At 38.7% G+C, this 288,358-nt stretch overlaps 9 protein-coding genes and 1 long non-coding RNA gene across 41 annotated transcripts; 4 read left to right on the forward strand and 6 right to left on the reverse strand.

Annotated features, from left to right (window-relative positions):
* Positions 1 to 413: 413 nt before the first annotated feature.
* Positions 414 to 6,136, reverse strand: LOC116783036. The gene is made up of 3 exons (XR_004355438.1): positions 6,080 to 6,136; positions 4,580 to 4,633; positions 414 to 447 (listed from the first exon to the last, which is right to left on the reverse strand). It is a non-coding gene; the product is annotated as an uncharacterized LOC116783036 (long non-coding RNA).
* Positions 6,137 to 27,806: 21,670 nt separating this feature from the next.
* CD99 (CD99 molecule (Xg blood group)) lies at positions 27,807 to 56,302 on the forward strand. 2 transcript variants are annotated; one of them, XM_032680255.1, is made up of 11 exons: positions 27,807 to 27,961; positions 46,288 to 46,323; positions 46,674 to 46,733; positions 47,221 to 47,253; positions 48,148 to 48,189; positions 48,339 to 48,371; positions 49,739 to 49,810; positions 51,359 to 51,400; positions 51,931 to 52,041; positions 52,866 to 52,919; positions 56,082 to 56,302. In XM_032680255.1, exons 1-11 carry the CDS (start codon positions 27,901 to 27,903, stop codon positions 56,105 to 56,107), a joined length of 570 nt encoding a protein of 189 aa, XP_032536146.1. In that variant the 5' UTR covers positions 27,807 to 27,900; the 3' UTR covers positions 56,108 to 56,302. The 2 variants fall into 2 exon arrangements, with proteins under 2 accessions (XP_032536146.1, XP_032536145.1); XM_032680254.1 differs by having other exon boundaries at positions 27,814 to 27,961; positions 52,863 to 52,919.
* Positions 56,303 to 62,620: 6,318 nt separating this feature from the next.
* XG (Xg glycoprotein (Xg blood group)) lies at positions 62,621 to 81,084 on the forward strand. Its single transcript, XM_032679236.1, has 9 exons — positions 62,621 to 62,681; positions 72,997 to 73,038; positions 73,353 to 73,409; positions 77,016 to 77,051; positions 78,398 to 78,463; positions 79,077 to 79,133; positions 79,775 to 79,813; positions 80,093 to 80,212; positions 80,652 to 81,084. Exons 1-9 carry the CDS (start codon positions 62,621 to 62,623, stop codon positions 80,666 to 80,668), a joined length of 495 nt encoding a protein of 164 aa, XP_032535127.1. The 3' UTR covers positions 80,669 to 81,084.
* A 3,148-nt stretch (positions 81,085 to 84,232) lies between these two features.
* Positions 84,233 to 103,060, forward strand: GYG2 (glycogenin 2). Of its 3 annotated transcripts, XM_032679147.1 has the most exons (10): positions 84,233 to 84,324; positions 84,546 to 84,707; positions 89,992 to 90,133; positions 91,890 to 92,064; positions 93,277 to 93,439; positions 93,975 to 94,101; positions 94,989 to 95,211; positions 96,756 to 96,896; positions 98,560 to 98,670; positions 100,588 to 103,060. In XM_032679147.1, exons 1-10 carry the CDS (start codon positions 84,252 to 84,254, stop codon positions 100,747 to 100,749), a joined length of 1,479 nt encoding a protein of 492 aa, XP_032535038.1. In that variant the 5' UTR covers positions 84,233 to 84,251; the 3' UTR covers positions 100,750 to 103,060. The 3 variants fall into 3 exon arrangements, with proteins under 3 accessions (XP_032535038.1, XP_032535041.1, XP_032535040.1); XM_032679150.1 differs by lacking the exon at positions 84,233 to 84,324 and having other exon boundaries at positions 84,373 to 84,707; positions 98,546 to 98,670; positions 100,588 to 100,698; XM_032679149.1 differs by lacking the exons at positions 84,233 to 84,324; positions 98,560 to 98,670 and having other exon boundaries at positions 84,373 to 84,707.
* A 5,700-nt stretch (positions 103,061 to 108,760) lies between these two features.
* Positions 108,761 to 130,424, reverse strand: LOC116782450 (arylsulfatase H-like). 17 transcript variants are annotated; one of them, XM_032679160.1, is made up of 12 exons: positions 130,309 to 130,420; positions 127,324 to 127,393; positions 126,677 to 126,730; positions 126,205 to 126,345; positions 125,285 to 125,406; positions 124,283 to 124,405; positions 121,687 to 122,110; positions 120,015 to 120,151; positions 118,060 to 118,194; positions 115,675 to 115,837; positions 114,552 to 114,673; positions 108,761 to 109,669 (listed from the first exon to the last, which is right to left on the reverse strand). In XM_032679160.1, exons 2-12 carry the CDS (start codon positions 127,374 to 127,376, stop codon positions 109,299 to 109,301), a joined length of 1,845 nt encoding a protein of 614 aa, XP_032535051.1. In that variant the 5' UTR covers positions 127,377 to 127,393; positions 130,309 to 130,420; the 3' UTR covers positions 108,761 to 109,298. The 17 variants fall into 17 exon arrangements, with proteins under 17 accessions (XP_032535051.1, XP_032535054.1, XP_032535047.1 ...); XM_032679163.1 differs by having other exon boundaries at positions 126,205 to 126,303; positions 130,294 to 130,407; XM_032679156.1 differs by having other exon boundaries at positions 130,294 to 130,407.
* A 2,810-nt stretch (positions 130,425 to 133,234) lies between these two features.
* Positions 133,235 to 169,168, reverse strand: LOC116782452 (arylsulfatase D-like). 6 transcript variants are annotated; one of them, XM_032679178.1, is made up of 12 exons: positions 169,071 to 169,168; positions 166,447 to 166,496; positions 165,754 to 165,903; positions 163,382 to 163,503; positions 161,804 to 161,926; positions 158,345 to 158,768; positions 157,480 to 157,616; positions 156,098 to 156,232; positions 155,278 to 155,440; positions 154,865 to 154,986; positions 153,900 to 154,244; positions 133,235 to 133,287 (listed from the first exon to the last, which is right to left on the reverse strand). In XM_032679178.1, exons 2-12 carry the CDS (start codon positions 166,470 to 166,472, stop codon positions 133,265 to 133,267), a joined length of 1,770 nt encoding a protein of 589 aa, XP_032535069.1. In that variant the 5' UTR covers positions 166,473 to 166,496; positions 169,071 to 169,168; the 3' UTR covers positions 133,235 to 133,264. The 6 variants fall into 6 exon arrangements, with proteins under 6 accessions (XP_032535069.1, XP_032535068.1, XP_032535066.1 ...); XM_032679177.1 differs by lacking the exons at positions 133,235 to 133,287; positions 169,071 to 169,168 and adding exons at positions 167,323 to 167,393; positions 168,602 to 168,957 and having other exon boundaries at positions 153,459 to 154,244; XM_032679175.1 differs by lacking the exon at positions 133,235 to 133,287 and having other exon boundaries at positions 153,459 to 154,244.
* LOC116782451 (arylsulfatase D-like) lies at positions 133,251 to 149,204 on the reverse strand. Of its 2 annotated transcripts, XM_032679174.1 has the most exons (11): positions 147,663 to 147,772; positions 145,655 to 145,865; positions 140,928 to 141,077; positions 139,589 to 139,710; positions 138,553 to 138,675; positions 136,680 to 137,103; positions 135,830 to 135,966; positions 135,482 to 135,616; positions 134,881 to 135,043; positions 134,076 to 134,197; positions 133,251 to 133,632 (listed from the first exon to the last, which is right to left on the reverse strand). In XM_032679174.1, exons 2-11 carry the CDS (start codon positions 145,705 to 145,707, stop codon positions 133,265 to 133,267), a joined length of 1,797 nt encoding a protein of 598 aa, XP_032535065.1. In that variant the 5' UTR covers positions 145,708 to 145,865; positions 147,663 to 147,772; the 3' UTR covers positions 133,251 to 133,264. The 2 variants fall into 2 exon arrangements, with proteins under 2 accessions (XP_032535065.1, XP_032535064.1); XM_032679173.1 differs by lacking the exon at positions 145,655 to 145,865 and having other exon boundaries at positions 147,663 to 149,204.
* An 11,089-nt stretch (positions 169,169 to 180,257) lies between the features above and the next one.
* On the reverse strand, positions 180,258 to 197,906 carry TNFSF13B (TNF superfamily member 13b). 2 transcript variants are annotated; one of them, XM_032679187.1, is made up of 7 exons: positions 197,811 to 197,906; positions 192,414 to 192,826; positions 192,241 to 192,331; positions 184,515 to 184,571; positions 184,065 to 184,177; positions 183,819 to 183,969; positions 180,258 to 182,169 (listed from the first exon to the last, which is right to left on the reverse strand). In XM_032679187.1, exons 2-7 carry the CDS (start codon positions 192,738 to 192,740, stop codon positions 182,057 to 182,059), a joined length of 852 nt encoding a protein of 283 aa, XP_032535078.1. In that variant the 5' UTR covers positions 192,741 to 192,826; positions 197,811 to 197,906; the 3' UTR covers positions 180,258 to 182,056. The 2 variants fall into 2 exon arrangements, with proteins under 2 accessions (XP_032535078.1, XP_032535080.1); XM_032679189.1 differs by lacking the exon at positions 197,811 to 197,906 and having other exon boundaries at positions 180,258 to 181,948; positions 182,089 to 182,169; positions 192,414 to 193,116.
* A 7,319-nt stretch (positions 197,907 to 205,225) lies between these two features.
* Positions 205,226 to 213,133, reverse strand: ABHD13 (abhydrolase domain containing 13). 4 transcript variants are annotated; one of them, XM_032679186.1, is made up of 3 exons: positions 212,925 to 213,133; positions 211,201 to 211,236; positions 205,226 to 206,424 (listed from the first exon to the last, which is right to left on the reverse strand). In XM_032679186.1, exon 3 carries the CDS (start codon positions 206,387 to 206,389, stop codon positions 205,376 to 205,378), a length of 1,014 nt encoding a protein of 337 aa, XP_032535077.1. In that variant the 5' UTR covers positions 206,390 to 206,424; positions 211,201 to 211,236; positions 212,925 to 213,133; the 3' UTR covers positions 205,226 to 205,375. The 4 variants fall into 4 exon arrangements, with proteins under 4 accessions (XP_032535077.1, XP_032535076.1, XP_032535074.1 ...); XM_032679185.1 differs by having other exon boundaries at positions 211,201 to 211,232; positions 212,925 to 213,009; XM_032679183.1 differs by lacking the exon at positions 212,925 to 213,133 and adding an exon at positions 212,620 to 212,787.
* On the forward strand, positions 213,027 to 217,436 carry LIG4 (DNA ligase 4). Of its 3 annotated transcripts, none has more exons than XM_032679153.1 (2): positions 213,027 to 213,210; positions 213,796 to 217,436. In XM_032679153.1, the coding sequence occupies exon 2, from the start codon at positions 213,810 to 213,812 to the stop codon at positions 216,543 to 216,545; it is 2,736 nt and encodes a 911-aa protein (XP_032535044.1). In that variant the 5' UTR covers positions 213,027 to 213,210; positions 213,796 to 213,809; the 3' UTR covers positions 216,546 to 217,436. The 3 variants fall into 3 exon arrangements, with proteins under 3 accessions (XP_032535044.1, XP_032535043.1, XP_032535042.1); XM_032679152.1 differs by having other exon boundaries at positions 213,028 to 213,226; XM_032679151.1 differs by lacking the exon at positions 213,027 to 213,210 and adding an exon at positions 213,329 to 213,347.
* The last annotated feature ends 70,922 nt before the right edge of the window (positions 217,437 to 288,358 follow it).

Genomic DNA, 288,358 nt, shown 5'->3' on the forward strand with positions numbered 1-288,358 from the left:
GGAGGCATGCTCTCTTTTCTGAAGACAAGGAACTTTAATCATTTCATATGAAGTAAAAAACCCACCAAACTTCAAAAGAAAGGAATGAGAGTGTTACTATGAAAGGATAGCCTCCTGCATACTGATGACAGTTTTGCAATGCAGGTTATAAATGTTGGTTCAGTCTTCTTAAAACTGCATCATATGGAAAGTTAGAGAAGGGATCAATAATCAGTGTTCTTTTCTTCTCAGGTCTCCAACATATAACAAATGCTTCATTTATGGTTGAAAGCATATTTCCTTTCTTTTTCCTTTGGCCCACACTCCTTTGCTTTCTGGGCATATGCTCAAAGGCCAGGACTGCTCTTCTACTTCAGTTCCTGGATCTGTCTCTGATTTCATCAAACATCTGCAGATTTTCTGTGCCTCAGTTTCTCCATGTAAAACACTGTCTTGAGATATCAGTAGCTGCAAAGTAAGAAGAACAGGGTGAGGATACAGGAAATTTGGAGAGTTGACAGAGTTGTATTTCTGGAAATTTTATTTCAAAGCATTATTAAAAAATTTGTCAGTCTTGCAACTTATTAGTAGCCCAATGGCATACTCTGAAAAAGGGAGGTATTTTACATATGGAATATAAACTGTAAGGCCAGGGGGGAAGTATCATAGTGTATTCCTAACAAAGAAGGAAGGGAGAAAGAAAACAATGCTGCTATGACACTTAAGAGTATTAAGTTATATTGTTTGCACTGGCCTAGATATATTTTCTTCTTTCTGCTCTAACTAGAACCATTTTTTAAAATTCATCATTACTCCAGTCAGAAGTAGATGGAGTTTGTAAGTCTGGAATAGCTAATTTTAGAAGAACTGTGTCTTTTGCATGAAGCCAGTTACGGTTTGGAAAGCAGAGGCTGAATTATAGAGGAAGTGGGTTTTCTGCTGTTTTTGGTTTGTTTTGGGTTTTGGTTTTTGTTTGGGGTTTTGTTTTTTTTTTTTTTTTGGTTGGTTGGTTGGTTAGTTTTGTTTGGTTTGGGGGGTGGTATTTAATCTCCAATGCATAAAGCTGGATCAGAGCAACTACCACTCAAAAATGTCCCTGAGAAGATGAACAGGACTGTATACGCTCTTTTGCATGCTGATGTCAGCTTCCTCTGCTAAGTTTCTACTTTGCAACTTCATCACAAAATTTCACACTGGGTTAAATTTTGGCATGATTCAGAAAAAGATGAGCCAGGAATTAATGAAAACAAAGATTCAACAACATAACAGCAAACTAATACTTTTGCTGCTTGAAAAACCGGGATGGGGAAAAAGGAGAAAGGGAAATGCTACCAGAAAAAGACATTTGCTGTTCTTCATTTCTTCATAGATCTATTTCTTATAACTGCAGTTCTCCAAAGAGATCTTTTAATCACTCTTTATTAACGAGACCAGTTGCTTCTGTTATTTCCTTACAGTCTAGTTATCAAAAAACTTGTGAAGTTGTTGAATACCAACTGCTACCTGGAACCAAGTTTTGCTTATAAGCAAGTTAAATGATAACACCAAATTCAAAGGCTGAATACAGAAGAATTTGTATATATGTAAGTTGAGCCCATCCATAACAAATGTTAGTAGAGCAGATCTTTTGTCTCCCCAGCCAACAGAGACACCTCTCTTAAGCTTAGTCTTGCTATATCTCTGCTACAGCTGGATAATATTTAAAAAAAAAAAAAATCTCTTATAAAAAAATTCCAACAATGCTTTCCTTGGGAATATGCATCCATTACACTGATTACACAGCACTCTTACTGTGTGTCCTTTTGCTCTTTACTTGTTCTCCAAGGAGTTAGGATTAGTGTTAACATGACATCTCAGCTAGCTTGGTAGCTGGTCCCTTATTACAGGTTCTACTCTGCATCTGAGATGAGACTGCATTAAGCACTGGCTTTGTGATGTATGCTAGGAAAGCCCTAATTTTTGTATTTATGAAACAAAGAACAAATTATCTTGTCCTGGAGTTCTCTCATAACAAGATTTTGCTGTACAAAATTCTAACTTGTTTCCTCCCTCCATCACTCTTCCAAAGTCTTACCTAACAGGCCACTAAAGGGATTTGTTAATAGCTGTTCCCTTCCCCTGACCTTCCCCTCATGGCTGTTGAGTGACATAACTTTCTGTAAGAGAAAAGCAAATGAATCATGATTATTTTTCAATGCATCATATGAGCCATCAGTACGTATTGTGTAGGCCCTACAATCACCAGTGATGACAAATGCAAAGACAATGAAATCATCATCTAATTTTGAGGTCCATTTACCTCTTTAGCACAAAGAAAAATTACCTAGCTGTAAATGGAGGTGTTTTTCATTGTATATACAAGACAGGCAATTGTAGCTGAAGTACAGCAGAGCCTCAGGAAGGATATAAGCAGAGGTTCTTTGTTCCCCCCAGTGATGTTCTAACACTTAGGTGCATAGTAATACAAGGTCAGAAGTGAACATTTCTGCATACCCAGTGCTGAAGGAAGAGTGTGTGCACAACTAGTGGTTTTCATCAGTCTTAAATACTCAGACTCTGCCTGTTCAGTTTGTTACAAACTGGCCTGTACACGGTCAAATTAGGTGACTTTCTACAATGGCTGGTTGCTTTTTTTTCCACAGCAGAATGTCTCTGTTATCTCAACATTATTAAGAGTGTTTCCTGGTTAGAAATCTAACCTTGCCAGCACGATATAGTTGCTCAGCACCCACTGATGAATGCCCATCCCGTCCCCAAGCAGTGATCAGCCCCTCTTGGCCAACTGCCCATTTTATATGCTGACATTATATAATAGGGAATATCCCTTTGGCCAGTTTGGGTCAGCTGTCCTGGCCATGCTCCCTCCTTGCTTCTTCTGCACCTGCACACTGGCAGAGTGGTGGAGACTGAAAAGTCCTTCACTTAGGCTAAGCACTACTGAGCAATGCCCAAAACATAAAAATCCAAAATACAGCACTGTAACAGCTACTAGGAAGAAAATTAATTTTATCAAAGCCAAAACCAGGACACCTGCACTTGTGACTTCAAGCATCTTGGCACCTTCAGAAATACTGGGAGGTTGTCTTTAAATTCCACAGTTTTACTGTAAAATTTGTCTATTAAAATTAAAAGGTGGGGTGGGGGGTTTTGTGTGTTTATTGATTATAATTTCTGATTTCCCTCTCCTCATTCAACTCTGACACAGCTGTGTCTTTTGGTCAGTATCCACTTTCTAGTAGCTAATTATCTTTTACCTGTTAAGTTCAGATTTTACCAATTGTTTTAATATGATTATTTTCAAGAAAGAAAAAAGAATGCAAACAGTTCAACAAATATTTATAACACAAAACCAAACACTCCACAACCAAATCCAAATTAATCTCAGCAATCCTGATCACCATGAAATGCTTGGTGGCCATTATTCTCATTTTCATCTGGACTATGCCCCTTGCACTTTTAGTCAGCCTAGAAGCCTCTTGATGTTATGTAGTTCTACAGTACAGACATGGGTGGGAGGGCTGCAAGTAGCAGTTCAAGGAGAACACTCAGTGGTGTAGTAGTCCTGTAACAGAGCTACAGAGAAAATATTAATATTTGCAGTTCTCCCACTCATACCTCTCTCTTGTCAGTACTGTGAAGTTATGCATTACAGCAGTGTGAATCTGCAGGGGTTCTGTTCAAAAAAACTGAAGTCAGAAGAAAATACAAAGAAAATTAGGTTGTAAGAGAGGAAGCTTCTAGAAGAAGATAACATTCCTCTAAACAAAGCCCAAGGTAACATGACCTGTATCTGCAAATAAATAGGACTAGGAAATAACCTACTAGAAGTAAACTCATTCTTGGTGAAAAACCTCCTCTAGGTCACCTTGTAAAGTCAAACAGGTTTACTTGAATATCACATAAAAAGCCATTTTCAAAGTCAATACCATCTTCTTGAATAGGACCTTCTAGGAGCCTTGATTGATGCCTATAGACATTTGGCAATACAATGTGAATTGAAGGAATTCATAGTGCCCATGGGAATTTTTAAAACCATGTCAGCTTCCTCAGAAATGACATAGTGTGCTTGTAGAAAAGTCAGAGGAACAAACCTCTAAATGAAATATCCCTACTGACTCCTGCAGTCAAAACCAATCCCAGCAGAGGATCTTTGAAAAAAACCCACCCAACCAACCAATGAATCTTCAGGCTCTACATGTTTATTTAATTCTAAGAAATTAACCCCTTTGGATCCTTTGTAAATCCTAGATGCATCATGCCTGTGACATTACTCACATGAGTAGAAAAAAGTCTTCTGTCTCAAGGATCTTTATGCACTACTTCTATGTGATAACTGTAGGGATAGGTACAAATTCAGAAGAATTTATGACAGAAAGCAAGGAACTCGATTTTCACTAGGAAGGCTTTCTGCTTAAATGGTAACTCTTTCTCAAAGGCAATTTCAATGCTTTCTCCCCCCTCCCCGCATAGCAAGAGTTCTCAGCCTTGCTCTCTGATATGTGAGAGGAGAGTGATAGCCCTAAGAGACATGCACAGAGGCCTTGGGAAGGCGAGGGAGAAACAGAGAGGATAAAGAGGCCCTGAAAGGGCAGGAGCTCACCTTTTTTCCCTGGAGGCCCAGTGCACCTGCATCATCAAGAAATGGTCCTTGCATCTGAAATAAACCTTTTTTTTTTTTAATCCTTCCAGTGCCTTGGCATTATTGGGAAGAATACCTGTGTATGTTTTACCCTACATAACAGATGTTATTCTTAAAAAAACCCAAGCAACTTCAGGGTGTGGTACATTTAAACAAGGGGGGGGGTAAAAATGACAGCTGTGACAAACAGAAGATGGGGATGAATCACTGAAAGTTATGTGATGGAACTGCAGATGGCATAAGAAAGAATTTGAAGCTTCCAGAAGAGGGAAGCAAAGAATGCTTATCAACATTTTATGATTCCAAAGTAATTCATCAACATTTCTCCCTCCTCTACTGTTTTTGAAGCAAAAGTTGAGTGGCCCACTCCTTAAAAAGTCATGATGGCTTCTTCCTAAAACAGTTGCTGGTTTTCATCCCTGAGCTGAGCAAAGCTTGAGGAAATTCTTGGTCACAAGGTAAATTATCTTCCCAGTGCAGGTAGTTAATTCATAACAGCTACTCTGCTCAAGGGCTGGCTGTTGGTTCTACTCCATGCAACTTTGTGGGGAGTATAGAACAGATGTGATATGGTGTTTGCATAATTCAAAAATCTCTGTGTATTTTTTTTGTTCTAAATTTCAGCTCTTGGAATCATGATTAAGAGAGGACCTCCAGGTTTCTGTCTGAATTACAATTCTTCCTTGTTATGGTTTCAGAGAAACAGTTGAAAACAGGAACCATGAATGCTAACTACAGAAATCTGGTAAGACAAAATACATGATTCTAAGCCACTACCATAGTTTTTTTGGTAATCCAATACTTATTTGAAGATCAGTATGACGCTTGTCCTGAGCAGCCTGCTGTTGGCTAGTCTTGCTTCAGCGGGGGGTTGGACTAGATGATTTCAAGAGATGCCTTCCAAGCACAATGATTCTGTGATTCTGTGTTTGCAATGTCAGACATTTCATTAAAATCGTAAAGGGGTTCATCTTACCAACAGTAAGGAGACCTGTTGTTTTCTGTTGCTATGTGCTGATCATTTCCCAGGTGTTCCCCCTGAGTATAAGTGCACACACACCCACACCCACCCTCACATACAAATACACAAACAGATGGTCTTGCTCTTATCTAGTCTGTATGAATAATGACTTGGTTATGATAAAAAGCACAACTGGAATTTCTTTTGAATACATGTGTCAGAATGATAATGTAAGCCAATATGAAGATGACATTTCATTGTGTTAAGCCACTGACAAAGGTGAAAAGTATGAAGGTGCCAGTCTCATACTTCTCTCCAAAACAGTTCATCATGCAGCTCTGATATGCCATATCTCCAAGGAGAGAGTGAGATCTGAGAAATAAGCCTTCATATGCAGCCCACCATATCCCACTTCCACAGTGATCGTGCCTGACTGTAGATCTGTGACAGTCACAGTATTTCAGAAGGCTCTTAAGACACTGGCATACACTTTAACTCACCACTTCCCCAAGCAGCCACGTGTCCACATGTCTTGAGTACATCACCTATAGAGTCTGAGCATTGTGAGCCTGAAACACAGTAAGAGATCAGTCGAATCAATAGCACTTTGTGCCCTATGGGAAAGATAAATCATAGAGTACAACTTGCATTTAAGGTAAGCAATCGTACCTTGCCATTTTTAAAATATGTCTTTCATGGTGTCTATTAAGTTGTTGAAACTGCTGGTTTCAGAGCTTTATCGAAAATGTAAACAGTCTAACGTGTACCTCTAGTTTTAGGGCAACTCTTTCCAGCATTTTCTTTCTGCTCTGAGCACTACAGGACTAAGGACAGTAGCCCACTTGCCTTTTAATTGTCAAATTTCATGTATTTTACCAGGAAGACTCAGATTTTTGGGTTTTGGTTTTTTGTTTTTGTTTTGTTGTGGGGTTTTTTTAAGATAAAAGCATGGAGAATTGTTTTGAATGCAAATACCTTTATGAAGCACACATGAGATTATAATATACTTATGGAGGACAGTAGAAATCTTATTCATACACAATTAAAAAAACAGTTTTCTTTCATTAAAAGCTGTTACAATATGTTCAATATACTGACTGCTCAGCAAAGAAATCCTGCAGGAGAGAAAACAATAGGTCCAATTACCAAAAACTTGGAGTTCAGAATCCACACCAAAAGCCAAGTGCCAACACAATATTTTTAGAGAATATAATACATTAATTGAAGTTATCACCCTCTTTTTATGGAAATCCTGGGCTATTATAAAACTTGTCCAGTAGGTAGGTGCTTCCTATTCATAAAACAGCTGAGTGCTGAGGGCACACTAATGAATCATTGCTCTGCCAGAACCACAAGCCTCAGGAATGAATGGCTTGCAGGGAGTTGGGGAGCAGTAGCCACACAGCTGTGCAGAACATTTTCCACTTGCTGATCATCTTTAATGAATGTATTTTACCCCTTCTCCCATTCAAAACCAAGGACATTATTTCAAATTCTCACATTCCACTAAATAACACACAGAAGGAAAGGTCACAGTCTGAGACCAAATGTCAGCACCTGTCAGCATTTTCACTAGCAGTCCTCTTTATCTGAAAAGCTACTCAAACTGTTTCATAAAGCTACTTACATTAATAATTATGATTTCCTTGCTATGTAAACTTAAATGCTTATTGAAGTTGGCCATAAAAAACACATATGTCTGCGGCTAAAGGAAACAGTCCTTAATTTATGGGATGAGTGTTTGCAAATGAATGTGTATCTGAGACATCAAGACTAACATTTTCCTCATGTATTATGCTGTGCATTGCAGTGCTTCAACACTGAAAGTAAACAAAACCCACTTAGCTGGTACCTCAGTAGCAAGTCTGTAGCTGGAAATGCTACTTCTATGAGCCTTCCAATAAACTTTTCATGTTTAGCATCTGGAACAGCATTAACGTCATCTGGCTCTTCCAAAAGAAATCCAGCAATGTGAATGCAGCGATGTCTTTGAAAACCATCATACATCAAAGGGTGGATTGTTTTACTTGACATATTCAATGCATCTATATGGAAAGTTTTACACAAAGGCATCCTAGGGTGATGAGGGAGCTGGCGGAAGAGCTCATCAAGCCACTTTCCATCATTTACCAACAGTCCTGGCTCACTGGAGAGATCCCAGATGATTGGACGTTGGCAAATGTCATGCTGATCCAAAAAAAGGGCTGCAAGGAGGACCTGGGAAACTACAGGCCCATCAGCCTGACCTCAGTGCCTGGCAAGGTTATAGAGCAGATCATCCTAAGTGCAATCACACAACATCTACAGGATGGACAAGGGATCAGACCCAGCCAGCATGGATTTAGGAAGGTCAGGTCCTGTCTGACCAACATGATCTCATTTTATGATCAGGTGACCCCCCTGGTGGATGAGGGGAAGGCTGTGGATGTGGTTTATCTGGACTTCAGCAAAGCCTTTGATACTGTCTCCCATAGCATTCTCCTGAAAAAGCTGGCAGACCAAGGCTTGGACAGGGGCACTCTCTCCTGGGTTAAGAACTGGCTGGAGGGCCGGGCCCAGAGAGTGGTGGTGAATGGTGGAGAGCAGCCAGGCAGAAAGGGACCTGGGAGTTTGGATTGACAGGAAGCTGAACAGGAGCCAGCAGTGTGCCCAGGTGGCCAAGAAGGCCAATGGCATCCTGGCCTGTATCAGGAACAGTGTGGCCAGCAGGTCCAGGGAAGTGATTCTTCCCCTGTACTCAGCACTGGTGAGGCCACACCTGGAGTACTGTGTCCAGTTCTGGTCCCCTCAGTTCAGGAAGGATATTGAGGTGCTGGAGCAGGTCCAGAGAAGAGCAACAAGGTTGGTGAAGGGGCTCGAGCACAAGTGAGGAGAGGCTGAGGGAGCTGGGGCTGTTCAGCCTGGAGAAGAAGAGGCTCAGGGGAGACCTCATCACTCTCTACAACTCCCTGAAAGGAGGTTGCAGCCAGGTGGGGGTTGGTCTCTTTTCCCAGGCAACCAGAAGTAGGACAAGAGGGCATGGCCTTAAGCTCTGCCAGGGGAAGTTTAGGTTGGATATTAGGAAGAAATGTTTTACAGAGAGAGTAATCAGACACTGGAATGTGCTGGCCAGGGAGGTGGTGGTTCAGTGTCCCTGGAGGTTTTTAAGACGAGACTGGATGTGGCACTTAGTGCCATGGTCTAGTAACCACGGCGGTGTTGGATCAAGGGTTGGACTTGATGGTCTTGGAGGTCTTTTCCAACCTGGTCGATTCTATGATCTTCCTAATTTGCCACTCATCTAGCAGGAGTGTTCACAGAACACTGAAAACAGAAACAATTACTCTAGCTGTTGCTCTAAACTGCTTAAATGCTTTTTGTGTGTCCCTTTTCCTTCGGAAAACAAAGTAGCATAAATAAACAAGGACCACAACATTAAATAGAACAACAACATTTGTCTCTTGTTCTATCATATTAATCAAGTGTTAACAATGCATCTGTAGTATTGTAGTAAATATTTATGGAATGCTTTCTCTGGTGTCCTGGGAACACATTGTGATTGCTGATAAAAGTCAAGATGCCATTGCCCTTCTTGTTCACCTGGGTACACTGCTAGCTCATATCCAGCTGGCTGTCAAGAAAGATACCCAGGTCCTTTTCCACCAGGCTGCTTTCCAGCCACTCTTCTCAGCCTGTAGCACTGCATGGGATTGTTGTGACTCAAGGACAGGACCCATTACTTTGCCTTGTTGAACATCAAAACATTGGCCTTGACACATCTATCCAGCCTGTCCAGTTTCCTCTGCAGAGCCTTCCTGCCCTCCAATAGATCAACACTCCCACCCAGCTGCCATCTGCAAACTGACTGAGGGTGCACTCAATCACTTTGTCCAGACCATTGACAGAGATATTAAACAGGACTGACCTCAGTATGGAGACTTGGAGAAAACCACTAGTGACTGGCTGTCAACTGGATGTAACTCCATTCACTACCACTCTCTGGGCCTGGACATCCAGTCAATTTTTTACCAAGAGAACAGTGCACCTGTCCAAGATATGAGCAGCCAGTTTCTCCAGGAGAATGCTTTAGGAAATGGCTTTATTACAGTCCAGGCAGACAACATCCATAGCCATTCCCTCATCCACTAAGCAGGTCACCCTGCCATAGAAGGAGATCAGGTTGGTCAAGAAGGACCTGTCTTTCCTAAACCTGTGCTGGCTGGGCCTGCTCCGCAGTTGTCCTTCATGTGCCCCTCATGGCACTTGAAGTGATCTGCTCCATGAACTTCCCCCGCACCAAGGTCAGGCTGACAGGCCCGTAGTTCCCTGGATCCTCCTTCTTACCCTTCTTGTAGATGGGCGTCACATTTGCTAAGGTCCAGTCAACTGGGACCCCCTGGTGAGTCAGGATTGCTGATAAATGATGGAAAGTGTCTCAGCACTTCCACCAGCTGCCTCAGTACCCTACATCCAGGTGGTGATGACACAGACAATGAGGAACAGCAGACATATATCTTACTACTCCTCAATGATTTTGGAAGCATCACAGAAGCAACATATAGAAAAAGATAAAAGGTAAGAAAATAATTATACTTTTTTTACTCTGCTTTCTTCCTTAACTAGTTAGCAACTGAGATTTATGTTACTTTCTCTAGAATTAATTTTCTGCAAGAAAATCAAAATTAAGTCTAAAAGAAGGTGGCTACAGTCTAAGTGTAAATCCTCTTTCTCAGGGCAGGAAGGAAATGGGATGACCTCCAGACATCTGTGTGAGTCACAGCATGCTAACGAGAGGCAGATGGGCATACTTATTTGTTACAACTATTTTATAATTCAGTGTAACTATTCTCTTAGCTTTTTCCTTAATTACATTGACATGAGGTAAAAAGAGCAACAGGTCCCAGGATGTTTGACTTGGATTTGCCCTGATTTGTACAACTGTAAAAGACAAATATTTCAGGATTTCAGAGGTTAGGACCAAATAAGGCCAGAGATTTAAATAAACCCATGTTTAGGTCTCCATTTCCTTGAATCCCATTTACAAAACATTATATTGAAAATGGAACTAGAAAAGTTTGGACTCAGTGCTGTTAGTACTGAAAATCTGCTAAAACCCTGAAATTGTAGCTTTAAAATATATTTTTAGTATTGTGTTTCACTAGTCTCAACAGTATCAACCCACCAGAAAGCTATGCATGCGTGAAAGAGCTGGAGGCACAGCAATTAGTTTTAGATATTATGATTTTCCAGGAGCTGAAAGGATCTGATCAGTTCAACTGCTGTGGAAAGGGGTTGCTATTGCCTAACCCTGCCTCAAGCATCAAGGTTTTGGCTTGCAAATGCTACCAGGAACCTAGGCTTACTTAATATCTTACTTAATACCTATTATCTAAGAGCAGCATTTTTGTATTCTGCTCAGTGTGCTGCATGCTCATCCCAGACACACAAAATTAGCTTAACTCCAGTTTGAGAGAAGAAAGGCTGTATCATATAACCAAGAGTCCACTGGGCAACAGTTCCCCTTCCTTTGGTTGCAAGTCCACACCTGGACACAGAAGTTTTATATTTTCTTCTAAACCCATTATCTAAGATTAAAAACAAACAAACAAACAAACAACAAGAACAAAAACAAAAACCAAACCAAACAAATAAAAAAACCCAACAACCGCCCCCCCTCAAAAAAACCACCAAAAACCAACCAAAAACCACAACCAACCAAACAACAAAACTCAAATCCACATATGATTTGTCCAAGCTATCAGATGGAGATAAATTAATTTTGTTATCCAGATGATGTCTGGGAACAACGAAAATAGAAAGCTTTTGGACTGAAGCTGTGCTGGTCTTCAGTTCTCTTCAGAGATGGTCTATTGCAGCAGGGCTAGAGATTCAAATAGTCCAGATGCTTTACAAACCATAGGTACTGTAAGAGCCAGAGCTTTGCCATACATAAATACTGCAGCAGAGATAGAAATAGTACCTGTACCTTGGTAAGACTTTCTGAGCTAGGCTTATTTATTTGGACTTTGCTGAGTGTGCAGTCTTAAATGGATGGTCCGTGAATTTCAGTTATCTGGTCATTTTTAGCCTCTATGAATAAATAAATCATAACCCATGAAAAGATTAGCAGCTTTTCTCACTGCTAATAAGTCAGAATCACGTCAAACAGTGTAGTACTCCAGGTTTCTGCTAGTCAAAAGGCTCTGAAAGACTTAACTGATACAAATTTAAAGCCTCATAGTTTCATAATGGAGCAAATCTCCTTCCAAGGTGATATTAAGATAAACTGTAGTGCTTGATGTGGTGCCATTCAGCAGACATTTAAACAGTACCAGCTAGGACTCAGAGAATAGTCACTGAGGTTATGAGGTTTTGCTCTGAAGTCTTCTACCAATTCCAGAGTGCGCAGAAATCCTGTGCCAAGTTAGGTCCTCCACACTGTTGGGAGAACATATACTCCAAAGCTGCTCTATTGCTGAGTGAAGCTCTCTGCGGGAAGGAAAGAAAAGTTCAATCTTTGTTTAGCCAGAAAGTTCAGGCCCTTCCACAGATGCAGCTGAGGGCTGTATACTACCCCATGCAGCTGCATCTGGCCTAAGCAGGCAGCCGGGATCTGCCAGGGCGTGTAGCAGGAGTGCAGAAAATACCGATGACTAACACTAACCACTCACACCCTTACATTACTTCTAGTTTGACTCAGACAAGACTACCCTTTTCTGATATTTTGTTTTGCCATACTTCTCACTCACTTCCAGAAGGTAATCTTTCTGACATGTCGATTTTTGTTATTAAGCATTTGATCTTTTCACAAAAGTCAGCATTTGGTCGCCAGAAGGAAGTTTTAGGACAGCTGAAGTGCTGTCTTAGCAATCACAGATGAGATGGTTATATCACACAAAAGCCTTTTTGTGTCATGACTAATTTCAGATCCTCCCTATTTCTTATGCAGATTTCAGCCTTGTTCCCTCACACACAGAGAAATAAATTCTGCATTTCCTTCTGGCTTTTCCTCTAGGACACAGACTTATTCAGATGAGTTCAGGATGCAACAGGAAGACATCACCAACAGCACTTGCTATCTACCCTGCAGGACTCCTTTGCATTTCACTGCATGTCTGTCCCTGGCACAGAAAGGCTGCAGGAGCTAATCTTCTTCCTGTAACTGCACACTTGGTCAAAGGCCATCTTTTTTTCTCCCTTTCCCAAGAAAAGTGTCCTGCTAGGGCTAACTCTAGACTGCACTCTCCTGCCAGCAGTGAAATTTTAGCTTTCTGTGTTTTTCTCCATGTTCTGGCTTTGCTAAGAGAAGTCTCAGCTATGTCAGGTGAGTATCTCTACAAATCTGTTATCTACAGTGGTCCTGACTAATATCTGCTGAAGGATAATCCTCTTCACAAGTGCAGCAGGTGTTACAGAACTTTATCTACCCTTTGCACCACTGTAGCCTCATACATGCAAATGCCTGATAATGTTAAGATAAATCTCAGCGGAGGTAAAGAGAAAGTATGATTGCCGTCCCTATTTATAGGTTTGTTATTCTGTAGATGAAACTAATGTACACACAGGTGTCCTGTTCCCAGGAAGCCATACTCATTATGAAAAAATTCAAATATAAATAATTAATCTGTTTTATTGTATCCAATTTCAGGCAAAACAAGGCTAAAAAGAGAAAATTAAAGCCAAACAAATACATAGATCCTACTTAAACAAAGTCTTCTAGTTTAATTCTGATGGGGCAGTTTCTTGCAGCTTCTACTGCTCTGAATAAATCAGGCATGCATTTCCCTTCACTGATAGAGTACTGCTTTCAGAAGTAAAACTTGCTTTGATTACAGCTGATTACTCACATGCTTCTTTCAATATTTTCTGAAAGCAACATCAGGTGTGTCAAAAGACTCTCCTTATGGCTGCCTCTGCAATTACAAAGCAAGTCTCCTAGATACTATTTTTTCTTTACTTGGGTAGATGAACTCCTTACATAATAAACATGCCTTCAATTTTTGAACATCTGTGACTATATTTACCTCAAAGGACAGATATACTCCACAGCAGGACCATAGCATGTTTTGACTCCCAGTCACCCTGATTATGGCATCTCCTGAAAAATCCTGCAACTATCTCCCATGCTTAACTCACCAGGAGAGATGTTTATCTGGGTCTTCACCTCAATCAGTACTGGGATGGTGCAAAGTGGTACATCTGAAGCCAAGGGGCAGGAATCACTCCCAGGCTCCCCTGGTAGAAATGCAGCTTGTGAGACTGTTGATGGAATTTTTTCACCTGTTTGAGAAGAAACTTCTACAAGTAAAGTAGTTTTAAGGATTTGCTCCCATTACTTATCAAGAAGTACATATTTTCATGACAATTCAGCTATCAGATATGCAGATCGCATACCTATCTCCCTGCTTTCCTAAAGACAGGCAGCAAGAGTAACAACATGTATTGTTACTTAAGTCTTATAATTTGAACTTGATAAATTAATACTTCTTTTTCCAGAAACACTGAAAGAAAATCTCTTGCACCCCATCTATTACGTTAGGGGAAAAAAATGCTGAAGAAACTTGAGGGTGGCCCCCTCTGCCTGGACTTTCTGTTTCAGTCCTGTTGCCATTGCACTGTTTCCTCAGATTACAACTCCATAACATAGCACCACTGCTGGTGATCTCTTCTGGTTTGTTCCCCATTTCTAAAGAAAAAGAAAAGCTTGCCTTGGCTTTACAGGTGAGATGTCAGCATTCCTTCTCAATCCAACACGAGAGCTGGCTTCCTTCCCTAATCCCTCAAGGACCAAGTGCCATGCCCAAATCTCTTTCAGAGCATTCTTCCAGTGTGCTCTTTAATTCAAATAAAAGCTGGCATTGAATTTTCCTTCCTGATCTTCCTCTTGACAGCAGAGGCCAACTTCACCACTCAGCCAAAAACAAGAACCCTCCCTCAGCCCTATCCTCATCTGAGATGTATTTAAGCAACCAGTCAGCTGCTTTGTACAGCTACATAATATTAAAAGCAAAGAAAATATATTAAATTCTACATTAGGCCTATGGAAATATTAGAGAAATATAATCAACATTAAAAAAAATCACACCAAAGATAACTGTTAGAGTATGTACTAAAGAAAGCAAAGTCAAAATTACAGAATTCTAGCACAGAATTTAAAAGAGAGAGACAGAAAAAATCAAGCCAAGCACTAGGGGACTTGCCTTAGAGCTAAAGATCTGAAAATGTTTGGTCTTTAAACCAAACATTTTGTAACTAACTGTTATTTGGGACTAGCTTTGTTAGTAAGATTCACAACAAATTAAGAAGAAATATGCAATATCCTGAGGCTGGAATTGAGTCATTTTTTCCCTACAGTTCCTTTTTCGTACTTGGTTTAGTCAAAAGATTGCAAGTTCAGTGCAGAAAAAAAAAAAAAGCACAAAAATTTTCAGCTTCAGTTGCTCACAGCACAAACTATGCTGACCTTTTCCAGACAATTACATAAACCAGCAATGATAAGCAGTAGGGATCCCTATTAAAATACAACCCACAGCTTTTGTATGTGTGCATGCCTTCTTTTTGACCCACAGTTACTGGCTACACTGAAAAAGATTTTATGAAGAAAAACAACAGATATGACAAATTCCAACAGAAATCAGATTCCAAATATGAACAGCAAGCATAACCACAGCTGAATCCAGCATTTGCTTAATTCACCAGGGATGGTCTGAGACATCTTTTATCCTTTATATTCAACTCAAACTAGGCATGCTAGTAAAACCCCATTAATCTGTTTCATGAGTCATAGGCATCTTTGTTCTGTGCACTTTGCTGACAGTTTCCTTTATCTGAGGGTGGAGAATGTGCTTTGTATAAAGTTTCAATTTGTGTGTAAGTTTTCTCTGGCAGAGTGCATGTGCCCTACGCAAGAGACTGTTTTCCTGTGCCACATATTGCTACAGCTGAAATAAAGTAAAAATCTCAAGCAGGAAATCCTTTAATAAGAACTGTTCCTCTTTTCTCAGTCTTTGCAAAGAAATGGAAATAACTGAGCAGACCTTTGGTTGCTTGGTTTCTAACATACAGGCTAGGTAGTTGTATTTAACCAAAAAAGTAAGTAAATCTAGCATCACTGTTTGCTTGTTGGATCACCAATACAGTGATCTGTGTTGGGAAATAAGTTATGGTGGGGTTTTTGATAGCAAAAAGCAGCTTTCTGTGGAAAAGGAATGCCAACCTCTCCTACACAGTTTGGAGGGGATCAGATTTCAGTTCACTGCTACTCCTTTTGACTTTTCCAGCAAGAGCAGGCATTTTTGAGACATTCCCCAAATCATGTTTAAGGATGGCAGTATAAACAAATGATTCTTTTTTCTTGAAAACAGGTTTAAATTCACCATCAGTAAAGCACACATAGCTACATAAAAATGCATCCACCTCTCAGTGCAAAAAAGAAAGTTCTACTTCACCTTCTGAAGGAAGATACTTCGAGGATGTATAATTTATTATTTTCTTCCATTCTTTCATTCTTTACTATGGAATGTTTCTGAGCTCTAAAATAGCTCCACACAAAATTAATGCTGTTGAAATAATGAAGGTCTGCAAGCCAGATGCCTGAGAATTTGATCAAGGGATCAAGTGTTGATTTTCACCTTCCCATATTATCAACTAGAACACTTGAAAAAGGATGTAAACATAAATGATGTAAATTTAACTTAAGTAAATATAAGCAGCATTAGATTTTATATATGTATCAAATTAGTTGCGTGTATCAATCTCAGCTTTTAGACTTGTAAAATCCTTTATATCATTATACAAATGCATCACTGAATAAATGCTGATAGCAGGGGATCAGACAATTTGTGGTATACTGTGAATTACACTGATAATTAAACATACCTGGAAACTCACAGGAAACTTCAAGAGTTGTATAAACAAAATTTAAAAGTTATATAAATTATTATTTGTAAATAAAGGCAAAGAGGCATGTGCAAGAACGGCATAAACTTGACATTCAGCTGTTGCCAAAACTGGTGTGCTGAGCTGATGTTTTCCTTAAATCCCATTGTGTTGAATTTAAAAAGTCCACTGCAAAAGCACTGAGCGAGAACAGAACTCGACAGGTCAGATGCATGTTGGTCCATGGTTTCACCCTCCTCATGCATCCTCTCCTGCCCAGCATTACTTCTGAGGCAGGAAATTCATTACCATAGGCCAAATAGAGAAGCAAAGCTTGATTTTCCTTCTCATTAGCCAGCTTTAAGATGTGAGTGCTAAGGCCGGTGAGTAGAGTTAATGCAGCAGAGAAAAATACTGTGAATCTGGAAGTGTTTCAAGACATTTCCAGCTGTGTATAAGACAACAACAAAGAGATTCTTCTATCTGCCTTGTCTCGGTGCTGTCTTCAGAAAAGAGAGTGGGCTAGGAAGCTATTGTAGAGAGTGGCTGGCAGAGCGTGGAGGAGAATTTTGTACAAAGCTAAGCCTCTGGAAATCATTGGGTTGTTGTTGTTGCTATATCAGAGAAACAACATGTTGAAAACATCTGTTTTTTTCTGGTGGTGTCAGTCTTGTGATGCCAAATCCCCTCAGCACCAGATCCGGTAACACAGCTGAGAGTCAGCATGCCTTGTGCTCCTGCTTGCTGTACTTCAAGATCACACACCAGGAATAAAAACAGAAATCTCAGTTCCTAAGCTCCCTATTTTCATCACTAAACAATCACTATCTTAGCTCAAAATATGGAAAGTCCTCTTCTGAACCTTTACACAAACCATAAATATTTTTGTACATTCTGTACTCTAATATAAAGGCAGTGGATGCCTGTAGGACTTGGCTACTTTAATTATAAAAGGACAGCTCATTCCCCGTAATCACACTCCCTCACAGCATATTCTCAGAGAGAGGCTAAGTGCACCTTTCTCTACCTTTCTGTAATGTTCATCTAAACCATAGACCACAGCTATCCCCAGTGTCCCATTACATGGCACTGTCCTATAGGAACCCATGCTAGCAGGGTGCCTCTATAGGGAAGGGACTTGTAGTGGGTTTCTGTGGCTGGGTTTTGGTAATGAGGGGGGCTACAGGGGTGGCTCCTGTTAGGAGCTGCTAGAAGCTTTCCCTGTCCCGTGGAGCCAAGGCCAGCCAGCTCCAGGACGGACTTCCTGCTGCTGACCAAGACCAAGCCAATCAGGAGTAATAGTAACGCCTCTGTGATAACATATTTAAGAATAGAAGATTGTTGCGTAGAAGAAATTCCAGCCAGGGAAGAGTGGAGTGAGAACATGTGAACAACAATGCAGACACCAAGGTCAGTGCAGAAGGAGGGGCAGGAGGTGCTCCAGGTGCTGGAGCTGAGGCCCCTGCAGCCCGTGGTGCAGACCATGGTGGAGCAGCTGTGCCCCTGCAGCCCATGGAGGACCATCAGGGTGCAGAGACCCACCTGCAGCCCATGGAGGAGCCCATGTTGGAGCAGGTGGATGCATGAAGGAGGCTGTGACCCCGTAGGAGGCCCAAGATGGAGCAGGGTCCTGCCGGAGACCTGCAGCCCGTGGAGAGGGAAGCCCATGCTGGAGCAGGTTTTTCCCAGGTAGGACCTGTGGCCCCTGTGGGGGACCCACATTGGTACAGCTCATTCATGAAGGACTGCACCCCATGGAGGAGTGACCCATGGGACAGCAGTCTGGGAAGAGTTGCTGCCCAAGGGATGGACTCACGCTGGAGAGGTCCATCAAGGACTGTCGCCCATGGGAGGGACCCCACGGGAGCAGGGGAAGGATTCCCCTCTCTGAGCAGCAGCAGAAACAACAACTGACTGTAACCCCCATTCCCCACCCCCATAAAACCACGGGGGGAGAGGAGGGAGAACATGGGGGGGGGGGGGAAGGTTTTTTAAAGACTGTTTTATTTCTTACTCTTTTGCTTTTATCCTGTTAGTAATAACTTTAAGTACTATGCCCCCTTTGAGTCTGTTTTGCCCGTGAAGGTAATCAGTAAGGGACCTCTCCCAGCTGTTATCTCTACTTACAAATCCTTAGCTGTTTTTTTTTTCTGTCTCCTCTGTCCAGTTGCAGAGGGGAGAGTGAGAGAGTAGCTTTAGTGGGTGCCTGGCATCCGGCGAGGGTCAACCCACTACAGGACTGAAGGGGCAAATGTATATTTGTCACACAAAGCATAGATGTATACATATCATTAGCTCTTACCAATGATCAGGAAGAAAGTAATAACAGACTTCTATAGTATTTTGTACCTTTAAAAAGATCCTTACTGACATATATATCAGCAGATGTCAATTAGAACTGGGACCATCTATAGTAAAATATATAATTATGGTAGAAATGCTCTGGACAGATCCACAAAGTTTACTGCCTGTCTGAGATACTTGATATGATCAACTGATACATTCTACTTTCTTAGCTGGTTTTAAAGTACTGAAGTCTGTCACTGCACTCAATAGAGTGCAGACTGAGGCATAACAAACCATCCTAGTCATTAGAGTTTGACCTGGTTTTGCATGATAAATGAGATGCAACATAGTCAGTAGCAATGCAAGACCTCATTAATACACATTTGTGCTTTTGGTCCCCCCTCCACATCTGATATCACTATGTAGTTTTACCTTCTTTTAAATCTTGGCAAGCATAAAGCTTCAGATTTTACATTACAAGGCTGCAGCGGAACACTCTCCAGTAAGTCTTAATTTCAATGTGGTCTCCCCTCTGACTCCACAGTACCAGATGTAGCTGGGGGTGCTTAAAACTAAGGCCATGGTGAATTCTTTTGCTGCCTCATGTCTAGTGCTCTCAGCAGACAGCAAGGACAAGCTTAAATGACTTTTCCAATTACCCAGATGCAGAAGTAGGAGACAAGGCAACAAAATGGAATAGTATATGGGAAAAGAAGGTGAAGCAATGATAAGAATGGCCAAGAGTAATAACTTTGAGATTTTTGAAAATGGCAATAACAAGCCCCACATGTGAAAATCTGGCTCCATTAGGACCAGTAAGACCCCACTGCAATTTCTCACTCTACTCCCCCACCAAAAAAAAAAAAAGGTAGGAGGATTTGCTGTCATTTGTTCAAACTTTCTGATAGCACTCTGGGCACTTAGGAAAACAGCAGTGTAAAAATAAATGAGTCAGAAAAATGGATGTGGGAATGTCAAATGCATGAGCTATTTTTCTCAAGTGACACTTGCTTTCCACATTTCTTAAATTCTATGGAGAAGTTAGTCACAGCTAGTGTTCCCAAGGCAGGAACAGTTATGCTAGCTTGTTTTATGAACTCAAATTTTATGTGTTCAAATGGAAAATGCTGTATTGTTTGACTTAACTATTGTTTCCTAAACTCCCCAGACAGGAAAAGGGGGTGTTCCAGCTGTGTGGTTTGTATTTCACATACATACCATTTTGCCTTGTATTTATCTTCCTTTTTTTTCCTTAATTTTGCAATGCAGTAAAAAAATTAGACAATCAAGAACATTATAATTTTGCTTTAGCAAGTTGCACTTTATTTTTTTCTTTAGATAATAAGAGAAAAATATTAGAAAAATACAGTTGTCAATGTTCTTGCTCAGGATTACAGTATAGGTCTGCCTCCCCAGATCCCAGCATTAACAAAAAACCCACATGTAAATATGTAAATTTTTATTCATAAGATGTATTTTAAGGAAATAATAAAAGATAACTTGAATTAGGCTTACTAAGTGCCTTTCTGTTATAGATCCTTTTTTATTTCTGCAAAAGCAGAAATGTAAAAGTGGAAAGGAAGTAAACAATTAATAAAGAATTGGAGGAAAACACTATTTCTCTCTGTAGTACGGAAAAAACCAGCCTACAGTGTTATTCCTGACCTTCAACTGACTTTAAATCACTAGTTTAAAAAAAAAAAAAAAAAGAAATCCCAAAGATGAATCAACTGATTTATTTGTGAAATACACTATCACTCACTGCCAATTGAAACATGGAATAATTTAAACTGCTTTTGATTTCTTCTCAGCTGGACCACAACATCAACAACGCCTCAAGTTTCTGCCTTTCCACCCAAACAAATATCTAGGCTTCCCTATCAGTATACCCTTCTTTCCATCACTGTCATACAGATGGCTGCAAGGTAAAGGATACTAACAGTCATCTTTTGGGAACCAAACTCAGGGAATCAGCTTTTTTTCACCAACAAAATGCACAAGGACAGCCATTTCTGAGTCAAGATCCAAAAAAAGCTCTATGGGAAGAGGAGGAAACCTCGTGAGCTGGCTAATTGGCATCATTGAGCACAAAGACACAGACTGTCATCTGCTCCTAAACAGATGATGAGATAAACCACAGGAGAGATCCTAAAGCAGGAAATCCAGTCCTGAAAATTATTCTTTAAAGAAGAATTTTAAAGTTTTTCAAAGGAAAATAAGAATAATGGTTTCCTACCCACCTTTTCAAGCATCCACCCATCAGGAGGGCATTTGACTATTTGGATTAGTTTGTTCCTCAGACCATGCATGACTAGCAATGTGTTTGGTTCTCCTGTGTGTGGAAGGAGGTTGATTCTGGGTATTCTCATATTTAAAGCATTGCAAGTTTTTCACTGCCATGATTTTGCACTTATTTATATAGCTATGTCTTTTCTAGAGCAGACAGTGTACTGTCTACCTGTCTTAGTACACCGGCACCAAATTGAGCGTCTTTCCACACACATGCATGACTTAGTCACTTGAGCATCCTTCAGTCACTCAGTCCACAGCCAGGCTATGCAAAGACAGAGGCCACATCTTTCAAACTACACTTGGGCTTGAAGCATAAATTTAAAAGCTTTAATCAGAGAACGGCTTAGGTTGGAAGGAGTCTTAAGGATTATCCAGTTCCAACCCCTTACCATGGGCAGGGACACCTTCTACTAGATCAGATTCCTCTAGACCGCCCCTTCTCCTTTCATTTACAATCCCTGATAAAGAGTTCCTCCCCATCTTTCCTGTTGGGCCCTTTAATGCCAAGGACAACAACAGTACACTTCATAACATACTGGGGCAGCTGCAACACACGACTAAAATAGTTTATGCCTGTCTTAGGCTGTAGATGGATGAAGTTGCCAACAGCATTTGCCACAGCATCTTAATGAAGGATTCTTATATGGAGATCTAAGCAAGAAATACAGAGATGTTTTTGTTTTATCAGTGGAGCTTAAAAGATTTTACCCTGATGTGATGCATCTTGCGTGCATATACAAAATCATTACAAACAAAATGCCTTCACAACTGACTGCTAAATTCTTGCTGTGTTCGTCAGAGCTGCTGGCCTCTTTCAAGAATCCAGCTACACCCTCATGGTATTTACAAAACTGAGCAGTCACCTAACCCATGCTACATAACAGAGGTGGAAATACAGAAGACAATAAACCATAGAAGAATAATTAGCTTTCATTAAGCCTTAGCTTTCTTCCTTGTTCTGAATCAGTTGTTTCTAACCTGAGCCATCAGCACAGCACATAACCTGGGGTTGTCTCTTTGGATGACCACTGAAATTCCTAAATCCTGGTCATCTTAGAGTTCATGCAGTTTGGTAACAGCCCCTTAAAAGCAACTGGTCCAGATCATATCCCTGGTGCAGGTGGCCTTTTGGTCCACACTGCAGGAAGCTTCACCTGAATAGGTCAGAGGGCATGCAGGAAAGCAACACAGTGCTACATTCCTGAGGCAAGGAAAAGAAGGGGAACACATAAAGTGACACATATGATTGCTTCCTTCCATCCTTACAGGAAAGATGTTTTAGGAAACTTGATTGTTTAGGAAACAATGATACATGCAGACTTCAGCTTAAAAGGAAGCTCTGCAAGAATAGAAGAACCTTCGGCCTTTTTTTACTGTCTAGAGAATGTCAGTACTGGGAGTACCACAAATATCACACTGTTGCTGAATATGAAGGCATTCCAACCTTGTTTTACTTCTTGTGAATATAACATTTCATGAAAGTGAGCTATTTTTACTCTGAGGAGAAAATACAAGAACAAAAGCATTGAATAGCATATGTTTAGATAATATGGCAAATGACAACAGTACCCGAACAACTAAAACTTATACTCACATGTTCCTGTTTTCTAGAATAAAACACCTCTAAAATTTGTCAGGAATGCCAAAATCACATTCATTTAGACTTGGAAGGATGCAGCTCAATCGGACAGTATAAACTGAATGTGGAACTTACCTGTTTAAGAACTGCTTCAATCAGTTTTCTCTTTCTTTTCTCTCTGAATAGCAGTCAAGCGAAATTTCACATCAGGGAAAATAACATACAAAACTACCATTAAGTTATCATCTTTAAATTATTTTGTTCTTAGAGGAAAAAGACAGACAAGAAATTGGATATCACAGGTTTTTCAAAAGGAACAAACATTTCATAACTAAAAAGGTCACTTTGCCAAAAACAGAGGAAAGGTATTCTAGATTTTCTTCTCATTAAGTCAAATATTTACATTAAAATAAAGCTGACTTAAAATATTGAAAACAAAGTTTCATGGTGAAATACAGAGCTATGAGAAACAGGTTTCAAAAGGTATGTAGTGAACCATGAAACCTGAATCTCAGCAGTTAAATTACAAAGATAAGTTTACACACTTAGCATAAAATTGAAATATTACTAGAGGAATCAAGAGCTTCTATCTGCAGAAGACCTACTCTACTTTTCTTGGAAAAGTTTACACCATAGCATACCTTACAAGGCTTTATCTTAAAAAAAAAAAAAGTGCTTTTCACTCTAATTAATAAGCCTGTGTAGAGATCTATACTATATACTGCTACAACCAGACTGCTTTCACCATTTATACTAGACTAGATATTTCTAGCTCATAATGTTATGAAGAAAAACTGTTATAAATGGCTCTCTAGACAGCAAAAAAACTCAACGGAATTCACTGAAGATACTATAGTCTAATAAAACAGGAATTAAAGAAAATAAAAATGTTAAGGGTTGTTGCTGCAGGCTTTATTTGTTTGAAAAGGGTCATGCAAGAAATAAAATATTCCTCTGTTTCTAATAAAATCCAATAATGCTAAAAAAATTCTTATAAGAGATATAAGTTATTTCATTAATCAATAAGCTGCATTTTCTATTATGGAACTAAGCTTGGATGGCACCCATGTAATTTAAAATACAGGTACTTTATAAACAATTTTTCACCTAATGTTCATCAAATGCAGACCAGTATGCAGAAAAATGATCTATAAAATTTTATTTCTTTTTATGAACTGCTATGAAAAAAAAAGTGAGAGACTTTGGATGTAGAAAGGTATTTGGATAGTTACCAAGAGATAAAAATCAACAAAACAAAGTACAAAGCTATGTGGGGAGAATCTGAAAAGAAAACAATACTCAGCTGATAATTATAGTAGGAGAAATCTCTACAGTAGTAGAAATGGGATGAGCTTTAAAGGAGATAGGCTGTCAGCTGCCATAGACTTTGGTGCTGTACTACCCAAGCCAGTGCTGTAAGTGGTGTAGGTATACTGCAATAATTGCTACTACTGGAGGGAACAAGTGGTACCAACAGAGAGGACATTTACCTCAGGAAAAGCTGAGGGTGGAAAGGACTAGGGAATTGGCTTTTGCAGAAGTTGTTCAGGATCTCCTGGAAAAACTCCTTTCTGAAACAATCATTGTTATCAAGCAGGCTGGTTGTAGAAGAATCTAGTTTGTTTCCTTGGGAAGAAACCCTTGGGCTGCTGTGTCTTCATGTCTTTTCTGTCCTGCAAAGCAGAGAGCATCAGAAAATAGCACCCAACAGGGGAGCCAGCAGAGATTCTGGAGCTTCTTTGGACTCTGGCTTATTCTAAATATACCCTTAGAACTGGGAATACTACTGTTGCTTCTTAAAAAAAACCCAAAAACCACCAAAAAATCAAAAACCAAAAACCAAAAAAAAACCCAACCAAAAACATAACGAAACGAAAATGAAACAACTCTAATGTAGTATTATAATTTTTGACCAAAGATCAAATGGTGTTAATTATGTTTTTAACATATTCTTTATATTCAATCCTTAAAAAAAAAAAAAGTGATTGTATTGACTGACTATACCATACCAGTTTGTTTGTGGCCCTAAAACTTCAGATTGTTGCTAAAAGTTTAAGCTTATTTATGGGAGACTTTGCCAGTGGAACTAGCCCCTTCTCATAGCTCAAGATGAAAACATTGGGAGAAAATAAGTTGTCATATGTTTGACTTTTATTTAAAAATAGATAAAAACATAAACCTTTATATCCTCACAGCAAAAAGAAACATAAAGATGAGAGTCCATGCTTCAGTAAATGCCATGATAGAAACCAGTGCTGAAACCCTGCCCTTCAGTTGGATTTCTGATTGAGTAAAAACCATAGGATACACTTACGGCAAATACTCTTCCAAAACATGCTGTTAGATGAAACCACATCCTCAACTCACTCAAATACACTCCTTAGATGTGAGCATGTTCTTAGCCTCACAAACACTGCACCTGAAATACAGTCATTGCAGAGTATTGCCAAAAGTAAAAAAGGCAACATAATTTCCAGGCTTATTGTACTCAATCAATTTTGTAACAGTAACAGAATGTGTGTACATCAAAGAATAGCTTGCCAATACTACCCATCTCCTTTCTTTTTTTTCCCCTAGTGCTGTCTTTGCCCATCTGCTTCACCATCCACTGGCAGTGGCTGTGGCCTTCTAATTCCAAAAAGCATCCTAGGGGGTAAGGTTGGTAATGTTTTAACTGCTCCATGAAGACCTGGCTTTTAGTAAATAAAAATCTGTTTGTCTTTTCTTTGCTTCTTTGAATATCTGGAAAGCTATGATGTTTCTGGTAAGGTTGGAAACTCATAGGTAAAAGGGGAAAAAAGTTTTGCTGAGGCAGGAAAAGAGCTACAAGGACCTTATTTCAGAAGAGGAATTGGACGGAACTGAGAAGAAGGAACATTTACTTTCGTGGCTCACAGACAGCTCTTCAGCTGTGCACATCACTGAGTTTGTTCAAGTTTGAACAGTTTGACCTGGGTTTACAACTTCCAGCCTTCATTGTGATGCTGTATGTCACATTTTTTCTTCAGGTCAAACCACAGACCATGCACATCTTTTAAAGTTCCTGTTCTTTAAAAGTAAGTCTTAAGATAACCTTTTCTCCTTTCAAGGAATCTTCAGATCAGGCAAATGCCCAAGCTATCTGCAGAGGCTTCCTGGTAGAGGCTATGGGCAGGACACAGACAGAGTGAAAGACCTGCTAGGACAACCATTGCAGGCTGGGCAAGCCAAAGATAGGTGCTACTGGAAGAAGTGGTTCTCAGATTATGAGTATTATTCATACAATCAGATAAACAGCCTTATTACTAAATTATTTTGATTTTTACAGGTGAGTTGGCCTTACATGTGAAACAATAAAGCCTGGATTTTTTTTCTGATCAAAGTCCACCCATAGAAGAGATAGTAATCACAAATAAGGAAACTAATTTTCACAAAATACCAGTGAAATCTTCAGATCAAAGGATTAGTAAGATTGAAAAAAAACCCCAGATATTTATAAATCTGGACAATTTATTAGCCTTAGAGTTGCCATGGCCAGCTAACTGTACCCCTGCCTCAAGGATCGAACCAAGTGGAAAATAAAAGCTCTAGTACAAAGCACAGTTATCTCACATCTATTCTAACAGGAGGTTTATTTTACCTCATCTGAAGATGGCAGCTTTGGTGAAGAGTAATTTTGGCAACAGGAAGCTATAGGGCCCTGATCTGACATGGTAATGTCAGTGAGATAACAGTTTTCTCTGTTAGTTCTGCAATTCTTGGGTGGGGATACTGGTTTGGTATGATGTGATTAGAGAAGTGTGCTGTACTCTGAGGAGTACCAATTCTTGTTCTTTTTGGCAAGAAACCAACTTCTCAGGTGGTGCTTAACAACAGTTATAAACAAACATTCTCTTAAAGGACATCCTTTGAGCAACGCTAATAATTTCCTGTGTATGTGTACATAAATGTAATGGCAGGATCCATGCTGCTGGATTACACAATGCATGTGCACATATTCAATATTCAATCCTTCTAGACTTGGAGTCTGGGAAAAAAGGAAGCTATTAACCATGTAATGTTGACTTCAATACTACTCATGCAAAACTCAGATATTTTAACGGAAAAGCTTATCCTTAATTTAAAACACAGCATAATTTTAAGTGTGTTTATTACTACAGTTAAACTCTTTATTACCTTAGGGTAAATCTAAAGATGACTTGACTAATCACTGTCAAAAAAGAAAAAAAATTATACCATCAATTTATGAACTGGTGACAGTGATTTGCTAACTCTATGACATTCCACTTTTCCAGCTGGGAAGGTTCTACAAATGCTAAAGAACAGCTATAGATCTCTCTGAGGAAGGTCTATGACCACTGAATCTGAGTCAGTTGCACAGCACCTTCTGAATCACATGCTGTGTCACTGAACTTCTTAATATCCAGTCAGTAACCAGCACGTTTGGCAAGCGAAAAACCCGGATTTGGGAGTTGTGTACTTGTCACACCTGCCCCCAAGCAGAGCTCAGCACAAGTGTCAATACAGTTCTGACCACGACCTGCAGCAGCAGCGCTCCAAGCTGCTACTACCACACTTGGGCACAGACTGGACCTCAACACAAGGCATTCAATACATGGCACAAAATGGCCACTGGAAAGGGATTTATAGGAAATCAGGATCTTTAACGTTCGTCTTCCCACAGTGCTGTAGCGCACACGGGTTTACATTTGCACCTATCAGCCACGGGTCAGGGCAGCATTGCTTGTAAATACAAAACTCAAACCTATTTTACTCCGACTAGAGAAAAAGCAAGCCTGCCATAAGCAGGATTATTAAGTGCCCTGGTGCCTTTACTGTTCGGTAATTTTTCCCGGGGAAACACAATGAAAGAGAGTGCCTGGGTGAAGACAGGGCAGCGGTACCTAAGCGTGCATCTTTGCTATTAAAATCTGTGGCCCAAGTTTAGCACTGCAGCCCCCTTTCGGAGCCTCCTTTGGTTCGCAGGCAGGCTGCAAGGCAGCGGTCAGGGCTGAGCAGCACCCCGAAGCAGCTTCTCCATCCCGCCGGTTCCGGGAGGGCTCGGCCCGGCCCACACGGGAAACCCACCCAGCTCCCGGGCTCAGCCCGGCAGCGAATGGCGCTATCCCACGGCCGCGGCTGGACGAGACGCCCGCGGGGCAGCCGCGCCCGGCCCGACAGCGCTGCGGGCCCGGGGCGTGTTCCGGGCGGTGCCGCAGCCCCGGGGCGGTGCCGCTCGCGGGCCCGGCGGGAGCAGCTGCGGCGGGAGCCGGGAGCGGCTGTCAGGGCGCGGCACAGGCTGTGTGTGTGTTTGTGGGGCGGGCAGCCATGCGGCGCTGGAGGCTCCTTCTCTTCCCCGTGCTCCTCGGCGTGCTGGTCCCCGTCAAAGGTGAGCAGGGCCCGGCGGGGAGCGATCCTGCCGCGGATGGACTGCGGAGAGAGGGAGTGAGCGCTCCCCTGCCCTCCGTCCCCGGGCTGGGGCCGAGCGCTGCGGCTCCGCACGGAGTCGGGGCTGGGTGGGGATCGGAGCGATCCCGGGACGAGAAGGGACGGGAGAGAGCCGGGCAGGTCCCCGGCTGCCCGTGTCTGTCCGGGGCAGGGAACCGGCGCTCTCTTCCTCCAGCCTTTTTTTTTTTTTTCCCCCCATTTAACTAACTGGAAAAGTATGCCTGAACTTACTGCCCGCCCTCCGCACTGGAAACCCTGCCTGGTGTTTTATCTTCAGTGAACACGTGGTACTTACCCCAGTAGGGCCCTTGGGTGCAGGGGGGTCCTCGAAGGAGGCTGGGAGGGGATTTCAGAGCTGCGGGAAGCTCGCTTGGAGCGCGGCTTCCATTTTAGGAAAGAAAGCGGAGTTACGGCGGTCCTAGGGCACGGAGAGTTACTCACCAGAAAATCTGCCGTCACACGATACCCTTTAAAAAAATTAGTATGGCAAAACCGCAGGGTGAAACACACTGGTGTATTTTTTGCTAAGCTTCTCGTTGCTTCAGTGTGTGTCAGGGACGATTTTCTTGAACGCTGATCAAAAAAGCGTGTTTGTAGTAGCGCGCTGGTGTTTGGTAAAAGGAAACACTGGGCTGAGGGAGGGGGAGGAGAAAAGTAGCAAAGTCCCTAATACCAAGTTTTTTTCAGAAGGAAAACTGCTAAACTGGAATATGCAGTGCAGACTGTGATTTCCCATTTATATAACTTTTTTTCTAAGACATTTTTTTCTTCTTTTACTATGTTAATAATCATACTTGGTGCTATGCCTAGGTATTTTCTTTCGGGTGTTTTGTAAAAGCAACACGTCAAATCTTAGATATCTATCTCTTCAGTTTAAAGGAGAAAGAAAAATACTTGTTCCTAACTTTGCCTGGAAGCTGTAGATAATGCATACAGATGCCAGATAAGCAGTTTGGCATCAAGCCTGCTTTGAATTCAGTTCTGCTGTGGCGCTATTGTGGTCTTGAATCCTAGGTTAGCAAAGCTGAGCTCTTGCAATAATAGTACAATTTTACTGTAACCACCTTTAAAACTAACAGATCATTCAGACTGCTAACATTTATCATCTTAGTACTTGTGTGGAAAACTCTCTCCTCTGCATCTGCAAGCAGTCCTCACAGTAATAGACAGCAAAATCTTTGCTGTGATGCTCTTTAACATGTGGAAGTATTTGGGGTCACTCAGAAACAGTCTTTCTAAACTTTTTGTCAAGAAGTGTGGAGATGAAAAGAGACTGTCTGGTTTCTGCTTCACTAGAGAGAAGGTGCACAAAAACTGCCTTTAGGAGTTTTGTTTTGAATTCTGTGAAAAAAGATACTATATTTTAAACAGATTGCTTTTATGAAGCTCGTTAATTTATATGGCTACTCGTTAATGCCAATAATATGAACTGAGTAGATCGGTTATAATTAGTTTGGACACTTTTCCTTAAAAATATGTAAGAATTTGAGAACTGCTGAGAATGTCAGCTTGAGGAGGGTGGGGCCCTCCAGGGGAATTTCAGATCTGTGGTGGTGCAGTCTTAAATGACAATAAAGATAGAACCTGAATGACATACTTTTGAAAAACTTAATCTCGCTGTCAGTAGGCTAGCTGTAGTCTGAATGTGCAGAACTACTGTAAAAAGTTAAGGATCTGTCTTTATAAGCAGTTCAGCAGTTGTGTGACTGTGGAGATGACTGATTTCACTGTGACTGCCTGCTTTCATGATTCAATTAGATGAATCTACTCCAGACTGATAACTTCTTACGGATCATCCATTTTAGGCATGTGAAAGCTGTTAGTGTTAAATCAATATTCAACATATCATGAGGATTTGAATGTATTATTAAGCAAGGGTGAACTTCGTTATTTGAGTTTGCTTAGAGGAAGAGCTCACGGTTTTAACCTCAAAACTGGTAAAGTGTTGTCTCATTTATCAAATATGAACTCTGCGAGTCTGGCAGAGCTGGAATTCAGATACCACTGAGGCTGTATCCAGAGGAAGGTCGAATATGAGTTTTTATACACGGGTTTCTATGGATAGTCTGACAGTTTGCCCCTGCTAAGGAGTGGGATCTTTCTGCTTCCTCCTGTGTTTGGTCTGGTGCCCATCTAGGCTTCCACTGAGATGATTCAGTTTGATAAGTCAGCAGATGACTAATCTGGTGCATTGAGTTTGCTCTTTGGAGTGTTTGATGGGTGTTGATGCCAGCAGAAGGGAGTGGCAGGGCCAAGCATGGGAGAGTGGAAATAAGGTGGGGACAACAGAGGAGGAGAGGGCAGGAGGCTTCCTGCTGTGGCTGACTGTGAGGAGTGAGACTGGTTCAGTGATCTTACACCTGCAAAACCACCAGGTTAGCCCAGCATCTAATTTGACCAGTAATCCTGGTTTTCAAAATGCAACAAAAGAAAAGTATTAGACAGCATGACTTCTGTACAATGTATATGAAGACTACAGCAGAAGAAGAATTAAACAAAAAAATCCATACATGATACTCCATAAATGGACTCAATGCTCTCAGAGGTCTAAACCAACCTAAATGATTCTGTGTTATTCTGCATATGATGACCAGCAAAAAACTGCTGCATGCAAACACAAGGCTGAAAAGTCTCTCTTATCTGCTGCAGAAAGATCAAGGCATGAAAAGCTATTTTACTGAGGATATAGAGTTTGGACAGGGGGATATATAGTTTAAGTATCTGTTGCAAGAATTGAGTAGAGCTTGTTGATTAGAAACACAGTTGTCAGAGGAACAGTTATGGTAGTGAACACCCCGTATGTGAGCAAAGTACATGCTGGAAACTGAGGTATCTATGTTGTAAGATCAGTAGCCTAGGGTGAATTGCAGGTGGAGATCCCTTCTTTGTAAGGTGACTGTAATTAGAAGGCTCTGAGGAAAGGAAAGGAAAAGGAATGGGGAAAGGAAAGGAAAAAGGAAAGGGAAAAGGAACACTTGTGCTCCTGACTTCTCGTTGAGGCAAGTCAGTGTTGAGAGAAATGACCAGTTGGATGAAAGATGGTGACATGATCCTGTCTGTAATCTAGATGGAGCTTTCAGCTAGGGCAGGGAGGTGCTGCAAGGACTCCTGGAGAGTGAGCTCTGCTTTTTGGGCTCTGGAGTTGTTTGCCTTTTAAATCTGATTCAAAAAAACCAAAACAAACTAACAAGCTGCCACAAAACTTTCAGTTGAACAATTTCAGTAGCAGTGCTAGACTGGATACATGGCAGTATGAACATTAAAAGTGCAGCACATGTTTCTCCGTGTTTCTATTTTCTCTAATTTGAAAAGCTTGAGGCCTTTTTTTTTTAATGTGGTGTTATTTATATAAAATGGCCACTGCACTGCTACATCAAAATGATGTCACTGCAACAATCCTTAAGCTCTCCATAGTTAAAGTGATTTAACTTGGCAATAGTTAAGTGTGACTCAACCTACTGCAATGCAGCCAAGACCAATTTCAATATTTTCCTGATGTTACTCTGGTGCATGTGATGGGTTTGCCTGCGCTTGAGAAAGGACTCTGCTTTAACTCTTGCTGTCTTGAACTTCTCATTGGTATCACCTTTCATCAGGTGACAGCTGTGTTGGTAAAATGCTATAATAATAGGAGTCATTGGTTAAGATCATCTTGCCAGGGGCATTCCTCTTTCTTCTAGCTAAACTACTTTTTCATGCTCCAGCACAGGAACCGACTCTTTGGAATCTAGTAAAAGTGTTTTGAGAGAATATTATGAGCAAAACAGTCTCAGGTTGTAGAACTTTTCCATTCTTCTGACACAGACAGGAGTTTTCCTCGCTGCTGATGATTATCATGATTCCAATCTGAGTAATTTCTGCACTGCATTAGTGATCACTTAGGGGTCTGTGCATATGTATTCTCAGAGCCAGTGGTATTCCTGAGCATGTTCTAAGGGGACTCCAAAGGCCATTACTTCTGCAAACTCATGGCAGCCTCTTCAGCATGTAACTTGTCATGTGCTAGGGCATTTTATAGCCAGAGAAATTCAGCCTTCTTCATGTTGTTGATTTGCTGGCTTCAGACTAATCAGTTCAAGTTGGGAAAATATGGTGCCCGTTACTTGGTACTGTTTTTGAGAGCTTTTCCTTTAATCAGTGTCCTCAATACAGTGGAAAAATTCTCTAGAGACATTGCCTTAAAATTTTGTGGGTGACACCATGGCAGATGGTAGGGCTATGTTTCCACCCTTTGCAACAACCAGTTCCAGACATATTGTACACCATTCCAGGTGAAAGCAATTGGGCTCTTGCTTCTTCAGCGAGAAGGATTAAAAAGAATGTATTTACAACACCAGTTGTAACATACCAGCTATATTTTTTGGCTTCTGACTCATTCAAGAGCTGTAGCACACCTGGAATTCCAGCTGTTAATGCAGCAGCTGCATCATTCAAAGCTCTGACATCTGCTGTTAACTGCAGGTACGCTTCTGGACAGGCTGAACAAGGCTGTTGTAAGATAAATGTGTTTTGAATCTCTCTTCTCTTGTTTTTCTGGGGAATCAGTTGCTAATTACTTTTAAATCTCACCAGTGTCCCCTTAATCAGTTAGGTACCTCTTTCAGCAAATTATTCACATTGCTAGGGGAAGAGCATATGGGTCTGAGTGCTTGCAGCATTGCCAGAGTCAGTAAGAGTCCTGTAGCTGGTTCTTTCCAGTACAAAGCACACTGCCTATACCAAAAGCCTAATGCCTTCTTGCCTCATCTGTCCATCTGCAGTGGTTAAGAAGCTCAGGGCAGTAGGGGCAGTGGCAACAGGTAGGGGCTACCAGTCTTATCTATTCAGACTGAGGCTGCTTTCCATTAGAGGTAGGCATGTGTCTTCCCCACTTCCTCTGTGTTCATCTGCATTTATCACTGCTACACAAGGGCAATAAGGTGCACTGAGCACCCATATCCATTAGGACACAATGGAGATGGGGCCAAGTGCTGCCTGGCTGCCTTACTCAGCCCAATAAATGTGGTTATCTGCACCTGCTGCTAGTGCAGTGAATTCAGGTGGATTGTCTGAACAATGTACGGTCCAAAGACTGTGGCAGGAGAAGGCAGTGGTTGAACTGAGCTCCAACTCTGTCCTATGCTCGCAACTCCTCAGCCAGCATTGCAGCATCTCTGAAGGGCCTTCCATTCAGCTTGATCATACTCTCTCTTTTTCCATTTAGGAGCATCCATAAGTCCCAGCATCTGTCATAGGGGCATACAGAATTCCTGTTCTTTTCAGGCATTTTGCTGTACTGAGGGAATCTTGATGTTATCTCTGGCCTTGCATGCTTCCCCCAATTGGACCTAGGAGGTCATTCCTTGGTCAACAAGGGTCCCACCATGTTATCAGCCTCTGTTACCTAGACCCTGCAAGTTATTCCCAACACAGGAAAACAGTGTTCCAGCTTGTGTGTCTTGCCCTTGGCCTTTCTGTCTGTATTTTACTGGCTGCTGCAGAAGGTGTCTGTGCTGCCTTGCAAAGGCACATAGTGCCAGCAACAGCACTGAAACACCTCTTCTGCAGACTTGAGATCAATACTGCAAAAGGTAGTGTTTGGAAGATTGCTCGGTACATACAAACTAGTTTTAGTTTGCTTTTTCATTAAAAAAAATTGATTTTGTTTCTCTATATGCTTGCAAATTCTTGTCTGGGAAAGATGTCCCTGCTTGATGCAGGAAATTTGTTGCCTGCTGCAACAGGTACATTTCTCGCCTGTATAAAATAAAAATAAATGTTGTGATACTCATCACAAATTCCTTTTCAGCTGGTTTAGTCTGTGCATTTGATGTGACTGTGAAGCTCAGAAAAATAGGATCCAGAAGATTTTCTACAAAGGATTCCAAAAAGTCATAAGACAAATTCCTTTGACAGTCCAAGAACTTATTCTTTGTGGAGTAAGGCCTGTTTACAGTAGTTCTTCTAAATATTCAACAGTTTTTCTAAATATAGAACAGTTCCTTTAGAATACATAGTGGATATGTCAAATGCAGGAGTCATTCAAACATGTTCTGGGAAAAAAAATAATTTTGAAAGAAAACATCTATGTTTTAGGCCAGGTCTGATCACATAGTATCATTATCTGCATAACAAATGCATTTGGCTTACTTTATACAGATATCAGTCACTTGTGAAGCATCCACATACTATAAACATATAAGAAATGTCATCTTTAACAGTACTTATAAAAGGAAGCTCCCTTGACCGAAGCAATTGTTAGTTAACTGCAGATGTTAATTTGCTCTACTTTTCCCATAGCTTGTGTTCTCTAAAACTCCCATTGGAGCTCTTCTTGCTTCAAAGTTTTTCACAGGAAATGTGAAAAATATATTTCTTGATGTATGTACATTCTGGATGTATTTAAAGTAACCATAAAGCTCATTTCACTTTGACCCAAAGAGTTTGGAATAATAAAGTAAAATCAAACATTTTTTTTAGGATAGCAGTCTTTCTTTCATCAGGTAAATGTTACCACTCAGTATAAAAGTTAATCTTTCTGTGAAATAGAAGTTCTTTTTGATTAAACCCCTATCAATCTAATTGATTAAAATCTGATTTTAAATATAAAACTGTCTTTGTATGCTTTTTTGCTTAACCGCAGAAAAATGTTGCTTGTATATTTTCTGTTTGTGAAGAAGTCCAATATTCTGTGGAAAATATAAAGTGAAAAATTGTTAAACTCTGATATTTCTGGGAAAGCCAATCCTGCAAGTCTGGTAGACCTTGCAGTATTGGTAGTGTTACTGGTTTTTATAACTGCCACAAAAATACTACACTCTAAAGCTTTTCTGTCTGGAAAAAGTGGAGTTAGAGTGTTTAGACTTAACATTTTACCACCACTTGTTTGTTCCCTGTGATTTGGAGGAAAATATTGAACCTATGTGAAGAGGGAAGGAGTAGTGGTGACAGTAGTTGGAGTAGTAGCGAGATGCAGTGAATTAAAAATAAGTGAGGCAAATGTGTCGGGTAGTATCCAATGTTTATTAGAGCTGATGCTATTGTTGGACAAAACAGAGAGCTCTGGAGTCACAGAAGTCCTTGTTAAATTTAGAAACAAGAAGTTTCAGGATAAGCTTTGGGGGAAGGGTTTGGGATAGCCTATGTGGAAAGCTTTTAGATAAGGCTATCTTTTTTTATATTTTATATCTTTATATTTCAGTCTGCTGATTCTTCCCTCACCTGCAGCTATCCATACCTGTCTGTATTTTCCCTCTTCGATGCCAGAAGTGTCTGCCTACCTGGCTGCCTCTGTGTTTCTCAGTACATCCTGGATGCAATCTTGCGATTGGATCCCAAATTCAGTGGTTACTTCACCCTCTATACCCTGCTCTCTTCCTCTTCAGTTGTTGCAAATGGTTATAGAGACATCACTTCTTCAAATCAGAGCAGTTGCTGCTTGTCTTAGCCAGCAAGTTTTCAATCCAATTTACAATATCATTTTCTTCCCCCATTCTCAAGAACTTCCAGCTTTCCTTTATGCTGTTTTGGCCTTCTGTAAAGGTCAGCTCTTTTCTGGGCATTCTTACCAGAGATGTGGATTTTTTTTTCCCCAAAATCTTTAGGCAAGAGCTGTCATTCTGAAGCTCATGGCTGTAGTGAGCCGACAAATCCTCTGCATCTACACTTAATCTCTCTCTCTCCTCCTTTCTCTTCCCTGCCTGTTGCTGCTTTCCCTTGGGTGTTGTCAGTGCATTATTGTCACTGACTCCAGTGCCAGTCCTATACCCAGGCACAGCTCCCTTCAGCTTGCAATTCTTACCTTCCTGCAGACAGGTTTTCCATCCGTTTGTATTGCTTTCCTGTGGTGTTCCATGAAATGAGTAAATTTCTAATAAATGAGTAAATTTCTAGTGCAGACTGGAGTCTGGCATTTAGAAGGTGATGCAGTGGAGATGATGAAATTATTTGTTGGAGTGGACATGGAGAATTCTTGTTGAAGATTTTGCCTAAATATAACAGAAGTACTTTCACAAGATGCACTTGAACCAGAAATGCTTACGGTTTCACTGTGAATGCATTCCAGATGTTTTGCTGAGCACACGAACACATTGAAACTGCTTAGAATATAGCCTTGGTACAAAAGGGAGGATTTGCCATTTTCCTCAAGTAATGTAGGATGGGAAGTTGAAAAAAACTTGCAACCGCCTTTTAAATGAGAAACAAATCTGACAAAACCTATGCCACGTTTCTGGCTTGCCAATCTCTCTCTGGCTGCCACTTAGTGGAATATTAACTAATCTATTTATTTTATCTGTCTGGTTCGGGCAGTTGAAACTAATCACATTGACCTGGGTGCATGGATGTCTTTCAGAAATATTTTTTTGGTAGTAATTTTGCATAGACAATAGAAAGGTATTAGAAGTAGAAAAGATGAGCCTTCTGCTGCAGTGTTCCACATTGCCCAGAGCAGCAGGCTGCTGTCACGTCACACGTCCTGTGGCTGAAGCTGTTCTGCCCATTTCCAAACCAGTGCTGTTGTGGTGTGATGGAGCACAAGCTGTGAAATCCTGGCTCACTAGATTCTCACATAATGCAGCTGTCTCAGTTAGTACCTTAATAGTAAATACCTATAGGAAGAAAAGTGTCACTATTGCTACTGAAACATGTCAGTGCTTATTTTGAGTAGAACAATAGGTTTTGTTATAAAATGAGCTGACTAGTGCCAGAAATGGTTTAGTCTTAGAACAACGGATTAAAATATGGTTTGAATCATTGCAAATAGTGTACTGAGTCTGGTTTCCTCTACTCCCTGCCTTCCCCACAGGAAACCACAAGCAAGACCCAAAGTCTTCCTCTTCTTACTTTTTGCAAAAGATGTAGTAGCTCTTTTCAAGTACACAGATTGAAAAGCCTGAAAAATCTTTTTAGCCATAGCTGAACAAGCCATAATGAAAAAAATCCAGAAAAGCAAAGTCAATTTTATTGTTCAGGTAATGTTTTTGGCTAGAATACAGAATTTGTTTGGACTTTACTATTAGTATACAAATTATATTGAATTGGTAAGGCTTCTGGTGAGGAAGGTGTAAGAAACAAGCTGTGAAATTAAATGTCAGTTTACAAGTATCAGCAGACATAAAACAGTCCTACCTACTAGGAGTCCTCATGTCAGTCAGTGCACTGCTGTAAAAATAACAGTATTGATCTGCTTCTGTGTGCATTGCAAGTCTATATTTCAAATACATTTTATTTTTAAAAAGGGATTTACAAATGCAAATCCAAGTTCTATGTACTTGTTCAACATAAATTATAATTTTTTTTTCCTTAATCATAGTGAGAATTATTTACCAGTAAAACAGTTGAGGTTTTGGAGCCAATGCATATTTTTACCCAGTGCCTGCCAGATCACAGATTTTGGTTTCTTAGTACTTCCTCCTTCCTTGTGCTAAAATTTTATCATCTTTCATCTAGTGCAGACCCCCCTAACCTTTCAGCCCCTGAGCCTTGCTGCTGCACTTCCCTTTTCCTCTGAGCCCCCCGGGAATGCTCTTTTTTCAATCCCTCCCTGCCTCAAGATCTTAAGAGGCTACCAGAGATGTAGTGTGAGCAAATAAGGATGCAGACAAAGGAAAATACTCTTGTTTCCTGACCATTTGTTGGGGAGGAAAGCTTTCAATCTTACATACTTTATTGCTGTGTAAAGTGTTTTATTGAATTGGGATAAGCAGAAAAAGCAGACAGCTCTTGAAGTTGTGGCTAAAGACATCACACAATTTCCGTGAAAACACTTCTGTCTTTCTCTGCAAAAGGCTGGGCAGGGTACTGAGCTGTAGAAATGCATATAGAGGTCTTGAGTGCAAGGAGGAGAAGCTGTTGTTATCTGAGTAGAAGCTATCTGGATAAACTTCTGCTGATAAAATAGCATTAAGTTGTTTGATGTCAGTTGTAGTTACTTTCAGGAGAACCAATGATTTTATTAAATTGCACAATGGAGAAGAGTTTGCAACCTGGTTGAATGAAACAGTTTTCCTAAACTGGAAATTAATCCTTTGATTAAACACTGTTATGGTCTTTCCAGTGTATATGACTGTTAATTTTTGGTGCTGGCTGCAATTTGGGTTATTATCCCAGTGAGGCTTAATGTTCATGAATGTGTTCATGAAGGCCAGAACACCTGAGTGTTTGAAGGACCTTGAAGGCATGCTCCTTTCCAGCCCTACCATCTCCGCTGGTGCCCATCTTAGTGCCATCAGTGTGTATGTTGCTGTGTGCTGACTAGTTTTGACTGCTTGTGATGTGGCTGCTGTTTTGAAGTACACAGTTCAGAGCAAAAGGCTTCATGGATATCAGTCAGCTGCAGAAGGGTTCCTGTCAGGAACTACTGAAGGTATTTCTAGATGCAAGTGCAGAAATCCTGGAGAAGTAACTGGATTCTTTGGCACTGGAAGAAGGAGAGGTGCTGAGAATACTGACTTTGACCTCTGGAGAATGTTATGAAAAATTTCCAACAGGCCCTTGCCTACTGAAGAGAGAGGCTAGGGTGCAAAATACAGAATTACAAGGATAAATACTTACTTATGCACACGAGGTGTCCTAGCCAAATTGGGGCACTCCGATGTGGTTTTACACAGGGTTCTTGTAGCTTTTAAATGTTCAAGTATAAGAAAATTTGACTAGTCACTGACATCCACAGTACTGAATACTAATTATAGTAATACTTTGCAAAGCACCTATATTTCTTGCTGATTTTCAACTGATCCAGACCTTCTTGAAGTCAGACTCACTTTAGTTACTTATCTATGATGCCAGCAAATGATGGGAGGATTTCAGAGAGATGTTAGAGGGGCTAGGATGCTGTTATCAGGCATATATTTTATCCTTTGTGGACAACTCTAAACTTCCACAGTATAAAATTATTTTTTACAGGGCTGAGCTGTCCTTTGCTTTCTTTTACATAAGCATGAACAATACCAAAGTGTTCAGTAAAATTCCACTACCTTGCTGCATTGCAGTGTATAATGTGAAATACACATTAATAAAGTTAATATACTTCAATACTACAAAGACTGATTGATGTAATAGTTAAGGAAGAGAACTTACATAACAAGTAAATGTGAGCCTTGTGGTAAGAATGCACCTGGTTATGAAAATTTAGGCTATGTGAGTAGTAGCTGTCAGAAAGCTGTCAGCTTTCTGAAAACTTAAAATCCTGTCTCTTGAGCAGCTTAAACTTTGAAGCTGTAGACTGTGAGCAACATGTACTTAAAGACTTTTGGTTTCTTAGGTTTATAAAAATGAGATACTGACATTTCTTATGCTAGGACAGAATTTCAAAAGGCTGAATGCAAAGTAGGTACACAGTGCCTGCTTGATCTTGGTGAGATTTGAGAACAAGTTTTCCTGACTGCTTCAGAGCTCCTTATCCAACCCTGGCACAGGTTTCTCAAGAGGCAGTGGTGGAAATCAGGGGTGTGTTGGACCACTGTTAGCCTCCCTAGGGGAATAGTGATTATGTTGAGACCTGGGAAGAGGGACAGGGGTAATCCTTGCCTGCTCCAGGGGCCAAAGGACAGGGTTGGCTTCTGCAGGTGCTCTGTTGATGCAAGAGAAGGCAGTTGCAGTAGTGGCCCCAGGGCTGGCCTTGCTGACATCAAGTAAATTCATGCCTAATGCATACAGTGACATCAGTGTATTTTAGGGCTCCTATGAGAAAGGATGCCAGGAACTCAAGACCAGTTACTTAGAAGGGTGAAAATTTCAGCATGCAAGTGCAAGGACCAAACATGCAGGCTTTAAATAACTTAAGGCGAGGCAATATTTAATCAAACACCTGTGGCCTTTTTCAAGGGTATGCTAAACATGGATGCAGACAAGATGATGCTTCTGTCTGCCAGTTGTGTTTTGCCATAGTCCCTGAATTGACAAAAAAGGAAACTAACTATTTGCTATCTAGAAAATACTTTATTAAAATGCTCACTAATTTTAGTAATGTGTTTATGCTTGGTAAGGCCAAGTACATAGGTGAAATAGCAATAAGCATAGTATATGACACAGTCTTGAATTGGGGTCAGGCCCTCCTGAAATTACAGGTAAGAAATAATGTGCAAAAATCAAATAAATATGTCCAATAACTTTTTATGTGTTGTCATTGGGATTCAGCCCCTTTACTGAATTTTGCAAAACCCCTTTCCTCTCTTTCTGCTTCCTATTTCAGTGCCCCCAAAACTTAATCTTGTAATTTCTTGATGAAAGTACCACACTTCTGTCACCCAAATGTTTTTCTAACAGCTTTTGTTAGTGTAGCTTAGGTTTCTGCTTACAAGCTTCAGGAGACAGAGGAATGTGTTTCAGTTCTCATATGTATAAAGAATTGCAGATGGGCAGAGTGACTTACTTTATTTGTAATTCTGTGACTTTTGTAGCACAAGGAGTTTAGTCCAGTGACTAGAATGGGCCCATGTCATAGAACCTCAGGGTGCTGAGGCTGGAGGAGGCCTCTGGAGACCTTTCAGTCTCGCTCCCTGCTCCAGCAGGGTCAGCCGCTGAAGGTTGCCCAGGACTGTGGTCAGCTGGGTTTTGCTTATTTTGGACGTGTGGGGGCGGTACTCTCTGCAACAAAACAGCTTTCCCCAGAGTGTAGAATATACTTCAGCTCTTCCCAAGCTGCTGTTAGTGACAGTGCCTTGGAAGCTCTTTTAAGCTTAAGGAGAAGATCTGGGACCTGTGGCTCTTCTGTTTGGTGCTGTTTTGCCACTGAGGGTTATCACCCAGCATCCCAGCTGTAGATTGGAGGGGGAGTGGTCACATGCGTTATGAATGTGAAGAATTACAAATTGTAAGAAAAGAATTAGACTGCAGTAGACAACTCATCGCTGGGTGGGTTGTGATTAAGATGCCAAATATTTGCTTTTATCCTCACTACTTGATTGAAGGGAGTCACAGGAGTTCTTACTTTTGCTTGATTCTCTTTCACCCCTTCTCATTTCTGTATAAGCAGCTCTGCATTTAACAGGACTGTTGCCATCGTGTTAATTCTCTAGCTTTGCAACTGACTCAGTTCTTCTGTGTGCTTTCTGCTGATTTAGAGCTATTCATTGTCCTCTTACTCCTATGTCAAATCCTCCCCCGGAAAACTCTGCTTATAGTTAATAAGAGCTCTAAGAGCCTTATTGTACTTTCCTACTTTCTATAGCTCGAAGGGGCAACAAAAGTTGCCCAGTGCATGGGAAAATTTTAAGCAAGCAAAATTCCCCAAACTGCTTCAAAATATGGTTGTTTTCATCTCTGGTAGATGGCTTGTTTTACCATGTTTTGTTAAAAAACCCTGCCATAACTACTGCTAAAGTAAATAGTTTGAGTCAAAATGTAGCCTTGTAGGCTTTTAAAAATATTAAGTTGCCATTTTTGAACAGAAGGAATAGTTAGTAATTCAAATTAAAATAAATCACAAATAAGTCTAAACTCTCTTTTCTAGCAGTTAGATCACAAAAAGATTAGGCCACATAATTGTCTAACTTTTTATGTACTGTATTTTCAAGATAGGTGCAAATAAAGTAACTTTTCAGGGAAGAAACTTTTCTATCACTGTACAAAAACGAAATATGATCGTTTTTAGGGTAGTCTTATTACGTGTCTTTGAAGAGGAAATAAATTTTTTTATTCATTCCAGTGGAGATTTAGCTGACTTTATTCCCATCAGTTACATTGGTAAATGTTCCAGATATGCAGAAAGCAGACACTCTCCAGATGTAAAAAAAAAATTGTCTTTACTTTTTTGGCTGATTTACAGTTGTTATTGGTGTTTGGGGCATATTTGTTTTAAGCAGGAAGGGGCTTCATTCTGCTAAGCAAAATTTTATGCAAAGTTTTTTGTTTCCTCTTGCTCTGCAGAGAAAGCAAACTTGAAAAGCAGCGTTGATAGGTCGGTAGTTGTAGGAGGGACAGGATTTGAAATCAACAGTGTGAGGTGAGACTCTGGGCAGGGATGAACTGCTGCTTGGCAATGGGAGTAAATGTTCTGTCTGCATTGCCAGACGCAGAGATCTCACCTACAAACCTCAGCACTGGCTGAGAGGAAAGAGTATAGTTTTAAGTACATTCCTCTGTTAGCTACCTAGCTGCAAGTAGTTTTCATGTTTCAGGTTCTCCATTTAAAATGTTAGAGTTCTTAGAGTAGGATATGGAGAACCAAGTCGCCTTTCTCCTAGGTTTTTTGTAATTAAATTGCTTCTCTTGGTTTTGCCTTAGGACATACTGGAAAATAATTGTCAAAATGTGAACTGAACAGTAGAAGTCCTTTATTAGTAGATAACTAATGCTGGTGGGGCAAAACCTGGAGGCAGGCAAAACCTACCTCTACTGCTCACTTGATCAAAACCTGATCAAGTGGGCAGTAGAGGCAGAGGTGCTGATCTACTTTCTCTGATTACCACCAGCAGGATGCAAGGAAATGGAATGAAGCTGCATCAGGGAAAGTTCAGATTGGACCTTAAGAGCAGGTTCTTCTCTGAGAGGATGATTGGGCACTGCAATAGGCAGGAAGGAAGTGGTCATGGCACCAAGCCTGACAGAGTCTAAGGAGTGTCTGAATGAGGTTCTTATTCATATTGTTTATTTTTAGTTAGTCCTGTGAGGAGCAGGGAGTTGGATTTGATGATCTTATGGGTCCCTTCCAACTGGAGATATTTCATGATTGTAAGTCAACCACTGATGGAGTAGCAAGTAATGTCGAGCTGTGGGATGAAGACAAGGTGACCATTGTCACCTGGTCCATAGGCCAACAACTGGAAGACCAGTTGCAACTTGCAGACTCTGTGGCACCCTGTGGTGCACAAGGTGCGAGGGAGAGAGGGAGGGAAGGAAGAGGGAGAACACTGCATTTTTAGGAAAACAAAATTCAAGCAGTCTGTTGCTCAAGTGAGAAAGTTACGTTTGTGGTGATTCATCACAAGTCTCCTTTCTTGGTGCGTTGCCATACACGTGACTAAGGGAGGAAGTTTCCAAAGCTCCTGTCAGCTTCTGCAGTGGAATGTAAATATGACTAATACTGTAGCAGTAAGTATCTGAGAGCAGTGATAGGTCTTCCAAAGCACTGCTATTTGCATAGTTACTTGGATCTCCTGAATACCCTCTAGCTCTTCAACTATTCAAAAACCTATGTTTGCTCTTTTGTTTTACCTCCTGTTTTTCCCACAGCTAACACAGACTATGCTGGTTACTAGGGGCAGCCTTCTAAAGATCCGTCTCTTGAGATCCTGGTATTTGAGCTACAGACATGAAAGGGAAATATTGTAGACACTTCTGAAATGTTCTTGAATATGCTCGTGCCCCTAGGAGCTAGAAATACCTGCTGTATCATGCTTTATATGCAATATAGTATCTGCTTTATTTGTAAATATCTTTGCTTAGACTAATAAAATGTTTATAAGCTTAGTTGCTCTGGGTGCTCCTTAGACCTGTAGGGAGTGCAGTGTATTCTTGCTGATTTTTTTTCTTCTTAGATCCTGATAATACCTTTAGTCTAGTTCTGTGGCTTTATCTCCTGTTTTCTGATTATTTCTTTCCTGGAACCAACTGGATCCCTAGTACTGAGCTTTTTTCCTTTCAGGCTAAGTCACTGAACTTCTAGTTTAGTTGGACCCACCCATACCAAAAGCTGAGCGAGTACAGTTGTAAAAGCAGCTGCTTTAAAGACAAAGGAAGGTTTGCCATAAACAGTGGAGAAACACCTTTCTTTACTGGGAAAGCAGACTGCCAGTACCTTAGAGTGCAGATTATTGTAACCGGTTTCATAAGCTAGTATTTGACATTTTCTGCTACTTTATCTCAAAAAAGTAATGTATGTGAGGACTCTGGCATCTTGCTGCATGCTCAGAAAGCAGAAGTGTGGTTGCAGAATATTGAGTCTCTCCAGTCAATAAAGCATGATCTTTTTCTTTTATTAACTCTCAAATTTGTTTATTCCTCTCTCAAAGCAGCATGTCTTCTGTGAGACTGACAGTCAGCAGTCACATCCTAAATTATTTCTTCATGAAGATCTTATGTGAAAACAATCCCTTAAAATAGCAATGTCAGTGAAAGCACCCCTTTTTACAATGGTTTCCTCCTCTTAAGGGAAAGCACTGCAGCTGGAACTATGAGTTCCTGGATTACGTTTCATGATGGCAATGGGAAACTCTTAAAATACCCTCACATTTCAGCTGCGCCAAAGCATAATGTTGAGTGTATGTGCTTGTTTTTCCATCTGTCACTCCTCCTAAAAAGAAACAGGGCTCTTGAAATATACCCACCAGTGTAATGTTCATTCTCTTAGTGATATATCTTTAACTTTGAGACAGACAGTGTTAATAGTTTGTGATGGTTCATCCTCTGGTTGCTGCTCTGGTAGAGTGTTTTGAGGAGTATGCATCTTCAACAAATCCCTCTGCCTGCCTTCTTAGAGTCAGACTATGAAATATCTGATCAGGTCCTGTCTTAGGCTTTCTTCCCAGGAGGACTGTAACCTGAGAGATACATGTACTCGAGAAAACAAATAAACTAGAATTCAGAGTTGAGGAACAACTATGCAAATACCTGTTTAAATTTGAGTGTTCTGACGTCTTTTTGCCTGTTAATATGGAGGTTTCTTGATGTAGTGTAGCCAAGGGGGTAACTTCAAAAGTAACTGGCATTGGGGTCTTAGCACCTTCTAATTTTACAGAGGTTTTTGAAATTGTATTGCAAGATGATATTGACTTCAGATAAGCAACCCTACTTGGTTGTGAGCAAGGTGGTTCTTGGTTCAAATGTTACATTATGGGAATCACTGCTTAGACTTCAAATTTCAGTTTCTGCTGTAGCAGTTCAGTTGGCCAGATGAACACTTTTTTTTGTTCCATTCCGGTTGTCATTCATAGCTTCCCTATTAAAAAAAAAAAATGTATCTTAGTCTCTTTTCTTCTCAGGGGAGAAAAAAAGGCATTATTAGTGCAGTTATCTGAGAAGTAAAAGAGATTTCAATTTTGACCTCATTTAAGAGGAAAGATGTCACCAAGTATCGGAGCATCCGTCATTCCTGATATTAAAGTCATGACTTGTCCTTGTCTTAGCTTGGTCTGTCATGCAAGTGAAAGGGACATTCTGCTCCTGGTTTGATTTTGATGTTTGTTTTTTATTCCTCTCTTCTGACTTTGCAGTAGCCAGTTCTGATGCCTCTTTGGTAGCCTCATTCTTAGGGGAAAAGCCAAACACACCAATGCTTTGTGCAGTTATCTTCTGAATTCAGGCAGTTCTGTTTGGAAATAACTTTTGCTCTGTCTGGCTTGATAGTGAGTAGGTAGAAAAAGTCTTTCAGCTTCTATTGGGCCGAAGCAGTGTATTTGTATGTCTTTTCCTTGAATAGCCAGTATCTACTTCCATGCCATTTTCTTATTCCATGTTTCAGTGAAAATAGGGATAATGAACAATCGGAAATACCCCAAGAGTTGTTTTAGCTGTCCGCTTATTTTACAAGCCTCTGCTGCTGAGATCACACTACTGTATTTATGCTGTGAAATCAGTTTTTATCATGTATATATTGAGTTAATGTGTTTGCAATTGACTGGATAAGCAGCAGTAGCTCTACCAATTGACTTAATATAGCAAGAGTGGGTGTTTTTGTCCTAAAGACTGAAAATAGAATTTAATCGACCTTGAGTAGAGAGCCTGTAGTGGCACCAGCTGCATTTAGCTATGTTTTAGAAAGTTAAAGAGACTGCTCAAGATCATATCTGCTAATATCTTAACCACCTTCATACTGCTAATCTTGTTATGGGGAAAGATAAGAATGATAAACCCATTAAAATTAATTTTTAATGCCAAGATTTTAAAAGCAATACTTGATCACATGACTTCCATAATGGCCTTTGTGCTCCAAGGCTCTTCTTCACACTTGAATCTTGTAAATTCTTGTGCACTGGAGCTGTCCCCCTGCTCATTTTGTGGTTCAGTGGAAAGAAGGCTGGGAAAGAATATGCTGTGGATGGCACTAAGAAAGCATGCAATAGCAAGTGGCAAGAATAAAGGATTAAGTTCATTATATTGACTCTTATGACCCTCTGGGTCCTTTCTGTAGAACAAATTTTTAGAGCTGTTCCTTTTTTTCTGAAGAGATCTGTGGATAATGATCTGGAGAAATAGCGAAGAATGTCTTCTACCCTGACTGAGAATATTCTATTCTGAATCAGGGAGCAGAAAACATAAGATAGATCAGAAATATGTTTATGACTTTAATAAGTGTTGGGTGTGAATAAGAAAAAGTAGTGTCCTTACTGTTTCTTTTATCTTCTACAGGCAATTTTGATGACTTCAGCTTAGAGGATGCACTTGGTAATTATTGCACTCACAAATTTGGGGAGGTAGGCGGGAAAATAGTGGATGCTCTTCTGAATTGTTTGTTGCCAAGTATCACTACATGACCAAGCATGAAACCTTCCCTGCGTATGTTTGGTTTAAACCTCATTGGAACAATTCAGCTATGGGTATGTCAAGGTGTTGACCACATAGAACTCAAATTTGTCTTTGGAACAATTAAGGATTTCTTTTAAGGGGAAATTGTCTTGCTGTATAGATTTGATCTTGTGCTTTTCATTGTATAGACATATATTTGTCTTTTGTGTAGCTTCCCAACAGTGTATTAAATAGTATTTAACTTTTTTTTCTCTAACCTTCTCTGACAGGAGAGATAAAGACGACAAAGAAGCCTCTTCCATCTCAGAAGACACCACCACAGGACTTTGGTGGGATATAATTGGCTTGTAATGTCTTTTATTGTAAAGTCAAGTGTAGTGTACATAATAATTTGAGAGACCTGAACTTTTCAACATAGTGGCATACAGGGTTGTGATATTTCTATAAAAGAAAGCAGTTCCCTAAAAGCAAAAGGATTTCTTCATTTTGGAGTCTCCTGGTAGTGCTTTCACAAATGCACTTTGTGATTTCACAAACTTAAAGACTCTGTGAAAATCCCTTTTGTTGACTTTCAGTCTGCATGTTTGGAGCTTGCTCACCTTGAGGTGGCTCTTGACAGGTATCATGATCACCAAAAGCACCATGTCGTTTGGCAGATAGTGCCTGGTAACTGTGGGGCTCCTCTGTGGGCCACTGTTGAATGAGCATGCTGTTACATTCTTGGTGAAAACATTGTGAGGTGCATTTTGTGTAAAAATAGTCTAAAACTAGTTCAGTTTTTGCATTACACTTAAAATTTCCCCTATTTCTTTGTAGATGATTTTAACTTGGATGATGCTCTTCATCCTGGTAAGTATCATGTTTTCCTGGATACTGCTCAAAGGTATTTGTGCAATGTCTATCCAAGCTTTATGACCTAAATGTAATAAAGGGCACTGAGTTGATTAAGGTAGCAGACTGCAGATAAAATAGTTACAGTCTAGTTATGTTTATTTACTTTCATTTTAAAGGTTCTAGATCACAAAAACTGTATGAATTTCAATAATTTCTTAGCCAAGTCCTACATGTTTCATTATTGTTGTCTTCACTAGATGGCACTAATTCCATAAACTATTACTTATGGAAGTAGTTTTTAAATCTGAAGTAATCTTTTCCTTTATAGAAGTAATTTTAGTAGCACAAGTAAACATCAATATGTTAGAAATAATTTCAGGGAAAATACTCTTTCAGATGTGAAGACTGTGACCAAATACAGAAAAAATTACTAAGATCTCTTATTCTCCTATTTTGTAGCAAGCTAAATTAAATGTCATTGTGGGGACCGTATTTTTAATTCTATTCTAAGTGAGGTACCAACTTTTATTATTGGTTAAAACTCAGTAATTTTAAAAGAGAAAACAGCCAAGTAATCTGTACCTGATAGAAAAATGTAAAGAATTTCAGCCTTTGAAATACAAAGTGCAAATTAAAATGCTGCATAACACTTGAGTTCTTCTGTATATGTTTGTTATAGCAAGGATCTGACATACAGGTTAATATAGCAGAAACACTGTTAGTTGCATTAAATTACAGTGTTTAGCTAAAATAACCAAACAAATACAGCATTAGTTAGTGAAAGGAAAAATGACCTGGGGAAGTTTTGATACCATTTTTTTAGGTCAGATAGTCTTTCGAGGTCATTGCATGCTCTGCTTTTGGTCTCTTCACACAAGTAACTTATTCTAACTCTTTACTTGTTTACAGATGGTCCCAAGCCAAATCCTCCTTCAAAACCTAGAGACACTGGTAAGACTGACCTAACAGGAGTTTCTGAACAGTAGAAGAGTATTCGTTAATCTATCCCAGTTCCTTTCAACATTACTGTGTTGTAGTCCAGTTTTTATATCTTAACCTTTTTTTCTTTTTTTTTCCTTAAATCTCTCTTCTGCATGTAGATAACCCCAAGCGAGATCAACCCAAAGACACTGGTAAGGCTTCTAGCACAAACTCCTGAGTCAGGGTTTTACTGTCTCAGTTACACTTCTACTAATTGATCTGTGTTAATTGGCTGCTCTCTATGTCAGATGTTGCACTGGATAAACACTGAGGATTGAGGAAAAGTTGTCTTGCAAATAAACTTTGCAGCAGTCTTGAAATTCCATAACAAAGCTGTTGAGGCACTTTCACTTAAAAGCAGGATGGTGTGGGGAGGAGGCAGGATGGGACAGAGTGTGTTTGTGCTTGGGGCAATGCTGTGCTTGGCTGCTTGGTGGTGGAGCACCCATGTATTGGATTGAGTTCTGTCATCTTTACAAACTGAATCCCTTCTAGTCATGCCAGAAGGTAAATAGGAACTGCCTATGATCTTTATTCTTAAAGGATCTAAATTAAAGATAAAGGTCCAAGTTAAAGGGTTGTTTTGGGGTGGGTTTTTTTTGTTTTGTTTTGTTTTTTTTTAAAAGCCCAGTTAAGTAATACAATTATTTGTATTTGAAAGATAGGCTTAAATACATGTCCTTCCCTGCCTGTTGTGCTTTAGAGGTCTTTGCCTAACCCAGAACAAAACAAATTTAGATCGATGCAGTTGTGAAAATGCCATTATCCATGAACATTGTGGTAAAGTTTTTAACTGGAATGCAAACCCTGGTTCTTGTTCTTTCTGATTTGCAGCAGATACTTGAATTTGGGTCTTGCATACCTCAGTACAGTGCTTTTGCCACTCAACAAAAACATCCTCTGATGCAATACTTTTAATTTTACTACTTGAAACATATTTGCTTTGCATAAACTAAGGATTCATTTGGCAGCAGAGGGAAGGAGGAGAAGGTCCCATGAGGGGGAAGGGAATGCTCCATAAGGTAGGGTTCAGTGGAAATGGAGAGGGACTAGACCAATGTCCTGCAATAAGTCAGAGAAGGGAATTACATTGGGACTGTTTGTGACCAAGAAACCCAACTCTGAAGGTTCATTCACAATTGCAGCCTTGAAAAGAAATGATCCTTTCCTATCCACGTCCTTTCTTTGCTTTCACAGCATAGGGAGACTTGGGTTATTCCAATTAAGTAGCTTATAGGGCTTCTTGCTTTCTGATTTGTGCTACTCTGCTCTTCTTGCAGTTGTTCAGAAAATCTGGAGGCAGGAGTACTGCTGTCAAACTGTGTAGTGCTCAGCTGAAGGGACTTGACATTGTGAGGGCTTTTAAAATGTGAGCACATTGTGACTATGATGCTAAGCCTAAAACCACGACAAATTCAATTGAACAATCTTGAGAAAATTTCCATGTCATTATGTGCCTTGAGGTGTCTTTTCACTGAACTTAAAACATGTAAGGTAATGCTATTTACATTTTTTATAGGCACATTTGATGATGCAGATCTACTTGATGGCAATTCACCAAAGGGAGGAGGTGATGGTAGTGGCAGCAATGGTAAGACAGTAGGTCGTACTTCATATTGTTTCTGCGGTTACCTGAGTTTTCGATAAAATCTTGCTCCCAAGCTGGTTAACATGCTCTAATTTGTAACACCTTTAGTTCTGGTATCTGAAACTTAAGAGCATATCTTTGAATTCAAAAGTAATGTGTTTTGTCTCTACCAAAAAAACCCACCCCAAATAATTAAGAGGTAAAACTTGTCTAGAGGTAAAACTTCCATGATTTTTACTTTTATACTAAGAAGGATGGCTTTTTGAACTGAGACATGAATGTGGTACTTACTTCATAATTTGCCATAAATATAGTTCTTAAAGTCCTTCCAGGTGCTATTTTTAGATCTTCTGTGACATACTGTCAGTTTCTTGTCGCTCTTGTAGTTAGAAAGTCTGAAGGTGGGCCAGAAGAAGATCCACCCCATGTTCTCAAAAATGTGCTTTGTCCCAAAGGATGAACTGATCCTTACACTTCCAAGTGATTCTTAATCTTCACTTTTTACTGTGAGAGTGGTGAGGCACTGGAACAGGTTGCCCAGAGAAATTGTGGATGCCCCATCCCTGGAAGTGTTTTATGGCCAACTTGGATGGAGCTCTGAGCAACCCAGTGTAGTGAAAGGTGTTCCTGCCCATGGCAGGGGGTTTGGAACTAGATGATCTTTAAGGTCCTTTTCCAACCATATGATTCTATGTAGGGTGTATCTACTCTGAGCAGAATGAAACCGTTTCATAGTTTGCCAGACTTTCTTTTAGTAATTTGACATTTCTAATCATTGTGGCTCGGCTCAGTACAGAGGTGGTCACTGCAACCAGGCTGCAGTAATGGTCATCCTTGGGATGTATCTAGTCATCCCTGTGTGCATTACTGAAACTTTATTATTTCCAGATCAGAGTTAGCTGAAGTATCTTGATGGGGTTTGAGGTGTGCCAATGGTTACTGACTTCTTCAGAGAGTTATCCTAGACAGAGATTACCTATGCCACTTTTTTGTGTAGCTTTCACCTTTCAGGGTATGTTTGGGGCAGTATCTTGAAAATTGGCAGGGGCAAGAAATATCTGTGGAGACTTGTGGGGTGTTTTGATCTGCACGGGTTCCTGCTGCAATGGTACAAGTTGCATTGTGACAAATATAGTTAGTATTTATAGAACTTCTGTCTTGCTTGCAAAGAGAATTGCAGAAGTATTTAGTAAACGAGGCTGGGATTTTAGGAAAAGATGGTTGTTTCCGTGGAAATAGAGCTGAGTGTTACTCTGAAGCTATACAGTGCTCCTCTCCACTGAGTGTTCTGTGGTGGTGCACAAGTTGGTTAAACCATATTTTACAAGTGCTCTGTGCTCATTTTGTAGAAGTGCTGAGTACTCAAGGCTGTAGTTGACACCACCATGACCGGTACTTTGAAAGCAGAAAGTTTGAATGCCAGAATTTAGCACTGTATGGATATAATATATGGTTTGTAATTTTGGATGATTAATTGGGAAAAGGGTTGTCAATTATGATATGACTGTTCTTTAGACATGTAAAATGTAACCTTTCTGTTTGTTTTTACAGAACGAAGGGGCCAAACTCCAAATAATGGCCAAGAAGATGAGGGTAAATGCATGAATTTGTGTGTATGATGGCGTCTGGATATATGAAGTTTGGTTTCTGGAGTTTTCTGTGTTGCTAATCTTCTGCTAGAATGTTCACTACTGGGAGTGGGTTACAACTTAAAAATTTTTGTGGAATGTGGAATTCTTACTTTCAAGCTCTGCTTTCATAATCCTTTAAAATCTCTATGTTGCAAATAATTCATAATTGTTAAGGTCTCAGAGATGCTGGTGCAGTGATCGCACACATGGAAAGTAGATATCGCCATGAAAGGGTAGCGTTTTTAATTAATGGGAATTAGAACAGGAGTGCTTAAGTTCCTTAACAACAGGCATTGCTAAGAAATCAATGGTTATAAAATGAGACAAATCACTTTTCATTATGCATAAAGACAGAAAGAGTTGATGATTACATTTTCATGTAATTTCAGTTTAATGATTTTTGGAAGTGTTCATAGGGTTTACTTTGAGACAATACTATTTTGACATGGCTTTCAATTCTGAAAAATGTATACAAACCTCTGTTTTTTTCAGCTTCTCAGGGAGCAATAGCTGGAATTGTAAGTGCTGTGGCTGCTACTGTAATTGGAGCAGTATCTAGTTTCATTGCTTACCAGAAGAAGAAACTCTGTTTCAAACAAAGCGGTAAGAATTCTAAATTAATTTTATTTTCTACTGTCTAAAGAGATGTGTTTTTGTATTTATATGGGGACTAGAAACTGATCCTATGCATAAGGTAGTTTTAATAGCCCAGTGAATTTATGTTCACAAGAAGTAACCTTTCTTTACTAATCATCTAAGACAGGGTGACTGAAGAATGCCTTGCCCAAAAATTAGACTTTCAGAAGTAGAAGAACTTAAGGCTTTACATTCCTAAAATAAAAGCATTTCTTGTTAAAACGTAAGCAGGAGAGACTGCAAGAAAATACTTTTAAAGGAAAATTGATTGGGGATTTGAGACTATTTTCATGCTGAAAAAAATACCTTGTCATTTCTAATTTTGTAAATTTTGCCTTTGTCTTTTCTCAAGATGCCTACCTACTTATTAGTTTTATGACAACTACCCCGATGGTCATCCCCAAATGATTCTACTGCAGTCATGCTTGCTATCTGCTTTATTTCCATCTAAATAAGATATAACTTAGATCAGAGAACTTTGGGAATCCTGTGAGTGATAGGAGGGGCAGAAGCTCTGGTTTTGTCTCTTTCAGTCTTTCTGACTATTTGGTGTGGGGTAGTGCAGTCATCCTGCCAGGCACTGCTGTTTTGTAATTTAGGAAGTTTGGAAACTGAGTAACATCTCTACCATGCATGTTAAAGTGAAAATGCAGGCAAAACAAGGGCAGCTCAACTACCAGCAGGTAGCCCATTTTCTTCAATGCTGTTTCTTATGTCAAATTATCTCTATTAATCAATAACTTTGAATATAAAAGAATTTGAACACTAAACATCTCTTTGTTTCCTAGCAGATGAAGAGAATGTGAATATGGATAGCCATAGGGGAGCACAATCTGAGCCACCTGGTAAGACAAGAATCTAGATGGAAAATCAATTTTTTGGTGGGGATCCTATTAAATGCACTTTATTGACATCTAACTTAGTGGAGAAAATTATTTGCACTGTTTTGTTTTAAAAAAAATACTTATAACTATCAATTTTGGCAGAATATGATCTGGCAGTGTGTCCTGATGGCCAAGAAGGCCAATGGCATACTGACTTGTATCAGAAATAGTGTGGCCAGCAGGACTAGGGAAGTGATTGTCCCTCTGTGCTCAGCACTGATGATGCCACACCTTGAGTCCTGTGCTCAGTTTTGGGCATCTCACTACAAGAAAGACATTGAGGTGCTGGTGTGTGTCCAGAGAAAGGCAACAGAGCTGGTGAAGGGTCTGGAGCCTCTTAGAAGAATCGACTGAGAGAGGAACTGGGAGAAAAGCCTGGAGAAAAGGAGGCTCAGGGGGCACCTTATTGCTTTCTACAGCTACCTGAAAGGAGGTTGTATGGAGGCCTCTTCTCCCAGGTAACAAGTGATAGGACAGGAGGAAATGGCCTCAGGTTGTGCCAGGGGAGGTTTAGATAGGATATTTGGAAAAAATTCTTCACAAAAAGGATTGTCAAGTATTGGAACAGACTGCTCGGGGAAGTGGAGGAGTTGCCATCCCTGGAGGTATTTAAAAGATGTGTAGATGTGGCGCTTGGGGACATGGTTCCGTGGTGGACTTGGGAGTGCAGGGTTAATGGTTAAAATCTATGATCTTAGAGATGTTTTCCAAAATAAACAATTCTGTGATTCTATGATTTTACCATGACAACAAACTTGGAACTAACTCAAGAATTACATTGTGAAGATGTGGCCACTCGTCTCTGCTTTTCTTGTTCTTTGAACAGGTTGGTTGATTGCCTTGAGAAGTCATTGAAATACAGGAGCTTAGAGAAAGTAAAGAACTGAATTTTCTCTGCAGAAGTATTGTTAAAGACAATTATGAAAACACAAGCCTGCTTCTTTAGTGTAATACATAACTGCAATTAGCAGTTTATTAGTCTGTGTTGTTTCTGATTGGAATCTGAAACCTTTTCTGATTACAAACTGATACAGAACTCTGCAAAAATGTATATTAAAAATAATTATGTTTGAATTGTTGCCTAAAGAGACCGTGGAGAAAAAGTCTCCAGGCCAATTTAGTGTATAAGATAAGATAAAAGGAGTTGGTCCTTTAATTAGCCTCAGGCCAGGGGAATACACAGCACATGTGTGCACCCAAACAGTGGTTCTATGATTTTATAAGGTCTATCCAATCCCAGGTCTATCCATCCCCGGTTCTGCCCCATTCTGCCCCTCGACATGCCCCTGTAGGAATTGAGTTTGGGGTCTTTGGGACCCCTTCTTCCTCATCTTCATCTTCTTCACAGCACACATAGTCCTTGGAACTCCTCCAGAGTTCTGGGCTTGAAGGTTACTGTGTCTGTGTGATACCTCCTAGTCCAGGCTTAGGGTGCTGTGTTCTTAAACAGAAGTGTTTTTCTACAATTATAACTTGAAAAGAAGACTAAACACGCTAACAGAATTTAGAGGGATTGATACAAAATGGGGTAACAGGGTTGGGTATGTGTAACTACTATGCTACAGGGTAAGGGATATAATACAGCTACATTAAAATCTGCATTTACTACACAACTACTTCTAAAATCTACAAAAGTTAAAAAAATCCAAAAAGCTCTGAGGCATCAGAATAGAGATGTAATTACACTGGAGGCAAGGAGGGACTAAACTCACTTTGTTGTAACTAAAGCATTTTCTGTTGTGAACAGGGAATGATTCTTGTATGAAAGAACCATCACGTAATTGATCTTTCTACAAAGGTGACACCTGTGGAAAGGTCTCTTTTAAAGCAACAAAAACTTTTACAACCTCACCCTTCACTTACGGTGGTCTAGGGTACTTGGCTGATAGAACAGGTGTTTAACTCTGGGAAAGCCATAGATAGTTCTGGAGGAAATGGTATAGGTGAAAACTTGGTCTTCTAGCCCTTGTGACTGGTCAACAAAGAAAGAAGTAGTATAACCTCATGCTGAAGTTTATTGAGTGTTTTTGAAATACTGAATATTAAAATACCAAAGCAGTATATATTTTCAGTATATTCTTCTGTGAGTTTAAAATCTACAGAATTATTTCTGGGGTTTATGTAATTAAAAAAACCCAACAGTTATATCTTATTTTTCTCAGATATTTCATCTGTTTGCTAAAAACTTTCATCTGGCTTATAAACATCTTTATAAACACTTTTCCTTTAAGGGCAAAACATTTTCTTGTGACTGGCTGTCAGGACTGGAGATAGGCAGGTATGCTCAATTCAGCAATGCATTAGTGAAGCAAGTAGGATCATTCAAAGACCTATACCAAAGGCAGTTAAAAATATGAGTTGTAGTTGGAATATCCTAAAATTTTGGCCAAGATTCATGAGAACTCAAATGTGAAATGTGTCAGATGATGCATATTCTATTTTAACCAGTAAAGTCAAACTCAGGATGTTATCATATATGATTACTCCTGCCTACGTATTGATGTCACATTACATCCCTTATTTCATACCTCTACTGTATTTTGCAGACAAGCATGATCACGTTTTGAGCCAAGAAACTGGGCATCCATGGTCAGAATGGTGCTGCTCCTGATCTAAGTTCTGGGAGTCAGCAGATGTCAGCTCTGCTTCTGGTGATAGTGTTGGTGTACCTACACAGCTTCTAGTTTAAAAGAGGTCCTTTATGAAGCCAGATCAGATGGCACAACAGAATAGATTTATGTTTTTAAAATTTTATGTAGGCTTATCTTTGACTTCCTGAAAATATAGTTAACCTAGACACCTTGTTTCAATAACCTACTTTTCCATTATTTACACAGTCTGTACTCCATTTCATGTTGGCATCCGCAAAAACTGCAAGCCTGAAACTGCAAGTGTAGATAGATTCTCTGATGTAGTAGGATGTGGTTATTTGAGTGAGAAAACTGGGATGTAATATACCTTGATGTGCAGTGTTTTGGCTTCACAGAATCAAGCTCTGCTTACCTGAATTTATCACACAGTGCCAAATGCCTACTGAAACTTTGTTGTCTGCATAAACTATTAAATAATTTATAATGTCCGTGAACTTAGTGTACTAATCTAGAATTTTTTTTCACTTCTTAGTTCAACGCACACTTCTGGAGAACTAAATTAAAGAAACGTGATGAAGAACAGATCTTGAAACTGGATAGAGAGCCTGCCTTCTGCCTGAAAAAAAAAAAAAAGGACACAAAAAAAGCATAACGTAAAGAGCAGAGTCTGAAGTTGCATTAGAAAACTGTTCTTGTTTGAAACATCTCTGGGAGTGTGACTTAGACCTGAGTACTTCTGTATGGTTAGCCCTGTGAAGCATTGTTGCACACCACTACATGGCCTTAATGACAGGAGTGTAGAAGTATGTTGTGCCTTTACATTCTTGCCTTTGCTCCTCTGACAACTGGGTGTGTCTCAAGTGCATTCGGTATGTTTAACTTTTCCTTACCTCTCCAAAAACAATAAGCAATTAAGGTTTTGTTATGTCATTGCTTTCAGGCAGTACAAGCATTTTTTTTTAATACCCTGTGTGCAGTGAGTGTGCCAACCAACCAGCCTGGTGTATATTGTGGGCACCGGCAAGCAAGTGGCTCACTGTGTATGAGTGATGGATCTGGGTGTGGGTGCTGCTGACCCAATCTATGTAGCTGCCTGCGTCAGCCACCAGGGAAGAGATACTTGTTCTTGAGCGTTCAAGAGACAAAAATTCCGTTTTGTTTTTTCATTTTTTTTCGTTGCATCTGTCTGGTACAGATTGAGAAAACCCAAAACTTAGTGCATACAGACCCTTTATCCTTTCTGGCTCTTCCTGCTTTGCGAGTACTGAGCTGGTCAGTTGTGGAAAAGCCTTATTTGCACATCAGAACCATAGCTGGATTGTGTATATCCGGCAAGATTGATATTTGGCATTGACTAAACAGTTGTGGCTGAAGCACTGGGGAGTGGGGAGTAACATCTTCAGACTTCCATAACCAAAAGCTTAACATAAAATAATGTTGAATTCAGGAGGTGTATCATAGACATGGAAGGGACAGAAACAGTGCTACAGGTCAAAAGTACAAAATAGCAAGACTGACCAGAACTACCCAACCCCACTCCACAGGCATCCACTGAACAGTATAAATAGCATACGTGTGAGAAGTGCTTTTGGACTTGTGAAGGATTGCCCTTGGGATGACGACCTATGACTGCATCCTTATTTGAAAGCACTTGAGAACTGTGCTGTGGCTCTTGAAAGTGAAAGGAAGGTTTCAAGGATCTGTGGAAACACGGAAAACTGCAACTCATAACAACTAAAGGACTAAATCTGGAATAATAACTAGTTCCATCTGGAAGGAATAGTCTGACCAGTTTTGTTGGCTTTCATTCTAATTCTTTTAAATTTTCATGCAGTTTTACAGTATGTGTCCTACTAATGTGCTTTAGCCACCTGACAAAGGTCTACAGGAAGATGACATTTCATGGAACGTCTTAGAAGTTATTACTGAATTTGGATATTAAACCTGTAAATATATCTGTACATTCAAATATGAATGTATGCCAAGGATAATTCATTTAAGAATTTCTTGTACATGTTTCTTAGCTTGCAACAAAGCTTTACACAGATTTTAGTATTTTGTTATGGAATTAATTTGTAAGCCCCTTGCCCCACTTCTGCTTTTGGTACAAAACCTTTAAGTGTGTTTGAGAGTGCAAAAGTGACTTTTATATAAACATACGCTCTATGTAAATACAAAGAAACGTCCTGCTCACCTGAATGAATAAATAGGTATCTCATATCAATGGCAAGTGTGGAGAAAACAGAAATAAGTCGGAGTTTGTTAGAAATAGAATGGCAGGGGAAGCTCAAAATAGCTTTTAGCTAACCAGGCTTTTGAATCCTTTTTCAGCTTTTGCAAGCTTAAAAGTTACTTATTAAAATCTCCTATCAACATTGTGATTTTTCTAAAAATAAATTTAAAAAAAAAGGTTTATGTGTTTTTCTCCTTAGTAGTTCTAAAAATACGAAACTTTTGGTGCTCAACTAGAGAAGGAACCTTCAAATAGTTTGTCTTCCTGCTCCATCAGCTGTTCAGATGTATTTCTTACAGACATTTTAATCATTTTAGAAAAAAGTTGGCCAAGAGCAGTAAAGTTTGGAGTTGCTTTCACAGGGTGCTTACCAGTACGAAGTGCAGAGAAGACATCTCTGTGAAGGACAGGCATGGCTTTTGAAGAAGATTTGATAACACAGACTCTACTGAAAATATGGACAGCAATAGAAGGTTTAGTATGGGCAAACTAAACACTGTTGAGTGTTCCTCATCCAGATATTATCACATCCTTTAGAAGCAGACACTGTTGCAGGGCCATGTGTTGTCTCACCTGAGGTGAGAGGACCATAACTGAATGAGATAACAATGCAGGGGTTGCCAAGTGCCTAAATACTAACAAATTTACTAATTCTAGTTTTCAGTCTAAATAAGCATAGGTTACTGTATGAATTTTGGGGACAACTATACTCCACAAAGCAGGCAAACCTAAGGACAGTGTTTGCAGGGAAAGGCTGTTGTAATGCTGATTTCAGCATCTCTCATGTCTAGTTTTGCCCCTTTACAGATCTGCAGGCAGGAGTTGTGGAAGAAGGAAGAAAGACTCGCTGCTGCCACCTAGGAAGAAAAGTTTAGAGAGAAAGCTTGAAATTATAGGCTTTTCTCTTGTGAGAGGCTGCCAATTTATGGATTTCTGTTACTTTCTGTTACTTATCTGTGGATAAAATGTAGCAGTTCACTTGCAGCTATTGGGATATTAATTGCTATGTTGCTATTTGCCTCACTACCCATAGAGTCTTTGATTTGTTTCTTCCTTGTTCAGCTACCATTACATTACATAGCTAAATATCCTAATTCATTATTTGTCCCATTCCTTGGCATAGTAAACATTATCAGTTAAAAATTATTCATCACCCTAATTAAGTAGTTTTATGGTCATCTCCCACAGATCAGCTGCTGCCCATCATGGCCTTATGACCTGCGATGACTTTCAGAGTCAAATTTGGGAATTAACGTTCTAGTTTCTGTATAGGTATCAGTCAGATATAGTGGAATGTACAGTGGAATGAAAAAATACTGTCATTTCTAGGCCCAAACTGCAAGTTCACCCTGGTGAGGTACCTTTACCATTAAACTGAGTTAAAATGGATGGCAACAAAGAGCTCTATCCCATCCTTGTGGCACACGTTCTTCAGTTCTGTTTTTTCTTCAGTCTACATCCTTTAAGGACAAGGAGTTACCATCAGTTATAGGAGGAAAAATAATCAAAGCAGGATCTTTTTGTAGAATAATACGCCACTTTAGCTTCTACAGGGTAGATGTGGTGGCAGTTAAGTTCATGCTCTCAGTGGAAAAGACTGCTTTAAAAATATTTTGATGGCTTTCAAGTGCGATGCCCATTTCAAATACTTATCCAGACAAATTCATCGGGCTGTGGAAATGAAAGCAGGCAATTCTTAAGCATGAAATTTGGCAGCTTTTTACTGTAGCTCTTATTTCATCTCGTTTCAACGTGAGTGCCAAATTTTGAATGCTAAGAAAAACATTTTAGTGCACTCTGGTTTCAGTGTACCTTGGGCTAAATTACACTCTCAATGCCGCATTTCTGTGCCTTTTTTTCCACTAATTAGGCCACCATCTAAGCCCTACTGTTCTATGTGTGTTTTTTACTTGACAAGATGATGAGAAAAACCTTAACCTTTTTACAAACTGAAAATATTATTTTCTTTTTGCTCTTTTCTGTTACACAAATGTAAAAGACCTGTTTGAAAGGAAGTGATTATTAGGAATAGAAAAAGGACTTGAATGGAGCAAAAATAAGTTTTTTTTCAAATCTCTGCATTTGGAGTACTTTAAGAACCGCAGAATAAAATACATGTTCCTCCATCTGCTTGTGAAAAAAACATTAAAGTTTCAGCTAGTGCATAGTAATTATAATCTGTTGACAAGAAATTGTATCATCAATTCACTTGTGTGTTTGGCTTGCATTTAAATTAATGCCTAATATTACTGGATGCTTCAATATTTTAATTAAAATACTTCTGGTTTTATGACAAAAGATGAGTAGTGTAGGATATTAGTGGCTTTCCCAAGTAGTTCTACTGTATAATTCAGTTCTTTCATCTCCCATAGACGCATACAGCAGGTTACCCATGCCAAAGAGAGCAGTGTCTAACCTCTGCCCACAGGAAGGATGAGGCTGCCAATGTGATGAGTTGTGGCTGTCCTCTTCTTCCTTTTTAGCTTCTCTCATCTAAGAGAGGCCTGATGGGCAAAAAGTAAGTGGCATAGAGAATAGATAAACACGCTGTCTCCTTTTCTACCCTCATTTGCCATTTCTAAAATATTGGTTTTTTTCTTGAAAGAACAAATGAAAAAAAAGATAGAGAGTTCATCCACCTTCTCAGGTGAATAGTAGTCAGAACTCTTTTTTCCCTTTAAATTGAAAGCAATGGGTCAATGATATCTCAAAGTATTAAAACCAATTTATGGTCTGGTGTATGGCTATATATTTCTTTTTAATATATAATGGTTTTTTATTTGCTATCTTGGGCAAGCAGTTGCATGTTTTTGACAGAACTAAAATTAATGAGTTCCTGCAATGCCTCCAAGAACAGAAGTGAGATATTCAAAACATCCTGACTCCTACACTAGGTCCACTCCTTCCAGTGCTACCTTTGTATTGTTTTATTTAACTATACAGAGCAGTAGCTGGCTTCAGAAGAATTAGAGAAGATGTACATCATCTTCAAACTTCATCTGAGAATGTTCAGTATCACAATGAATTTGAATCACTCTCAGGTGAGAGAATGCATTTTGGGAAGACTTCACGTAGAAGAGCAACTGCTTTGAAATAAACCTACTGAACATGAGGTGCTTGGACTTGCCTGGGACTAGTACATAGCCTTGCTAACTTTCCTGTTCCTTTCTGGCAAATTCAACACTGATATGAAGATTACCACACGCAGGCCTGCTTTTGGTATTCTTGAAAAAAAATAAACTGGATCTACGGGATTGCTCATTGCATGGTATAGTTCTTGTTTTAACTGGCTGACAAAGTCACCTCTTCAACGTAAATGTCCTTAACTCTTTGGAGATGGAGCAGCTGGCCCTGACATGGACAATGATGATACACAAATTGAACCTTAGAGCTTCTATTAGTAGCTTAAAAATAGTTAAGCCATGTGATACAATAAGCCAGACTTTTATAAAACATTCTGCTGGTTCAAATTCGGGTGGGAGAGTTGACCTACTCTAACATCAAGCTTCTTGAAGATCCAGTATCACCAGGTTCTATCAGTCCAACTTATGTTGTTGCATCTGTTTTTTGTAGTTAGCATAAAAGCATGAATTCAGTTATATGTTCTAGTTAACAGAAATGCAGTTGGGGGCAGCCTGTGCCCCACATTAGACTGAATCACCCAGCACCACCACAGGTGTTCAGGTTGGCCATTCATGGAACAGAGTCCTGAGCTATTTGCTGCCCTAGACAAAACAGCACTGACAAAACCCCCTGCAGCTTACCCTCCAGCCCAAGAGAGGATGCACACCAGTCTCCTTGCTGGTGCTGAACACCTGTGTGATGGCTGCGATCCAGTTCAAAGGACAGAAGCGTTGGTATATGTATTTGCCAGAGAGAGGCTGTAACAGAACTGGATTTAATCACATCAGTGATTTTAAAGTATGTCCATGTACAGATAGATGCATGAATTTTGTTCATTTTACAAAGCTTTGTATCATCATATTTGGTGCTGTCTGACATCTCTCTCCATGTAGAATATGCATGGATATGTATAATTAAATACAAAACTAGGTCAATGGAAAAAATCATGATGAGCAATGTTTATTTTACCTTGTGAAGATAAGAATCCACCGGGGAGCTGAGTATGCTTCAGTTGTGTAGTCCATCATCACATTTTAAGTTTATAAAATTAGATTTTTTTGTCATTCCTCTTTAGCCAATTCCCAAGTCTCTGCAAAGCAGATTCTTGGCCTCTAATTCCCTAACATGGCAGCCTGAGTTAGGGGTTAAGACGCTGGCAGTACTGCCTTTATCAGTAGTTGTTGCTCAGCCAAGAACCAAGCAGGGAAGTGGTGCTTTGAGGACAGAGTATGTCTGAGTGATTCTTTCAAGCGCACTTCAGAGAAAGATGGTCTCCTCTTACAAGCTACTTGAGCTCTCACAGCACCACACCCTGCTTTGAAGGCAAGGATGTCAAACAGGTTGGTTTTCCCCTGCGGGGAGGAGGTGGACTCGGAGCATTCTGGCTCCCTCCTCATTGGGTGCTGCCATTGCTTCCCCCGCTCTCCATGCTTCCTGCCTGGGTAATAAATAGATTTCTTGGAGCACAGTTCGCACCTCAGGTGCTGCTCACAGCTTGGCCCTAGCAGGGTTGTTTGCTTTTGTTACTTGTCTCGTACGCAAACAGGTTTTCAGGGACTTCTCTCTGTTCTGCATTGCTTGGATGTGATGGTGAGAGACCTCTTTGGGCAGAGACGCTGATTCTAAGCGTGCCCCTCAAACCTTAGCACTGCCATTGCAACATCATCACTGGGGAAAAAAACAAGCGGTACAATCAAGGCACTGTATAGAAGAGCATGGAGAAATTCAGAAGTATTTTTCTTTTGTGCTTTGGCTTCCTTCTAGTCTATGTAAGAGGTAAGTGACCTTTGCCTTGGCTTATTTCTAGAGCATGATTATTAAAAATGAAAAAAAAAATCAAACCCTTAAACTCCAACCCCTAAAACAAATATGTTTGTTTATTTGGAAATGCTTACTGCCTTTTGTTTGTTTGTTTGTTGCTACCAATTCATGAGAAGCATTCAAGAGTGTTTACATAAGTACTTCTGCAGTTTCTAAAGAGATATATATCTCTTGGATTATTGTTCATAATAGCCATGCTAGTTGGAGTTTCTTCTTTATAATATCTTATTTTCTCTATTATGTTACTCCCATAAAATTATTCACAAGCTCAGACTTGAGTATAAACTTTTTAAATGGAAGCGGTAAAATGAGAGCTTCCAGAGGCACTTAAGAGTTTGCAAAGAGATCCTTAGTAGAATACTGACTTCATGTTTTAAAGCTTTTCTTGGTTATTGATACCTTGAAACACAGTTTTTTTTGTAAAAACAAATTCTTATTCAGTTTAAAGATTCTCATGCTTTTGTATTGGTGCTTATGGTTAAATAATTATAAATTAATAATTGATTAACCTTAGTCCATGCATTCAGCGCATAAGCATACATTTTTTCATGCAGGATTAGGTAAGAATTGAATAAGTTTTATATACATATTTTTGATGAACAAATAGCAGTCAGGAAAATGGAACCCTTTCATATTTAGTCATTTAACTATATTCAAACACAAGGTCTTTTAGCAAAACATTCTGTTCAGCTTTTTTGATGTCAAACCAGATAGGATCATCCTTGTGTGCACTTGCCATATGGTGTACTTGTAACCTTTTCTTTTTTGTGTATTAGCATTACTTCAGAAACTTGTAGTGCAGTGTTTGGCTGCAGGAAGAAATCTATCATTGATCACTAGTTCCAAAATTGCTGCTGCTGCTGCTGCTGATCCTCCCACCACCCCTGATTGAAATGGAGTCCCTAGGAGACCTTGCAGTGATGAGCAGGGAAAACACTTTGCCTTAACTTAGTGCAATATTTTGATTTTAACAAATGAGAAATTATTTAGAGGTCTACAGCAAGTAACATTGCATAGAAAGAGCAGAGCAGTAGGACTGTGCTGGCCTGCATGTAGCGTGTTGTGACCAGTGATGATTCACGCAGTCTCTCATCTCTGGCATGCAGATTTTCTTGTTCTGGAGGACTGTCTTATGTTGAGTATTTCTGTTCAAACAATCTGAGCATGAGCAAGCCAATTTCCATATACTCTACCATTTTAATTATAAGGGTAGTCAGCCTAATCATTCTTGATTTATGCATGTCTTAATTTAGAGCCTGTTCAGGCCCTGCTTTGGGGGAGAAGTCATTGCTGAAAGTTGCTGTGGGCTTTAGGCACAGTCTTATGACTCTGGAAACTATTTAATCCACTTTGATGAGCAAAATTAGTTGTTTTAATCTATAGCAACAGACACTGAATTTCATCATCAAAGTATTCACCATGTTTCAGGGGACATATACAGGAACCACTTCTCAGTCCCAGTCAAGACATATGAGAAAGGCTTGGCCATGCTGTTAAAAAGCTGGTCTAAGTCCTCATGTTAGAAATGTCTGTGGCATTATTCCCCTTTTTATATTGCAGCTTAATTCTTTTCTAAGATGTAACCATCTGTGATAACTTCTAGAAACTACTGGGCCACCACAGTCAGACCAGATGACGTTATTCTTCTTCTCATTTAGCACTTCCTTTATGTCTGGCTATCTTTAGTTAGTTGGCTACATTGCCTTGATGGACACATCTCAACAGAAGCATGGCATAAAGAAGGACCGTATTGCACAAGGAAAATGAGACCCGATACAGTTCAGAAACTTACATGCTCAGTGCAGTCTTCCATTTTAAGCTACTTTGGCTTTTGTAATTTCCAAGTGTAGGTAGGTTGCATGAAGGCTCCCATGTAAGTTGAGCTGCAGCAACTAATTGTCTGAATGGCTTTTACCCCAATCCAAATGAAACCTTCCACTGGAGTCCATCCCACATCAGTTACTGAGGCTGGTCTGACATGTGGTAATCCACCTTGGGCTGTGTCTACATTGCCCACTTAGGCTGTGCTGAGACACAACTAAGTTAGGTTCCTAGCCCCCCAGTAACTGAGATCATGCACTTGTTGGAAACATAGTGTGGGTCTTATTTGGACCATAAACCTGTGTGCACACCTGCAGTGGGGAAGCAGTGCAACCTGAGGGCTCTCTCCTTTATGGACCTGGAAAGCAGGTGAGACTCTCACTCAGACCTGACTGTCCAGAATGCTCCACAGGTTCCCAATATAGACATAATCTATATATCCATGGTCTTTAAGGTCAGCTGATAGATCACGTGTTTACTTAGTAACAAGGATGGTGAAAAGATTGATGATGTCTGAGATGCCTTAAGTTTGCTCCATCGGGTATGGAATGCTACACAGGTAAAGGGAATAGCATTTATTGCTAGCCAGTAAGCCACGTACCACTGTTCAGCTAAGGCTTACAAAGTTTTTGACTCAAAATTAATTGTATTCTTGATTAATTAGCTGGGTACTTTATGGGGAGAAAATTACAGACCTCTTTGGATTTGAGGCACTATGTGACTTAGTTCTATGAATAATGTAGTTTTCACTTGAGTTAAGAGGCAGAATAGAAGAGATGAAAAACACAGTCCTGTTTTTCTTACTACTCCATCTCGCTCCAGTCCTCACTGTCGTTCTGTGCGAGGTCCCTGTGCACATGCTGAAGCGCTCACGGGAGCGAGGGCAGGAAAGTATCAGACAACAAATTCTCTCCTGCTGACGTCCAAAACTATTTTGCTCCCAATACCAGAACGGCCATTATCTGTAGGCATGTCAGTGCTATCATTCAAGGGTGTGACTGCAGCAAGATAAATTGACATCTCTGAACTGGTTGAAACAGTAACTGAAACACTAATGGCAGAGTTGTTGTGACATCAGAGCTTGAGAAGAGAAAAAAAATGGGATAGTTACTCAGCTTCTCAGATTCACTTTTCAAACATTGCTGCCACATTGCAAGCCTGGCAGCAGTGCCCAACCTGCCTGTTTTCAGTATGTATTTTAACTCATTTGCATCAGCAATTGTCAATCCCTTTCCGTCCCATGATGGTAATTAAAAAAACAAATGTCAGAATTCTTTCAAGATTAGAAATCAATAAAAATAGGCCCTTAAGAGAAGGGAGGTTCAGATTGTCTTGATTAGTCTTCCTTCCATTTCCACAGGCTGACGTCTATGAATGTTATGGGAAAATACTGTCTAAAATCTGATCTGTAGCACGGTATCTCATGAAGGCAAACACCATCTCAGATGATAGAAAGGGTTTGGATGAAAATATGAAAATATAACAGTCCCACTTCCATTGAATAAGCTTTGTCTGTCATCAATAGATTTTTAATTCACGAGGAATTTATGTAGGAAGTAAAATCACAGCAATATATTTTTAAAGGGCAGCAATGCTCCATATTAAATGAAAACAAAGGCCAGAATAGGCACTAAGATTAGCAGAAAAATTAAAGCAAAGTCCTTCCTTACATCCCAGGTCTCCTTCCTTACATCCCAGGTCTTACAACACCAGTGGTGAAGGAACCAGGAGCATACACTCCACATCAGGAACAGTCCTGAGTTAACAGCAACAAAGCCCCCAGGATCACAATCTATATTGCATCAAAACTGCAGCTCCATCTTGCAGACAACCATCTGCAAGGAGCAGAAGTTGAGATGCGAGCCAGATATTTCTATTCACAAATGTCTTACAGACCATTTTGTTTCCTGAGTGCAATGGTAAAAGAAAGAAACTGGCTCTTTGTTCATAAATCCAACCGAGATATTCACAACACTTTGCATGACCATGACAAGGCTCTTCATTTCAGTTCTCTGTGGAAGAGTAAGCTGTCAGATCCTCTTCCAAGTCTCTTGCTTCTGAAATTCAGATACAAACTGATGCTCCATCACCCTCTGTCCAGGGTTATTCTGAGAGGCTTCTCTGTGCACTGTGGTGCCTCTGCAGAGGCTTCTTCAGCCCTGAGAAGGGAACCTAATTGTATTTCTCATTTACTCTGTAGAGACTTTGTTGCTGAACAGACCTGCTTGCTTATGTCCAGCAAATCTTTCCAGAATCATTCTTTTCTGCAAAACATGTTCTTAATGGCATGAAAGAGAGAAGAGACAGGCCTTGCTTTATTGCTGTCTTGTATCATAAACACACAAGCAAAGAATCTGTATAAAACACCCTGATCATCCACTTCAATTTGGCAATATTACTAACCCCTTTGGAAGTAATATAGATATTTATGCTGATGGGCTACTGTGACTTCAGGGGGCACAGAATTCCTGAAACAAATTCAACTTGATGTTAAGTTACAGGATAGCACTATTGAGATCTGTGCTACCCCTGCTGAAGATCTAGAGGTATTTTGCATGTATTTTACCAGTGTACTTCGTATGTCCAGAGCAAAGTGAATATCATAGAGCTAGATTTTCTTTCGTGTTTGATGAGACCATGCTGCACAGAGCTAAAGCAATGCTGCCACTCTTGCTTTATTAGCCCATCTAAGTTGCTGGTAATTATTTAAATGTGTTCTTGTTTGAATAAGTGAGACAGTCCTTTTAATTTCCCTTGAATTCAAACTACAACCAGAAGTGGCCTAGCTAAAAACATGAAGCCAATAATCAGGCCACATGTTGTGGTCTATATACTGGATCTTAGGTCTTAATTATAGATTTTAAAGCATACTCATTTTCCACCCCAGCATCGAGGAGTTGTAATGGCAGTCATTGTTTATGAAACTAAAGGGTCATGAAGGAAAAACAAGCTACAGTAACCTCATCAGGAAATATGGATCATGAGGGTATTACATGAAAGAAATAGTTCCTGCTAATTGAGATTTTGTCCACAGTGTCCACTCTGGGGTGTAAACTTTAATGTTCTCTCAAAACTTTTCTTAAATGAGTAATTTCCTTTAAACAAACATAATTGCTTCCTGAATAAAGTTGGATCAATAAAAGGGTGTGTTCTGAATCATATGCATGGGAAAATCCATCCCATTTTCTCATTACAGAGGAAATAGGTCTCATGATTTTATTATAATCAGAAATGGTCTGTGCAAAGAATAACTTACTATTTTAGCTAAAAAGTACATAAAATGTGTCTCATGGGTGATTTTGGTAACATATTGTTCCCTTTTAGAAAATTTTTGTTCTCATTTTTTGAGTCATTCACTTCTTCCCCAGTCTCTGCCAGCTTCATAATGTTTTAAGCTCATTGTATTCACAAAACAATTCTTATTTAATTACACTGAAGAAATCATACTTGTTCATGTCTTTAAATACTGTAAAATAAGCCTTTTTTCCCTTTCTATCTAGCTCACAATTTGAAGTTAGTTGCTTCTAATTTATTTGTAACACAGGTAATACCATACCAATCATATGACTGCTAGTAATGCACTAAAAACCAATTAATTTAATCATAATAATTTAATAATATTAATAACAAATTTATCTAACACACATATGCATCTATGCATTTGAGATGTATGTATAAACACATAAAAATACATTTTCTCATGGATCTTAGCTTCATTTTTAATACTACACTGTGCATATTAAAAGCCTGAAAAGTTAATTTCATTTGTCACATAACCGGATTCTCACTTAGCAATATTCATGCTGTCTTATTTAAATATGCATCATTTTAAGGACCACAAGCTGTGCTTGTATGGATTCAGTGCAGGACTGAGCCTACTTAGGGAAATTAGAAATTGCAGAGTGATGTCATGGTAGCTTTCTGTCAGAAAACTTCTGACCACAGTCGTAATGATGGACTGGTAACACTCACCTGCAGAATCCAGCCTTGTTCCTCGTAAATCCTCCTTAAAAGCTGTGGGACCTCAGACCCTTGTGATCAAACAGCTACATAGTTAAAGGGTGATGGATCCATCTAACATTTAGGTAACAAATTAAATCAGAGACAAAAGACACTCCTGTCTGCATTTTAGCTACTGGATATTTGTGTCACATTTTCAGAAAACTAATACGGGCCAAAGCTTGCGAACATTGAATGCACATGTGCCTGAGGACTTTGCAGGGGACTGACTGCCTTGGCAGGGTAAGGTGACCTCAGCTCCACGGTGCTTCAGCAGAATGTGTCTTATATTCAGGGGAGATAAAACTGTCTTAGTATCTCTGTGGCAAACAGCAACCATAACAGTCTCCATATCACCAGCCTTCCACATATGATATTACAAAGGTTAGGTTGGGTCTACACTTCATTTTTTTACTGGCACAGTAAATGGCACTGGGTGGGAATGAGGGAGTTACATCCCAAATAAAATTGTCAGTGCTAGCAAAAGTCCTGCTGTTATTATAGTTCATTGTGTTTGAGCAGCTACCGTAAACATAATTAAAATAGGTCCTTTCTCAGTACAATCCATATATCCATCTGGAAGGCTTGCCTTCTTAGCTTTACATTTTCTCATTTGCAGATAACGACTGTTTTGCGGTGTTAGGCAATGCTTATAAGCATTTTTTTCAGATTCTCTGTTATGAATCATCGAGGACCACCCAATAAAAACCAGTATTACAGTAATTTTATTTCTTTGTCAAAACATGGATACTCCCAGAAGAAAGGTTAGAAGTTATGCCAAGAAATAGCATACTAGCCCAAAGTAGTAATAACAGAAATAACTCTGTTACCACCTGCATAGCTAAATATCTTCATAACTATTCAGGTCTCATAACTTTTTTCAACCAACAAAACAAACAGCAAGAAGCATATACAAAAGCCCCAATCAAATAAAAACCCCAAAGGCACAAAGCTGTTTTCACCCCACTAAAATGCCTTTCATTCTCATTTTCATGAGTATATTTCTAGCTGTTTCTATTATGGAAGCTGATCCAAAAAAAAAGGGTCATTTTTATATGTGGAAAATGAATTTTTTTCAGTCTGTTTATTCTGTGGAGAAGCTTCAGTAATTTATTTTCCTTGTCATTTATCTTCAAAGTTCTCTGAAGTGACTGCAGTTCTTATTGAGCTAAATATTCTGAGTCTCTAATGTGGTTTTGTTTTTAGATGCACCCTTTTGTGAATGAAGTCTGGGCTGTTCAGCTATTTAACCACCTGTTATCCTCCAAAATTAGATTCTTAAAATGTCTAGGTACAGTCTGAGAAGTAGTAATGAGCATTTAAAATTCTGCTCCACAAAGTCCTAGTCCTTGTGGTCATTTGATCCTATTATCAGAGGAAGTTGGGATGAAAGTCTAAGCAATCTTTTGGTTTATTGCAATATCACTTGTAATGCTGCACAGATGTCCACATACAAACTGCCCATCTGTCAAGGTTTATATTTACACAGCTAAAGAGATTTCAGTGTGGATTCCTGTCTTCCTCCCAAGCAGTCATTCTGTCTGTTTCTTTTTATTGCTAGATTTATTGTCAGAAATAATTTTTAAAATATCAATCTGAAAAATTTCTCTTCTTAAAATTGATGTAGCTTTCTTCTATTTCTCCCTTGCAGTCTCAAGACAACTCTTTTTGCCTTTTCCCAGGTTTTTGATGACAGAACAGACATACAATAGGTGAGGGAAATGTTGTTGTCGTCCAGTAGAAGGGTAGATGTTAGTAACTGTTTCAGTCTGTTGTTTTGCTTTGCTTCTCAAGCAGTTGAAAGCATCTACATCATCTTGCTTGAGTTCTTATTAGATTCCACCTCCTATTTTTATTTTTTTCTAATTTCAAAGAAATATGGTAACTGAAGTTTTCCAGTCTTCCTTCATGAGATGATTTTGTCACATTCTCTTTGCAACATTAGGACCTCAGTAATTGCTTTCCATATTGTTAGTTCCTGCACATCAGGATCTGTAAAGAAGCTGGTTTTGCCAACAGCTATTCAGTGTTACAAAATTATTTCTGATGGCCCAGTCCAACATGAAATGTCAGTCCAACATGCCCTGACAACAGCATCCTGTGGCAGTGGGGCTCAGGTCAGACAGCCTCCTCCAGCACTTAGGATGTTGATCAAGTGAGGATTTAACCAGAGGACAAAATCAAAGGACAGTCAAATTTAAATTGCTTATACTCCTGGCACTGAAGAAATGCTTCATAAACATATAATTTGACCATATAAGTCAAGGCAATGCCAGGATATCAGCCTACTGGTAGTGGCCTGCATGAAGATCACATGGTTCCATGGCTGGGGAGCAGCATGGTGTGACAGCCCATGGACAGCGACTCAGGGCCAGCAAAAGCTAGTGGTGCACTCAGGGCTCTGGCAGGGAATATATTCTGATGAAGCAACTTATCTATTTTATGTATTTATATATTTAATGGGTTCATACTTAAAAAACAATCTGTCAGTGTCTTAGAATATAGCTTTAGTAGTGGCTTTAAACTGAAAGAGAGTAGGTTTGAATTAGATGTTAGGAACACTTTTTTTTTTTTTACTGTAGGGGTCATGATGTGCCAGAACATGTTGCCCCATGTGATGCCCCATCCCTGGAAGGTTGGATGGGCCCCTGAGCAACGTGGTCTGATGGGAGTTGTCCCTGCCCATGGCAGGGAGAGTTGGAACCAGATGGTCTTTAAGGTGCTTTCCAACCCAAATCATTCTATAAATTCCATTAATATTATCCACCTAAAGACCCCATCCAATGGTTACTGGACTCGGCAAGGTTAGTGGCCAGGGCACCGGAAGGAGAGGTGGCAGGATAAGGTGACACACTGAGAACAGATCAAATTATAAGAGATAAAATGCTACTCTAATAATATTAGTGGGAAAGCCTTATGCTGTTACCTATTTTTGCTTACCAAACATGGGTTCCTCATAATATTTTGTAGGGACAGATTTGCTTTAGAAGCCATTTGCTACTTTGCATTCCAACCTTGCTTTATCTCTTCTGTCAGACCCCAGCTATAATTAAGTTCACAGATTCGCATTAAAATCATCACGGGAATCAAAACATTTCTACTTTATCCTCCTGTTCTGACTGTTATTTGAGGATCACACAGTGTTTCACCACTGATAATTAATCTTTCTGGGAGCTCTTTGACACAGCAAGAGCTATTATTCAGGAACAGTGATTAATGAAAAGAATGCCATGAAGATGTACAGCACCTGTCAAGATCAGGGAGCTGAGCTGAAGCCAGAGCACAGTTGTGCTGAAGAACCTCTGACAGCCTCTCTCTGTTGCTCAGTTTCCCCACTTGAACAACAATGCCTTTCTTGCTGTGAAGTGTTCAAGACTTATCAAGAAAAACACTTCAATGAAGAGTTTGGTATTAAGCTTTTTAGATGGGAAAATAAACAGATGCAGAACAAGAGCATCTTGAGGCTTACTCGATAGAGCACAGTAATACTTCTCTGTTTAGGGAAGTCATGACATATCAAGACTTTTTGTCAGTTTGTGCCAGCTGATCTTGTATTTGGAATGCAAACACAAGGATGATGCAGTTTCAGCCTGGATGAAAACGAATGGATTCATATTCTGCAAAGAGGTGTTTCATGAACACTGTGTATTAAAAGGAAAGTGGCAGATTGTAGAGTTGAAAGTAAAACTCACAGGAATAACTATGTGTGTTCTGTTCAAAGTTGTCTGCTTCAGTTTATATATTTTAAACATTTTCCAGTTTTATTTACCTGCTAATTTCAAAAGTCAGGGTGCTAATTGCCCTGCTGTGACACTTAAAGACATTATGGTCACCTAACACAGAACAGGAAGGATTTTTTTTTCTCACTTCTCAGACTTTTTAACGTACAGGGAAACTAAATTAAGTAAACACATCTTAGTATCTTTTGCTTCTGGCCCATGTTACAGGAAGAATTAAAAAAAGAAAGTTGATTTGTGTTACAAGTGATCACAGGTTTGCCAGTAAAGCTGCTCTCTGAAGCTGTGCTAGTAAAATAATAATGAAGATATTAAAAATTCTCACCTAATGATTTTGGTTTGCAAGTACCACACTGAATGCTATTTTCAGCTGTCTCCTGGCAATAGTCCTGTGCCCTATAACAGGCAACCTGTGTTTTTCAAAGGCATGTTTGCACAGCAGATGAATATAGATAACATGAGAGAGCAGCTTCTCCTTGCACTACCTGAACAAATAGCTTCTTTGAATTAAATGAGCCCATCTCTCACAGTCATTCAGGACTGCACAGCACGGGGATGACAGCTGACAGCTTGTTCTGTGCCTGCTCCAGTTTGGATGGGGGGGTTTTTTGCCTCTTACTGGTGTTCTGGCTCTGTACAGAGCCCTCAGGTCTGGAGGTCATGGAAACCTGTCCACTGACTTAGTGTCTTTTTTTTTGTCACATTCCTTATAGGTCAAGGCGATTTTGATTTAGCTGATGCCCTTGATCACCCAGGTATGTAAATCTCACATCCTTATTTTACTATGGCATTTACACCCATAATAAATCTTAAGTCTTTTTCCTTGAGGAATGGAATATGAAGTGGCTACCACTTAAGTTAAAGAGATACAGAACTAGAAAATGCTAGATTTCAATGTTTCTGTCATAAAATTAAAGACTTCTTTAAAACAAACAAACAAATAATGGCTTTGAAAACACATCCCTTCATTTTTAGCTTCTACTGTGATAAACAGCTGTCTAGATTTGCAGATATCTGCTCTTGTTAAGTTGAAGCTTATTGTTTATTGGCGTGTCATTGTGTCCACCAGATGACATAATTACAAGGAAGCCTACAGTGATCAGAAGACCCACAAGGCCTGTGCTGAGTGAGTAATAATGGGTCATAAAGCTGATTTTGTATATGTAAGAAACTGTCTCGTGAGATTCTTGATAATTTTTGCTACTGAGATTATTTAAGTAATAGCTGTCTTCTTTATGTAAAGTAAGTGGTTTTTTGACAGTTACCATTTACAAGTCTTTACCACTTCCAATAAGACTTTACAGCCAAACTGGCCAGTGATATTTTATTTCCTGAAAATCTTCTTCACGCTTTTCCAGACTGTATTGAACTCCCTGAGGAGTATAACAATGGGTAACTGTTGCTAAAAATGGATAACTGATCTTCTACTTTTTTCCCATTCTTTTTTCTTTTTGCATAATTATTCATGATGCTTGATAACAGACTTGGAAAAGAATCAGAAGGAAATTAGGTGTTCTTTCTTCTCACCATGTATTTACTTCATATTATCTAGTACTGGTTGCTACAAAACCTGTTTCATAAAGGAAAAAGGGCTCTAGACGGTGGAGAGAACCAAAAGGTTTTAGCTGTAGTCCTGAGAATGCCAAACAATAAATTCCAATGTTAATGCTGAAAAAAACATATTTTTTATGGAACAAGTTATAATAACATAGAGCTTTTTCACCTAAACAACACTGAAATAAATTTCTGTCTATCAAACAAAATATTTGAATTGGAAAATGCTGGATAACATTAGCCCACACAACAACTTTAGGTCTTTTTCTGGATAAACAGTGCAGTAAGACTTGCGATACACGAAAGCAGTTATATTTTCCACACAACAAAGGGCTTCCTCTTTGAACAAACAGGGGCAGCATTTTGTGAATGTGGTAGCTACTGGATCCTTTAGTGGTTACATTCTTCCTTCCCACTTCATTTGGCCAAGAAAATCTGTGTTTGGCCTAGATTAGAAGTCTCTGTCTATTTTAAAATACTGCACAATTGTGGATTTGATCTCATCCTAATGTGAACATTTCAAGTAAGTTACTTGAATTGTGCCTAAAATACTCTGTCCTTGGTCACATTTAAAGGTAGCTTAGGAATTCCAATATCTGCACTGAAGCTGCCTCAGTCAGGTGAAATGAATTTGATTTTTAGGGACTCAGAAATCTGTTTGAGATATGACTGCCAAATGATTTGAATCCACTGCACTAATTCTTGAGAATGAAGAACTCCACATTTTACAGACCATTCAGCACTGAAGAGGATTGCAGAGAGTTTTAAAAATCCCAAGCCCACAGCGTTAAAAATCAATTATTGGATTTGGAAAGTGCAGAAAGATGAAACAATAGTATGTTTCAGCATCTACCTAATGCTTCATCTTAATGTCAGCATTACCTCTATGTCTCGTTCAGTCAATACCATTGAGAGGTGAGGCTGGCTGAGATTTTTGGTCAGTTGAGGCCAATTACTACACAGGCCATGTCCTCTGGGCATCCCACACATCTCTGCCTGAGCTGAAGCTCTCCTGTAGGTACTTTCCTAGTGCAACAAAATTCATCACAAAATTTAACAGAAGGTAATGTTTATTTACAAAATCTCAAAATAACTTGATTGTACCCGCTCGCATTCATCCTGCATTTGATTTAATTAAGCCATATCCTCAAACCCATGTGCTCATGAGCACCGAGGTGTATGTGCTTAGGTGGTCTGGTGAGCATCATGTGCAATATGGGACAAGGTATGCTAGCTATTGAGCTCTTATCCCGTCTCTGTGGTTCTTCATGATCAGGAATGATGAGCTAGTTTATGTACAGATCTTTTATATCCTTTAGGAGAAATCAGGTATTATGGAGAGGTTCTTTTGCCTCATAATATTTCTTACTTCATTGTCTCTGAACCCTATGCCAGCTTGCTGCCCACTATCTGGTTTTGCTTGTTTGGAATACACAGACTATGTCCAAGTCTTATTTTCTGGATGGATGATCAGGAAAAGTAGTGATATGCTGCAACCTTTGGTGTAGAAATTCTTTCTGCTTTTCGTCTGCTGACAAGTCATCTGTGCTGTCATCTTATCGGAACATAGGCCAGCTGGTTTTGACAGAAACAACATATTCCTCAGTTTTACGGAGGGAATAGTGACCTTTATTGTCTCTTCTTTTAACACTGCTGATTTTTATGGTCCCTACAGACACGTGCATTTCCATTTGTATTTCATTCAGATCACCCTTAGCATTTATGCAACAAATCTCTGCATGAACCCTCCAGAACAGAACCCTGAATTTTACATGAATTCTTCATATCAATAATAAATTGAATCCAGTTTTCAATTTATTCCTTCTCTCAGTGTGACCATTTGACAGGTAAAGGTATTTTTGAAATGCAACTCTCTTCTGGCCAGACACAGGGAGGATCAACACCTGACAAGAACAAACCAGATTATGTAGAATGAATTTGATCACTTTCCTGCCAGATTGCCTGGTGACACCAAAGCATTTCTGAGTTGCCACACAAATGAGACTAGATAATTAGATATTGTGCAAAAGCAGCTTCTCACTCCTGCTGGATATAAAGAACACAAGAAGGCAGATTTCTGTGTGGTGATTTGGGAATTCTAACACAATAATAATGAAAAAGATATTTATTTAATTGAGAATCTATCGAATTGTCTGTGGCAATAAGCACTGGTGTCAAAATTTAGGTAGGTTTTGCTGTCCCATTTCTTCTGATTTATTGTAGCACTCCACATCTAAGTGTAAAGAAAGGGATTCTTGGAGTTATGGCATCCATCTAATGTATTTCTCTCAGAACTCGCCATCATTCCATATACACCTTAAAATATCACCCACACACTCATATCCACATCCATATGTTGGAAACAGAGTTCCTCTTTTTGCATCTGCAGCTCATAGACAAGTTGTTTATTGGATGGAAAATTCCATCCCAGGTACAGCAAGACAAGTGTACAATGCTGGGGCAATGGTTGTAGCCTGTTGATTTTCTGTGTAACATGCACATGCAGACATTTAAGTCTATTTTAAAACATTTCTAGCTCAGGCAAAGAAAAACTAGGCTATCACCCAACCTCAGACAGGTGCATTGGATTGCCTGAAGCAAAATTTTTATGTCACCTTGACCCTCACATAGATTAGTTGATTCAATCTCTCTCTCCAAGTAGGTTTATTTCTTCCTAGTATTTGTTCTTGAAATGGGTATTCAGTTTTTGCAGTTCAATAAATTACACTTAAGCCAAACATACATATACGAGTTTTAACCACAGACATAGGTGTTGACAATTTAGCATATTTAAAAAAGAGATACAGCACAACATATTTAAAAAATAGGTTTATTATGTTAACATAGCAAATTTTATTTATGTACTTGCAGATATATTAGAGGTATTGATCTTGAGTCAACTATAAGATTTATTTTGACATAATTTACAGCAGAAAAAAACCCTTCATATTTTGAGTAGAAAATACTGTATCATTTGTCAATTAATGTGCAGGAAACTACTAGATTCTATTAGAATTTTAAAGAAAAGTGTAATAGCTTAGGTAAGTTTGTGGGACTAACCTGAAAAAGATGCTTGTCAAACATTCAGTTGTACATGTTATATTAAAACTAACATTTCACTTCCCACAAGAGTTGTGTCTAACTCACTTTTCTGCATCTTCCTCCTATTCATTTTTAGACAATGATCTACATTTAGGAGATGCTCTTGGTGGGGGTGAGTACTCTCTTCTTTCCTCAGATATAACGTTGGCATTTTTTTTAGTCTTTTTCTCAACTCTGCCTAATTTGTGAAAAGAGAATGCAATACTGCGGGAGGAGCTATGGTAATGTGACATGGAATATGTCTTCTTATCCTTAGAGAAGGCTGAATAAGTGCAGGAACACAATAGAAATGAAAAATGGGATTGGTAGTTTTCTGCTTTTGTGCCATAGTGAGTCTTAGTTCATTACACAGAGAGCTGAAACAGAGCAAGTCCCTTCTTCCATTGAATATAATTCATTGGATGAAGTCTGATTCAGCAAAGTTTTAAGACTCTACCTAAAATCCATTGGCTGTAGGCTATACTCACAAGAAGTTTAACACTGATCTAAATAATTTGCTGAATCCGAACCTTAATGCTACTTAGAAACAGAAGCTTACTATTTAGCAGCTAGGCAAGAGAAAACATGGTGAAAGGACATCTGGCATGTTTGGAAGGTGAAAGAAAGATTTAAGGAGGGGGAGAGAAAGTTCTATTTATTTCTGTGACCTAATTTTGATTTAGTCAGAGCTAAATTCTCTGTCTGGCTATGAGAACAGTTAAATATGTGACTGAACTGGTTGAAGAAAGAATTGCAAGAGAGGATGTACTCTACATACGCAGAGCAACAGCCCTGGACATTAAATTTTGCAGGTTTTGACCTGAGAGAGCTCTTGCTACTCCAGCACTGTATGTGCAGTTTGGAAACTGCTATGAGTCAGATCTCCTGCTCTAGCCAATGCATCTCTTTCCAATGCTATGGCAAATGCTAGCACAAAGTCCTAAAAAAAAGTGAAGCTGAAGTCTGAGTTCATTTTGCACAGTTCAAGAGCAGAAATTTCATCATGCATTAGATAAATTCAGCATCTGTTAGATGAAACTAATCTGCAGATTTTATTAATACCTGCTGATGGCACATACATGACCTGTTGCCTCTGGCCCAGCCTGGAACACCAGCTTCTTTGTCAGCTCTGCAAAACTGAACCACTGACACTCAACTGACACATTGTATCTCCGAGCTGTCGGCATTAAACAGCATTACCACTTGCCAGAAATACATTAAATATTTTCCTTCAACATTTTCATGAATTCTTCTCATGTTTTAATTTAGAAAACATTCCCCGTTCGCTCCCAAATCAGTTTTAGTAGCTAGCTATTTGTTGATATAATGCTTAAGTAGTTTTAACTAGTGACAAGGTCCTTTTCTTAATTCGCTGGAGGACAAATTAAAAATAGGTAGAAAATCTCAAATTATCATACTTTTTATTTAAAGCTCCCAGTTTTGCCCATTCAACCATCTAACAATATTAATTATCAATAGGTGACATCTCAAGAAAACCTCTATACCCACCTCTTCCACCACGACCAGGAAGTTATAGTAATTCTGGTAAGAATATTTTCTCCTAAGAAAATCTAGCCCGATGAACTGTTCAGAGCAGATATTTTTAAGACTTTACTCTCTTATTTCTTTATTAATAGCTTTTATCATCCTTTCCCATCATCTCCCTTTTTAATGACTGTTCCAGTCTTTGGAAAGATTTTCTGAGCTTTAGTGTTGGTAGCATAAAGATTTTCTGTCTGCCCAAAATGTGAGATACTGGCTCCTAAGTGGCATGAGACTAACACTTTGTTTACTTTTTTGTTTTGGGCGTGTATACACTGCACTATGAGATGGTTCAAATTTGACATCCAGCCACAGGACGTGGATAAGTCTGTGTTCAAATCTGTACTGAGATGTACATCTGAGATGGCTCTGGGGCATCCAGGTAGTGGGACTGAGGAGAGGGATGTAAACCTGTATTATTTTGAGTGCGATCCCGGACATCCACTTAAATAAAATGAAATCGGCACATCTATCCTGGCTACCACCATGTATCCTGTATTTACTTCTAGTATGACTGTGGTGGTGAGCCATGGACATGTCCTTCTGGACAAGGGAACTGGAGGGGTTACACTGATTGGATAATTTTGCAACCAGAATCCTAATCTTCATCTTGCAGGAGGTTTTGATGACTCAGATCTCCTTGATGGGAAGCCTTTACCACCGGTAATAACAGGTAGCATTTCCCAATTCCCCTTGCATCTTCTTCCTAACACTTGTAAATCAGAGCTGTTTGGTTTTGCTTTAGTGGTAATCTGTTTGTCTCTGAGGGACATTTTTATTTAGATTAGCTATTCTTCACCAAAAAACATGGTTATGAGCCTGAAGCTAAAACTTGAAACATATTCCTAAACATTTTGTAGCATTCTGGCACATGCCAGAACCCTGCCGGATTTATCCCTTTGAATTCATCTAGGACAGTCCCAAAGCAAGGGGTTTCTGCCCAGAACTGAAAGCAGATGCACCAGATCTTGACTTAAATTACAGATAAGTCATCTGATTGTCTGGCAGCACAGAATAGCCAGAGCATACTGGCCTCCCATTCCCTGTGAAATCAGTTTGATGCAGACTGCTAGGTATAACACTTCTATTAGATGATAATATTCTTCTCCAAAAATGAAGTGCCAGGAGGATGAAGTTACTCCTCCAGTCAGCACAGCTGTCAGTGAGGACCAGAAGGGGAGCTCCTCTCTTGCGATCCTGTCAAGCTGCACCTTTTGCCCTCTTATACAAAATCATACTTTGCTGAGCAAAAGGCTGAGTTCTCAAAACAAGTTGACAAACATTTCTTTGATGAAACTTCACCCTCTATTCCAGGAGAAGAGGAGCATCATTTCAATCATGGAGGAAACACAGGTATAGAGTAAATCATTTATTCTACAATTTATTTCTGTTCATCATGATATAGAAAAACAATGTTAGCCTTATAAAAGTAGCATATATACTAAATTAGGCTTTAAGACAACATTTTCACACCAGCTGTAATGTAACATAATTTCTATTCATCTGCTTAATTCTATTTTTTCACCAAACAGTTCTCACAGTTTGGTAAAAGCATACTTTAGCAGACAATATGCTTAAGTCAAACTATTTCAATACCTCTGAAATAAAAGCCAAACCTTTCTTGTTCCACAGATTCAGGATTAATAGCTGGAGTTACATCGCCTGTAATTTCTGCCTTTGTAATATTGGTTGTTGGATCGATAGCAGCCTACTCTGCTTACAAGAATAAGAGACTTTGTTTCAAACCACGTGGTAAGACCAAATCAGTTTCCCACTGATTTAGTTCTAAAGTAGATGGGAATTTGATAAACAATTTGAGTGGGGGCAGAAACAGGGCAGGAATAAAGGCACTGTGGGAAGGCTTGGGCAGGGTTACATAGGGGAAATCCAGCTGTAATATAGCCCTGGACACCCTGGAAGAGGCTGGTCAGGGCTGTGAAGGCTGTTTGTGCCCTCAGGGTCCCTAAAGTCGCTCATTTTCCCTCCGTTTCTATGGCCAGAATGTGACTAAAGTATCAGGTCAGTGATCCCACAGCCCTCTAGAAACGGGGAGTGAGACAAATGGGGAAGGCTGTCCATGTGTCTCCGGGGATACAAGGTTCTACTTGTTGTCTCAAGCAAAAAATACTCTGAAAAGCTGGCAAAGAGCATCCACAGTGGAAATACTGAATGTTCAATCTTAATTTTTCAGGTGGGGCTGCAGTGTAAACCACTGAAGGAAGAGTTGCCCTCTGATCACAGGCTCCTTTGGTTGGTGACATTCTACTGTGCTGTTCTGACAAAAAAAAAATCTTCTTCTAATGAATGTTTTGTCGAGACTGCTCTCTCTAACTTGATGTCACTTTTGTGCCTTGAGCTTCATGTCATCAAAGATATGCTTAAAACATCGAGGGATTGTATTGCACTATCTGATGTGCATTTATAAAGGTTGGATATGGATTTTGACTTAGAAATTATTTTAAACAATAAAGAAATCAAGTGCATTATAAGCTAAAAACGGAAAGTTTTGGGTTTGTCAGCATTTGAGTCATCGAACAAATTTCTTTTTCTCTTTTCAAAATTACCCAAAACACAATCCCTCTGATAGAATAGGAAAAAGGAGTTTGCCATTTTCATTCATGCATGTTGGGTTTCTTCAGTATATTTCTGTAATATTTATAATATTTAAGGAAAACTTATAGTTGTCTAAAGGATTAAAAATTTTACTGCCTTTACTTTGTATTTATGTCTGAATTTTAGCAAAGTGAAAGGAAGTATAGGTAGAAAATTCATTCTTAATTTTATAATAAATTGAAAAAAATATGTATATTGACAAACCACTTTAAAAAATAAAAATAAGAGAAATACATGCTGATTTTATTTCTGTATTTATTTATTTAATTACTTAATTACTGAAATGGTGTTTAGCTCTTCTCAGGAACTAGAATTTCACATTAATTTAGTTTCTCTTTTTGAAAATTTAGGCCTTGCTCTAGGAACCTTGAATGCACTAATCTGGAAGCTGGTTTTTTTTTTAAAAACAACATATTATTCATAGCTTCTGAAAAGGGACGATGGGTACAAAGCTTTCTGATTCATTGAGGATGGGTTTGTGACACTTCATTCTCTAAAATCTAAGTCATAACTTTTAAACTTTATACATATGTGGAGGTGTGGTTGACATATTTTTTCTAGCAAAACTGTTTCATCTTTTTGCCTCATTCCTAATCAACCTTGACAATCTCACAAATGTCCTTCTGTAGATAAATCTATCAGAAAAACTAACACTTTTCCAGTCTCTCTGACTTCATTTAGATAACTGAATCAAAATACCAGCAAATAAGTGAAATACAGATGAAAGATGACAAAACTATTAGTTTACTGACAATACTTCCATTTTAGCTAACTTTTTAAAGCATAAGGCAATCACTATGTTGTTATCTTAATTTTGTATACAAAGTATGGTTTTGCTACCAAAATTCCATTTAGATGAAGGTAAACATGACTTTGTATTTATTAAATTGTTGAGAGGAAGACATAAACTGGAAAAGTACTTTTTTCTTAAAGTATAATACTATTTATCTAAATTATTTTTAAAATGGATATATATCAGTTTCTTAGATTGTCACAATCTTTATTCTGGTCCTGAAAGTAAGAAATTATAATGTACATCAGTTTAAATATGGAAACACCTTGACAACCTGCAAAAAAATTAACACCTTTGTGGCTATCACTTTCAACTTATGAATGAGAAAATATTTTTAATATAGTTTTCAAGGACACTTGATATTTCTTTTAATATACTAATTTTCCATGTTAATAGTTAGAACAGATTGATATATATTTTTTCAGGTAGACATAAAGTTTTGATTAATGAAATGTTAAGTCTTTTGCTATTACCACTTGAGTTGTTTGTTTAACCAGGAATATATATATATTTTGTTTCTTTCTCCTGAAAATTTTCAATAAACACATACTGTGTTTTACGTAAGATGATCTAAGTTTTGTTTATTTTGTTTGCTACTTTCCAGGACATATGAGGACTGGTACCTTCTATACACAAGTTCAACTGTGTCCCACTAGGGCAGAGAAAGAAATGCTTCAAACTAACCACAAATTACAGGGAAAAACCAACCAATCCAGCTTAACTATCTATTTTTTCCCAGTACCTGTTTAGAGAAGGATCTATGTGCACTGTTAACATTTTTGCTTTTGACATACTATGACACTTCATTTAAAATTGCCCACAGTGTTTTCAAAACAATTTATTACTCATGTTAATGTTTGCCCAAAAGCCAATTTATTACAGATAATTTGAGCAAAAACCATGAATCTGAATGGATAAACCCTGCTTACCCAAGTGTTTAACCCTCTGAAGCCCTTTGGTCTAACTACATCAGCATGTGGCCAATATACCAGTGTGCAGGCACACTTTTCAGTGTTAATTAATTACCTTTTTAACTAAAAAGGATGATGATGTTAATAATATTTTTATAATTATTGTGATAATTATTTCTACTTTTATTTTTTGAGGTAATTGAGGGATTATGTAGGGGAGATCCAATGTATTTAAATCTGGAAGGGAAGGAAGGAAGGAATAGAAGCTGGCTGCTGGAACATCAGAACTCGAGCTTGTGTTACTGGCTCCGATATTTAAAATCTATTCTACACTGCATAAAAAGTTGGTGACACACAAGTAAAACAGAAAATCATCTAAATGTAGACATCACTTTAATTACCAAGAAAAAGCTTTTGTGGTCATAAAGTCCCCAAAATGAAATAGATCTGTCCGTGAAATTATCTACAACAGCAATCTTGGTACTGATAAGCATGTTGTTTAGTTGACTTGTCTATATAAACCGATGGCGAACACAGACCCCTGAGAATTTTGTTTCTGTGGGCTAAGCTTGATTTCCTATGTGTTTATGTTCTTCCTTTGTTAAGCACCTCACCACTACTAGAGCAATAATATCCTCTTCTCTAGTGGACCTTTGGGATTCTCTCAGTGTGTGAAAGAACAAATGCTGCAGCTTGGAGCAGCAACAGTGATCTCTTGCAAATTGCTGGAAATAAAGTTTTTTAAAGAGTTGAGTGGTACCATTAGGTATTTTCTTCAGTGGCACACTATCTGAAGTTCTTGACCTTTGTTAAGTAGTTACTGATGTCCACAGCACATGGTGATGCAAAAATACCTCAGCTGAACCATGCCAGCCTAAACTTACCTTGCAGAGAAATTGTGTGGCTGAATTACATGTCATGGTTACATGACTTCTAAGTCAGTGGCAAAAACACGCTGTGTGAATAACTGTGCATTTATTTATGCATTTCTTAAAATATTTATAGCTCTCTGAATAGCACAAGCTCCCTGAAAACATCTACTTATCTGGGTGACAAGTTATCACACTGTGTGTATCTGTAAGGCGGTACAATGGCCCCAGAGAGTTACGGGTAGACTCCCTTAAACTACAGTAAACCCCATGTATCTGGGTGACAGCATGCCACACTGGAGTCACCGTACTTTAAGACCTCGTTCCACACTCTGCCATTTTCACCACCACAGGGTTTCTTGTTTCCCTCCAAGGGCTGCACGGCAGAGTCTCCCACAGCCTGTCTTCCTTCCTCTCCGTTCCTCCACAGCCATATGCGTGGTTGAGGAGGCTCTGTTGCAGCGCCTGAAACCCGGAGCCGCTCAGAGCAGCGCGCCGGGGCCGTGCCGGGCCGTGCTGGCAGAGGAAGAAGGGCGAGGGGAGGGGAGGAGAGGGGAGGAGAGGGCCTCCCCCGGGCGCGGGGTGGGCGCTGCCGCGGGCCGCCAATGGAGCGGGAGCGGGAGCGCCGCGCCCACTGGAGGTGCCGTCGCCGCCGGCGGGCGAGGGCGCCACGGGCAGGTGCGGGGGCCGTGTCGGGGGGTGCGGGGCTCCAGCTCCGGACTGTGCCCTGTTCGGGAGCGGGGCGGCGCGGGGGCGCACGGCAGGGAAGAGGAGCGGGCAAAAGGAGGGTGCCTGTCCTGCAGTACAGCCAGCGCCGGGAACGCGGGCGGGGTGGGTCGTGCCAACACCGCCCCCCCGACGGTTTCTGCCGCTAATGCCGTTTTTCTGCCGCTGCGCAGGAGTCCTTGCGAATGTAATTCACCTGCCGCTGTCTTCAGCAGGAAAGAGGCTAATCCCATTTGGCGATTTAGCGGGCCCGCCGCCAGCAGGTGAGGCGGCGGCAGAGGTGGGCGTCCGGCCCGAGCCGTGCCCGGCTGGCCCGGGGCCTACCAGGATGTCCGGTGAGTACCCCCGGCCGGGCACCGGCGTTCCGCAGCCCCCCTTGCGCTCAGCAGCCCCTCGGGAGGGAAGGGCCGCTCGGCAGCGCAGGCTGGTGCCCCCCGGGGCTTTCGTCCTTCTCACACCCCGATGCGGGCGAGGGTCTCAGCGGTTTCCTTATCAGCGGTGCTTATCATGCTGTGCTGTAATTAGCACCTTCAGATTGAGATTTTAACTGTCTGGGTGCTGGAGCGAAATAGCTGAGCTCCTTTATGTGTTCTGCTTGTACGTACAGGTTGGCCTGCTCGGGTCTCTGTGCGCTTTCCTGGTGGATCCGCAGGGTGACAGCCTGGGGTTGGCTCCCTCAGTCTAAGGCAGATTCAGAGAAACCTTTCTCATGCCTCTTCTTACAAAACAGCGATATTGGTCTTATTCGATTATCCTTAAAGCCGTGAGGTACTGATTTTAGGGATAACCAGATGTGGTGGGTAAAGGTGCTGTTTTGTTTCTTGAACATGCTCTGAAAACCACGGGAAAGGCTGAGCAGCAGCTCCCCCAAAGCTGGGTTTACTGAACAATTTGAAGGATGTCAGGCATTCAGCCTGATGGATCCCAATGTTGCATTTCAGTTTTTATGAGGGTCGTTTACTATTTTGAATAACAAAATTGCAGGCTCTTGAAGCAGAATGTAACATAGTAAAAGCTACAAAGAATTGGAATCAAGTCCTCTTCCAACACAACAGTCATAATCCTGTCTACTAAAATTCGGTATTGTTTTAATAAAAGATAAGAGCAGATCTGCTTTTGGATCAGGCAGAACTTCATTAGGCCAAGAGAAATATTGCATTCCATTGAATATCAATTTATATTGTTATGAAAAGGTCTGTGTAAAGTGTTGCTTATTTATCTTCATTACTAATGTAAATGTTTCTACTACTGGACCCAACTTGAGGAAGCTGTAATTTTTTTACTAGGGCAAGAGTTACCTCTTTGCTGAAAACTCGCATAATAATTTCTGAGGGGGGTCTGACACAGGTTATTGTCTGATAGCATTATTCATTTACCTACTTGTAACGAAATACCTCTCGACCGCTTGTAACATTGTGGGTGTCAGCTGGAGCAGAGGTTTCTGTTCCAAGACGTGGTTGTGCTAGGTCAGAGAAGTGTCAAGGCCTGTTGCTTGCTTTGTCTTTGTGGTAGTCTAACACATTTTCGCTGAGACATGCTTCTGGGGGAGGATTCATAGAGACCTATGTGTGGGAGGGGAGTAACAAAATCATTGTTAGGGAACGTGCTGTGAGCTGGGGCTGTTATGTCATTGTTGCTTGGGATTTCAGAAAGGTGCTTTGGGCTCAGTGGGCACAGGTCCAGACTGTAGCCTGCTCATCCTGCAGGTTGTCTTGGAAGTAGTAGGGGGGAGGTGACAAAAGAGCAACAGATGGTATTGGGGAGGGATTTAAGAAAGCAATTGTGCAATGTTGGTTAGTATGAATGGCAGCACACACCTAACTAACCTGTTGGAGGCGTTTGGCTATTGACTTATCTGCTCTTATTTTTATGCATGAGATGACAACGTGTTATTTAGAATATGCTTGTAGAAAAATCATAACATAGGAGTGTCTGGTCTCCTGTTGCAATTTTGGACTGGGCAGCTTGGTAAATTTGAGTTGTTCCTCTAGGAGCAACAGTTAAAGCACATTTATCCTTTCTCTGTCTATCAGAAGAAATACGAAAATACATTTAAAAAGTTCTGTCTCGTGGATTATGGAAAAAACCTTCCTACCATATTTAAACTTGTCTTGAAGCTGGCAGGTGCATCTGGGTCACTCAGTGGTTGTTATTACCAGTCAGTCCTGATTCTCAAAATGGGTACCTGGTGTTTGTTAATTTCCTTTTCTCTTTTTCTTTGAACATCAAAGTGAGCATTACCTTGTCTGCTTGCTCTGTCCATATTCGAAGTAAGGCTTTTAGATGCCCTAGAGTTGGTTTTCATGCTGGTTAAAGAATTTTGCCTTTGGCAGTGTCTGAGGTACTACTGCCATGAGTAAGTAGCATAAGAAGTTGGCAATCTTTGCTAAAAAAGATGTAACAAGTTCCACATAAGATCACCCTGACTGTAGTGATTCATATACTTTTGTTTTCTTTTCTGTGTGGCTATGTGTAGCTTCAGGTTCTAAAATAACAAACCAAGTTACTTTCTTGAAAATCCTTGTTTCGTTTGAAGAAACTATTGACAGGTAATAAAACTGAGAAGCCACTACTGATGATAATGATTTCTTAATTTGCATCATCATATGCTGTGTAGCAATCCATATAAGAGAAATGAGCAGATTTATAAATTCATATGATAGGGTTTTAATAGGATTCTAATCATACACTTACTTTTCTCATAATTCTCTGATAGTGATATTAGCAATAAGGATCCACAACTTGAAAACAATTTGCTTGAAAACTTAATATTCTTCACACTAGATGTTGTCCATAAAAACCCCTACTGTCATTCAGCACAAAGAATTGGAAGTTATGCATAGTGGTGTTCTTGACAATTTAAAAAAAACCCAATGGCAATAAATTCTAAATACTCACACCTTTGGATTTCAAAAAAAGATCAAATCTTCTTTTGCAGCTTAAAGTCAGCAAGTGAAACCCTATGTACATTAGAATTAATGCAGCATTGTCCTGATTTCAGTTAAATGGGGACAGTTTACTTTCATAAGTTTATATGAAAACATGATCCTTAGTTTTCGGTAATAAAAATAAAATGTTTACTTGTGAGGACAGTATTCCAAGGAAATTTATAAATAAGGCAAGTCAAGTGACACTTTTTCCTTGAAAGCAGGGGTTAGATGAAAGAAGAAGTAATGATAAAATATTTTGATTTTAAACCCCCTATGGTTCCTTAATGGGTTAGTGATGCCCCTGTAGGATTTTAAAATAGCTAGAACATGCTTCTCTCTTTGCACCAGAAATATTTTAATGTAGAATTGTTTCAGCCAATAGTTTGATTATCTGTTTAATTAATCATTCACTGTATTAAGAAGGCCATAACATGTATCCCATATCTGATTCTCAAAACAGACACTTGGTTTCTTTGTGAGGTATCAGAAAGGCTTCCTTAGAAGCAGTATTTGTTTGGCAGTTTACTTCCTTGTGGTTATGACCACAGCTTTTGCTCCAGAGGTACAGGGCATGAAAGCATGTCTAGGATGTGGTAATTTGCCATACCAGCTTCCTGAACTATTTGATGATTAGCTTGTGTGGTTTTATATGTATTACTTAAGTAGAGATTCAGTTTCTGTAGCTAAAAGTATTTGCAAAAGCAATGCAAAGATTGTGTTCAGCTTCGTGGTTGTTATTTAAAACCGTATTTTAAGATTTAAACTCCCACTCATTTCACAGCTTGCTTTTTGTATTAACCTACCTCCCACATTCCTCTCAGTAGTTGTTTTATTACCTTTCTTTGGCTGAAGATGCTTGCTGCCCAACACAAAAGGGCTTTTCTTTGTTGACTTTTTGTCTTTTCAGAGTAATTTTATTGTTTAAGTAGCCTTCAGTGTCTTTTTGGTTTATATTGATTTTTATGGATGCTTATATTTATTCCTTTAACCTTTTGGAAAATTGCAGTAGGAGCAGTTTACTTGCACAACTGTCCTTTTAAAGTAACTCCCCATTCATTGTTTTCTGGAACACCCATAACTTGTTTGAGCTGTTACAATAACAGGAGTTTTGAAAGCTCATTTTTTCATTTGCTTCTTCTGGAAATTGTCATTAGAAATATTATTGGAGTTTACTTAGCTGTGAGTTCTGCAAACTATTTTAAATTTGGGTGGGTGATTCAGGCTTTTTGGCCAAGTTTGACACTACGAGGATTCTCCTAAGGTGCAGAGATGTGTTGCAATGTCAGCAAACATAACGTATATAATGCTTGATTTGAATTCGGGTCTGGCTGGAGATGAGTGAGAGGTAGGGGCAAAAAGGGGGGAGCAAAGACAACACACCAGTGAGTCTGTGCTTTGCTCTAGATTTGGAGGACATGAAAAATGAAAATACTTAGTGTCTGAGAGCTTAATACTCACAAGCACCAACCATACTTTAGTGCATACCTTGATGTTACGCTAGAGGTTTGAGCTCATTAATTTTGGCAGCCTTTGGCTGAGGCAGCCATGAGGTCATTTTTTGGGTTCTCTGCAACTAGTTCTCTGAGATTCTTTCCTAGTGTCTCTCACAGACCCTGGAAACTGTATGACAGGGGTTTTATGTTGCTATTGTTTGGTTGTTTTGATTTATTTAACATAATTGCTTGTGCCTTAGGATGACAGTGGTTTTAAACAAGTATTTCAGTGCAAGTGTTTATGAAACTCTGTAGAGCTCAGTGGAATTCCCCTCATCTGTGTGACCTGCTTGTCTTGTTCTGGTTAATTTTGCAGCCTAGAATGCTGAGGTCATCCTTCTGCTCCAAGAAGGCTGTTCACCTTGCTGAGTCATTGGTTCTGGCTCATCCCAGGAGAACTCTGATAGTGGTGGTTCTGTCAGAGGGCAGAGCTGAAGAAGCAGCCCCTAATGATACTGCCACAGGCCTGGTATCTCTACAAAATACATTATGTCTCCTGTTGTGCAGAAGTGTATCTTTCCTTCTTTTTTTAATTGTAACTTTTTTCCCATGTGTTTCTTGACAATGGGGAACACTCCCATTTTTCTTGGTGTTACTTGAGGTAAGGATCCTCAGCTTCTGGGAGGTGTACCAATCTTGGTAGCAATTCCTCTGCACTTGCTCAGCCAGCACCAGTTACTCCAGTACAAAGAGGACAGAGCAAAGAATAATGTCTGTTAGTGATGTTATGGAAAGAAGAATATTTCTGGCTAGTACTCAACATCTTGTTCTTTTCCTTAGCTTTTGGCACTCTATAAACAGGAACGTTTTCCTTTTTGGTTGTATTATATTATGTTAGATAAATCTCAAACCTAAATATTTACAATTTTGGCTTTTCTTGGTTGACATTATGTTTAGACAATAAAGACTTAGAGAATTATTTGTTTAAGGCTAGTCCAAAAACTTCATACCTGTCATTATGTAAATCAGGTGATCAAAAATAACACAATTGAGAAACATACATAGTGCAGTCACGCTCACTGGATTTTCTATTCGACTGTGTCTTCTGGGGGGAGTTTGGAAGAGAAAAGAGTTTATCACAGAAACTGCAGGTTGTTATAAAGCCATAGCCTGTTGTTTAGCTAGAGGAGGAGGGAATCTGCCAAAACAGCTTATGTTAGAGCTGTAAAGTGAACCTTCTGAATGTTTGCTTGCAGTAACAGATCAAGCCTTTGTGACCCTTGCTGCCGATGATGTGTACTGTCAAGGCGCTCTGGTTCTCGGACAGTCATTGAGGAACCATAAGACATCTAGAAAATTGACAGTTCTAATTACACCAGAGATTTCCAGTGGGATGAGGTAAGTATTCATGTATTTTTGGAGATTTGATATTATGGAAGAACAAACAACAGCATCAAAGATTTTAGTAGGCTTCCCTGTTGGCTAGTGATTTCTGACAGGAGTCCCAAATAACATCCATGATAAGATTTCAAGCATAATAAGAATTCACTTACAGGAGTAGAGCTTGTGGCTAGAAGTTGTCTTAAGCCCATAATTGAGAACTTAAGCTGAAAATTTTGGAACTAAGGTTCAAGTGTCATGCTTTTGAGCTGAAATAAAGGCACTGCTGTTGGTTTGTTGTTTTGGTTTGTTGTTCCCCCTCCCCCCCAAGTGTTTCTCTTTTAGAAAGAGCAAGATATTAACCACCTGTAACATCAGAACTCTCTAAAAACCTAAGGGGCTAGGCTTCAGATGAGTAATCTTAAAATATTGGTGCACAGCTATCATGATGAGAAATTAATTTCTTCTTGCTTCTTTTTTTCAAAATCACTTTCCTGTTTGGGTTATGTTTCTATAGCACTACAGAATTGTATTTACACCAATCTGATTAGGTCTGTCGAACTCAAACCCTGTTATTTGGAGGACTGTGTCACTTGTTAAAAGGAACATGCTGTGCCATAGCTACTTAAGCTCTTAGTTCTGTTATGGCTTAGGCAGTGTGCAAGCTCTTGATTTCTGTATGCCATGTGAATATATTTGCAAGGCATCTGGCTCAAGGAACATGTTTTCACATTTTTCTGTGACTGGATGCACAAAAATCTGTTTTTACAGACTTTTTAATGTATGGATTTTGTTATGTCAGAACACTGTCACCTTACTGAGGGAATACTGTATCCGTTTGACACATGGGTCAATACTAAATCCCCAGGGTTTTTTTCATCCCCATTCAGTGGGAAGAAAAACCTTTATAATATATATTTTTAATCAAAGATAGCATTTTTTTAAAAAGTACATCCCTGAACTATCCTTCTAAAAATCTGTACCCACTCTTAGATCTTTCTCGGTTGACTCCTGTCCCTTGAAGATCAGGCCAGCAAAAGCTAATGTCCCTGAAATCTAGATTTCAAACAGCACAGGCTTTTCTCTTTCTGTGTTCGTGTGATATCCAGGACTTTGCAGTTAATAGTGTAATGCAAATAAATAACCTGTGTTTAAAAGACTTTTTTTCTTGTTGGAAAATTGCCTACTTCAGTGTTACCTATAAAATTCCCATGAAAGACATGCATAGAAAAAAAGTGTCTTCCTAAAAGTCTCATTTGAGATGATTTGTAGTAATGAGCAAGTATATATTGTCTGTTTGAAAATGCGTAGTTTTGAAACTGTGTTTACTTGGGCATAATAGGTGCAAATGACTGTGCTGGCAGTGCATGTCTTATCCTGTTCAATGGAGAAAGAACAAAGTATGATCCTGTTCTTTAGAATCAATTGTGCAGGATGAAAGCTGCTTTAATTTCTGTTTGTGTTTATACAGGAGACCAAATGACTTAAATAAGGATTGTTTTCTCCTTCATACAGCAGCTGTTGCTTTTGAGATGTGCTGGCCCCCACAGTGGAAGAGGCAATGAATGGTTTGTGGTCTGACTGATAGCTGTCGCTTCAGCAGACTATTTGCAAGGACTTTGCACTTCTGACTTCTTATTCTAACCAATCAATCTAGCCTTGGTTATTGGCATAATTAACATCGTGCTGTGTGTCACTGTTTTCATACCTGAAGTGAACTCTGATGAACTTAGGTCTAAGTGCCCTTCTTTCTCTCCACTGCTCACTCTGGTAGGTCAGTCCTCCGCAGTGTATTTGATGAAGTAATCCAGGTGGATGTGCTTGACAGTGCTGACTCAGTCCATTTGGCTCTAATGCAGAGGCCAGAACTGGGTGTAACCTTTACTAAGCTTCATTGTTGGACTCTTACTCAATTCAGCAAATGTGTGTTCATGGATGCAGACACTTTGGTGAGTAGAGTGGGAGCTGTGGAAACATTTGGGTCTGTCTCCTCAGTGTGGGATAATTCCTTGTCAGGCAGCCTATTGGCCTATGAAGTGACCAGATTTGCTGCTCACAGTTTTACTGGCTGCATAAAAATAAATTAGTTCTTAGGGAAAGTAGCCTCAGGATTGTCCTCAAAAGAGATCACAAACTCACTCTGTGCACAGAGGCTTCTGATAGATGTTTAAAATAGATCTCTCTCATATACTTTTGTTTCTAAGTATTCTGATCAGGAAGGCAGGCTGGTTTTAAAATGGAAAAAAAAATTTCCCAGAAACATTAATTACTTTTTTTCTTAAAGCTTTTAGAAGTATAGAGATAAAAAATGGCCATAATTTTGACACAGACAATCATGTCAACCTTCCCTTGCACTTTCACTGCTCACTTTGAAAGTCTGGGATACATTTTAATTTAGTAGAATAGTATTTGAATCAGAAATCAAATTAAGTTGTTATTCTTCTTGAGGAGAGAGGCTTATGATTTCCTGATTTACATTAAAGTTTAAGGAGGAAGGCAAATTTTTGTCTTTGTTTTAAATTCAATTAAGTAATCTTTCTCCTAAAAATATTTTCTTCTGGTTTTCACTGTTATAGGTGGGGTCTTGACTTTCAGTGACTGCACAGCTGTCTTTCCATCAACTTTAAATGTGATCTGGGCCTTAACCTGATTGATTTTCTCACTTCTGTGTGAAGTTTAAAAAACAAAGAACTTAACTTACATTAGAAAACTGGTAGCAAGATACGTTTTTTCTACTACCCCTTTAGTCAGTCTGTTGCTAGCCCAAATTATTTAGATTCACAGTTTTCATTCAGGTCTGTTGCAGTTACTGAGAATAATGAACTATGAAAGGTGAGCTAAGAGAGAAGGAAACTGTATTTTCAGAGTATGTTATAATATTTAAAAGGACCTTCTAGATGGTCTCCAAGGTTCATGAAATAATATCACAGGCTCTGCGCTTTTATCAGAGAAATCTTGGAGAACCACAGTCAGTGTTGCCTTATTATATTAAAAATATGGGTTCTGACCCCTAGCGTAATTTACATTGCCAATACTTTTATGCCCTGCAAGCCATATACTAGACCAAACTAGCAATTTACTGCATTGGTACTAATTTAGCAATTCATGTTTTAGATAAACATTTCTTCTAACATTTTCTTTCTTTTCCTACTCTCTCTAAGGTGCTTTGCAATGTTGATGAATTGTTTGATCGAGAAGAGTTTTCAGCAGCTCCCGATTCTGGCTGGCCTGACTGCTTTAATAGTGGAGTATTTGTGTTCCGTCCCTCTTTGAAAACTTACAACCTACTGCTCCGGTTTGCTGCTGAACATGGCAGCTTTGATGGTAAGGGGCAAGGCATAAGGAATGAAGTGCAAGTCACAGTTTCCATGCTATCAGGCAGAAAAGAGGAAAGCAGGAGTTCTCTGTGCTTTATGTAATTCTGCCCCACAAAGAATTAAAGGTGCAAAACTTTGCCTCTTATGCTGTATTTAAGACCTGTTGATTTAATGTGGACTGTGCTTCCCAGAAAAGGGCAATGAAGGGACATTGGATCTGAATCTTGCTCAGTAAGTTTTAATTTTGCTGTCTGGCTTAGGAGAGAGAAATACAGCTGATCTTCAGTCTTCTGCTCTGAGGGAGACCAAACCCTACTCCTTTCTTCATATATTACAATAGAACTTCATTTGCACTGAACTTGCATCGGAGTGAATCAGGTATTATTCACTTGTACCTGCTCACATGGCCATATTTTCAAGCCCAAGTTGCTGTCCCACGAACACACCAGTCTCATTCCCATGCTTGGATGTGAAATTTTGATATAAATTTGCGTGTACACATAATACGTAATTCTGGTAATACTGTTTTATGTATTCTTTAGGAGGTGATCAAGGATTGTTGAATAGCTTCTTCAGCAACTGGGCAACAGCAGATATTGGCAAACACTTACCTTTCCTCTATAACTTAAGCAGCAGTGCTGTATACACCTATGTTCCTGCTTTCAATCAGTAAGTAGTAACACTTCTGACTGACTGTAAACCTCTGTAATTTGTTAACAAACATCCTTCTGTAAGAGAGTAATAGTGGTATATTCTGTTGATGATAAATTACAGTAGTAACAAATGATCTTACGTAAAAGCCAGGCAATAGAAGCTTAAATGCAATATGAATGTCTTGCATCTGGACACAGGGAGAGTCCCAGAGTTCTCTACACTGTCTCATGTTCTTTCGGAGAAGCTTCTTTCATGTTTGAAAAGATGTAATTACTTTGGCATTAGGTTCTGACAGCTCTACTTTTAAACTTGTTCCTTTTATTTCGAGTAATTTCTATGAGAAACAGTTGGAGTTGTTGTTTAAATTTTTTGAACCACTTCTTAGGTTCTTCTGTGAAACAAAATTTGTGCTACTAATTATATGAATTAAGATAATGCAGTTGAAAAATTTTCAGGTAAAAAGAAAGTTGGATTTAAGGTGTTATGAATTTCTGTTCCAGTTGCACAATACACTCTTACTGAGAGGTGAAATCAGGTCAATATAATTAGTAGTAATTTTTAATATGAAGTCAGTAATAACCAATTATGTTGATTTAATATTTGAAGTGGTATTTGTTTGTGAACAGAGCATGCAGGAGGACTGGAAATGGTACTGCATGAGCCTCTCAGTTTCCTTCATGAGCTTTTCTACTAGAATGAGCAGCTGGAAGCAAATGGCACTGCAACATTTTGTATTTTAAATGAGATGACTTAAACTAATAAGATAGAAAAAAATTAAAATATATACTCATCTTGAATGTGTTACTGCTGCAAAATGTCCAATTATCTCACCTGTGAGAGTGTGTTTCTTTAGGAGTTTATATATGCTAAAAAAATATTTAATGTATGTTTGATCTCTACAGTTTTGGTAGAGATGCCAAAGTTGTTCACTTCTTGGGAGCGACAAAGCCCTGGAACTACAAATACAACCTTCAGACAAAGAGAGTTATGCAGGATGACACAACCTCTGGATCTTTTCATCAACTGTCATTTCTTGCCCTCTGGTGGAATATATACAGTGCCAGTATACTGCCTTTGTTAGAAAAACTTCAAAAGGTGGAAGAATCAGAATCCAAGGAATGCAAGGTAACTGATAAGGAGTTAGTTGGAATATGTTGAAATCAAAACCAAGAATTCTGAAAATTTTATGTTTGTTAGAGGAAGAAATTACATGATGTGGTGGGCTAATCCGTGAAGAAAAGAAGACACACACACACACACACGAACAGAGTGATGAGACAAGAGGTGTCTGCTGCTTCAGAGCAGCAGGCAGGCTTTATGGAGCTCACTGGCCCCTACTTTCCCACAGACATAATGTAAATATATTTTCACAAAAACACCTAGGAATTTAACACCTGCACACAATCAACAACCTCGTCCTTGTACTGTTATCCTTTTCTAGATAACTCCCTAAAACTCAAGGCTGTGTCCATGGGAATGTTTAATTAGCCTCACTGTTCTTCGTGGGAAAGGCCTCACACCCTGCAATATTTCAAGCTCCTCAAGTTTCAGGGGTCCTGGGGGCTTCGTGGACCTGCCACTTCCCCCCACACCCCGGTACCAAAACCTTGCCGTGTAATCCCAGTACAGGTGGTCTGTTCATTGGTAGTAGCACTGATTACTTGTAGAAGCATCCAAGGTAGAAGTTTGGAAAGCCAACAGTACTAAAAACCCCTCCTAAAGATTTACCGCAGCCCTCTTCTTAATTTATAAAACGTTTTTATGGGAATGTATGTGCATAGATTCTGCAAATTAAAGACAAATTAGCTGAAGAAGGTGATAATCTGGCTCTGAAACAAACAGACTTTTGTTTTTCTTGAAGCTAAGTTGATATAGACCATCAAACTAATCCTTGAATTATAATAAAATTTCACCTTTTCAGAACTGCATTATAAGTTGTTTCATGATGGTCATAACAAATAAATCAGAATTGCAAAAGCGGAGTTAATTACACTTAGGATGTTATACACAGTACTCGTATGTCACGAAACATTTACTGATCTCTATGCTATTTTTCTTCTTTGGAGAAAATGCAGAAATCTATGCTTTTCATGAATAGAATAAAAAAACCTGTTGATAAATAGATGATTTCTTTGGGACCAGCAGCATAAAGTAATGTATAGAAGTACAATTTTTAATTTTGTTTCCAGACATGACAAATTAGATCACATTTATGCATATGTAAATATTTCTTAATTTTTTGTAATGTTAAATTATTACCATCCTTGAACTAATTGCATAGTCCCATAGGATCAGTTGAACAATTACCACCAGGGAATAATTTGGTTTGTTAACATCATGACAAATTGGAAGGCAGAGCAAGGGTATTTTTTGATCTTATATTTTAACATGCTTTATTTTTAAGACATTGTGCATTAAAGAAATACTTTAGGTATGGTAACATGAAGGTGGAAATACCTGTTAGATTTACCTCCTGATTATGCTAGCATGCTCATGAGTGCAAAAATCTAAACTGCAACGTGCTCTGAATCTAGGACTGCCCACTTTTTTTTGCATTAACTTATTCCTTTCATGCTGAAATCCCTCTAAGGAAGTGCAGCTGTTGTAAATAAGATATTACTTTTCTGAAAAATTGTATTTTAGTGGTGTGATGTTCTTGTTTTTGTTAGCACACTTTCAATGGAGTTGAAATTACAGTGAAGAAGGTCAGTCCTTATGTGGCCAATTCGCAGCAAATCCCTGAGCTTCCAGAGCAGGCAAATGAAATAAATCCCACAGGGTGTTCACCTGAGGAACTCACTTTTGAAGCTGTAAGTATGTTGTATATTACTATTTGCACTAACAAAGTAAAATTATATACTAAAAGGAGATTCTTTCATTATGCTTCTGATCTGGGAGATTTTATCTTCAATTTAGCTGTAGCTCTTGAATGTTCTTGCTGGCATCAAAAATAGTCTAAAGGATATTTATTTTTTTTAATCTTAAGTCATGCATGCTTGAGGTGTCTGGAGGTTGAAAGAGTTTGCATTGTATTTTAGGAAGAGGTTACTTATTCAAAGTTGTTAGGTACTTAATAAAATGTAATATAAAAAATCTGTTACCAAAGTAATATTTTGAATATTAATAGTCTTGTGAATTAATATGTTTAAAACTAGAATCCTTTCTATCACTCCTGTGTAGAACTTTTTTTTCCCCTCAAGTGTTGATCCAGAAAACTGTTCCCAAAATGCCTGTGAATTGGGCAACAAGGAGAGTCTTGAAAGAATCCACTAATGAACATTTCAGTCTTCCTGTCTTTTGTCACTTTTCTTGTATTTGGGTATTTCTGTTGCACCAGGTCCCCTTATTGTATGCAGGAATTAAGTTGGACATAATAACAGAATGCTTCTGCAGGTATAAGTCATTACACCTTGTCTGATAAACCGTGCTGTGCAAGGTACAATTGGGAGAAAATAAAATTAGTGTTCTAATGTCATCTGCTATTGTAACTTGTGGACTGCTCTCTAGTAAGATGAAGACAACTTTTAATATGTTCAGTGCTTCATCTCTTTAGACTATAGTTACTCCATAAAGTAAAACTGTAGTCTCCCTTTCCCTTTTCAGGGGCTTAAGGAAAATTGTGAGCCTTCCAGCTCTATAACTTTAAAATAATTTATTTGCAAAGAATGTATTTTCTTGTGTGCCTCATGCATCTGACTCCATTGGGAAAGCTCAAACCAAATAGGAACACATTATCAAGGTGTTTGGGGTAAAAAAAATTATAATGTTCACTTAAAGTAGTTTCATTAAAATTTAAATTTCTATTATTATTTCAATTACTAGGATTGTTTATCAGAAGACCATATTAATTAGAAAGAAATAGCCTGATTCTCTTCTTAATTAGGAATACCATCATTCCACTTTTTGTTGCTTTGCTTCAGTAGTCTTGTGGGATTGTTTTTGGGGAAAAGATTTCAGAATGGGGTCTGCCTACTCATTTATGTTTCAGTATTTGTCAAAGGCAAATATTTGGGACAATATTTTTTGGGCAATCTATTTTGCCTCTGTTTTGGAATACATTGTTCTGTTCTTTTTTCATACATATAAAAAGCTTATGCATCATAGAGGAAACTGTTACCGTAAAATGAGATTTTTCTTGTTGAGGTTTGACCTCAATAATGGTAGGTGTCTACTGTAAGCTCACTTCCGAGGCTGTATCTGTAGTCACTGAAGAATGACAGACACTTTTAACCTACCTTAGGATGAGATGAACTGCCCTATGGAGGTATTTGTCCTAGATTAATTACAGTAAGAATTTTGATTCAATGCCATTTTGATAGCTTAAGCTAGGTGAGATGAATTTTGTCCTTGGTCATAATGTGCTTCCTTGCTTTTCCTCCCATCACTACTTTCCCCTACCCCAAGACTGAAAGCTATTGTATTGTATGAATAAAAAAATATTCTCCTAATAAAACCTCAGTGGCTGTATTTTAGCAACCTGTTTATGAAGTTGAACCAAGCGATTCTAGCGTCCATCTCTCTGAGCCTGACAGACCTTCAGAACAACCTGTGTCCCATCCTGCATTTCAGGAAACCTCAGAACTGGTACATGTAGCTTTGTGCATTGTACATCTGTTGGTGATTGCATGCATGTCTTAGCTGCCAACATAATTTTTGGGAAATCTCAACTAGTTATGATACAATGTGCAAATAAATTCTTTAATCTTTTAGCTATGTAATTTCTTAACTGCTTCCAATACTGGGGTATGATCCCTTTCTAGTGTTCTTTTCAAAACTTGGAGTTTTTAAATGGGTATTTTGTGTGCTAACCCCCAAGTAATCAATGCATGGTGTTAATTTTAGTTGTCCAGTACTAATACAAGCAAAACTGGTTTTTTTGTTTGTTTGTTCTGTTTTGTTTGATTGTGGGTTTTTTTGTTTGTTTGTTTGTTGGGTTTTTTTTATCTGCTGAAGTGATATTTCCAAGCAAGTGGAAAGGGAATCTACAGTAGCCTGACAGACTAGGCTTTCCTTTGTGATCTTGCACTGCATTTATGGGCACTTGCACATGCGTGTGGTGTGAGAATAGGAACAGACTTGGTGTTGATGGCCTTGACAGGGTGTCAAGGCCTTGTAAGGTACACAACACAGCCATTTTCCTAATGAGGCCTTTTGTGTGATTGCGAAGCACTGTGGTGAAATACTTTAAGACTGAGAAAAACACCTGTAGCTCCCCTGCAGCCAGAGGTGTTTGGGTCCTGGCTAAAATTCTTCATTTCTAAAAACATGATTCCAGTCTTCTTGTTAATTGCATCCAGAGCTGTTGATAAGACTTGCTAATGACAAAGAAAGGAATCTTCATGCATTATTGCTGCTCAAAAATTAAATACGAATGCGTATTGCGTGTTTGCATATATAGGGAGCAAGCATGCTCTTCAGAGTATATAGTCATGTTTAGAGTGATGTTGGTTGCAGGTGGGGATGCATACGGAAGGATGCAGTACCCAAGCACATAGTGTCATGTTGGCTGTTTGAAATACCTTACCTTGTCTTGCACAAGTCCTGTGCCTTGTCTGGCCAAAACTGGCAGATATAATGGATATTCCAGGGCATTTAGACAGTTTAAGCCACTAATTCCTGCCCATTAAGTTCTGTTCTGAAACACTTGTATATTGAATTTGTGAGGGCTTCAGTAGAAGGTCATTCTAATTGATTTCAATTTTGTTTATAACATGAGATGAGTTGATTGCCTTTAAGCCTCTTCGAGTAGTACTGAAAGCAGGTTTTCAGTGGCTGCCTTGATTAGTCCTTGTTATATTTCACCTTTATTACAGATCATAATTGTTGGGATGTTCCCTTTTTACTGGCATTGGTCAAGCATGGACACAATTTATCTTTTATGTGGTTGAAATTATTGCTAATAATGTCTTGCATTTGTGCACCTATGATAATTGTGAATTCCGGTTCAAGGTCAAGTTTTGGACTCTCATTCAAAATGAATTAGCTACTGGTATAAAGAATAGTGTCAATCTTTTGAATTAATTTGTGCGAGCCATGTGTCTCACATCTGCTAAATAATACTGATCTCACTGGTGTTCAGATAAAACAAATGACCAAAAATTCTAGAAATGTATGTTCACATGAAAGCCTACTGAAAACAAGATTTGCACAGATAAATGGTTACACTTTATTGTAGGAGTTATTCTACTCTAAACAGGCCATTTTTGCAAATTTTTTATTGTGTTGTTGCTGAATATACCAAGGTTTGAGTAAAGATCAATAGAATAAGTGTTTGGTATGTTCAAAGATGCTATGGGAAGTAGTAAAAGCGTGGGAAAATGATCATTATCAAAATGAAAATTATCAAAACAGGAATGGAGGAATGGATGTTTGAATAGTTTGTTTTATTGTTTGAACTGGGAGTGTACAATGCAGAAGTTTGACAATTAAGGCTTAACATCACAACACTGAAATGAGAACAACTAAATGACTGTTCTCCCACTGTTCTGCTTCTTCCCACAGAATGAGGTTGCAGATTCTGTTTCAGAGCTGTCTATTCACCTTAAACCAGCAAAACCAATTCCAGAAGATGAGCGGAGAAAATGGGAGGAAGGGCGCATGGACTATATGGGGAAAGATGCTTTTGAACATATCAAAAAGAAATTGGATGCATTTTTACATTAAGATAGAGTGTACTGTAAAGACCATCATGATATATGTATCTTCTATAAACGCAGTTCTTGAATACTTGGCTATATTAACAGTTTACCTGATGCCAGAGGTTATTATGGATCCTCATAGAATCTTGGAGGAGATCAACAGATACAGACTCTTTTCTTTTTTTTTTTAACTTTTAAGTGTGCCTCATCTTTATTGTTACTTATGTCTCATCTTCGTTGTCCTCCAACAGTGCCTTCTAAAGAATAATGAATGGTACGCTCTGAGTATGATCTCTCATGTATTTATCACTCTTCTCTGTTCCTCCCATTGCATTCTGCAGAAACAGTCATGAGTGGGAAACATGATAGAAAATGAGATTATTTTGGAAGTTGAGTTTATTTCCCAGACTGAGATTATTCCTGAAGTACTTATAAAAGACACTATAAAGCTATTTAAATAAAAAACTTGTTCCAGAAACGAAATTAATGCTTTCAAGGGCAACCATGATGTAGACTTCAATATGAGAAAACAGTGAGGAGATGAAATCCTGTCCTCATTGGAGTCTGCAACAAAACTTTTTAATTTAAATATGATTAAGATTAGAGGAACTTTAGACTTCATCTGAGATCTCTAGTGGATGTTCTGTGTTTGTCTGTTTATAGGAAGATGCTCAGCTTTATAACTAGTGTAAGGAAGAGTGGTTTAAAACTCTTAAGACAGACTGGTAATGTATGTTAACCTTTTATATTGTTGCTATAGGATACTGTTGCTTTTTAAAAGATTGTTAGCTTTACTTGCATATTCTGAGTTGTGTAGTCAGAGGAAGAAATGCGGATGGTATGGTGTAAACCTTCCGGTGCTTTATATAAATTCGTTTACAATACTTCAAACTGCAGCTGATAAAGGCTTTCTTCTCACTCAGGATGATAGCCCCATATTACAGGCAATTTGAATGCAACTGAAAATACAATTGGCACTTGTTTTAGTAAACAGGCCCTTTGAAGATATTTTAAACAATAGCTGTGTGTGGGAACCAATAAATCTGTGAGGGTTGTTCCAGAAAAAAATCTACTGATGAGACTCCATTTTATTAAGAATACTTATGGGGGATTGTTTTGTGAATTTGGGTATTTAAATTTGACTTATCTCAACGAGTTTGCCTTAACAAACAAGAAAAAGTACTTTCTTTCAAAGTAAACAACTTTGAAAGAAAGGATCTTGACAGTCATGCTAATATGATAACAGGTTTCACACAGTTATCTGTAACCTCAATAATCTTACTCAATATTAGAATAAAAATTCTGCAGTGATGATGCAGGACTTGAAACATTTTGGTCTTAATATGTCACCAATTTTGGTAGAGATATACATAATGAAATAACTTGGGAATTCTGTTTCAAAATGCTGTTACATTATGCATAAAAGGGATCACCATAGGTGTTAGTGGAGGAAAAAAAAGCAGGATAGGAGGGAAGAAGAAATTTTTATTTCTTTTTCCTCCATCAAAAGGATGTGAGGGTGGGGCAGAGAATACTTGCGCAAATTGGGAAATTAACGAAAGAAATTAAAAGTCCTTTAAAACAAGAAAAACATATTTTTGAGTATCTTAGAATTACTTTCTAATATTCACAATAGTGGACTTGCTTTTACTTTTGTAGGATTTTTCTGATTTTTGTCTAGTTCTCATTTATTCTAAGCACTCTTAAAGAGTGAAACTCATTGGTGTGTCTTCTGTGTATAAGCTTCTAGGTTAAGTTAGATGTTTTAGGGTCAACAGAGAAGTGGGGAAGAATCATCTCCCTTTGACTAACCTGGGGACCCTTGATAGCCTGTGTCTTTCTGGGTAGGTGACCTTCACATGTTAGCACAGGTAGGTGCATTCTACCTCTTGGTGCTGTGGCCCAGTGCAGCGCTGCGTGGAGATGGCAGCAGCTGCAGTGTCCTCTTACTCACATGGCATTTGATCTGCTGATTAGCCCTGTTTCTTTGTGATCCTTGTGCACTTCTGAGAAAGTTCTCTGTTTTAAAAGCATTGTTGCTAACATAATTCAAACAGGTTTTGAAGACTATAAAACTAGTCATCAATGTGAACTCATGCTTCGGGGAGGTGTACTTTTTACAGTAACAACTAGGTCTTAATTAATTAGATTATGAGAGAAAAATTACTGATGTGAAATCTGTAACTGAAAGGTTTTTTATATAGGTTTATGAGTGTAGTAGAAGGAGCTGTGATTGGACACGTCAAACAGTCAGTATGTAAAATGGTACTGTGTGGCTTATACAATGTTTTGCAAAGAATGTACATTAATGTAATGGAAATAAAAGAAATGGAAAAGACATATGAAGTCATGTACTTATCAGATGATACAGAGTTGCAGGTTGTTTACACTGTGCCAGGGATTATTATTTGTGACTGACTAGTTACTTTAATTATTTTTTAATTTTATTTAATTGCTTTTGAGAAATTTAGCATTACCTGCTGAGCAGAATTAAAAGGTTAGACTTATAATTATTTCTACAGACATACATAATTACAATGTTTAGGATCTCTTGAATTAGCACAACATTATTTTGTTTATTGTATTTCATGGAAAAGTGTAGCTGTTAAAGGCCCTGCCCAAGTTTTTTACATCTTGTCTTCATATAAAAAAAAAGTTGAACTAATTACACATAGTGTAGTGTTGTAGTGGCTTCTAGTACAGAACTGTTGTCACCAATGTGTGAGAAGGGAAAATCTTGTATGTGACTCCAGAATTTGCAAGTGCTATGCTTCAGGCAGCATCCTGTGCTTTTATGGACATCATCCTGAAATCCTGGGACCACAGGCAGGTCTGAGGGGTGTTATGGGCTGCATGCTGCCATCAGCCACAGAGCTGAGGTTTCCTACATTGAAACACGACTTGGGGAGAAAAAACTTACCAAGCTTTACCTGGAATTTTCCCACATTAAACTGTGGTATAGCCCCAAGTATTTTTAGGATGAAGAAAGTTAAGAAGTGTAGGCTATTGCTGTGTGGCAGACAGTATTTAAAGAGGACAGCTTGTGTTTAAAACAAAACAAAACTACTTCTGTCATGTGCTTGGAGTTATTCATAGCCTGATTTAGAGGGTAATTTTATTTGCCATACAACAATTTTATTGGGTGCTCTTCATGTATAAACAGGAGATAAACAGATGTTTTTCTGAAGCTGGTATTCGAAAAAATGCTTAGTTGTTTCATTTTGGTTTTTTTTTCACCTTGATTTTTCTGTCCATGAACGGGAGGCTGGATTAGTAGCAGATGGCGATATATGTTTGTGTGCTCCTGTAAATATATAGTTGTTCAGCAGCAGCAAGTCTGCAGCATGCCTACTTATTCCTTAATGGATGTGATTCTGTTGCTTTCCTAATCTAAACTGTTTTGATTCCTATGACTTTGAAAATAACATGAGATGGGCCTGTTTTCTTAAGTCACATCTCATTAATTCACATCTCACATTTCAATTTCCCACCAATTTTCTTGTCATGATATTGGGATTTTATTTCTGTAGTTTGATTTTTCTTTTTTTTAAAATCAGCCTTTTAAATGAGATTAAATGCATAGTAGAAAATTCTTAAATAGCCTGCAAAAATACATGTCAGTTCGTGGTCACTGAAGTAGTCTACATTGTCAGTATGTTGGTTGCACAATATCTCAGCTGAAATTCTGTTCATCCAAAGTTGGCTGGCTCATAAATAACAATTTCTGTGGTGCTAATGGTTAAAGGGATGACACTCAAGCCTTACTTTGCATCCTGGTATAAACTTTCAACTCGTAATAACATCATATCATAATTATATCAAAGGTAGTTAAAAAAGTACAGTGATATATATTTGACTTAAACTTCATAAATAATAATTGTTAGAAAACTGGAAATGATATACTATGAATAAGGGGAAGAAATAGTTGCAAGATTTTTTTTCCTGAATTTTATTTTGACTGTTGTCAGAGCCCTTTCAAATGCATCAAACTGGATGGATAAAAAAAATAAAATTTCAAGACAGCCAGCCTCTGACTGGTGATTATTTTAGGATTTTCAGGATGGCTGCCTTGGAAAAGTGTTTGTTCCCTTTTATGGCACTGTACAGTGTTCTGAACAATGATAAATACATGAAACACTTTATTTGTTTTATTTGAGAGCAATAAGATATTCAAAGCCTTCTCATAGTATTAAATACTTGGAACAGAACTGACTGCATGTGATGGGTGGGCACGTATTTTATCTTTTGTTTAGAGACTATTTTTTTTTTTAATTTTTAAACCTCCATAAATTCTTTCTGTTTCCAAACCTTTTACTTACAATTTTTAGACAAATGACAGAGTAGAAGTCAGGGTTGTTTGGATGCTGTAATAACCCCTTTTATTTCAACATGAGGAGTTGAGATTTTTTTAAAATGTTTTTTTCTTACTTTCAAAAAATCTTAAGAATGCAATAGTATGGTAATCAAAAAAGAAGCAAGGTTTTGAATAAATTTGGGGGTTTTTTTAATGTAGTTGATTAGATGTAACATTACAATCACAACATTCTAAAAAAATCTTCAGTATTTTATTGAGTTCAATACCATATATATGACTGTGTGTGTGTATTTTAACCTACACTCTGTCAAAGAGCAAAAGGGTTTTTTTATATTTACTCCTTCTTTTTGGTCCTTTATGTAAATGCTTCTCAAATATACTGAGAGTCCTTGAGAATTTCAAGCTGGATGAACTTTGAGCTCAAATTACTTTTCTGAGTTTATTTGTTAAACAATTATTTTGCATCCTTAAATGATGGGATCTTGTGATCCATATGCTGGCATTCCCTTGAGTCCCAGCAGGGAGCAAAGCAATGTGTCTAATATTTAAACACGGTGAAGTGAAGTTTCTTAGAAGCTTATTGTCTCAATCCTGTGAGATTTGACAATTACTCTGTTGAGTCAGTCTAACGCAACAATTCCAAATGTCATTTAATAATGATCAAACAATTTAAGTGGAAGTCAGCTTCATACAACGTGAATGTCAAACATTTACACAGTACAACCACAGCTCTTTCAGTAAAACAAACTTAATTTGTCACAGAGTAATACTCCCCTCTCTATGGTGTGTGTATTGAACCATGTGTAGGCATATACTGGTATGGTTATCACTGGCTTGGAGATTGGTTAGTTGTCTCAGGTTTTCCCAACAGGCCATTTTTATGTAGTCCTTGCTCCTTTCTACAAAGGGAGAAAAGAAGGGAGAAAGCATATAATTTAGCTTTTATTCTTATATTAATATATTTTGCAAAAGATCGTTATAGATGACTTTTCAAGCAAACTTAGGGAACTGATTCAAGAGTTTCTTCCTTCCAGAGTTATTCAAGCAGTCTTTGTAACAGCTTTTTTACACGTTAATGCATTTTATGCAAAAGTGTGCTTGAGGATAACTCTTGGGTGATGTTGGGTTCACCTGCTTTAACGGGAATATACATTTGCCGGGAGATCAGAATAATAGCTTGTGCAGATCTTACGTGATCTGGTTAGAGTATATACAGACAAAGAGATTTGCAACCACTCCTGGCTAGGATCTGCATGAAATGAGTAAAATAATTAACCTCCATTCTCTGCTTACCACTGTCTTCTCAAAATTTTTATCTTTTAAGATACATTTAGATTTAGACAGTAAAATGAGCTTAGGACTGAAAAATCTTCTCTCCTGTCCCTCATGTTTTTTGAAGTGATGTGCATTCTGTTCACCAATTTTCCATTACGTTGTTCTCCTTGTCGCCTGCAGATCACCTCTGTGTGCACTGTCTGCCTCTCCCTCTGTGTATGGGAAAAGCACATTTCTATTTGCCTGGTTGAGGTTTCTTAACAGTGAGTTAACAACAGCCAGTTATGCTATGCTGCCAGCCCTAATTCTTCCTCCTCCTGCCTGAAAGCCCCTCTGGCTTTCCACAGATGCCAGCCAAGATAAAATTATCTATGTTTGGATGTCAGGAAGGCAACATGAATATCTACGTGACTCCCTAGCATCTGACTCTATATGGCAGTTTAGCAAATTTAACTTTCAGAAGAATGAGGTGTTACACAAATGTTTAATGTTTACATTTATATGGGGTGATTTTTTTCATGCTGTGCTTAGAAATGGAGTTCAGGGTTTTGCTGATGTATTGGCCTTCCTAGTCTGGCTTTCTAGAGTTTCGACCTATGCTTACAAGCTGAGTGAGTGCTTGAACACCTTCCCATCCTCTGGTAAAAGCGCTCATCATGACCTAGTGTGGGACTGGGCATGTTCTTGTGTATGAATCATAGAATCACAGAATATGCTGAGATGGACGGGACCCATCAGGATCATCAAGTCCAACTCCTGGCCCTATGTAGGACTCCCCAAAAATCACACCATGTGCTTGATAGCATTGTCCAGCAGTTTTTAAACTCTCAGGCTTGTTGTTGTCACCACTTCCCTGGGGACCCTATTCTGGTGTTCAACCACCCCCTGGGTGAAAAACTTTTTCCTGATATCTAACCTAATGGAGTGGGGAAGGCAGTGACGTGAACTGAGAAAAAGCTTATCCTCATGTTTAACTGACAGTGTAGATGCTACTAAACTGATTGGCTTGACTCTAGAGAACAGCATTTGGTTTTGTTCCCCACTGAGCAGTAAGATTTGTCCTCCATCTCTGAATCGGCCAAACTGGCTTTAAAATGCATGGTCTTTTATGCTCTTTTCTCCCTGCACGAATCCAGTGAAATGCAGCTGCTCTGGTTTTGGTCCAAGTCAGCCACAGAAAAATGTCGAATCTTCTGACGAGTTCTTAGCAATGTTGATGTGGATTTAAATGCTATCAAGCAGTGAGAACAAATGTATTTTTAGATACCCCTGTCAAGTGTAACATTGATGCATCCAATCAGTTCATTGTCATAAGTGCCCTTTGATTTATGTGGAGTGTTTTCCACATAACTTTCTTGGTGACCTTTTAGAGGAAAGACAAAATGGGAAATAACCTGAAGAAATGCCCAGTCAGCTTTTTGGAGACTTGCACTTGATGTTATGTCATGGTCACACACAACCATGTTTAGAACTAAACAGCAGTGACTTACCACACTGCTGACCTGCCACATTGGAGGTGTAAGTCAGGAGGTTTTCTGAAAATACTGCAAAAGGTGCACAGTCCAGGCATACATTTGCTTCTGTCCTGAGGCTGGCGAAAGCGCTGGGAGCTGCTGTGGCAAAAAATGATACATGGGCAACCTTGGTACTGAATAGAGCTGCACTGGTGTGGCTCTGCAAGTCTGCTAGCTTTAAGGAAATAGGTCACCTGAAGTACCTGCTCTGCAGCTCTTACCATCCTTTGTTACTTTTAAAATCTGGGTGACCTTTAGCTGTGTTCAGAAAGGCTTAAATTTTGAATCTGAGTTTCTTGCCTGCAATCTACTTTTTCTGAAGGCAAAAATACAGAAACCTCCACTTAAAAATAGGATTTGACACAAAACCTGGCAAGAGCATGGTTAGGATTACATATTGAGAGATGAATTTATTTAACCTGAGGGCAACAAGAGAGGATTACATATTTTAATCCCCTCCGTTTCCCTAATGACTGTACAGAGTGCTGACACTTGCTTGGCTTGGAGAAGATGACCTGTACACAGAAGTGATTAGTGTGTGGGGTGAATTTTTTTTTTAACACCTCCTACTGAAAACAAAGTGCTTTCTCACAAAACAAAGCACATTTTGCATGGTCCTCATATGAAATCAGAGTAACTGTCACTCAAGTGGGACATGCAGCTTACAAATTGGTCTCAGATTGTGAAATTTGGGACCTATCTTCTCAAGGGTGATGTTTTTCAATGCTCTTGCAAGTGAGATGACTTAACTACATGGAATGCATTTTGGTAAGAATTGTGGTTTAACATTTCAGTATAGCTAGGTACTTTGCTGCTGATCTTGAGATGTTAACTTCAGCCATCTAATTTTTAAAACACACTTGTCAGTTTGGTTTTCCGTGGGAATTCTTACATGATAGAAAAATGAATGTAGAGATGAGGCAAAAAATTGCTGTAAATTATTAGGTGTTTATTTCGGAGAGGCAAACGAATTTTGGTATGTTTCCAAATAAAACTTGGGGTTTTTTCATTATTTATTTCCTTTTTTTCATTGTCATCATAATTTCAATTTTGTGCAACAGGGTTTTTTTCATTAAAAGATAAGCCCTGAATAGGGGTACCCTTTTGGGTACTGTTGTCTTAATAAGCATATTTCCTGTACGAACATCTGCAATGAAAAGTTTACTTTCTTATCAGTCATCATTTGCTTGAATTGAAAATCACTAAGAAAAGAAATTTTTTTTTTTGTGGTATTTAATCCAGAATTATGCACTTGAGGGGTAGATTATACAGGTGACCCCTAATTTTTAAACTACAGGTTTACTGAATTTCTGTGGGTATAGAAAAAGGTTGAAGAAAAAAACCCAATAATATCTCTTTAAGTTATTCCAGTGTAATTTAGCCCATATCTCTAATTTCTCTATGAATGTAAATGTCATGTAAATGTGAAAACTATTAACTTCTTTAAAGAAGCTAACTTTGATTTTGGTATTAAACTATGCTATCTGCTTTGTTATTTTCTTCATGACACCAACAGAATGGGAATGTCCCACAGCATGGCTGCAGCCATGGCTTCCATATATTATTGTAAGGGGACAGCTGTTGTGGGACTGGAGTCAGCGTCTTGCGATGCTCTTCCACAGCTTTTCTTATTCTCCTCATCACAGTGTCAAACAAGGGCTCAGTGTCAGCTGACAGAGGATTTGCCTCAGATGGATCTTGTGAGAGATTGAACAGCAGCGGAGGGTCATGATGGGTTACACCATCACCAAAACATGGGCAAATTCCTCTTCTGAAACAGGCTCCAGAGGCTTCTGGTTGGAATACTGGGGTAGTATAATGAGCTTTCCACACAGTGCCACCTGTCACAGAAGAAGCACATTTGGACATCTTAGGAATTGGGAGGGGTGGGGGATGTGTCGTGAAAGTTTGGTTCACATTTAAGTTACCTGCTTTGTCATTCCTAGGGCAAGCTTATGTCACACATGGGGAAGGGGTCTTGTGGAAGCTGTCAGGATTAAGATGTTCTTTGTGGCTTATGGGAACATCTTGGCTCTGGGTACATGCAGGGCCCTATACAGTATGTGAATGGTTAGCCTAATATTTTGAATAAAGAGGGAGTCTGAGACTTTCTTGTGTCCCTTTAAAAATCTACAAACCTCTTGGGGAGGGAAAATGGAGAATGCAGTCCCCAGTTTCTGGCTGCAAGTACTTGTAGGTGGTTCTTCTGCTGCCTCTGTATATCTGAGTGAAGAAGTACACCTGGGCAGAAATTCATCACAGTTTATTTCCATGCTCATGTTCCAGCACACTTTTAAATAGGATGGTAATTGTAGGCCAAGAAAACAGTAAAATCTGGAGTCTAGTTTTTAAGTTAACATGATGAAGGCAGGTAGTTTGCAGCTTTACAACTTGCACGTCATCAGGCTCTTGTACTGGCCACAGGACAAGCACAGGTCTGTAACTTGCAATGAAAAAATGACAAATGGCTAGGACTAAATCTGAATGCAGCTCATCAGCACACTTTACTTCCTCCTCCTTTTTCCTCTATTCCTCACCTCACATTTAGAATACAGTACACAGAATTTGGAAGCAATTCTGTGACCAGCAAGAAGATAGCAATTAGGTACTATGTCTGAAAAAAGGAGACAAGAAAAAAGGGGACATTTAACACTTGGAGCCACTTCTCTAATCCACTGAGCACATATAGCTGATATATGTAGGACAATTCCATTGTCCCTACATGGAATTTTCTTTTTACTTCAATAGAATTAGTTGAACTTTCCTTCCTTTCTTCTCTTAAAGGTGTTCTTTATATCTGGAGCCTGCAGCTTTATTCTTTGGTCTCTGTCTTGTCACTACTACTAGAACATTATTTTGTTAATAAATAAAATGTTAAAACTTCTGAAAAGGTGAGGGGAAACAAATAACAGATATTAAGGCTCAGGTAATATTTTAGCTTAAAAGATCTAGTTGCTAGCTGGCTGTGTATGCATTTATTTTCACCCTGTGGTTTCCACATCCTGCTTAAGCAGATGTGGTTTCCACATCCTTCTGCGCTTCTGTGGAGGGATGACATCTCAATGGTTCTGAAATGTTTTGGCATAATAATTCCATAACATTTCTAAATGTTAGATATCTCCATTTCTGAAATGGTGAGAGAAAGGATGATGAAGGTTGATTGGGCTCACTTTCTGACAGCTTACTAAGGACAGACAGGTATTCCTTAGGTCTGTTAGAGTGTGTGCTTTGCTGCTGGCTGGGTGAGCTCCATGTCCTTCAGCTTATCCCTCTCTTGTAACTAAAAGAACATTTGTCTCATGACAAATATGCAAGCATCTTCTTGGATATCAGGGTTCCCAGAGCATGGGATTTGGGTCTTATGTTTGTCAGTCAGGTAGCACAGATACTTGCTACAAGGAGTTAAATAAGCACTTTCTGGGACAGGCATTTTTTCTGAGTATCTGGCTTAGTTGGAGTGCTGTTGAGATATTGGCAAAATAACCATTTATTAGGTAAATACGAGATGGAGAGGCTTATCTAGCTCTACATAGGAATTTATGTGATCAATGTTCAGAAAAAAACTAACTAGTCATTCTTTTCCATAAATAATTGTGCTGAATTCCTTATACACTGTATGAAAATTTGGAGTACTGAGTGTAGAGTGTCTGATGCTGCTAAATTTTAACATTCACTTTGCACGGCTGCAAATAATTACTGGAAATGCAGAGTAAGACACAGCCAGGTCCTTGTTAGTTCACTTTGAAGGATACAGAGAGGCTGATTGTAATTAACCTGTGTTGGTGAGCTGAGCAGGCAGTTGGGTTACAGAAGGATAAAAGAAAAAAAAAAAGGTGGTAGAAATCAGTGCTGATAAAAGCAGTGGGAGTTGAACTCATCTCCAAGAGGCAAACGGGAATATGCAATTTTCTGTTGACGTACCTCTGATAGAATCAGAAGGTGCATGTGAATTTTAGGGCAACATGTTAATTTAATATGTCCAAGGGAAAGGAAACCTGCTGCTTCAGTACAAACATCTCTCAACCCCATCTGGTAACAATCAATCAGTTTAATGAGCAGAAAAAAATGTACTCTCACTAACAAGACTTATTGTGCTGGGGTAAAGGAAAGGACTATTTTACTTATAAAAAAAGGATTCTTCTGGCTTCAGTGAAGGGCTTAAAGGATGGATCCTGCCTGGTTGACATCAAAATACAATGGCTTCATATCTAGGCTGACCAACAGACAGATGTAAATGGACACTAAATACATAATATTAGTGTGATTTACTTACAGATGAGCTAAAACTCTCTAAATAGTCTGTCAGCCCAGTCAGAAGAAATGGCAGTTGGAACAAAGGATCAAAATTTATATCTTGGTTGAAAGCTGAGCCACATATTTGATTAGCTAGTCTTTCATATGCAGAACATTGCATTGTTTTCAGGATCCTTGCCATAAGCAGTTGAGGTTCAATGGGAAAAACTGTAGAAAGGCATGCATAGGAAATCTAGCTGTGCATGTGGCTTCATAGGAACATGAACTGCCACAAAATACATCTTGCATCTGCGTAAGTATGTGTAGCTACTTATGTAGAACTTATATAGCTTAGAAGAACTAGTGATGAAAGCTGGGTGAGGAGAATAGCAGTCCTTCAACTTGAAAAGCAGCTCTTCAAATGCATGGCTAGAGTGGAGTATGTATTTAGCCTTTCAGTAGGGAAATGGGGCATGACTCATCTAGCAGGAGTTTTCTCCAGGAGTCCGGCAGTCAGACACAGCTTTCTCTGCCCAGAAACTTTGTTTCCAGAAAAAAAAAGTCTGTTAAAAGGAAACAGAGGTCTCTAAGAATGGTGACTAATTTAGAGACATAGGAGATTTGAGTTTCTGACTGCTGTTCTGCTCTAGGTAATGTGAACAGGTGACTGTGCTTGGGGTTAGATTGTAGAATCACAGGATTGTTTAGGTTAGAAAAGACCCTTAAGATGATCATGTCCAGCACTGCCAAGTCCAACACTAACCCATGTCCACAAGTGCCACACCTATATATCTTTTAAATACCTCCAGGGATGGTGACAAAAACACTTCCCTGGGTGGCCTGCTCCAATGCTTAACAAACCTTTGCATAAAAAAATTTTTCCTAATATCCAGTATAAACCTCCCCTGGAGCAACCTGAGGCCATTTCCTTTTGTCCGCCAACATTACTTGGGAGAAGAGACTGATGTGATGAAGCCTGGATCTACTGGTAGTTTTGGTGTGGGGCCAACTTGCCACCAGTCTGTCAGGTGAACTGATCTCTTGCATCTCCACCGGCAGCTCTAAGAGCTGTGCTCTCATAGTGAGTCTCCTGACACACTGGTCTGCTGTGTCCTGGGTGCATGGGGAGGGAGGTTCAAATCGGCAGACCTGAGGTTTCTGCCAGGCATGGGGCCACGGCCCCGTCTGCTCAAAGCTCCGGCCAGGATCACAGGCTGCGTGCTCCAGGAGGTCATGAGCAGCTACAGAGCTTTGGGAACGAAACCACTGCACTGGGGGGCTGACGACCCTCCCTCTGCTCTCCCGCAGCTGGGGGTGGCCTTTCATACGGGGCACCTGGAGATGCGAAAACGAAACACGAAGCAGCTGGCTGCGCTGAAGGGCCGGGAGGTTAGGTTTTATTTTATTTTGTTTTGTTTTGCTGTTTAAAACCTCCTCGCTAAAGCGCCCTCCGCCGCCCGGCAGGCCGCGGCTGTGGCGGCCGGCGGTGCCGCGCTGCCCCCTGGCGGCGCTGTGTGTGCCCGGCCCGGCCCGTGCCCGGCCCCCCCCGCTGCTCCCCGGAGCCCGCGGGGCCGGGAGGGGAGATAACCCCTAACCAAAACCGACTGCCTAAAGTGCTAGGTTATGGGCTTGGCTCAGCTAATCGTAGAGCCACAGAAACGTTTGGGTTGGAAGGGACATTAAAGATCGTCTAGTTCCAGTGTTGGGTTCTTGTTGAAAGTTCAGTAAAGCATTACAGCTGCAGTCAGCTTGTCTAATGCTACAGCTGAAAAACATGAAACAAATAAGAGAGGACTAATCATGGCTAGGCTTCGTGAACAAAGATTTGGGAAGGCACTATCCACATTTGCTACAGGCACGCTGGTGGCTTATGAGGCCAATACGTGACAGACATATCCAATTGCAAAAGGCGCAGCAGAAAGACTCCTTAGATGGTGTAATCTGCAAGACACGGTTCTTTCTGCGTTGCCTTTTTTCCTCGAGAGTGATCCTGTGTGTGTTCTCGAAGGAGACAGCTGCGTTATAGATGGCATGTCTCCAGGCCTCCCGATTTGAGGCCAGAGTAGACCAGTTATGGTGATCAATATGGCCAAGGCTGAGATGTTGTTTCAGGGAGTCCTTGTATCTTTAAGAGAGGACTAATAAAAAGAAACAAAATACTGCTTAGGATAAAGACCTTGAATGCACAGTTCCTTTTGCTTCAGTCCTACACTAAAGTTGATCCCGCATGCTTATGCATCAAAAGTGATACAAAAACTGCAACGAAATGGGGATTCTTGAAGCTTTGCTTCCCAAGAAGCAAAACCCTTCATCTCAGGTAAGGCAGGACAGCTAACAATGAGGCCATTCTGCACTTTGCAGAAGAACTGAGAGTTTGAGACAATAAACTTACTCTGGATATATGTACGTATATTTTTACATGGCACTCTCTTGGGAGCTAGAGATCATTACATGGTCTCTGATTTGCTGGAGGGGGATGTTGATACTCACTGTCCTTCTGGTGCCACCGCACTGCGTGCAGAAACACACCACAGTAGTGAAACATGAACTCGTGCCCGGAGTGTCGAACTTTCCCACGCAGCAGAGGCAGCAAAGTGCGACCATCGATTACCCTGAGGGAGGGAACCGGAGTCACCAGACTGCTTAAGGATTTCAGTCTGCAGCTGGAGCACGAGCACCACTCACTCTATGTATGTAGCATTAGAATGTCAAGCGTCATCTCTCAACTAAGGTAGTTTTTAGCTAATGAGCCCTGAGATTTTTAATTGTGTGAATGGGTGGAGATCAGGAATTAACACTTACTAGCAGTTTTTGCAAATACAGCTAGTTTACACGTCCTGCCTGGGGAGATAAGTCACCACTGCTGTAATTTTCCTGGAAGTAGGTAATAAGCACAGGTTAATTTTGCTACCTGAAATGGAAGTCACTGAAGTAATTGACAGCTCTGTGAGCTTCAGGCTTTGTGGAAAAAAAAAAAAAAGCCACCTACTGAATTGACTAAGACTTGGTTTATTTACACACCACAGGTACTTTTTTTGCTTTTTGCTGAAATGACTTAGCCACCTACGCTTTCTTGTGTTCTTTAGAGGAGGCTAACATAGATGCTACAAGTTGTTTACTATTGAGGAAGCTACTTTAGTACCGACAGAAAAACATCGGTCATGTGCCATTTGCTCCACCTTCCCTACTTCCCTAGGCTTCCTAGGCTTCCTAGTACTGTAACAGGACCAACCACCTTCGTGAAAATCTGTGGATTTTTGATTTAAAAAAAGTAAAATTAAAAAGGGTGGCTTTGGTTGTGGGTTTTGTTTTGGTTTTTTTTGTTCGTTTTTTTTTTACAGTCATCCTAGTGTCCCAAATCAACCAAATTGCCTTTTGGTGATTAGAGGACTGAGGTAGCTAAATGACCTTTGATAAAAGATACTGGTTTTTCCTTTGCCTTTTCCATACAAGCAGACAAGACGGGGAAGGCTATGCAGAACGTAAGTTAGAGACTTGCCTGGTTTAGAAACAATCAGAATTTCACCTGTGGCTGTCAGGATGCATGACTTAGTCAGTTTCTATCTAAATCAAGAAAGAGAAACAAATATGGTTTATGAAGCCACCTCTGTACCTGTCCTGAGGCACTGCCCCTCCAGCTAAATGAACTACTGTAGGAAAAATGTCCATAAGGCTTGTAGGTTCATCAATAACTATCCCTACAGGCAACACTCCCGACCACTTAAATATTCCTGGAACACGGATTCCTCCTTCCCATCCTCCCATTCCTTTTCCACCTGTTAAAGAAGAGGACGAAAGTGTAAAAAAAAGGTAAAAGAATAAGAGATACTAGATGTTCATTATGCATGTTTAATAAAAGGTTTTAAAATTTTTAGAATATTCATGTAACTTTACTGTTCTAGAGGATTTAGTGTGTTCTCATTAGTGACTACATGGGAAATTCTGTTCTTCAAAAATAAGTCTTATTAACATCTTTATTTTACACTGCTTTCTTGGGTGGCACATATAATAACCCACTACTAAGCAGCATTTTTGGCAGAAGGGGAACAATTCCACCCTCTGATGCCTGAGAAGTCGTTCTGACCCAGAGCTTAAGTTGAAGGTCATCTCAATTTAAATATCTGAGAATACTCTCCACATTCCCTAAAAACATGCCCAAGAAAAAAAATCTGTTAATAAAAATCAGTTAATAAAATGAATGAATTAATGAATTAATTAAATAATTAAGAGCAAAATCTGACTTGTCGATGGAATAGGGGTTGCAGCCCCACTTGGTGCCTGAGGAAGGGAAATTAGACAGGGCAAGCTTGATTGTCAGCTCACAATCAAAGACAGCAGGAACATTACAAAATTAATTGCAGTTCTGGATGGCAGCAAGGCGAATTAGGATAATATTTGATTGTCCTCCAGGAGAATACAGTCCCAGGGAGGCTCTGAGGTGCTGCCAAATGGAAGAGTGTAGAACCCATGCATTAAATAGGGGAGTGCTCTGAATATGCTGCAGTGACAAAGACTTTCCACCTGCATTTCTGTTGAAATTGTCTTGAGGTAATACAAAGAGTTTTTCTTAACTTGGTTTCTCTTGCATTCCTCTGGTCTTCTAAATTCTTTCCTCCATGCAGTCTCTCTTACAAGTCAACAAATTCATTGAATAGTATTTCAAAGTGAGAACCATTAACTAATTACAGATATAAGTTACAGATGTCAAGGACGGGAATATTAATGAAACAGTGTGGTTCAAAGTCAGAACTCCAAGTGAAGGATCCAGTTAGAAAACAAAAATTGCAAAAGGATTGAGCTCAGGTACCTATATGACCTTTTCTCTGTTATTCCTCCTATCAAAGGCAGAAATGACAAACTGTGGCTGGAAAGTGTTGTAGGAAAACTGGCGAACAAAACTTGAAGGCAGCTGATTAGCTCAGCTAATAAATCAGCAACTGAATGGTAGCTTACATTAGCCCCAGGCTTTGCTAGGTAATACTGTGCCTTGCTACAAAGGAGGTGTGCTAATAGTTACAACTGAGAGGCAAGGTTCCCAGAGCTTGGATTTAAAGGCTGACAAGGTGTAAGACGGATAACAAGCAGGGCAAGTCCAAGTGCTTCTGCAATAACCTTTGTGCTATGTAAAATAGTGGTATCTCATGCTTTTTCAATCAGCAGAAGCTCTTCTCATTATTTGGATGTGTGGCTTATTTTTCTTCTTGTTTTCAATATGCTTTTTCAAATAGCAGCAGTCAGTTTTACAGATATTTATTAATTAAACTGTATTTCTTAATCTTGCTAGTTAGTTTCAATGGGATGTCCCCTGCTCTGCCATGTGTGGACATAAATGGGCATGCTTTTCTGTTATTGATATCTAAACTGATATTATATCTTCTTTTGCCTTCTCTCTAAGCAGGCATGATTTCATACTGAAATCTCTAATGACATTTACCTTTCCTTTCTGGCCTTCCTGTTACTAATATACTTGTGTTCAGCTGGTAGAAGTGAATTCATTAGATTAGATTCCAAACTATTCAAATGTGTCTGTTGGCCTTTTTGCAACTGTTACTGGTATGGAAACTTCATATCAAGAAATAAAGGCTCATTTTGCATTTAGGATGGATTTTGCATTTCCTAGATGGATCCCAGCTGTATCAAACATTGCTTGTGTGGCCCATCAAGTAACTTGCTACTAGACAGTGTGCATTGTCATGCTGAGCAAGGTCAAGGTGCACGCAACTCTTCTTCCATAGGGAAATAAGTGAGGGGTGCAGTTTTCAGACTTCGTTATACAGTAAGTGCCAATCTGTGCAAGCTGTCACAGTAGCTTTTCAAGGCTTAACAGTCTGGAGGGGGCACATGCAAGAGATACCATAGATCTTCATTTCAGATCTATAATCCAATATTGTAATACCAGCATATAGTTTATTAAGTTTAGTCTGTCTGAATGTATTTTAATCTATCATTTTCTTTTTAAGAGGAAATCTTACGCATGTACACACTACCAAAATTTTACCTTTATAGATCCCATTCCATCCACCCAACTGAGAATTTCTTCTGTGAGCCTCTAAGGATCCTCCATGATCAGATGCAAAATAAATCAATGTGGTATTCTTCAAGCTTTCTTTGTCGATAACATTCAGAAGCCTTCCTATAAACAAAGCGTAGCATCATAATTACATCAGGAGATGCACTCAGATTTTCTAGGTCTTGACTCAAAATTCAGCGAAGACTGAGTCTTTCCATTTACCTGAATGAGTTCTGTTATTATCTACCACATTCAATGCAAAGAGACCTCAACAAATAAGAGAGATGGGCAATCACCAGTAGTGTGAAGTTTAACAGTGGAAAGTGCCAGATTCTGCACCTGGGATGGAGCAACCCTGGTTGTGTGTATAGACTAGGGAATGAGAAGCTGGAACAAAGTGCTGCAGAAAGAGACCTGGGGGTCCTGGTCAGTCACAAGGTGAATGAGAGTCAGCAGCGCCCTGGCAGCCAGGAGGGCCAACCGTGTCCTGGGGGGCATCAGGCAAAGCATCACCAGCTGGTCAAGGGAGGGGATTGTCCTGCTCTGCTCTGCACTGGTGTGGCCTCACCTTGAATATTGTGTGCAGTTTTGGGCACCACATTATAAGAAAGATATTAAATTATTAGAGAGTGTCCAAAGAAGGGCAGTGAAGATAATGAAGCCATGTGAAGAGCAGCTGAGGTCACTTGGTCTGTTCAGCCTGGAGGAGATTGAGGGGAGACCTCATTGCAGTCTTCAACCTTCTTACAAGGGGAAGGCGGAGGAGCAAGTACCAATCTGTTCACTCTTGTGACCAGTGATAGAACTCGAGGAAAAGGCATGAAGCAGAGTCAGGGGAGGTTTAGGTTAGACATCAGGAAAACGTTTTTCAACCAGAGGGTGGTTGGGTGCTGGAACTCCCCAAGGCAGTGGTCACAGCACCAGGCCTGTCTGAGTTCAAAAACTATTTGGACAATGCTCTCAGGCACGCAGTGTGATTCTTGGGGTGTCCTATGCAGGGCCAGGAGTTGAAATCGGTGATCGAATATTCTATAATTCTATGAAATAATAATAGCCCAACAAAAAGCAGACGAATGTTTATAAAATTTGTTTGTAGTGTCTATAAAAACAGGAAAATGAAAATTACCACCAACTGGAAAATAATTTAAATGATTGACCCTTTTATTCAAACTACTCAGAATACTCAGTCAACTTTATTCTGTAAATTCTCTGAGTCAAGGAATATGCTGAGTGGGTAGCCTCAAACATCTTGAAAAGCTTAAATAATAGTACTGCCTTGATTAGTAGCCATAGTAAACTGCCGTGTCTCACCAGGAACTGAACAGGGACTCTGAGACCAGGCTACATACTATCAACCAAAATCATCTCCTGATAGCAGTGATAAAAACCTTGTGGACTGTAATTCAAACCTAATTTAATAAGGAATGGTTTTGTACTGATAACATCAAATGTTTATACAGAATATGATTTATCTTAGATTGGTTGTCCTCATCACTTTCTGCATCAAGTATATTTGCAAAGAACAGCTTCCATAACTATAGAAGCAGCAGCAAAAGGTGAACTGCATGAGGAAAAAGCATAATGTAATATTTAGCATCAGCACCACTTACATCTTCTAAGACCAGACAGAGATGGAGAAATGTCATAATTTTGATTAACAGCATGATCAAGGACATATTTGATTATATGTCTGCATTTAACACTTCAGCACAGAAGCGTGTCAATTAAAAAAGATAAAGAACAAATCCTTACAAAGAAAGTTTAAGCTTTCATCTTAAGAAAGGAAAAAAAAGAAGTGTGGTTATGGTATGGCAGTCTTTGAAACCAACTGTGTATCTGAGACATGATTTTTACATGTGCAAAAAGGGAGTGTGGTGATCACTCCTTTAAGTTCTTTTCCACATTCAAATAAATGAAGAATTTTCTTTAAGACTAACACTTACCCACCATCCAATCCATCTCCTCTACATTATCTCCATATAGGCCATGCCTGCTTCTTCCTTGAAACTTCTCTGTGGTAGTGAGAGGGGTATGAACATGTAAAAGGGAAACGAAGAGAAGAAATGGTCTATGCTTGTTTCTGAAATAAAAGAAAACAAGGGTCATTTCTCTTCAAACTGTCACTCAAAGCAAAATATAACAGTGGTATTGTAGTTACTATCTCAATAAATATTATTATTGTGATCTAAACAATTTTTTTTTTATTTTGACATCTTTTCGCTTTTGAGGTTTTGGGAGACAGAGAGGTTTAACACACTCTCAAAGATGTTTGTTCTGTATTAAGATCAAAACAGTAATGAGCCCTTTCTTTTTCACGTTCCAAATTAGACATGCTAGAACATTAAATAAGTGATGAGGAAAAGTTGTAGCTGAAAGACTGACACAATCTCAGAGGCAAGGAGAATAGGACTTGCTTGCCTAAACTTAAACATGGATGTATGTCACTGAACTCTTGAAGCATCCTCATGGAAGAGGCAGATATGACACTGTACCCACAGTGAAACCATGATCCCTTAAACATCAGGCCAGGTAGGATATCCTAGGAACCTAAGATTACCTACACTCAAAGTTTTACAGAAGGAATATATTTTACCTCCAATTTCCTTGAGAAAACGAACACACAACCCCAAAACCCTGACAGAAAGAGAATAGTCTTTTTCAAGGATGTTCCCAGACTTAACACATGAATAATTTAAAGACTTAGTGGTTTGTTCAATTCCAATTGAGGTTACTGATAGAAATGAAGGACACCTGTCGGAAAAAAACCCCAAACACGAAACTAAACAAAACTCACTATCACTCTTCTGCTTGTAAAATATTAACTTCATACGACACTTCCTATAACAGTCCATTTACCAGTCTAAGACCATTTTTCTGTTCCTACTGACAGAAGGCACAGTCCTTGGCCAGGACCCCTTTGTCTCAGCTGAACAAAACATAAACACCAGAAGAATCATCTTCCCTTTCCCAAGGAACTGACCAGCGATGTTGTCATGGTTTAGGAATGGTGCTTTCCAGTTTAGTGCTCCCACTGAGACTCTCCAAACCACGCTGCTGCTTGCCTGCTTTTCCCCCTTTCTCTCCCCCCTGCAGCAGGCTGGAGAGGAGAATTGGAGGCACAAAAGGTAAAGGTCACAGGCTGAGATAAGAACAGTTTACCGGAAACAGCAATGAGATAACAAAATGAACAGTAACAGCAACAATATTAGTAACAAAAGTGTAGAAGAGAGACAAACGAGTGATTCACATGCAAAATGCTCAGAACTGGAGTTACCCTACCGCTCCCTCTGCCATGCTTACTTGACCGGGAGAGACACCTTCTCCCCACCCTGGCAATGATGTGAGGTGGTATAGAATAAACTCCCTATCCTTTTGCAGCCCCCTCCTGGGTGCTGCAAAAATTAACCCTCTCCTGACCAGAACCAGGACAGATGTGTAAGACAAAAGACAGCAGCTGGATGCTGACAGGTAGGAAAATGTCAGAAATTAACAAATTACTGGCCAGCATTAGGATGGAGAGTTCAGCATGCCAGCTACCTAACCTAGTGTTATATGACACAATAATGACATTATTGTTAAAACCCCTTAAAATGTGATACAGTTTTTGTTGATTACCTTTTGATGAATGTAACTGCCTCTCTCAGCATATTAGAAGCTATTCTGTTTAGGTTCATAGGTTGTTCGGTGATATCATGGTTTCTCATCAGGATACAGTTCCAGTACTTGGTGAAACCATAGCTGGAGAACCAGGAGAGGAAGTAAAGGAGATCACAGATGGCCAGACAGATGATTATTTTCCATTTTACTGGGAAAAAATTGGCAAGTTTTCCAATCACAAGAGTAAATACTGCAAGGGTGATCATCTGTGTGTAAAGCCAATATGTATCTTGCAAAGACTTGGCCAGTTCAGGGTCGTCTGTGCCTTGACACTCATTCAAAAGGGTAAAAGGCATGCCATAAAAATAGTCAAAACCATGATTTAAAGGATGGTGGCAGTGATCACGGCGGGTTTTGCAGTTCACACCCATATGCCACTTCCCTGAAAATATAAAATAAAGATCTTAAATCCAACATCATGACTCCTAGGTGTACCTGACTGTATTTCTAAGAGGTTGGCTGTACCCCTCAGTTAAGGTGCAGCTGAGGGAGGAGCTGGTGTGGAATGGGGATAGATTCAAGGAGCGACAATGCATTGGCACTTTATCTGTCTAGAACAGCTGCTTCTCCTCGCCTATCAGTTTAAATTCCATGTAGGGCAATGGCCCAGCTTAGACACATCCTTGAATAAGAACAAATAAGGTTGCAATAGTTGGTGCTTCTTATTTTTCACATGATGGAGTAGCCATGCATTAACAGGTAACCTGGTGGGGAGAAACTGAAGACATCCTTGTGTCAAAAGAAACAGCTAAGTGCAAAAATGTGAAATATTTTACATACAATTTCAATCTGACCTTCATAAACTTGGAACAAATTTCAGGAAGAAGATGTATGTATTGGTTCTGTGTGGCCATACTCATCCTAAAATGAGTAGCAGAAATAGGCCATTCCAATTATCCAGTACAATTGGATATATCAGAATATGTAATACAGTGATAATGAACCTTAATTAAGTCATATTACAGAGCAGTGTAATTATCCTGACACTGAAGGACAGACAGTCTATGACCATGGGCTTAGGAGCTATTACCTAGACAAATAACTTCTGAGAACTGCTGACCAGTCCTGTACTTGTGTACATGAATGTAGTTTACAGTATAAGCTATATCAGACTGCAGTGAGCAGGGTGTGAAGTCAGTACATCACTGAGACTTGCTTCAATTTAGGAACTAAATGACACCTCAGTGTGCAGAGCTGAGCAGAGGTGTGAAAAGCACAGTAATTACAACTAAGCACAACACACCTTTGACTACATCAAAAGGAGTTTAAAAAGGAGAGATGCTTGAAACACACAGCCTTTAATCGCTCTTCAGTCAAAATTAGCAAAGAGTTAACAGGATTTTCTTTTTTCAGACATGTATTTTGAGCCAAGGACCACTGAAGTAAATGGGATTCTTTGAGCTTTTTTTGTAAGGGTTTCCTTTTGCAGAAATAAAGGCACTTTTAGCATCCTAACTGTGATAATAAGCAGGATGCTTAAATAACAGAAAATCTTGCCACCAGGTATCACAGAATAGGTAAGGTTGAAAGTCTGGTCCAACCTCCCTGCTGAAGGAGGGTTGTCCTGGCACATTGCACAGGATTATGTCCAGACAGTTCTAAAGTATCTCCAGTGAGGGTGGGTCCACAGCCTCTCTGGGAAATCTGTTCCAGTGCACAGTCACCCTCACAGTAAAGAAGTTCTTATTTTCAAGTGGAACTTCCTGTGCACCTGTTTCTGCCCATTGCCTCTTGTCTTCACTGGCATCACTGCCTCTTGGCATTACTGAGTAGAGCCTGGATCCTTCTTCTTGACACCATCCCTTCAGATACTTCTACATATTGATGAGGTCCTCTCTCAGTTGTCTCTTCTCAAGGCTGAACAGGCCCAGCTACCTCAGCCTTTCCTCATAAGACAAATGCTTCAGTCCCCTAATTATCTTCATTACTGATGAATAAGTCAAACAATACTGGGCCCAGTATTGACCCTTGGGGACACCACTAGTGACAGGCCTCTAACTACAGCCTGTGACACTGATTACAACCCTCCAGGATCTACTGTTCAACCAGTTCTCAATCCATCTCACTGTCTGCTCATCCAGTCCATGCTGAGTTTGCCTATGAGGATGTTTTGAGAGATAGTGTCAAAAACCTTGCTGAAATCAATATAATTAAGACCACTGTGCTGAAGTTGATACAGTTAAGACTACTGGTGTTTCAATACCAAACAGCAGACAATATTTTTCTGCTCTAATAGATCAGTAAAAATCTCTGTTGTTTCATCTTAGAGCAATCTGGACTGGGCAAACAAGATTCTTTCCTTTGAATTTACTTCCATTTGCAGTGTGTATTTATATATTCCATATATTCTCATTTTGGATCTATCAGATATACTTTACTGACGTTGGGACTTGTGGATAGCATTCTAAAAACCCTGCTGATTTTGAAAGTTGTGCATACAAGAAAATCTAGTTTAACTGATCCTAGACATTTTGCAAAAAATAAATGTAGGTACAGAATCAGCCTAATTTGAATAATAAGCAATGAAAAGGTGACAAGTTGCTCTGTCTCATACCTATAAGTGCTGTAGAATAACCTTGCTGCTGCAGTATTCTGGCAAAAGTAGTTTCATTTGGTGGAAGCCCCCCAGAACACCCGTTCCAAAAGAGGACCTGCTGTTGAGTGCTGGAGGCCATGCCTACAGAGGAATAATAGTCTTTAAAATAAAACAAGCCAGATTTCAGATTTTCAGTCTGCTCAGAATGTGCTTTCTAATGAATGGGACTCAGTTGTCTAAGCCTAGTGCCTTTTTATAAGCCACTTAGTATGACGTGGGATATTCTGATCGGCCTCCAGAATTATGTCTCTTCCAAGTCCCTTGTCATTATATGCTACTCCAATGCAGATGCCTCAGCTATGCTGGGGTGTCTACAAGTGGCAGGAAGACGGCTATGTTTGGACATTAGGCAACGTCTTACAATCAAAGTTCTATCAAAATATAATGTTAAAAAAAAAGAAAATAAGTTTTTTATAGAACAAAAGGTTTACAGAGTCAGGGGAACACACTTCTGAAATGCACAGTTCATGATTACATTTCTCCTTAAGCAAATCAGAATCACATCAGAGGTGCTGCACTGATTACTATTGCCATATGCGGTGGCTGAAGTTTTCTGTCATGAATTTAGATGGCCGAAGTAAATTGGTTTTAAAACATAATAACTGAGAACTATTCCATGGTCTGACGCATTTCACTGTGAAAAAATTTGCCAGGATATTAAAAATATTACGTTTAATATAATCTTAATACCACTAAACAGGCAGCATTTGCATAATTTTCTTCTTCATTTTTCTGTCTCTAAGTGCTTTGTGCTGATTTTCATCCATTTAGCCACATTAAATGTGCTTTATGTGGGCATTTTCCCATAGAAATCAATCATTACTCATCTCTGTTTTTTCCCATCTCACTGAAACTCCAAATCCCAAGATTAACTAGTCTTTAAAATTGTTTGTTTAAGGGGATTTTTAATATCAACACTGACTAGACTAACTGCATCAAACCATTAGAGAGTGGCCCAACCTGATCTGATGGGGTATCTGCCAGTCAGGAAAGCGGCTCTGCTTGGAGTACAGACAGCAGCTGCAGCAATGTGCTGATTAAGTCTCACTCCTTCCTTTGCCAAGCCATCAATGTTAGGAGTCCTAAAGAGAAAAATGCCATCTCTTGATAAAAACATATTACACAGAAGTTCATGGTATCCCACTCCTCTTAGTTTTGTGGAGAATATCACCATCAAATTTACAAAAATCTGTTTACCTACAACTCAACTAGAAAAGCTCTGTGTTATATATATTTTTGAGACACCTTGACTCCTTAGAAATTAATTTTTCATGGATACGTATGTTTTTATTAATAACCAAAAAAAAAGGGGGAGGGGGAGGAAGAGAAGGTATTTCAGGTCTGTCTCATATCAAAATCTCATGCAGCACAGGGAAAAAGAGTCTGTTAATAGATACAGTAAAACACAATATCCAGGACTATAACAGGCTAGAGCAAAGATAGGATATCTCTACAATCATTCTCTCAATCAATCTACATACAGATTGATAACTGCACTAGGGATAAATATATCACATAGTCTAAGCTGTCTAAATGCCTAAAATGCCTAGTCTAAGCTGTCCAAAAATGCCTACTAAAGTTGTTAACTGATATTAAATTCTAATCTCAGTTCTTCATCTCCCTGGAGTTGTGGAAATTTGTACATTATACACATGCCTGACAAGTACACTGCACAGGCATAATTGCAAAGTTCTGAGTTCAAGAAAGTTTCTCAAGCATGCCTGTATAATTTTGATTAGAGTAGGAATTACTGTAGAGCAACTATTTTGTACGTAGGTTGAAAAGAAGTGTATCTAATCAGTTAATACTGAATTTTCTAATACTGTCACCAGTGCTTTTTTTTACTTAACTTCACCGGGAAGGGATAATTTATTTCATACCTTATTGTATCATTGCCGTAGCAACCCACATCTCCAATACCAAGATCATCAGCCAGTATCAGCAAGAAATTAGGTTTTGAAGGACTTGATACACAGGTTCTTGGAAACAAGCATAAAATTAGCCAAATGTTTAAATAGCTCCTAAAAGTAAAAGTAAAGAGGTAATATTACAAAATATTACAAAAAACAACTTTAAGCTTTACAACGGACTTTATTATTCTTAAAGTTTTATGGGGACTCAGTATAGTCAAACAGCAACCAAATACTGCCAGTAGATGGAGCTCCTGAATATTTAAAAAAGTCCTTGAGCTTTCTATTATCAGTAATTTTTTAAATTATTATGATTTTTATATTATTGATTTATTTATTATTGCTATTTATTCGCACGGGAATTTTGTGTCTGCATTTCTTTATCGACATATGCACTGATCTCAGCGGATGTTCCCAGTAGATTGAGTGGTTGGATACTTGCAAGTGTCCTGAGGCACTCCTTGCACAGGGGTGTGGGATGGTCCCGTTAAGGCTCCTGGAATGAGTGGGACAGGAGCATGAAGGTAATTGGTGTGAAGTCACGCTGGTCATTATGGCAATGGCTTGACTATTGCATCTACTGCACCCATTCCTACATACAGTGTTTGAAAAGTGCTCCTTAAGCCATGGGACCATCTGCAAAATCAAGGTGCAGCAACAAGCTTAAACTTGATTATCTTCCTAAGATATATCCCTAAGAATATCTCCATACATGTTTTAGTTGCTCAAGTTGTTTGCAGTCAGAAGCTTACAGATACTCACCTGAAATAAGATACACATGCTAGAACATATCTTCTGAGTTCATTAATAGATACTACAATGCATTAAATGCGCAGTAAGTACTAGTACTAATACACAGTAAGTACAGTAAGTCCTATACTACATATTATACATACTCCTAAACCTCTGTGTCTTATAAAAGTAGGGTAAAAGGTCTTGAAATACCAATAAATCCAAATCTGTATTAGCTACTCTTAGATCCTCAATGAGTTGTGGTAGGGGTGGCAGAGAGAAAGTAGAGATTTGTTTACATTTTCTTAAGAACAATACCTAAAATCAAGAAAGGCCCTCAGTGAATGTTTTTCTTACCATTGTTTTCCCTGATAAACTTCATAGTTTTCCCTTGTATGAAACAGGTCCATAATTGGTCATATGAATTCTGGTGAAAAAGCAAAAAAAAATCAGAGCCCAGCAGTTCCAGTGATCTTACATGCAGTTCCTCAAGATCTGGCCTGTTTCCAACTGCTGATAACTCCAGGAGGACTTGTGGGAATTTGGAAAGAAGGCTAAATGTTAATGGCTTTAAAAAAGTGCCAAAGGTGCCTGTTACACAATACACACACAGGAATGCTGGTGTTCACTGAAAGGAAGGTTTTCACCATTTTACAAATGAGGTAGTGGTAAGTAAAACTAGTATCTCACTTTCTACTTAACCTCAGATCAACTTTAAGGAAAATAATCTAACCTTTTCTGTGAGATTAGAAAATACAAAAAATACATCAAATAAAAGCCATCCTGGAAACTAATATTTGCAGTGTAATTCTTAGGGAAGGGACTGTAATGTTTTCATGTTTAGATGCCATCTAGTACATTCAAAGAGGTATTTATCTCTGAATGTTACTAAAAACTATCTGTAAACATAAATATCTTTATTTCCTTAAAGAACTCCAAAGCTTAATGCCATTTATAAATTTAATTTGCTGGGTTTTCTATATGCCAACTCTATGAACCCAACCTTTAAAAATCTAGAAATAATCATTCGGTTTCTAAATATTTATTTTTGTCTCACAAGGCAAACTTTATGAGTGGAAGCGATTTTCTATGCTTGCTGAAAGAGAGAGCACACTCTTTTTCTCTTTGGAAAAAGAATGGCTTGGGAAATGCGCTCCTTTTCCTTGTGAATGGCCTAAAGGATCTTCAGAAAACATTGCACTGGAACTGTGCAAACAGTCATGCAGAAGTACATGGTAAACTGGCTCCACTGAGGACTGGCACATGCTCACCTTTGTGGTGTACATTGTGCTAAATTCATATGATATGCTATTCATTCCCTCATTATGAAAAGGGACAGAAAAATCTGAAATATCCTATCCATGCAAAATCCCTGCTTTTCAACCCTTCTTTCCGTTTCAAAACAGAACAAGAACAAAGGTGTCGTCAGCTGTATTAAGGAACAGATTGAAAGTCATTATAATATTTACTTTCTATAACAACTCAAAACCCATTTGTAAACAAACAGTCACTTCTAAACACAGAGAACTGAAAAGTTTCATCTGGACTAATGAAAGACTTGTGGGGTTTTTTTCCTCCAAAAATCAGCAGGAAAACATAGTATTTTCTGAGAATGTTTTTTCTGCCCTTTTAGTATATAACAGTGTTCTTGAATGTCTAAGGAATACTAAACTGGCCAGACCAGAGTATAGTCCTCCCTGTACATTTCAAAGGATGAACCATAAGATTAAAAAATTGCAGATATTGTTATTTTGACCAGGAAAACAGTATTAAAAGAGTCAGAACCTGGGGTCCATTGATGATTTGTCCAAGTAACATCTAGATGCTTGTTTAGCTATGGCTGAGACAATATGGGAAATAAAAAACCAAAACCAAAAACAATACCACCACCAAAAAAAACCAAAAACCCCCAAAAAAACCCCAAAAAACCCCAAAGAAAACCACAAACCCACCAAAAGAAAAAACCCCAAGCAAACAACAAAAAACCCCCAACAACAATAAAACAAACAAACACAGAAACAAACAGAAAAAAAAAGTCAAGAAAAACCCAACAAACTTGATTGCTGTCAGTTACAGAATTTTCTGTAGGGTTGATGTTTCCCTTTGGTGTTGGCAAGATCTTGAAAGACTCTACTGACAGTTTATCCTCCCTGCCCAGTGGCTGAGTCAGAGATTAATGGGGAAGCAGCAAGACCTCTCTGACCCAATGCAGTGACTGTTTGAAGCAAGACTGTACTTGCTGTACATCTGTGGATGCAGATGCCTGAAGCCCAATATTGTACTTTGAAAAGCAAAGGACTAATTACTAGCATCTCAAATCTTTTTGAGATGGCAGCCTAGTGGTGTTTCATTATCACAGCCTGATTGCAGTTCCCCTGAAACCCTGATGAACTGTGGTCCCACAGGACAGAGCTGGGGTGATGATCAGGTAAGTGCATGACGGCATTAACCTGTGAGAATAAAGAACGAGCGATGGCTCTGGTCATCATCTATAATGGTGATATCTTTAAGGTGCTTTAACAATTGTGGCAGAGCTCTGCCTTTCCAGTAACTGTTAGACAGCATTGCATTTAAAGAGCTTGTGGTACATGATTAAGCTAAAACTATTGCAATGAAAATGTTCTCAGTCTATAGCAAGCAGTGGAGGATCATCATACCCCTTGTGAGCTGTAGTGCAGCAAAAGAACCAGACAGATCTGAACATTTAAGAAATCCCTTGAGTTCCCAGGGAGTTGATAAGGTTTCAAAGCTGCTACAATAGCTCTGCTGCTATACACATTCTCCCCCAGGTTCTTGCACCACAGCCAGCTGGTCACACACGCATGTCAGTATTTAGACAGAGACTTTGTACAGCCCCTCAGGAAAACTGTGAACTTTGAACCAGGGAGGTACACTGGTGGTATTAAAAAGATACTTCGATCTAATACCATTGGCTGTGGCACCATCTGATTTACTGCAAGCCATTTGAGGAGCATTGCTCTTAGTGAAGGAGTAGAAGAAGTACAACACATTAAACAACCCCCACAATTTAAATAGGTGTATTCACATTTCTCTGTTAGGTTCTGATTCCTTTTGAAAATAGAGCTCTTACTGACAGTGCTAACACGTGATGAAGCTGGTACTGGGCTCTAGTTTCCTTAGCTGTTAAATGAAAAAGTAACTTGATTCATAAAACTAACAGTAGCTCCTAGAAATCAGAAATTTCTTAGAGAAATCCAAGAATGTGTCAGATAGTAATTCCCTCTGTAAGCCAGTAAGCCACGATAAATGATCATCAGGACTAATAAAAAAGGCCAACACCTTTTTACATGTGGAAAACAAACAAACCCTTGTCTCAGTTACTCTTTTTGTTCCGAAATCCCTCTTGCTCCTTGGTGTGCCGAGCAGTCCTGATCCTCTAAGAAGTGAATGGGCAAAAGTGGGCTGGGACTTGCTCCTTTTCCTCTTGCTCTCCCTTCCCCCTGCCTCCAGCGTGGACACCACCTGGGATCCGTGCCAGCAACAGCCAGCAAACTGGAACTGCTGTGCAGATTTGACATGAATTCCAGGCAGAGTACAAAGTCCTTATTCTTGAAATACTGGCATAACATGGCTACTGCCTTTTCTAGATTTCCTATCCAGTTTATTTTGTGCATATTTGTATAAAGTCTCTCACTGCTCTATTTCAGTGCTTTAAAAGAGATGCTATGAATAATAGCAAGAGATGCTATAAAGAGTTTTGGTTCTCCCACACAGCCTTTTCAGCCTTTGAGATGGGATAAAAGGATTGTCCTCCCTCTTTTCTTCTATCATGTTGTCTTTTTGGTTTTGTTACATTTTCCAGAAAGGTAGACATACCTAAATTTTGTTTTCTTTCCCTACACGACAAAACTGAACATCTAGTCTCCACCCCCCTTCTTTCAGATCCTAACTCTGTTGTAATACATTTTATAGTTCAAAAGGTCTTTAGCAACTATTTGAGCTCTTTCTATTTGCTGACATTTCGCTTCTCCAAGTTACTTGAATACAGTGAGTGCTGAATTTAAGACTGTGTTCTAGAGAAGTCAGTAGGAGCCAGTGAGGTGGAAAGTTGAAGCAGCTTAAACTATCAGATTCATATAAGCCCATGGCAGGGATAACCTGGGCTGGAGATTTTTTATTTGTTGACCTCTTTGCACTTAACAAAAATAACTGAATGTAGTATAAGTTGTCACATGGGGCTTTTTACTTTTACTCATATGTATTTGACTATAATACTTATTTTCTATGACTGCTTAACAGCTTGTGATGTTTCTGGTGCAAAGATTTTTCTTGAAAAAAATATATTTATCAAAAATTACATCATGTTTTGGGAAAGGCGGATCTTTGAACACTGCCAGTAACATAAGCATTAATTTTCATCTGGCTTTGGTCCAAATTATGACTAAACTGTTTTTTCAGTCTTTCTAGACATTTACGTCGTTCTCAGCATGTGCTCACTACTGAAGATGTGTCCATGTTGGTGCTGGCATGACTTAAAAATGCAAACTGATATCCCACCACCCCTCTCCTCCCCACAAAATCCCACACCTTTTCATTTTTCCCTGCTAACAAAACTATCTGGAAGCAAACATCTTGCATTCTGTTCCTCACCACTGTGTTAGTGATCCAGTACAGAGATAACAGCTGTGATTACTTGTTGTTGAAACAGAACTAAATTGTAAACAAAGACTTTTTCTAGCAACAAAAAAAAAAGTAAAGAAGTAACACTGAAGCAGAAAGGAGACAACTTTTATCTCTGCAGTTTGAGCCCTGCAGTATTTCCTGCTCTTCAGCTAACCAGTTTTTCACTGTGCCTGAGCACAGGAAGCTGCTGTTTACTCCCTGTTCACACAAGCAAATTCTCTGCCAGCAAAAACTTGAGTCACTGTGTGCTTTATACTGATGTTTTCTTTCCGGCTTTTTGCACGTCTGAGTACTAAAAGCAATCACTGGCATTTATTTAGCCCCTTTTCCCTTTGACAAGTTTTCTAAGTGAACTTAGAGTAGCGAAAAACATAAATATTGAAATGACATACAAAATTTTGTAAAATCATTTCTATGCCCCACTTTGGAAAAAAATCACTAAGAGATAAGAAAAGTGTTAGCCAACTAAACTAGCTGAACAAGTAAACTGTTTGCAAGGATATTTAATGGGGAAGCAAAACAACAAATAAACTACAATAACTTTTTTCCATTTACTAAATTCAACCACCAGTTTCTCTAGAATTCTAGCAGGATGCTTATAATGAATTCTGACTTCATCTACTCGTGCAAAAATACAGCCATTAATACAGTTCAAAGCCCTAAAATCTGTGTAATTTCATTGCAAAATGCAGTGCAAAGTTGTCTTCTTAGAAAGTCAGGCTAGGGTCACAGCACTGCAGGTTTTTTGGTTTTTTTAGTTTTGGTTTATTTTGTGGGTTTTTTAACTAGTATTAGCATGATCTCTTTATACAAGTTGTAGTTGGTAAAAATATGTATACTGCTACTGAATATTTTTTTTCTCCAATACTCAGATGAATCTTGTTTTTCTAGGACTCGCATTGAAACAGTGCAAACTATTAATCCAAAACACTTTTATTAGCATCTTAAATGCAATAAAATTGCTTTTGCCAAATTAGTATGCAACAGAACCTCTTTCTGAAGAGAAAAATGCTTCTCTCTTTTTTGTAACTGTTGCAGAGGTATACTGCATGTCAACATTTTGTACTTCACAATGTCTGTTATGTAGGTAATTTTTACCCAGCTAAAGTTTCAGATTACAAGTTCACAACTTGAGGACACTCCCTTACTAAATCAGATTCACTCATCTCAAGTGTTCTTCAGCAAATCAACAATATTTCTGCAGAGACAACAGAGCAGTACAGGAAGCAGTAACAACTCAAACTACTATGTTTGGATAGTGTGCAACCATGATTTGTGTACTACAGAGGCACAACTGCAAATATCTAGAGTTTTATGTGAACCTAGCATTTCTTACTGCTGCCTGCTCAGCACTGTACACTAGGCTTTCTGCAGCATTCTCCAACTGTCTTCCTTGAGCAGGCATAATCTCTAGTCAGAGATTAGGCATGTACCTCTACAGTTTTCTCTTACACACAAGACTGCAAAACCAGGATTTCCTTAAACCTTTCACAGTGGCAAAGAATGAAAGGGAAACCTTCTGATTGACATTGCTTTTTTTTTTCTTTATTTTCATCCACTTTGCTTCCCAGAGAAAGAAATAACACAATTATTATCTGAAAGCTTTGTCAGCAGAGGACTCAGTGCCACAGAACATGTCACTAGAACACACACCTCACAAAATTCGTGTGCTGTCTCCTTCCTTATCACACCAGCAGAATGGGAATGTCCCACAGCACGGCTGCAGCCACGGCTTCCACACCACGTTGTACACAGAGAGCTGCTCTGGGACTGGAGTCAGTGTCCTGCGATGCTCTTCGATGGCTCTTCCAATCTTCCTTATGACAGTGTCAAAGAGGGGCTCAGTGTCAGCTGAGAGAGGTTTGGCTTCAGAAGGGTCTCGTGAGAGATCAAACAGCAATGGAGGGTCATGGTGGGTCACGCCTTCCCCAAAACATGGGCAATTTTTTTTTCCATAACAAGCTCCAGCTCCAGGTGGATGAAAGACTGGAGTCACAAAATGAGCCTTCCAGATAGCTCCACCTAGCAGGAAAGAAATCTTATGACACAACTACAAGACCGTAGAAAAAACCGGAAAGTTCCCTGAAGCAACAGGAATACAGCTATTTACTAAGGAGACCTCTTCTCACACACCCTGGCACCCCCAATACCACAAATCAGATTATCTGTGTAGCTACTGACTTTGAAGGTGGAAAACTCTATAAATATGAAAAAAAACACATTGAATTTCCAGTGTGGAAGTTCCAGGGCCTGTATTCTCATCCCACTTTAAGACATTCCCTTTGTTACTTACAAAAACTTCATTGCTTTAAGACATCTCTGGCTAGCTAGTCAGTGATATGTCATGCATAACCATTTCAAGAATCTCAGTACTGAAAAACAACAGTCACACAAGAAACTTGTCAATTAGCAAGAGGAAAAAAATCATATTTTGTGGTTACCATGGAACAAACATTTATACTTACTGTCCTTTTGGTGCCACCGCACTGCATGCAAGTAGGACCCACAGTAGTGAAATAGAAACTCATGATCTGACTTTTGAGCTCTTCCTTGCAGTAAAGGCAGCAAGTTTTGTCCATCAATCACCCTAAGGTAATGGAGAGAAGCACAGTCAGGTAGGGGCAAACCTGACAGTGAACTGCATACTTAGCACTGCTTTTGCATTGGCTGCGCTAGTGCTTGAGAGAGCATACAGAATAATTTGGTCATTGATTTAGAGCAGCCAGCAGACTGCCAAACCAATATTTACATACCTAGATTTTTTAGTTGCTTTTTTTTTTAGTTTATTTATTTTATTTCTTGTAATATCTGGCTCAACCGATTTCATTTAGCAGTACATAAACAATATTTAGAGCTTGGTCTTGCAGAAAGAAGTAATTTATTCCTTAAATCAATAGTGATCTCATAACTGTTAACATTTTGTGACTTTCAAGGGAACTTAAAGAAATCTGTTGAGCAAGATGGGTTTAACAAACCTAGGAGGTACTTGTAAGTGTCTGTAAATCAAGTCAGTTGGTGCCAAAACAACCTCAGCCACCAAATCTTTCCTGAATGAGGCTGAACCTGTGTTTGAAACTGGCACCAGGTCCTTGGAAGGAACAACTGCTCTGGCCACATACATGCCTATGTGTGAATATCTGTGAGAGTTTACTCACTAGTTTAAAATCTCAGGCTAGGCTTTAGGCAAAGGAGCATTTGTGGGATCTCCAAGGATGATAAGAAACAGTCAATTTTTAGTCATTAGCTCTCCAGTGGTAAACACCTCCATACCTGTCGTGCGGCAATATTCCTCCAGCCAGATGAACTACTGTGGGATAAATATCCATAAGACTTGTAGGTTCATCAATAACTGTGCCTGCAGGTAGCACTCCTGGCCACCTAAATATTCCTGGCACACGGATCCCTCCTTCCCAGCCTCCCATGCCTTTTCCGCCTGCAGTAAAATGAATCAACACATGGAACTCAGAGGCAAACACAAACCTCTTCATTGGCTTGTTTCATATGAGTGTACAGAAAGAGATGCAGGAATACGTTGCTTATCCAACAGATTCAACTCTTTGCTTTCTTTGGACTTCACATACTTCGTATTTCACATAGTTCACAGAAGAAAGGGCTGAGCAAGAGGTAAAGAGTGAGATCCTCTTAGACCAGAAAGACCATTTGGATTTTATGTCAATCACTGATTTTGGGTGGAATATAAAAAGATACAAAGAATAAATTGTTGCAGCCAGTCCTGACACAACGTGCCCTTACTCTGTTCGGTTATATTTCAAGCTAAAAATACAACTCATTCCAGCTTTGCTAGCTTCATCCAAGCAAATTCCTTGTTTCTGATTTTAACCTTCAGACAAAGTTACAGTGATTTTCCTACCTTTATAAATACCATTCCAGCCACCTAGCTGGGCAGACCCATTCTGAGCCTCCAAGTGTCCTCCGTGATCAGAGGCAAAGTATGTGAATGTATGATTTTTCAAACCTTCTTCGTCAAGCAAATCCAGAATTTTCCCTTAAATTTAAGAAGACAGACAGTAAGGTTTCTATTAACAAATTGGAAAGAATAAGACACACTTAAAATGTTTCAATAATAATCTTTCACAGTGCCCCATAAGAAGTTTTTGATAGCTTACATTTCTGTAAGTATTTTGGTCTTATAAGTTTTTCTGCTTTAAAATATACAGCTGTATGTGTCTGAAACATATCCTTCATGAAGAATACTTACCCACCATCCAGTCCATTTCTTCTACATTGTCTCCATATAAACCATGACAGCTCTTCCCAAGAAATTTTGCCGTGGTAAAGAGGGGGGTGTGAACATGTAAAAAGGAAACAAAGAGTAGAAATGGTCCTTGCCTGTTTCTTAAGAACAAAAAAAATAAAATATTTTTTGTGTGTGTTTGGAATATTTTGAAAGATTTCATATCTATGCACAGACACAGACACTGGGTATAGACTATACACACATCTAGCACATCCTCACTGATCACAGATGAGTTCTCTTTTTGCATGAAATGTGGGCAAGAAAGATCCTTTTCAGACTGATCATTTTCAATTTCCAATGGGTACCCAGGCATAGAATTTGCACAGTGCTTAAATAAATCAGATGCTTAACTCTGTTGATTTTTTAATTAAATGCAACTGGATACAGTCTCATGTTTACTTTAATACTCGTGTGGCTTTTTTAAGATGGTCACCTATAATTTTCATTATGTTTGTTTTTGCAAAGTAGAAGATAAGAATAGTTACTTTTCCTGTACTTTAAGACATTTGGTGCACAAAATATAGAAAGCTGTGCAGGAAAAACTTGAATTTAGAAACTGAACAACCTAACTTGGCTTCCTTTTCAATCCATAAAAATAGATTTCAAGTGTTTTGATATTTTAACATGTAATAATTTCATGCATCAGACACATTTTATCTCAATATTTTGTAAGGTTTATGAAAAAGAACACAAATGAGGCTTGTAGAATGAAGTGTAAAAATACTCATGATACAGTTATAGTTACTAGTGAGAAAAACTCTATTCCTAAAGTGCCCAGCACATCCCAGCTCCTTTACAGAAAACTACAAACCTTTTGATAAATGATATTGCCTCCTTCAGCATGAGGAAAGCAGTCCTCTCTAACCTCATTGGTTGCTCAGTGACATCGTGGTTCCTCATCAGGATACAGTTCCAATACTGCACAAAGCCATAACTGGAATACCAAGAAATGAAGAAAAGGCTGCCCACCAAAGTAACACAGGCAATTGTCTTCCAGCGGATGGAAATCAAACCAATCAGTTTTCCAGCAGTAAGAGTGAGCACAGCAAGGGTAATTATCTGACTGTAAAGCCAAAGCTTAGCTTGCAGGGCTGCATCCAGGTCTGGAGGTTTATTTTTTTGACAGTTGTTTCGAAGTGTTAAAGGTATTCCATAAAAGTAGTCGAACCCATGATTGAGAGGATGGTGACAGTGATCATTGAAGGATTCACAGTTTACACCTTGATGCCACTTTCCTGAAGGTTTTAAAGCATGGAAGAAATTAGAACATTGCGGTGAACAACTCAAAAGGAGCTCAAGGTTACAGTGTCAGCCTCTCTTTGGGAATTAGGCAAGTCACTCAGTTTTTCCACAAAATGTCCATGCATTCTCCTCATGCACAAGGATGCTGAGTGAAACCAGTGACTGATCAGGTGAACATGACACTGTAACGGGTGATCCCCAAATGGTTAGGCAATAAACAGATAAATTTGTGAGATTCTCAACTACTGAGGGGTCACATAAGGATAGGATTTCATTACCTTTCAGTGAGGACCAAAGAATTAAGGTACTCTAACTTGCTGATGGCTTTATTATGCTCCCTTCCAAACTTTCAATTCATAGATTAACATACAGAAGATATAACCGAAAGATCCAGTAAACTTTTGGGCAATGTTGGCAAACATTTTGATCACCAGACTCAGGAAGAGGATTTCTCAAGCATGTCCCTACTCCACACGAAAAGAGAAAAAGCTGTAAACCAACGTCTTACTCTACCCCCGCCCAAAACATAAAAAGAAGCTGTTGTCTGCTTTGAAAGTGTGCTGAATCAAAAGACCCTTGGTTTACTGAGTTATGTAATTGCCAACTGATTACAGAGACAGCCAAAAAGACTACAGTTAATTAGCCTGTGGTTCAATGCCGCCACATCTATTTCTAGCACTTGGAAATGATGATGCATTTGGTACAGCTGGCCCTAAATCACCTGATTTTAAAGGACACAGTGCTTACCCTATCTACCCATTTATGTGAAGGGATCCATCATGGAGTGCCTGTCACAATAAAATGTGACAGGAAAAAAAGTGAATGAAAGGGAAAAGAAATTTTGCCAGTTGATTTTAGAGATATTTGGCAAAAGAACAACGAATCTTGAAACTGTTGTGTCTGATCAAAGTCACAGACAGGAAGGTGTTGTGGGAGAGTGTTTCCCTGACACCTTTGCATTTTGGCTTCATCTGAGGGAACAGCCACCGTATCATGTCTCTGGGACTCAACAGCCTCATCTGTGAGGTTCTTGTGCTTTGTGATCTCCTCTGTGGTTCAAACTTTGCTCCTTTCTCTCCCTTTCTCTTTTGTTTCTCTGCCTCTTGCCTCCTAAAGGCAGACAAAATACTTAAAGATATTATTTTGTTTGGAACAGTCTCTATGTTAATAAAACTCTCACAAGTAAAATAAATGCTCACCATTATAATCATGAGACAGTTTTTCATTCTTCCTGTTTTGGGTAGCTTGTACAGGCATTACCATTGTGTTAAAACTGCAGTATTTTTAGTTTTCTTTCAAAACATGGGGGTTTTCACCCACTCAGCCTTTTGGAGAGGATTTGTATCTGTGACTAACAGACCATTCCATGCTAAAACAATCCCTAAATTCCCTTCATATAACTAGTTCATTCTTCAAGGTCATGGTAAAACATTTTCCCTTACCTATCAGTCCAGTGGTATAGCCTTGTTGCTGCAGCAGCCTGGCAAATGTCGTCTCATTAGCAGGGAGCCCTCCTGACCCAGCGTTCCACTGCAGCGCTCGGTACCTGTTGCTGGATGCCATCCCTGATGGAAATTGCTGTGGTCAGTCCTGTGAGCCTTTTTATCCCTGCTGGCAGAGCCTGGGCTGCTCCTACCAATCTTTGCATCAGGAGCTCAAAATCAAGCCAGCAGAGTTCCTCATGAGATATAAAGCAAAGCATGTCTGGTAGGCAGTCACATCCCATTATCAATAGTGTGCCTTAGGTACTTCAGGTACTCAGGAGTTGTATTGCAACACAAATATTGCTTGGCACCAGTTTTGACATCAAATTGATAATAAATCAATGGTGATTGTATATAGTAAATTTTATTTTCTGATTTTCTGAGTATCTGTGAATAACAATCTAAACTAGGAGATAACAGTTGCATTTCCCTGACTCAGAGGGATGCTGTATCATGTTAGGCAGGAGACAGTTCACCAAACATACACACTGAGTTTGCACTTAGTTCTAAAAAGTAGGTATCTAATTTTCCTGTATACCACCTAGTGAGAGATATAAAGTTCTCCATAAGGCACCTTAGAAAGGTGGGGAATGAATCCAACCTCCATTTTCACTGAGCTTTGTGACTTCGTGCAACATGTTGGCAATGAATCTGCCCATTCTCTTGAGAACCCCGTTTTAAACCCTTACTTATAACCATAACCATCAAGAGGGATTCTGGCAGATTGCACCCCAAGCTGTGTTGCAGTAAGGAAGTGACAGGTATTACTGCTGTTGGATTTCTCCATACCTATTTATTTTCATTACTTAAATCTTCTACATCCTATAAAGTAAGACTAAAGCTCTGTCAGCTGGAAAGAAACTTCGGGCATCTAGCAGTGCATTTTCTGTCTCAGGTTGAGACAATAGCCTCAGTTCTCCTATTCCAGTACTTATTGGCTATTGTAGCTCCTCAGCACCAGGTAAAGAAATTTGTAATTCAAAATGGGCCAAACCTGATCTAATGGGGTATCTGCCAGTGAGGAAAGCTGCTCTGCTCGGAGTGCAAAGTGAAGCTGCGGCAATGTGTTGAGTAAGCTTCACTCCTTCTCTTGCCAAGCGGTCGATGTTTGGGGTCCTAAAAAACAGTTACAAATTTAAGAGAAGCAAGGTAATATGAAGTTTGTTTAAGTAAATAGTCAAGAACTGAAGTTTTTAAACAGCTCCCCCCCCCCCAAAAAAATAAATCTTTAATACTCCAAGACTGGTATAGTAACAAGCTTGATACAGTGGGTGAAGTGGGTTGTAGCCACTGGAGAATCCATTCTTGAAACACAGTCTTAGAATGCACCTGGCAACACTGCAAAGACATTTAGGCATTGTTGGAACTGTTTAGTTTGAAGATAAAACTAAAATAGTTTTAAAATAGATTATCTAAGAAAGACTGATATTTTTCTATTCCAGTACTTTCAATAGATCGCTTTTGCCAGAGCATTTGGACCCTAAGTTTCAGAACTCATTGAGCCAGAGCATCTCCCAAGGTGTCTGGAGCTCTTTAAACCAGGACTTTCTGTTCCATGTTTTTAAATCATGCTATTTATATCATAATAGGTTGGTATCTTTACACAGGTACACTTGTATGGGAGCTCAGCTCTTCCAGATGAGTGAACTATAACACCATGAAGAGTGAGAGACCTCACCTCATATCTCTGTACAACCCCACCAACACCATGTGAGAGAGATGCACTCAGAGCATGCCAACAAAACATCTGAGCTCCACGTGGAGAACTCAACATGAGGCTCGTAAGATGTGCCCCTGATGTATGCTCACTCCTGCTTTGCCTCTTTAGTTTTTAAGGAATGTAATCACTAGCTTCTAAGGCACATAATCATGTAATAACTCATGTGGGTCAGTCCATGTGAGTCTGGCTTGTAGTGTTTTGGAGAAGGCAGCAAACAAGTGTATGAGGGATTCTGGAAAGGCACTGGGTGAATAGTGTAAGGCTTAACTATGCATGGAAAGGAATGAAGAAATTCATGCATGAGAAGAAGAGAAAACAGTAACTGTAGTACAAAAACAAGTGGCTGAGGAATTAGCACATTTTGAGGTCAAGGGGAAAGGGATTCCTAGAACAAACTTAAAAACAAAATGAAAATATTATACTTCTTTTCTTTCACTGCACACTGTTTATTTAGGTCCCAATACTATGCACATATATACAAGTACTTAGATACACAATTACTAGAGTCTTGAATTAAGAGATTAAGAACATTTCTTTCTTTTTTTAATAATTAGGCTTAATTCCCCAGGATAGGTATTCTATAGTGTTAAATATATTATACGAAATATTTTACCTTATGGAATTGTTCCCATAACAACCTATATCTCCAATGCCAAGATCATCAGCCAGAAACAGAAGTATATTGGGTTTAGAGTCCACAGCTGCACTGAAGCCAAATGTGTTCCAGAATAAACATGAAGTCAATGACATTAGGAGGTACCTCCTGAAACACAAAAAATTACTTTTTATATGCATAATTTGTAAGTGTTGGAGAGTATGGGGAAACTTTATTGGCCAGCCACACTTTCGGAGGGAAGCAGAGGAACAGAATTTTGCTTCCGGTTTCACTTCTTCCATCTCAACAACTGAAATAACTCTAGCCACTGAGGCCACAGTAGCCTTTCTATAGCACAAGAAACCCTGTCATTCATTTGGCTCAGGAATTTTCATCTTGAATCAGTTGCATACGTTTCAAAATGTATTAAAAACTTCTAGATGCTGAGAACAGTTAGTGTTTCCAAGTTTCACAAATTCTATGAAAATTCAGGTTATGTTCCACAGTCAGTCTGGCATTTTTTGAGTATCTTGTCTCCAGTGAGTAAAGCAGTTTTAATTTTAATTTGGAAGGGAAGTGGAAAAACCTAAACAATATTTCCCTTACAAATCAAGAACACCTGAACTTGAAGTCATCTCCTCTTCTGCCAGTGTAAGATGCCAACCAGGCCCCATACCAGCATCAACTATAATAAATATCTAGTGCAAAAAACCTAGGATTTACATTTTTACACATAAATACCAGAATTTTCATATAAATATGCCTAGAATGTGTTTCTCCAATTAAATATTGCTCATCAATAGCCTTAAAACCTAATCTCGGTTTGATATTTTCAGTTATCATTGCAATATGTACTAACTTTGCAAGACATGGGGCAGCAGCAAACCTCTAGAAAAGACTGAGACAGCTCCTGCAAATCCTTTCAGGATTTGCCGTATTGATGGAAAGATCTTCTATACAAAAACATGTTTTGAAATGAATCACCTCTGACGGGCAAACACAACACATCGGACTATCTATAAACATGACTGTGATCATGTTAACCAGCGGCTATAGGAATTTTATTATCCAATAGCACAGTTCCAGTTCTTTGGGGTTTTTTTGTGCATTCTACTACTAAATTACAACAGTGATGTACAGAATTGTGGTGAAAGATTGCATGAGATGCCCTGTGGGCTATTTCCATCTCTACGAGGAATATTCATTTTAAGGAAAGGAGACTTTTCTGTTTGCCAGTGTTGTATCTCTTAAGAGTTTCAGGGCATAGTGAATCCTAACACTGGCATAGTCAATCCTTTCAGAGTGCCAATACATTCAGTTAAGGCTGCATTGGGAAGGTCTCAAAAAGGACCCTGACAGCCCATTTCAGTCACTCAGGCATTCTTCTTTCCAAGATGAGGACAAGAGTAGTGCTCTCCAGCTCTGCCTGTCTTGTTAAAAAAAAAAAAAGAAATGGGGTAAAAGAAAAAACCAAATTATGAAATCTGCTTTTACTTATGTCTGCAGTCCAATGCTAGCACTTGGTTTTCTCATGCTTAAGTGCTGGATACTTTCTGATCCCTATGATAATCCTGCTTTTGGATTAATATAGGGTCAAGAACAAATTCCATCTCAGTTAACATACTGCTTACAGTTCCAAGTCCATATCCTAAGCTATAGCATTATTGTACATTATAAAATAACCATAGTTAGACCTCAAAGTGATCATCTTTCAGCAATACACTGATGGAGACTGAAAATATATTTAGTTACTAAACACCAATAAACCTTGAAAGCAATAGGGAAAGAGAATAGAGTACACAACATACATATTGATACATACACATGTACATACATAAACCTTTTCAGAATTACCTAGAATACTATTTCTGGAAATAATCACATTAGAGTCATAGCAAGAAGCTTCCACTTGAGATAGATCTCCTTGCTTAAAAACATGAAGATATTAAAAAAACCCCACAAACATTTGTCAGCTAGTATTACTAAGGGACTTTACAACATCTGCTTAATGAATCAGGTAAGTGCAAAGCATTAGGAAAATACAGGCAACTATTATGTAACTTTTGTTTACAAGATGTAATATGCACACCATAACTGAGCTCCCGCAGTGATCTTCAGAGGATAAATTAGAAGCTATTGGCACAGGCTGTTGAAAAATACCTACTAAACTATAAAACATGGTGCCTATGTTGGCCTTATAATTGTTTTCTAAGGTGATACTGCTGTACTCAATGCACACTTAGAGAATGACAGCATTATGAAATGATAGCACCCTTCTATTCAAGAAATCTGCTCCTTCAAGATTTTACAGGGAAGCTGTATCTGTGCAAGAGCCTTGCACCTTAAACTACTTCCGTGAGAGTTTTTACAAAGGGAGAGACAACTTTAGCACTGTGGAGCCCACAGTCAGGGAGAGATTAAAAAAAAGGGAGGGGGAAACAATGATGATATGATTTTTAATGGAGTTTAATTTCCTAAATGAGGGTAAAGAAAGGACAACAAAAACTTGAAGCAAATGAAGTATCAGGAAAAGTGATGCATTTGAGCCCAGGATTGCTTCAGGGAAAAAAAGGTTATTCAATTCAAACAAAATAATTTTAATTCTTCCAAGTACAAGCAAATACATTAGAAGAGAAGCCAGAAGCTTCTCACCTGAATAGAATGGCAGCAATGGCCATGTAAGGTAGCAGTCCAATCCTGAAAACAAATTAAGCTTATAAAAAGCAACGAATTGAACACAGTCAGCAGCGTGATGTCAGAGGTAGAAAAAAAAAGTTCAATCAATCCTTCTATCCTTTTGCAAGGGAGACCCTATAGCTCTCTACAGCCACCCAAAAGGAGGTTGTAGTGATCAACCAACAAGTGAAAGGATAAGAGGAAAGGGCCTCAAGTTGTGCCATGGGAGATTTAGACTGGATATTAGGAAAAATTTCTTCACAGAAAGGGTTATGAAGCATTGGAACAGGCTGCCCAGGGAAGTGGTGGACTCACCATCCCTAGAGGTATTTAAAAGATGTGTAGATGTGACACTTAAGGACAGTGTTAGGGTAACAGTTAGACTCAATCTTTGAGGTCTTTTCTAACATAAATGACTATGATTTTACCTCATAGACATGGGTTCAAACTGTGTACTGAACAAAAGTGTACTATTTAAAAGTAAAGTTTAAGAACTGGAGAAGATGGCAGAGAACCATATAAAAATAATTCAAGAGTGAAAAAATATATTTTATTCTGAGATAACAAAAACTCAGTCAAAAACAATACAGTAAATGACTAATTAGTGCAGAAATCTGTGCAGAGAAACAAAGGGAGCTACCCTTTCTGCAAGCAAGGCTATTTATTATTCATTCAGGTTTCCAAGCAGAGTATGATATAATCATGACTGTGTACCTTAAGTGAAAAAAAGAAAAGTATTCTAAAGAAACATAAGTTATGGGACTCCACAGAGTGGCAGTCAGTCAAAATTTAACAGCTTACACTAAACATGATCAGATCAACAATCTGATACAAACTATTGCTGTAGTTTCTTCCTCAGCAGCCACTTTGTGAGACAGTTTTTTTAGAGTTACCTAAAGGAGCTCAATTAAAACTAATTTTAAGATTCTTACCTAAAGAGTTCAAACAAGCTGAAGAAAACTGCCCTTGCCTTGAAGAAGCTGCTTCTCATCAAAACATTCCTTTTTTATTTCAAGACTGCTTTTTGTTTTAATACTAATAATTCTCCCTACTATATACATTTTGTTGCATATCACCCAAAAGTAATCTTAAAATACGAATTCTGTAGATGGATTAGTTCTTGCACAGACAAAAGGCGCCCTGAATGATACCGAGTTATATTCTCACTAGAAGTCTTCCAGAAGAAGAATCACCAGAGGCAACCATGGATTTCCTAGTCTTATAGACTTGATCATTCTTAAGCCAATTATTGATTGTTGTTACTACTGAATTTCAGCTGAAGTGTTCTCAAATGTCATTATTATTAACTAAAAACATCATTATTTCTTTTACAACCAGAAGTACACAGCATCAGTTATTCGGTCTAATACCTCTACATAAAAGGTCATAGGACTCTAGTAATTCAGCCTAAACATTCCTGTAAAATAAGAGTAAATCTGTAAAATAAGAGCAAATAAGGTGATGTGATGTTTTCTGCACAAACAGCAGAAACTGGTCAGCACAAATTTGTGTGGACACATTGCCCCTAGTTAAACAATTTTGATTATCTGTAAACCTTATCCAAAACTTAGTCTCTTTGGCAGCTGATACTACACGTGACTGCTCTACCACTTCTTTCTCCAAATTTGCCAACTATTAATGAAGACTTAATCAACTTGCAATGCAATTCATTCCACTTGCCAGGAATGCCACAAAGTCTGAAGCTGCTTCAACAGTCATTTGAAGAAATTTAGCAAAATAAGCTTTTGCTGGGTTTATTAAGTGGCTGAAGTAGGTGGACTTAAAATAGATTGGTAACAACTCCAAATACTGATATATAACTTTTTTTAGCCAGTTGCCTTGTGCAGACTCTGGTTTTTTTTCAGCTTTGCTTTACAGAAAGCAAACTGCAAACCTGAAACTGCTAGAAAACAAGCTCCTTCTTCCCCTGCAGCTTGGCTTCAGGTAGTTCCCCCATCCTTCAAATATTTCACTTATTGAATATATTCCCAGATTAGAGTTAATCCTTCTTGATATCTGACAGTGAAGAAAAAAAAAGACAAAACTTACAGAGAACAAAAAAGACATACCTCCACTTCAAAAATTTCTGCTCATGATGAAAATATTTATTGAAGCCAGGCATATCCCATGTTTCACCCTTATCCCCAGAAGTCTGGCATTACCACCACTCACTGGGAATCCACCAGAGTTGAAAGGAATTTTTCATTCTTAAAAATATTAAGAGAGGTCCAGTTCCAACAGAAAAATTTGGAATAAACTCTTGTCAATTGTGCTAAAAGCCTGTAATTGGACACAGCAACATAATTTGCCTTCTTGTTTTCTTCGTCTGACTTCAGATACTGAAAGAAATTATTTGCACCCTGATGCAAAACCAGAACAAAACCCCAAACTTTTTAGCACTTATTTAAATATAACAAAAGTGAATTATAATTATTAGATATATACATATAAATATTTACAGGTGGTATATTGAAGTCTCTTTCTGCTTAGCTGTTGACTAAAAATAAACACTTGCTTTTCACCTTCTATAAAAACCTGCTATTCAACAGCTTCACTTCATTAAACAGTATATTAAAATGTAATTAAAAATGCTAATGTTAGCTTGCATTATGGCTCTGGAGGAAGCACATGCCACATACTATACACCACATACTATATGCCACATACTGTTCCATCTTGTTGACCTTTTCTCTCTTCATAGCTTCTAGGTATACAGATGTTCAGGAGAGGAAAGGCAACAAGTGGGGAATGAATGAAACAAGAAATCAAAAACTCCCAGCTCATGTGAGTGCAGTCACTTGCTTAGAGCTTGCTGCTGGTAAGCCAGAAACAGGCACTGTTCATCAACCATAATTTAAGGGATGGCCTTGCAAGAAAGACAGATGGCAGAATCAGGAGATGATCAGTAGTCTGTCTTTTTTTCCCTTTCCATTCTTCTCTCTCAAGGTGCCAGCTGCAAGAGCGCTTACTGGGGGGATGTAGCTCTTACTGACTTGAATAATATCAATACTTGTTATCTGGTACCATGATTACATCATTATGTTACCACTTAGTGTTGCGCATTGTCAGTAAGCAATACTTGCATGGCAAGTAACCCAAATTTTTTATTTTATTATGGTCACTATGTTCTGGCTTTGCTGCTGCACAGCAGCACCCTGCCTTCAGAGCAAAGGCAGAAGGGGATGGATAGTCTTGCTCTAGGCTGGAAATTAGCTCATGCATTTTCACATTATGATTAGCATTTACCTGGTCTAAATGATCTAATTATGCCTTCTGGCTTTAAACTGCTCATCTAGAAACAAACACCATTCCTTACAACAAGGACAAGAGCAAAACACATGGCTGGAAAATCAGAGACAGAAAGAGGGCAGATAAACAAGATCAAAAGAGCAGCAATTACGGGCGCGGCTGCAAGAGGAATTGCAAAGAACATAGCCAAGCAAACCGGGGGCAAATCATGCTTTGTATTCATCCCTATAAATTCACAGGAGAAAAAAAAAGCACCTCCAAAAACTGGAGTTTGGCTTGAAATACTAAAAGGGGAAGGAAAGCACAGCTTGTTAATTATCGTACACTGCTGATTCCCCCATCACACACTCTAAGCCTGCTCACACGTTGTTTTTGATGTTTATGACCTGCTGGACCAGCTCCACTGGCAAGTGAGGGCGACAGCTCGGCAGGGGAGGATGGGAGGGAGCAAGAGCAGAGGCAGGACACCACCCCCCAGGGAGTGCAGAGCTCTGAGGGGCAGAGTTCACTGATCCTGTGCAACTTCCCAGTACCTCCTCATGGAAAATGGGCTGGAATCTGCCTGGGAAAGTGCTGGCCTAGGCAGTCACTCCCACCTCGAGCCCCACTGTCCCAGGAAAAAGTGCTTGGCGGTGAGCTATGGCAAGTTCACTCCCTGCCCAAAAGATGGGTCATCTCTGTATAAAGAAAGGAAGAACAAGTCCTCCCCAAAAGAAAAACAAAGGCAAGGAGTTTTCTGGGGGGGAGTGGGATTTTTGTTTTGTGCAACACTAACAACAAAACCCCAAAAGACCAAAAACCCAAAGAAACCCCTAATCTTTTACTTACTCCATGCTTACTCCCTGCAGGAGCTTTGTTCTTACTTCCCTCTTCACCTCAGGCTTTCTGATCTTTGCTTCCAAGGAGGGGTTATCAAAAACACAGCTTGTATGGTCATATCGGAGTAATTGGCAGGTGTCGGTCTCCTTTAAAATCTGGGCAAAGGCACTCATTTCATCCCGCCTGCTGCAGGGGCGGGCTTCCCTGCCTTCTCCTAGTAACAAGTGCTGAATAAGGAAGAGCTATCTAGAGCAGAAGCTTGAAGTATGCTGCTCCAACTGCCAAGGCAAATAGAAGAGCTTTAGCAGCAACTGAAAGTACATAAATCCCAGGCAGTGAGACTGTTGGCTACATCATGCCGTGTGGAAAACCACCCTCTCTGGATGGAAGTGGGAGAGCCGTGGCTAATGCAGAGGGTGAGCCAACCAGCCCCCTTGAAATCAAAAATCAGTCGTTGTACTGTCATGTTGGTGTGTGCATGCCAGTTCTAGCAGCCTGGTAATTCCCTGGTATGTTAATATCGTTCCACTGTTTCTTAAGTTCTCTCCTGTGCCAGTACTAGTACAGATGTGGTTGCACAGCCTGGCTTGCCATGCATCTGTACAGTCCCATGGGGGCACTGAACTCCTCTGTTTACTGGCTATGTGTGCTTATGGCGATTTAAAAAGGGGATATAAAAGTGTTGTGCTGTAATCCACAGAATAAGGGTTTTATTCAAAGAAAGGCAGAAAACAGGATAGAGGTTCTTGGTGTAGACATATTCTTGTTTGGAGGCCAAAATAAATATTAATACAAAATACCATGGCAAGGAGGAGAAAACGGAGCTTATTAACCAGACCCTGATAATTACAATGGTATTCACAGCATGATGTGTGTGGTGCATATAACTTAAGGGGAACATTAGGGTCTTAAATGTTTATCTGCATATAGGAGTAGTAACTGCAACATTTTCCTCAAGAATTTCTGCCCAAAGAAGTAATTGGTAGAAGTAACTGAAGCTGAGAGAGGCCTATGAAGTGGGGCAAAGAATGAGACTGCAAGGAAGAAGCCTTCAGCTGAAATTAGGACAAGGGCACTCCTGAGAAGAGGAAGATGCTTGAATGCATTAAGGAGCAGATATTCAAGGAAAGATTCAGAAATACTAAGAGGAAGATTTTTTTTTTCTTGTTTTGAAGAACTTGGAAAGAACTAGGTGAAAATGGTACAATTCATGAGGCAGAAGAAAGTTCCTGAACTCAAGACTCAAGGAAAGAATCCACCCTACAAAGGCACAGTGAAGAAAGTAGGGATCTGGGTTTGGCCCTTTTACTCCAGAGAAGATCTGATCAGACTATTTCCAACTCTCATATCTGTGAAAATTCACTCTATCCAGCCAGAAAGGCTTTTCCATCTTGTCTGCCTGGCCATCTGCCATAATCAGAAGCAGAATAAAGTGATGTGATGTTTTTAAAGCCCTCCTTGTCACCAGCATGTTTAGTTTGGCCTCCAGAGAAATACTGAAATATGGTGAAATAGATCAACTTCAATATCTTCTAATTATGAATAATTTTTCTTGATTTCTTAATTTCTTTCTTATAGATTGAACAAGAATTTTTAAAAAGGCTATTTTAACTTGTCGATTTTGTGTTAATATTTTAGTTTGTATTTTTTTAATTTAACCAGTATTTAGCTTGCATTACGTATATCTGTTATTGGGTTTTTTGCCTCCACAGAACTGAGAAGTTTGAGTTTTAATCTCAGATACATTTTCTATTTGCTATTTTTTCTCCAGTATTATTTTTCATGTCTTTATATGTTATTTTGGCATTTTTGTGATTCTAATACCTTTAGCTTGTGGTTTGCAATAAGGTTGTTTATTGTTAGCCCTTCAAGACACTATATTTGGCAAGGTGAACAATATAATCCCTCAAAATGACATGTGGTTCCCAACATACAGAAATAACCAAAGCTTTAAATTCAGCTCTCCAATCATGCAAACGAAATGAGTGGGCCAATTTGCCCAGAACCTAAACATCAGTGCTTGCAGGGTCTGTATTTTCAGTTGTAGAAAAAGCCTTCAAGTGCCAAGAAAGAGCACTTTGTGAAGGGAGCTCCTTGTTAGTGGTATTTTTGCTGTCATGTAGAGAGACCCAACTCCAGACCAAGACTCTATCACACAATGCAGAGACAGAGAATGGGCTGTGCCCCTAGGCATTAAATGTTAAATTTCATTAAAATTTTTTAACATTTAAAAATGTTAATTGGTGTTAAATACTGAAGACTTACAGTTAGTAAGAAGGTTAAATGGTAATTTTTAATCCTTTGTATCAATATTAGAATATTCTCACTAGTTATGGTTTAATTTCACAGTCTCTCATCATAATTTACAAATCAGAAGTTGGTGGCAGAGAAGTTGAATACAAATCAGAAGTTGGTTTAATGAGAAGTTGGTGGCAAAGAATAAGAGATCCAACCTACCAAGGCAAATGAAAGTTTTCCAGCTGGCTAAAATCAAACCAGGAAGTCATCTGAAGGCAAAAGTGAGTGCAATGAGGCCAGTGATCTGATTTTAAAGCCAGAGTTTCACATGGAAGGCTCTCACAGACCTGTTGGCTGCTATCTGACAACTATTTACTAAGCTAAAATGCAATCCATGAAAATAACCAAACCCATCATTTAAAGGGTGATGACACTGGTCACTGTGAATTCACAGTGAACACCTCGATGGTGGTTTCGGCAAAATATGAATGCTTTTAAATGTTAAGAAACAATATTTAAAATCAAGTTGCCTCCCTTAGAAGCTGCTAGCCGTCAGCACTGCTGTTCCTATGCTTGATAACATTCTGAAAGTTGCAAGGTCTCCTCATCACTCTGCAAAATAGGTCATAGACAAGAAAGAAATATAAACCAGAATCTTGAAGAGACAGTGTTTCCAAGCAAAATAAAATATCTCTGCTTTTTTTGTTTGTTTTGTTCTGCCAGCTTTAAGAAGGAGAAATGAAAATAAGTAGTGAGAAAAGAATAGCAAAAAATACCGTTCTCCTCTTACCCTATCCTCTAGGAATGGATTATGAGATTTCATGGAGTCAGTGAACATAAGTAACCAGTTTATAAATGGTTCCTTAATTGTAGCAATTATTAATGAGAAATAAATAAACTGTCTAATGACAGAAAGTCAGCTCCATAACTGGCTCACATGTTTGAGTTTTGGAAGTATCCCAGTCTTCTGCTGAGACTAGTAAAATCCTTTATAAGAAAACCACCAAAAAGCTGTGGAGGCTACTGAAGTGTACAGTAGAAAAACACTGAAACATCAATGAGAAAATAATGCTAACTGAACTCAAATCCTGAAAAGCAGGACAAGGAACTGTTTGCTTTTTATATTCTACCAGCAATTTATAATAATAATAATAATTTTTAATTGCTATTTTTTGGTAGGAAAAAAATGCTTAGTTGTAAAATACTGTGTTATGATGTGATGCTTAGTGGAAATTGTGAGGCAACATTGTGTTCATGCCAGTTACATCGTACAGATAAATGCACTGTGAGGGTTTTTAATTTGTAATCCTGATTTTGACATTTCTAGGTACTGCCATTGATTATTTATATTTTGATTTGCCCCTGAGATGCTATTTAACAGACACTGTCAGTCTTGCTTGAGATAGTGCTCAAGCATAGACATCACAGATATCAACTTGTTAGTTTAGGGATAAAACTGTTAGTTTGTGAAGCCTGGCAGATTCTCAGAATGTTGCATCACAGTGTCCACAGAAGAACACTAAGCTTGAAATACTGAAATTTATGTGACTTTAGTTGGTGATTACATGCTGAAATCAAGATGGAGCACTTGACCAATGTGTGTTCAGGAGAGTTCAAAGTCAGCTTAAAATACTTCTATTATTCTAAAGCAAAAAAAAAAGAAGATCAAATACAACTTAAAAAAAGAAAAAGAATTCTTTTTTTCTCTTCTTTTGCTTCACAGATCTCCTTTTCAGTAAAACAGACAAATATTTTATGACTAATTTGAATGAGAAGAGATAATTATATTTTCATGCTAAAATGTTGTTTTTTACAGTGTTTGAAAACATTTTAAGTATCCAAATTTAGCTTTTAGGGGTTTTGTAAGATGCTCTTGAAATTCATCTTGAACACTATCTACGTCATCTTAGGCTATGACCAGCATAATCACCTAGATGAAGACTGTATTGTGACTAAGCAGTAAAGATCAGTCTTAGAAAATGATTTGCACTGAAATAGTAGTGCAAAGAAATGTGAACAGGCTGATTAGTATTTGACAGTTAGGATGTTTCCAATTATGATTTTGTCAAGGCAGCCTTCATTATTGCCCATGATTGTCCACATGTAATGTCCATGTTATGCAACTCTAAATGTTTGCTGATTGCATGGCACTTTGGATATCAGCAGTCTTGACTCTGCTTGACTCTGCTTTCATATACAAACACCAGTGTCCAAGACAAATCCTAGCTCAGATGTTTTCTGGTACCCTCTAGCTCCAAATGGATATTCTACAATGCTATGAAGTTTTTCTGTGCAAGAAAAACTGGTTCAATCACATGAACGCTCATATTTTTAAAGGTGTTTAAAAATTGAAAGGATGTAAAATCCCAAAGACTAAACTGGCTTGAGAATGGAAGTGAGATCTTGGAATGACTTGAGAATAAAAAAAATGCCAGTCTGATTGTAGTCATTTCAGGTAAAGAAAAGACTTCATATTGAATATGAAAAGACCTTTAAATCTATCCAAGAAAGAAACAGTTAAATAGAATACACTCAAATGAGAAAAAAAGCAGACATTTCTAACAATGAAGGAAGTTAAGCAGCAATCCAGAACATGTGAAGTGATGGATTTACTGATCTCTTGAAGTTTTCACAGTAAGACTTGAGCATCTTTCTCATCAATAATACTGATGGAGCATCTGGGTGAATTATAACTATCTGTGAAGTGCATGAAGTCACAGCATAAAATAAAACTCTGCTTTTAAGCTGTAGGGCTTTGTTTACCTCTGGATTTCCTGATGGCTGAATTGTAGGAAATGAAGGAGGAAATAAAAATAAACCAAATATTTATCGAGGAAGATGAAGAAGAGAAACAGGTCCTAGCACAGTAGTTAGAAGAACAGTTAAGAACATGGGAAGTAAAGCAAATGGGCAAATTCTGTTCTCAGATGCCTACATATTCAGATATACCAGTGTAAACATGTCTATGTGAACAGATGAATTTTATGCCCTACAATGAAAAGCATTACCTGCAAGGCCATTTAATTAGGAACAATTCTTTTAACACAAAGAAGAAAAGAACTGCAGCAAAAGAAAGAGCAAGAGCGAGGAGATAGACCTAAGTAGCTCTAGCTCTTTGGTGGAGTGGAAATGTAACTTGTGAAGCAAGAAATGCCTTTATTTTGCATTTCTTTTTTCCATAGTAAATTATCGTTTGTTTTCATAGTTAGTGTTTGGCATCTTTCAAAGAGTCTTTTCTGAACCTGCTACTTGTCAGCAGCAATGAGTTATGACTGAGATAAGGGCAGCAGTCATATGCCTAAATAACTGAATTCATTACCAGTGTGGCACTTCTGTGGCCATCAATGCCAAAATGCCCTTGCCAGTGCTGCTTAGGGAGCTGGGTGGGATGGGAGCTTTGGAAAGGAAAAATCCTTTCCCTGTTGTGTTTTCCATCAAAAGAGGCTGACTCCAATCAGAGGAGTCCCATCCTTCTCAGAGAGTGCAGACAGCTGCTACTCAGCTTGTCATGTTTCTGGGCAAAATTATTTTTTAATTATTTTGGAAACAATAGTCTACAAAAATTTATTATGAGGGCACCTTATGCATCACCAGTAAGGATAACAAAATTAAGAAAGACCTCAGTCCAGAAATCACTTAGAAATTCAGCACAAAAAAGCCAAAACAAAGCTTCTGAGTGTACATTCATACATGTTATATCATTACTTGTACAGATCTAATCTTGACCTGCTTCGGTGCATTTGAACTATCCATTCAGTTGTCAGCAGATGCAAGTTAAAACATAGTCTTCAGAGCATTCTGTCTTAATCCCTCCCTGAGAGAGTCCAGCCTATAGCCACCTTTACTAAATACTGTGCCACTCACTGGAACAATTCTTATATAAAGGCTGCATTTAGAGAAACAAATGACCCACCGATCAACACCCCCAAAGGAAACACTCTTAATATAAATACATTTCTGAGGAAGTATCTGTTTCCATCCTTTATAGGTCAGCAAGTTTACTATCACCTTCCTTATCACACCAGCAGAATGGGAATGTCCCACAGCACGGCTGCAGCCACGGCTTCCACACCACGTTGTACACAGAGAGCTGCTCTGGGACTGGAGTCAGTGTCCTGCGATGCTCTTCGATGGCTCTTCCAATCTTCCTTATGACAGTGTCAAAGAGGGGCTCAGTGTCAGCTGAGAGAGGTTTGGCTTCAGAAGGGTCTCGTGAGAGATCAAACAGCAATGGAGGGTCATGGTGGGTCACACCTTCCCCAAAACATGGGCAAAATCCTCTATCATAACAAGCCCCAGCTCCAGGAGGACTGAAGATAGGGGTCACATAGTGAGCCTTCCAAATGGCTCCACCTGTCAGGAAAGAAAGAATCACAGAAGGCTTGCAGTGGTACTGGCAGTTATCACAGGGAGGAGTGAATATTTTTGTAGAGTTCATTTCTGTTTGCACTTCAGCTCTACACTTATTAGTTGATATGGTATTTTAATTTCATTTAAAATTAGGTGTCACAGAATTAAACCAATAATGTAAAATGATTTCTGACATTTTGAAATTTCTCCAAAGTTTTCAGCAAGTACAAGCTATCAGTCACTTTGCTTTTTATGAAAACATGAAAAAAAGATTTGTGGATTCCATGGCATGCTTCCTTTTTAAGGTAGCAGGACTACAGACAAAGGGCTGAGACAAGGACTTCTCTGTGAGACAGGGAGGGTACTGACTCCCCAGGCATTGCTTTCAGGTGGAGATGTGGGCGAGACCTATCCTGAGCTCCAGTAGCCTGCCTGGCACGCCATGTGCCTTGAAGCCACAAAAAACCTCTTTGTCCTGTACAATACAGGCAATGCTAGTAAGTTCTTTAACACCTTACACCTGGAATTACATGGAAAGCTGCAATCTCAGAAAAAAATGTGTTAGGCCAGTGTGCCCTTCTGTAGACTGGACCTAATTTTTTGGAGAGAGGCTGTATACTCACTGTCTTTCTGGTGCCACCTCACAGCATGTAAATGAATGCCGCAGTAGTGGAACAGGAACTCGTGCTCTGAGTGCGCAACCGTTCCTCGCAGCAGAGGCATCAGATCCCGGCCATCAATTATCCTAACAGAAAAAACAGAGATCATCAGACTGATCTCTATACAGGACTGCATTCCTTCTGCAAACCTCTTGCTGGAACTGGCAACTTTGAATGAGAAAGGGGCTTGTAGAAGATATTGGGTAGAGGCTCGATTTCAAATGTAGAGAAGAGATGACGAAGCTGTGCTAACACAGATGTGCCTAGAAAAGGAGCAGGACTGAAAAAGAAAACATCAGACTCTTAGAATGTGTTTCCAAACTTTATTTTCCATTATTTTGGGAAAGAAGGAGTAATAAAGATACTTGTGTTTTTACCTGTCCTGAGGCACTGCCCCTCCAGCCAGATGAACTACTGTAGGATAAATATCCATAAGGCTTGTAGGTTCATCAATAACTGTTCCTGGAGGTAACACTCCTGGCCATCTAAATATCCCTGGAACACGAATTCCTCCTTCCCAGCCTCCCATAGCTTTTCCACCTTTCATTTAAAAAGAAAAAAAGGATTTAAAATAAATTTCATTTAAAATAAAGAGAAATTTTAGACAAATGTTACTGTACTATAAGCTAATGTTAATTTCATGAGCCTTCTTTACTCTTTTGTTTTTACTGCCAAGACCCTTCTCCTCAGCATCAATGAAAGTGTGTGCACTAGATCAGCCCCACCCCTGAATGACCTTCTTTTTTTATTTTTTTTTTTACTACCTTCTATTGTTTTACAAACACATTGCCCCATCAGCACTCAGTGTGGATAAAATTTTCAGGCATAAAATGATTTCCTAGTCTAGTTCTCATCTTTCTTCTACAATCCTATAACATACCTGTTGTTGTGAAAGCAAGGATTCAGATGTAAGACGAAAGTAGTATTAAGTGAGAAGTTATACAATCTTAATAAAAATTAACTTGTCGTTAGTTGCCTCATGAGGAAATTACAGTTTGAGAATTCATGGTTACAAAGAACACCTGCCCAGGTTAGCATTTACTTCATTTTTAAATGCCTAATTAAAATGAGACAAATTTGTTTCTCAGTGATAAAATACTGTCACTCCTTAAGCATACAGTCTTATCTACACCTTAGGGGTGTCCAAAATACTTTTCTAGTTGATGCTGGGTTGTCACTGTCCCTGACAGCTCTTACCTTTGTATATTCCATTCCAGCCACCCAGCTGCCTTTTGTCTTCTTGTCTTTCCAGCCATCCACCATGATCAGAGGCAAAGTAAACTAGTGTTATATCTTTCAAACCTTCCTTATCAATAGCATCTAGAACCTGGCCTGTAAACACAAGAATATGTGTGTATTAAAAAGAAAAAAATATAGCTTAACACTACATAAATTTTAGCTTCTGACTTGTCAACATTCATCAGTGTAATTTCTTATCCATGTAGGGCTGCCCATTGTTTAAAAGAAGAGTTTTTTTAAGATTGAGATTTTTAGTTATTATTTCACTAATATTAATATTATTGCTTATTAAAAGCATAGAAAATTTGTGATGTGCTGTAATCCCTTTGTATTTTAACAGAGTGCAACAACCACAGTCACAGGCTGTATTGTAGAGGGCAGAAGTGCCACGTACTGTAAAAATATGGAAAGAAAATGTGATTCAAGGCTCCCAAAAGTTAGATTCTGCATCAGTGGTGGCTATCATGAAAAACGTGTAAAAAATGTCATGTAGCCTTACTTTATGTTGTCTAGACCGCAGTTAGAATGTGGATTACATTACTGGATGGATATAATATGCATTAATGATAAATTTCCTTTTCATTTAAAAGTAATTCTTGAACTGTTTCTGATGTTTTTAATTTCTTGATTATATTCATGGTGTGTAAGTGTTTGACAGGTAGGTTTGAAACCAATTTCTGTATATGTACCTAACTCTTTTGCCAATATGGGTCCTTTTCCTCCATCATGACTGAATGATAAATAACTCCTCTTTCCCTCCAAAAAAACAGGCTGAAGAATAACATGAATCTAATTGGGGGGGGCATACCAATTAAAATTTATGAACACTTCTGGATTTATGAATGGGGCTGAAAAACATTTATTATGCTGCTTAATGCAGCAGTCAGAAATAAATAGCCTGCTGGTTTATATCTGGAATTAATTTGCTTATCAGTTTTATCACGTTCTGATCACCTACTTAGAAATGACCATAAGAGGCTGAAATTACCCGATCTCTATAAATCAAAGAAAATGAAATAATTCTCAATATTTAATAAGAAGATCAGGAGGGCTCCTTGACAGGAGCTAAGGGGACGTGGTTAAAACTGGTAAACACTTGACCAAAAAAAAATGTATGAACAGAAAGGCTCATTTTTTCCAAGACCAGAGGAAGTAAAAAGCCAATGCTATAAGCCAACAGTGCTCATACGAATTAACAGATGTTCATAAAAAGCTTAGGATGTTTTCCTACTTGTTTTTAGTTATCTTCCTTATCCTTTTCATAACAATTGTGTTTTACTACATATTTAGACCTAGGTATTAGATAGTTGGAGACATTTTTATTTGCTATGGTGACTTACCCACGATCCAGTCCATCTCTTCTACATTGTCTCCATATAAACCATGTCTGCTCCTCTGAAGGAACTTCTCTGTGGTGAGGAGAGGGGTGTGGGAATGTAAAAAGGAAAGAAAGAGGAGGAATGGCTTGTGCTTATTTCTAAGGAACAGAAATCAACATTTTGTTATTAGGGAGGAAGGTTCTCAATGCATACAGAGGTCAGGTGTAATGAAAAATGGTATTGTTTGTGTATAGATATTTCAACAATCTCTTCAGAGACATCATAGTTTGTAAGATATTATAACCCAGTGATTAGGATTTGTCTGATCAAGTAATGTTTGGCCTGTATAAAGCGACCCCCTTTTTTCCTCTGAATCATAGATAGAAAAATTCTGGATTGAAGCTCCACTTTCTGCTATTGCAAACCACCACTGTGCTACTGAAGGCAGCAGGTTCATCTCCTGCCAGCTGCTGCCCACGTACCCGACTGTATGATAAGGCTACAACACAGCTCTGCTTTTCCTTCCCTGGCCCACACATGCATTTCTGACATTAGCTGTTATTCCTTAAAGCTGCAATGTTGGTCTCATTGATAGATATACATATTTCCCCAGTATAGTCTAGAAATATTCAGTCCAACGCATGGAAATTTGGAAATGTTATCAGCTTTAGTGAAGCAAGGAATACGGGACATCTTTAAGCAGCAGCTAATTTTTTTGGTTTAATGATACCATATAAATATTGATATTATTTAAAATTAGTAAGCTTAATAATACTTATAATCCCATATGATATTATAAAAACTGTAAAACACTCACATGGCAAAGTGCTGTTTAAAAGTTGCAAGGTGTTCAAGAAAATTTGTGATCAAGGAAAACCCACTTTACCTTTCAATAAATGAAATGGACTCTCTCAAGATAAGGGATGTAGTTCTGTCTGTCACCATTGGCTGCTCAGTAACTTCATGGTTTCTCATCATAATGCAGTTCCAGTAGCGAACAAACCCATAACTTGAGAACCAGGATACAAAGAACAGGAGACTAAACCCAGCAAGGTAGGTCAGTGTTTTCCAGTGGACTGGAATCAAACCAGTCAGTCTTCCCAGAGCAGCAGTGAGTACAATAAGGCCAATCATTTGAGTAGAAAGCCAGAGTTTCCTTCTAAAAGCTCTGTCCATCTCCGGTGTTTCCGTTGGTTGGCAGTCACTTATTAGTGTAAAAGGCATCCCATAAAAATAGTCAAATCCATGATTTAAAGGGTGATGGCAATGGTCATTGCGGGATTCACAGTTAACACCTTGATGCCACTTCCCTGAAAATATAGATTTTTAAAACGTAAAGAGAAAATATATAAAAAAACATTTTCCTCATACAAAATATTTCTCCAGAATGGTTGGTTTCATTCTGCTGGTGATGACTTCTTCATCCTACACAGAAATATACTGAGAATGTAGTGATATAATGGGTTTGATGAAACCAAACCCCTACCAACAAAGTTATTGGTGCTCTGCACACATATTCATGACCTTAAGCTTTTATCAAATATAAAAAAAATGGATTATAAAGGGAACTAGAAATTGAGAAAAATTCAGAACTGAGCAAAAATATACAGCTTTTCTGGAGACCTATCAGGTAAAGTAGGAGGAAGCTGTCCTTTTTTAAGCACAGGACAAAATAACACTGTTCTGTTGTCTCTTTACCTTCAAGGTACTATGCAGACTTGTTTCTGAAAAGTTTTGAAGAGCTTGATGTCAGGACTGTGGCAACACTCATTGTTGGTGCCAGATTGATAAGGGAGGCTATGGAGAGTAGTCAAATAACTGGCAGCTTGGCTGTCTGTTTGCCAGATAAACCACCAGATCCTGAAAAACTTGAGCTCAGGAGATCAGGATTTCTCATGAAACTGTACATGTGTAAGTAACTTTGCTGATCATTGTTTCTCCATATACTGAATGAGAATAAAAGACTTAGTTTTATAAATATTTTTGCTATTTGTATTTAGTCAAATTTTAAAAAGTTAAAGCCTCCTTCTTTTAAATGTTGAAGTCTTCATGTATCAGAAGGAACATCTCTTGACCTTTTGCAATGCAATTTTTTCTTTATTATGAACATGCAAACTATTATGATGAATGGCACATCAAAACCATGCTTCTTCTTCCCCTCCAGCCTATTCAAACAGACTGGTTAGGCACTTATATGGGGACATTGCCAGCAGGCTCATTTGGCTCAAACACTGAAGTTTGTGAATATCTGAATCAAATTAACAAAATCTATCTCTCATCACAGAGATGTAGTCTAAGTGCATTTTATGATCTCTGATGTAATGCAGATCTTGGGTACTAGATCTATAGACCAAAATGAACATTTAGAATTGTATTTGAAGACTAATTTGCAACTAGTTTGTATTGTGGAGTCAGGAATTGTGACTTAGAAGAGGATGTTATAGTAAACCATTTGTTTAGGATATTACCAATACATATACTAGCAGTCAACTCTAAGTAGGTTTAATAGAATTGCTGTGCATTACAATAGGAGCAGAAAAAACTGCTTCAGAAGGAAAAAAAATGCTGTTCTTTAGATATAAATATAAAGAAAGAATGGAAGTTCCATTCTAAGTGGATGAATTCCTTTCAGCTAAAATATCTACTCAGTTTTCTTCTTGAGCCAGCTATAGAATGAAACAAGTTTGTAATCAATACATAGATGCATTGGTCATGAATACAGGTGCAGCTAAAGTATCCTTGAAATCCAAATGCACTCCAACACCTAAATCTCCAGCCAAGGTCGATAAAGACTTTTGACATGCTAGAAAAGACTCAAATCTCCAGAAGATAAACTAAATGTATAATTAAGATAAATTAATCTCTGAGGGCATACGTTATGCAACATTGGCTTTTTGACTACAAAATATCTTCAAAGCATTTCCCAACAAAAAGTCTCATTATCACCTCAAGCTGCAGATTATTAATAGGATTTAATTTGCAATTAAACTAGTTGTGCTCAGGGCAAAACAATCACAAACCATTCAGGTGTGACTACTTAGTGCTCATTCAGCTGTGGTGACATGCACAGATGTTAAGATTTTTTTGCTTCATGACTTGAATGTAAAATTCTTGTGGGTTTTTGTGTGTCACTTACAGCTGATGCTTCCCACCATCCCCTACGGTGCAATTAATCAGGATCTGTCAATCCAGTTAAATTAAGTGATGCTTTTGGTGTCCATAGTGTGATTTTAGCTGAGACGCCCACAGGGAAAATGCTAGTTCATTTTGCTTCTGGGAAGTATGCAGCAGAGTCTCCCTGCAGGGCAATTCCCTTGGGAGAGTGGAGAGAAATCTGATTGTTTTTTTAGTGATTACATGCTGAAACCAAGCTGAAGCATGCACGGGCTGTTTTATCAGCTGATTAAAACAACTAAAATAATATTGCTGCAAAACAACAGGAGATGGAGCTTTAGTAATGCAGAATTTAAATAGCATGGAAGGCTTCTTTTAGTTTTGTCCTGTGTGGTTTAGTTTTATTCTGTTGAATGAATATAAATCTATTTTTACAGGAACTTTTATTAATACATTCAGTTGGTTTGTACAGCCAATATTTTTAAGTGTCAGATGTAGATTTTGGATTTTGACATTTTAGATGCTCAGATGAAGTAGGACAATAAGCTGAAAATTCAGCTCAGGAATGTTTGTGCTTTATCAGCCTGTGGAATTATGTGACATAGCTAAGATAAATAATTATTTGAAACTAGATCATGACTAAAAGTTACAACTATTAAAAAGATAGAACTATAATATATAAACAAAATTCATGTCAATGCTGAAGAAGGCAATGTTTTACAGGCTGTACTGAAATTGTGGTGAACTTAGTGTCATGCTGTGTTGAAGACAAAAATAATTGCTTTGTTTCTGGTTTTAAAAGGCCAAATCCTGTGATATTATCAATTGTCTCTACTGGTTTAAGTAGCAGCTGTTCCCTTTTGCCATGAATCTACTCTGAACTGAGTAAAACATCATCATGCATATTTAAATGGCACTCATATTTTTGCCTTTTTTTTTAATGAAATAGCATCAAATAAGCATCTTGTACCTGGCATAATAATATTCAGGAATTATTAACATATTTTCCGTTATATACTTTGACAACCAGTAAAGTTTTTCTGCTTTATCAGATGCTTGTTCTTTTAAGAAAGGTACTATCTGGTCAGGATTTCTTCTTACATAATATTCTTAAATTGGGAAATAAAAATATTCCAACTGAAGTATTAGCAGTTACTAACTAAAACAACTGGTTCGAGTGAGATTTGCAGGTGAAACACATTCTAGATCATTTTTAGGAGTGTCTCCATACCTATCAGTCCTGTGCTGTAGCCTTGCTTCTGCAGTATTTTGGCAAAAGTGGTTTCATTTGGAGGAAGGCCTCCTGAGCCAGCATTCCAAAAAATAACACGGTAATTGTTTATAGCATCCATCCCTAAAAATAAAGCAATCTGAGTAAGTATAAGAGGCAGAGTACTTTTAGTCAACATACTTTGTTGTTTCCTGATTTCATTGAAATCACAGTATTAAACATTCATCTTAATGCTGTTTGTTTGGGAAAATGAATCTAGGACTCTGGACAAAATTAAACAAGAATTAAGCCTCTCTATGGTACCCATTCTTCTTTGTACTTCATACTGAGACATCTTATTTAATTTCATTTCATTTCATTAAGAATGACACAGTTGTATAGGAGCTTTTATATGTTACAGTGGTATCCAGGCTGTATGAAATGCACTTACTTAGTGTGACTGTGAGGGCAGGGAAGAGCACAAGGAGACTTAAGCCCTCTATTAGCTTCAAACTCCAGCTCACATAAGGCTACCTGGGAACTCAAGATTTCCCTGCACAGTGTCATGGCTGGTATCCCGTTTCTGAGACCCACAGAGTAGTTATCTAGCGCTGCAGTATTCTCTTCACCTGCAGGTTTACACCCCATTATTTAGCATTTTATACTGGCATAACCCCATCATACAGTGTTGTGTGAAGTTCCGTCACTCCTGGCATTGTTGAACATCTCTGGTCCTGTTATAGAGGGAGAGGATCTGTACAAGCCCACATGCATTTTCAAGCTACCAGTCTCAGTGGGAGCTGTCGTGATAAATGTAGGATGACATATCAGCTTCGAAATGCCTCAGGAGTGAAGGCTCTGAAGATAATTTGCAATAGAACAAGCATTTGAGAGTTGCTGTTAGAAACATGTAGAACTGTTTGTTTTTCATACCTCTTCATCTCAGGGATGCAGTTTGACAGGATAGTATTTTTTCTTCAAAAACACAACTGGGAAAAATAATATAGCTGTCAAACTGTTATTTCATAGGATGGATTAATTCTGACAGATTCATAAAGAAGCTTTCCCATACATGACTCGTTCTGCACCTCGACTGGAGGGAATGGATACACATCTGCACAGATCTACTCTGCTCCCTGCAGGGCTGAGCTGTTTTGGACATATGATGAGGAATCACCCATGACAGAAATTAATATAACTGGTGCTTTAGAAATATGTCATTATTATTATTCATGTTTTGTGTAATGACTTCTTTGAATGTAACGATTTTCTCTAACTTCATTCTGGCTGCAATCTATACAATAGACCACCAAAAGGCAAACAAAATTTGTGAGCTGGGGGGACCAAGATGCTCTGCAGAGCTGTTTTTTCTCTGCTCTGCTTCCCCCCCCAATCAGCTGGATGTACTCCATAAATATAGATACCACCTCCAAGGTTCTAGGCCTGGCTGGTGTCTTGTGGGTCTCAGTGATGGATGATGTGTCTGTGGCGCCCCTTCTATTTGCACACCCTCATTTTTTTTTTGGTGCCTATTGTATGACATTGTTCTCTACGGTAATAAAGCAATGTTTAAAGGCTGCTTGGCTTTGCAAGGCAAACCTGATCGGAGGGGATATCTGCCGGTGAGGAAAGCTGCTCTGCTGGGGGTGCAAAGCGGAGCCGCAGCAATGTGTTGGGTCAGTTTCACTCCTTCCTTTGCCAGGCGATCAATGTTCGGGGTCCTAAAAATGCAACCAGCACCATCAGATATCATTCAGAGGGTTTTTCAAGGGAGTAAAGAATTATATACTTATCTTTATTTTGGAAAGTTTCTTCTATTTGAAGATGGTCAGGACATAATTTTTTAAAATTTATTTTAACTTTCTCAAGTGATGGGGAAATAGTTCTTTTTTTCTTTCTACATTAACATCAGTATCTGGATTAATTTCAAGCCAACCATTCCTTCTTGTTTCCCATGTCCTATGACAAGTCTTGCAGAAATCATAGAACTATAGAATGGTTTGGGTTGGAAGGGACCTTAAAAATAATCAAGTTCCAAGCCTTCTGCCACGGGCAGGGGCACCTTCCACTAGATCATGGTGCTCAGAGCCCCATCCAACCTGGTCTTGAACACTTCCAGGGATCAACAGCTTCTCTGGGCAATATGTTTCAGTGCCTCACGTCTCTCATAGTAAAGAATTTCTTTCTAATGTCTAATCTAAACCTACCCTCTTTCAGTTTAAAGCCATTCCCCTTTGTCCTATCACTGCATTTCCTTGTAAAAAGTTCCTCTCAAGGCTTCTTATGGGCCCACTTTAGGTACTGGATGGCTGCTATAAAGTCTCCCTGGAGCCTTTTCTTCTCCAAAATATTTCTAAATTATATTTTTCTTACCCAGGGTTGAGGCTGAATTAACACATAATCAATCCCATGGGGACGAGGAGAGCTGTCTCTCTGCTGGACCTGTGCTTTTTCTCTCTGCCTCAGGAAGCTCCGTAACTTGCATGAAACATGCACAGACCTTTCATCCCTCCAGAGCTGCATTTCCTACACCAGATTTTTAAAAAGCAGCATTTCCTACACCAGCTTTTTGAAGAGGAGCATATCAGCGTACAGTGTAATGGTAATTTAGTTGCCACAGGGTAACAATGCTTGACTACACAAGATGCTACGTGACTTACAGTACAGGTAAGAAAGCAAACAAAATGCTTCTCCTGATGTTTGAAATGAAGGGAAAAGGAGAAAAATAGAAAGAAATCCTGCATGTTTTCACGCTGTTGTGGCAATCTCTTGTGGCAACATGAATTAAGTGTAGATGAGAGAAGGGTGTTTTGTAGATAACTGGCAACAAGCAAAACCAGGCTTGCCTAGCACACTAGTTACAGACAAGAGAATATCTTACATTTCAGAGTACAGTATCTCCTCTTCCAACGTAAGGTATACCTACTTCTGCTTTAAATTAGATTCAACTTCAGTTTTATAATTTTACTTTTGCAATTAGCAGTTCAGTGGTGTTCACATGTAGACAAAATCCTCAGTAGGGTTTCAAAAGATCCTGCATGTTTTGTTCCTTTATTCTGGTACTGTTATGGATTCCTCCCTTAAAGACACACTGCCAGGAAACAACATCTGCAACAAGGTTTCTTATTCTCTACAGCCTACAACCTTTCACCAGAGGTACCATGCAGTGTAACTTGGAAGAGCAGTTGGTATAGTTCCACCATTTAGCACAGCTGCCATCTCAGCTAGATAACCATGGCTTCTGAAAGGACCACTTCCCAAAACGCTGCTTTGAACTCCTGGATTCTCAGCACTGTGGAGAGACAATTGCTAATAGACTCCAGGTACTTAGTCACTCCACCAATACATCCCAAATGTACTCCACTGCTCTTGAAAAGAAAATCCATGCCATGGGGATGATGCTTTGGAGGCCCAGCATTGCAGAGCCCCATCAGCTACCTACATTTGCCAGCTGCCTATCTGAAACTTGCCAACTGAAGCTGATTAAAGTAAGATTCTGAGAAATTTGCTGGGTGAGGGGAGTGATCACAGCAAATTTGATTTTGTTCAAAGAAGTGACAAGCTGGTAGAAAGCCAGAAGGCAATACTGTGGCACAATTTTGAAGAAGAAGGCAAATTCTACGTCCTTGAGATTGAAAATAGAAGTATTTCCTAGTAACATAGCTCATTGCAGTGATTTAACTGTACTTTGATGTAAGAATGGGAAACATAATGGCAACATAAAGTGAGGTAATAATATGTTGAAAGAGGGGACAACATTTGGGTATAAATTGGGTATAGCTCTTTCTCGATGTCAGGCAATTAAAGGATGCACAAGAACAATTGGCATATTCCCGCAGTAAAGCAGCTCCACATAGCAGAGCTGCCCCTGGGAATGCACTCTAGTCTATGAGGTAATCCTAGGCAGAAGATTTCAGATTTACATTAAATATCACACCAGCTCTGTTCACCCTTACACTCAGTTTCCTTACCTGATAGTATCATTCCCATAGCAACCTACATCCCCTATGCCAAGGTCATCAGCCATCAATAGAACAATGTTTGGCTGTGTGATGATGGAAAGCTGTGTGACTGGTGGCTGCAGAAGCAGACCAAAAATCAGGGGTGTAACCAGGGGTGACCTGAAACACAGAAGAAGGAAAGAATCCAATGACCTGGCCATTCATCATGCCCCCCACACGTGGCCAAAGACCCTCCGGTGTAAGCTTGGCTGCAGACCAGACCACTCAGTCCAGACACAGAGGGTGTGCTACATGTTTATCATTGACCCAAACAGATGTAATGAAAAGGAAGATGTCAGGTCCACAACTTTAAAATCTCCTTTTCTGATTGTTTCCAAGTTTCCTGTGAGCAGTCTCACGTGGGAATTTACATGTAGCATGTGACATACAAGTGATTGTGCTTCAGTGGCTTGGGATGTTTATAAGAAGTTGGTCTGGGAAACTGAGAATGGGATCAAGTTCCTCTGACATCATTCTTGACCAGAGTGGGACCTTTGGGTTGTGCAAAAATTAATAACAAGAAAAACAAAGAAACAAACCCCACATTGTTAGTGTACTTTATGGATAAACAATGCTATTCTTTTATAACACAGTACTATATCATTATTAAGCTTCACAAAGATCTAAGTATGATATAACAATAACTCATGATTTTTTTCTTACCAATAAGATGCTAGTTGCCAAATCATTTCTGCATTTGGAGTGTTCAGATCCTGCAAAACCAAGAGTTCCTTGTCATATTTACATCTTCCTAGTAGTCACTGCAATAAAAATAGATTAAAAACTACCAAAGCCTGCTAACATTCTGTTTTATTTACTGCAGTGTACCTCAGATCAGACCCTAAATGAAGAAGAGTAAAGGCATTAATGTTATTTTTCTTGCTATCACTTCTTCACTTCTTAGAGGAATTTTTTGTTTTTGTGTAGAGAAATTTATCTTAAAACAGCAAAATAATTTTCTTTTCTTACATGACTCAACTGTATGAAAAATACTTAGTGTTCAGAAAGAAAAGAAGAGCTTTTTAAAATCCAGTCAATGTAATTTATTTTTCTGTGATCATAGAGAAAGTAGCAACCTGCTGCTTCTTTACATAACGTGCCAAGTTTACTTTCAGGTTTATAAGAGGTATTTGTAGTTGTAGAAATTCTAATTGTCTTTTTCCAATAATATTTTCTTAGAAGAATTTTTGTCCTCTTTTTTTTTTTACTCTAAGAATGCACAGGTTTCTCTGGGGCTTTTCCTTTCCATGCCAGGACAAGACCAACTATTTAAAGGCTTTGAAATAAAGGCCAAGTGAACTTGGTTCAGAGGCTTTAAAATAGACTCCTTTCAAATTTATCCCCTGTCTAGCTGAACTGTCCCAAGCATCTCAATTTTATAAATTATGTTGGTTTCATATTTTGTTTTCCTGAAATGAGGTATTAAGCAGCTTAGTTAATATCTATAGTCCTTACATTTTATCCATCAACACTACAAGCTTTGAAGGGAAAAATTTAAACTTCTATGCTTAGAAAATCGGCATCCAAACACTTACTTACCAGTGTTGATACAGCATTGCTATGTACAGACACTCAGTTTCCTGCATTTGAGTTTGTGCCTTTGCTGCATCCTAAGTAGATATAGGAAGAGTACTGGAGAATACCTCACCCGTCTTTTACATTTAAATACTATGTGCCTCCAAAGCAGTTGAAATAAAAGGGAGTTGGAAATAATCAGATTTAATTGTGCAATTGGTTGTCACTAACTGCTTGCACTTCACACTAGAGAGGCATTGATTTAAAGCACAGCCTGGAGCTCAAGGCTGAGCTTCCTTAGAAGCTGCCTGTAAACCAGCAGGTAATACCAAAACCAGTTACTGCACTGGTTGGTATTATCCCTGTCAAGCCATTTCTTAGTGAAAGGTGGTGGGAGTCCAGGCAGAGAAACTTTAGCAGCTCTGGTGGGAGCAAGACAGACGGTGAAAGCAGCTTTCCCCATTCTGAACAATCAAAGGGAGCCCAGGTCTCTGCACACACAGCTGTGCAGCTCCCTGCTTGGCCCCTGGCAGCTGGGGCAGCAGCAAACAGTTCAGAGGATGCATTTTCGGAGACCTCTGTGGAACCACTTTTGCCAAAGCGCCACTGAAGCCGTGCTGCAAGCAAACAGTCCTCTCTCTTACCTGAACTGAATTTGGCTTAAAGCAAAACTTTTTTCTCCCTTTCCCATCATTAATCCCTCCCCCAAAATAATTTAGATTTTATGCCCTTCTTCATCCATTTTAATAATCTCAGAATGGGGAGGGGGAAGGGCGGGAGAAGGGGGGAGTTTAGCTTGCATACCTTTCATATTTAATTAATTGTTTCCTGTATTGATTCTAAGCAATAAAATTCAAATAAGTATTTACCTTTCCATCAAAATACTTACAAGATACTGAAATCCCAAGTCAAGCCAGTTTGCATAAGAGAAAATATTCATATTTTTAGATGTACTCGGATACACACAGTACCCATTTGCGGCATCAGTTTGGCAACACTCAGCGAAAAGTCATACAGTTAATACCACTCAATTCAGTACTGCTCAGTCTGTGAAACTTTCTTTGAAAAATTCATATTTTGAAGACTTGGGATAGATAAAAGTCAGACTCATGATAACAAATTGTCTGCAGCTCTCACTTTGTACGTATGTTTCTATGAGAATAATGTTGTTGTAAAGGGAAAAATGATATTTTAAAAACTTCCTTGAGATATTTTTATCTGCAGGAGCAAGAAAAAATGTTTCCAAACACCCATTAAAATTTTCCTGTGCATTTTCCAACGTAGTAAGGGAGGAATACAGTACCTGGTCAAGTTATGTTCAAAGCAGGCAGCTGATAGACTGGTGCATGAGCTTGTTTTCAGTCGACCTAAAACCATTCAAAATTTTTTCAGCACAAGGACTGCTGCTATGGCACAGCGTCTAGTAACTGTTTCTGGAGACAGTCCTGAAATCTGCCATAGTTGCACGTCCTACAGTTCACTACAGGAAAAGCGTGTTATACCAGAACTTGCAAGCAGCTGGATGGTCTAGCTTATCCTGAAGTCTCTGAAGCTGCACGTCCCACTGCTGTTTGCACAACTCTGACATTCATACAGCGTGTGAGGGTCAGGCTGGGGAACACCACAAATGCAGCTAAAATGCTTTCTGCCCAACCACCAGTTTCTCAAGGGATGGGAATGATCTGCTTCAAGTCTGAGACACTCAGACGAAAGGCACTATAAATAACCTTTCCTCACTTCCACCAGAGAAAAGAGAAAATCGCTGTACTTACGGAGCAGCAATTCTTTGTCTGTAGAAATAGAAACTAAGCTAATTTCTTCGCTTTGTGGCAGTCCTCAGTGCTTGCAGCAGTGATAAGGTTGTCTCTGCACACGCAGTAAGAAATAGTTCTAGGGTGGGGAGGAAATGACAGTAAGAGACTTGAATTTACTTTTTCAGAAAATGAGTCATTCAGCTTCACTTCTGAGTGCTGCCTGTTTTCTTGTCGTCACTCAAAGGGACAAATTCAGGTTATATGCTGGCTAATGCTTGCTGTTTTGATTTTTCTTGTTTGAGTCCTGCTGTACTGAGTGATTTGGGACAGCATGAGACAGAACTAAACAGCAATCTTGCTTTATTGACAGAATTTCCTGTGTTTTCATATCTTAAAAGAGAAGGGTGATGTTATTACGAGTTGATGGTTCATCACCAGTTGCAATGCTCAGTTTGGTTTGCTAGTGGATCACCTCTGAGGCAAATTACAGCACCATAGGTGATCCCCTCCCTGCTCCCTCCCACCCTAACATTTGCATGCTGAAGTGGTTACAGACAACACACAGAAGAGTCCAATTTTTCTTCTCTCAGTGCTTGCTTTCTTATCCCTACCTGTGTTACAGCATCCCAGTCTGTACCTCTCTAATTCCCATTCCCCTCATTGTGCCTCTAGCACTTCAGGGATTCATTAAAGTCTATAGGATTTCTTGTTTTCTGATGCCCTATACTGCTGTATATTTTCTAAAAAGAAACACCTTCTGAGGTGCTTATGTTTTTTTCTGTTCAGACTGCAGTCAATTCCAGCAGGACTCTGCTAAATGAGAGAGGCCCCCTTGCAAATGGGGCTATCTCCACAGCTTCCATATTCTTGTTGTGTTTTTTCCAGGACTTCTTACAAATTCTATAGAACTTGTAACAGAGAACCACAAACTATAACTGCTATGTTATTTACTAAATTTAGAGTACAGTAGAAAATTGAAAGCATGTCTGCAGTTATACTGCACTGTTATTTTGTAGACAGCCATCTTCCAACACAGAGAGAGCTGGACCAGATTGTTGCTCTAACTAGCACTTGTTGAAATCGGGCTGGAAATCTGGGAATTACCACCTGGGCACACCTCTAGTGTAATGAAGGTAAAGAAGAGAGGGTAGTGCTGGTGGTCCAAGGACTTTCCTCTCCAAGTGACAAGTTGTGCCCGTTTTGGTGTTTGAAGGAGGGAAAGGTGGATGCTTTCTCACTGGTGCCACTTAAAGATGGCATCTTTAAAACATCTTGGCAAAACTAATTCTGTTCCTGTCCACTGAACTGCCTTTGCTGATTTTCTGTGGGGAAATCTTTAGAAAGTCTGTATTTGTTCAGAATGCGGAATGAATGTCGAATTTTGCAGAAGCCTTGCATAGTCCTGTCTTTTTACTCTTGTTTTCTTTACACTGAGTACTGGAGGCAGTAATACTCTGTGACTGTATTAAAGTGCTTCAATATCTAAGAGCCGAAGGCCCAAGTTAGTGTGGTTGGATGTAAGATATGATGATTAAGAGGCTCCCTCTAGCGACTACTACCTTATATTTGTTGTTTCAGAGAACAGTTGATCCACACTCCACCTTTCTAAAAGTCTTCACGCAATGATGGTTTTGTGTTATTTCCCGGAGCTCTGATTTACACCAGTTCTTCAAGGCCCGGACACCCAGGAGCACTTGCAGAGCCTCACCTGTCGTCCTGGACCAAGTAGTACAGATTTGCATCAGCCAGACTCTCTTTATGATCAATAGTGAAAGACAGTCACAGTGAGGGCAGTCCAGCTGTCCTATACTGCTATTCTAGGATGAGATGAAACATCCTTTGAAGATTCCAGTCTGTCTTTAGTGTCTGTACAGAGAGAATTTTAATGGCTCTGTATTCAAGCTAGATTGAAATTTGCTAGTGATACAAAACCATACTGTTAGTCATTGTACTAACAGGTCAAATAAATGAATACAGCATACAAAAGCATTTATGAAAGCTGTTTTTATGACAACATTTTCAATATGTTCTGAAAGGTGAGTTTGTATTTTTTAAGTTTAAGAAAAACGGTCCGATATGAATATTACTGGTAGAATAATGTAGGTGCCTTTAATTTCTAAGACCCGTATACTTCTTATTTTCTTGGGATTGAAGCTGTTAAAAGTGAAGTATTTAGTTAGATTTTAATATGGAATGGAAAAAAGCATAACCTAAAATGCCAGAAGAGTAAGAAGTTAACATTTGGAGGAAGATATATTCTGTATTGCATTCTTGGTGTGTATTTCTCAAGAAAGGCATAGAAAGGCAGTGACACATACATGCTGTGGGAGATCATGAGAGTCCCAGAGAGCCCCATGTGAGTACTTTGAGAAACCTCGGGGTTTCTTTGAGAAACTGTTTTTTTCTGCAGCACTGGTGAGGCTTCACCCTGAATCCTGTGTTCAGTTTTGGGCCCCTCATGACAAGAAAGACATTGGGGTGCTGGAGCATCTCCAGAGATGGGCAACAAAGCTGGTGAGGGGACTGGAGTACAAGTCTTATGAGGAGCTGCTGGGGGAGCTGGGGTTGATTAGCCTGGAGAAGGGGAGGCTCAGGGGAGACCTCATCACTCTCTACAACTACATTACAGGGGGCTGTAGCAAGGTGGGGGTTGGTCTCTTCCACCAAATATCAAGTGATATGATGAGAGGAAATGGTCTCAAGTTGTGCCAGGGGAGGTTTAGATTAGATATTATGAAAAATTCTTCTCTGAAAGGTTTGCCAAGCCAAGCATTGGAGCAGGTAGTCCATCCAGAGGGCTCCTAACTGCCTGTGCAGAGGCACTACTCGGAGCCTGCCCCTAGGGTAGCTTTTGTTGCAGGGTGAGTGAGTAGTTGAAGTTAGATCCAAGTCTGTGGGTTGAATAAATGCATGACAGCTCAGCTGAGTGGAATACAGCTGAAGTCTTAATTTGTCAGGTAAAAGGATTTTGTAACAGGATTGAGTGAGAAGGTGCTTCCTTCTATAGCAGGTGCAAGTAGACAGGCACAGAGGCAGAACTCACCAGTGCCACTGCTGAGGATACCTGCAAGCTGTACTTGAAACCTAAACTTTCTTACTAAGCAGAAGAAAAGTCCTTGTCTGTCTGGAAAGTCAAGATAAAGCAATACTATAACTATTCATGCATGTCTGACATGACAGGGCTTTGTGATTGTGCCCAGAAGGAGAAAAAGTAAATTAATAAAGTTAAGTAAAAACAAAAATGGAGAAAGAAAAAGAGAGAAGCTATTGCACCTGTGGAGCTGGTCCAGCATTTTAAAATAATTGAGAGACTCAAATAAATTAATTTTCATATGTAAATTACTGTACAAGTAGAGTGCTCACATGATTTACAAAACAGCCTGGGTAACACCAGCTGGTACAGCCTGTCCCTGTAGGAGAGGTGTTCCATCCCTTTCATCATCTTGGAAGCCTCCTCTGGACTCGCTACAACAGGTCAATGTCCTTCCTCTGCTGGGGACTCCAAAGCTGGATGCAGTACTCCAGGTGGGGTCTCACCAGAGCAGAGTAGAGGGGCAGAATCACCCCCTGGACCTGCTGCTGATGCCGCTTTTGATGCAACCCGGGACATGATTGGTTTTCTGGGCTGTGAGTGCACATTGCCAGCTTATATCCAGCTTCTAATCCACCAGAAAAGATTACTTTTCGGCCAGGCTGCTCTAGATCTGTTCATCCCCCTAATGCCAAGTTACAAATCATGCCATAAAAGATTATTCTCTTTCATTTGTTTTTATATGCTATTATCTGCATATTCTAAATTTGGATAGCTACATTGTATGATGAGCTAATGTGAGGGTCTTATAGTCACAGAGAGAAAAAAAATATTTTTCAGTATGATTCACCTCACCCATGAATCATTTGCATTAGTAAAACTGACACAGAAATGCCTGTTTCTCCTCATAGTAATAGACCTCAAAACAAGGAGGCATCCTCATCACAGATGCAGATGTCTTCATTAAATCAGAAGAATCTTGTCCTGATTGAAGAAAGCCAGTGTGATCTCCAACATTCATAAACAGCAGGGTAAGAAAATGGAACAATAAGGGAGTGTTTAGCCACAATGGTGCCTAGTGTTGCCATTCTGCCTGGCTCTTCAACACCTTCATAAATGACTTGGATGCAGGACTGGAAAGGATACCATGCAAGTTTGCAGATGACACAAAACTCGAAGGAGTGTTCACTCCCTCAAAGGCAGGGAGGCCCTGCAGAGACACCTTGGCAAATTACAGGACTGGGCAATCACCAAGCATATGAAGTTCAACAAGGGAAAGTGCTGGATTCTGCACCTGGGATGGGGCAACCCCAGATGTTCTTACAGACTGAGGAATTGGCTGCTCACAGTTTGCAGAACAATCCATTCATGCTAGGAATATATGGATGAATAAATTATAAATCAAAATTTCTCATACCAGGGTGAAAGTGTGTAGACTCAGTATGTAAACAGAGAGAAATGAGAGTTAGTAACAAGGTGGGCCTGATCTATACTACAATAGTGACCAAAGTTCTTCAAATGTTAAAATCCACAGTTTTTCTGACATTGAGTCTCGGATGTAAAACCCAGTTCTGTGCCATTCAAAATTACTAGTTCTGTTCAACTAAATACTGCATGCTGAGAAATAAACCAGAAATATTTCTCTTTCCTTTGGCAAACCAAAGGAAGTTCAAGGAAGCAGTTTTGTTGTGGCCGTTTTGGGGTGGGGGTTTTTTGTTTGTTTTGTTGTTGTTGTTTGGGTGGTTTTTTCCCTCAAAAGCAAATGGAATACATTAGAGACAGCTTTGGCTATCTGCTAATTAGAGGGGTGGCAAATCACAAACTGTATGAAGTTTAACATGAGCAAGTGCCAGATTCTGCATCTGAGATGGGGCAACCCTGGTTGTGTGTATAGACTAGGGAATGAGAGGCTGGAGAGCAATGTTGCAGAAGGGGACCTGGGGGTCCTGGCTGATGGCAAGTTGAATATGAGTCAGCAGTGCCCTGGCAGCCAGGAGGGCCAATCATGTCCAAGGGGGCATCGGGCAAAGCATCACCAGCTGGTCGAGGAAGGAGATTGTCCTGCTCTGCTCTGCACTGGTGTGGCCTCACCTTGAATATTGTGTGTAGTTTGGGCACAACAATGTAAGAAAGATATTAAGCTATTACAAAGTTGGACTTTGATGATTCTCCTGGGTCCCCTCCAACTCAGGATAGTCTATGATTCTATGATTATTCATAGAATTAATTCATAATTAATCATAGAGTCAATTCATAATTAATTACAGAATCAGGAAGAAAAGATTACTTCATTGGCATTGGTGCTCCAGAAACTTTTTCTTTCTTTTTCTCTTTTCCTTTCTATTTTTCTCATTTCGTTTTTATCATTTCCACTTGAAGTGTCCGAAGCGATATATTCAGTTTAAAGGGGAGAGGACATTTTTTTTAGCAGCTTGTTCTGTGCAGAGATGGAAAGCAACGGGTGATGCGGTTCGGTGTGTGCACTGCTGCCCTCCGGTGGGGACAGACCGGCAGTACTGACAGTCTGTACGAGACTCCAGCTCCCTAAAAACGGTGATGATGATAAGGATGATAATGATAATTACGATGATGATGATTGCGTGAGGTTATAAAAAAAAAAATTGATGATGGAGTTAATAAAATTAACCTTTTTTTTTTTTTTTTGCATGTTCTCAGTATAGTAGTGATGAACACGAGAGAGTACAAAGAAAGCTAGAAAAAGAGATTCTTGATAGAACAAGGAAAGAAAGAAAGGAAATAAGTGATGGAAGAAGTAGCAGACTATGTGCTTCTCCTGTTTCCACTGCTTATTGCTTCCACTGATAGTGGAAGATGTGTTCATGGCAGTCTAAGAAGTAGGAAAGTATACCATCATCATTTTACAGACAAAGAATGTCAGACTTAACCTCATTTCTCATCAGCCTGCTGAGCTTGTTTGCATCAGCCATGACTCACTTCCAGTGTAGCAGCTCAATAGTATTATCTTACAGGTTGAGCAATGGTAATTTTGGCTGGTATTTGCAACTGATAACTTAATATAGACATAAGGATGACCCATCATGAACTTCCTCTCAAAAAAATTACCAGTTGTGATGAAATGCCAGACTAGCACAGGACTGAAAGGTTGCATGGAGCAATGGAGACAGGCAACAGCAACAGCAGCATGGGTCTTCTTGCTGTTCCTTCAGCTTTACACACCCCTCCCACACAGCTACATCTCAGCTACCTCTCCTGCCTGCAACAACATCCACTGTGCACTTCACCCCATCCACTCACTTTGCTCTTACTGTCCCCTTCTTGGGCTGGGGGCAGGTGGCAAATCTACTCTTTAAAGGAAAAAAAAAATCAACGCAATTATTATTGCAAAACAGACTCGTAGAGATTTTCCAATCTTTGTCATTCTTGTGACCTTCCAAGTCTGAGGACAAACAAAACTAGGTAAGAAACCCTGAGACAGCAGTTTACCACCAGATACTGCTTATCTGCCATCATCTGACAAAAGTTTCCCCCTTATTCTTCCTGCTTTAAAAGTGCTAGGTTTGCTCTCCAGTGGTGTCAGGAACTACAAAGTGGTTCTTTTCTAGTTCCCTAATGTCAAGACAAACACTTTCTAAGCACAGGTAGAACTGTTAATACTCCTTGCACAGCTACATGGAGCAGTTTCTATGAGCTTTGTGGGGAGTGGAGCTTCCCTTTTAGCATAGGAAATAGGAACAGGCCCCTGGATGTTCTCTGTCTCCAATCCCCACCAAATCTTCCAATGCAAAGCTAAATGCTCACAGTGAAGATGGCCAAAATTGTCTTTGTAATCTGTCCTACTACCTATAACAGAAGGTACTTTATATGCTCTCACATAGCCCTTCCAATTAAGATCCCTATCACACTCAATACACACAATGTCCAGCACTCAAGCAATGATTTGAGAACTTTTCCTTGCTTTTTTTCCAAAGCACGTCTCTTGGCTGATTGCTCACAATTACGTTTGCCTCCAGATTAGAATTTATTTCCCCCAGGGCTTTTTCAGAATATTTGTTGCTGTAGTATTTCTAAGCAGAATTACACAGCCCTTCAAATGTTCAAAACACATTCCTGCTAATTTCATTTGCAGCTGTGAGTTTCCACACTTCTGCAGATGAGACCACAAAGGACATCAGTCAGTCAGCCAGAGAATGAGGAACGTTCACTGAGTGACCACCTGTGAAAAATTGGGTTTAAGGAACTCTATAATAAAGACTAGGGCAGTTTGGAAATTCTCAAATAAAACAGAGCTTTGTCAAAACCACAGTTTGTATAGCCCAGCATGTTCTGTTTAAAATATTTCAGACTGAACAAACTGTTACGAAACTTAAAATGATGTCCGGGAGAACTCAGCTTAGACTTCCAAAAGTGCTGTTGGCTACTAAGCCAGGAAAACTGAAAGTGGCAATTTTCAGATGCAAAGGAGCTCATCAAGACTCTTCCCTAGCTTAAGAAGCTCTGGAAGACAAGTACCCTGAGCTCAGTCGGGAAGGAGAACTCACACACACTTTGTGAGACAGGATTTCCTGCAGCCATTGGAATAACTAACATTCATCAGGATTAGAGATAGGATCTGTAGATTTGCAAACAAAGTTCTGGTAGAAATGGTTTTAAGTCAAAACTGAAACAACTCCAGGTTTAAAGAAAGAAAAAAAAAAAATCAACATCTGGCAAAAACAAACATGACTTTTCAGACAGCTCTCACAGACAGAAAGGGAATACAATTCTGTTTAAACAGGACATTGTAATTTCTCTTCTTTCCTGTTCACCACATTTACTACTTCCTTCCAGTATTTCTGAAATTTAATCTGGGCTTCAGCTTAAAACATTTTACATCAATATCCCATTTTCCACAGGATGAAGTATCTTCTATCCACTGACTGAACTGGTGGGGAGCAGCGCAAAAAAAATCAAAAGAAACTTGCAAGTGAGTGAATGAAGATTATTACTTGGCCACATGGTTTGATTCAATTTACACTCTTAGGTTTGAGGTCATGCAGTACCTGATGACTACTAGCACCTTGCTGTGCTTAACTGGAACCTGCCCTGTGCAGTACATAAATGCTTGCTGATCCTATTGAGGCACACACTGAGGAACTCGTGTTTCATTTGCACTCAGGAAATGAACACCCTTCCTTCTGCAGCAGGACCCTTTCTGACCCACCTCTTCCAGTCCTTTCTCTGCCCTGCACATCTTCTGGTTTGTTACCATAGAATCAGCAGAGAGAAAGGGATCATTTAGGAAGTCTGTACTTCATTCTGCTCAAAGCTGGATCAACACTGAATTCAGACTACACTGCTCAGGGATTGATCCAATAAAGTGCTGGAAATCTGTATGAACAGATTTTTCGCAGCCCCTCTGGATAACATGCTGCAGTGACTGACTGTCCTCATGGGGACACCTGTGCTGTGGTAGAGGAGGAAGGATGAGCACTCTCCCCATCATCTAGGTAACGGTTCTGCTCATAGGTGCATGAGTTACAACTTATGAGTTGCGAGTTATGGATTAGAAAGCTTGTGAGTTAGAAACCTCATGACTTAAGCGATTAATTAGCGAATTCACGTTAGAGTAGTCTGTACAAAGTGAATTGAATCCCTGTTTGTCATGTTTGTTTTCTTTCCTAATGAGCTCATAAGATGAAGTTTAATTTACAGAGTACATAGACCTGTAAATTTGAAAGATTCAAATGGGTCATGACACTATGGTAACAAGGTTTTTTTCTTATGCCAAGTACAAATTTCCTAGTTTGATTTGTACCCGTTGTGTCTTCTCACACCACTGTGACCCTCTCAAAGGATATGTTTCTGTTTTCTTGACAGCTTTCTAACTGGTATTAGAAGATTCTTATTAGGACCCCCAAGCCTCTTCTCCAGGACGGACAAACCCATTTCCCTCAGCCCCTCCTCATAGGACAGGGATGTGCTTTATCCCAACCACCCTCAATAAAAGGGGAATAACCTCTTCCCTTAATCTACTGGTGACACCCCTGCTGATACAGTGCAGCATGCTGTTAGCCTTTGCCTCTGACAGGGCTCGCTGTGGATTTGTGTTTAGCTTGCTTTCCCCGAGGAACCCCTGTCCCTTTTCCACAAAGCTGCTGTCTTTGCCTGACCTCACCTAACCCCCAGGCTTGTCACAGCCAGTCTTTTTCATGCTGTCACATTTCTCCCCACTTCGCAAGCAATTAAATCCTAGTTAGGATCTCTCCAGTTTCTGCAGTCCAGCTCCAAATCTGGTTTGTTTTCCCCACCTCCCTAAGCTCTATGTAATGTGCAAACTCCATGAGGTCCTTTTTACATCAAACATTTAGCTTTTCTGTTTCCTTTGTTTTCATCAGCTTCCTTCTCACGCTGCTTGGACTGACCTTGAAAAACAACCTTAGATCTTACCGGTGGTGGTAATCCATGACCAGCCAAGACAAAAAACTTCTGGGAACATTTTCCTCTCCCCTTTGAAAGTTCTACAGGGATAGAATATGCTTAACTTGAAAAAGAATAAAATATTCTTCAAAAGCATACACCTTGTCAAAGTATGAGTGCAGAAGAAAGAGAGGAACAAAGAAAAAAACTCCTGCTTAAAACAAAGCAAAACCCACATTACACACATTTCTTCTTTCAAAGCATAGATTCTCTAGACCTTTCCAAAGAAAAAGTAGGCAAATTGTTAAAACAAAATCCAAACAATGTATTTTTTCACAACTTCATCTTTAGAAGAGTAAAACATTGAAGGCTGAAGTTACCCAAGACAATTCAATCTAAGTCATAAGCCAGAGATACAGAAAATATCAACTCCAGTGGTATAAGCTTGGCAAAACTATGGGACAACTGAAGTTAAAGTCTTACAGTGGCAAATACTGAGCAATCTGAGAAACAGTCAGATGCAGGAGAGCTATGTAATGAATATACTCTGTATGTTGGCAAGGTATATGACTGCACATTATGTAACAGAGATATTTTAATTTTTAAGATAAAAAATACATTAAATACATTATATTCAAAGCAGCTATATATCTGCCAACTGCCCATTGTTAGAAAGGAAAGAATGATACAAGCTCACACATTCTGTAAAAATGTACTGGAAAAAAAAAGTCCCTTATGTTTGCCATGCTGCTGCTTAAGACCACATGAAGAAGAACCAGAGTATTCACTCAGTGTGTTGTATTGCAGAAACCTGTCTTAAATACTAGATATCCTTGATAAGAAAGCAAAATATCATATGACTCACCTAGATACTACTTATGACCCATCACACTTGATTCAAATAACATCTACCCTATGCAGAAAACTTTGTTAACTCCCAGCAACTGAAACAGAAGTGTGATGGTGGTCTGGATGCACTTTTCTACCTCCTGTATCACCAGTTTGTTATCAGAACAATCAGGAACGAGATATTCATCTTTTCTTCCTGCTTTGATCAGAAAATGCTGATCTGTTAAAACTCAACTTTGTGCAGAAGCAGATTAATTTTGAGAAGTCTTCTCATGAAGCCAGCTCAAAGCTACAATTTTGTTGACAGCAACAAAATTGCCAGACATGTCAGTAGAAATATGTGAACAGTCTGTTGACTTGCACACTCTGCACACATGTGGGAGTTCTCCTGGTTCACACAAACATGGTTCCCATTTTTTGTGGAGTAACTTGAAGTTCAGTTTCATCCTGCTAAGGAAGGGAACACCTTTGAAATATTTTCTTAGAAAAGTTTTACTCCAAGCCAAATGATACCCCAAACCCTTTCCAAAGTTCTGCAGTGTGCATGTTTGTCAGCAGCAGAAGGAAGAAATATGGCCAGGGATTAAGTTAAGGTTAGCACACACAAACCCACTGAAACCACTGGGGAAGCTTATGCACTGCAATTTAAATTTGCAAGTTTAGCCACCAAGTCACTGTGAAAGCAACACTAACAACATGGTTTTTTCTATAATCAGACAACGCTAAAATCAACAAACTTCTGATTATGGATTCTGGGCATCATTAATATATGTCAGTAATAACAGTCAACTCGCTGCATGCTAATAGTTGTTCTACCCACATTCAGAGTCACGCAACCTTGGGTAAACTGAGGGTTTCTGTAGAGGACTTAAAATGCCTTTTTGGCAAACTTAGCACATCAAAATTTGATAATAATAGTAACAATGACAACAACAATAATAAGCAGAAGCTTCAGATCCACAACACATAAATAAATAAATTTGAAAAAGGAGGAGTTCAGGCATTTTGAAACTGTAGTTAAGCCTCATAAAAATCCCAGTGTAGTAATCCAATACACATATGCAATACATGAATGTCTTCCTGAAGCCCAGAGAAGTTGAATTAATTGTTGCATTAGTTTACCATGCTCTGTAATTCTTAGCTCCAAAACTCTTTTATTTATTGTCTATCACCCTGAGAACTCAATCAAATCATGGTTTATAAAAACAAAGAGACTGCAATATACAAAGCATCTTTTCTTTACTAAATAAACTTACATAACACAGTTCTCAAATCCTAAAAAAATTGTCAAGTGAAGTACAGTACAGGGGAGGTGTTATTATTTTCTCTATTCCAACAGCACTTTAATATTCTTTAAAGATCCGTGGAACAAGTACTCAATGTTTGTATTACACTAGCTACTAGAAGTCTTGCCCACACTATTACCACTGTATTATCTTGACCATGCAATATTTGGGGTAAAAAAAGACATAAATCCTATCTATTGAACAAAGGAGACAAAAGAAAAGAAAAAAGGATGTCTTGTTCAGTTTTTCTACAGGTCTGATTATTTTGGTGAAACAGCATTGAGCAATGTATTCAAAACTGCAGAAAAAGCCTATATTTAACCTAGGGTTAAATACAAATGTATTTTCTTAACTGCATGGCTGGTTCCAGGTCTATGGGACTTTATTTTTTACTAAGTTGCATAGAGGGGATCATAGCAAGGCGCAAGAGAAATAAAAGGAATATGTATGAAGTAATATTTCCATTGGATAAACTATTCAAAAGAAGATAAAATTTTATCTTCTATCTATTTAAATTTTATCTTTTATCTATGTTCAAATGTCCAAGACATATGTGTGTGTACATACGTTCATATATATACAAACACATCTATATAATGTATATATACACATCTATATATGACTGCAGAAATGATGAAGCCAGAAATCCAATTCCACCCACTGTAATGTGTCTAATTTCATTGCATTTCTTTTTGTTCCTGCCTTGTTTACATAGAATTGTACACATATTCCTTGACGCAAATGCTTTGAAGATTGAGCTGTTGAAGCATCTTACATGTCCTTTTTCCACTAAAATTAATTCTAATTAGTAAATACTAAAAGATTTTAGTAAATCTCTTGTTCACAGGGAAGAAGCAAGACAGTGGCTACTATTCTGTATATTTACATTATCCCATACATTTAGATTTTTTCTTTCCCCAAAATCTTTGTGTCAAAGAAAAAAGAAAAACAAAACCCAGAACCCACCTAACATCTTCATTTTGTGATAAGGAATCTACTGTACGATGTTTCTTTCCCATCCTTCATACTTCAAATATTTTATTGATGAAATAATGAAAATCTAATATGTATTTTAGTTTTCCTTTTCAATTATGGATAATAATTTGATAGTCTATGGTCCTGGTCATGCTGTTATTTATGTCAACTCCATCTTTTTTTTTTCTTATGGACAATACATTGTTTCAAAGCCAAAAACTCACTGCTTTACAGTTGTTATCTAGAGTTGCCCATTGTCTGAAATAAATTGGCTTTCTGGTAATCACATGGTGGTTATATCACAAGTTTGTCTGGTGTGTTTCCTGTTTTAGGTTCGCTTATAAAAGTGAAGAAAAGTTCTCAGAAGTTGGTGCTGGCTGGGGAGAGACTGAATTGGCAGCTTTATTACAACTCAGTATTTTTTATGACAAAGGCATAGGAAAAGAATAAATTTCCATTAAGCATAATAACAGAAATGAAGGGCTTCAGAGGAGTCTTACTGCACCAAAAAAAGTACCATCTCCATCCAAGGATATTTTGGCCCTTCTCCGTGGTATTGTAAGTTGAAGTTCATCTCCTTCTTCTAATTTTGCAATGCCTGGCAAAGGATTTGGAATATTTTTAAGTTAATATTTCAAATACATTATTTTCATAAATGGTATTCAAAAGTCATTATGTGTCATCTCGCAAATGTAAGCGTGGCTTGTTATATGTGATGAGTGGTTTTTTACCTTTAGGCACAAACTAAGAGTTTACAGCCTATCCAAAGCTGACACTTAACATCCTCTATGAAGCTGGACTTAATTTCCACTCTGCACTCAGCACAACACAGTTAATTTAAGCAAACGTTCCAGAAATTTATATCAGTGGTGTACCCAGATTCCTCATGTTATGGTGTTGTGTCAGGCAAGGTCAGCACCGAGTATTACTGGTCCTAGACCACTCCATTCCCACACTTCTGGAGGAGGTTTCATGAGCTTTACCAACCTAATGAAGTTACCAGACATCAGCTGATCCATTGCAACTGGAGAGCACAAAAGTCTGCTTACTGCCAGCTGCACATCAGCTGATATGATAACTGAAAGCATCTCCCCTTCAAGCTGCAGCCACTGATCTGAGAACACATTTAACATCTGCTGCAAGACATGCTCAACAGTACAAAAGATAGCAGTGAGAACTGTTTTTCCAGGTGAAAAAGGAACAGTAGGAATTTGGGAAGAAACAACCGTGAAGTGGCAGGATAGAGTAGAGATCCTAGTTAAGAAAGGGCAGAAGTAATACAAGGGTAAAATAAGAGCATAGATGAAACTGAAAGTGGTTATGATGCCAGAATGTACACATGAAGGGGCAGAAAATTAAAGGAAATGTTTGAAGAGCCTCAATTGCCAGGACAAAGTATTTATTTATTTGGAATTTATTTTTATTTGGAAAAAATTAGCTTTGTGCTGCATACCATTTGTTTAATGCCATTACCTGCCAACAGTCAACTCAGTGTCACCCACTTTTTCATAAAGCATTGAAAAAAAAAGATGTTGCTGGAAAATAATTGGAGACCCTCAAATCCACCATTAAGGTGGAAAGACAGATAAGAGCTGACAAATGAGGTTTTATAGGCCTTGACACTAATTCCTTAAATGCTACTGCAGGAATATATGTTAATATTGATCTTTGAGCCTGCTGGACTTGCGTTAAATATTTTAATTGGTCTTTTTTGTGATGTTTCTAATTTGTGAAGTCATAAAGAGCACCTTATAGGAATTAACAATTTTTCATCTAACCAAAGATTAAAAATGCAATAGCCATTATAAGGAGTAGAAATACTACAGTGAGGTATGCAAAGATTGGATGGCTAAAATTTCTATATGACATTTTAAAGCAGAACATAGCTCCTAAATATTTTATTGGGATAACTAAATGTGGAATTCAACTCCTAAGTGAAACTGAGTTCTTTAATAAGGACAGTATGTACTCCTCTTGTCTGCTTCAGGCATCTACCCTAAAGCACCAAAGTATCCAGTCACATTACAGAGTCCATGGAAAGAATGAAGCTGCTCAGATCACCAAGTTAGATACATACTCTCTGATTGCTGATACTTTATATAAAACTGTATTTTTTGAAAATATTCTGTAATTTTGCAGTTAACCAGATCCATGAATGCAGCCCCTGTTCTTCAATCACCCAACACTACAGATTCTATTTGATACAGCTTATTTGCAAACAAAGAAAAGGAAAATGTAGGTATTTACCAGCAGTATAGCAAGAATTATTTGGATAAGACTGTGGCATATTTTGGATGCAACGAAACAATGTCACCAAGCTGAGATCATCCCCAAACACGTGAGCCTTCTTCCTCTGTATTAGGTGTCCCATAGCAAATGTTGTATCCGTATATAAAACCTGCAGAAAGAAGAGGTAGACTTCAAACTTATTGTACGGAGGCATTAAAAAACCCTTGCAAAAGTCAGGTGCTGAAGTGAATTGAGCTTTCTCACCTGGCCATATATGAAAAAATAACCTGTTTCCTTGATCACTATTTTATTTCCTTGTTCTTCCAGAGCTGTTCCCCGTTTAAAGCTCAGAAGCCAAGGGACAATGCTTGAATCATCTAAAAGAAACAATAATTTTGGGTAATCAAAAAGAAAAGTTATCTCTTCATTTTCGCCTGCCAAAAATTAACAAAGCTGATTTCTAGTCAAGACTTCCAGTCTCACTAGCTGGATCGCCCCACTGAAAAGATGCTATTTGCAAGAGCTATCCAGATGCAGAGACCTACCAGATGCAGGGACCTCTTTGTTGTTTGTTTTTTGATTTGTTTGTTTGGTGGTGGTGGGATTTTTAAAATTATTTTTAAATAAACTGGCAAAACTCAGTTACTGCTTTGAAGCTGAACTTGTTGAAACAGTTAATCCAAGGAACAGTTAGCTACAAATTATGGAACATACCTTTCTGTTGGATATCACTTTTGCTGTCAGCGATCAGTTGCAAGCAGGCCTGTAGCACTGGAAAGTGAAAGCATTTAGAAATCCAAGAAACATATATCAGTAATAGAATAGCTTAAGCTTATGAAACTACATGAAAAAAATCTCTCAGTCTCACCACTTATTTTAAAACAAAATCTATTGGTTTTAATACAGATCTCACTCAAGTGTGCAAAACCAGAATTTCTATCACAACGCATACTAGGTAACTTTCAGGGATCGGGCAGCTAAGTGGGAGGCCTCAGACAGCAGCACAAGTTATACTTGCTTGTTTTAATATCTGGTCCTAATATAATTAGAAGATGTAGCAGTAAGTCAAATGAGCTAAAAATCATCAGATCAACTAGTCTTATTAATTTTCTAATCAAAAGCTCAAAAAAAGTCCCAACCCTTCCAGCTATGACAAGTAGCAGCTTTTCTAATGATGTTTACTGTATTATTTAAAGAAATTACTTTCCAGTTATAGTTGCTGTAAAATGTTAGTCATATATACTGGTCACGTGGTACTTTCATAATAAATTCTCAAAATCCATATATATGTACTTTCATTATATTTTCAGATATCTACACTCAATCAACCTATACTAAGACTGAGAGGGAAGACAGAGATATGACTCTTAGCAAATTAAGGCACACTTAACAAATAGCTTAGTATCTGTCAAAATATGTTGCTCAAAACTGTAGAGAAACTAGGAGTTTCAGAGAAAAGTACTGCGGAAAGTTAAAATACAGCGAAACAAAGTGAAACAAAGATCTTGTAAAAAATCTGCTAAGCATAAATGTCAGGGAATAGGATAAAAAGAAAAAAGAAGAGTAAGAATTGCTTAGAGCAAATTTTAATCAAAACATCTGGTTCATGTGCTACTTTGAAGTTTGGAAAATGGAGTAGCAACATTTACTACACTTGAAAAAAACCAAATGAATTTACTAAAAGTTGAGAGAAAAATTCTGCCATGGTTTGCTGAATCTCCATTTTGTTTACCTCTTTTCAGATAAGAAGGTTCTGGGTCAGATTTGGCCACACTTGCTATAATGGGAAATGTCAGGGATAAGTGGGATCCTGCATCTACTGTGTCTACTAAGTGTCCAGTAGGACAAACTTCTTGCTGCACAGTAGGTAGTGAGAATTTGGGTAGAAAACAGCCTCTCTCTGTAACTAAGTCTCCTTTTTAAGGGGTCCTGCTTGTAAACAGCAGAAGAGGGCTGGATGCTCACCAGCACTCAGCAGTGCCAGCTGGCAGCACACAGAGATTCAAGGGCACATCTGGGAATGCTTCGATGTCACAATGATCACACAACCTGCAAGCCCTACTTATGTTAATAGGAATGCTATCCTCCAAGCTTCTGTCTCCTACACTGAAATGTGTCCTTGAGTTCTATGAACAAACCAATGATGTGCTAAAATCTACAGTTTTGCAAACCAAGAATTTGAAGGCATCTGAATTACCTACTTTCTGGTAAGGAATAGAAAAACCAAGCCAACACAAAATTGAAAAAGGTATTATACTTCATTTTTCTATTGAACTTGGGAGCAAAAGAATTTTCCAGAAAAGAAGCTTCCAAATAAAATCAAAATGTCATTTTCTGCACACAGACAACACAGCACACCAGGCAATTCACTTTACAAAGTATTAATAAATACACTCTCCTTTGGAACAAAATTACTTCCTAGAGAATGAAATTTGCCCATTCCCTAGTATTTCAGCAAGCTAAATCAAAATTCTAATTCCTGCTTTTGAAAGAATTCACTAGTGTGGCCACTGGGTTTTCCACTAACTAAACAAGAGAGAATTTGTGATGATACACACTAACCAGCTGCTATCCAGCTGGATACCAATGAGTATTGTCTACCAGAAGTAAAAGTTCGGCTACTTTAGCAACTCTTGTTAAGCCTGCTGTGCAAACTTGATGGGCATTTTTGAAACTATCCTAATTCACAGTTTGCAACTCTGAATTTATATTTCAGCTGTTTGCAGCACTGAAATAGTAGTCAGCATGGCTGAGAACTTCTACACAGTAATTAAAATGGGCAAGATCAGTACAGTTTGAGATCATCTCCATCGTTTTAAAACACATACCAACTGCTTTATTCTACAGATATCAGATCTAGACATATTCTCTAAAAAAAATCTGTCTCTTTTTTCTTTAATATATGTGGATAGGAATAAGGCTCCACAGAATATAGTAAGCTTGTTTTTCATGGAGAAAAATGGATGCAACAGGGTCATTCATGACAATAAGGAAACAGAAACTAGCACAGTGGCCATTTTTTACCTAAAGCTACAAAGGATAAATAATATTTAAAAAAGTTCCTGAGATACTGAACAACAACATGCTTAAAAAATATGTTCAGAAGCCAAGACTGACACATAACTATTTCCAGTATATACAAGTACTTCACTTTGACCTCAGTGGAACTACATACATGCTTAAAATCAAGCAATTAATTAAAACTAATTCAGAGAAAACAACACTACTATTAAGGAAAGAATATGGATAGAATATTTTCTGGGTAAATTAACAGGGATTTTCAGTAAAAAATTAATCTTTTTAAGAAATGCTAGCAATTCTATTCCAACAACGACCCTAATCTCACCTTAAGTGCAATATGAAGAATATATGTATTACAAATACACATTGAATAGTTACTTTCAGTACTGAGCAGAACAACTCAAAAGCTCTATCTGAATGTCGTTCAGCCCTGTATATATCAAACCTGAGCAAAATCTTCATAGTTTAAAGGATTTTTGAATAATTAATAAAGAAAACAAAATACAGGATTTGTAAAATACATCTTGAAAGTGTGTAAAAATATCTAGACTGAGTGTCACCATGAGGTCTAACTGTATAAAAGGGTACCTAGAACTATAAAGCATGCCCCATCCTCTTGTGACTTTATATAATAGCTTTGCTTCAATGAACATTCTTTTTTTTCCTGATTTTAATTGCTCTGCAGGCTGCGGTTGGCAGAAGTACATTTCAGAGTCTGCCTTATTCCATGAACAGAACAGCCAATTCTGAAAAAGTTAGTAGGTCCAGATGCCTTTATAAACCACAGACAGCACATGAAAGGATGTGTTCTCTACTGGTTGAGCAATGTAGCCACAGTTTCAAAAAAGGTACTAGCTTTTGCAGCAGGACAGCTTTCTGCATATCTGCATGATTCAAGACCTTATATTGGTAAAATCAAATTTGTCCTTACATGCAAATTTTCTTGTTATTTAACTTGCATAATCATTTTAATATTTTGCAATCTCACTTAATGATCCATCCAAACAAAATTTCAAGTTTACTATTTGTGAGCTTATGCATGATATCTGAGGCCTGAGACATCTGTTTCAATTTTTGCTGAAATAAAACCCAGGAAAAACCCTGACCTTGAAAAAAACCCCCACTAAAACCCAGACCTGCTTATTTAGGTTCCTTCTTTGGTCTAGATCTATTCTCTGTAGACTTCCTAAAACACACATAAACACTAGATAATTTATTATAGAAGTGATAAGCATGTTCTTGAATCATTTGCAATTCTTCATTTCTCATCACAAGAGATCTTTTGGTTTTTGCTTATGCACTTTTATAAACTGGTATGCATGAACTCTATCCCAGTAGAAACCAGGAAAACTGGTTAATTTGTTGCTTTTTAACTGACAAGTTTTTATGTGGCATTAATCATGGACTCAGTCAGTCCCTGCATTAAAATGGCTGAATCGTGGTTGCAGGTAGGACTCAGATCTAACAAATAACTTTGAATTTTGACCTTAACAGAATTACCAGTAATATGTTACAGTCAGAAAAACAAGGAAATAGTTTACTAGGAATTAAGAATACTTTATGTAGACTTCTATTATACAGTGCAAAGCAGAATATTGTTTTTAAAAATTAGAGTCTATTTTATGTGTTTTTGATTGCACAGTCTTCTGCGTTATACACAGCACTGATTCATTCAGTCATTCATTCAGTGAAATTCTTCATGTAAAATGCAGGCATTGCATCAAGTAATTTTATACCCTTTTGCATAGAAGGGTCTACTTCCTTTTGAATTAGACTGTTGTCAGCAGAAACAAATAAGAATAACATATATTTTCAAGAAGTAGGCCTTTCGTGGTTTTTTTTTTTAAGAGAACTTTTATATTTCCTCTCTTCAAACAATAAAATAAGAAGTATTGTGAATATTTGGTAAGGGAATTTTATCTGTGGCATTTTTTTAGGCTAGTAACAAAAGGTTACGCCTCACTTCAAAGATCACTAAAGTCAAGTACTACTTGTATAAATTCTTGCAATCCCTCTGTTATAGATATCTAAAGCAACAACATACAGAGTCAAACCACTTCTAATCAACAAATGTACCAAATGTACAGCAGTTATATCAAGAACAATGGCAGAATTCTCACAACTTATACACCATGCTTGCAAGGCAATAGTTATTTCCCATGGTTACAACTGATACTGGAGTAGAATCCGGGAATCGGTAGTAAAAAAAAAAATAGAGCCAAGACACATGCCAGGTTAACCTGCCTCACTGCTTTGTGCAATTACACAGAATTGCTTCTCAGCTCTTTGCATCTACGCAATGAGACTGTTGAGATGGGCAGCCTCAATACACCAAAGTAAATGTAGTCCACAGGGGCTCCAATCTGATCACCTGCATTTGAGCTTACAGGAGACCTTATTCTCACCTCCCTAGGCCACAGGAATTGGAATCTCACGATAATGACCAGAATGAGGCACTGAGGGAGCGTGTAAATGAAACTTTACGTTCGTACACTGAAGTGGCTTAGGCAATGGAACCTGTATGTTTTTCCTGGACTCAAGTGCACATGCAGCTTAGAGGGAAACATACAAGCAAGGCAATCAGTAATTGTGAATAGGGTATAAAATTCAGGAGAGGTTTTGTTGTGCAATGATTTTCCTCTACAGGCAGAATTGACAAAGAAAAACAATAAAAAAGAAAAATTATATCTGTTTTTATGTGTCCTGATATTTGCCAGGGTTGGTTAAAAGGTCTATCTGCCTGCATATCAATAATATATACCTTTCAAAATCACCCATTAACTCCTACACATTGTATCAAGAACTCTGGTTCTGACTGCTAACTGTGCAGCCTTATTTGGAATTGATGCTTGAAACCCTTCTCTCTAACTTACTTGAGCTGGAAATTTTCTCAAGGCACAAAATGTGTAACTACGGATGGCTAATGGTTTCATGCATGAATACACACAAATACCTACCCTATAAAAACATGAAAGAACAAGATTGTGTTAGATCCACTTTCATTCAATTGTCATTTTAATGAAAATGCTAATTTATGACCGCTTTTATGCACACAACATCAAAAAGTAGAAAAAATTAAAATGGTAATTCCATATGTTCAAGAAGGGCTGTGCTGAGCCTAAAAAAATAGTGGGGTATCCATTCCTGGAATTTAATAATTAAAGTCTAGAAAGAAAACATAATTGAATCATAACTTTATTTATAAACAAAATAATAGTCCTGTATTTTACTTCTGCTCTCTGTTTAAGCACAAGAGAAGCAATTGTATATCAGCAATGTTTTCAAATATTATCTTTCTAAGGAATTGTTCTGTGTAAAAGTAAAATGATGGGTCGACAATTAATTATGGGACCAGACTCTACTTTGAGACCTCGTTGAAGCAAACAGAAATAGGACAAGAACAGGCATCTCACTCAACACCCTAATTTATGAGTGCCACACATCTGCAGGACAATTTCGAGGCTGCTGGGATTCCGGTACTCAGATATGGATGTCAAAAGATCAAAATGCAGGGCCAGTAGTTCTGTGTACATGACCAAGTAATAGACTGGATTCAGCACCATGAACAACACCATGTTCTCTTATTTAACTCGCTCTGCTAAGGCAAAATTTAACACTGACTAATAGGTTCATGGTCATCAGTGAAATCTGATCTGAGAAAATTTAACATCTTACTGAACTCTGACAAAGCTAAATTTGTTGTAATTAGAGCAGGCAGAAAGGTAACCCTAACAGATTACCTTTGATATAAATGCAAGATCTGCAATTTACTTTTTCTTTTTTATATACAAAAATATAAGGTTCATGTTAGAAAACAGTTTTGTAGTAGATCAAACTATGCAGCTTTTCCCTTTTAAACAGATGTTCATATTCTGTGCTTTCTATCATCCATCCAAAACAATTTTAAAGCCATCTTAAAAAAAAGCTTACAAAAATAAGTAGCTTAATTATAATTTTATGTGAATAAAGGTAAATAGGTATAATCAAAGGTGGCTACATGATGAAAAGAATCTTAAGTCTACTTAGAAGCACAGCTGAGGAGCCCCAAACCCTCTTCACCCACCTACACCCTCAAATAGCAATAAGAATAAAGGTGAAAGCTATTGTGAAGGAAACTGGATCACTTGCACAGTACTGACACTATAACATTCATTTTAAGAAAGATGTCTCTTTGTTTCTTATGATACTTGTAATTTAGATCACTTTTTTTTTTATTTGGGAGTTGCTAGGGTGGGGAGAACAGGGAAACACTGTGGTTCCCATGAAAGGAAGCAAGCTACAAGAAACACAATTTAAGCAATCATGTCCTCAGTCCAGTTTGCGAAATCTGTCTTAGCCAAGGCCCTGAACAAAAGATTACTAATGAAGTAGAATAAATCCCATATAAACCTGTGGGGTTTAGGTGATGTCCTAAATGAATGTTCTCTTTTGAGAATATTGGAAATAAGTAGAGTGATTATACCCTAGAACTTAAATTTCATTTAGTCTTTGCCTACAAATTACTCCATTTCAACGTCATCTCTTAATATCTTAAGATATTAGCTTTCATCAGTTAAAACAATAAAAAAGTATACATGATAGGAGTGAATTGTTTTAGCAACTCAGGAATATTTTTCGGTACTCAGTGCAGTTAGAGTATGTGTGCAGACTGTTACAATAAAATTCTGCATTTCATCCTATAAGGCATCATTGTGTTTGGAAAAATAAAGAAATGTAGACATTTTATCCCTAAAGGAAACAAATACATCCCATTAATATATCAACATTATAATACACATCAGAGGTATTTTATTGAGCACAGTCTTCAGTGTTCTCTGCAGAAACTTTTATAAAGGCCATGAGAGAAAAAAAATCTTACTGAATAGGCATTCTTTTATTCATTTTTTCTAATTATATTCATAGGTTGTTTTAATGAAGAAATAATGCTAAACTTCTGAATTCCTTGTAGTCTGTCTCTTTTGCCAGGTACAAGCCAATCTTTCTCTTTGAAAGCTCCTACTTCCCTAAATTTCTCATTACTTCTCTCTTTTAGGATGAGCATGTTTCCCAGAAAAGTGAGTTGGCACTTTTAATAATAGATTTCCCTCCCTACTATTGATCAGAGAGAAGTGAACAATTGAAATGCAGATAGCACGAATACCAGTACCTTAAACAGTATGTCCCAAATCATTGCAGAGGGGTTAGACTAGATGGCCTTTAAAGGTCCGTTCCAACTCAAAACATTCTGTTATTCTATATGGTAACCACTAAAAGAACATGCCTATTGTTAAATCCATTCATTCAGCAATAATTTTGAAAGTCAGAATGGGCTCTGGGAGCATGGATACTGACAGGAGAAGACATGAATCAAGCACTGCTGCTTTTCTCAAAACGGTATCCAACTGTGGCATCCCAACCCATTCCACCAGATGCTATTTACCTTTTTCTTCTGTGTGGACAACAGACCGTCTGCCCCTGTTTCTACTCCCATTCCAGATTTCCTTTTGGAAGCTATCCGGAAGCCTGTTCTCCTAACAAGGAGAAGCAACAGTCAGTGAAACAGCCCCACATTTATTCATCCCCTGCAAGCTAGAAACCACCCCTCCAGCTTACCTGCCTGGTGCCAGCTGCAGACACTTGCAGGAAGGAAGAAACAGGGGTACCTGCTTTATTTTCCTCAGGGGACACGGGTGGCTGGTCTAGTGGAGACCTTGCCTGGAGCCTGTAGATCAGCTCACTGCGCAGAGCTTCTAGTTCTGTTTTCAGGGTGATAACATGGTAAAGAGATACTGCTGCAAGACAAGAGGACAGGAGCATTGCGAGCCACAGGAATGTGACAGAAAAGAGTCCCGTGCTGCCTGAAACAGCACCAGGGGGGGCAGAAGGAGAGGAGGCGGTATCCTTCTGTTGGATGACGTGCACATAGTCCACGGATTTCATCGCTGCTTTTTCCTTACTAAAGCCAGAGGGAGAGTTCAGCTGTCCCCTTCCGAGGTGCAATCCATGTTACCAGTTGCTCTCTGAAACTAAGGGCATCCAGAATAAGTGAACAAAACGCCCAGATCATTTCCTGTCATATGAAGCTGTCGATAGCACCATTAAACTTAATGTACAGAGTGAACATCTAAGATTCAGTCTTCAATTTGTTTTCATCTCTCTGTGCTGCATTTTGGAAAGGAATACTTTCTCATGAATCTACCTTCCTCCTTTCACTTTCAATTATTTATTTATGTGGCAGCTTGCTATAACCATTTCCCATAATCTTTAAATTTAGGCACAGCCAGTACCACTGGTAATTTTAGAGCCTTATCTAGAAATGCAGAAAGTATATAAAGTTTCCTGGCAATGTATCATCTAGTGCTACTTAAAAGGCATACATGTATGACAGGCATGTGCCTCTGTGTGCATGAAGATGTACTGTATATATACATTATATCACATATATTAACATATATATATTCATATCTAAAGTGCCAATATGCCTACAGAGGAGAAAAATTATTAAAAAAAATTTTTTTGTGGTTTCCAAAACACAATAGTGAAAAATATTCCCAGGTATGAGTCATCAATTACTGGTCTCTCAACTGTATGTAGCTGCAGATTCTGCAGTTCAGTTCATCTAACTAACTTGAAAAGGGATAATATTTTATTAAACTTATCTAATAAATACAGTTTCTCTACAGAATTCAAGGACCTGGATTAATGCAAAAGGGGACACAGAGAAGCAGGGAGAGGAAATTTGGCAGGAGGGAACCAGAAGAGGTGAAAAAGAGATGATGGAAAAGAATAAGGGATGGGAAATAAGAATGGAGGGAAAGAGCAGAGAGGTATAGAAAAAATGATACTTATAAAATTTAAAAATGAAACACAGACTAAAACTTTAAACATTTTTCAGATGAATCCTGAATGTCTGGTCTAAGTTCATAGGTTTAAGATTTTGCAAGCCCTTTCCTCTTAAAACCCTGCATTAGGAATTCCTTTCTTTTCTGCAGCAGCAAGGGTACCTAAATATCCCAAACATGTTTATATGCTTTATGTATTTTCTTCTCACACAAAATTCAACTTTCACCCCTTTGTTAAAAGTTCCAATGGTCCAAGACAGAAAAAAAAGATAAAACAGCATCACAGGGCTAAAATCAACAGGTCAACCTGTTACCAAATGAGTAAAGTTTATCTATGCAAAAGAGAGAACTTCTACAGGTCAGTCCAAACACTCTGTAGTGAATCCTGATGGCAACACCTACCAGAGTAGTTCAGATCAAGTTAATTTTGTTGGGAAGGAGAAGGAAGAAGGAACAACAATACAGAAACAACTTCTGTAGCCTCTCCCATTTCTGTTTCTTAAGGCTATGAGAAATTTAGGATGATTATAAGCTTTATCATTTTCCATTGTGATGCAGGGCACTCTTTTCCTTATTTTGCCACCTATAGCAACCATGCTTATCCTGCACAGATGAGTAAATCTGTTCCTAAATGCAGAGGAAAAAAATACACAATGTATCTTAGTCTCCTCTTAGAAACCATCTACATACTGTGACAAAGTATAAAGAAATCAGTGTAGGCTGGAATAAGCAGAATACCATACCATTCAGTGCCTATTTTCAAGGCTAAGTTAAGGTGTAAATGGGCTGCATTTTGAAAGAAATTTAAGATGAACTAACACAGTTGTTTTTTAACAGATTAAGCAATTATTAGAAGAAAGCAGACATGCCTTGAAGCATCCCTAGACATCAGAACATTACCAGCCTAGTATTGACTGCTCCAAAAATAAAAAAAAAAAAAAATATGGCAGTTGGAAAAGATGTGTTATTTTAGAAAATGAAACTGAGAGAATGAAAGTTATAACTAGCAATTCAGGAATACTGAGAAACAAGTGGCCAGTGAGGTCTCTGCAGTCATTAATATATCAGAAAATAACAGACAGATATATAAATAGCAGCACTCTAGTCACTTCTAGAGAAAATAGGCTGTTCCCAGCCTCCACACCTTCTTTAAATGGGGTCATTATTTGGGCTGACAAAATAATTGTGGTGACACAGAGGACTTCTGTAAAACATCTGGCTTCATCTTGCTTATCATTCTGATCAACGAGAATTTCAAAGGGGAGATGAGGAAAATCACAATAGCCCACACATGGCAAATTGTTAAATTCGGTAGATATTGTAGTTGAGCATCAAAGGGATCACTCTGTTGGCAACCTTGTATTGTTCTGTAGATTCATAAGCAGTTATGTGTTTTGAAAGAAAACTAACTTCTGACAACTTCTGTGACAACAAAATCATAGTGGAACAATAAATAACGGCAGTAAGGGATCAATAATGAAAAACAACATGAACTGCCTAGAAATAAACTAAGTTGAACAGCTTCTGTTTTAATATACTCAAATGAAGCTTCAGTTAGTTGTAGATGCTAATTGCATTAAAGTAAATCACAAAAACGACTTAAAAAAAACCCAACAAAAAACCAAACCCTAAACCAAACAAAACCCTCATGCTAGTTGCAGAGCCTAGAAGAATCCGTGCTCAATGCTTGCCACTATGTTTTGTCATAACGTAGTCTCCTTTTGATTCCTCTTGTTGGCAGAGCTGCAAAGTAGTCCTTAGCCTGCTTAAACCAAGTGAGTAAGATTACTATATGTGCCATTTTTGCTGTGTTTTAAATTAAGATATGACTTAGAGGACTAAGGAGTGCTCAGATTAGCCTCCCATTAGGAGACATGGGAGGGTGTTGACTTCAGCTGAACACAAACTCTCAGTGGAATATCCTTATTCTGGGGCAAAAAAAAGAGGCAGCATCATGCTTTTATACTGACAAAACTACTTACATATAGCTAAGACTGAAAACACTGAACAGTGAAAAGGGTTCACAACAAAAAACCCAAATGAATATAGGAGGCCTGAAGAACTCATAATGGAAAGGGCATTCAGTGTGTGGTTAGCAGCCTGCTTCTACTGGCCAGCTTTCCTGAAAATCTTTTTGCAGAAGTTTGTACCATATTAACAGTTTTTGACTCAAGACACACATGCATGCAGAAAAACCTTAGGGCATGCCTCAAGACCAGTTCAAAGCAGTATTTTCCAAACTATTTCTAAAAAAGAAAATGTCACTGCATTAAACTGGAGAAACCCATCTATCTCTGCAAGCAAATAAGAATAAACCCTTACAATAAAAATATTCTGAAAATATGGTCCTATTTTGGATGCACAGTACATGATCCATGGACACATAGTGAATCCAACCACAGTGCCTCCTTAACTGAAAGGATGAGCTATGTTGAACACTTAGGCTGACTGACTAAGAGACCTCATTAATTTAGTCAAGGAAAACTATTAAGAAATGTCTTGGCTACTCTAAGAGTTCTACTTAATCAAGTCTTTTACTTTTGAGAAAAAGAGCAAACTTTTAGGTAAAACTCAAAATAATAAATAAATAAAAAAGAAAACCCAACACATTGCCACTGAAGAGTCTAACAGGTGAGAATATTTCACTACAACCCAAGGAAATTAAGGCTGGTTAAACTTTCCAAGATATTACAGCAGAAAAACACCTTTTAACTTTATGGAAGCAATTATTTTTTTCATTCTGTTATGCAGAGTATCAAATGAAATGATCAAGATGGGTCCTGGTAACCTACAAATTTATAAAAGATCAGCACTACATCTGTAGGGAACCAAGGCAGAGATAGCAACCAATCACACAGGAAATTTGTGGTTGAACCACAAACTGAATTATTGATTTCCTGAAATGCAGCAACGTACTTTAATCACAAAAGCATCTTTGTTGTGAGAGAGGAAAATCCCATGATGAAGTTTAATGTACAAAAGAGAAGCAGATGATATTAATATGAGGGCTTGAGTAAAAACCCAATTTACTGAAGAAAGATGAAAGTTTACTTAAAAAAAAATTTTCTTATTTTAAAAAGGAGGTTGTGCAGATGCTGCAACCCAGAGATCCAGGCAAATGTCAAAGGCTACACTAAAAGTACGCCTCCAGTGGGAAGGGTCCAGCCTCATATACTTCTGAAGTAGCCACAAAATGGTCCCTGCAGTAATTACAATAAAAAGACCACAACAGCTTGCCTTGCTACACAAGACAGTGCAGAACAGATAGAGGAGCAAAGAATAAGCAAGGGTTCCATCTGAAGCACATTTAGGTTCAAGTCCTTTCTGAAGATGGACAAAATAGGAGGACTGTTTTGGGGGAGATCAGAATAAATGATGTATTACAGTTTTCTGCTATTACAGAGATCTCTATTAAGAACATTCATAGATATCCCTCCGACACAGTACACATTCCCTTCAAGGACACTTAATTAGTGCTTTCATTCTTTCATTAACTACAATTTACACTGTAGTAAATCCAGGCAAGTTCTGCCTCACATATGGATCCAAAAAGCACTCTATTTTTGGATACTCCACTCCTGTGGCTGTGTATCTTACATCCTATTATTTTAACTTCCAGGAAGCTGTTGAATACCTTGCAAGTAAAGTATGTTTTATACAAACAGTTAAAGCCTTATTTGATAAATTACTTTGTTAAAAGGAAAAAAAAATGCTCTGAGATTTTTCTGAAGCAAAAAGTGTATTTTTTTCCTCTTTGCCTCACAATTTCAAAATTGCCAAAGACAACACAATTTTCTCTGCACATTTTAGATATGCCAGCCTTGACTTATTCCTTGCAAGATCTTATTTCTCTAGGCATCTAGAAAATTTGGGTCCAAATCTGGCATGCATACTACACATAGTAAACTTACAGCTGATTTGCAGTCATTGTCACTTTTCACATGGTTACTACAGTGTTTTCAAAGAGAACAGGAAATGACACAGGAAGGAAAAGCAATTATTATAGGTGTCTTTCAAAGTATGCAGAAGAGCCAACAAGACATAGAAATTTTAAAACCATATAAAATATAAAAAGAAAACACATGATTTATATACTACAGCAGCTTAATAACAGCCTCCTTCCCTTCCACCCCTCCAACCCCGTGATGTTATAGCAATTCCTTCTTACTGCTCAGGGAAAAACGAGCTCTGTCATACAGCTGTAGCTCACTTCTCTTACAGTCTCACTGGCTTTGCTATCCAGCAGCACCGAGTACTGCATTTCTCCACCTCTTTGACACTATGCAACTTCACCGATTTTGCACAGATGGGCTACAAATGCATTTGTATGGTAACAAAATAAACACAGGCCTTTCACGTGGGAGTGGCCACTCTGCTGCTGCTACAGTCTGGAGATCTTCAATAGAGGGAACAGGACAAGGATCCAAGTATTTTCAAATTATAACATTATTTCTTCATAGCTATATCTGATTGCTATGCTGTTCCTGAGTCCTAAAGGACAGAAAGGAAAGGGGTTTCTGTCTGACCTTTCCCTTTGAATTTTTGTACATAATTAGCCCACACCAGACATTAAGTGTAACACAAACCAGCTGTAGAACTTCCGTTCTTTCTGTCTTCAAGGAGCAAAATCTGTTCCTTAGTTGCTTGTCAAAACTAGAGGCAACAGCTCTCTAAACCTGGTATGTGAACATACTTATATTTCTGTCAGCCACCTTGTAGTTTTGCATTATTCAGCTCATTGCTTCAGATTATTATATATGTATCTCCAATTAGGAATGAAACCATGTTCTGTAACACAATAAAACCAAGTCTGCTCTTTAGCTGTATTGCTCTCAGAGAAAGAAAAATTACTGTTTTTCCAAGACTTACAAGAGTTATTCTGTCTTCATCCAAGCTGAAGCATAACAAATTAATCACATCAATGTTTTCAAAACAATTCCAGAAAATAATCAGTGTATCTTCCTTATCTACTTACAGAGACAGAACTCTGTACAAAGTCTAAAATGAAGACCCTGAATAGGGTCCAACAAAAGATTTAAAGCTCAGGCATGTGCGATATCTTTGGAGCAAATAATTTTTGTTTAGCCAATGGTTCAGTATTTTCTCAAAACTTTATCTATCTGTACTTGATCTTTTTAACAGACAACAAGGCCCCTGCCTTTGGTTTAGGTTTCATTTCACAGAATCATAGAATGGCCCAGTTGGAAAGGCCTTTAAAGATCATCTGGTTCCAACCCCCTTGCCTTGGACAGGGCCATCACTCACAGGATCAGGTTTCTCAGAGCTTCATCCACCCTGGCCTTGAACACTTCCAGGAATGGAACAACTTCTCTGGTTAATCTGTTCCAGTTCCTCACCACCCTCACAGCAAAGAACTTCCTCCTAATATCTAATCTAAACCTACTCTGTTTCAATTTTAAGCCATTCCCCCTTGTCCTGTCACTAGATGCTCTTATAAAAAGTCCCTCTCTATCTTTCTTGTTGGCTCCCTTCAGGTACTGGAAGGCCACAAGTAGGTCACTCCAGAGCCTTCTCTTTTCGAGGCTGTACAAACCTAATTCTCTCATCGTTTCCTCATAGGAGAGGTGCTCCATCCCTCTAATCAACTTGGTGGCCCTCTGAACTCACTTTAACAGCTCAATGTCCTTCTTGTGCTGAGGAATCAAGAGCTGGACACAGCACTCCAGGTTGGCCCTCACAATAGCAAAGTAGAGGGGCAGAATCACCTCCCTCGACCTGCTGGTCCCGCTGCTTTTGACGCAGCTCAGGATACAATCGGCTGCCTGAGCTGCAAGTGCATACTGCTGGTTCATGTCCATCCTCTCATATACGAACACCCTCAAGTCCTTCTCAGCAGGGCTGTTCTCATTTTAGTTTAGATGTTCATATGAATGCTTACTGTGATTTAACCCGTACTTGCAAATTCTGAGAAAACTTCAAATATTGTATTTTACCTTCTGATATGAAGGTCTATACCTATCTATTAAGCAGATGAATATAACATCATGAGACATTCCAGGACACAGCTTATGTTGCACTTTGTAGTCCAGCTGCTTATCAATTTTCAAGCAAGAAAAAGCAAATGCAAGACTTGTGTTCTCCAGAGTAGCACTGTGCAGGTAAGTTTTAGTGACATAGTTTACAATGTCAATGACAGCAATCTGCTTCTCATTCAAGAAGGGCAGTATTCACATGGACTACTCCAGTCTGAGTTGCTCCTGCACTTTCATTTCTTCCTTTACAAAAATCAGAAATATCTGGTTTTTTCATTCAAAATTAACAGGTATCTTGAACAGAGTGTCCAAATTCATCACACTTATACACCACCCCCCCTTGTTTATTAGGTATTGGGTTAAAAATTAACTATAAGCCTTGCAGCAATCCAGGAGAGAACAAACATTTTGCAGCTTTAGAAAAGAATCCTTATTTTCTGGGTATTTCATATAAACTGTGCAGAATGGCAGCAGAGGTGCTACAAGCTTAGTTATATATTTCTCTATAAGAAAGTCGAAATTGCTTCAATATCCCACTGCAGCTACAATGAATTAACTATAAACCTGCTAGAGTGGCATTATACAATTTAAAATTGACATTTGAAATTTTGCCAGCATCAGGTGGTAAAACTAGTCAGGAACACTTAAAAATACTTCCTAATGGACATCATATTTAGACCATCTCTCAGTCCCCTAGAAAACAGAGAAATTTTGAAATGCAAACTGTGTTAGAAAGCAGTGGAGAGCTACTGCATACCAGTTTTACTTATTATCACTTCCTGAACGTGAGGATACATGACAAAGCTTAGAAACATATATTTAGAACATACTTTTTCCCTGCCATAATAGCTTTCCACAAATGCCACAACTAATAATGCAGATGTCTAGTCCATGTGCTCCGGCTTTAGAAACTGAAAACAATACCCTGGGGTTGATTTGTTACCATGCACACAGAACTACCCCTTTACACACACTGAAGAAAGGCCACAGACTAGAACAAGACATTAACAGCACTTTTAATGTATCAATTTATTGCATATGTCAGTACATAAAAATAGAAAAGTGTTTTTTGTAAAATTAACTTTATCGTAAAAACCAGACTAGAATGAGAATGTAAAACTTTGCCACAATTAGCACATATACAGTAACATTTACGCTTTGTCTACAAAACTTAAGAATACTTTATAAGACAGTTTTGCCTTAACTATATATTAAAGAAAAATCAAATAAAAAGCTTGCATCTTATATCCAGTGACTGTTTCTGAATTCAAAACACAAGTGTTATTTAGAACTTCAATATGCTATCTCTATTTACACTTTTGCGGGGTTCTACTTTAAATTATAAAAGCAGGATGGCATTGCAAATTATACCTAATGGGATTCATCAGGCTGATCCCACTACATGCAAGAGGCACTGATTTTATATTTGGCAGAAGTGCCTCCAGCAAAATGACGTGTCATTAACAAAAATAAAAATGTACTTTTCAAGAACTGAATTATGAAATACAAATGGAGGTACGTCTGCATCTTTTTGCTAATAGAAGAGACCATACCTTGGACTCTCAATTCAGCCTTGCATTCTTCACTGTGAACATCCAACGTGACCCAAATGATTAGCTTAGAGATGCTGATATGCATATTTTGTATAAATAGTTAATCCTTCTGCCCTTCAGCTGAGAGATTGTCCATAGCCTACCAAATGCATTTGTGCTCTATTTCTAATTTTACCTGAGAAATGGACATGAGGGCAGCTAAACCAGTTAACATGTCTTCAGAAGAAAGCACAGCTTATCTCTCTGCATTTCACAGTTTAGAAACAAACACTGGGAATATAAACTTGGGTTAGCAGGAAGCCTCAAGTATTTCCACTAATTAAAACCACACACACATGTGCACACAAGGTCTTACTTACAAGGACTCTACTGCTACAGCTGTTCAACTCCTGCCCCCCCTCCAACTTTGTTTTTCCTTTTTTTTTTTTAAACTTAAATTTCCTCTTATAAAACAGACAATTCCTTTATTGAGCATGTTTAAACCAAGAAGCTTTCATACAAACCTATGAAAATAACTCAACTTTTTCCCAAACTAGAAATTTATATGTACAGGACAAATACATGAGAAATATCTATATACAAATGGATAACTTTTATGAGAAAACATATAATGGTATTAAATAAATGCAACAGTATCATAGCACACATTTTGGCAATTTAAAGTTATTATTACTATGTTGCTTACAGTTCAGCTTTTAGCAGCAGGTAACTGTGGGTTTCCATCACACAATCCATAAAACAAAAACAAGTCTTGACTTGTCAGAACAAGTTCCTTCCCCCTCCTCCCTCCCTTAAAGGACTGTATGCACAGCAGTGGAATATTTGCATAAAAACATGATTTCCTTCCTGTTTTCTTTCAGTGGATTTCACAGCCAATGCAACAAAAAATAGCATGATAACATTCATTCACAAGTGTATGTGGCCAACCCATTAAAGGAGAAGCAAAACATATGTGGAAGGTGGAAGAAACCACATTTAAATGTAAAGGATGCATATATGACAACGGTGTCTTCTCATACTCGATACTTGCAAAAGCAGACAAAGTTTCATATTTATGTCCTGCAGACAGTATAGTGAAAATATATGGCTTGATAATCAAAAGTAGTATTTAGACAGAGCCCACTTTGAACAGTTTCAGATTGCCATAATCTAACATCACACATTTGACTCTGATTTGCAACTGTATGCCCAAATGAGAATACTTCATTTGTACATAAGTGTCACGTAATACTAGGGGTATTTTGGGTTGACATTTTTGTTTTGAAGGGTGGGAAGTTGTGTTAAAAACCATGTTAGTTTAGAAATTGACATTTTAGGAAAAAAATCACAATTGCATTTAATGGCAAGTTATGACAACTGAAACAACTACTTTCTCTTCATTCTGTCTCCAACAATTAATCTATTCTTTTGGCTTTATTAGCTGATTTTTAGAAAAGCAGTATTTGATTGCTAATTTTCCGTCTCTCCTTCCACCTCTATTCTAAAGTAATGTGAAGTAGATGAAACAATCTATGCAAGCAGCTCACATCAGGGAAAGGAAATGCTATGTCTGTTAATTCTGTTAACTCCTTTCTGCTGGTACAAACACTGCTTCATCTCCCATCCCCACAGCCAAACTTCTCAAATATACCTTCCCCACGTGCCCTGCCTGTCTGCCCCCCCCCCCAAAAAAAACCCAACAAAACAAACTCAAAAAAACACCACCACTGTAAGGCTGAAAAGACAGTTTTGGTTTCACTCAGATTTAAAATTATGCTCTATGATTTTAGGTCTATAGATCCCAAAAGATCTTTAGTTTTTTCAATCAGCTCTAAGAAAACCTTAATAATATTATCACAAAATATACTTACCAGAGAAAGCAGCAAGTTCTCGCACGTATATATTTAAAAATTAAAAAAAAAAAAAAATCACATTTAAGTAAAGATGTATCACCCTATCTACAAAATTGCTGATAACTATTATCCATGTGTACAGAAGAACTGTAATTCCATTAGGAGGCATAACCATTAAGGCACCAGTTCAGGAAAGCAGTTTTATTCAACCAAAGAACTTAAGGACAAGCTTAAAATACCACTGTCCCTCAGGAAACAGATTTTAGGTGTATGCTGAGATGCTTTTCTGAATCAGGACAACATGGTATAAAAGTTTATTTAAAAATTTCAATCTGAAGGGCAATCACACACACTGTGTTTGTTATTCCCCCCAAAAAAATATTTGGAAGAGGCAAAATCAGCTGCAGTGGATGAGAAATTAAACCTGCAGAAGAGATATAAATAGCTCCCACACTCCAAAACAAACTAAGCTAACAGCATAAGTCTTTGATCGTAGAATTAAGGTTGAAAGAGATCTTCACAATTACCTAGTCCAATTATCAACCTAACACCACCATAATCACTCCTAAACCATATCCCCAAGTGCCACATCCAGATGGTTCGTGAACAATTCCAGAGATGGTGACTCCACCACCTCCCTGGGCAACTTAGTCCAATACCTAGCACCTCTTTCAGTGAAAATTTTTTTTCTAATATCTAGTCTGAACCTTGCCTGACACAACTTAAGGCCATTTCCTCTTGTCCTTCCACTTGAGACATGGCAGAAGAGATTGAAACCCACCTTGCTAAAACCTCCTTTCAGGTAGTAGAAAGCGATAAGATCTCCCCTGAGCCTTCTTTTCTCTGGACTAAACAACTCTAGCTCCCTCAGCTGCTCTTCATAAGACTTACCCTCTAGGCCCTTCCCCAGCTCCACTGCCCTTCTCTGGACATGCTCCAGCACCTCACTGTCTTTCTTGTCATGAAGGGTCCAAAACTACACACAGAACCCAAGGTGTGGCCACACCAGTGCCGAGTACAGACAGACATTCTCTGCCCTACTCCTGCTGGCCACACTATTTTTGGTGCAGGTCATGATGCCATTGGCCTTCTTGGCCACCTGAACACACTACTGGCTTACATCCAACTGGATGTTGACCAGCACCCCCAAGTCCCTTTCTGCTGAGCAGTTCTCAAGCCACTCTTCCCCCAGCTTGTTGTGACGCAAATGTAGGACTCAGCCCTTGGCCTTGTTGAACCTCATACCACTGGGTTTGGCCCATTGATCCAGTCAGTATCTGCAGAGCCTTCCTACTCTCAATAATATCACTGCCTAGGACTACCTGCTCGTTTTTATTATCCTTACTGTAACAACTGTATACATTAATCTCTAATCAAGTGATCACTGATAATTATTTGAATTTGTTTCTTTTGGAGGTATAAATAAAGGGCACATACATTTAACTACACCAGCCTAAAAAACTAACACAGATACTTTTACCTTGTATGACCACCCATTTTGCCTTGAGAAATATCACCTCAAAATGCACAAGTAGACTACTAGTAACAAACAGTTTGCATGTACATCAGTGAGGAGAGCTTGAGGCAGAAGGGAGCTTAGATTGCACTGTTGTCTTTCTGAAGGTTACTTCTATTTTCTACGGCAAAATTACCTGGGTAAAATCCTGAAGTATGTTTAGGCACATACAACTTTCTGTGCACTATTACAATACAAATAGTAAAATGAAAGCAGGGAAAATGTTTTTTCATTTTCAGTTGCAGTTTGAAATATATATGTTTGCATAACCATAAAAACTAGTAATAACCCAGGATAGTATACCTGCATGTATACCCTACCATTAACGTTATTTTATATTATTTAGCACATTAAAGACTTCCCACTTTGCATAATATAAAATTTCAAGGAATAAAACACTAATCTCATGCATGGCACACTGTAAATAAACTCTAAGAGAAGCAACAAATCATTGTGCTAACCATGGCTGTCCAAAAAGCTCACACATACAGCAGTGAATACTGAAGAGCTTCCTGTTGTTCTAAACTAATACATTCTGCACTACTTTTGTAGCAAGTTCCTTTAATAGCATCTGTTGTACATATCAAAGAAATGGAATTTATGGACAGAGATACCAAAAAAGTATGAGAAAGACATAAAATGGTTCATTTACAATGCTGCAAATGTAAAAGTTATCTGGAACACCTTAATAAAATATCAGACCTTTCCAAGTTTAATTTCACTCTTTAGGCAAGTACAGACATGACATACATTTAAAAATGGACATTCTTTTACCACTTATCACAAATCAAGGTACAGTGCAGGTACTCCCCCCACCCTACCCCAAAGAAGAATATCAATTATATTATTGTTACATTAGATGATGTTTTCGCCATTTCTTCAGGGGAGTGACTCTTTATTACTTCTTTGATGAACTGTTCAAGTGCAGTGAAATAACCTTGGCACTGCCAAGTGTCATTATGAGTTCCATCAGGAAATATCGCCAATCTCTTAGTCCGAGCTGGGGATAATTCATAAAGTTGCTTCATCATAACTGGTGGAATTAACTGGTCAGACAACCCAGAGATGAAGAGAGAAGGCATTCTGCACTGAGCGATTTTTCTGTAGGACAGAAATTTATTTTTGTAGCACCATAAGGGAAGATATCGCATTGGAAAGAAAGAGAACAAAGTGCTGGCCATATAAGGGATGCTGAGAAAGGTGTTCTCCACCACGATGGCAGAAATCCTATGGGAATTTTCAGAAGCTAAGTGAATAGCTACTGCTCCCCCCAAGGAACGGCCAAAAAGAAAAATTTTTGTTTTATCGAGATCGGACCGAGTCATCACATAGTCTAACACAGCCTCAGAATCTAAGTACAAGCCTTCTTCACTTGCTTCTCCTTCACTTTTTCCATACCCTCTATAATCGACCAGAATTAAGTTTACTTTCAGGTTTACCAGCATTAACAAAGCATTTGGCAACCTGTGGCCGATGTTGCCTGCATTGCCGTGAAAGTAAATGATGGTTGGAGAATAAGCTGCGTTGTCCCCTGTGTACCTCAGCAGGATAAGATTGAGAAGAACTCCATCTTTGGTTTTGATGAAGATATTTTCATGTGGTATACCAGTAGGCATAGGAACATAAAGGCGTGATGAAGAGGGCTGTTCGGGAAAGTAAAGCAGCACATCCTGGAATTTATATAATATACCCGCTATTGATACAAATATTAATATAAGTAGTATAATGCCTCCGTACAAGTGGAAAGTCACTATCAAGGGTAAAAGACAAATACGGCAGAGACTCCAAGACCAGGAAGCCAAAGCTAGTAGCCATCTTTTAACAAAGGTCCAAAGCATCCATGATTTTTCCATTGTAGAAGTCAGTGATGTTTTACTCCAAGTAAATCCTGCAAAAAAAAGCCAAAGGTATGCATATAAATATAGGGAAAAGAAAAATGAAGCGATTTAAGCATTCATACTTGCAGAACATTAATGGTAAGTCAACATATCAGAGCATTAACATCAAATTTGGTGGCAAACTCCCTTTTTGGAAACCATTTGACTCTGTAAAAACAAGTAGAAAAGTAACCATATGGAAAGGCTTTAGAACTCTTCAAAATCCCAGCAAAATCCATTAACAGCACTAGAAAATTGGTTGACTGAGACCATAGTAACTTACGCTTTCCCTGTCTTCCCTACTCCCCAAGAGAACAACCATACAGACCGTATCACCAGTTTGTCAAAGCTTCTTATATAAGTAATTCTAAAATCCAGAACACAAACAAAAATAGCCTTTATTTTTAAGTTGCTAAGTAGCATTCAGTAAGCCTGTGCACACCACTTTGCAGCCAGTGGAAGGCTCACCACGCATCCTGGCTCTGTTATTGGTGGCTGTCTTTCAGCATCTCAGTCAACCGTGATTACAGAGCAACACGTGAAGTGGTCAGAAGAGAGACTCCTCTATAGTAAGATACCACACTGTAGTTACCAGTTACCACCAGTTTGTGACAGCCTTTTTTGCTATATTTTGATTGTTTCTGATTTATAATGCTAGTTTTCCACTATCAGATCAGTAATCCATATTAAGTCTTTAGCTGAATGAAGATTGTATCATCACACAAGACCACTGAAAACAGTCAGCTAACTACACTGTTCTCTGATCAATGAAAAGCACAACTGCTGAAAGGACCAAACATGAAAACAGACTCATGACAAAAACACGCATAGAGCATAAAACGAGGAGAGTGATGTTCATGACCATAGATTAAACCTTCCCTCCAATGATAAGAGACAGTTACATCTCCCAGCATACATATAATCTCTCACAGTATTTACTGCTGGGTTCAAGTGAAATATGGAAACGGGCAAAAACTGCCAAACCTACACGAGAACTACAGTACACCACTCAGTTGCCACACTGCCTGGAATGACAACACAAGCTCACTTGTTTAACAAAACTAAGTCATACAGCAGTAATAATTACAGTTTAGACACAAAGTTATAACCTCCTGAAATGATGTAATGCAGGAAGAATCTGAATTAAATCCAAAGGAGTTTGACATGCAGAGATGCATCCAAGCATTCTGCACCAGCCATCTTGGTAGGATCAAGTGATAACTGGCAACTTCTGCAGCCACAGCTTTTGTGTTCCACAGATATGTTAAGCACCCAATCTGACCAGGAAAAACTGCCATGTATAACTATTTTATGTAACAATTAGAAATAAATCAGAAATAAAAATAATCTGTTACATCTAAAGATTCACATATTAACCAAAACCAATGTGAAATTAAGATTTTGTATACCGTATCTACTCTATATACATAAAAATGGTGAAATATAAAGTAGTTAAAAAGAGCAGTTATCCCAGCTTTGTTCTCCTGTATTATTTATAAGCTCATATTTAACATCCACATCCAAGTATTCACAAATATTGTCTATAAGAAAATTTAATTCTTGTGATCCATTTCTCTAGTAAAGAACTCACAGCAATTAGGAGACATATAAAGTAGCTACTTCAATTTCTAAGAAAACTTCCTAATGAAGTTAACAAACGTTTCCTGCATTACATTTCAAGACTATAAGAACACTGACAATGAGAGAGTAAAACCATTCTCCTTATCTATTCAAAATTTTGTTGACTTCCTTACAAATGAGACTCCAAAAATGCTTTCTTATCAAGACATTCACAAGAGTATGAGACTCATCATTAAACAAAACTAATAAAAGATAAAGAAGTAATAAAAATCTCAAAGTGATGAAGTTTTGCAAAATTCCCATATACACTAAGGATTGTTACTTGAAGACTGATACAGCTGACTTTAGTTTAATTTGTGCACCGCTTCTATTTTTATTTTAGTAGGCTAATATTATCAAAATGCTATACTACTGATATACTGCTGCTGTGTGATTATTTCTGATACATATACATATATATATATACTTTGCTACTGGAGTTCTAAAACCAATGCATCCTACAACTAGAACTCAACACACAGTAGTTAACAGGAAGGGCAAACTACACAGCCACAAATGTACATATTTAAATAAAGTGGACTACTCTGCACTAATAAATAACTACATTACCATTAAAGTTTTCTTCCCAGTTATGAGAAACTTCACTAGTTCCATTCATTTCCAGGTTGGAATCAGCCCATATCTCATACTTCACATCTTGCTGCAAGATTTGTCAGCTAGACAACTAAGATGTAAGTTTCTCTAGGTTCTTCCCCACTTCCTTCCAATACCAATTGAAAGATCACTGGAGAGATAAAAGATGGTTTCTCAAACAAGCATGCAGGCCTAGAAGAGACTCTAAACCAAATCAGTACAAGCTTATTCTCAATAAAGCTACAATCCATGCTTTCTGTGGAGCCCAATGCAACAGACCTTCCAAACACTGTCTTGTTTGAGCTGAACAGCAGAAGATGATACAAACAGAACCAAACTTCCACTTGAAGGACAGAAATAAAAAGGGTAAGATAATATAGTAGTTTTCAATGAGCAATAAGGTCAGCACTTTTTGAAGTGTATGAGATTTAAGACTAAAGAGTATGAGATTTGAGACTGTTCAATAGACTGCAAGACAACACACAGACAAAAAAATTCTCTTCTTGGTCTTCATTTCCCACTCCTGTTGTGCTAGATGGGAAGTTATGCACCTTTCAAACACGTTACAATGTAACATCTTATCATGCAAAAACTCTGTGTTGAGGTACAAAGAGCATGTGTTAGGATTCTCCTGTATCTCTAATTTTTCTGACTAATAGGGGGCCAGAATAGTCAGGGAAAGGTGTGAGAGAGGGATAGGAAAGGGAGAACAATGCATTTAGACTTTGATGTCTGACCAGGTTAAAATAGGAAACAGAGCAGACCCACCACCTAGACAAAACTGTCCCTCTTCCTAGACAAGACTGCTTCTCTTCCTGGACTACAAGAACCACTCATGGACTTGCTCCATAACTGTCTGATGTCCCAGTTATGGCAAGAAGCATGCACATCTTTATGTCTTCTAAAAGAGAACCTTTCAATCAATTTCTGTCTTATGCAAGTATGACTAGGTAATTTTTTTTTTCATGGCTGTTTAACAGGATTATCTCAGTTATACTGCCTTCTACTGTTACCTCAGTTATATTGCCTCTACAGCTCTAAAGAGATAACATGAAACATCACTCATGTAATTCAGATGGAGACATGGGAACCAAGGGAAGTCAGCCAGTTGGCCAGTGGCAGGCTAGTGGAAGTTTCGTATCAGACAGGAAAATAAGGTTTGTCTACAGGTTTCCTTTTCAAATCTCCTAGACAAAACATTAATTCCCTGGAACTCATTCTTGGTTCACTAAAAAAATTTAAAAAAAAAATTTTGAAGGAACATTGTATTGTGGTACCGTATTTCAAGTAATTGTTGTAATTTTGCAAATGACTTTGCAAGAAAAGTTTTCCTATAACAAGGAGTCACATCCCATTTTACAGCATTCACAGTATTTTATAACTGCTGATTATTTAAACTAATTTAGAGGCTATGTAAACAAGCATAAGGGCATTTTTTAAACTTGTCACAAAAATCAATGTCTGTGACAAATATAGTCAACAACAGCTGAACCATACAGTTCTATATGGTAGATGTTTTCCTAAGTAACTCTTATGTTAATGTTAATTCCTACATATGCTGTTCTTGTTCTTAGCTACTCTTACTACTGAAAAATATTTCCTAATACACTTAAAAAGAAGGGACACTTATTACTTAAATTCTTCACTTTGGGTTCAATGTTTATTAACCTCCAAATGCAAAAACCTACCTTCATTTTCTCCAGACTATATAAATTCAGTTCCTCTGCATTCTTCTCATAATGTTTTCTCATTCACAAATATGATTAGAGGTCTTTCCTCTACCATCCACATGCTTCACATTTCCTCCTGTCCCTCTGACAATGTGCATTAGAAAGGCTAGCCTTTGAGAATCTTGATGCTTCCTACAAGAATTTCTTTGATGATGCTTGTATACTTCAAAGACAAGCAGAAGACAGGACTGAAATACAAAGTTCTATTGTGGAAATCATTAACACACAGGAACAGCAATACAGACTAATTCAACCTTGACCTAATGAAAGTAAGACTTAGTTGGACTGCTGCTGTACCTTTGGCTTAAAGACCAGTTCAGTTTACACCGCCACATAACTGTATTGCCCCTCAAAACAGAAAGGAAATTTGCAAGTGATGAGTTTCAATTTTATGTCAGAGGGATATACACATATGTTGATACACACACACACCTGTATCTATACATCTCCACTGCTGAATCCACAGTCCAGGAGCTATTGTAGACCTTTATGTTCTATCAGATGAGCTACAAATCTCATAATTAGGTAACTACTGAAAACACAAATCACTCACAACAATAAAAATTCCGAGAAAAAAAATAAGGTATTTATGATCAAGGTACTTTAACAATATTCTGCTTTGCCCTAATGCTATTCTTAATTGGTTAATGCCATTACTGACTGAAGAATCACAAAAACTCAAGTGCATACTCAGAGTACTTGTGAACAATTTTTCACTCATTCTGAATGGCAGCTGAAATTACTCTTTTATCTGTCGCAAATTCTGTTGTTTTGTCTTGGTCCATATTTTCAATACTAAAAAAGGGCCATTTTCATACACCAATCACATTATAAAGCATTTACCTTTAGATGTGATGATTTCCCAGGCTTCATCTCTGCCTGAAAGACAATTCCATTTATGAATTCAGTAAAATTGCTTTTGAATTACACACATAATTTACTGTTTGTCTTCAGTTACTTGTAAGAAAATTAAGAAGTGCTAGCATCCAAACCCCCTAGAACTACAACTGCTTTACTGATGAAATTATGCATTTCATATTCATGCTCCACCTATTAAGCTGAACACTTGTTTGAAACATCTGATGAACTTGAAAACATTTTACAATGAAATTCAAGAATCACATCAAAATGTCCTGGACTATACACACAGTACACAGTATATAATATACATAGTGCATAAAAATGAAGTTATGCTAGATTTACATTGTCTCCTTAAAACTAACTTTTAGTGTATGAGCAGCCTTAAAGTTAGTGCTAAGAAGCACAATCCCGGTGTTTAATGGCTGCTTCCTCATTTAAGAGCTAAGTCTTAGCACTCACTTCAAACTTTTGGATTTCAAAATAAACAAACAAAATCAGATATTTCTCTGTGTTTTTAAGAAATGCCAAAAGACATCTGTTGGCTTCTACTGCACTTCCTTCTCCTGGACTCTACCTGCTCCAGACCCTGATAAGATTTGTTCAAGCTTTACATTTACTCATATTTATTCAGAAGACTCCTGTAAATAGGAATACTAAGTCCTCAACTTTAAAAAATTAGTTTCAGATGGGAACTGATCTGAAAGAAAACTCACAAGCTACAATCTACGAACCTACAAGACAGGAAAAACACACTTCCTTAGTACTAAAATCCTACAGAAACACTCATTAAAAAAAAAAGAAAAGAGAGAAAGGAAAAATGATAGCAAAGCAGTGACTCTCAATAAAGGAAAAAGCACAGTAAGAATAACTAAGTATCACACATTTAAGGGCTCTGGCTTTTAAAATCAACAAGCCACTTGTCCTACTTATTTCAAACAGGGAATTTTCACAACTCTCCATCAGGTTGCACATGTTCATAATTGAAAGTGTTTTCCTCTTAATTCTTATTACACATCTTATTACAACCGACAAGTCTTAATGAATGTTACAGGCACGTCTTGAATAATGATGATATTGAGTAAAAAACCACCAAACCAACAACTAACCAAGGCTGGCTATATTACAGCCTTAGCTTTCTAGTGAGCATAAGCTTCTAGAACATATTACTTGATAAGCATGTTAAAAAAATTTCCTTTTTATCTAAGACAACCACCTGGTTCAGCCTTGCCTATAGTCACTTGGCACAGTAAGAACATTAAAGTTATCATCATCAGCCCAACCTTCTACAAGCATCCCCATTTGCAGGAATTGTTCCATACGGCAGCGGAGACAAACGAAACACTAGAGCGAGACCTCGCTACCAAAAAGCTAAAGATCTCCCGAGGCTTCGCAGGGAGGCACCTGTAGGAACTTCTGCGGCGCTGTCAACGCAGCAGCTCCTCGGGAGGTACGTCCCGAAAGGCCGGCACAGGAGCCGCACAACCCCCGGGACAGCACCGGCCTGCCAGCCGCTCCCAGGGAAAAGCCGCATTTATCCAGGGAGAGACCCCAAACACCAAACTGACAACCAAACCCGCCGGCTGCCCCCGCCGCCCCGGCTCCCGCCCGCCCCGCCGCGGCCTCACGGGGCGGGGGCCGCCCGCCACCTCCCTCTGCCAAGCGCCCTCCCTGCGGGGCGGGACCGGCCCCGGGGCGGCGAGACCCACCCGCCGCATCCTCCCGGGCGGCCGCCGCCGGTGCCTCGGGCCAGCGCAGACCCCGACGCGCAACTTCAACCACGGCTCCTTCCTCCCGAGGCAGGAAGTCACCGCAGCCGCGGTTCCGCTTCCAGGTCACCGCCCGGCCGTTTTCCCTTCTCTCCTCGCCTTCCTGCACCCGGGGCTCCGCCAGCGCTTCCCCACCCCGGCCCGGGGGAGGAGCGCGGACCGCGGCATCACCGGGCCGCTCCTCCTCTTCCGGGGTGGGGCAGCTGGTGTCAGCCCTTTACTGCAGGTGTCCCCGGATCCACGTAAGTCTTCCCCGGGGTGATTGCGCCTCCATCGCCCCGGTTGTCTCCTCCCGTGCAGAGCAGGAGGTGCCCGCCCAGAAAGTGTCCGCTCCCCCCCTTGACCGTGGCAGGGGGATGTGGGGTGGGTGTGTGTGGTCCCTCTCCGCGGGAGGGGGCCGGCCCCGTTGGACACCGCTCCCTCAGACGGTGGGGAGCGGCCGGGCGACAGGGCCCGAGGGCGGGTGGTGTCGGGAGCAGGCTGCGTTCTCGGGCGGGGTGGAGGAGTAAATTGGTCTCCGAGCAGTGAAAGCTCCTGCCTGAGCAGCAACGGGAGGGGAGCGCGCTTCCTTCTCCTGCCTTGCAGTCAGTCCTCAGTCTAGATGATGCCAGTGTTTCAGTGTCGCAGCCCCACCGATGAGTGTGACCCTTGACTAAGGACAGTGGTACCAGCTGATGACCTTTAAGTAAAGATAACGGTTAAATCTTAATTAGAAAAAGAAGGAAAAATGTAAATATTAAGAGATGGGGTTTTTTAGAAAAACGTGATGTCATTTTCTCTAAAAATATATACTTTTTTTTTTTGTTCTTAGTGAAAAGCAGACTGATGGCTTCCGCACCTGTTTCGCAGCCTCCTAAAAAAACGGTGGCCTCTCACGTGCCTTTTGCAGATCTGTGTTCTACTCTGGAGCGAATACAGAAGTGTAAATCTCGTCCGGAGAAAAGCAGGTATTTTAAGGATTTTCTGGATTCCTGGAGGAAATTCCATGATGCACTTCACCAAAAAGAGAAAGATGTCACAGATTCCTTTTACCCAGCTATGCGACTTATTCTTCCACAGCTGGAAAGAGAAAGGATGGCATATGGAATTAAAGAAACTATGCTTGCAAAGCTGTATATCGAACTGCTTCATTTACCAAAAGATGGAAAAGATGCTGCAAAGCTTTTAAATTACAGAACACCTACAGGCTCACGAGGAGAGGCTGGAGATTTTGCAATGATCGCATACTTTGTGCTAAAACATAGGAGCCCAAAACAAGGCAGACTGACAATAGAACAAGTCAATGAACACTTAGATGCGATAGCTAATAACAATGCTGCTAAAAACAAGAGTCAGTTAAAGAAAAGTCTTCTTCAGTTAATTACCCAGAGCACTGCACTGGAACAAAAATGGCTCATCCGGATGATTATAAAGGATCTAAAGCTTGGTGTTAGTCAACAAACTATATTTTCCATTTTTCATCCTGATGCTGCTGAATTACACAACGTCACAACTGATTTAGAAAAAGTTTGCAGACAGCTGCATGATCCGTCTGTCTCCCTTAGTGATGTTTCTATCATGTTGTTTTCTGCCTTTAAACCAATGCTTGCTGCTATTGCAGATGTCCAGCAAATTGAGAAACAGATGAATAACCAGATATTCTACATAGAAACTAAGCTGGATGGTGAACGTATGCAGATGCACAAAGATGGGGATGTGTATAAATATTTTTCCCGAAATGGGTTTGACTATACTCAGCAGTTTGGTGCTTCACCCCTTGAAGGTTCATTAACGCCATTTATTCATAATGTATTTAAAAGCAATATACAAAATTGCATTCTTGATGGTGAAATGATGGCTTACAATCCTGAAACGCAAACCTTTATGCAAAAAGGAAACAAATTTGACATAAAAAGAATGGTGGAGGACTCTGATCTGCAGACCTGCTTCTGTGTGTTTGATGTATTGATGGTTAATGATCAGAAGTTGGGGCACGAAGTACTAAGCAAAAGATATGAAATCTTAAGTAGCGTTTTTACCCCGGTAAAGGGCAGGATGCATATTGTACATAAGAAAAGTGCCAGAACAAGAAGAGAAGTAATTGATGCTTTAAATGAAGCAATAGATAACAGAGAGGAAGGGATTATGGTGAAAGATCCCATGTCCACCTACAAGCCTGACAAACGTGGGGAAGGCTGGTTAAAAATCAAGCCAGAATACGTGAATGGACTGATGGATGAACTAGACCTTTTAATTGTTGGTGGTTACTGGGGAAAGGGGTCCCGTGGTGGGATGATGTCTCATTTTCTGTGCGCTATTGCAGAGACACCCCCACCAAATGAAAAACCAGCTGTTTTCCACTCAATTTGTCGTGTTGGCTCTGGCTATACTATGAAGGAGTTGTATGATCTAGGCTTGAAACTGGCGAAATTCTGGAAGCCCTACCAGAGGAAGGACCCTCCCTGTAACATTTTGTGTGGAACGGAAAAACCTGAAATGTACATTGAACCTTGCAACTCTGTCATAGTTCAGATCAAGGCAGCCGAGATCGTTGATAGTGATATGTACAAAACTGACTGTACTTTGAGGTTCCCCCGAATCGAGAAGATACGTGAGGACAAAGAATGGTACGAGTGCATGACTTCAGACATGTTAGAAGATCTCAGAAGCAAAGCAGAAGGGAAGCTGGCGTCTAAGCACCTTCATATAGATGAGTATGATGAGCCACATGAGAAAAAAAGGAAAACTGTTTCAAAAGTGAGGAAGGTAATTGGAATAGCTGACCAATTTAAAGCTCCTGATCTTTGTAGTGTAAACAAGGTTTCAAATGTATTTGAAGATGTTGAGTTTTGTGTTATGACGGGAACGGGGAAATACACAAAGTCTGAGCTGGAAAGCAGAATAGCTGAATGTGGTGGCAGTGTGGTACAGAACCCAGGGCCGGAGACTTACTGTGTCATTGCAGGAGCCGAGAATGTCAGAGTGAAAAACATCATTGCTTCCAACAAATATGATGTGGTGAGGGCAGAGTGGCTCCTTCAATGTTTTCAAACCAAAATGCTGGTGCCTTGGCAACCAGCCTTTATGATTCACATGTCTCCTGACACAAAAGAACATTTTGCTCGTGAATATGATTGTTATGGAGACAGCTACGCAGCAAACACAGATGTTGCACAGCTCAAGGAAGTGTTCTCAAGAGTGAAAGACAATAAAGCAATGCCTTTGGACATAATTGCAGAGATAGAAGAACGTTATTCATGGAACAGTTGTCAGCTCAGTATATTCAGAGGAAACACTATTTATGTGGACTGTTATGCCATTGTTAATGAGCCTAAAAGCAAAATCCCTGCAATAGCACTATCAATTAGAGCTTTGGAGCTCCGCTTTTATGGTGCAAAAGTAGTCTCTCACCTTGTAGAAGGTGTCTCCCATGTTGTTGTAGGAGAAGATCATTCCCGGGTAAAAGAGATGAAAGCACTCAGGAGAACGTTTGGGAAAAAATTTAAAATTGTAAGTGAGCTGTGGGTAACAGAGTCAGTGGAGGAAGGAGTCGCAAAGAATGAAGATCAGTACTTAGTTTAAAGTAGTTTTTACGATTGGAGCAAAGGCATTCTTTTTGGAATGATTGGACTCAGATTTTATGAGGTTGCCTTAAATTTTTTGTGTGTTTTCATGTCTCAGCTTAAAGCTGAGTCTGGCTAAAGAATAACACTGTATTGCTGAAATCAGAGGAAGGCTTTTAATTATAGTGTTGCGGAAGCAAGAGGATGCTAAGCTATGTTGGAGGAATAAAAACCACCACAAGATGAATGGTGTAAGCCTTTTAATGCACAAACAGATCTCAGGAGAGATTTAATATTTTACATAAATAAAATATGTTTGAAACTGGCTAGTTTGTGCTAGCTGTTAATAATGCTTGCCTCCATTTTTCAAAATGGAGACAATAATTTACTGTTTTATGGAGATTCTACTATGTATTTATTGTTTATTTATCAATTTGCAGTCATATTCATGTTTTTGTGGATGTGTTTTATGTGTATTCCATATGCTACAGAATTTGGTAATTTATAAACTTCATCTGTACTATTTTAATTTGTTTACATTGGTTTTAGCATTGAGCACTGCACAGCCTCAGAAGCACTTTGATTTTAGGATATTGCGTAGATCCCATGTTTCTTTGTGTAAATAACCTTTCTAAAGTAGAACCTAAACTTTTGATTGAGGTGCTAATTAATTAATAATGACCTATATATGTATGAAATAAAAATCAGTTACTTAAAAACTAATAACCCCCTGTGCTCATTACAGTTAAAGCAAAACTTTGAAGTGCAACAGGGCTGGGCTTTTACAATCAATTGTCGGTTTATCTTTCAAATAATACTTCTTAAGCTATTTTAGTAATGTAGGGTTAATTTCCAAATATCCAGTTCAATGTATATTTTTTTCAATTACTAAATAAAATCTATTTTTAAAGTCTGTCTGGTATTTATTTTTAGTAAGCAATAATACTTTTGAAAAGCACAAAATTTAGTTTCTGATTTTGCTGTTAGATAATTCATGCATTAACTTTGAGGGGAGAAGAGTTGAGGGCTGAGTTCTTGTTATGTCAATACTGGTACCAAACAGAATTGCTGTTGGGGAGATCACACAGAATCAGTTTTTAGCTGACCTGTTTCTTCAATGCTTTTTGTGGTCATGTTCATACAAAAGTTACTGTAAAAAGAATTGGGAAATCTTACATGAAAGACTAATTGGAAAGAAGTTTATTGTTATCTCTTATAGTTGGTGTCTTCTCCCTTATTATTTGAAATATACTAAATAGGTAAAATGTAATAAACACTGACCACAGATTACTGTTAGCAGGCCTGCTTTTCTCATCTTCTTGCGTGGGTCTTGTGTGGACTGTGCCATTTGTTGGTGAGGCCTTGTGCCTGTCTTGCTGTTCCCCTAGCACACTTTCCCTTGTGGAGCAGCCCTCTTGTATCCCTTGACACAATAAGGAATGGAATGAAGGAAGGAAAGTCGGCTTCCTTGCTTCTTTCTGTTATGGAAATACCCATCCATCGCAGAACTACCTTTTTTTATCCCCCTGATATTCATCTGGTATTTGGTTCGGATGTGAACTTCTTTCCAGGACCAAATTAAAAAATTGTGGAAAGCTTATATTTTTTTTACCATAGTACATCTGTTTGGTGAAACACTTAAAAACTGTGTGGTCCCTGTTGCTCAATTTCCAGTTCGTCTTTCCTGAAAGAGTCCATCTGTATGTTTTGAAAGAGTCTGTATTAAGAAGGTCCATTTATTCAGGTGAAATCAGTCAAAACCTATCAGCTATAGCAAAATAACAGATAAGGTGTACTATTCTGTTTATGGCACCTCAGTTTAATGATTTGGTGAGAGATTTTAAAAAGCCCTGTAGTTTGCTACTGGGATTTTTATAATATTTAATCTTTCTGTTAAAAAAATCCAAACAACGAACAGTCATTTAATGTTTCCAATCCATATATAAGTGCAGTTTGAATTCTTTCAGAAGAGGGACTTGACGTTATAAAATGTCATGAAAAGGATTAAGAAATGTTCATTCGAAGGTGACTCGGGAAATGCCTTTTAAGATAGTTCAAGCAAGTATAAAGCATCTCCAGCTGGTAACAGCTGTTGTACCACGAAACAGTAGATGGCCCTGTAAAATTTTACAGTACTGCTCTTTGCTGTGAGGGGATAGGAATGAGAGAACACTAAATTTGACTTATTATACAAACCTAGCAGTGAAGGTAAAGTTTATAGGTGTAATTAAAATGTTTCTCCATGTTGCTTTCTGGAAGTAAGGAAATTAAAAGGCATCCACCTCAAAATTGTTTTCTTTTAGAAAAAATATATTTAGCATTATGTTTGGATGCTTTTTACAGATGTAGCTTTTCTTTCTTCTTAATTTTGGGGAAGATTATTTTGAGAGAACATATAAGAGATAATTTAAGTTCAAACTGCAAGCATTAATGTTCTTTGCTTTTCTTATAAAGTATGCAGAAAGCCTGAGCATGTGATTGTGTTTGAAAACTGAGATAACAAGGAAGTTTCAACATGTATACTTCGCACTAGGTTAGTGACAAAATATATTTAAATTCATTCCTCTGTTAATGCTGCGGGTAGAGGAACTATGTAAAGCCATGAAACCAGAGTTCATTTTCCTCCTGTGTCATGTATCGTATATAAAGTAAAATACAGTTTTCAGGACTGAAGTTGCCAGAAATAAGATACCGGGGAAAAAAAGGATTGTTACACACAAAATATGGTGTGAGGGATTGTGTATTCCACTCTGTCATCATCAGTCTTTCCCAAAGTAGAATTTACATAGTCTGGTTCTATATAGAACTAGTTAGAAAAGGTTAGCTATGATATTACTATGATATAACTATGATAGTACTGTTGCTTTTTATGAAGTTCAAATTAGCTTTTGGAAATAGGTTCAGGTAGAAGGTTGTTTTTTATAGAAGTCTTCGTGGTTCTGATTTAAATTTTTATAATTTGTCTGGCATTATGTGTTTTGTTATAGTGTAAGACTAGCTTGGTGGACAAGCGTAGAGCACTAGATGCTGTTTTTCTGGAGTTTACAAAGCCTTTTGACACCGTCCTGTAATATTCTCGTAGACAGCAGATGAAGTATGAACTAGATGAATGCACAGGGAAGTGGACTGAAAAGTGGTTGAAATGCCAGGCTGAGAGAGTTGTCATCAGCAGCCGAGGTACAAAACAAGAGGCAATGGGCACAAAATGAAACGTGAACTTTTGCTTAAAACTAGAAAAATACTTTCTTACTGTGAGGGTGGTGAAACACAGGAACAGGTTGCTCAGAGAAGTTGTAGAGTCCTTGGTGACGTTCAAAACGCAACCAGATACAGTCCTAAACAACCTGCTCTAGCTGATGCTTCAAGTGGATAGAGTTGGACTAGATGATTTTGAGAGGTGCCATTCAGCCTCAGTTGTTCTGTGAATCAGGTCTGAAGTTCCCAGTCTGATTTCAGGGGTCTTGTGAATGGGCAAAGTGACGAATGGTGGCATATTATAAATTGCAAATTTAATGTTTTGTTTTTTTTTTTTCATTTGCAGTACAAGAGGTATTAGTATAGCTAGCTCTGTTTATCAGCATGATTTTGACAGCTACACATTAAACTGGAAGAAAACCATAGAATTTACATAATCCTGTACTGTAAAACACTAATTAACTAATGAGTCTATCAGCAAAAGGACCCCCAACTCAAAATACATCCCCCCCCCCCGAAAAAAACCCACCAAAACAACCAAATAAAAAAACCCAAATAAACCAAATTGAATTATAATGAATATGAACATCTCTATTGGTGGAAAGAGCTCTCTAAGTCTTGTGTATAAATGTTTAAATACTAGCCATATCTGAGAGAAGAGCTTGTTTTCAAAATGAGGTGATACATAGCTGTATCAATTTTGAAAGTGAAAGCAGGTTCCAGTAACTTAACCACTTTCATCTGATTGCTAAGGCTTGATCCAGGGGTGCTAAAGTAACAGCTTCTTTCTTGAGATGGTGAATTTTACAAACATAAACCCTACTCTAAATATCCAAGGAGGACGTAGGATTTCACCACATTCTTGCACATGGAAGCTTCCTCCTGCAGCTAATATGCTACAGCCTGCAATCCCTCAGCAGGCTTTGCTACAGCAGCAACCAAAGACTGTGTTCTTTGAAATTCATGTTTTCAACCTCCTCATCTTACACCTGCAGTTAATGAACTAACGGTCTGGTCACAGGCAGGTGGATATGGGTGTCTGTGCATAATTATGTGCATAGATGCATGTATTCAAGTAAAAGCAATAGATGTGTAACATAGGTAGTCTCAGATTAGGTTTTGTGTTTGCTTTTCTCCTTCCTGGTCTCCCACAGTTTCTCCCTAGACTTGGTCTCTTTTGACTGGTGTATTATAGATTTTAAGTACCAGACCTGTGTGGTGCCAAAGAGGAATGATTTTATTCATCCAGTTTAAAGCTAGTTTGTGTGCCTGTGCGTTATGCTTCAGTCTGTCCTATAAACATGTTCACATGTGATTATATCAGACAAAGTTACATACCTCTTGAATTTATTTTGGGGTTGTTTTTATTTATTTTATTTTACTTAAAATCTCTGACTGCTATTGGAGTAATAGATTACTCAAGGCAAAATTAAATATGAAGATGACAGGTATCATATTGTTCGCGTTTCTGAACATGGTTATGTGAATAAAAGAGAAATAAACAGGATAGCCAGTTTTGTTGATTACATCTAGCTGTAACTGAAACACAGCAGGTGCTGCAACTAGACTGCCTGAACCAAGGCAGAGCAGTGAGATCACATGCCTTAGCAACATTAACAAAGTTATTAAATAAAAGACAGGAAAAAGAAAAACATAATTTTACTCTTTTTTTTTCCACTCTGAATTATGTGGTAACTCTAGAATAATTTTTTTTATATTCATATGTTTAAATTATTATGGTTGTTGAAGAGCTGTATAAACACACCCAACTGCTGTATACATATTTCAACAAATTCCTGGCAGACATTCAGTAAATGGCATCTGAGGTGTAGTACAGGTAATATTTAAATTTTTAAGACTGCAATAACTTTTTTTTAGTAACTGGGGAATTTAAAGGAATATTTTACCACTAAGAAGAGACCTGAGTCTTAATATGTAAGGGGACAGGAAAAATATTCTGCTGGATATGTTTTGGATAACCTGCCTTCCTGACCTGTATTTTTGGCAGGCATGGCCAATTCATTTCATGGCCATTCAATTTACTCCTTTTCAAAAATCATGCTTACATTTTCTCTCATAGTGCATTATCTTTTAGTGTAAAAAGCTTTTAGAATTACATGGTATTTGTCTCTACGTGCTTTGTGCTGGGTTGTCTTTGTTTATGAATTCTGGTCTGATTTAAACAATTCTGTGGTTATTTTGGGGTGCTGAACCCTTAGCCCATGTTTTGGCTGCTGCCCAGGGATGGACTGTGGCTCAGTCATGACCCTCCTCTGGACTTCCGCAGCTGCATGACTGTCTCTCCAGCATGTGAGTGAGCTCACATATTTTTAGAGATCCCAGAACCAGATAGGAAGGCTAAACAACAAGAATTTGTGACAGGGTTGCAGGATTGGTACCTGCAGACTGCCCCAAACTTGCCCCTAAAACGTGACTGTGCCTTACGCATGGACATTTTTCCCCCCATCCAGAAGACAGACTGGAAGTTTTACTTGGTCAGCAGAAATGAGAAGTTCCCATGACTAGGCACAGACTCTATGACCATTTCTTGTATTTTGCTGCCTACACTAAACAGAAAAAGTATTTCCCAGTTACAGGTCTTTAAACTGTATTGTCAGCCACCAGCTTTATCTCATTCGTATACTGAAAGTTCTCGTTTCTTAAAACAGTCTGGTCATGCAAAAGCTGCACCCGTAGCCCTGGACAGGCCTTTCTAGTTGGTGCTTCGTAAGTATTTTGGAAAACGCTATTTGGTTCAGATCAAACAACATTATGGACAACAGCATGGTAGTGGCAGGCCAGTGCTGTGGATCTGTCTAGTCAGAGTGATGAATTGAGCCTGGCTTGAGCATCTGAGAGAGATGCAGCTTTATGCCTATGGAAAATCCATGCTGTGTCCTGAATTATGTTCAGGAGCAGAGAGGAAACATGGGGAGGTAGCTGGGTTTTGTGGTCCCTGAGCATGGGCAGAACTCTGCTGTGGGAATTTGAGATCCTGGGAAGACTTGAAAGTGTTCATGATTGGCCATGCCATTATAGGTGATGTCAAAACAGAGGCCAAGAAAAAAGACCAGAGGTGCCTCTTACACAGACTGAGGGGATATGAAGAATGCTATGTCAACATAACCAAAGTGTTCAGTCCAGCCAGAGCAGTGGCAGGACTTGGCTTCTATTCAGTTAAACCTTCACCCACAATTATCTGCCCTTTCGCTAAGTTCCAGAATTCCCAGAGGTAATTTTAATATTCACTTATTATCTTACAAAGGTTTTAGCAATCAGGCAACACACAAATCACAAATTATCTTTTACAATTATATTAAAAGCTAACAGGAATTAAAATAAAGATTAAAATCATTTAGCAGCATTCATACAGTAACAGTTCCCCAAAGATCAGCACAAGCCATGGAACAGTGTCAGGAAATAGTTAGGCAGGTGGCCAGCATAGATAATTTGGCTCATCAGTATCCAACCTTTGCATTGATTAGTCAGCCTAACCTTCCTCTGCACACATTTACTCCTTTCCCCACCCCCTTTTATCCTCTACTTACCCCTTGTAGGTGGGGTTGCACCCTGCAGAATCCTGTGCTAGGTCTGGTTTTGAATGTTGTTGGAAGAGGGAGACAGGCTGTTTCAATTAACATGTTTAAGGATGACTTGGAAGTTAGTTAAATGCAAAACCACTTCACGCACCAGTGTTAAGCAGTATGTGCTGAAAATGGTGTGAAATAATTTCTGTGTACAAGGATAACAGGCTGGATTGGCTGTGTTATATCCATGAAAGTACTGTGAGCAGGTTCAAGGAGATCTCAAGGAAGAAATAATTTCTGCTAATATATCCTTCTAACTTAAATGTTGACCCATCAACATTATGTGCATCTAGCTTCAAATCAGAACTGCTTAAGTTTGCTAAACAGCCTCTGGAGATCTGCAGAGAGAAGTCAGTACCACCTGTTTCCCGTTACTTGGACAAAAACTTTCATCACTTCCATGGTACCATGCAATTCACTGATTTGGGTGTCCAGCCTGTTCACTGCAGCTGTGAACTTAGTGCTCTGTGAAGACTTTATAAGATAAAGTGGGTCCTCTTCCCTGGACTTTGTCCTTGTAAAATGGTCAACGTATACTCATACCCCAGAAAACCAGAGGTAGAGACCCTGTTTTTATCTGTCTCAAAGAAGTCCATAAAAGTGAAATCTGATTCCCTTTGGCTCTTTACATCTCTTTTTCCATGACTTTCATTATCCTGCATGCATCTATGCTTTGGGAGAACAGTTAATAGAGCTTTCACCCTTCTATATATAATGCCTATTTGATTTACAGTCTATGATTTGAGTGTTCCCCAGGAATGGGAGGACCATGCAAGTGTAGTATTCTATTGCACCTGAAACATCTTACTGCTTGGGTAGGTTCTCTGACTAATGGACTATTATACCAAAAGGGGCCTCTAGAAACCTGATAAACTGTGTGAAACACTGTTAAGGGCAAAGAAAAATCTCACTAACCAAAGGAAATTTGCTTTTTTTTTTTTTTTCCTCCAAATTTAGATATGTAAGGCAAGATTAGCACAGAGCTTGAATTCTTGCTAAACTCAGGTGAACATAAACTGGTCTTTGAAAAGGCCTGGTAAAGATCCAGATTTTAGAATGGCTTTGTAGCCTGAATAAATGAATGAAGTATTTGCCATGGGAACTTTCAGTCCCTGATCTCAAAGCTGTTTATTTTTTTTGACATCCTAGAGTCATTATATAAAAGGAGAAATCATGATAGGAACTGATGCAGCAATCCAGATAAATGCCCAAGCCATTAGCCCACAGGATGTAGTGAGTAGTCTGGAGCTGATGCAAGGGAGACTGTATTTCCAGTGAAGTTCCCAAGTAAAGGAGAGAGAGTTCACGTGTCTTCTGGTTGAAAACATCTATAGGTTTCCCAGATGTCGGATCACAGTTTCAGTTTGGGGCAATAGCTTATCTGTCAACTATCATATTGCTCCTGACAGATCAAGAAATGTTAAAAAGTACAGTGGTCCAGTCTGAAAAGGGGACATACACAGTGTTGGGGAATTTTTATGATACGCCTAGAGTTGAATTAAACACACATGTGTGCTCAAATATAAAAGAAAAATAATAATGAATAATGCATCGGCTGGAGTACTACCACTATATGCGGTTCTACATGGAGTCTACAAAGATGGTTCACAAGCAGATGCCTTATAAACTCTTGCATCAGCACCAATTCTGATAGTGGTTGCATGTGGCATCTCAGCCCAGTTGTGAATCCATCCCCCATCCCAGCTCTGCTGGCCAAAGGTTGCCCCTGAGCTTGGACCCCTGCATGCTGTCATTCAGGATGGTCTACAAGGCAATGCTGAGGTTGTCCTCATCTCATCACCCAGGGAACCTTTATTCCCTTGCAAGGAGTCCATCTGTCTCTGGCATTCCTGCTTCCGGACAGGTTAACCCCTTCTTGCAGTTGGGCCTTCTTGGTCTCCATTCCAGACCATTCCTTGGCCACAAATTGCCACTACTGAGCAGTTACAATTACAACTTCCCCTTCAACAGACAGATTTCAAAAGCCAGATCACGTAGTGGAGAGTGCAGATCATTTAAGACCTTTCCTCTTAGAGATTATACCCCAAAATTATCCCCCCATTCAAGCTATGCCACCAATTTCTTTTGGTCTGTTTTATTTTCGGTGGTATCCACAGAAACTCAGTGTGGCTGAGTCAGTTCCTGTTTAATATAACCAACTGATGGAACTGTTTTGTAACACTTTGGACACCTCTAGCTATTTGCAAAGAGACTGACAACATAATATATACAGCTTTAAAGTATGTAGCAATTATTCATTGCTTGGCAGATACAGAAGTTAGGTACATAATAAAGAGCTAGGATAAATGTTACTGTGTTCAGTCTTTGCCTCTTCTCATGCAACACTCAGAGACTCCTTGATAGCCAAGTGGGAGTCAATGAGGTCAGATCAGGAAGATCCTGAGTCAGGTAAAGTCACAAAGGTTGGTCCTTGCTGCTTCCTGGATTTCATCTCTTCATGCGTTGTTCGCTCCCACCTCCCTCTTCTTCCTTCAGGATTTTTTCTTCTCTACTTTGACGTTTTTCCTCCTAAATCCTTGAACCACTAACAATCCCAGCTTCAGTAATCCTACCTCCAGTGGCAATTTTACCTTTCTTATCTTGCATGTCTTCACTCCACAACTATTCCATCCATATCTTCACAAGGACTCAACTCAATTATCACTTCACAGCAAACCTTCTGCTGTGGTTCAATCTGACATGCAATGAAATTCACTGTTTCTTTAAAGCCACGCTGGTTGTTATAATAAATATTGTCAGACAGGGTGTGGGTGACCTGTGTTAAATATCCTATGGTTGAGAGGTTACAGGCTCACTCGTACCAACTTACCAGAGGAAACCCAGGTGAGCAAGCTTGAGGCCATGATATACTCTGGGCATTCCTCACCTTGCCTGTGGAAGCTGTGCAGGAGCACTGCATTGCCAGCTCTGCTTCAAGAGCTGGTTATACATTTCACTCAATAACAGCTTAATGCAGAATGCATAAACAATACTTCACAAATAGATTCAAGTTTAAAGCTTCTGCATCCTAAACCAACACAAAGCTAATGGATTAATTTGTCACTGTACATATATATACACATATACCTTTGTATATACATATTAGCTTTGTATATAAGTATATACACACACATTTATAAAACTGGTGTCCTCCTACAGAAGAGGTCCAAGCTGTAGATTTTAACTAGATGGGAATGCCTCTGGATAACATAGGGTCCTATGTCTAAGCCCTGGAGGTAAGCGATCTCTCAGGCACACTCACATCCTTGCTTACTGTGTCATACCTCCTTAGTAGTCAAAATAGAAAAAGCAATCCTTTTTCTATATGCACCTCTGTATAATTTTGTTTCCTTGTACCTGTATAAATACTAAGAGAAGTATTACAGATACTCAGAGTTATCAAGAGATAATCAGAGACAAGCCACATCTGACTGATACTAATGTGTAGAAAGAGTTGCGGAATATTTGAAATGTAAATCAAGAATTAAAAAGTAAGTTTACCTTAGTGTCATACAGGGAAAAAAAAGACTGTGTTTATAGCAATCACATTTTAAGAAAAGAAAAATCAAAAAGTAAAACAAACATATCTAGATAATCATCCTCTTTTTGGTTTTGTACTTCTATAAGGACATTTGTTTGTATCAAAGTGCTGACACTTGAGAACATCACTTTTATTCTGATGGTATCATCAGTGAAGAAGCATTACATCTGCAGTAATAATTGACCTTTTCTGTTTTCCGCTTTGTAAAAATCCTGAAGGTATATTGCTCTTTCATTGCTGAAAATGCATTTACTCTTTATGCTGAGTCAAATCAACACAGGCAAAAAGCCCTGTGTCAGTAAGTGCATCAAGAGCAAACAATTTCATTCATATGTCATCCTCATAGCAGATGAAAGATCAAAGGCCATCAAAAGAGGCAAAGGAATTCAGTGCTTTGATTTGTAGCATTTTTGTTGCTCTCATCCTGTCAACTGCTTAAGAATGTGGTTAATTTTAAGTGTGGAAGTGGTTTTACTGATTAGCGTATTTTTAAAATAATTTTTTAAAAGGCATGTATTTAAGCTTGTGTAGGATTGGATTAAAATTTAAAATTTAGTTTTCATGTCTGATATGCACAGATTATTCTAGGCATCTTTAATACACAAGTGACATTTTGAGCCAAGCCTTTAACTGGCAAAAGTCAACCTGGTACAGCTTTGACTTTGATTGAATGGTACTGTTTTACACTAACTATGATCAAACTATTTTGTTTAGTTTAGAGCAGAGTCAAGTTTGAGTGGATTTGGTTGACAGATTCTGTGGGTGAAAGCACAAAACATTGTAGAAACAATTTCCTTGTCAGACGGTATTTTTGGAGACAACCTGCAGAGTTCAACAGAACAGAGACAGCAGCAATAAAACTGAAATGCAATCTATTCTTCAGTCTGTTTCGACTAAACCAAAGCAAAATAAAAGGTAAAATAAAAATATTTGGATGGAAAGAATGTCACTAAGAGACATTCTCTTGGCTAGTCTTGTCTTGTAATTGTCTGACAATGAAAGAAGGGGTTCTTGCTTTAAAATAATATATACTGCCACTGAGGTGTTATCAACCACATGTACCCATAAATATTAAAATATTAAATTTATGAGGTACCTACATAAATGTGCCTAAAAAATTATAAGACACCTGTAAAGAGAGTAGAAAGAGAAGGAAAATGCTTCAAGACATGTCACTAGTTATGCTTCAAGACATGTCATCCTAGTTATTAAGTGATAAGAAGATGACAAGAAAGGGTCTGTAAAGAGGTATGGCATCTCTCCAGAGAGGAAGAGATTTTTCAGAGTAAGACAGAGGCAATCACTACAGAAGAAACAAGTGAGATTTGCTCAACTTCCATCTCTTAAAGGACGTGTTGGGATTTCTGGGGCATTGCTTTAGAGTAATTATTTTTTTATTTTTATTTTTATTTTTAACTTAAAAGGATCTTACACCTAAGCAGGTCGATCTTACTTTTTCATGCTCAAGAAAAGTGAATAACTGCTGTATTTGTTACCAGTGAAGTACAGTTTCTAGCATTGTGCATCCTGGAACAACATGTAGTCTATTCCCAGATTAAGGTAGTCAAAATATGGGACAGGTGTTAAGGGAACAGGTAGTTTTATGTTTATGATAAGAAGAATCATTGGAAAACATGTTTTAAAGATGGATATGGAAGACAGAATGGAAAAAAGGAAGCAAATTAACTTAGGGACAGAATCACATAGAATCAAAGAATCACTTAGGTTGGAAAATACCTCTGAGGTCATCAAGTCCAACCTATGACCGAACACTACCCTGTCACTAAGTGCCTTGTCCAGTCTTTCCTTAAACACTTCCAGGGACAGTGATTTCACCATCTCCCTGGGCAGTCTATTCCAATATCTAGTTACCCTTTCTGTGAAGATTTTCTTCCTAATGTCCAACCTAAACCTCCTCTGGTGCAGCTTGAGGCTATGTCCTCTTGCCTTATCTATAGTTGCCTGGAAGAAGAGGCTGATGCCCACCTGTCTACAATCTCCTGTCAGATAGTTGTAGAGTTACAAGGTCACCCCTGACCCTTCTCTTCTCCAGGCTAAACAGTCCCAACTCTCTCAGCCACTCCTCATAGGACTTATGTTCCAGACCCTTCCCCAGACTCATTGCCCTTCCAATATCCTTCCTGAACTGAGGGGCCCAGAACAGGACACAGTACTCAAAGTGCGGCCTCACCAGTGCCAAGTACAGGGGAAAAATCACTTCCCTGGTCCTGCTGGCCACATTATTTCTGATACAGTCCAGGATGCCATTGGCCTTCTTGGCCACCTGGGCACATATGGCCACCTGCTGACTCATATTCAGCCATCTGTCGACCAGCGCCCCCAGGTCCTTTTCCGTTGGGCAATTTTCAAGCCACTCTGTCCCCAGCCTGCATGGGGTTGTTGAGGCCAAAGCATAAAATCCAACACTTGGTCTTGTTGAACTTCATGCCATTGGTCTCAGACAATCTATTCAGCCTGTTCAAATCCCTCAGCAGGGGGAACCAGCATAACCAACATATCGAGAGGAGACAGATGAATGAAATAGGGAAAGAATGTACCAAAAAGATATCAGAAAGCTGAGGTAAGAATTATCGCCACTAATTGTAGGATTCAAAAACATAATATTTGCAGAGAGGGATTTGAGCAGTCTTCAGAAAAAACCATGAACTATGAAAGCTGGGGAAAACCACTTTTCAATGACCTCATCTCTGTGGACTCTTCCTACCTTCTTCAGCAGGATGTAAAGAAACTCCTTACATGATGTTATCACATGTCCTGCCCAAGCCGGAGAATCCACATCCTAATCTCATCAGACCTCTTCATAAAACCCATTGTGTTCCCCCCTTGCCTGTATATACTCTGTAACCCTTTGCATATGTATATCCAATACCTAATCTCCCTGTAAATCCCCCAAGATAAAGTAGGGCTTTTCCTATGATGTAAGTGCTAAGATCCAAAGTTTGTAATTTAGGATTTCCTCTTTGCCTCATCTGTGGAAAACCCCCAATTGTAATAGAATGAATATGTAAACCCCTCGATGAATATGTAAACCCCCTGTTAAATATGTAAACTCTAAACCCCTTATATATGAAGTTGTGAGTCCAATAAGGTATTCCAGTTTCTGCCTCCAAACTGGGATCATGTTAGTTTATTGACTTGCTACAACTAATGGCTAGGAAAGGCAGCTTCATTACATCTAATCCTACAAAGAAGTTTCCCTAGCTTAATTTGGTAGCCTAAAATTTTCAGCCATAATTTCTACTCCTGCAGAAAAGTCTTATTGACAGAAGAACCTCAGACGGTGACAAGGAGCACAGATCACTAGGAGGCCCACAGCAGACTCTTTTCTCATAGTCTTTCTTGAATCTTTCCTTACTCCAGTTTATTAAGTTAATTCTAACTCAAGGGTGGCTCACAGTGTGATGCTGAAGGAATCCTGACTAATAAGGGTATGCAAGTAAAGCAAACTGAAATAGCCTTGCCTTTCCTCATTCCCCACCAGACGGAAGGAGAGACCCTCGCATTTCCTGTTGCAGTGGATTTCAGGTAGCATGTGCAGTTTTCTGCAATGTTCAAGATAGAGGAGTCCCAAGTTCCAATGCCTTTCCAGGGATGACATATGCTGGCACTGCTGCTGCTGGAGGTAGTATTCTTACAAAAATGCTTGGGAAGCTCTGCTCTAAGGAGGAAGGCAATGGAGCTTTTGAAAGTGATGCACGAACATATGGCAAAATGTTTTGACATTGTAACAGTTAGGAAAAGGGAGCTTTGAGAGTTACTAAACCATGAGGAAATCAATCAAGTCTAGCAAGACAATGGTTATGACTGAAAGATTTGAAGTCTATAAATACAGTGGGGGAAAAAAGAAGAAAAACAGAACAGTCATGTCGGGGAAAAAAAAGAGAAGACATTCTGTTTTGGAGGCTATGCCTAAAATGACACCTGAAATCACTGATAAAAAACTGTCCAGGGGCTGCCTTAAATGTCAGCCTGGATGAAAGAAGAAAAGAGCAAAAGGAGTAATTTTGGTGGGGTTAAGGGGTAAAACAGTGGGAGCAGATGGAGTTGGTAAGGGAAAGAAAAGGTAAAGTGACAAGACTAGTAATCATAAACCCAAAAATAAATACTGAGAAAAAGGAATAATTACTTTCATTACTGTTGTTATTAATAATAGCACTTGTATAACTAAAATTGTTCCTGTCATTGGCATGGGTAAGCAGGGAAAAAGCATGTAATGGCCTGAGAAGTAGGTTGCACCGGGGTGGGAAAGCCTTTCCATATTTTTGGCTAGATGCTAGTTGTGTCTTTCTTACACTCTAACCAGTGTAAAACCTCAGTGGATACCTCCATGGGCTGGTGAGGACATTGGTGTCCTAGTTCTGAAGTGTGGGGCTGCCTAGGTGATAAGATGAGAAGGTAGGAAAGTACCCAGCTCTAGTTCTATAAAAAACAAATTTCCATTGTGTGTGTGCTCACACTACTTTTGGAGCAGGAGAACCATTTCCCCAATGTCTGGCCTACATCACTCTCAGTGAAAGATGTGCTGCAGGCCCAGAAGCACAGGAGAAAGCATCTGGGTCTACACTGCACAGGCTCCTCTTTTCCCACCAGTCTTCAGATGTGGTTATGTCACTGGACGTACCAGCTGTTCAGAGAGAGCTTTCCTTGTTGGGTTTACTCTTGGAGAGCAGCTACTGCCATGGGCAGGAGGAGGAAGAAACCTAGACAGAGCTGTCACTGCCTCCTGCTGTCCTTACGGCTCTGGTGTCTCCTGCTGCATCCCAGGCAACACTGTCCTGTGCTGTGGAAACACCAGAACAGCGTTCCTCAGCTCCAGACAGCAGTGTGGCACAAGTGTCCAGCCAAGTTCACCTCAGCATGGGCCTGACTCGGCTCTGCATCACCAGCCAGCAGCCTGCAGCTGGTGTGGAGCTGGGATCCCTGTGTGGACTGAGAAGAGAGAAAATTCTGCAGGCTGCAAGACAGCTATGTGCTAGAATGACTGGCAGCAGGGACAGGATGACTGGGATTGCTTTTTGATGAAAAGCAACCTGTGGAAGTTAGAACAAAAACTGGATTTGCTGCAGGACAATGTGTTTGGCTTTTCTTAATTAGCTCCTTCTGTACTTGTACTTTCTACTGTAGCATAAACATATACACATACATACTTATTGATACAACATAAATCTTTTTCTACCTTCTTTCTCTTCTTCCCTAGACAAACTCTTTTTGTTCCTCCTCCAAAATCTTGAGTGGACATAAGAAACCGTTTTTCCAGATTGTGACAAACAGCCTAAGACAATGCCTTGATAGTACTTACATGGATTTATACCTGCTGAGGATTTGGCAATTGAGTTGTTTACACGTAATTCAGCATCTTAATTGGAGGCAAACAAATGTCCTGGAAAACAAACAAACAAACAAACAAGAAAGTACACACTAAAATAGGCATATAAAATATATCCTTTGCCCCTAAAATATTCTTATTGTAACAAATCATAAAGAGACATCTTGATCTTCTGAACATTTCTTATCTTTTCTTTGAGTCAAATGGACAACTGTGTAAAACAATAAATATTTTAATAATTCATATTCTGAATTTTTGATCCCTTGTAGCTTGATTTATTAAAAAAACTTCCATTCACCTTGGAGCAATTGTTAATTTCTTAACTAAATTTTCTGTATTTGGAAATGGTTAATCTTCAGAATTACTGTTGACATAATGAATTATCAATTTCATATCTACAGCAGAACTGTTTCTTAAATTTCCATGCATCTTAGAGACTGCCAAACTCCAGCTATTACAAATCATATATAATTAAGAAACTTTTAGTCAGAAAATATTTGGATGAATAGATAATTAAATTAGCATCAGAGAGAGACGCCAACAATCTAGCTGTATTTTAAATTTAAGGCTGGCTGCCTTATGCAGTTTTAAAAGCTCTGAAACTGCAAAAGCAATTTCAGTTGCTTACAGCAGGTGGTAGTATGTGCTATTAAAATAAAATATTTACTTCCAAGAAGGACTGCTTAGTTAATAAGAAAATGAGTAGAATGGGCAAGAAAATGACTTCTGTAAGTGTGTTAAAAGGTTGGAGATTAGAAAACTGAGTATTTATTCTTTATTTTCTCTGCCATGAAACTACAGCAGTAACACCTTGCAGGACATTTATGGACAAGTCATGGACATGTTACCAAAAATAACTAAAATAACCTAACTCTTACAGAGTCATCTTCATCCATAAGTGCCACAGTCTTTTAATCCCATAGCCTTTTATATGAAGATAAACAGGAACTACTTTAGAACAAGATGTAAATGGAATTTAAGTAGGTAAAAGCAGACTGGTAATTCTGATAATCCTCTTTTAGTTGCTACCTTAGACAGAGGTGAGCAGAATTTCCAGAGTTTCTACTGTAGAGCCCTCTAGAAGCCTGAGATTGCTTTTTCTGTACATGTGAAACTGTGCCTCAACCTTGCCCAAAACTCAGTTGGGTCTAATCCCAAAATCACTGGGACTAGAGACTAGATGTTCCTACGGCAATATCCCTGAACCAGTATGTGTGTATACATGATGTATATAGCCAACAAGATGAGGTGAGTTACAAAGGAAATTGCACAGATCATGATTAGAAAAGATACCTTTTTTTGGGTGTTTCAGGATGGACTCATTACATATCTCCGTTTTCACTTTACATCCAGAGTATACCGACTTCAGACAGATTTTGATCTTTCTGCCCCTATGCCCTTGGGAGAGAAACTCCACAAGGCCATGAATTCCTGTCACGGGGACAACATGTGGAAAACAGGGATTAAGAGACTCACTTCTATAGTCAGGGGTATTTTATTTATGAGTATGAACATAGGTTTCCCACATCAGGTATGAGATGCTGTGATCAGTATCCCCTGCACAGCATCCCCTGCACGGTTATTTTATATTTTCCTTTGGGTAGGTGAATTTCGACAGCATCTTTCAGTCTGGATTCTAGAGGTAAGACGAGGGGCAGTATGATTAATGAGTAATTAGAATCAACAAGATGTCTACCAGCTTCTGGGCTATGGTGGATTATGGGTGAAGCTAGCAGCAGATATTTAGGGCAAGTTTATCCATAAAATTACAGTTACCATGGCATTTCAGATGCCTACAAGAGTGATTAAGCAGTAAACATATTGGTTGAGCAGCTCAAAGACACAACTGTGAACCTGAGTTCTTTTGTGAATTTTTATAAGTTATTTTTCAGTCTCTAAAGGTCTTTTGCCCTCATTTACTACATTAATACAATATGTCTAAAGGTTGTTCCCCTTGATATTAGTTTAGCACAGCATGGTCTTTAACTGAGCCATCCTCTTGGAGTCAGTATAGTTATTTGCAAGTACATAAAACCAGCAGTTAATCTAGGAAAATAATTTTTCTTCTCACAGAAACTTCTAATTAAGATTGTGATATTTCTCAAAATAATCTTTTGGCTATCAGTTCTGCTCAAACATGGCAAAAGTAGGACTCATAGGACCTTTGATTTAGGTAATGTCAGGGGATGAAATAATAAAGAGCTGCAAGGGCACCTAGGAGAACAGGTTCTTTATAATCCATTTCCATCCTTATGTGCCACTGGTTTTGCATAACTGAAACATTTTTCCTCAGGCAATGTGTTTCCATTGCAAAGTCTTCTTTCCCATTTTTGTCTTCTTTGACCTTGGAGGCTCATTTTTAAAACCAAACAAGTCCAAACCTCTGCAAATTGCAATCCCCAAAAGAGCAAGATTTTTCTTCGTTGAACAGCTTCTTAAAAATGTCAGTGTCGGCTTTGGGTGAAACTGGGCTTATTCTCTGACATCCTTTCATTTTATACTGACCTACAATAACCCCATCATTCCCAAACTCCCTTGAGCAAAAGTTAACATTTGTATCAAGCTGTGTTATGGTATCTTGATTGCAAATATCCACAAGGAATTTAACTGAAACACTCCTGGTTTGTGCATTACATAAAATTTCAATCCAGGAGCACAGTCAGATAAAAGAAACTATAATCAACTGTGCATTATCTGTGGGTCGTTTCTTCAGTTCCTGATTAATCACTCCATTAATCCTTGCAAACACAGTGAGCTAACTCGCTGCAGAGCCAATTTCTGTGAGCTGGGCTTCTAAACTCAAGTGCAGTGCCGTATGAATCTGGCTGTATGTAACCAGACCTAGTCACTTTGCACAGTTTGGATCTTGAGTCAGTAAATGTGCCATTCAGAAGCTCCTGAACTGTTGCATGCAAACCAGGCCCAGATTTCCCCACACTAATTCCCATTACTGAGAGTTCAGGGAAGAGTGACACAGTGCCACCAGAGTGATGCTGCATAAAATCAGTGCAGATCCAGCATGTCTGGGGCAGAGGGAAGGTGAATAAGGTCATGGGTATCTGAGGGAAGTTCTACAGAAACGCTTTGCAGCAGTCTTGCTAACAGAATTTTCCTTTTCTGATGCAGAGTGAGGAAATGGAGCCAACACAGATGAAGTGCTGTATCTGAAGTAGTAGACCTGTGTGAAACCAGAAGCTTGATGCAAGGAAAACACTGTGAGAGTAATTTTAGGTCCAGCCAGTGATTCAGTGATTATTGTGAACTTGAGTCTACACAGAGGCATTTAGAAGGCTCTGTGCAGTGTTGCCCAGCATCCTTAGAATCTAGGGTGGTTCACCTGCTTGCGTACCTGTCTGTCCTAATCTACTCCTTTACCCTGGATGGAAGCTACAGTAGTGTGATAATAAGTCTGCTGAAGAGCTGCAAAGACTACAAACGGAAACTAGGAAAACTGATTCGTAAGTATTATAAAAAGTAAACAGTAAAGTTTATTCTTTGGTTATACTCCAGTTTTCTATGCTTTAACATCAGGATGGATGACTAAAAGATATGTATGGGTTCGGATGATGGTGCAGGCCTGAAGGAAATAATAAAAGCCTAAGGTTAAACTAGATGACTATATTTGTTGTTTTCAGTTTTAAAAGTCAACATAGTGATGCCAGCAATAGAGATAAAACATGAAGTAAGTTCTGCAAGTCAAATCTATTGATTTACAGAACTGATGAGTCTGTCTCAGGTTTAATCTTTTGATTTTTGTGTCTAGCTTCCACAAAGCTATTTATTATGAAGAAATAATTGTAAGGAAGGTGAAAGGCTTTCCAAGCACTCCCTTCCCAGTCAAAACACTAGTATGACAGAGGCAGTTAGGTGGCAGTAACAAGTGACTAATATGCTGCTGGATAATTACATCTGCCACGGGCTTATCTCTTAGCACCAAGTGCCTCAAAATTAAAAGCAGGGCATATAAGACAAATATTAGAGATATTGAATTAAGCAGGAGGGAAAAAATAGCCCGTAGGGAGTCAAAGAAACCGTAGGATTTCAGATGGGCAATGAAGATTGTAATGTGACAGAGAAACTTCAGCATTTAGGCTTTTGAGGGGAAAACAGTCAGTACCAGAATCTGCAGACATATTTTGGGCCTCTGACACTGATGTGGCAATGTATTGAACGTAAAGCTCTTTGCAATAATACGCCAAGTCAAGGTGAGGTGCATAGACTTTCAAAGCATGAGGAGAAAGAGAAGTGCTTTCAGGTATCTGACCAAGGCACTTGTTATTCATTGTGTAAAAACCCAAGGATTTCTGTAAAACGGTTCAGTACTTCTTATACAAAAGCCTATGTCCCTGATTCAGAATTTCACAGTAGATTTCCCCATTTCATAAAGTTGAGCCTTTGTCTAAACACAGACAAAAAGAGAGGAAATCTTTTTAGCACAATTTGTGTAGTTGCAGCATGTCAATATGCAGGTGAGTAATTTGAGCTACAGGCTCTCATTAGCTTGATGCCTTTCGAAGTACCTACTGTCATGTTTTTAAAGTGTTTGAACCACAAGACTATGTGGTGTGCAAGAGGAAGGTGACTGCACATCTCTTCTCTTGAAGAAAGATGATTTTGCTGTGCTGAATGCAAAACTTAGGGCCTTATTTGTAACCATGGCTATTCTCTCAAAATAGATACCCATTTTCAAAAGGGCATTCCCCACAGTAGATATCAAGTGGGTGAAGATATAGCACTGTAGCCCAAGAAAAACATGCTGGGGGTGGGCCTGATCTCCAAAGTTTTAGCACATTTTTTGATCTTTAGTCCTGTAACCATGAATAACAAATGTATCTTATAAGAAATGTAATAACAACTTCTCCTCATTTTGAAAAAAAAAATAATGGAAGGGTACACCAAATTCCATACCAAACTCCCAAATGCCCATTCTTATCAGTCCTTTCTACTCCAGTAAAAAGTGCAAAGTAACAGCCTGTTCTGGAGACCACTGATTTAAACGTATTTCTAAATACAAATATGCTGGAAAGTTCTAAAACTGAAGGAAAGTAACTTGCTGGAATCTGAATATTTTATTTTTTAATCGGAATACTCCAACTTGCATGCCTTTGCTGACCATAGCTACAGCAATAAGGTACATAGAAAAGCATTGTTTTGGGACAGGTATTCCCTATATAGTTGTCTATTACTAAATCAAACCTTAATCTTAAACTCAATTTGGGAAGTGATAAGCAACAAATCTTGTGGAATTGGTTTCACTTGCTCCCATGGGATTCAGTACTCCCACATCAGCATTAATAGGGTTGATTTAAGAAGCCAATTTTCCATCTCAGCTGAACCTGTTTGGCATTCTAAGAAGGCTTCCTTTGCTGGTGAGGATTTAAACCCATACAATAGGTAAGGACCAGGAGACATATCTGGGATTTCCAGATCATGTGCAATTGGATTTCCTGGTAAAATATTTTCTCCTGTGTTAAGACCTGTCTTGTAGAAGCAAAAAATCTAAACCAACAAAAACCCCCTGAATGACTGATAATTTCAAAAATGTTAAGCTTAGTACTGTTTGAAGCAGTGGTTGGGTGCAGTCTGGCAGAACACAAGTGAACTGTAGCAAGTAGCTTTGCAGAAAATAAGCCACAGAAATACCACAACTTTGAGAAGAATTTCAGCTATGGACTTGAACTGAGGAGCCTTTCAAATTCAGGTGCTAATGGAGAATGAGGGCAAACTTGAGTGATGGTAATGGTGTTTACACAGATGTCTTGCAGGCTTCTCTCCTGTTCTAGAGACACTTACACATCTGATCCCAGAGGAAAGGATGTTTGTGCATGCATACATCTGAACTCTGGCCAAAACCCTTAAGATTAAGTACTGGAATAGCATCATGCATTCATGTAATTCACACACAGAAAAGAGTGATGCTGCTGTTCATTTATCTCGGAAAGGTTGTGGACAGTTTACAAAGGCATATTGGGTTTCTGTGGCCAGGTTTCCATAGCAGGGGAGCTACAGGGGTGGCTTCTGTAAGTAGCTGCTAGAAGCTTCCACCGTGTCTGGCAGAGCCAGTGTCAGCCAGCTCCAGGATGGACCCGCTGCTGGCCAAGACTAAGCCCATCATCAAGGAATGATTGCAACACCTCTGAGATATCATATTTAAGAAGGAAAAAGAAGTTATTGGGCAGAGGAAAATTGCAGCCAGAGAAGAGTGGAATGAGAACATGTGAACAACAATGCAGACACCAAGGTCAGTGGGGAAGGAGAGGGAGGAGGTGCTCCAGGTGCCGGAGCTGAGGTTTTCCCCTGCAGACCATGGTGCAGACCATGGTGAGATGGGCTGTCCCCCTGGAGAACCATTGGGGTGCAGAAATCCACCAGCAGTCCATGGAGGAGACCCACACCATAGCAGGTGGATTCCCAAAGGAGGCTGTGACCCCGTGGGAGGCCCATGCTAGAGCAGGGTCCTAGCAGGGACCTGCTGACCCACGGGGAGAGGAACCCATGCTGGAGCAGGTTTTCTTGGTAGGACTAGTGGCCCTGTGGGGGACCTACACTGGAGCAGCCTGTGCCTGAAGGACTGCACCCTGTGGAAAACTGACCTGTGTTGCAGCAGTTTGTTGCCTACGGTATGGACTCGTGTTGGAGAAGTTCATGTCTCCTGTGGGAGGGATCCCACACTGGAGTAGGGGGGTCTCTCCCTGAACAGTGGCAGAAACCATCTGTGATGAACTGACCACAACCCACATTCCCATCTCCCTGCGCTGCTGGGTGGGAGGAGGTAGAACGTGGAAGGAGGGGAGGGGGGAGGGGAAGGTGCTTTTAAGATTTATTTTACTTTTCATTATCCTTCTCTGATTCTGTTAAAACAAATTTAATTATTATCCCAACTTTGAGTCCATTTTGCCCATGATGGTACTTGGTGACTTATCTCTCATGGTCTTTATCTCAGCTCATGAAACCTACATTGTATTTTCTCTCCTCTGTTCGGTTGCAGAAGGGAGTGAGAGAGTGGCTTTAGTGGGTACTGGTGTCCCACCAGAATCAATCTACTATAAAAAGTCAAAAGGCATGACATAGGGAACTGAAAAAAAAATACAGGAATGACTCTAGCTGTTCTGAAGAAACCCAAATTTATCTCAAGCTAAGGGGGATGGGGAGTGGCCTTTGTTTTGGATGAATGTCGATGTCAGTCAGTGGATCAACTGGCTGTGTAAATTGCCTTCCCTGAGTTAATCAAAAGGTGAATTTCTCCCTGAGGCATCCAGACCCATAGTGCCTGCACTTCAATTCAAATACATGAGGAAACAGTGTAAAGAAACACAGTTTTCACAAGGGTATTTTGTTCACACTTGCATTCAACACTTTTCTTTCAGGTTCATATTGAAACTCTCAAAAGTTTTAATTTAGTGCTCAGCCATCAGTCTAATTTTTTTTTCTCTCTTCCCAGCTTGCTACCAAAGTTTCTTATATGTATATTATAGTGTGGGAGGTAGATTAGACACTAATCATATCTAGTAAAACTGTGTTCTTGGCAAGAAATGAACAAGATATATTGATCAGAACTTAACTGTGCTATACATATATTGAAATGTCTGCAGTTGATATTCTGTCAGCATTGTCTTACAGCAGTCATGGAACTATCCATCATGTAAAGTTCAACACAAGAACTCACTTTGAATCAGCCCATGCCTCAATCATTCCAATGAAGTGAAGAATGTTCATAACATCATTTTAAAAAAAAACTTGCTACCATTCCTGTCCTGGCAGAAATAATGATTTATCTTTCACCTCTGGGTGCAATGACAATTGTGAAGAAGAATTGTTTATGAGTTATCAAGGATGCTTGAAAGACTGATCTGGTTCTAAGCCAGTATGACAGTAAAGGAGGCTGAGCTGTTGTCCTTGTACTATGTCTTAATATTTATGCAATATTAGTCAGTAATATTCAAGGCAAGTAAAAATGTCAATTTTAGTTTAAATCAGACAGGTGTATGCTGGTTTACTAACTTCATTTCAGAGGTAGTTAATCAACCATATCAGTTTAACATAATTTAAAGAGCTATCTTATCTTAGTAAGTATCTTATTTACAATAATAATTGTAAGATATATAATTATAAATATAATATTGTAATAATATAATTATTTTCAACACAATTTGAAGAATAGGAACCAGGAGCACACACATATTGCTTTTTGCAAGTGTCTGACCCTGTGTCATTTCCTTTAAAGTAGTTGTTTGTCAGCTTAATGTAATAAACTGCTTTCAAGATTAACATGCCCTTCAGATGAACACTGAAGATAAAAGAAATGTGTCTCTTAGTTGAAAACTAGGTGTGATATATATGACACAATTGCTTACATAGCTATTATAATATATAATGTTTAAGTATTAGTAATATCTATAACTGTGTAAATTATCAGTAAAAACAATAAGAACACATTATTAAATTAATTCAACATCTAACTTAGGTTAGTATTATGTGGCTAATAATCATCATTAGAATTTTCCCTAATTGTGACAAAAATTAATAAGGTATAATAAAGCAAATAAACATATGCTTTAAAATACTAAATTAAAAAGTAGACACACACTAATTTTGTAATATTATAAATTTTATGATAATGATACAGTTTTATCATGTAACTTCAGCCTTGTAAATTTCACTCCTATTCCTTTATACCAACAATTTTTATATACTCTCATGGAGAAATATTTAAAGGTGTGAAACCTGCTACAGTGGAATAAATATGGCTTATATCTATTTATTCGTTATAGAAATGTTTATGTTCCTGTATTCTTGATAGCGTAGCATATGCAGGGCATATTTTAAAGGGGTGTTCATAGATATAATTAAGCAGCTCTTCCATGACAAGCTACTGACCTCTGTGCTAGTTACTAGTGCTTCCCTCCTTCAAGTTCCCACAATCTTTCCTGATAGACTTGCTGTCCCAGTAACCTCTTTAGCTACTTAGTGTAACAATCCAAATTTTGGATACCAGAAAAAGAAGCTGCTGGGCCTCAGCAGAAAGCCTTGGCTGGGGAAAAAACCTGCATTTGAGAACCAGACAGGATGTCGCCTGTTTGGAATGTTCCGCCAAGATACAGAAACGCTGTGCTGTGGAGTTATCAAGCCTCTGCATAAAATTCATTGTTGTTTTCCCCCTCCCTGTGTATCCTGTTTCATTCATGGCTAGGCTTCCAGAAGATTTGGGAAAGGCTCTACCCACATTTGTTACAGGCGCACTGGTGGCTAAAAAGGCCATTATGAGATAGACACGTCTGGTTGCAAAAGGCACAGCAGAAAGACTCCTTAGGTGGTATATTCTGCAAGACACGATTCTTTCTGCGTTTGTCTTTTCTCCTCGAGGGTGATCCTGTTTGCTTTTGCGAAAGAAGCAGCAGCGTTATAGATGGTGTGTCTCCAGACCTCCCAATTGGAGGCCAGAGTAGACCAGTTATGCTGATTAATATGGCCGAGGCTGAGATGTTGTTTCAGGGAGTCCTTGTATCTTTTCTTCGGGGCTCCTCTCTTGCGGCAGCCAGTGGCAAGTTCCCCATAAAGCAAGATCTTAGGGAGGCGGTGGTCCCTCATCCTGGAGATGTGCCCTGCCCAGCGCAGCTGTGTTCTCAGTAACATGGCCTCAATACTTGTGACTGCTGCTTGTTCTAGAATAGATGTATTGGTCACATAATCTGACCAGTGGATGTTTAGGCATGTACGGAGACAGTATTGATGGAAGCCTTCTAGGAGTTGCAGGTGGTGGCGATAGATGACCCATGATTCATATAAGAGTAGACAGCACAATGGCTCTGTATCCTGTGTATTCTGTAAACATTGGACATCTCTCCCCCATGTAAATCCCCAAAAATGTAATCCTAAAATAAGTGGTTTTTCCCCATGCTGTAAGTGATAAACCCAAAAGGTGTAACTTGGGTTTTTCCCTTACCTCATCCTTGTAAAACCCCGTGTTTGTAATAGCTTGCCCCCCCTATGAATATGTAGACTCCAGACTCTTAAAATATCAGCCTGTATGTCCAATAAGGGATTCCTGATCCTACCTCCAACTTGGACCATGTTAGCTTTATTGACTCCCACAACTTAGTTACTTTTATAAAAGTTCAATTATCCAATGTGGGGACAAATTTTCAGAACACAATCCTGATCTTTCATGCAACTTCAAATAAACAGAACTTCTACTGTCATGTCCAGGTAGAAAAAGAGTATGGCCTAGAGTGGTCTAATCTGAATATAGTAGTCTCACAGCAGGTAGACAGAATTCACAAAAAACAGTATGCTGGTAAAAATTGTCTAACAGATAGGAAAAGCATGCACCTTTTCAAAAATTAGTATTAAGTGTAAGACACTTTTCAAACAAAATCCCCACAGTAATAGTAATAAAATAATTTTATTTAGCTCAAAACAACAGTTACCTTGATTCATTTGTTACTTTCTCTTCCCTTTCAATACACTGTTAAAGCTAATTTTAATAACTTATTTTTCATTTCTATCTTGGGAGGGTCAAGTTGTGCTTTATATTTTTTTGTTGGTGTGCAGGGTTTTTGTTGGTTTTTTTGATGCTGTGTCTTTACTTCTGTAGAAGATGGTATTTCAGAAGGACACTAGCCCTTTTTTGTTTATTCCATTAATTCAATGGAACTGATTTGAACCCACCTTCATCTGCATTCAGTTATTCTACCTAAAACAAGTAAGAATGCCTTAATCATGCTACGTTTAATAGTTTTCTTATACATTCAGTTCAAGATGGTTTAATTAGTTTAGTCACTGCAAATGGATGAGTTAAAACAACAAATTTAAGTTTGTGCTTAACCATATTGTTTCTGAGATTTGTGAAGGTGGATTCAATTCCTCTTCTTTTTGGGTTCCAAAATGGCCTTAATGCCCTCACAATGTTTTTTTCTCTCACATACTTATCTGCAGTTTCTGAGTTTCACTGCTGAAGGAGGGTAGCCAGCCATCTTTTTGCCTTTAGCCTTTTGCTTTAGCAAAAAGGGTAGCTCCTCTCTGGACTTAGAGTTTTTCAGGAAACATTTGAAATCCTCCTGGTTATCCCCATTGAATTATCACTCCAACATTTTTGTTGGTCCTTGCAGTTGTTCTGAAATCTTACTATTGAAGAGATTCCACCTTCATTAGGAGTCCACTACCATGAATAAACACCTTGGCAAGGAGAAATGGAAAGGGAGAGATGCCATCTCAGCAATGCAATATGAAGTGTCAACCTAGGGTCTCTTCATATTTTAAAGTGAGATCTTTGAGTTCCTTTTGTATCTCCTTCTGGCAGTCAAACAGCTGAATGCTGCCACATTTTCAATATAACAGTTAAAATCGAGATAATAATCTTAAATTATTAATGGTAACTAGATGGAAATGTACATTTTTCACATGTTGAATAGGAATACAGATTACAACTTTTGCCTATGTGGTTATATTCTGATTTTCCAAAATACCAAAACACTGCACAAATTTTATTGTGGTTGAAAGTTCTGGTGAACCGTAATTCAGTTTCTATTTTGATTTTGGTTTGAAGAGCTCTGTTTCAGTGATCTTGTCAGAAATTTAGTTTCAAAAGAATTTTTATGTCAGAAAACTAATATTCCTCAAATGCAAAACATGTTTTTGCTGGAATGTTTTATTTTTCACAAGAAAAAAATTGAATTCAGATCAAATGTTTCATGGTTGAGGAACACCTTTAGGGGTTAGATAAACAGTCCCAAGGCTGTTTTATTCGAAACTATTGGGCCTTTGGGTGTTTTGACGTCAGAGTCACATTTTTTCTTGTCTACTTTATACTGTAGGAACATCTTGAAATCTAGAATTTTTGTCATTGTAGAATAGGAAAGATTTTTTGAAAATTATGTCACAATATATCACAGGCTAGGAAAACCATTTTCTACTTTATTCTCTGATGATTCAGACAGCAAATAATTAGGATTCCCTTTGGCATTCATGGCACCTAATGTGTAAGCCTGGGTTCTAGGACAAGTAACACTGGTATAAATCAAAAATGATTTGCTGACAAAGTCTTTATTGAAATTCATTGGCTTTTAAAGAGGCATAACAGGGTTTGTTTTAGCCCTTCTCTTCATGATCCAAAGATCATATCTCTGTTCACACACACAGAGGAGGCTGCAGATTTTAGCTGTGTAATATATTGGCAAGAGATTTGGACAAGACACTTCTCATAGAAGAGTTATAAAGTAATTTATTTCATTGCTTTAGGAAGTCAATTCCTCACATTTTAGAAAAGGATGTTCTTGTTATAGAGGGCAGCATGAAAAGCAGCATTTTTGGTCACTTTTTGTTAGATCAAATCCTATGAGGGACTGTGAGCAGAAAATTTAGGTACCTTAGTAGATACAGCTCTTAAAGGTGCCCTTCAACCTTCTGCCGGAAAGAGGAAATAAGTTATTTACACACCGCTGTTTGGTAGAGGAACAAGCTTTGATCAACAGGCAGAACCTCTGAGGATCTGTGTTTGCAAGAGATTACTTAGGAATCACAATAAATCGGTTCATTTTCCGTATACCATATGACCTTATGCTTTCATAATTTTTTTTTCTGACAACTATCACTTTCTTCTGTTAGGGAATGTACTTTGGGCTTTATGGCTGAATGAAGAAAGCAGTAATGGAGTGGCACAGTACAGATGCTGGTCCCTGCCTGACATTTGCTGTCATAATACAGCTGGGAAGTGGGTCACAGGTGACACAGCTCCACACCAGCCTGGCAGCTCTGCTCAGGGGTGAGAGGCATAAACGTTTGTGAGGAGCATACTCCTAGATAGTGCTTTGCTTTTCTGTCAGGATTTGATGTGAATGCATGCCACATATTGTCTTTCACCTATTATTCCTCTAAAGCTGATGTTACCGCTAACAATAAAATTTCGCACGCTTACTTTAGCAGAATATTAATGAAAATTTTCTAAATCTTTGCACATACACATGCAAAGCAGCAGCTGCCTTTGGTACTCAGAGAGATTTCAAACATTTACTTACTGTCGAGCTTTATGCATATACATGCATGTGAAAGGTCAGAGATGGTCGTTCTATCATTTGGGATGAACACAGCTGAATTGAAATGTCACAGCAGTTGTACCTAGCAATTTAAAAGCTTTGGAGTGTTGCAAGCCTGTGGATTCTCCTGCCAAGCAAATAAAAATAAACTCTCTGACTGTACAAATTTACATGATTACAGATAATATATTTTACATCATGCTTGTGGAGTTTCTGAGCACTGGTAGGCACAGGCAGCTTTTGGAGTTGATTGGAGTTGAGAAGCTTGCTGTGCAGCCTGGAGCAGGGAAGCAGGCTCCTCATAGCAGACATGGAAGGCATCAGTCAGCCTGATATGCGGCTGATGATGTTAACCTTTTTAGACCTCTCAGACATCAAAAAGGAACACTGCAGAAGAAGTCAGAAGATGTCACAGTGTAATAAAAGAGCATGAGGAAAATTAATTTTAAATAATTAATTGAAGAAAAGACAGTATCTCTGTAAGAAGGGCTATACTAAAAAGAGATCATAATCCCTTTGTTAAATGTTTATAACTGATTGTTTCAGGACTTTTCTTGTTAAGAATGAATGCTGTGGAGGAACTTGCTGACTCAGGGGAAGGGGGCCTACTAGATCCTTTATATTTCTTCCCTCAGAAAGCACTTTGCTGAAGAATGGTCCAAATGGGATGGGGAGGGTGGAAATGGAAACGTTATCACTGGAAATAGAAAGTGCCTGTTAAAGAAAATCAATCCAAATATATGAAGACTCCACAAGATAATGTGTGTTTTAATTTTGTGATTGTGTAAGGAAAATTAAATCAAAAGGGTAAAAAGAAGAAACTTGGATTCCATCTTTTCATCTGAGATTCATCCTGAGAAGAAAAGAAATTGAGATTAATTTATTTAGCATATGCAGTGAGTACAAACCATAATGAAACTCATTTCCACATGGAATTGCAAACTATACTCCTGACTACTTCTATAGTCATATAGGCATTTTTCTTAAGCAATCCTCCAGAAGAGATGATAGCAATAAGTCTGTGTAAGTTCTGCAGAAATTTTTTTGAAACCCACAAAATTTAATATTAAGTTGGATAATGCCTATAAGATTTTGAATAAAGCTATGTAATTTAATATATTTCAAATAAGTTTATGATTGTCTAATTAAATTCTACAAATAATTTTCAAAAGCTTGTATATTTTGCTTCTCTAGTGAAGGTAGATATTATTTCTTTAGGGAAAAACAATTATTCAAAAATAAGCTGTTGTCAACCTGCCCACTCTTAACATACATTCTGCTTAGCAAATATAAATTTAGTTTATATCTTGTACATCATCGACTAAGTGGGTGCTTTATGGCATCAGTGAATCTCAACATATGTTGTTTAATGACCTGTAGCTGTCCTGATTTCCAGCATAACTGTCTTTTATATTTATATTTGAACACAGTATCTGGTTGACAACAGGCACAAAATATCCATAAAGACTCAAAAGAAGGGATGGTTAGACTCTTAGGGATCTAATAATCTTTTCCTCAACCATTCCTCTGTCTTATTTGTTTGTGTAACTGTTTAGTACAAGAGCTAGTTCTTCCTCCTGCGTTGCACAGTGAAGCTCTCACTTCAGCTGACAATACTGTAGTGATAATTTGGGATTTTTTCTAGTAAATAGATAAGGCTTTTGGAAGACAGTTTTATTTCCTGTACTGCTTTCAGAGGCAGAAGACATAATCTTCCAACACCTAGGTTAAAGGTCCTACAAGGAAAAAGTTATCAAGCAATTCACCCACTCTAAGCAACCTTCTCAGGCAAAGAAAGGCCATATGAGTGCTCTCAGCTGTTTCCAAAATCCCAGCAACCTGGATGCTGCTTTTGTTAGCACTCATCAAATCTTCAGAGAAGATGGACAGGATTTTGAAGTTGCTAATTTCATGAGGGAATGAAAGCAATAAATTCATAGATCATTTGAATGACTAAATAAAGACAGCAGTCTGAGGAAAGCTGGGGATAAGAATGCAAAGAGTTTCTTATGTTGTTTGTTCTTAACTAATAGGCAGGAAATAACAGAAAATAGCCTTGCTGGAAGGATCCTCAGTTATAAACCTGAGACATCCTGGGGGAAGGATTTGGAAAATCTAAGAAAAGGTCCTCTTATTGAAGAACCAGCTGCGCTGTTTACATTACTGTGGCTGTGGATAACAGCAGATGGGGAAAAAAAAAAAGAAAAATTTCTGTAGGGTAGCCCACTAAATGCAATACTGTTTACAGACAGGGAGGAATGAAGTGAGACATGGTCCATCTCTGCCAACCAGTCTGCTCTTGTGTGTTTGGTACTGGTGATAACACAAGTGTCCAGGTTACAGCAAATGCCTGTACAGATGAGGGAATGGAGGTAAAGCAAATCATATCAGTATTTAAACCATTACTGTTATAAATGTGCACCACTTTCCCCTATCAAAAAAAAAACAAACAACAAAAAACCTCCCCAAAAAACACCCCAAAAGTCACCCTTCTTACTTGTCCAAGCAAACCTAAAATAAACATGTAGAGAGAAAACCACAAACCATTTTTTTGAGCACTTGTGGGGTGGAAACATAGAAACAAAAAGGTAAATGATACTCTGGGGCAGACCTCACTTTTCCAGAGAAGTGAGAAATGTAGATGCTCTTCAACTGAAAGAAGCTGTGTATATACAAACTGTAAGGCAGATATATTTCTGTGCTCAATAGTAAAGAAAGGAGGGATAAGAAGAGAATTACCCTCTAAATTTTGTAAGGAAAACTAAGAGATTTTTGCTTCTCTGACTCCTCCTTTGAGAAGATAAAATGTAACCTTAGCTTTGGATGTAATTTTTGGAAAATCTGCAGTAGATTTTACCAGGAGCAATCAGGACAAGTGGTTGTCCTATTAAGCCTCAGAAAGCAGGAAGACACAGGGTTGCTGACAGGCAGTCAGGCACCTGCTGGGTAATGTGGGGGAACTGAAGCAGTGGGTGCTTTCTTCTCTCCTCCGCTTTGAGTGTACTGTGACAGATGGCATTTAGAATTGATTGGCATATCATAGAGGGTTTGTGCCAATTTAAATTATCTTTCAGATTTATCATATGAAACAGTTAAGTGAACTGTGTGACTTGCTGAATCAACTCACTGAGAAAGAAAGAAAGAATAAAAAACCCACTTTGAAAAATTCCCCAAATCTGACTGCACAAAGTCTAAAGGAGGGAAAAAGAGAGTCATCTGAAGATACTTACACTACAGCTTGGGATGAGTTGAGTAGCACTCTCTGCAGCCGTACAAGGTGACTGTATCAAAAGTCCTTCAGATGGCTATCAAAGACAAATGATCTATTTAAGCAGAGCTATTCTACTCAGAAAGAGGGTAGTATATAGTATACAAAGCTGTTTCATTGTGCTTAAAATTTATTGTATGCCTAAAATGATTGACTTAAATAAACCACATATGATGGACAGGATTTGGTAGCATTCCCATCTCCTCTTTGAATTAAATCTTAATTTTTCTGGGATGAATATTTTGCATAACATTCTGCACTTGTATTTTACTATCAGTCAGTTTGGTTCATGTTCAAGCAGGTACTGTAGATTTGCTCTTTCTTCTGGCTAATTAGAAAGAAAAGCCCATTTACCCAGGAAGTCACAACATCATTTTAAAAGTTGGGGAGAAGGAAACAGGATGAAGCCTTATTGGAGCTGGTAATTAGAAGCAGTGACAGTAGCACAAAGCTGCTTCATAGGCTCCTAAACTCCATCAAGGACTACACTTGAGAGAATAAAATGTAAGTGCTTGTCAGGGATATCGGTGAAGTTGCCCCATTCCTGCAAAGGTCTTGCAATGCAGAGCCAGTGCTGTCCCAGCAAGGCTCCTGGCACCATCCCAGTCCTGCCACTGGCAGCCCTCCCCCGCTGTCAGCACTGCAAGGCAGGTCACCGCCTCCTCTCCTCCTGCTCTCGGCTGCCAGCAGCAAAGGGACAATATTGCTCGGCCTGCTGCCAGTTGCCTGGTGTGACGGCGTTGGATCAGCTCCTCACCTGACATAAGCCAGGCAGAAGGAAAGTAGACAATGTTCTGAAAGGTGAGAAGAAGCAAGGAGAAGGTGACAGCAGCCTGGCAAAGTGTCCAAAATGGGGACGGGAGAAAGAGAGGTAAATCTAGGAGGGTCACCTTGAAGCAAAGCACCCACTCCTCATGGCACAGTGAGAGGTAGTTACTTGTCTTTTCTGAGGACTGTACTTGGCCCAGAGAAAGGAAGAGAGAGGTTGGTTTTTAAAATGTGTAACTTTCTGGTGATTAAACATTGCAAGAAGTAAATATTACCACTTTAAAGTAGATTTCATTTTCACAGGAAAGCAAGTTATATGATTTTTGTCAACATTCTGCTACAGTATCTATGTTGCAAACATACTCCTAAAGCCGTGGAGATGATCCTAAACTGAACTTTCTACTCAATGCTTTCGTCTTTTAGGATCTTCTTGACAGACAGACTGCCAGTTGTCAGAGTGTCTGTCAACTGTGAAAGCTAGCAGCATATGCTGAGACAAGCTGGTAAGGGCAGGGTAAGAGAGATGACTTCTCTGTTTATAAAACAGAAACTCAGTAAAGTGACTACAGCAACTCTCAGGAGGAGCAGATGCAGCTGAAGGTATGAAAATCAGGCAGTCTGAAGTACTGTAGGGAAATTCATTTAATGCACAAAGCAAATTGTCCTAATTCATCTTTAGAACCAAATAGTGTTCTGTTTTCTTTCTGATGATTCATTGTTATTATGCACATTATTGTTTACTGCTAATGATTACTTAGCCTATCACTCTGTCGCTCTCTAAGGTGCAGGTCATATTATCAATGCTTAATGGGTGTTACTGCTCAGAAGAGGGATTTACTCTTTTAGTTTGCAGCCTGGTATGTAGAAAAGAAGGCAAAGCTGCCTCAATCTAATGAGCCACTTAATGCTCTTTAGAACATGAAATTCCAAGATTTGAAATGCTCTGTTGGAACTCTTCAAGTCTTTCTCTGTGGTCATTGCTGTGCACCCTTTTTCTGCCCATGGAGATCTTCAACAGATGGCTTTGCCTTAGATGTCTTCTTAAAATCAGGAAAGATCAAAAGAATTAACACCCATGTCCTGTTTTCTTCACTGAACACCTTTGGCAAACAAGTTATCATTTTCGTTTTTGCAATACTTGGAAGCTATCTAACATCAAAAGACCGTTTACAACTATATAGTTGAGGATTATCAGAACATGCTTAACAGAAAGTTTTCAAATCCACTGCATTTGGGAATTTATCATTAGACAGTAGTGTGAAATTTTAATAAGTGAAATTAGTTAATGCATGTATAGTGCTTTGAAGATATGAAATACTATTTAAATTATGGAAAGTCAAATCAAGGTAAGGAATACAGGCTGAGCAATGGAGAAAGAAATATTTTTATATAACAAAACGTTGGCTTCAGGTCCATGAAGTTCTATGTACTCCTTGATCAGTGGAGAGTCCTCTCTCACCTTTTGAATGGGAATATTCTCATATTGCTGTTGTTACCTTGGACTGAAAAACAAAGCATCAGCTTTTTTTTTTTTTTTTGTAAATTGCATAATTTCTGCTCCATTTTATCAAAAGAAAACCAGCTTCTTCTGATTTCTCTTTTGTAAAGCATATTTCACTGGGGGAACTTTGTCACAATGATGTGACATTATGAAAAAGTCATCTAGCATTTGAGGTGATTATTTTCTCAGTTATAACACTGATTTCTGCAGCCTTTTTTTAATTAGTCTGTTTAGGGAAACACGTATTTGAGGATTAAATGATGCTTGGAATAAAACATTGAATGTGCTGTTTAAGACAACTGATAAATCTTAAGAACAAAGTGGATAAAAAATATGAATTTTTAAAATGTTTGGTTATATTTTTATTTTTTAAGAAGTTTGACAACATCATAAGCTGGTGAAAATTCCAGAAAATACCTTATAATTTTATCCAATAAAATTCCCTTTTATAAAAGCAAATGCATTTTACTGGTATAACATTGTTTGGTTAGTTAATAAATCTCCTGTTTTGGTATTTATGATGGAAATTCTTAGTCATTACAGCTGACCTGGTGTGCTCATGAAAATTCTACTTTAAATGCTAAATTGGAATTTAGCTAAATCACAGAAATTCCAGAGCTCACTTCCAATCAACATTACTGATTTTAAGATACTCAATCTTTGACTTAAAACCACAAATAAATATAAATACATACCAGAGTAGAAGGCTGACCATGGCTGGCTGCCAGGTACGCACCAAAGCCACTCCCTTACTGCCATCTGCAAATGGACGGAAAGAGGAAAGGAAATATAACATAGGGTTCATGAGTTGAGATAAAGACCATGAGAGATAAGTCATCAATTACCATCATGGGCAAAACAGACTTGAAGTTGGGATAATAATTAAATTTGTTATTAACAGAATCAGAGAAGGATAATTAAAAGTAAAATAAATCTTAAAAACACCTTCCCCTCCCCCCTCCCTTCCTTCCACATTCTATCTCCTTCCCACCCAGCAGTGCAGGGAGATGGGGAATGTGGGTTGTGGTCAGTTCATCACAGATGGTTTCTGCCACTGTTCAGGGAGAGGAGTCCTTACCCTACTCCAGTGTGGGATCCCTCCCACAGGAGACATGAACTTCTCCAATGTGAGTCTATACCACAGGCAACAAACTGCTGCAACACGGCTCACTTTTCCACAGGGTGCAGTCCTTCAGGCACAAGCTGTTCCAGCATTGGTCCCCCACAGGTCCATGAATCCTACCAGGAAAATCTGCTCCAGCATGGGTTCTTCTCCCCATGGGTCAGCAGGTCCCTGCTAGGACCCTGTTCCGGCATGGGCCTCCCAGAGGGTTACAGCCTCCTTTGGGCATCCACCTGCTATGGTGTGGGTCTCCTCCATGGACTGCAGGTGGATCTCTGCACCCCCATTGTCCTCCATGGACTGTAGGGGAACAGCCAATCTCACCATGGTCTTGTCTGCAGGGGAAAACCTCAGCTCCAGAACCTGGAGCACCTCCTCCCTCTCCTTCCCCATTGACCTTGGTGTCTGCATTGTTGTTCACATGTTCTCATTCCACTCTTCTCTGGCTGCAATTTTCCTCTGCCCAATAACTTCTTTTTCCTTCTTAAATATGATATCTCAGAGGTGTTGCAATAGTCTTGGCCAGTGGCGGGTATATCCTGGAGCCGGCTGACATTGGCTCTGCCAGACGTGGTGGAAGCCTCTAGTAGCTTCACACAGAAGCCACTCCTTTAGTCTCCCTATTACCAAACTCTGACCAAGAAACCCAACAGAGCCAGATATCATGCAAGGCATTTGCACAGATAGAGCCTGAGAATGTTCCTTAGTTCTACAGATAAGATATTCTATCTATTGCTCTTGCTAAAAGCAGCAAAGCGTAAGTGCCATCAAAAATACTGATATATTTATACTCTGCCTCATGGAGAAAATATATATGTTGTACTTTGATGGGTAACTTGGGCCTTTTTTTAATATATTTTTGAGCTCTCAAACACTTACCTATGGAAACAAACATGAGCTTCACTAAGGAACATGGAGTCCTGACAATCAGTTTTTTATTCTTCAGTTATCTTCCTTTAGCATTTCTAGATTTTTAAGCCAAAAGAGATTTTAGGTACTTTGTGCTGTTATTATTAGCTAAGGGAAAGAGAATACATTGTGCACAAGCCGTAAGTCTGTAAATCTTTCAGTAGCATGCTTCCATTGTGCTACTGGAAGTTTCTGTGTCTACATTAAAGGTGAAAAAGTCCCCTTTATATTTGTTTGGGTAAGATTAGAACTAGAAGCAATTGTTATTTTTACCAGTCCCAGAAACTACTTGTGGTGGGATGACCCTGGCTGGGCACCAGGTGCTCACTAAAGCCGGGCACCAGGTGCTCACTCAACTCCTCACTCACTGGGCACCAGGTGCTCACTCAACTCCTCAGCTGGACAGTGGAAAGAAAATGTAATGAAAAGCTTGTCTGTTGAGATAAGGACAGGGAGAGAGCACTCACCAGTTGCTGTCATGGGCAAAATAGACTCAACTTGGGGGAATTAATAGAATTTAGTACCAATCAAATCAGAGTAGATCAATGAGAAATGAAATCTTAATAACACCCTCACTCCACTCCTTCCTCCTTCCAGGGCTCCAAATTTTCTCTACCTCCTACCCCCCAACAGTGCAGGAGGGTGGGGAATTGATGCTGTGGTCAGTTCACCACACGTTGTCTCTGCCGCTCCTTTCTTCTCAGGGGAAAGATGCCTCACACTCTTCCCCTACTACAGCATGGGATCCTTCCCATGGGAGACAGTCCTCAAAAACTTTAGGAGAACATTAGTCCTTCCCATGGTCTGCAGTTCTTCATGATCTGCTCAAGAATGGGTCCCCACCACGGGGTGTTTCCTTCAGGAACAGGCTGCTCCAGGGTGGGTCCCCCACGGGGTCACAAGTCCTGTCAGCAAACCTGCTCCAGCATGGGTCTCTCTCCATGGGTCTACAGGTCCTGCAAGGAACCTCCTTTACTGTGGCCTTCCCATGGCATCACAGCATTCTTTGGGCTTCTACCTGCTCCAGTGTGGGGCCTTCCATGGGCTACAAAAGGATCGGATCCCTGCTCCACTGTGGAGTTCCATAGACTGCAGAGGGACAGCCTGCCTCACTATGGTCTTCACTACAAGCTGCAGGGGAATCTCTGCTCTGGCACATGGAGCATCCTCCCCCTCCTTCACTGACCCCGGTGTCTGCAGAATTGTTTCTTTCACATATTCTCACTCCTCTCTCTGGCTGCAGTTGCTACTGGGTTTCCCCTTCTCAAATACATTATTCCAGAGCTGCTACCACCATCACTGTTGTGTTCAGCCTTGGCCAGCAGTGGATCTGTCTTAGAGCCATCTGGCATTGGCTCCATCAGGCATGAGGGAAGCTTCCAGCAGTTTCTCAGACAAGCCACTTTTGTAGGCCCCCAGCTACCAAAACCTTGCCAATATACTGCTCTCTAGTAGAGGAAAAAGTACAAACACAAACAAATTGCTCAGGGGCTACATGGACCACAGCCGATCTGGAGAATGTTTTGAGAGAGTAGAGAATAAAGCACAAAAAGACTATGCCCAGAGAGACTAGTAGGTGCTGCTGTACTGTGGTTTACACTATGTGATTTACAGAAGCACAGATCCTGAAGGGCAAATTGGAGTCCTGCGCAGGGCATCTGCAGAGAATATTTGCAGAGAATGGAGAGAGTTTGGCAGTGGAAAATGATCACTTCTTCATGCCATTCAGAGATTTGATGTCAGAGCTTTAATGCCTACTTAAGGTTTCAGGGCTATGACTCTTCTCTTTGACTTCATCCTTTAGATCATATAACAGATCCTTTAGATCTGATAACAGAGCAGAAATCAGTTCTTTGCTTTTAAGGCATTAGTGCTGGAAAGCCTATAGTTGTCACTTATTTTATTGTAGCCTAACTGATCCAGCAGGCTGCTCATTTGTTGCCTTTGAAATCCTCCTATCCTATAGCTTTACATCCTGCTGGGATAGAAGGGAAGAGATGGAGGGTATTTGCTACTCATTTAGTTGAAGCTATTCCCCTCAAAAGTAACACTGGGCCACAGAAAAACAGTCAGTATGAGTCTGTGGACTTACAACCAACACAGCCACCTCCCACCTGGAGGAAAGGAAGAGAAGCCTTGGAACACATATTAAATACAATGCATAAATAGTTCTTCAGTCATTCTGAAGATTCTGGGGCCAGAATAGGGCATGTTACATGCTTGGAAAGATATTGGCAAAGTTGTCAAGGGAAGCTAGTGTAAGGTCTCTCTGCAGTACATCTGATTCCACTGCACACAAAAGCCACAGACATGACTTTTTTCTTATGTGATCACCAAAACCATTCTTTTCAATACAGCAATATCGATTCTACCTCTGGGAGTGGCTGGGAAAGCTGCATTAAGGGAACTGTACTACTCGGAAGAACTGATAACTTGTCTCTTAGGCTCACGCTGTTAAATAAGGTGAAGTAAAGCCTACTGCAGGATGCTAAAGAGGAGCTTACCAACAAAAAGTTTACAGAAGCAGCACTATTTCCAGTCTGACTTCCATGTCAAAAGGCAGAAAACCTCAAATCCTACAGAATGAGGCAGATGTGGGTGTAGTGTACACTGCAATATTTGAACGGCACTAAAACCCAGTGAATACTAAAAAACATCAAGCCAGTCTTTTAGTAATTGACAGTGGCTGATCCTTTCTAAATTTCTTGAGTTGTTGCGTATGTTGTCCACCCGTTGTGTGTGGGTTTGGTGGAGGATGGAGAAGAAAACTAGTCTGTCACTAAATCCTTTGTTCAGATCCTTCCTTATGTAGGTGATGTCAGGAAATGGGTTTGGTTATTGAATCAATTGCATCTTCTGAATGAAAAATACCCCACAGACAAAACCCATAACAGGACATTCAGTTGGCAGATGCAAGAGAAATCCATTATTGCGTGTATCATCCAGGTTAGCAAGGTGTGGAACAGAGCACCAGAGGTAGAGCCCAGCTAAGAGTCATCTTCCAGTACGAGTATGGCTCAAGTATTGCGGGCTAGCAACTCCACTACTGAAATGCAGAAGACCCAAATCCTCATGTGTGCTGACCTTAAGGAGCCCTTTTGGAAAAATCACGACCAGGAAAGCCGTGAGTGAGAAGGCAGGAGAGAAAATTCATTATCACCCAGCACCACAAAAAACTTGGCCCTCATGAAGCAAACCTGTTTAGTTAAGAACAAAAGTAGATGAGTAGGACATAAGTAGAAAGGCTCAAATTAATCAAGCTTGACTCTCAGTGAAATTACTTCTTACGATTCTCTTTACAATTGTCTATTCACTCAGCCCCTTCCCAACTGGAACATTAAGATTAAATATTTTACTGTAAATATGACAGGGAAGAAAAAAAAATGGATGCATGTAATATACTAGAACCTATGAAATCCCTCAGAACTGAGCGAGATAAAGATCTGCACACTGTTTTTGTAAGAAAGCACCCAAACTGGCTGCAAACCTCACAGAAAAAACCAAACAATGCATTACATCCTCAGACACTGATCCATAATACAGGCATAGAAAGCTCTTCTCTACTATACCTAAAAAAACAGCTTGAAATGTGTTCAATCCAGAGTGGGTTACTTTAATCCTTCATTTTTTTATCAATGGTGAAAACAACTCTAGTCACCCTCAAGGGCAGTTGACGTGGGGAACTACTATCAATAGCTGTGGCACCAGGCTGGGTCATGCCAGGCAGTATTCTGTAAATTTAATTTGGAGCCTGGTTCAAATGTATTCTGACCCTCCAACCCTTCTTTGAATTAATCCACAGAAAAATATACAAAATGAAATTGCTCTAAAATTCATAGGTCTTCTTGTTAAAAATTAGTTTTGTGCTGGTTAGTAATGCTGGTAAGTTAAGTATCCTCATTAAAGACTTGAAAAAATTACTCGTAATTAATAGCATATTGAAATGCACATACAAACTTCTATAGAATGAAAGAAGAGAGGGAAAATGTGTATATTCCAATATTAATTAATTAGCTAAGCAATGTTAATTAGCTGTCTACATAATTAGTTTTGGGACAATGAGCTTTCATTTGTTTTATTTGTTAATATTTGCTTCTTTAAGACCCTAGTCTGTGTTAAGTAGATGATATTGACCTATTTGCTATATGATTTTCAGGGAATCTGATAAGAAATTGTCAGATTTTCTAGGGTTATAGAAAAGTATATTCTCTGAGATACTTATATAAATACCATAATAAAATTTTGTTAGCCTATTGACTTTTTTTGGAAATCTTTTTTCTAGGAAAAAAAATTCCCTAAAGGACTGTAGAGTATCTGAAAGAACATAAGAGTACCTGAATAATTAATTATATGTTTAATACAAAAGTAGGAGGAGGATGGTTACTTTCAATTTTGAATATATAGCAATATAATATATGGCTTTGTCAATTATATTCTGAAGCTAAAAAGACTTTCTAAAGTATGAACAATAATACTCAAAGCTGGTGATTACTCCTTAACTGTTATACTATGACCCCATTCACATGAAATTAGTTTTATTCGATAACTGCTTAAAGATGCTCAGAAATGTCAACAAGCTAGTGATTCAGATTGTTGAAATTAGTTTGCTTTATTAAGCTGACAACCTTCGTCTGTCTTGTTGTCATTCAATCTTTATCTTTGTACTTCATCAGTTCTTTTTATCTCCTTGTTTGCATTCAGCATCTCTCTTTAGTGCCTAAATCTGACTGTAGAGAATAATAGATTCTTACATCCAAAGATGATAGTAGTATTGCTGTAATCATCTTTAAAAGACAGACAGTAAAGAATATAACAATTAGTTCACTTAGCTCCTCATAAGAATAGCATGTCTCTCCTCTTCTCACTTTGTTACCTATTTATCTCTACCTATAATAAGCTTTTCATGCTGTTGTCGTTTCCTGGACAGCTGGCAGCAACTACTTTCCTGGCATGCCTATTTTCTCAGTTGGATTTTGCTCCAAAATCAATGCATTTCTACTCTTTATAGAGCTTTACTTCCTCTGAATCTTACTCCTGTCTAGGAGCCAGGAAACCTATCAGTATTTCATGACTCAGGGAACAAGTGACTCTATTTCAGTATTCTTCCTCAAAAACCATTTTACTTTTCGAACTATCCCTTCTTTCTGGTACTTGGAAAAGTAAAACCTTCTTGTCATGTTTGATGAGCATTTAAGTGAAGTCCTCTGAACTGGCCCAGAGTGCATGTTGTTGTAACCAGGAGCATTGAGGAAGGAGACCAGGGAGGAGTCACTTGCAATTAGAATCACAGAATCATAGAATATCCTGAGTTGGAAGATACCTAAAAAAAGATCATCAAAATCCAGCTCCTGGTCCTGCACAGAACAGCCCCAAGAATCACACTGATGCCTAAAGGCTGACTTATATTCAACTTGCCATTGACCTGGACTCCCAGGTCCCCTTGTGCATCGTATCATTCCCAAGTCTGTATGTACACCCGGGGGAGCCCTGTCCCAGGTGCAGAATCCAGCACTAGTCTTTGCTAAGCTTCCTACAGTTGGTGATTGCACAGCCCTCCAATTTGTCAAGGTCTCTCTGCAGGGTGCCTCTGCAATTAACAGCTTCTCCCAGTTTAGTGTCATTGGCAAACTTAGTATTCCTTTGAGTCCTGCATCCAAGTCATTTATGAGGATGTTAAAGAGCACTGGCGTAAGATGGAGCCCTGAAGAACCCCACTAATGCCCATCCACTAGCCTGATGTAACTCTATTTAATAAACCTTTGCACCCGACCCCTGATCCAGTTGCTCACCCATCATGACGTGTTTATCCACCTGTGTGCTGGATATTTTGCCCAGAAGGATACTGTGAGAGATACTATCAAAAACTTTACTGAAAGCCAAAAAGATTGCATTGTCTAGCTTCCCTTGCATACGGTCACTTTTTTCATGGGTTTACCTCCAAAGGATGGCTGGCAGAAAGAGAAAAGCTGGATGTATTGCCAATATTTAGAGTGTATGCCCTGAAGGTTTAATGACCTGGTAAGAAGGGTCAAGGAGTTTGGTCTTCTACCGTTCAGTGAAATGTTTTAGTTAACTATACATGTGGTTCTTAATTGTCTTAGTATATGGGAACCATTGCAGGCTATTTCTTAAGGTTTTTTCAAAAATTGAAAGAGAACAACATTTTAAAAAAGGAAAAAGCAAAATAATGATCCCTAATATGAGAAGATAATAAATTTTGAAAGTAAATGGTTTCTCAGTTTGCAATTTGGCTGATCACAAGCCACTGAAGAAAAACAGAAGAGGTTGCAGCAGTATGAGTTAGAAGAGCTGCACCAGTTAGCATTTTCTATCCGTTTGTGCCCCCTTCTGTCTCACTGGCACACCCTGGTTTTGACCTTGTCTTCTGTCCATGCACATATGTGCGCTTATTCTCACTTTAGATCCATTGCAAGGAAGGGCAACTTAAGAGGGAATATGAGGTAGGGCAAACTGGCTCCTGGATGTAGTACCTCCCTATCATAGCTACAGAATGGCAGCAAACCACCTAGCTCTGGCTCTCATCTTTCAGGGACATCCAGAATACCCACTTGCCTTAGAGGTGATCACTACAAATAAACACCTCTGCTGAGCTCCAAACCAGCTGTCTCATTTTAGTGCATAACTGTACAAAATTGCACATTTGCAGAGGGAAGCGACTTGTTTGTCCAGAAAAGAATGGGACCCTTGTCAGTACATGCTGGGACCATTCTTTCAGAGACAGCTTTGCAGCTGGAGAATTGGCTGGCAGCAGTATGATGAAAAAGACTGAAGCTGGCTCAGTCAATTAAATCAGCAAACAGCACTTAATCTTAAACCAGCATGCATTCAAATAAGCTGGGCTTCTGCATGCAGCTCAACATAGTTGGCTTCTCTTTTGCAGGACTGCACAAGACACTCAGGTACGAGGCTGTCGGGGTCCTGAGGGCACTAAGGGGTATTTCGGTTCCGGCTCAGTCTTCCTTGGGGCCACCCCTTTCCTCCTCCTCCCTGTGGAGGAGGGATCCTCATTTCAACTCAGTGTTAGTTCCTTCCCTGAGCTGTGCTGTGGGTGTTCCCATCTCTGGTCCTACAACCCAGAAGGACCTCAGTCCCATCCTATAGATGTCTTGCCTCCTGGATGGGATGGACCCGTTGGTTCATACAACTCTATCTCCCTAACAGATTATGGACTTACACTGCTGCTTTCCCCCCAGTCCTGTTTCTGGTCTGATCTCCTTCAAGCTCCTTACAGGACCCTGGGTCTGGTTCATTTGCTTACCATGTCAGGTAAGCAAATGAACCAGAAAAGCTTTCAGGTAAGAAAAGCTACCAAAGCACCCCATGACCAGCAGCTGGTCCTACCTTCAGAGAAGGAACAACATGCTTTGGGACGTGCTTAGTTTTTGCGAGGAAAAGTTCTGCTCCTTAGATCTAGGGAATGAAAGAAAAAGTGAACTCTTTGATCAGCCTCTTTAAAGGGTGACTCAGTTGTCAACCCAGTAGGTGTGGATCCTCTGTGGGTATGTGATGTGGGAAAACTCATAGAGCAGATTTGAACTTGCAACCAACTGGCCAAGGTAGAGTTGACAGCGCAACTCTACGTACCGTGCTGATGAGCTACCCCCTTGTCAGCAGGTTGGCCATATTAGACTGTTACCTGGATGGAGGTTAAAGGAAGTAAAAGAACAACCCCTCCTTGACTTCAAAATCTAGAAAGATAAAATACTAACCTCAATCTTTCTGAGTTTGGATCACCTTTCTGGTGTGTTAGCCCAAGGAGTAAAAGGATGGTCCACTGTCTGTGGTTCAAGTGTTATCAGTCTCACTGTACTTATAACCATTTGATGGAAAAAGGTTATATTTGGGGAAGGGTATTTAAATATGAAAATCTTAAGTTAAAGGCAGTTCATTTTTTGCAGGTATAGTAGTTAATTACCAAGTTACTCAACTATAATTATACATGTAATCTGAAAGAATTACCCGAGCCTTTGACATTTCTGTGGCTTGATTTGTACTTCACACATAAAGCTGATGTATCCACCAAATTTAATGTAAAATATTTGTGTTACAATGTTTTAAGTCTTCTAAGGAAGACTTAAAAAATTCCTCTGTGGAAAAAATACATGAATGTGACTAAAAGCCCCAGGAGATTTTAACCTCTAAATACTTGAATGTAGCATAATACATATTATAATACCATGGATCTTTGGATATTTTCCCAGCACGACTTTTATATGTCCTGTTTAGGGGAATATATGGTGTTTGGCTAGTCAAAACACGTGCTGCTGAGGCGGTCAACATGCATCTAGATTTAAACTGCCATATTCAGCTCTCTCTCCTACTCTGTGGGTATTAGGGAGCTGTGCTTATTGTGGCAAGAATGGCAGCAGAAAGCCATAAATCAGTAAGAAATTGTCATTAGTGTCTGTGACAATTTTTTTTTTTTTACTAATAACATTTGACATTACCATACAAATTCTACAAACTATGTTCCTTTTAACTGTTCTAGTTTGCTGTAATAAACTCCTGGGAAGTTTTTGGCTTGTGATAAATAGAAATTGTGGCAGAGCCTCTATCCTATTAAGTCAGTTGGCATTTGCTGTCAAGAAATGTAACATCCCCCATACAGCTCACATTTTTCTCATATCAAATTGCAAAACCTTCAAAGGTAGATTTTGTACAGTTTAAACCCTGCTGCCAGATATTTGCTTCTGTGCAGCAGAGGGTAAAAGATGCTTGAAACCAGGGAGAACAAACATCTGAGACCATGACCTTTTTTAGAAACTATAATATTTTGGGGAATCTAGCCTTTTAATTTTATCCACTTTTTTTTTTTTTTTTTCTCTCAGATTCAGGGGAAATAAGTATACAAGACCTTAAAGGGGATATTTCTGTTTGCTGAGGAGAAAACTGACTGGGGAGCTCATCTTCCAAGAGATGAAAAAGGAATGATAATGAAAAAAGTGTATGACTTTATCATAAAAGGTGTCAGAAAAAGTGTCAAAAATTATCTGTATTGTTTGAGAGATTGTGGCTTAATTTCATATTCTTTTTTTCAATTTTTATTTTTAATGGACTATCAAACTCAGATTAGAATGGATAACAGAAGTGCACTAGGTAGTGGAAGCAATTTCTAACTATTAAAAAGTATGAAATTAGGAGTGGCTATATTTTAGCAAATAATTTTTATGGTTAACTTCTACTCAAACATGAAATAGACTCATGTCTTCTGAAACTTTAGTATCATACCAAAAACCAATACAGCACAATCAACTAAAACCATAAGAGTTAAACTTTATTTTTTTTAGTTTAAATCTTTAAAATATGTGGAGATCAGACTTTGATATTCAGTAGAACATCATTCACAGTGTTTCACAGTGGCCCAAGATTTCAAAGCACTTATTTTGGAAGGTGAAATATACCAAATCTGAACCATTAAACAACCTTTGGGTTGAATACTAAAGTAACACTTAAATTTAGTTACCAATAGTGTATACTGATCATAAATTTAAATAGATTGGTATATGCTTGATATCAGTATAAATGTTATAACATTAATGAGCAGTGGTTTTGAGTGTCAACCTAATTACCATTTCCTTTTGAAATTAAGTTCTCCTTTATCCAGTGACTATTTACTGTAAAATACATGCTTACTCTCTGTTCAGAGAACACTAAGTAAAACCACAAGCTGACATGGTATCACTTTAAAAAACTCCTTTATCTATCTCCTTCTTCTACCTACCTTGCTTTTTTTACTGTATTATAAGATGCTTTCATTTGTAGCAATCCAGTAGGTCTTTTACCAGGAGAAGTCAGGAATATTTTCTCCCTATTCTGGATTTCAGTCTGAGGACTATTAGACTCTCCTGGAAGTTTAGAAATGTGGGATTGGACCCTTCTCAGGGGAGGTAGAGTTCCAAAGTTGTTTCCCATTTATTTTCTTTTCCAAGTGCTGTAAGTGTTAGGCTGCTAGGCAAAAACCAAACCATCATCTGTGTGGTTTTTTGGAAAGATTATTACCACTTTATTGGAACTGTCCTTAAGAGACCCCCACATCCTCAATCACAATGCAGTTATTGAACCTAAATTCTGGAAGGAAGTGATTCAGGTGAAATGTGTGTCTGTGTCTGTGTGTGTGTTTCCTGTCGTGTCCTTACTCTAAATTTTGGTTACTTGTCAGAGGTGCTTTATTGTGTCTTTTGGTAGTGCAAGTAGTAGTAGCACAAGACTCCAGCTCTGGTGCTTAGAGTCATCATGATGGAGTCAGATATATCCATTTCAAGTGTCTATCCCTCAAATTTGGGGAAATGTAGGTAAGAAAGTGATAATAAACCACAATGTAGCATTGCTATTCAGAGAGATTTCAAGCAGTGAAATGAGATTTCAAGAGGAAGTGAGCTGACAGAATTCATGAGGTTCAGAAAAGACAAATGCAAAGTCCTGCATCTGGGGAGGCATCAGCCTATGCATGAACACGGTCTGGGAGCTGACTGTCCGGAAATCAGTTTAGTAGAAAAGCCTTCATGGGTCATGGTGGAAAACCAAGCTGAACATGAGTATGTCGATAGTGTGCCCTTGCACCAAAGAAAACCAGCTGCATAATATGCTGTGTGAGCAGGACTGGAGGTAGCAGATTGGTGAAAGTGATTATTCCCCTCCATTCGGCTCTTGTTAGCCTCATCTGGAGTGCTGTGTCCAGCTTTGGGTTCCCCAGTGGAGGACCACTGAGATGATCGCGATGTTTGAATGTACATGATGTACAAGAAGAGACTGAGAGAGATGCACTTATTCTTCTTAGGAAGAGAGGGCGAAGATGTTGCTTGCCTTCAGGTACTTAATAGAAGGGAATGCTCAAGGACAAAAGTTGCAATACAGGAAATTTCAAATATTAGGAAAAAAAAATATATTTGAATATTAGGAAAAAATTTCACAACAGTATAGTGAAGCACTAAAAGAGGTTGTCAAGAGAGGCTGTGGACTTTTCATCCTTGAGGATATTCAAAACTTCACAAGGCCTTGGGAAGCCTTACCTAAGCTTGGACCAGACAAGTGATCTCCAGATGTTCCTGCCACCCTAAATGTATCTCTATGACTCCATGACATCATTGTGTCTCTATGACTCAGTAAACTCTCAATTTGTAGATTTATGTCTCCATAGTTCACATAATAAAATATGCCTCACTTATACCACTCATGACTTAAGAGTTTAGATGCCTTGGATCTTTTTAAAAATTCCTGTGACTATTTGCATGTTTAGGCTTCTAGAGTAGTTTTAAGGCATATTTCCAGCCATTTTCCCCATCAAACTAATGTGTCATATTTCTGTTATCCTTCCTTTCTTGAAACAGTTTCCGGTAGGAACCCTAATCCTCTCTGCATAAATGTAGATGGCCAAAACTAAGGGGGACCTATCTGTGAGAGTCCAGAGAACAAAACATTGGGGTTTTTTCACAGTTAAACACCCAGACGACAAGTGGAAATTCATCTGGATGTTTTTGGGTATACATTTTCGAGGACATTAATAAATTCTTAGATACAGAAAGCCTAATAATTCTCATTTGACTGGACAGGATCCAGTGTTACACATGATTTGGACAAAGATCACAGTTCCTAGACCAACACATTTGTTTGCTCTTCTGGCATACAGAGAATCCTGATTGTTACATGGAGATTAAATTGCTAAAGTACAGTTTTAATTTTGATAGCATTTTCTCATAAGTTGCTCTTCATAAAACCTGTTTGCTAAGTGAAATTTAGCTCCATAGAGAGTGTTTTAAAAAGGGGTTGAGAGCATTTAAAAATGATCCTTCTTTCATGCATAAATTTACTTGCTTTCCCTAGTGTAGAACAGGAGACACAGAAGATAAGAATCTAATACCTCAACAAAATCTCAGTCTAGGTATTTTTTAAAGAGATAACTCTCTGAATTTCAAGGCTATGAATATACAATTATTGTCATGTCCCTGGAATATTTCCAAGCCCTTTGACAGAAGATGTGAAATACAACCAACTAACTATAACAGTAACAAGTATAGAGTATAGATCTGTATATTTTGGCTCATTGACCTTAGGTCCTCTTTACAATCAGTGCAGAGAAACAGGCACTTTTAAGTCACTGTTCTTGTCTTAGAGCCAACACGTAAAGTGAGAGAGATGTCTGTGTTGTTACCAGTGAAAGTTATGAGGCACAAATAATACTGAAGATGGTGACTCTCATTTTTAAAAATATTGTTTGATCATATACCCCCAAAGCTACCCATGAGTAGAGAAATTTAAGGGCTATCGAGGAGTAAGATTTCCTTTTGTACTCAGAATGTATTAATGGGAATAGAAAGACTTTCATGACTTTTAATTTGCTCTGCAAAAGCTACTTATTTTAGAATATAGAAAAAGATAAAATGTTTTTGTCAAGTCTGACTCTAAATACATCCAAACGGTGCCACAGAGCAATATTTTTCTGTTCAACATTATTGATAATTTATGTACTTGTCCGGAAGAGAAGGTAGGTCCCAGTTCAGAGGCAAATATACTTGTCTGTAATGGAGCATGTGGGCCACTTGATGGAGCCATGAGAAGCAAGGTAGCCAGCCTGCCTCTTGCTATGGCTCTGTGATTGTCCCATTAGAATGGAGCCCATGTAGCAGTATCTGAAACATACATATAAAATACAGCAATGACCTTAAAGAGGGGGAAAAATAACCCTCCCACTACCTCTTTTACAGTTTCAATCCCAGCCTCTATGAGCCCCACTGGACCTTGTTACTGTCACTGGCCATGCCTAGTTGTGAAACACACAGGCATTTTGCAAACTTCCTCCAAAACCCAAAGCCATTCATGCAGGTGTTCACCAATGACAAATGATAATAAGACTGGATACTGTTGGATGAAGCATTGTCTTGTCATGTGTGCGATACTGCATATATATTGTTTCTAACATGCCTGACAAAACCTTGACAGCAATATGCAGCTGATGTACACAACGGCATTTTTTTAATTCAGTGGAGTGGATCTGGACTGAACCAAAACATACGGAGTAAGCGATACACCTTATAAAAAGCAGGTTTCTTAAATGGTTGCAAATTGTATTCAAACATCCACTCAAAACCATTTTAAAATGACAAAATCACTTTGAGTAATATTTACTGCAATATTGTTCTTTTGAAAATATTCAGTTGGAGGTGGAGCAGATATAATTCCTTTTTGATTTCCTGATTTGCGTTTGGGGTTTAATTTGGATTTAAGTAGATATACTAAACTAAGACACAGCACTGAGCTACCTGAGCTGATTCATGGTCTTTCTGTGTTACCGAAGAATGTGACCAAAGAAAAACTACTATTTCTCTATGACTACAATGAAATATTTTAGGTACTGTCATTTTTGCTTTAGAGTGTAGATGTTTATACTGAACAACAAATGTTGATCCCTAATGTTGGCTCATTCTGTAAAAAATTATCTCCTAGTACTGCTCTGTATTGTATAATTATCATAAAGTCTTTATAATCATCATTAACTCAGCATACTAACAGATACAATGTAATTGTTCCATAGTTTATGTACTATCATTTGAAAATTCATGATGAAAGAAAAGATTCAGTTATTGAGTAAAAGTAGGCAAAAATAAAGGAAAAACAGAGGAACAATATTGCCTAAAATACCATATTCCATACTGAGAAAGTAAACCTCCTTTTTTTCTGAAAGTTTTTCTTCACAGTCAAAAGAAACATAGTGAAATTAAGTATATATACATATAAAAAAATACATTAAGTGAAAGAACTTTGTGCAAATACAAAAATCTCAGTGAAATGAATTAAAAAGACCAGTGCTATTAGTGCAGTATTACTGGAATTTATCAGACAAATGAAGTGTCTACTGAGTTCTTTGCAGAACTTCTTGCCTTAACCTGATTTGTAAGTGCATATTTGCTTGAGAGGCAGCTCTTTATTCTTAATAAAGAATTTTCTGTAACATTCCATGCATCCAAGATAGGGGTTTACAGTTATGATTTATATTATATTTAAAAAACATGCAGCCAAATCCCATAAAAAATTTTATCACAATATGGATTCATATAATCAGTATTTCTAATTATTCCATGGCTACAAAATCAAAATGATGCATAGCAATATTAAGCAGTTATAGCAATTAAGTAAACATGTGCTAGAAATATTTAATATCAATTTAATATCTAACATTAACAACATAATGAGGTAGTCTAATTTTTAACCTCACAAAAATTCTCAACCCTACCCTTGAGTCAAGAACATACAGAAGTTACACAGCAGTACCCACAGAAGTTGTTTAAAAATATTCCATGTTGTCAGTATGGCACTCATTTCTGTGTTTCTGATTTTTTAATAAAGCTTGCTTGTTGGTATATTTTTTTCCTTTCCTGGTTTTAGGATTCATTTCTGGAGAACAAGAAAAGATTTGGTTTTCCTAGTTGTTTTTTTTTAATTTGAAAAATATGTACTCTTTCTTTATGCAAAGGAATCAAAGTTAGCAAACTGTTTTAGCTTTGTTGTCTTTAAGTGCACATTCCATGTGCAAAACAGTTATCCCAGAAATCTTGATGTGATATCTGTTTTAACTCTAGAGAGATCTGTACAGAAGGTACCTTCAATCCTATGTGCTATGAGCAGAAGACAGTGATAACATAAAAGATTTTCAGTATTCTGGGCACAGAAAAAAAAGCCATTTGGGCTAAATAAACAGATGTAGAATATTGTTTACATTACAATGAAGGTTTTATTTGTATCAGAAGACTCACAAGATCTGGTGTACTTGTTTGTATGGTAGAAACGAAAATGAACTTCAAGTTCAAAAGCACTTCAAAGCTCTTTCACAGAAGTATTGGGGTCTGTCTGGAAGCTCATTAGAGCTCCAGTAGTGTCCCTAAGAAACTTGTACAATGAAGCCTGTTTTGAATAAAGAATAATAAATATTTTTAATAACAAAAATTTACCTTCCTTATGTGATTTCATAAAAATTTGTTCAATGCTTTGATAGCAGAGGGTATTGTTCAGCTAAAGGCATCATTTTTTACCCCATCACTATTATGTTTTAAAGAACACAGGACAATCTTTTCCACTGCTTTTGCTGATACTAGGTCAAGAAATTATCCCTCTCACAGATACGAGGAACAAACAGATTTTTCTGGTAACTTATGAACAAATCCAGAATTCCTCATAATGGGAATGCTGGTCAGTTGTAAATGACTGGTTTTTAAAAGCCAGTTTGAATTTTCACGTCAATTTGTTGAAGCTGCTTTTGTTGAGCATCCTCTGTTTGACTGAGACTCTTGACTGTTATCTTTCTTTACCATCCACCATCCTGTCAATGCCTACCATTTTTACTGTTACCTCTACCTACTCTAAAGCCTCCATTTTCAGATGCAAAAAGGCAAGAACTTTATATCTTTATCCTATTAGTTCTATTCATTGTCTCTTCTCCCACAGTTCAGTTCTGATTATCATTCCAGAAAAGATTGGTTGTGTCAGTCTATATAGTTTATCCTCTCTTTGGTACCTTACTGATCCCTACACTGTATAAAGCAATGATTTCTTTAACACAGTAATTGGTGCAAAAGGAGATGTCCAATTTTTTTAACCATTCACTGTAATTTCTGGGTATGATCACAGGAGCTATTTCCTTTGCCTTGCTTTATTAATTCTAAAATCAAATACCTGAAGAACACCAAAAATTGTTTTCAAAGATTAAAGAGATTTTCCTTTAAATAAAAATCCTTATTACTGTTAGATTGCATAAAACACATGCTAGCAAGGTAAGAGAAACAGCCAATAAAAGAGTCCTTTTTAAAACTCTGCACCTGTACTGGTGGCAAACCTTAGCATGTTTTTGTGGAAGGCCGAAGGACCTTTTAGATGTGAAGCTGGAGACTAAAATGTAACATTTATCTGTTTTCTTGACTCATATTATCTTTCCCCTTGACAAAACAACAGACTGGTACAGTTTAGTGCTTTATTCCCTATTTACAGAAATTATTCAAGATATCACATATTCAGGAGTCAGTTTTCAAGGCAATGAATAGTTGTCTCTTTTCATTTATATATGTTTCATCACTGTTCACTAGGGTTTCAGAGAAAATAAATGCCAACTCTTAATTCCTGGTGGGAATTAAGGGACCTTATAAAGGAACTGGAAGCTAGGAGCTGGTAGAAGAGGTGGTTTTCAAATTAAAGTGACCAGTAAGAAGTTCAAGTGAGAAAAAGTGTATTTATTGCTTCTTAGTAGATTGACTTCCATTAACGTATATGACTTCATCGCACTGTAGCATGATGGACATGTTAGCATTCTTGTTGGGTGCCTTTTTAAAAAGTAATGAGTTCTCAGTCTTTTTCAGTTGTGTTTCAGATCACAGAAATAATGGTTTATGACAGCTTGGCCAACATGTAAATGATCTGATTATTTCTCTGGCCATATGGCACAATGGATTTAAGATGATGTCACAGCTTGGCAAGAGGTTAGGGCAAATAAACTTACACTGTGCAATATTAATTGTATTTTTTATTAGTGTTTTGCAACAGCATATTTGAACTAAAAGAAAATGCTTGGGAGATGTACAGAAAAGTCTATTTCTTCCTTTCATAGGATATTTTCTCTTGCCTTGACAGGTATATTGAACTTTCTAGTATATTCTCCTAGACATAGATGCTCGGAACTTGTATGTGAGTACCTAGAATTATCAATCAGTGTTTTTATTTATTTCTCCCAAATTAATGTATGCCTAAAATGGCTATTTAGTGATTCTTCTAAGCAAAGCAATCCAATGTTCTTTCTTTATTCCATCAAGTTCTTTCATTTTCTTTGCAGCAAAATTGGTAGCATTATTGTATTAAAATCCAAAAGACAAAACTGGCATTGAATGTAATGAGACAATTTAACAGGAAAAAATGGTCCTAAGGACAGTTTAAAATACATGCATATTATAAAAATAAGTATAAAGAACTAGAACTTTAATGAAAAATAGTTTTAAAAATGCATTACAAGAGTTAAAGAAGGTATAAGTAAAAATAAGTAATGTTCTGTGAACACAACTTTCTTATTCAGCTGACCCTCTAAAAATACGGTAATTTATTGTAATTAATTGCATTTTCAGATAATTTTCTATAAAATACTGACATAAGATAGTGTAGTATGCAATTGTTAATTTCTTCATGATTTTACAGAGAAAATTTGTGCAGCTAACTTTAACAATATACACTTACCAACTTAACTTTGTATTGGAATTGGATTGTTTAATTAGAGAACCAATACGTACACTCTGATATCAATGAAATGAAATGTCATCCTTTGGTATAACTAACCTGCAGGTTTCAGAACACAGGACAAGTGATCACTGAAATGCAGTATAATTGGATGCTGCTGCAACTCTTATTTCAAGAGATTAATATTTGCTTCAGGATATGAAGGAGTTTCCTTCTGTTAGTGTCTCCGTATGCAATAGTTTGGAAAGGAAATTAGTGTACACCCAATAGTTTTGAACTCCCCCCAGGTTTTTCTTTACTGTCTGGGAAGTTTCTCTTTTCTACTTCTGGTCACTATTACAAAGCTGTAATAAAGAAAATTTTCAGCTTGCTGAATTGCTGTTTAGAGATTCATGGTGGCTGAGTAGAACTGAACTCTGCATATATCAGCCTAGAGTCAATAGTTAATAAATGGATTCTGCTGTGTGCCTTTTCACAAAGTAGAGTTAGGGATTAAAATAACAGAACAAATATAAAACCTTATTTGAATTTAGTAGGAAGAAATTAAAGAATGGATGCTTATTAGCAATGAAACAAAAATGAGTGTGATAAATAAAGAACAAGGAAAGAACTAAAAACCATTATATTTTAACATGAGAGGAACAGGTAGTGGTTTTTTAACAATTTTTAACAATTAAAATTACAAATATGTCTTGGAGCCCAACAAAAAGAAAAAATAAATCACTTCAAAAGAAAGGAAATCCCATCAGAAAACTTATTTAAACTCTTCTTCTTTCATAGGAATTATTTTTTACGCTCTGTGTAGAACCTCTCTATCTCAGTACGCTTAGAAATGCTGGGAAGCACCTAGCCTCATGCCTTTGGCAAGACTTATGAAGCAATGCTCAAAAACTTGTCAGCTTTTGAAGGTGTGGTTGGGGGTGGGGGACATGATATTCAGGTAAAGAGGTCATCATCATCATCATCATCATCATCATCATGATCATCATGGCTGGGCTTCCGGAACGAAGATTTGGGAAGGGCACTACCCACATTTGTTGCAAGCGCGTCGGTGGCTAAAAAGGCCAATACGAGATAGACATGTCTGGTTGCAAAAGGCACAGCAGAAAGACTCCTTAGGTGGTATATTCTGCAAGGCACGATTCTTTCTGCATTGTCTTTTCTCCTCAAGGGTGATCCTGCGTGTGTTCTCAAAAGCATCAGCAGCGTTATAGATGGTGTGTCTCCAGGCCTCCCGATTAGAGGCCAGAGTAGACCAGTTATGTTGATCAATATGGCCAAGGCTGAGATGTTGTTTCAGGGAGTCCTTGTATCTTCTCTTTCTCTTTGGGGTAAAGAGGTAGAATCTGAGGAATTCGTACTGGGGATTGATAGCTGAAATAATGACTCCAGTTTTAAGGTTTTAATGTAGGGCACATGAAGGAGAGATTTCACATTTTAGATGCATTTGCATACTCCAAAGCAATGTCAGAATATGGATCTGGTCTGTGAACAAAAACTCAAAACATTTGGGAATTTAGCAGGTGCAGTTCCTTATAGCAATCTGTGCAATGGGCATGAAGGAGCAAAGAACAAATATCATCACATGGGGGAAAAACGTAATGATGTATTATAGGAGGAAGCCAAAAGGTTGTGCATATGCACTGAGAAAATAAAATCAAGATGCAAAAATATGTATTATGAAATCCAAAAGATGTGCAATTGGCAACACTAAACAATGCAGAGGTGCAAAAAACTTAAATCAGAAAGAGTTTGAAACAGAAGAGAGCATCAAATTAGGGCAATTACAGACCTGGGATATGTATGCAATCTTCTGAACAAGGAAGTGTGAAAAACAGTGTTAAAATGGCAGGATAGCTTTAAAGCTTTTGACAGATTCTGGAGGAAAAAAAATTAAGAGGAAAGTTGTGTTCTGAAGAACAGAAGCAGCAGGGGGTAGTTTTTCCTCTGTTTCAGATATTTCACAGTAATATCTACAGGCATTTTGCAGAAACATGGAAAAATGTGCTTCGGTTTGTGTTATAGAAAATGTAAACTGCCCAGCTCAGTTTGTGTTATGTGCAGAGTGTTATGTGCTGTGTGTTATGTGCTCAGTTTGTGTTACGTGCTGTGTGTTATGTGCTCAGTTTGTGTTATGTGCTTCTCTGAATTATGCTGGGCTACTACCAGTGCTGAGGTGGCAGGTCTACATGAGGACCAATCACAGGCCTTTACAGAGTCTCTGGCTGCCTGGAAGCTTGGGCATCACAATATATTTTCATTAGTATCATATTCATGCCTATATACCACATATTTATGTACCTGCTTTGTGACAAAAAAAAGCCTTATTAAAATGCTTTCTAAAAAGAAAAACTTTTTTATTTTGAAGCAACTGATCTGTCCATTTGCCATTGAAAATGATTATACACTTTGAGTACAAAGAAGAAAATACAGATTCTCAAGAGTTAGGAGACAGCAGAAAACAAGAACATAAAGCTCTCAGTACTGTAACTACTACAAGGCATTACTGATAAGCCTCTGAGTTGTTCAGTTTGGTATTTTTGCTGACATTTTATATATGTCTTGAGAAAAAAAACACCTCTAGTCATTGTTTAGATACACTAAGGTAAAATTAACAAGGGGTTGTCAAAGACCTGAAGCTCTAAGTCTAAATAATTACACTAATTATAGGTATTCATACACAATTTTATAGACAATAAGCAAAAGAATTTTTTAAAAGATATTAAGGCAACTTGTTATTTAATGAGTACTGTGAATACTGAGTAGGCACTTGTGTTATGTTCCAGTAACAGCTGAAGAAAATCAGTGCTGTGATAGCTGAATGTTTGAACTTCATGTACAGTGTGCTGAGTGAAAATATTTGCAGAATTTTACTAGTGAGAATCACCTTTATCTGGGAAGTTTGGTCCTGACAGCAAAGTGGAGATAAGGGGGAAAACTCCCTTCAAACTTCGCATCAAATAAATAAATTTATAAGTAATGTTAATATAAATATTATAAATAAATAAGTAAATAAATTTATGTTACATTTTTCAAGATCGAAGATATTTTGAGTGTAGTCATTTGGAGAAAAAATATTAATATTGGACTGCCTTAGAGTGTAATCAGTGGACAGGGCATAGTGATGAATCACAGAAAGAAAAAAAGGAGTGAAGAAATAAACTTCAGGATCATCCCTCAAATTTTGGGTGATGTCTCATCTTGTGGTGTGACACTACTGACGGTTTGTAACTTGCAAGGGATCATATACAAATATAGGATCAGCAACAAATTTCAGATTCATCAATCATTGAATTCCCCTGAGTGAGGGAGTGAAGGAAAGCTTTAAGAAAAAAGAAGGAGAAGAGAGGAGTGGAGAGGAGTGGAAATGGAAAGAAAAGGAAAAGGAAAAGGAAAAGGAAAAGGAAAAGGAAAAGGAAAAGGAAAAGGAAAAGGAAAAGGAAAAGGAAAAGGAAAAGGAAAAGGAAAAGGAAAAGGAAAAGGAAAAGGAAAAGGAAAAGGAAAAGGTTTCACACAACAGTTATGCTTTCGCAAATTGACTACTACCTGTAAATAGAATGTTAGCTGTATGGTAATAATTTCTTTTTTTTTCCTCCCGCCTTTGAAAAAGAAGAAAATGAAAAAGTCAGAAAGGTCAATACAGAAAGAATTACAATAAATCCTTAACAGAAGAGGGTCATTCAATGACTCTAAACCAAAAACTCTAAAGGACTAGCAGTATTACAAAATTAAGTTAAGCCACTGTGAAATAAAAGAGAGGGAAGCAAAGGCAGACAATGACAGGAAGTTGCACCAGGGGTTAAAATAAATTATAAGAAGTGTTTCAAGTAAATAGAGAACAAAAGGTCAGCAAAAGAGATGACAGGAACCGTAACAGATAAGGAGCAGATAAGGGTAATTTATCGACATAAGGGTTGACAGTACTGGGAAGAAATAAATGAATCCTCTTTGCAGTGCTCACTGAGAAGGCCAGGGAGCAGAAGCTGGCAGAGATAATAGATGTGTTTCCACCTGAATCCCGCTGGAAAAGAAGAAATGTGGACAGAAATCAGGATCCCTTCAGAACAGGTCAGCAAATTACAGCTGCCACCTCCCTGGCCACTATCTCTCTAGCATTTGTGCAAGGGTTTTCTTTGTATCTCCTGCCATGTGATAGACTCTCCCAATGTTTTTCTTATCTGTGTGTTGGCACAAGTCAGCTCTATCACACACTACAAATTTGCCACAGAGGTTCAAATCTCTTAAATTTATAACTGTCCCCGTCTGCCTGCATATTATACTTTCACAAATTACAATCTATCTTCATGTACCCATGTTCTGCTTTCAATGAATTTGGCAGATCACCTTTAAAGACACTGTTGGAAGAAAGACACCACACAGAAAAAATGCTGAAAACTGGACAGGATTACAGACTAAATGAGGCCTGTGCTGTTATTTAGAGGGAAGAATGAAGAATAACCCCTGAAACAAATGGTGACAATATATATTATACTTCAGTACACAAGTATAGATGCAAGGAAAATGTCTACATTTCTTTGTTTCTTCTAGTATCTGAGGAAGATCAGAATTTGGAATATTTGCAAAGCTGTCATGGTAACCTTGCTCAAGCCATAGACATGCCACTGAGATAGGTGCATAAATGAAACCTCACTAAATATTCCTGGACATACTGTACTCTATTATAAAAAAAAAAAAAAGACAAAATAATGGTTTATAACATCATGAAAATTCATTGCCAGGTCAAAAAAACTCTGAGCAGAATCTCAACATTTTGATATAAATAAGCATGGTAGGCCTATTATGAGACTAAAACTCATATTAATTATGATATATTAAAATCATATTAAATACATTATATTCTGTATGACAAGAAGTCACTTGCAGTTTTTCTAGTAAACACAAGATCACATTTTTCCCACGTGTGTTTAATAAGGGTTCTTTTACTACAATATTTAACCTAAATAATTTTTTAAAAGTGATCATAATCAATACAGTATATATAATATATTTTTCCCCTTTGTTTAATGATTCTGATAAGTAAAATAATTTTTTTAAACTGAAAATCTATAAATTTTTATACAAGTCAACGTTAGGAATTTAGTTTTCAATAATAGCAAAAAATAGCTTTAATGAAGAAAAAGGGGATGTTATTCAACTATTTCAAAGCTATAGTTATGCTCAATTTTTCAGTAGATATGTACACATTTCTTTTCCTTATTTTCTGTTAATTTCTAACCTCCTTTCTCTCAACTGTCCTTTATTTTTTTACTTATTTATTATGTCACCACTGTCTGTTATACCATATAGGTTGCCTGTTAGTTCACAGAAGTATTTCATTTGACTCCTAGGTAAATTTTATCTTTATCATGAGATAACTCTTGGTCTTTATGTTGTCTTCTGAACTTTTCTTTCATCTATTGAACAGGATTACTGAAAACCTGTTATAAAAATACAAAACCTGAAATTTAATACTGATATAACCGAAAAAAGCTAAGGCATGTTTAAAAAACCTGTCTCTCTAAACTTTAAATTATAAAAACATTTGTAAAAAAAGCAGATGCAGACCTATCAGCATAGTATTTTTTTTTTATTTATTTTCTTTCCTATTTAGATACTTTTATCAGTAGTGAACTTTGCAGTGGTCTTCAGCAAAATTAAGAAATTTGGAAGCTCTGTCTATACCTCTGAATTTGTATGATGATAAATGGGAAGTGATACATGTATAAGTATAAGCGATCATGGATTTAACCTTCCAAAGACAGTCCTTTGGGTCTTCAAAGTGATTAGGTTTCTAGATTTAGGACACTCCAAAATTTTGTTTACATGTTAACTTGAGCCAGTGCTCAGTGTTTCAGAGGGCTGAAACTCTTGGAGGTGTTGCTTTCAGAAGTTAAAATATAAAACTACAGAGATGTGGGAAAAAAAGAATAATCCTGTGTAAATATTTTCCATTTTATACTTAACACATAACTAATGGGCATCATGGAAAAAGTGGCTGTTGGACATGAATGTGACTTCATACTAAAAGCCTGTATTTCATAGGTTTGGTGTTTATCTTCTGTGCTGTAGTTAATCATGCTACCCTTGTGCTTTAGAGAACTACAGAAGAGATTGAAGCCCAGCAGAAGTAGGGGTTTGGTAGGTCCCATACTAAATGCCAGTCAAAAACAGTCAAGCTGTCATGCATACTTCGACCTAGGATGTACCACCACTTCACTTTAAGACACATGAAACAATATTTTTTTTCCTCTTCTGTACCAGATCTTAGCTGAAGTGACTGCTCTGGTTTTAGGCTCCCCATTGCAGAAGGCTGTGGACTAATTAAAAACTCGGTACGGAAAAATAGGATTGATCTGATTTTTAACACAGAGGAAAAATATGCAGTGGAGCTTTTCAATCTTGAGATGAGAAAACTATGGCAAGATCAGAGACACAGTGAAGCAGAGGGGTAGTTGTTTTAAATAGTCTTTTAGCCACAGAAGAGCTATGGCACCTCTAAAACACTATAAAGCAGCCAAGGACTTAGCATTCTGCATACTTGGAAACTGGTGGAGTTAGATAGAGGATGTATACTGCTGAACACTATGGAGGTGGGAGCAAGACCTTCACTGGGAAAATGAATGAATCACAGGCAAAATCTCTCATACTCTAATATCCTACAAAGTTTGTAGAAATCTTTTAGATGTTGAAAGAAAATGGGCTGTTCTCCAAATTCACTAGGGATAAGGTACAAAAATGAGTTAAAATTGTCAAAAAAGTGTGTTCTGACTGAACATAAAAAGATAACATTATTTATGTGTAGACTAGCAGATGTCCAGCTAGACAGTAACAAATGTTTTCTGAGCAATAGAAGGTACTACTTAGTAGGAATCATGGAATTTTCTTCCAAGAACATTTTTTAAAAAATAATTCAGAGAAAACTCTGTTTTGAATAATGTAGAATTAGTAATTTTTGTTGCTTTGGAACAGAGAGATAGATTTAATGGCTTATTTTGATTAGAGTAGATATTCTATTGTATATACCCTGGGAATCATTCTATCACTGCAAGATAAGTGACAAGAATTGATCTACCATTCTTTCATTATTCTTCATTAAACATATCACTGTATGTTGAAGAAGTGACAAGCTTTTTATCAAATAGACATACCTTTTGTGTTTTGGTTACTTTCACAGTGCTCAAATTTTTAAATTGGGATAGGTAGCAGATATGTATAGCAAACCATCTATGGTAAGAGTTTTTAAAAACTTTCATATTCATCCCAATGGTGAACACCATCAACCGTTGTTATCAATGATGTAATATCAATCCATAATCACAGAATCATCCAGAAAAATACTGTCTGATTACTCATCCTACACATTTTAAAGCAGGGAATTTGTATATGTATACCAACACAAGAATTATCAACCCTATTTTTAATAATGACTTTTTAATGATATTCTTACATGCACACTTTCTTTTGGGTTAAATTGTAACTTATGGCTTGCACATAATTTTATAGCCTATTCTTTCATTACCATGCTTAGTTTGAAAGCACAACCAATGGTTATGCACACAAATCAACTGTATGGTCAGATACAACATTATTGTTGCAGTTGTTCATTAGACATGCACAGTCTGGGTACTTCTGATGCAAATTTGAGGTACTATTGCACAAATTGCACACCTGCTTCTGTAAATAGGTTACCCAAATTTTAACCACAGAAAACACGTATTTGTGTTCATAAAAGCAACACAGACCTGGGTGCTACAGAGCTGTAGCTGGATGTTACAGGCTAAACTAACCCTCAGAAGGAGATCAGAAGGCTGCTGTGGTTAACAGATTTGCTATTATCCAATTTCTCCTATCCACTTACTGTATGTAGGCACTTCATCTATCAGGATGGAGGTAGTGACCTCAGTGCACTTGGGTGCCTGAATCTGCCTTCCACCTGTACCTTTGTACATCAGGGACCTGTCTGGCCTGAGTTTTGGGGTCATAATTTAGGCCTCTTAATTAATAATAAGAAAAGGAAAGGGAAAGGGAAAGGGAAAGGGAAAGGGAAAGGGAAAGGGAAAGGGAAAGGGAAAGGGAAAGGGAAAGGGAAAGGGAAAGGGAAAGGGAAAGGGAAAGGGAAAGGGAAAGGGAAAGGGAAAGGGAAAGGGAAAGGGAAAGGGAAAGGGAAAGGGAAAGGGAAAGGGAAAAGGGAAAGGGAAAGGGAAAAGGGAAAGGGAAAGGGAAGGGAAAGGGAAAGGACGGGAAAGTGAAAGGGCAAAGGGAAGGGAGCGAAAGGGGAAGGGAAAGGGAAAGGGAACGGGAAGGGACAGGTGAAATGGGGAAAGGGAAAGGGGATAAGGGAAAGGGAAAGGGAAAGGGTAAAGGAGAAAGGGAAGGGGAAAGGAAAGGGAAAGAGGAAAGAGAAGAGAAGGGGAAACGGGAAAGGAAGGGAAAGGGAAAGCGGAAGGGAAGGGAAAGGGGAAAGGGAAAGGGAAAGGGGAAAGGGAAAGGGAAAGGGACAGGAAGGGAAAGGGAAAGGGAAAGGGAACGGGGAAAGGGAAAGGGAAAGGCGCAAGGGAAAGGGTAAAGGGAAATGGGTAAGGAAGGGAAAGGGAAAGGAAGGAAAGGAAAGGAAAGGAAAGGAAAGGAAAAGGAAAGGAAAGGAAAGGAAAGGAAAGGAAAGGAAAGGAAAGGAAAGGAAAGGAAAGGAAAGGAAAGGAAAGGAAAGGAAAGGAAAGGAAAGGAAAGGAAAGGAAAGAGAAAGGAGAAAGGAAAGGAAAGGAAAGGAAAAGGAAAGGAAAGGAAAGAAGAGAAAGAAAAGAAAGAAAGAGAAGAGAAAGAAAAGAAAGAGAAAGAAAAGAAAAGAAAAGAAAAGAAAAGAAAAGAAAAGAAAAGAAAAGAAAAGAAAAGAAAAGAAAAGAAAAGAAAAGAGAAAAGAATGAAAAATAAAATGAAATGGAAGTCTAAAAGAGTGAAAAAGAATAGGAGACAATATATTCAATGAGGTTTCTAACTTGAATGTGTCAATTCAGGCATGGATTTTCTACCTAGAAGCAGACCTTTAAGTACCAGGTTTCACACATCAGTTAGCAATTTTCCTGCTATTCTGCCGTAATTATAACTTTTACTCTGTTCTTTCCATTCAATGATTACAAGCACTGCCCATATATGAGCAAACAAATGTTCAGCCACGCTGAACATCTATGAAAACAGTATTCATATTTTGTAGGGGGAGAAGTGGGAAAAATAAAAATACTTAAGATTTTCCATTAAGTTTGTGGCAGAATAGCAAAGGAATCTGACTTTTTCAGTCTTTAGCTCTGCACAATATTTTCTGGCAAAATTTTTGACACAATGAATGAGAAATATTGTCATCATATGAATGGATGGAAATTTCCAAGGAACAAGTTGTTTATGTCACTATTATATAGGGGTAATTTATTACAGAATATACACACAGTTCCATGCAATTTTAGTTTCATCTTTCTTGATGTTTTTTGCTTTACCCAATCATTACTTTTCAAATACATTACTAGACCTAAAGGACCAATTCTAATATACAGAGTAAAAAAATGAATTGACATGATGAAAACTCTTATTTTCTGTGTTGCTGTGCTCTGACAGATATTTAACCGGAGGGGGAAAAAAATTAAATTCCAAACTAATAAAATTTTTCCCAGTTTGAGTAAATCACATAGAGAGGAAATAATGTTTCTTGGAGACATAATCTTGAATGCCAATATTCATAAATGGAGAAATCGCAGGTTAGAATTTTTTATCAATATTTCCAGGGTTGGAGGCCTTACTGCTTCTGAATGTTCCTCTCCAGGAAATTAAAACCTTCATCTGTTTGTGGGGCTTCTGCATTGTCCAAGCAAACTCTGTGAGTTTCAGTGGGGATTTCGTTGCTGTTGTCATTATGCTGTAACACTCAAACTTTTGAAAGTGTCTCTCCAGAATCTGAGGGAAAATTGAGCTGATAGGATAACTCTGCGTGGGCCTGGCAAGTGGGTTGTCCATTTCTTTATTCTAGAAAGCTACATCTTACAGGCAAAACTGTCTGTAGCTATCAGTGTATTCATTATCGCTCCAATTAACTGTACATATTTAGGAGACAATAAATATAGTAGTGGTTATTTCTTTATTACTGCCAATAATAACTGAACTATAACTGACTTCTAGCATGCCAAAAAAACAGCAAGCATTGCAGAAGAAACAAAATATTCTGACCAAACTATAATTGCTTGGACAACCACCTTCCTTTACGCAAGTGCAGTCTTTATGAAAGCTCTGCCCGAAAATTGTGAGTTAAAAACCAGCAAATAAGCAGTGATACATACATTGCCAGACACGTCTGAAGCTTGCTTTGGCAGTATGTGTAAGACACTGCTTTAACATTAGCTGCACAAGATACATAGTGGAATTCCTATTCCACTATCAAAATAAGCAGAAAGCAAACACCAATTTGATTTTTCAGAGGAGTAACATAGGTGTAACACTTTTTACTTTCAAAATTAAATTCAGATATGAAGTTTGCATTGGAGTACGTTTGCAAGGTCATGTTTTAGCCTTTCCTTTAGGAAAAATGTCAATAAACTCTTTTACCTTCTTCTTTGTTTCCTGAAACACGTAGCCTCTTACATACCTTTGACATCATTGTTTTGGTATCAATTAGAATGGAAATTAGTCAGCAGATGGACATGCCCACAAGCAGAATGATCACAAATATAATTTCCATAGCTAACTGGTCTGAGAGTTGCTGAAATTTCAAAGACAAACTAGTATTATCCTCCTCATATCTGTTGTGGAGGCATGCATTTGGGAAAAATGTTGATTTTTTTTCTTTACTACACACTCCTGCCAAGACATAACTACTATTGACAGCAGTGGAGAAGTAGATCTAATGATACGCGGAATTAGATATTAAATCAATATTGGATAGAACAATGCAGAACTTAGAAGTAGGTATTTGCTCCAATGTAATCCTCAAAATTACATAGGGTTTCCAATCCCTAGGAAATTTTAAAGATTGTGCATACTGCTTGAAGTAGGACATTAATCCCTGTGACTTTCTTCCCGTTTATGCATCTATCCTATGTTAAATTCAGAATAGTTTACTAGTAGTAGCCACAGATTTCACTTTTTATATGCATAGATCTTATTCTCAATTTTTTTTTTATTTTTTTTTTCCTGAAGTGACAATCAATGCTTTCTTTTGTAATGACCTTTTGTCAGATATCATGAGTCACCATCATTTAGGTCTCTACCATGCAGTGATGGATGAAGCTGGTCAGTCCCCAGTACCTGGAAATACATGGGCTGAATGTAACAAAAAAGGATAGCTTTCTCAAGCATTTCTGCAAGATTAGTGTCTCCTTTGTATCACACTTCCTGGAACAGTGGATTCTTATTTTAAGAATTTTTGCAGGCTAAGGACACATAATCAATCTATTTCTCCAGCTGATCTTTTCATGTTACATTAGTAATTAAACTGCTCAATATTTAAATTAGCAAACTACACATTTTTTTTGGAGTCCTGGTCAATATACTTACATAGAACAGCATTAATTGTGTCTACATTATGCCAGGCACTGTTGTCTATCTTTAGATTCATATACCTATGCATCTATCAGATGTACAATGTGTGATAAAAGGAGCCTCTAAATTATACACCTTTGGGAATCTAGGAAGGATTCAGAAGGATCCAGAATCTAGGATCAGATGTCGGATGTGATGCCTGTGATCCTTCTGCAATGCCTAAAGAGTTGCAAGCCTGAGAAGACATTTGTGAGCTGCTGAGGGAGGACACTCCTAGCAACATGGCAAAGGCAAAATGCTAGGGCTGGGGTATTTCTGAAACTTCATCTTCTCTGGAAATGAGATAGGGGAGGCAAGGCTGCAGGTAGATTTCCCTCTTCCTACAGGCTTGAAACCTGAACGCATATAAAGCTATTTATTTAGGCATAAAACTGGAGTTCATTCTTTCTTTTAAAACGCAATTATTGATGTTTACAGCAAATGGGAGACTTAGATTTAATATATCCTAAACCTAATAAGTATTCCAAGTTGTATCTTTTGCCACAAAATGGTCTGCATGGTTTGGGCTGTTGCCAATGTCCTTAACAAAGTATCTAACCAGGCGGCACACAATAAGAAATTTAGGAATCTAAGAAAGAAGACTAGAAGAGGAGAAGTGAATGGAACCTAAATATCAAGCTCTGTAATGAGTGAACTTGCTGATGTGCCACTAGAATAGGACTTTGGATCAGAGCCTGGGATTCCCCAGATTCAGCTCAGGATTAGAGGGGCATCAGCTCTCCTGTCAGGGTAGAAAGTGCCACTCCACTTAGCTCAACAGCTAAGGAAGGCTCCTGTAAGCAGAAGTTTGATTTGAATACTTAATTCAAATTGTGGCAAATCTAGCTATGAAGAGAGGTAGATGTTTAAGGAAAATTGTAGATGATTCCTGCTAATTCTTATAATTCTAGAATGCTAGACTTTCATAATTGTTCTCTTCTGGTTGTCTTGGTGCTTTTTTGTATCAGGCTAAATTTTGTTCAAGTATCTGGTTGTCAGGTATTTTAAAGTAGGGGTAAAATATAACCTTGCTTTGGGACCCTGCTTATTGTCCTAATTTTCAACATTCGAAACTAGTATTGGCTAAAATCATTGGATCCTTGAATGAAATTGTCAAAAAAGATGTTATTGATTTTTGCTCTGCATTTTATATCCTTTTTCTTAGCCATATCTGCATGTAAGTGTTTTCATTTATGATCCTAGGTGTTCTACAATTTGAAGAATATATCACTGTGCCACAACTGTTTCATGATATTAGGAGATTGATTAACTTTTCATTTGGTATTTATACCATTCTTTTTTGTATTCTGAAATTGCATGTTCTTTTTCTTTTTTCCTTCAGCATAGAACAACTAAACACCACACTGAATACCTCCAAATAGTTTGACAATTATTGCTATGTCGATTTTTGTCATAAAATTTTCTCTGGAAATATATATTTTCAGTATATATTCAGTAATTTTATAAAATGGATTAATGTAAATTTTATTTTCTTAACTGCTCATGCTTCTCAGGAATGATTTGTTAAGTGAAAACTTAAATGAACCTATATGGTCTCTTTTGAAAACCAGGGGGAAATCCTGTAATGGTTTGGACTCATATTAATTGGAGCAAGAATAATTTGAAATTTAGAAGAATTTATTTTCAAATTTGCAATGGTATCAAGACATGTAGAGAGGGGCATCATATTGGCAAGTAAGATCTCAATGTGACTTAAAAAATTAAATTGGTTAGATAATTATTTAATACTTGTTTTTATTCACAGGTGCATAAATAGCCTCCAACTTTTCCCACTATATGGACATATGAGGATGTTACGGTGAAGTAAGTCTGAGTGTGTGTTGCATAGGTCATGTCTGAATGTGTGTGGTTTTACCCTGTGACATGTGAAATATCAAAGACCTTTTACTTCCTGAATATTGTAAGGAAGGCTTTAACCCAGATTAGTTTTGATGGTGGACTTTGTCACCCCAGAGCTTGTGTAAGCAGTCTCTTTCAGTGTAATACAGGAAACTGGTTGCTAAGAGGCCTGAGACCTATTTAGCTAGATAGTTAAAACAGTCCACTAGTGACATTTGAGACGCAGTTTGATCATCTCTCATCATCCTCACTTCTCTTCAGGGTTTGCTACCACATGGTGTATTGGAAGAGAGGGCTTACCTAAGATCAGATAGTCCTGGAGTATTGAAATGAAACATGCTGAGAGGAAATGATGAAATCTGTATTCCTCACGCAGCATTAAACAGTACAGCTGGATATCTAATGTGATATGATGTGACAGCAAATATGGAAAAAGAGGGTAGGAAAATCACTAAAGCCACCTGAAATATATTTGCCTCTGGAAATACGTGAAAGATCTCAGGTAATGCTTTCTTGAAAATGTCAGAAATTAGAACAAAAAGACAAGGTAGAGCAACATTCTTGGAGCAATGATGTATAATATTGAAGCACAGTAACAGCAGACTCCATTATCCAAACTAAGCACAGAATAATGAATGGAAGTTAAAGCAGGGTGATGAAACACTCTGTCCAGTGTTAGCTCATACAGATGAATGTCAGTATTTGTGATGCTTTTTCTTACCACAGAAGTAATACATTTTATTACTCTTCAATGGAAGCCAAAATAGGTATCATCTTAAAGCTATAGGATAATTAAATTAGAATAAAAGGGTTATTTTATCAACATGATGCTTTGTCATGAAAAAAAGCAGTTTTGAATCACAGGTGGCATGATCCCAAATATATTGAACCAAGACATCTTGACAGCAGAACAATGTTGTTTATGAAAACACAAAATCAAGGGAGGTGTGATTAATTATGCCTGTTCTTGGAAGATGTCAGAATTGATTAGCAGATAAATGGCTGAATGATTCACCTCCTGCAGGTCGAAGTGATTGCACAAAGCTGAAATTAACATACTTTATACAGGGGTTGCCTCAGCAGTTATCCCACTGCAGAAGAAAGAACGGGAAAGTGATATCAACTACTAGCAACCCCTCTAGCTTGGCTTGTTATAGCTCTTGATTTCACAAGAGATTAGAGTTCAAAAAATGGTATACCAATCATACTTCATGCAAAAGATATTTTTTCGAATTTCAAGAATAAATGTGTTTTGGGTGACTCTGTTTACATCTTTTCTATTCTTTCTAATGTGAGTCTTTTTCAAAAAGCTAAAAAGGGAACATTGCTTAAGTTAAAAAGAAAATGTGCAAAAAACATTTTGGGAGATATTTGGGAAGTTAAACTGCATATAGATCAGTATATCTGGAGGTTACTCATTCTAGTGTATAGTAAATAGCATATAGTATATGTACAGGAAATAATACATGAATGTATTGAATACTTAGAGTTTTGAAAAAACCTTGGAGGTATGAGAAGTTCTACAAAGCTTATAGAAAAATTGTACCATTGTACCAATCTCCCCCAAAATGCATTTCAGTCAATTTCTTTAAGTATTATTAATATATATCATAATTTTTAACTTCTGACATCGGCTGTGATGTTGGCCATAATTGGAAAAACACTGCAGTTATTTCAAGTTATTTCTACTACCTTTCTTTTTCACCTATAGAAATGAGTTTGGGAATTAATCTATTTTTGTGATATTCCCTGTCCTACTCACAACTGATACTCTTCAACATTCTACCCTGAACATGACTCCTAGACTCCTGAAGATGCCGTAAAAAAATCTGTCTTGATAAAATGCTGAAATACTTTGGTGTTGAACACCTTAAGAAAATGCAGAATGGCAGGTAATAATTCTATATAGAGCTCAGTGTTTTATATATAAAATATAAACCCATACCTTTTGCCATGAAGATTTAGAGATACAACAGGTAGGTTCTCATTGAGATTAGGTTAGCCTGTTACTCTTGTTAGAAAGTACCTTAGAGCTGCAGGTCTTCTTTGGGCATCAGCTGGAACTGTGTTTAAATGAAGAACGGAAGAAAAAAAGGGGGTATATTAATAGTGCATAGGAAAGCAGAACTCTGATATTTCTGAATTTTGAATTAGTTGCATTAGCAGTATAGCAGTGTTCTTAGATTGCAAGAAGAAAGCATCTGCATACACACATGCACACCACAAAACCTTGGCTGAAAACAAATAAAGTGTGGTACTGCTTTAACCAGTGCATGAAATTTAGGAGCTTTGATCTCAGAACAATTTAGTACTGTAAAGTATTAAAGAAAAGACTTGCAGAGATTTCAGGGGAACAGAGAACATTTAGGCACATCACAGTAAAGACACAGTCAGCAGCTCCACCATTTCAATAAGCAGTTCAGTAGCAGCATTTCAAGAGTCTTTAATTTAATTTTTTTTTTCCCCTGTACTTGGAGGAATTGTGGTTTGGGGTTTTTTGGGTCTGTTTTCCCTGTTTATTTGGCACATATAACTCTCCACCCCGCTTCTCAGACCTTTGTACATCTTCCTTTACAATTCATTTTTCATCTTCAATGAACATTTATCAGAGCAACATTGAAGTCCAAAAAGTTTGCTGAAGGACAAATCCCTAGAGCTGCCTTCATCAGACCAACAACCCAGCAGAAACCTGTACTGTAAGTTCGTGTGTTTCTTCTCAGGAGCCAATGAAGTACTGATTCTAAAGGCTTAAAATTAAGTCAAAAAGTACAACTCATTCTCAAAGTGAAACCAAAACACAGCAGATGTCTTGCACCTCGTTTTGTCTTGATGCAGATGCTGTTACTTCTAATCGGTTCTGCTGAGGTACTTAACTCTGCTGTGAGTGTTCCTGATTCGTGAGCTCCAACTGCCATACAGCACAGGTAACATTCCGAGCACGAGTAACACTCAGAGCTGATTCTACCAGCATATACCGATTCACAAAATGGTCTGATGACTCCTTTTTTTATGACACCTTGCTACAGGTACAGACTTTTTCTGTTATTTTCCTCTCTCAACCTAAGTAACCTGCAGCTATCATTCAGAAATCAAGGTTTCTTCTTAGTGTTAATAGCTAAAGTGCATTTCCACTTCAGCAGCAGCGACATCGTTGGTGATTCTTATCTATCATCTAACATCAGGGTTGCAGTCAAGCTTTCCTACAAGTTCTATGGGAAGAGAAATTGTTTTTCATGACAAAAATCTGGAAGAAATGTTTTCAGATTGACACTGGAGTTTTTCTTGTGGTTTTTTTTAGTGGTGGTTTTTTTGTTTTGTTTTGTTTTGTTTTTTCCCCTGTGGTTGTATCCTTTTGCCTCTGAGAACTGCAACAGCTGAGTACATTTGAGTATTCCCCCTTTCCTTTGCCTCCTAAACCTGGCAAAATGGCTACGTGTCTAACTTTATGCCTCTTTTGAACCCAGGTTTGCAAAATAAACAAGCTATGAAAACCAGAAATCTTACATAGTGACTTTGCAATTAAGCTAAAAGTGTAGCAAAAAAGATGCTCTTCATTTTATCCTTTAATTCTACTTATCTGACTCACTTAAGCCAACTTTGAATGAAAGCTATATATATACACACACATATAAATTGTACTCAACAATGTGAATTACTTTTGGCACATTTTCTTTCCATATATGACACCTGCAATGAGGTACTGAGTCCTGCTCAGCGCTGAATTACTCATTTTCAAAATTCTTGCTCTTAGAGAAGGTGTTTCCAGAATAAGCAGCTCAGATCAGTAAGGGACATGGAAACCTAAATTCCAAATAACATATTTTCTTTACTAGTGAGATAAAAGGTAGCTAACAGAAACTCAAGCACAAAGATGACCAGGTCTAGAGTAATTTGAGAGACAGGGTGTTTTGTTGGTGGTAGTTTTTTTTGTTTGCCTGAGGTTGTTGGTGTTTTTTTCTTTGATGTTTTGTTAACGGTGCTTTCTTTAAATTGCTTTAAATGGCATGAAAATTTACAATTTTTTTTTTAAGATAATTGCGGGCTCTATAGCTATACATTTTCTGCAGAGTGTGGATCTGCTGGCTGCAGTTGTACCTTGCTAAGGTTTTAAATTACAGGTGAGAAAGTAAAGTGCCTACTTGAGAAATTATCTTAAACATTGCGTCTTCACTTTGCCAGGCTCCTGCAGTGAACACTGCAGAACAGCAGGAGGTTGCAGAATGCAGATAATGCAGAAAGAAAATGCACTTTCTACTATTCTGCCCTAATCCTATTAAGGGCAAACATCAGGGCAAAAGAACAATGTGGGTGTCATTATACCAGATACTTTTATCACCTGCTGGAAGACTGTAACTTTACAATGTATCTCTTATCAATTTAATAAAAGAAATAATTTTTTTCTGTCCAGGTATAAGAGAGTTTTAATGCTCCAAACTAATGTTTGGATTTTCTTAGTAATACCACAATTCTCTGGAGTGTGAATAGAAAGAAAATCTAATTATTTCATCATCTAATTTGATGCCTTTCATAATTGTTAATGAATTTAACATCACTGAATCAATTCAACAAGGATCCTCTAAGTCCAGGTGTTAAACTCAGCTCAGTGCTGGGACTAGCAAGCATTGTATACAAACCCCTTCCTGCTGTGAGCTGGTTAGCTAAAATGTTGCTAATATTGGCTTTTTCCATGAATCCAGGAGCTGGTGAGTGACTAGGTGGTTAAACCTGGTCTAAGCTCTGTGGCTGTGTTTCTGCAGACAAATTACACCATAATGCTACTTGCAACTTGATTTCAAAAGAGGTAAGTTCAAAGTTAAATATGGCCAAACTAATTAGTGCATTAAACTGTTTTCCACACTGCATCTTTGAAATGCTGCATCAGACAGTAGCAGGTGGAGGATGGAAGTCAGCAGGACTAAG

Source organism: Chiroxiphia lanceolata, chromosome 2 (genome assembly GCF_009829145.1).
Source record: "Chiroxiphia lanceolata isolate bChiLan1 chromosome 2, bChiLan1.pri, whole genome shotgun sequence".
Lineage (NCBI taxonomy): Eukaryota > Metazoa > Chordata > Aves > Passeriformes > Pipridae > Chiroxiphia > Chiroxiphia lanceolata.

Bases quoted from the DNA above. Each gene is read 5' to 3' on its own strand.
- CD99 (XM_032680254.1), top strand. From the start codon at position 27,901: ATGCGGCGCTGGAGGCTCCTTCTCTTCCCCGTGCTCCTCGGCGTGCTG. The intron at 48,190-48,338 runs GTAAGACTGACC...TTCTGCATGTAG, and splicing joins TTCAAAACCTAGAGACACTG to ATAACCCCAAGCGAGATCAA. The intron at 48,372-49,738 runs GTAAGGCTTCTA...CATTTTTTATAG, and splicing joins AGATCAACCCAAAGACACTG to GCACATTTGATGATGCAGAT.
- XG (XM_032679236.1), top strand. From the start codon at position 62,621: ATGGAGAAATTCAGAAGTATTTTTCTTTTGTGCTTTGGCTTCCTTCTA. The intron at 79,134-79,774 runs GTAGCATTTCCC...CCTCTATTCCAG, and splicing joins TTTACCACCGGTAATAACAG to GAGAAGAGGAGCATCATTTC. The intron at 79,814-80,092 runs GTATAGAGTAAA...CTTGTTCCACAG, and splicing joins CAATCATGGAGGAAACACAG to ATTCAGGATTAATAGCTGGA.
- GYG2 (XM_032679147.1), top strand. From the start codon at position 84,252: ATGGAGCGGGAGCGGGAGCGCCGCGCCCACTGGAGGTGCCGTCGCCGC. The intron at 92,065-93,276 runs GTGAGTAGAGTG...ACTCTCTCTAAG, and splicing joins TCATGGATGCAGACACTTTG to GTGCTTTGCAATGTTGATGA. The intron at 94,102-94,988 runs GTAAGTAGTAAC...TGATCTCTACAG, and splicing joins TATGTTCCTGCTTTCAATCA to TTTTGGTAGAGATGCCAAAG.
- LOC116782450 (XM_032679154.1), bottom strand. The intron at 115,838-118,059 runs GTAAAATTTTGG...CTTCTTTAACAG, and splicing joins ATGGAATGGGATCTATAAAG to GTGGAAAAGGAATGGGAGGA. The intron at 114,674-115,674 runs GTACAGAGGTGG...TCCCTCCCTCAG, and splicing joins GGGGCAGTGCCTCAGGACAG to GGTAATCGATGGTCGCACTT.
- LOC116782451 (XM_032679173.1), bottom strand. From the start codon at position 147,826: ATGAGTGCCTTTGCCCAGATTTTAAAGGAGACCGACACCTGCCAATTA. The intron at 135,044-135,481 runs GTAGGAAAATCA...ATTTTACTGCAG, and splicing joins CTGGAATGGTATTTATAAAG to GCGGAAAAGGCATGGGAGGC. The intron at 133,633-134,075 runs GTAAGTATAAAT...CTTTCCTGCTAG, and splicing joins GCGGTGGCACCAAAAGGACA to GTGGAGCTATCTGGAAGGCT.
- LOC116782452 (XM_032679175.1), bottom strand. From the start codon at position 166,472: ATGATTTGGCAACTAGCATCTTATTG. The intron at 163,504-165,753 runs GTAAGGAAACTG...TTGCATTTTTAG, and splicing joins TATGGGAATGATACTATCAG to GACCCCGAACATTGATCGCC. The intron at 157,617-158,344 runs GTAAAGTGGGTT...TCTGTTCCTTAG, and splicing joins TCCATTTCATTTATTGAAAG to AAATAAGCACAAGCCATTCC.
- TNFSF13B (XM_032679187.1), bottom strand. From the start codon at position 192,740: ATGAAATCCGTGGACTATGTGCACGTCATCCAACAGAAGGATACCGCC. The intron at 192,332-192,413 runs GTAAGCTGGAGG...TCTCCTTGTTAG, and splicing joins CTGCAGCTGGCACCAGGCAG to GAGAACAGGCTTCCGGATAG. The intron at 182,170-183,818 runs GTAAATACCTAC...ATCCTTTGCCAG, and splicing joins TAATTCTTGCTATACTGCTG to GCATTGCAAAATTAGAAGAA.
- ABHD13 (XM_032679183.1), bottom strand. From the start codon at position 212,749: ATGCGGCTTTTCCCTGGGAGCGGCTGGCAGGCCGGTGCTGTCCCGGGG. The intron at 211,237-212,619 runs GTGCCTCCCTGC...ATTGTCTTTCAG, and splicing joins CGCCGCAGAAGTTCCTACAG to GCAGAGATGAAGCCTGGGAA. The intron at 206,425-211,200 runs GTAAATGCTTTA...TTTTTTTTGCAG, and splicing joins GGAAATCATCACATCTAAAG to GATTTACTTGGAGTAAAACA.